At 41.1% G+C, this 288,358-nt stretch overlaps 1 protein-coding gene across 2 annotated transcripts; it reads left to right on the forward strand.

Moving 5' to 3' along the window:
* The first annotated feature begins 37,053 nt into the window (after nucleotides 1–37,053).
* Nucleotides 37,054–229,553, forward strand: ARID5B (AT-rich interaction domain 5B). 2 transcript variants are annotated; one of them, XM_081234657.1, is made up of 10 exons: nucleotides 37,054–37,109; nucleotides 37,534–37,788; nucleotides 69,319–69,544; nucleotides 130,598–130,828; nucleotides 184,859–184,971; nucleotides 191,020–191,224; nucleotides 193,161–193,213; nucleotides 202,761–202,858; nucleotides 219,748–219,946; nucleotides 223,519–229,553. In XM_081234657.1, exons 1-10 carry the CDS (start codon nucleotides 37,089–37,091, stop codon nucleotides 225,670–225,672), a joined length of 3,555 nt encoding a protein of 1,184 aa, XP_081090783.1. In that variant the 5' UTR covers nucleotides 37,054–37,088; the 3' UTR covers nucleotides 225,673–229,553. The 2 variants fall into 2 exon arrangements, with proteins under 2 accessions (XP_081090783.1, XP_081090784.1); XM_081234658.1 differs by lacking the exons at nucleotides 37,054–37,109; nucleotides 37,534–37,788; nucleotides 69,319–69,544; nucleotides 130,598–130,828 and adding an exon at nucleotides 183,199–183,433.
* The last annotated feature ends 58,805 nt before the right edge of the window (nucleotides 229,554–288,358 follow it).

Consider the following 288,358-nt stretch of genomic DNA (forward strand, 5'->3'; position numbering starts at 1 on the left):
ACATGCAGACTCTTTTACCTGGGTCATGACGCTGGGGACCATTTAGTGCATCTTAGATGCTGTTTGGGTATCACAGAGTATTAGCATCAGGTACGACCTGGGCTTGTGCTTTAATTGTTAATTTGTTTGTCTCTCTGGTGGACCGAACAGAGAGGCTCCAGAGGGCAGGCCTGAGCTGCCTAGACCTCATCGGACTGTGTAGGCTCAGCATCCAGCACTGTATTGGAGGCACTTGACCAGAAGCCATACCGTTCAGAACCGTTTTTGTGAAATGCAAAATATAAATATTGCTCCGTCCTTTCATTTTACAGAGAAAGATGATGAGGCCCAGAGTAGACTTGATCAAAGTCACAAGGCAAATATACTTGAATTCCATTCTCAATTCCCAGGCCCATGTTCCATTTACTACATAGTAGCTTTTACCTATAAAGCTGAATGTCCAAATGTTCAGTGAATAATAACTATAGAGCAGCGTTTCTCAAACTTGCACATGCGTATGAATCACACAGGGAGCTCATTAAAATGCAGATTCGGATTCGGTAGCTTTAGGGGGGCATCAAGGCACTGCTCCAGGTGACGCTGGAATCTGGCCTGTGGACCACACTTGAATAGTGAGGCTGTAGCACAAAGTGAGTGATCCTGCTGGCCCTGGGGTCAGATTGCCAGGGTTCAAATCCTGACTCTGCTGCTTTCTGTATGTTCCTCTACACCAGGCATAACACTGCTCCTGTCTGCCAGCTTCTACACTGTGAAGCCCGCAGGGACCAGATGAACAAAGCAGACTGTAGGGCGTGCAGGCCATTGAGGGAAACCAGAAAATACATGTTCTTTCTAAGGTGGTGGCTGCTGTGTACATCGATTTCATTGTTACTTCGTGGGAACAAGGGTCCTTTGCTGCCAGATCTTCTGAATTTTCATAGAAATCTTTGCATCATGAATTTCATATTTGGGGAAGGAAATGATGAAGATAGATGGTAGAGAGATACATAGATAGACAGATAGATATTTTGGTGATATCTCAGAATTTTTTTTCAGTTGGCAACGACTTAAAACATTTTTGAGCACCTTGCAAGGTGTTCCACCCATGGGCTACATCCTGCCCCTAGTTTGCTACTTCTTTACAAACAAGTTCTCATTTAATCTTCAAAACAACCCCATGAGGTAAATGAGTATTATTATGATTACTGTTTACCATAGAGGATACTGGCTTAGAACCACTCAGTAAATCACACCCAGCATGTAGATTTAGGCAGAGGTCAGGACTCAAGCCAGGAATGACTGATTCCAAAGCCCCCTCACTGCACAGCCATGGCAACTGTCACCAAGTCCTGCCCAAATCTCTCCAGTCTCTTAAATGTCCCCTGGTCCATGGCTGATGTGCTGTGTTCCAGCAAAAGGGAGAAGATGCCTATAACCATGAAAAGGAGTTTCCCTCTAGGCCAATCCAGTTCGCCCGAAAGATCAAACTTGCAACATGGACCTCCTGAGCACTGTGCTGTCTCACTCCCACCACGAGCTCTTCCCTCACACTGTCTGGAGGTAATGGGATGAAGTAACTGAAACACCACCTTGAATCTTGGCACTGCAGGCCACTTAACATCTAAATGTCAATTTGCCATATGCCTCACATATACCTCACTGGGCCAGTGTGAGAGCTAAACAGAGCCATGTTCATAAAACATCTAAACCAGGCCTCCAAGTGATGCTCCGTAAATCCCCACCATATGTGTATAGACTCCCTGTAGCCTCCAGGGCATCACCCCCAGGACCTGAACATGGAATCCAAATGATCCTTGTATGTCAGGAGATCTGACTCACAAGGTACCTTTCTTGGTAGCTAATGGAGATGAAATCTCAGGCCACTGGAGCAGTGCCTGATGCCCCCGGGGACTCCCTCCTAGTCCCCCTCTTGCACCTTCTGTCCCTCCACCACCAGCACCTCCATTCTACCACCAAAGGTGATGCACCACGGGTGGAAAAGCCTAGACTTTGGAGACAAGAGCAGCCTGGTTTGGGACCTGGTCTGCCCCGGCTGTGCCACCACGGTTATATCACATAACCTATTGGAAGTTCAGTATCTCCAACTGAGAATGAGAATCACAAGCCCCATCTCCTAAATGTTCTTTTTGTTTTTTCAGAAAATAAATAAGATGATGCATGTAAAGTGCCTGATACATAGTACTCACTTTGCAGATTTAAGTTCCTTAACTCTCCCCCTTTATTCCTGTATCACCTCTGGCCAACCTTGCCCCAGGTCACTGGGTGAAGAGTGAGCAGATCATGCCAAACCTATAAACACTCCTTTTCTAAGCTTTGAAAAAAGAGGTAGCCCCTTGTGAAGAAGGCAGAATTATACCACATTCAGCCCTGGACTGGAATTTGACAACTCAGATATTTATAAACAATCCATGGAAGTGCAAACTATCGTTAACCCCACTTTAAGGATGGGGAAACTGAGGTTTCGAGAGGTTAAATCACTTTCTCAAAATCACTCTGCTCTCAACGAGGACTCAGAGAGTCTCCTTCCTCAGTGGATACACACCGCAGCAAATCATCTTACTACCTAAGGTCTTGGTTTCTTCATCCATCAAATAAAGATATTAGAAGTATCCAGCCGTGTAAGAAAGTCATATTTTTGTCCTGGCCCTTAAGGGTATTTCCCATCACATTCTTCACTGAGACTAGACCAGGATGCAGCACCGGTAAAAAGAGCCTAAGGGCAATGGCTCACTCTCAAGCCCTCTGTTCTCAGGGCATCGTGTTAAAGACAGGTAATGTTTAGTCGTCTGCCCCAGTCTCCTTTCAAGCCGGCCTGTGTGGACAGTTGGGTAGTCTCCCTCTTGGATCTAAACAATTTTCAAATGGCTCAGATTTCTAGGATGGAAAGGATCCTTTTCATAAAGATCCAGTTCAGCTTTGATCATTAAACCGTTCCCTGCTTCCCTGTCAGTTTTCACCAAAGTGGGGAAACTGAGCCAGTACGTGCCCACCAGCTCAGGGGGTGGGTGCTGTGGATCGAGGCAGGGGAGACAGCTGTCTCCTCCAAGCTGCGTGAGGACACCCTGCTAGGACCGAAACCCAGGGCGAAAAGAGGCTCCTTAAATCAAATGCTGTTCCCCTCTCTCCCCTTCTCCATTCCCGGGCAGATAAACATGAAAGGTTTATGATTGGATAAAGGTTTGGTTTCATTCCAAGCATAGAAATGGGTTTAGAAGACTTCAACTTCCTGTCTCCTAACTTTCCTGACCACAAATATTTTTTATTGTAAGCCATGAAAGCAAAGGGTTATTTAATAAATTAACACTTCAAATGCCTTTGGTTCAACCTTAGTTCTAAGCTCAATTATTGGCCTCCTATTCATTTAGCTCAGGCAGTTCATCCTGCCCCGCCTATTTCTTAATTCCTCTGCCTAAAAAGCTTCAATTCCTATCCTTGCTGTATTTTATGGTTTTACAATGCTTTATTGAATTGCTATATTGTAATATTTCTGCCATTTCCCCCGCCCCCCAAATAATCCTTTATGAAGAAGCATGGACACAGTCTGGAATGCAGTGAGGTAAGCGCAGCAGTCTTTATAGCATTTTACAAATTTCTCCTGGCCTCAGAAATCACAAAATAATCACATTTAAAACAAAAAACAAAAAAAAACAACCTAGCCCTTTGCCTGCAGGACAATGCACGGTTTTTTATTAAAAGAGGAATTTAAATTCCTTCTGTGCACAGACTGTTTTAACTATAAAGACTTAGAAAATTAATTTTTACCTATAATCTCTTATAGATAATACTATAAAAATAGTTCCTCTTTAAGAAGCATATCTCATGCAAATATCAAAAAGCCTTTTATCTGTGTTCAAGATTTCTTGTTCTATTTCTGTCCCTTGTTCCCTTCTCTTAGCAGAAGATCAGACTTTGAGAGCCCTGGATCTCAGAACTTGCTGCTGGAAGGTAGAGCCCAGCAGCCGGCCACAGGTTGAGCTGCTGGACAGACATTTTACAAGCAGGGAGACTGAGGGTCCCAGCTGAACTTCCTACTCTGTGCTGAGCACTGTGCCAGGTGCTGAGGCAGAGAAGTGGTGGATTCAAAGGGCAAGAGAGACAGGGTTCCAGCCATAAAGATCACGAAAGCATAGTGCTGGAGTAACAGACTGGGCCCGCAGTGCAGCATGAGAAGAAAGGGAAGGAGGTAACGTGTTTTAAGCAGTATTGCCCCAAACTTCCCTCCCTCATCAACCACCTTCGGGATTTTTGCACATCCTAGTACCACCCGTATTTTTTTTTTTTAACATTTTTCTTTAAATGATTCACTTTTTAATTTTAATTTAGATTCATCCGCAGCAATAATATTGGTTGAAGTCACTGTTCAATGTGCTTCTCTATATATTTTCAAATATATATAAATTAAGTACATGACTATTAAAATTTTTTAAATGTTTCACCTGGGCATCCCTAAACATTACCTCAGGTATACCACCAGTCATTGCCGCAGCACATGGTGGGAAACCCTGCTGTTATGGACTAAATGTGTTCCCCCTCCCCAGAGCCACATGTTGAAATCCTAATCCCCCATGTGATGGCGTAGGAGGTGGAGCCTTTGGGAGATAATTGGATCATGAGTGTGGAGCTCTCATGAATGAGATTAGTGCCCTTAGAAAAAGAGACAGGAGAGCTTGCTCTGGCTTTCTGCTCTCTACCAGGTGAGGACCAGCTGTCTGTCTATGTATGAAGCAGGTAGCAGGCTCCCACCAGACACCGAATCTACCAGCCCCTTGATCTTGAACTTCTCAGCCTCCAGAACTGTGAGAAATAAATTTTTGCTATTTAAACTGCCCAATCTATTGTATTTTTCTTATAATAGCCTGCCCTGATGAAGACGCCTGCCTTAAGATAGAGAAGAAACCGGGAAGGGGAAGGGATGAGAAAAAGATGGCTAGTACTTGGCATTTGTAGAAAAAGAATCTCCAAGTTGTGTCTGGTGGTGATGGGGACTTCCCATCCACGTGCGCGCACGCACACACACACACCACAAATGAAACACTGAAGCCTGATGCTCAAGCGGCCTCCTTCCCCATCTAATGGCCTTCTGTCCCCAGAGCAGACCCCAGGAGACCTAACACCCAGACCCTGTAAACTTATACTGTTTGACAGATTGCTGGGCCTGGATAAATCTGCCCAAATCCATTGTGATCCACTAGATCACCCATCCAAGCACAGATCCTTAGCAGAAGATCAGTGCTCATTTTTACATTCAGCTGCTATCAACATAGTAAATTTATTGCCCACAAAGGATATGATACCTATCCATGCCCCAAGTGTTGGACATTTTGATTTGCTAACTTCTAATTTCTGATTAGCTAGTTGCTGAAGTCAGCTATGGGATCGTGAAAAGAGCCAGGTTATGGAGTCAGCCCAGACACTGACCAGATGCGTGATCTTGGGTAAGTTACTCAAATCCTATGACCCTCAACTTCCATATCTGTAAAATGGAGATAATGATACATACATCTAATAATTTCCTTTTTTGGTGGGGGAAGAACAAAATGCCTAGTATACATAATAATGAAATGCCTACCATAGAGTTTGAAATCACACAGTAAATAACATTTTTAATACGAACTTTGCAGCCATCAGAAATGACAAAATCATAGTAATGAAGACTATACAAGCAATATCAAAAAATTCTTAAGATAATTTTAAAATATTTCAAATATTCCAGTATTTCAATTTACTGTATTACAGTGTCTGTGTGTGTGTGCCCTCTAATTTCACATAAGAAAATTTATGCATATATATGTACAAAGACAAAAACATGGAAAAATAATTTTCATGCATTAGGGCTGAGATGCAGTTTGAAATTAAGAACATTAGCTCTTAAACTGGGCTTTAATCCCAGCTAGGCCACTTCCTAAATATATTGTCTTAGCTAAATAACATAGTGTCTCTAAGCCTTAGTTTCCTTTTCAGAAAAAAAGGGATATTAATAATAGTATCAACTTCAGAGGTTGGTTTAGCTGGTATCCGTAAATTCAGGTCTTTAGTAAATTCACAGTAAATAGTACTGTAATTAGGTGGTAGGATTATGGTGATACTTGTACCTTTTAAGAAAGGATCTCTGTTCAATAATAGAAACTTCCAGTGGCCAAGTTACAACTGCATTCACTGAGTTGCTATTGTTCAACCCCAGAGTTGTACTGTGGGAAAGAGAGCAAAGAGCAAACGCACCACTCCCACCACTAGGCTGCCCGGTCAAGGCTAACCCACACCTGGGCCGCTTGTGACCAGCCAGAGGGAAAAAGCTGCTCCTCCCACCTGGCCCAGTCAAATAGGACCTAATAATCCAGTGCTTTTTTCTCACACAGAACAAATACATCTGGAATATCCCTGAGCTGTGTCTCTACCACTGCCACTTCCAATTTTACTTCAAGCTACATTGGAAAATTTTAAATCCTCTTCAATTTGGGCTGCTTTTATTTGTATTCAGACTAAGATAGAGTGTGTATGCCAGGGGACAGCTTGACCATTAAAAAAAATTCTATTGGACTGCATATATTTTTATCAATTTGGGAAAGCTATCAAAGCAGGCATTTTCACTTAAAAGCTTACAAATGAAGCTGATATTATCTGGTTGGGGGAGGGCTAGGGAAATCACTAGAGCCAAAAAAAAATCCTTTTGTGTATCAATTTCACATTGCTGTTGTCATGTACAGGATGTATATTCAAATGCGTTTGCACATTTCTAAACTGATCATACATCAAAATTAGAGCCATATTGTTCCTTTTACAGCGAAACTGTTTATATAGGAAATATTGTACCAAACATTCCCTGCCTCCACCCTGGCTTGTGACTGATTGCAGAGTGAGATAAAAGCACTTATGTCCACAAGCAGGAGAAAGCCTATATGCATGCAAGAAATCAAAAGAAGGTGTGATTTTAACACAAACACTGTTATCAACCAAAGTATATATATATATATTACTAGAGTTTATGCAAATTCAGAGAAAGCAAAAAGCATATACTTATACACTGACAGTTTGAAATTTAGGGCTTGGGTTTGATAACAGTAGAATTCAGTTTGGTACAGTTCAAAACAGCCCCTGGATGGCATTTTATTTCCATGTGACCATCTGAATTAGAGTTACTTACAGGAGACAGATACGGCCCACTAAGAGGAATCCATTTCCTAATTCACTATAGGAAATGGTAATTAAAGCTGGCCCCTGGTTCTTTAGTGTATTCTCTAGAAGGGCTGTGTTGGCTTCAAGTAAGTGCAGCTGAATTTTCCCTCCTCCACACTCAGCCATTTTTTTCCATCTTCTTGCTTCAAAAACTTGCTCCAAGTACAAAGTAAAGTGGGAAGTTGGCAGTTATCCTATAAATCCGGGTTATGTTGTTAGGTCAACAAAATTGTAGATTTGATGGAGCTTAAAGGAATTTTAGAGATTATCCTATTCCACAGCTTTCAAACTTTAAATATTTTGTTAATGAAATCATACGTAGAACTCCAGCGTATAAATTAGGTTTTAACAGTATTTCACTAGTATAAATTTATTTAAACAGCAAGCAAGAAATAGTCCTAATTTTAACATTTATCTTTTATAAAGTCAACAAGTTAGAATGAAAAGACTGATTTGATAAATCCAAAATATTGAAATTTGGGATTATGAATGATAGTTTAGTCTTATACCTGCCTCAGCATCTAGTTTGCTGCTGTTGAGAACATCATTTCTCACAGAAATAAGTAGTGTAACAGTTTTTTGTGTGTTTTTTTTATGGAATCAGGAAACTTAATTTTACAATTTCAAATGTCAGAAGACACTGTATTCCAAGGCCTTCACAAAAACAAGGTAACCTGGCCACATATGTAGAAGGATTGACAGACTTTAACATATAGAATTTGGGGGAATATAATTTTTTGTTATTGCAATTCTTAAAATTGAATAGAAGTGTACTTTAAAATAAAACTCAAATTAAATGGTTACAAAACCCCTGAATATGGTTTGAAAACCACTGAGCTAGTCCAACCTCCTTATTTTAAAAATAGGGAAGCCAAGACTCAGAATGGAAACGATTTGCCCAACGACATATTGTGAAGTAAATGGCAAAGCTTCCTCAGTTACCCCTTTTTTTCTTGCATCTCCCATTTCTCCTGCTCTGTGGATTATTCCTTGAGCACTAATATATATGTTTTATTATCTCCCATCTTTAAAACAAATGAACCAAACAATAAAGAAACAAAAAGCCTCAATCACCCAGTACCCCAACATTTTCATAATGTTAATAGCTTTCTACTCCCATGTTTTAAATTTCTTGAAAAGTGTCAGCAGATGCTATTGCCTCTTTAGTCAGCTCCAATCTGACCACCCCTCCTACTCGTCCACCAATTCCCAAAGTCTATTTTCTTTTTGCTAAATTTTATTAGCCTTTCACCTACCCCAGGTTGCAAGCTTGATAACAACAGAAGTTTTTGTATTTTGTTCATTAATGCATCCTGATTCCCTAACACAATGCCTCACTCATAGCAAGTGCTTAATTAACATGTGTTGAATAAATTAATAAGTCGTGTTAGAATCCCTACCATTTATGAAAAAAACAGATTATAAAAAATCTCTAAGGGTAGAGTTCTATTTTCAAATAAAAATTTGTAAAGAAATAAAAGAGAAAGGAGATGGTTGGTCAAAAGCAACCGCACTTCAATTATACTGCAATCAAATTTTTTTAATTTTAAAATTTTAAAGAAAGCAATTGCCCAGTAAGCACAACTACAAAATAGCCATTCAATAATCATACAAGTTGTAGTGTTGTAAGAAAGGAAGTTTTAGTTCGATTTTGTCACTCAGTTTTGCCTGCTCAGTTTTGTGTTTTATCAGTGTAGGTGACAAATGCTTTCACTTTCCCTAAGTCCTGCAATTTGGAGGCTTAAATATGCCCTTTTGATTTTGCTTGTCAACCTGCTAGTTCATTTTCAAGCTCTGCTCTTTCTTGTCAAATACAGCCAGTAGAACCAAGGCATAGCAGCATTATTCCGTTTCTCAAACTCCCATACTTCCAAGTAATCACAGATGACATTTTTTACCACTGAATATTGTATTATTTTACCTTCATATAACATGGGTTGCCATCTCTCTATCCTCCAGTAATAATTCATTGCTCATTACCCAGCCCCAAACAGCACGTAGTTTGGCTATACTTCAATAAGAAATGACCATAACATTCTCATGGCTTATGATGATAAAGGTTTATTTCTCATTCATATTCTCATTCTCATGTCAGCTACAGGACAGCTGCAGCTCTGCTCCGTGAGTCTTCTCTATTCAAGCACCCAGGCTCAGGGATCAGCCCCTATTTGGGACATTTCATTCTCATGGCAGAAGGAAAAAAAAACAGTGGTTCTTCAAGCTTCTACTCAGACATCGCGAATATTACCCTGCTGCTCACATTCCACTGGCCAAAGCACTTCACGTGGCGAAGGCTGCAGCCAGTGAAGTTGGAATATATTCCTGCCATGGAGGGGGAGGTCCTGTAGAGGAAGAGGTTCTGTAGAGATGGGAGCAGTAAAAAGGGTAGGAAATATTTTGGAAAAGAAAAAGTAATTATGCTGTCCTCTACAGTTACAATGTGAATATTAGGAATGAAAGTCTGGAGGCCCAGGTCGCTAGTTTGGGGAGTAGGGCACATGGTGATGGCCACTCCCCCAGCCCAGAAGTGTAGACAGAGGAGCCCTGTGATGAAGACAAAGATGATGGATTCCATTCTGAACATGGTGAGTTATTTATGGCTGTGAAATCTCTGAACAGGCATGCCTGTTTGGCACCTGGTTTCAAACTTGGATTTGAGAGACAATAACTGTGCTGAGATACAGTTCTAGAGTCATCTCTGTGCGGATTGTGGATGAAGCCACGTGAGTGGATGAGCTCTCCCAGGGTGTACGAGGAAGAGATGAAGACTTAGAAAAGTACATTCTTAGAACTCTAAATTTAGTTATAAGTAGTGAAATGAGAGCCTACGAGAGATTGAGAAGAAGAAGAAAGAAACGTATGAGAGGGCCATGTCATGGAAAGCAAGGGAAGAGATTTCAGAAACATGTCCGCAATATCAAAATGCTAATAACTAATGCTAATATCTAATGCTTACTGGGTACCAACCATTGCTCTAAGTCCTCCACACATACCCTCTCAATTTACACTCACAACAGCCCTAGCAAGTGGGTTCTATTTTGTAGTTGAAGAAATTGAGATAGGGAGAAGCTAGGTCACCTGCCCACAGTCACATGTAAGTAAAGGTGGAATGATGTGGAACCAAATTGTACAGCCCCAGAAATCACTCTCTACTTCAAAGGTTACGGAGGGAAGAAAAAAAAAAGGTGGGAGCCTGATTATCAAGGCTGAAGAGTGCATGGGAGGTGAAGAAATGGAGTAATGTGGGAATCCAGGGGAGAAAACAATGACTTCTGGCTGAGCTGACCAGGAAAACCTTCATCATGTTGGTAGTAAAGGTGAACATAATTTGGACGTTCTTTTCTCCATGCACTCACCCTCCCTTGTCAAAGCTATAGTTTGGAATCAAGATCTTCTGAGAACTCCATCTAAAGGGCAGACCTATGGGAATTTTTTCAACCTGAGGAGGTTGTCACTTCCCTGTAATGACCATCCTGCCTTTGGATCCTGTGGCCGAGATTGCTGGCTGGTCACCAGCGTTTCCTCTTCTCCTCGTAAACACAGCTAGGTTTCCCAGGCTCCTTTGCATCAGATAAGCCACATGGCTGCATTCTAACAATGATCTGTGGAAAGTAATGATGTGCTGCAGGCCTGGCCCATAAAGAACTCTGCTATTCAGTCCCCCATTCTCCTCTCCCTTTTGCTTGCCCAGCATGACCTGCGCTGAGAAACCACATGTTGAGGATGGCAGCACCTCCATTCACCTGGACACCTGAGTGATGGCACGGAGCATCCACCCACCCTAACTAATGAGGAACATCTGCGCAAGACTGTCCCATGAATGAGAACATTTTATGATGTTAAACCTCTAACATTTTAGAATTTGTTACGGCAGCTGTTACAAACATAACCAACAAAGATCTCTTTCTCTGTTACAGCCACGTCACATTTCCATTTCTTGAATACCTTTGCATCTTCCTAGGAACTTTTTGTACATCTCTGATCTTTTGAACATCATAAATTGTATGATCTCTGGAGAAGAGATAAGAAGATAAAATCCAAGTCTCTTTAGAGGAAGAGATCGTGTTTCCACATAGAACTTTACTCTAAGCTCCTTTGGGCCCCTTTTCCTTTATAGACAAAGAAGAGCATGGAATAGACAGGAGGCCTAAGCCTCTTTGTAGCATAACAAGTCTGCTTCTGTGATGCAGTGACAAAGGTGTCAATGAGAGCATGCATTGATGTAATGAAAAGGTCACCAGATTCAGAGTCAGATAACCTTATTGCATCTGCATGACTTCGGGCACATAACCTAATCTCTCAATTTCCTCATTTGTAAAATATGAATAAAGAGACCTACTTTTCAGCCAATGATGTTTATTTATTCATTTAACTGACATTGCTGAAGCACCAACTTGGTTGCAATGCCAACATGAAATGAGCGTGTATATCTGGAGGTGCTTTGTAAGCCATAAAGCACTCACCAATGGCTGACAATGCTGTCTCTATATCTCTCTAGCTAGCTACGTTCCTGCTAATGTGTGTCTGTGTTTGAAACCAGTAACAGAGCTGTGAATGTGCACTATCATTATAACCAAAGGATTCCAGTCGATCTTGGAGACTGCAAAAAAGGATTTTATAAAATTGCCCCCCATATCCCACTGGCTACCTTGCAATTTCCTCACCTAGAAACACTGGTTTCGTTCCCTTCCCCATCCTTATGTGCTAGCATCACCAACACTAGGGCTCTTCCTCTGTTTACAGACTCTACTATTTCCCCAGTACGTCAAATAGGCAAGAAACAGAACTGCAGCCAGCGGTGAGCAGGGAGCAGAGCCCATCAGTCTGCTGCGCCGTGCCAAACCACCTTCACGGTCAGCGTTTCAACCACCAGGGCAGCTCCATCAGTATTAGGTAGGCAGATCTCATCTCCGTAATTCTCAGTAGATTTCAAGGGCATGTAGAAATCTAGAATCAAAGAGCTCTACTCTCTCCTTACCACCTGCCAGGGCTACCATGGTCATTGTCAAAGAAAGCTGCTTCCCACCTCAGATTTGGGATCATTGAACGTCAGGACAGGAAGGAGGGTGAGGCTGGTAGGCTGTTCTCTGGTTCTTTTCTTTTTTTTTTCTCTTACAGAAAACATTTCAGTTTCTGAAAGAATGCTGCAACTAAATAGGTACATAAAGGTTCATAAACCACTGAAGCACACGTCATGAGGCAAGTGATTTACTCTCCAATCCTCAATGTCCTCAACTGTAAAATATGGGAAATAATTTGTCTTTCTTTCTGCCACAAGGGATTGTCGTGAGCATAAATGAAATCATTTCCACAGATGCAGGAGGTATTACTATTACTTCCTTTATCACTGTCTTCCTGAAGACCAGCCCCAAGACCTGAGCCTCAAAATCATGTCATCAACAGGGTATCTTCTAGGTCAACTGTACTGGATCTAAGACTAGATTATTTCAGGTTTAAAATATGCAGGATCTCTCTGAAATTAAGGCTTCGGATGGTAGTAAAGTCTCAGAAATCCAGATACTGCAAATTCAGAATATATATCACCCCTTGGAGGGAACTAAAACGTACCTTTGCACCAATTATGAAATAAGGACTCAATGTGTAAACAAGGCTTCAAGGGGAGTACAGACCCTACTCTTGAGTTAGTCATCAAAGCATTTTGCTCAGAACTTTAAAAATTATTTCAAAGCAACCTCTTCCTATAAATAAGTAATACAGCAATTCTGAAATATTCTTCCCTCTTTGTCATGGCAAGTGCCATAAGGGCCAACTCACAAAGCTTTTGTTAACTGAGTTTCCTTAATTAAAAATGTATTGGTGAAAATATTCTCTAACTTAGAATTTATACCAAGAATGAAAATTACCTTTTATTGAGTCCTCATTGATGTTAGGCCACTGTTTTAAGTGTTTTCACACACACACATCATCTCATTTAACCTTGATGCCAACATGACAACTCCATGATGTATTGTAGAGGAGATTATTTTTACCAACAGGAAAGCCAGGCTCAGAGAGTTTAATTAACTTGTCCAGTGTCCTGAAGCTAGAAAGTGCTAGAGCAGGGATACAAACCAAGGATTACCTGATCTAAAGCCCTTTCTCCTGACCATTTTTCTCTTCTGTCTCTTAATTAAGATTGACTTTAATCCAGTTAGGACAATTTAGTAGGGACTTTGCTACAATGAAATTTGCTAAGAGGGTCAGTCTTCACACCATCAGCTGGCACGGTTCCTAGAAGACAGTGGCCACCCTTGACCAAATCTTTATTAAGTCCCTTCAGCCTGGCTGGGTGTCATCATCTGTGGATGCCAGGGGAGGTTTGATGCCCATGACGACTTCCAAGTTCCCATTATTGTCAGGGAACTGATACATTTAAGAAACAACCTGTGCAAGGTCACAATATCACCGGGCACATGGGAAGTGAGCTTGGAAGTTTAACTCAGGGACTGTTAGGCTCATGTACCGTCTTCCCCTTGACCGTCTTCTGACATTGCTCCGTGCGGCAGCCCTGGCATATAGAGGGAGGGTAAAGGACAAAAAGCATTAGTCTTTCTTGATCCCTCCCAGGAAAGAAAAGAGAACCAGCTGGAAAGGGCAGTGCAGTTGTTTTGCGGTAATACAGGCTTTCGAGGGAGCTGGCCCCAATGTCAGGAATGTGCAACTCTATCTGCTGCTGATTTTCTCCCCAAAGAGAGACCCTCTGGAACGTAAACGTCAACCAAGAATTGGATTTTTCTTACAATGTCAACAATTACTTTGTTATTAAAGAAAAAATCTGGGAGGGAGACAGCAGATGGGCACATCTGACAGGGAGCAGGGAGGAGGGAGCAGTGTTCCAGGTAGTAGAGAAATTGTTCAAGGACAATTTGTGTATGAAAATATAACCCCTATAAATCTGCCAGAGCCAACAGGGCTGAAGACGAATCACTTACGGAAATGTGTCATCTCTCCCCAGCAGAGCTGACCAAAGGCTTTATTTAGGTACACGCCCTGCTTGTGCTGGGTTTCAGATATTTTTTTAAGTGAGGCATGGGCAACAAAGAAGTAAATTGATATCAGTTTCCCTGCCTTGTCCCGTTAATAGCATCTTTTGCCTCCTGGTATTTTTAGAGCTTTGGTTCAAAATATAAAAGCCTATGCCATAATCCAGACCAGTGAGCATATCATTACCATGGCAATAGAATATTGGCCTAGGAGTTGGAGAGCCAACTTTTTGTCCCAGTGCCACCATCAACTTTCTTGTTCTTGTCGGCATGAAGGATGGAAGAGCTGATCCATTATTCAGCCAGTTGAGAACTGCCTAAGCAGCTCCTTTAACCCGTTAAGACATAAGTCACATTAGGTCAGGGAATTTTTTTCCTGTTCATGCTGTGTCCCCAGTGCCTGAACCATGACTCGTTCACAGTAAAGGGTGGCATTAATAAATGAAGCATCAATTCACTTTCCATCTCAAAGACTGATGCAAAATATGCATGGGTTTTCCTTCCATGGAACTGCAAATGATACTCATTATCTCACTCAGCGTTTTCTCTGAGACCTGGGGGAAGCATATTCCCATATTACTTTAACTGCTGGTCCATGATTTTGGAGTAGGAACTCACCTCTGGGAACATCCTGCATCAACAAATACTTCCACTTAATCTTCAAACCCTCCCTACCAACTCTTTATCGCAGTGGCTCACTTTTTTTGTTTGTTTGTTTGTTTTGACATGGACCATTTTTAAAGTCTTTATTGAATTTGTTACAATATTGCTTCTGTTTTATGTTTTGGTTTTCTGGCCGTGAGGCATGTGGGATCTTAACTCCCAGACGAGGGATCGAACCCACACCCCCTGCGTTGGAAGGCGAAGTCTTAACCACTGGACCGCCAGGCAAGTCCCTGCAGTGGCTCACTTTCTTAACTTCATGTGTTTACCAGCTTGGATAATATAGGTTACAGGCAATTACACAAAGAGCTGTGCTCAGAATTATTGCTCTCTAGATTATCCGATTCCAGTTTCATTTCCTCATACTTTTTAAAAATGAATGATCTGTCTGCTTTTCACAGGAGGTTTCAGAAGAGAGTCTTCTGATATGACCTTGGTTGAGTCACTTCTCCTTTCTGGGCCTCCATTTCCTCATCTTGGAGACAAGACAGCTGGACCAGATCAGAGGCACCAATATGGCAACACTCAAGAGTGGATGGAAACCATAGACACATCTTATGTGACCAACACAGAAGGTTTTGGTTTTTTGTTTCTGTGTGTGGTAGGAGGTGGGAGAGGAGGTAGGGGAGTTCAGTTGCTTAGTTGCCAAAAGATAAAGACATTTTCACATAAGCATCCAGAAATCCAAACTTCTGTCTTCTCTTTAGAAGTCAGATCTGGCAACACTGGGTTCAAAGCCACAGAAGAACAGTGGGGGACTGTGCCCATTCCAGATAGTTTGATCTCTCTGGTTCTCCCCGTGCCCCCAGACCCACTTCATTCCTTAGTGCTGACCCCTGAACTAGGTGAGCTCTGAAATTCCTCCCATAATAAGCATTCTTTTATTCTAGAATTATATAAAATACCGTCAATTGGTATTAGGTCACTACTAAGCATTTAATGAGGGTCGACATTGGGTAAAACGTTGTGTTGTTACTATCTATGATTTTATTTTTATTTTATTTATTTGGCTGTGTTGGGTCTTAGTTGCAGCACTCAGGATCTTTAGTTGTGGCACGTGGGATCTAGTTCCCTGACGAGGGATCAAACCTGGGCCCCCTGCATTGGGAGCTCAGGGTCTTAACCACTGGACCACCAGGGAAGTCCCTATGATTTGTTTTTTAAGATCATGGGGAACTTGATGCTCTGAGTCTCAGCTTCCTCATCAGTAATGAGGGGAATGGGCTGCTGATCAAGGGGCCATGAGACCCAGAGGTTCCATGCAACCCACCGGCCTCATCTGAATGTAAATCTATAGGATTAGAATGCTACCTGTGTGGCTGCTTCTCAAATACTCGCAGATATTAACTGAATGTCTGTAAACTCTTAACACTTTTCTCACTGACATTCTTCTAGTCAATGAAGTAGATAGTGTAAGTAAGACAGTACATTTTTCCCGTGGGACTCAATAAAGCTATTTTTATTTTGAATGGAAAATAAATACAGCCCATAAATTTTGTTTATTTTTTTCTGAGTAATCCCTTCCATTTCTCAAATTCTGTGATTCTGTATTTTGTTATGCCTTTCCCCACCCAGAACAAAATACTCTCAAGATATTCTATAAATATCATATTTGTAGAAAAGAATAAAATTGAAATTTCCTAAATATGCTCTCAGTGCTTTTCAATATGATTACATTGTGGCGTCACAGGAGCCCTGTGACGTAGCTATTGTCATCCTGCTTTACTGTGAGAGACCAGTAAGAGCTGGAACTCAGTGTGGTCCGATTAGAAATCCCAAGCTTTTCCCACTATACCTTTTGGCCTCCTAGAAAAGTATGTTTTCCAAATTGTAGCAATTAGGTGATTTTAGGTGGAAGTAAGCACTAAAGAGTTGACTATTCCTCCATTACTGACTGTTATTAAGTACATACATTCTTCTCATCGAGGAACTTATTTTAGGTTTAGAAATTTGTAAATCTCCCAGGTTCATCAATAATTATTTTTCATTATTGACTTTTATTTTTTTAAACTTGTAAACGTTTTTGTTTCCATTATACTTATTTTTATGATTACCTTCTGTTTACTGCAAGTGACACTGATTTTTCTTTTAGTCATAAAAAGTTTTGAAAGTGAGTCAGTATAAATAAATAAATTACAACCAGGTGGGAAACAGTGCAGGTGGCAAGTTGATAAGGCAAAAATCAGAAACACAACCTGCTATTGTCTTAAGTTGGAGGAACACTGGTCTGAAGGAGGAGGGATGTGGTCAGGGCTCTTGGGAGGGGCTGGCTCTATATACAAGTCAATTAAAGTCCTTCAGGGAGCAGCAGTCTTGTTGCCTGAATAGGGAGAAGGGCCAGAAATAATGAAGTGTCAACAGGGCAGCATGTTTATCAAGGAAATGTTCTCTTTTTTGTCTTCTCGGTGTTTTTCCTCATTTCCTCCTCAGTACACCTCTGTCCTATTCCCCAGCTTCACCCCACCCAGCACCTATTATTTTTCTATTAGGAAGCTCATGCACTTTAAAATCCTGCTTAATTGGTCCCTGACATATCTGGCATCTCTCTTGAGCCCTAAAATCTCAACTCAAGTAAAAATGTTCTCCTCTCAGTAGAGCAAATGGAAAGTATCTACATATAAATAATAAAATAAAGAAATAAAGATTCCTTCTCTAGAAAAGAACATCAACTAGAGTACAAAGTAGAAAACGCCAAGTGTTTAGAAAGACATCAGCTTTGTTTTATTGCTCCATTGTTTGTAATAAATTCTTAATAGCTTGAAAATCTAATTTTTTTCCACTACCAATTTAATCCTTGGCCACTTGGCAAAGTGACTTTTTTTTCTTTTCTTCCTCTTGTTACTCCAGTGCAGAAGCTGGGTATTTGGATATGTGAGTCCTGAATTATGAACATTTACAAGAAAAATACCAGCTCTGTGCTGGGAATAGCACCAAGAGCTATCAAGACCTAGACTGTTGCAAATTACTGGGAGCAGACTATCTCTCCACCCTACCGTGGAACAGAGACTCAGAACGTGCAGAGAATAGAGACAGAAAGTCTGCAGGGGTAGTTGATGTGTAGTGAAATCTTTCATAACTCAGAAGACACAATTGCATCGAACTTTTATACTAACCACATATTACTCATTATAAAATTATTGCAGGATTAGAAATACATGCCAAATATGCCATAACTTCCTCCACCCAGACTATGGCAGGCATTACTAATCAATCATGCAACTCTTTCCTGTTAGAATGGGGCTGGGGAAGGAGGGCCAGAAAGGACAAGAATCTCCCCTATTCCTGATGTTTCTTTCTTGTAGAGGGAGCACCTTTAGTGTAACACTTCTGGCTTCACACTATTTCCTCACTTTTTTTTCCTCAGGGAAGGAAGGAGACATAATCTGATACGTGAGCTTTGAAAGAAACAGTAGCCATGGGTTGCCAAGCATACCCACCCAGAGAGTGTATACTCCTGACTTTTCTCTACCACCTAATGAATGTATCAGTGAAAGCCTTGGCCTTAGGCGAGAGTTGCAGTGACCCAGTGCTGCCTAAGACAGGTGTTGGTTGTTTTTTTTTTTAATAAATTATTTATTTATTTTTGGCTGCGTTGGGTTTTCGTTGCTGCGCGTGGGCTTTCTCTACTTGCGGCGGGCGGGGGCTACTCTTCGTTGCGGTGCGCGGGCTTCTCATTGCGGTGGCTTCTCGTTGAGGAGCAAGGTTTCCAGGCACGTGGGCTTCAAGCAGTTGTGGCACATGGGCTCAGTAGTTGTGGCTTGCGGGCTCCAGAGCGCAGGCTCAGTAGTTGTGCCGCACAGGCTCAGCTGCTCCGCGGCATGTGGGATCCTCCCAGACTAGGGCTCCAACCCGTGTCCCCTGCATTGGCAGCCGGATTCTTAACCACTCTGCCACCGGGGAAGTCCAAGATAGGTGTTGTTTCTTTAATGCCAGAGGTAGGGATGGGGAAACCCACTTGCAGAGCAGATATAACTCACATTCTCCAATTTCAACTTAAAAAAAATTTTTTTTAATTTTATATTGAAGTATAATTGATTTAAAATGTTGTGTTAGTCTCAGGTATACAGCAAAGTGATTTAGTTATATATATATATACATATATCTATTCTTTTTCAGATTCTCTTCCCATATTACAGTTATTACAGAGTATTGAGTTGAGTTCCCTGTGCTATACAATAGGTCCTTGTTGATGATCTGTTATATATATAGTTGTGTGTACATGTTCTCCAGTTTCAACTTCAACAATAGCAAAGGTAATGTTTGACTCTTGGTCTTACTCTTTTGCCCAGTTAAAATTGAGACCAGGGTCTTAAGAGAAAGGTGGTATTTACTGAGTCCCTCAAAAGAGCAATTGATGAGGGTTTTCACAGGAAATTAATGTTCAGTCTAATACAGGCCAGGAGCCACAAGGTGCTACAGTTTAAGCTGAAGAGAGACATGAGGTCAGTGTTGTTTAGAGCCATCTGCTGACCCTTAGACAAGACCCTACACAGGAGCGACAATTTTCATCACCAAGTTCTAGAGATTTTGCAATACAGAGAACCAGTTTTGTCATTGCTGCAGACATAATCTGGCCCAAGCAACTAACCCAACTGATCAAACTCATAGACAACTCTCTTATGCTTCTGTTGGAAGTGTAAATTGGTACCATCTTTGATGGGCCAGTTTAGTAGCATATAGCCATATTCTAAATGTATTTACTCTTTGTCATGGCATTCCACTTCTGTGTATCTATCTCACAGAAAATGCACAAAAATATATGTTCAAGTTCACTGCAACACGTCATGGAAAATCGTAAGCTACCTAAATATCCAGAAATAAAGAAAAGGTTAAATAGTTGTGGGATATTATGCAGCATTTTGTTCTTTCCTGTGGTGTGTCTCTACTGTGTGTCAGTGAGTGGCACGGGGATAAGTGAGAAAGCAATGTCCACTTAGTCCGTATTTCTTCTATTTGAAATTTTAAGTGACTTTAAATTTACTTAATTTTATAATTAATCATTAATAAGAAAAATTGAACCCTGATGTAATAGTTTTTAACTCACGGTCTTTTCTTCCTGGGCACAGGATGCTGCTGCCTGTCATTTAGATTGTTCCCCATGATCAGAGGGCCTGGAAGCTGAGTGAGAAAGAAGGCTGATGGATGAGCATGGAATTGGGGCCAAGGTAGCAGCCATCTAGAGGAAGGAGTTCTCCCAGACCCAGGCGTGCCTGCGTAACCCTTTCCCTCATAATAGAATCCAGCTTTCCAAGGACTGATGTTCCTGTAACTGCCAAAATCGAAGTCTCCTCCTTTAAAATGCTGGATGAAGATCATCTGAGTCTTCTTCTTTGGCTTCTTATTTCAGAAACTTCAAGCAGATCCTAAACACATTCTTTCTTCTGTCAGATCCTAATACAAGGGGTTGAGTTTCAGCTTTGACCAGGTGACTGCCCTTGAGAAGATGAGAGCTGCCTACCTTCCTCTTGAAGAGTCACGTCAGCGTTCTAAAGGCTGCGGGTAAAAATTCTATCTGATTTTGTCTCACTCAAATTTATATAACCCATTTTTCTTCCTGAAAAAAACCTGTTTCATGGATCAAAGTTTATTCAGTACTTTAGGAAAACTTGCCAAAGTACTATTTTTCAGCATGTTAATATTCTCCCTTGATTGGACACGAGCTATCCCTTCTCCCTATGACCTCTTCAGCCACTCAGGCTTTTTCTTGGTGAGTGTCATTTCCAGATAGTTGGTCTCATTGATCATATGTGAATTCTACATATTGACCACCCACCCTTATAATCACAGTCTCCTCTGTGACATAGGATTTGGTTTGTAGTTTACAACAGTGCCTTGGATAAAGGCTTTCTCACATCTGTGATTTTATTTTGTTCTCAAAATAGTTTATCAGGTATGAGTGCCTCTGTGTCATCTGTCCTACTGGGAAGTGAAGTAACTGAGATATGTCTTAGTGATGATGGAACCAAGCCTCTAACTGGTATCTCCTACCTTTCAGTCTTGAGCTAGAAGCCCATTAAACCCTTGCACAAAATAGGTTTTCAATACACTGGACTTTTTAAATCACTTGAAGCCTGGTGCACTGAAGGCTTAGTCTGGTAGGTGATGTCTAACTTTAAACCACTAGGTTTCTCTCTTATTAAAATAAATAGGCTGGCACCACTCTAGTCATGGCTGTTCCTTTACCATTGTTGTTATCTAGTAGCATTCCTGTCCCTCAGGGGAAAAGCAATGCAACTACAAAACTTATTCAAAAAGTCATGGAGGGACTTCCCTGGTGATGCAGTGGTTAAGAATCCGCCTGCCAATGCAGGGGACACGGGTTTGAGCCCTGGTCCGGGAAGATCCCACATACCACGGATCAACTAAGCCCATGTGCCACAACCACTGAGCCTGTGCTCTAGAGCCTGTGAGCCACAACTACTGAGCCTGCGTGCCACAACTACTGAAGCCCACATGCCTAGAGCTCGTGCTCTGCAACATGAGAAGCCCGCGCACCACACCGAAGAATAGCCCCCGCTTGCTGTAACTAGAGAAAGCCCGCATGCAGCAACGAAGACTTAACGCAGCCAAAAATAAATAAATAAATTTATTTTTTTTAAAAGTCATGGAGTTCCAGGAATATTGAGATAATTCTCAGTTGGTAGCACCAGAGAATTCTTTATAGAAGAGGGACCCTTGAGCTGGGTTTCAATGAATGGTGAGGAAGGGAAGGTTGAGTAGAGGCATTCCAGGAACATGAATGTCATAGACTAAAACATGACAGTAATGAAGTTTTTTCTGTCCTTTCAAGATCCTGTTTCTCACTATTTAGATAGAATATTAAAGATTATCAAAGGCAGTAGTGAAAGCAATTCCTCTTTGTCTGAAGGCACTCCTGAGCTTCAAGAGACAGCCAGGGCTTCCCTGGTGGTGCAGTGGTTGAGAGTCCGCCTGCTGATGCAGGGGCCGCAGGTTCGTGCCCCAGTCCGGGAGGATCCCGAGTGCCGCAGAGCGGCTGGGCCTGTGGGCCATGGCAGCTGAGCCTGCGCGTCAGGAGCCTGTGCTCCGCAATGGGAGAGGCCGCAGCAGTGAGAGGCCCGCGTACCGCAAAAAAAAAAAAAAAAAAAAAAGACAGCCAAATGTTAGGGCACTAGGCACATTTTCTTTGCAAACTGGTTTGCAAAGAAATTGCATTACTTGTTCTTGGGACTAAGTTGCTTATCGGTGGCCCATTCTTTGATTTACACAACTGATGTCTTTTCATTCTTATGTTAAGTGCTATGCAAACACAACCTGAAGAAAATCCTCAGACACCTATCTCCAACTGTACTGCCACCCCTAGGGCCCTACAGTTTAAGTTCTAGAGTTGGTAGAGCAGTTGGGACTTCTGTGTCTCTTATTTCCCAGCTACAAACTAATGTGGAAGAGCAAGATACCAAAGGAGGAGACCCTTGAGGGTGTAGATGAGCAGGTCAATGTTTATTGAGTGAGGTATTGGGAAGCGGGGGATTGGGCGCAAAGCCAAGCAAAAGCCCCGAGTTATCAAAGTGACTTCAATTGATTTACTCCTAGTCTGCTTCTCAGATCACATACCCTTTGCATGGCACCCAATTAAAAAAAAAAACAACAAAAAACCATCTACCAGTAAAGCACTTCCTATCTGGCAGAAAAGTCAACTGCCCCATCAAAAATCACACAATATAGTTATTTACCCATTTTGGGTTCCCTCAGGGCTCAGTCTCCCATAATAGATGGTTTTCTTTTTACCCAGATAAATTTATCTTCTTGGATTAACTAGCAAATGTTCCTTTCCCAGAAGATGGTGCCTTAACACCCGAGGGTCAATTTTATTCCTTTATTTCTAAATCCTACAAATAATTCACGTCCCCTTAGACGCTTCCTCCTCAGTAAATTTGGGCAAGTTATTTAATCTCTCCATGCTTCAACTGCTAAAAAGGACTACTGAGAGTGCTTATATCGTAAGAGTTGTAAGGATTAAGAGAAATAATTCAAAGTATTTAGTAGCGCCCCTAGCATATAATGAGTGCTCAATAAGTGTTAGCTATTAATTTTACTTTGAACATTCTCTGGTTACAGTCATTGCCTGTTTTGCACATCTGCAAAACGTTTTCCAGTGGCTAAGGCAAGGAAGTTTTAGTACTTTTTCTTTCTATATATATCTCATAAGTAATACATTGTAGAAAATTTTGAAACTACCAGAAAGTACAAATAAAGAAACATAATTGCCTTAATTCTACTATCAACATCAACTTGTATGTTTTAAGTTAAAAATATTTCCTTTTAAAAACAAGAGTATTTTTAGTATCTTTCCAGGTCAATAAACATGTTTCTATTACATTCTTAATATGTGCATATTTTCCTTTATTAGTGTTACACCATAATTTATTTAACCGACCCTGTATTTCGATTACTTATGTTGCTTCCAACTTTTTCTTATTTTGAACAATGTTCTGGGGTAAATTTTATATTCCTTTTGTGAACTTGTCCAAAACGTTCTTTAGCATAAATTCATAAGAGTGGAATTTCTGGTTTTGAGGGAATGCTGTATCTAAAGGACGTATTATATACTGCCGAATTGTCTTTCAGAAGAACTGTGCAAAATTGGCAGTCTCCCCAGTGGGGCAAATTCCATCCTCTCATTTCCGACCCAATACTGGCTACTATTTAAAATAGTTGCCAAGGGCTTCCCTGGCGGTGCAGTGGTTGAGAGTCCGCCTGCTGATGCAGGGGACACGGGTTCGTGCCCCGGTCCGGGAGGATCCCACATGCCGTGGAGCGGCTGGGCCCGTGAGCCATGGCCACTGAGCCTGCGTGTCCGGAGCCTGTGCTCCGCAACGGGAGAGGCCACAACAGTGAGAGGCCCGCGTACCGCAAAAAAAATAAAAAAAATAAAATAAAATAAAATAGTTGCCAAGTTGATGGGTATAGACCTAATTTCATTTTTTAATTAAAAATTTTTATCAAAACTGATAATGAAAAGTAATGATGAAAAATTTTTTATCAAAAGTAATGATGAAAACTTAATACATTCACTGAACATTTGAATTTCTTTTCTTCTGTGACATCCCTGACAGTTTCAACAAAGAGATGGTAAAATGTGTTGTTAAAAGCACAGACTCTAGACTGATTACCTGAGTTTGAATCCATATTGAATCTCTTTCTAGCTGTGTGACCTTAGGCAAGTTACTTATCCTCTCTGAGTGTGCCTCAGTGTCTTCGTCTAAAACTAGTGGCTAATACTAGTGCTTACCATAGAAAGTTAAGTACATGCAGGCATTTTGGACAATGAGCTACTGTTACTGTTTGCCCATTTTTCACTTGGTGTTTTGGACTTCTTTAGGTGGACATGGTGAAGAAGGCAAAGTGGAGGATACACAGAAGTGACCAGGTAAACAGAATGCATAAAGAAACATGAAGTGTCATGCTAGCTCCTACATTTGAACATTTCCAGTATTTTCATGTGTTTTAAAGAGTGAAGAACAAGAATGGTTTCATGCATTGTTATCCACTTTGTGAAACCCAGTTTAACACAAATGAACAGAAGCCGTGACAACATGGGAGTTTTCTTGGTCTGTGCATGACACTGCCCCCCAGGTCAAGCAGCTCCCAGGCCGTGCTGTCTTTCACCTATAATGACCCATGTTGAGCAAGCCCGGTGAAGTAAGTACAGCTACATTTGTCCCAGAAGTCTAGGGGCCCCAGCCTCTGGATCTCAAAATTCAAATTATCTAAGAATTCCTCTCCTCTCCATGTTAAAAGCACAAAGAGGAATTTTTAGAACCCAATTTTGTACTCTACTATTGTCCTCAGATTCGGGCACTGTCTAGAAATGCACACAGTCGCAGAGATTTCATGGAGGGTCCGAAGGAACCTCAGAGCCCATCTAGTTGAACTTCTTCATTCACAAGGAAGGTTCTGGATCACTATAGCCACAACAGATCCAAGAATAGGAAAGCAGAGAGCTCAGGGTGCTTCCTAACTTTTGGAGTTTAGGAGCCTTCCATGTAATTTGTTTTAAAATGTTTAAACCCAACCCCAGTGTTGATGGCATTAGCTAAAGATGGAGGAGCCACAGTTACTCCCGTCCATTCTGCTCATACATCTTGTCCCAGAATGATCTGAGGCACTTACTTTATGAAGGTGGAATTTCATAGCATGTATTTGAGAACCATTTGTCTAAGGACAATCATCTCTCTTCCTCCCCCCACCAACATCCCAACCTTTTCTCCTCAGAGCTTTGCCTTACCTAAGTCACCCAACACCACTTCCCATCTCTGGGTCTCAGCTTCCTCCTGTGTAAAACAAGGGTGCTCTCCTAAAAGATGCCTTCCAGAACAAACATGTCATGACTCCACTTAAGGGCCTATATATTGACTCAAAGAATGTACTTTCCTGAAACAAAGTACTTTATGACAACAGAAATCACCACCTCCACAATCACTGTTATTGAAAAACAGCTCAAGAGGTCCACACAGATTTTTAGCCAGACACAGAAAACAACTCAGGGCCCCTCACTTCCATACCTTGACAAGCCAGGTACACTCAAAATGGGGACTGCTTCCAAAAATAAAAACATGGGTCCTAACTTAGGGAAGGGGGGTTTAAAAGATCAGCTTACCTGACAAATATAACTTTACAAACATAACTTTTCAATACTTCCAAGGAAAAATTTCAAAGCTGATCTTAATACCGTCTTTCCTGTGATGTCTTCCCAAATGGCTGCAATTCCTGCCCTCTCTCCATGGTACCACGGTCCTTAGTGGCTGGACCCGTGATTCTCATCTCTGGTTGCACATTAGAATTCCTTGTTTGGGGGAAGGGGGTAAAAAATTCATATGACCTGTGTACTTACCCTCAGAAATTTTGATTTAATTAACCTGGGGGTGTGATCCCAGTGTCATATCTTAAAAACTCCCCAGATGAGCCCAGTGTGCAGCCAAAGTTGACTGCCAGTGTAGATGAACTGGCTCCAAAGTGGGGTACATAATTCATCAAGATGCTGAAAAAAATTATAGAATGTCTTCTTATATATATATTTTATCTCATTCTTTTAAAATTCTTTATAATTTATATTTTGAGTATATTAGTATATATTAGTACATTTGTAACAGATTAGTGCAGAGGTAAATATATATTTTATCAACAAATATACACATATCTGGTGTGCATTCTAAAACAAGGGTTTTCTGATAGAAGTGCATCCTCCAAAAGTTTGAATCTAAATAATTCATTGGGTAAGTAGCCATTTCTACTAAGTAGACATTTCTTTAATTATAGTCTTTGTGGTCTGTCGTTAGCTAATTTTATGTTGTTATTTGCCTTTCATCTGTGCATTTTGTCTTGTCTCTGAAAGTAGAATGTAAATGCCTTTAAGGCAAAGATTCTGATTCCTGCTTTTTACTAACCTTCATATTTCTTGGCATGGTGTATGACCCATGGCTCTTCAACTCTGGGCAAACCTTAGTTTCCTCACTTAAAAAATACTGATAATAATAGTACCTTCATAGCATTATTATGAGGGTTACATTTGAGATAATTCATACATAGTTTCTAACATATATTATGTTGCTCAGTGAATAGGAGCTATTTTATTACTTGTTTGTTGAATTGAATTCTTACATCCCATACATATGGAATGCCAGGTACCATGCTAGAAAATGAGAAAAAAAATGTATAAGACATGGTTTCCCCTTTGAGCAGCTCATAGTCTAACAACAGCAAAAAAACCCCCAGACATTTAAACACTCAATCATAAGGATACAAAATAGATGTTAAGATCGGCATATTATAAAATTCTATGAGAATATAGCTAAGGGAGCAATTAATTTTTCCTAGTGCCTTGAAGCATGAATAGGAGTTTTCCTGTGGACAAGGAAGAGGCAGATGCTTGAAAGAAGAGCATAAGCAAATGCATAGAGCACTTGTTCTCAAAGTGCAGTCTGAGGATCCATGGGAATCCCTGAGACCACTTCAGGTGGTTAAAATAACAATCATAATAATACTAAGACATGGTTTGCTTTTTTCACTCGCATACTCTCACAAAAGTATAGTGGCATTTTCCAGAAGCTACATGACTTGTGATATTCAACAGATTAAATGTAAAAGCAGCTATGAGAATCCAGCTGTCTTCTATTGAAGAGATTTATGAAAATATAAAACAATGCCCTCTCTTTTCACTAAGTTATAGTTGCTTTTTAAATACACATATGTCAACATGTAATGTGTTTATTATTATTTTTAAATGAGTTAATGAATATTTAAAATATTTCAATTATAATTTCTAATGTAAATATATACATGTATATATTTATATTTATATATTTATATAAAACCACCATAAACAAAAGCTCTTTGAGGGCCTCAGCAATTTTTTAAAGTGAAAAGGGTCCTCAGACCAGTAGCATAAAGGCATAAAGTTGCATGTTGTGTTCAAGGAATAAATGAATAAATGAAGACGTGCAGTTAGCTGCCTCCAGTTCTTTTTGGAGTAGAGTGTAAATTATAAATATATACATAACACATTCATACACAACGAATATGATTACCATATCCTCTCAGCCCATGAATAACAGATAAAATATGCTAAAAGGCTGAAAGATTTAACCTGAATCTATTGGTGATTTTTGGAAAGGAGGAGGGAGCAGATTTAGTTAATCCAGTGAAAGTCATCGCATATAAATTTGCAAAGTACTCCCTGGGCTGAGGTCATGTGTTTAATTTTAGCAAGTAGGGTGAATACGTTTGGGTAGGTATTTATACTAAGCAGTGGACTGAACTGGAGATAGGTTTGACAGTGGAAACAGTGATACAATCTTTATTATTTTCAATGCAAAAAAAATGAACTATTAATGTGATGTTCTGGTTGAGAATTTAAACTCTCAAAAAATCTGGAAATTCAAAGTCATGGTACCCATAGCAACCATAACTCTGCCCCCTTGCATGCCCAGTGTGGAGTATTTTGTATTGCAGTACATGCTGTGAAATCTATGCCTAAATGTGCTATATAACAGAGTTACAGTTGCTGTGGGAACTGTAACTTTGAATTGCCTGCCTTTTGTATCATTAAACTTTCAGCTGAAGCATTGCATGAAAGGAATTTTTTTTCCTCCATTGCATTTCCTCATTTAAAAAAAATTGATTAGGTGTTTTTTTTTAAAGGATGTAAATGATGTTAGACTCAAAAGGAAGGATAATGCATTCTTGTTTCCCAGATATATGCACTGATATAATGTTAGTGAATTACCACATTTACATATTTCAACCTGCAATAACAAGTCATAAAATAATCCTCGATTTACATAGAACCTTTAGTCCTGAAGGGTCCCATCACACACACAGACACACAGTAACCGAACCACATTGGACAAGAAAACTCAATAAATATTTAACAGCACCCAACAAAATTATACAGTGCTTTAGGACAAGCAGTCAGGAAGAAAGGTACTATCATCCATTGGTGGAACACAAACTGAGGAATGGGAAATCTCATGCTCCATTCCTACTTTTTTGATGGCATTGTCTCTGTCTTTGACCTTGAGTCAGCGACTTGAATCCCTCACAACTCTGGGTATTCCATCTTCTCTGTTTACTGAGGAAGTATTTCTAGGACCAATGACAAGAAAAGACTTCAAAAGGTCATTTGGTTGTGTATACTACTGCCAGCCAAGGCACATACCTACATATTCTAGAACAGGCAATTACAACTACAAACTTCTACTACAAAAGGCAAGATAGTAAATATTTTAGGCTTTGAGGGCCATACGGTCTCTTTCGTAACTACTCAACTCTGCTGTTTTAGTGTGATAGATGCCATAGACAATACGTAAATGAAGGAGTATGGCTGAGTTCCAACAAAATTTATTTATGGACACTGAAATTTGAATTTCATATAATTTTTATTTGTCACAAAATATTTTTCTAGTGATTTTCAACCATTTAAACATGTAAAACACATTCTTAGCTCATGGGTTGTACAAAAACAGGTAGTAGGCTGCAGTTTGCCAACCCCTGCTCTAGAAGTTTGAGTTGCATGTCAGGCTGAAGGCTACCTGTAGACAGAGGTGTGCTTCTAAATATTTAACTACCTCCACAACCCAAAAGAGCTATGCCTGTGTTAATTTTTATATATCTAGATCTAGATGTAGATACAGATATGTACGTATGGTATACATATATGATTTAGATATATATGATTTAGATATATATGTAGGTGTATAAGTTCATTACACATTTTGCTGATACACAGGAAGTGTAGCACAAATGTACAAATAATAATAAAATATGCCACACTCTTCACTGTAAATTCCATAGAGCCAATCTATTCTCAGAGAATGCTTTTGTTAACTATTTGCTGAACTGTTATATCCATAGCTAACCTGTAATTGCATTAGCCAATGAGTGTAGTTCCAACCTGAATATTGTTTGAAATTTTCATTTAAATTGAGGAGTAAAATAAAAGTGAGAAAACAAAGATGTATCCAAAAATCTCACTCTTTCACCAATGACATGAGCAACTTCTTTGCTGAATTATACAGCTTTCAAAAATTTCCTCATTTTTTTGTGCTATTCACTATATTATTGGCTACAGACTTGACACACTTTTTTTTAATGTGATTTTAAGCCTCGTTCTTTTTTTTAATTTTTATTTTGTTCATTTATTTTTGGCTGTGTTGGGTCTTCGTTGCTGCACGTGGGCTTTCTCTAGTTGTGGCAAGCAGGGGCTACTCTTCATTGTGGTGCACGGGCTTCTCACTGTGGTGGCTTCTCTTATTCTGGAGCATGGGCTCTAGGCACGTGGGCTTCAGTAGTTGTGGCATGCAGGCTCAGTAGTTGTGGCTCACGGGCTCTAGAGCTTAGGCTCAGTAGTTGCGGTGCATGGGCTTTGTTGCTCCACGGCGTGTGGGATCTTCCCAGACCAGGGGTCGAACCCATGCCCCCTGCATTGGCAGGCCGATTCTTATCTACTGGGCCACCAGGGAAGTCCTTGACACACGTTTAAGTTTAATCCATGTATTAGGGCTCTTCAAAAAAACAGAACCAATAGGAGATATATGTATCATAGTTTGATATATATATATATATCTATATATATATATCTATATCTATATATATATATATATCATAGTTTGTGGAGGCTGAGAAGTCCCAAGATCTATAGTCAGCAAGCTGGAGACCCAGGAGAACTGACCTTTAGTTGCAGTGTGAGTCCAAAGGCCTAAGAACTAGGACAGGCAATGGTATAAGTTCCAGTCCAAAAATCGGCAGGCTTGAGACCCATGAAGAGTCAGTGTTTCAGTCCAAATCCAAAGGCTGGAAAAGACCCATGCCCCAGCTCAATTAATCAGACAGGAGTTCTCTCTTACTCAGACTTTTTTGTTCTATTCAGGCCTTCAACTTATTGGATGAGGCCCACCCACGTGGGGTTGGGGGTGATCTGCTTTACTCAGTCTACTTATTCAAATGTTTATCTCATCCAAAAACATCCTCACAGACACATCTAGGATAATGTTTGACCAAATATCTGGGTACCCCATGACCCAGTCAAGTTGACCTATAAAATTAATCATCACAATCTGCAATATTTACATTTTCTCCATTCCTTTCTTAAGTCTAAACAATCAACAATACAATAAATCAAGCCCTGATTGGTAATGTTTGCTGAGTTCCATGCTCTAAATACTCCCACCACAGCCAATTTCAAGCTACCAACATAATGCCAATGGGCATGGGTTGGGAAGAGATATGGTAACATACTGTGATATAGTATTGCAGTCATCACAATACAAAAGGTGTAAGTAACCTCAAGAGTAGAGATAATAGTAAAATGTAGTAAAATAATTAGAAAGTGATGAGTTTTCAGTATGTACTACCTTTGTTTTTAATACAAGGTATTGTGAATTTATATTTTTTATTGAAGTATAGTTGATATAAATATATATATACATACAATTTAATATTTAACAATAGACATGTTTAATAGCCAGCTTGAAAAATTCCTGAAAATGCAACAATTAGCTGTGGTGAGTCCATAACAGGTGGTTCCAGCACACCCTGAGAATGGCATTGTGTAAACTTTGTTTGAGGCTCCTCTGGTCCCTTACCATCTTTGTGAAAATCCTGCCCAATTTCATTTTGGCCACAGCTTACTGAAGATGAGAACAGAAACAATCTCACTATTCTTCTTGGAATTACTTTTCCTCTGAAGTACTCAGATCTCTTTACACCCTTAGTGAATTACTACGTTTACATATTTCAACCTGAAATAACAAGTCATAAAATTATCAGTCTGTGGCCATGGCAGAATGTAGGTGGAGACAGCCCAGGGACTTGCTGGTGCTTCCATGGGTTTGGCTGATGGCCTAGCACAGGGGGCTGCCACTATACAGATGACCAGTCTGGATCATTTTGCCACAATTATCTGAGAAATTCTGACAAAGCCAGAATTAGGATTTGAGTCCTACAGACAATTATAGCCATGGACAGGAAGACACAGAAAATCAGTGAAGAGTGGCCCCTTGACTTGCAGTTTAGTGATTTACCTACCATGCCCACTCTGCTTTTAATGCTTGTCAAGTATTTTTAAGTTGTAAATCACTAAATACAAGGCATCATTAACGTCCATTTGAAACTGCACAGAGAAATTTTTAGTAGGTGGTATTTGAGTCCCCCAGTGGAGCCAATACCCCATGTCTGTACACTTTCTTGTCTTCTTTTTTAAAAATCAGGTATGGCAAGATGTTTTAATAACCTCAGATGGCTGGGACCTCTGTTTTTGGTATGATCTAAGATAGCTGTTCCCAGCAATGCCTTTAATACCATGCTGGGGGTCAATTTAATCAAATTCTTTATTAGTATGTGGATCACAAATGAGTCTGAAGAACAAGGAGCCTGTAAGTCACCACCACCCTCTCCCCTAGGACATGGCCACCTGAGATGGAATGGTGTGGCATTTCGGTTAGAGGGACAAGGTCACGATTTAGTCAAAAGTCATACATACTCCCCTGCAGTGCGTGCAATTTTAAAAAGAAGAGAAAAACGAAGCTTAGTTATTTCTAAACTAAATAACCCAGAAATGTCAAGGGCAGTTGAAGGCAATGAATTGTTAAAATTAAGGGGTGTTTGGGTGTATATGTGATTGGGGTGAGGGAGTGGGACTTGGCTTTGATTTACAAACAAGTCAGCAAAAAACAGACTCAGCATTTCTATTGTAACTGGAAATGGCTTGGGCAAATTTAATCCAACTTCCCTGAAAATACTTGATGAGTCTCCCAACGCAGAGAAAAATCAAGATAAGATAGGAAGTCTCCGTCTGTACTAAGGGCAGAGGACCTTGGGGCTTCCAGTGCCCACAAAGGGCATCACATGACCCCTCCCGGGGCGGGGCGGGCGGGGCGGGGTTTGGAGGGGGCGGGGTTTGGAGGGAGATGGGGGAGGGGTCCCTTTCTCCGAGTTCCCCGCTTCTCTCTTGGCTCTGCCTTCAAGTCCGTGAGAAATCTGTCCCAAGCTACCGGCCTTTACTGCCTGGAACTGAGTTAAGAGGCTCAGTGTGTCTCCCCACCACAGCCCAGGAGACAGGCGACAAATAGGAGGCCCAAATTTAAGATGTAGCTCAACCTTTGACCACTAGAGGTCTCCTGGAAAGCAATGACCCGTATAACCCTATTTACCCTCCTTAAACCCATAGACTTGTTGAGCTCAGACTCCGCGAGTCTGCTCTGCTGGAGACCGCCTTATTAATAACGCCACCCACCCCCACCGCTCGCGATGGCGCCAGGCTTGGAAGGGGGGAGGGGACTACGCAGTGGCTGACCCTCGGACCGTGCTGGCTTTTCAATCCACGAATCAGTCCGCAGACTCCGGGGCTACCCCCCTCGAACCCCACTTCTTGACCAAGCAAGACGGGAGAGAGCCTCTAACTCGAGGTCCCCAGGTGGGCAGCGCGGAGTCTCCCGGACTTCTAACCAGCTACGGACTAGCCAGGGGACCAACGTGTAGAATCACTTAGCATGTCCACCAGCAGGCCAGGATCCCCGCCCTGCCCGCTCCCCCAGCTTCGCCCCACTCGTTCCTCCTGCCCCCTTTCACCTTCCCCCTTTACCTCCCGATCGCCAAAGTGGCCTGAGTTTAACCGGTGGAAGGAAATTAGGGGACCATTCACCGTCCCTGTTCTGACCCATGCGGTATTTTCTGGAAAAATACAGCGGCTTCTACGTGGAAAAGGGAAGAAAAAGAAGAAAACAAAAACAAAAAAAACGTGGTCGGGGGAGCAAGGAAGGAAACAGCCAGGTTGAATTCCCAGTCTTTATGAAGCAATTCGCTCACCAGTGAAAGAAAGCTGCAGTGGCAGCTTCGAGCCACATGCGGTAGTGTGTAGCAATTAGTAGATAAAATGCTGACTAAAGTGCTAAAACATGAAGTATTATTATAGCCAAGGTCAAAAATGTTTCATTTGTCTTTTACAATTTGGGGGGGAGGGGGAGGCCCAGAGGTGCGCAGAGAGGGTTGAATTTTTGAAATGGTCGCCTTCTTTCTTCAACTGTACTTTAATTTTTTTTTAATGATCCTATTTATTACAGTCCAAGCTGCCTAATTATGTCACTGCTAGGTTTCGCAACTAACTTAACCCTCCTGATCCTTTATTCACAGACACTGAAAAATGTGTCTACTGCTTCCCCACTCCCTTCAGGGGTGAGAATGATTTTTAATTTTTTAACCTTTTAAGTAAACCAAATAAGTTAAAACAGAGAGTTGGGTTTTGGCTTAGCAAAGCAGCCGGAATATAGATGTGTGGGTATAGGTTCCTGTGTTGCAGTATAAGAAAGAGCCCAAAAATAATGTGTGATATAAACATATACTGCTTTTTCCCCACTCTTCTTTTATACACTGTGAGTCGAGTCCCAGCTACAAGCTTTTTTTTATAGATAAAGCACTTGCTTTCATGATTCTAACTGTCCAGAATGGATTGTCTTCTTACAACATTCAATCTGTTTATGAGTATTTACTTTACATTAGCCCAAGGACCCTGCACTGCAGGAGTTTGCCTCTATTCCCCTGGGTGTCAGGTGTCTCAAGTCTTACATCTGCTCTGTGATTGATGGAACCTTGAATCCACGTTATTACTCTCTTACAAGCAGAAATCAAACAGGCTATTAACTACATTACTTCAAAGAACTGCTTCAATACAATCTCCTTAATTGAAACTTTCTTTGTATGGATATTTGCTACAGAGATAATTTACAGGTGCCTATCAAGCATCATATCAAAGAAGTAAAATAGAGGGGGTTGTTTTTTGTTTTTGTTTTGTTTGTAAACACACACCATTGTGACCTATAATTTTAAAAGTCATTCACAGGATTGGACCTGAGGTTTGATTTATTGGATTTTATTAGGTTCATGGGGGTGCTAGTGCTGCTCCTGTAAAAAGAGCGGGAAGATGCCCCTGTGATTCAGTTTTGACACCTGACTGACTATAAGACTGCAGATTTTCAGAAATATTCAGACCTAGATCCCTGCAACTGTTAACATCTCAAAAACCTTATCCGGAGTTTTCCAGAAGACAGATCAGGCAGCATGCAGCCTAGTTCAGCACCTAACCTTGTACAGACATAGAAACAGGGTTTCTAATTAGGTGAAGTTCCTTACAGACCCTTAAAGACTTATAGCAACAAAGCCAGCAGAAGTTGCTTAGATGCTATAAAGAGCTGTGTATTTTTAAAGAGAGAGATTTAATATACAATCGAGGGATACCCTCAGGCATTCTGTTGAGGTTTCCTGCATAAATGCTGCTGCATTGGTCATACAGGAAACTGACTCACAGTCGATCTCAAATATGATCTTGTCAAAATACTGCAACTCAAGTTTTTTAATATAGTATTTCTTGAACTGAATGTATATATTTACACGAACAGGACAGAGACTAACTGCAGCCTTAGGCGTCTCTCATGTATTTTTAAAAAATTATGTAAAATGCCCTTCAGTCAAGTCCATTCATATGTAAAAAAATGAACAAAATGGGTTATTCTAATCAAACGTCTGCAGTATGCATCATAAACTTAAAAAGAGACAGAAAGCACCAGAGAGCTGTAATTTCTCTTTGTAACCCATGCTTATAAGATAGAAAGATCAGATGAAATTTCAAGGAAGATAATTAAAGAGTGATGTGCAAGTCATAATTGGCTAATGCAAAAGATGGGAGACTGCGAATTGTTACATTGTCCTCCATGGTGCAGAGTTGTGATATTACTTTAAATTATTAAAATAGTTTTCGACATCTTTCAGAATACCGGCTCTTTGGCATGGGCTTTTATTACTTACTGTAATTGGAGGATCTGCCATTTTCTTTCGTTTATCTCTGTGTGTATAGAAACGAGCTAGGTCTTGCCTTTTATTACTTCCCCATGTTCTGAATCAAAAATGTGGTTTAGATAATGTTAAGTGTCCTAATTCTTACTGCAGTGGACGCAGACGTTTTGAAAAGGCATAAAAATACACACAGAGGGTCTTTCCACCTCAAGTCACTGGATATGAGGCATTTGTGCTCTGCCGGGTGTATTAACTTCAGCCATGTGAATATAATTTTCATTAAAGTAATCCTGTTTCAACTAGATGCTGTGACTAGAGGTGAAACGTTGCGAAAGCGTTAAAAATAGCTTACTAGTAATTTCAACATCCTGTAATTTTATCACAGATCAAGTTTCAACTGTCATACTATACAGACCTTATTCCCCATATAGTACATGTTTACTTTTTTAGCATGCCAGACCCACTTTGGAAAGATTGGTGCCAATATACTAAAATCGGAGGGGGGTGGGTGAAACACTGAAAGGAGTGGGAGGAGGGCGGGGAAGGGGATGGGGGAGCGTGGGGGAAGCGAGTACACCATTTTACATCCACACTGCGAAAATGCAGTCTAGCCAGGCGGAGGACCGGCAGCTGGGTCGGAGCGAGCGAGGGCTTTGCAGTCTCTGCCTGTTCCTTGTTCTGTCGCTCTTAAGTTTCTCTGTGTTTGCATAATAGCCATGCATGCAAACCTCGCAATGCTCCAGGGCTCCAGAACAATAAATATACACATTTAAAGCCTTTATTGTCTTACGGTTCATGCCCCCGGTTTTCAACAGCTTAATTTCTGGTTGTATGTAACTAGTTTGCAAATGGATTTTTTTCAGTTTCAAACTATTATTGAGGAAGCTCCTCTCCCTTTTTGGCGGGGGGAGGGGTTGGGGGTGGGGGAGTAGCCGGTATATTATTCCTGTAGCGCTGGGTTATATAAACACATTATCATTTGAGAGCGCCCTTGGCGTCCATCAGCATTGTAAACACGTACTAGTGTATATACTTCAAAATTAAAGAATGCACACGCAGAACCGGGAGCCTGAATTCATATTCCGAGCAGACTCGCTGCTCGCATTTATTGATTTATCATGCATCGTTTATTGTTCCAGTCCCTAAATGCAGTCGCTGTCCGTTCAATATTGTTTGCAAAATCTTGAGATGTGTGTGCGCTGCTCACTTGTCTTTCTGTTCTTTTTTTTTTTTGCTGAGTATTTTTTTTGCGAAGCGAACAAATGCATTAATATTTATATGTTTATATAATCGATAACCCACTTTTCCCTTCCATGTAAATAGGCATCAAAAGATAATTTAACAGATTAGTTCTCGAAAACATGGCAGTGAGGAAGCGTAATTTAACTATCAAACAAATCTACATGTCTAATAACAGCAAATCTGCTAAGGAGCATTAGAAAGAGGAGCAGCGCCCCGGAATCTCTGCAGGAAATGTTCTTTATATTAGACATATACAAGCAGGTCCTGTCAGATACACAGCGGAGATCGCTAGCTCTCCTCTCCTCCAAAAATCTCATCAAATGAAACCGCTAGACAAGAGGGATTAGGAAGAGGTAGATCTCATCTTCACACACTTTTAGGGCAGAATTTATTTTTACAGACCTTCCTATATGTTTTTTGCCTTGATCCATCCTCTGCCCGCCGAGATCGGACGGAGCCTTTCTGCCGATTATGAATTTGATCAAGCCACGTTTGGAAGGAAATCTACACATTTTTGACAGGAGCTGAAAATTGAGTCGTCAGAGAAATATTAGGACACATTTTCAATCATTTTGGTGCCGAAGGGGAGGCGAGAGCTTAGTTTTATATTGAGACATTACGCCGGCTGAAGGCAGAGAATGTTTTTCCCTGCCAGGACCTGATGCAATCCATTCAAGCCAACAAGTTTGGAGAGAATGTTGAGTTCAATCAATTCAGAACGTCGAGATGGAGCCCAACTCACTCCAGGTATTTCGCTCTCCTCCGCTCTTCCGATCCCGGCACCCCCCGGCACCCCCCAGCCCCCCGGCTCACCCACACCTCTGCACCCACCCACACCCCCCACAAACTTTTCACCAAACTTTTACCCTCTGCATCCCCCCAAATCATTTTTATTGTTTAAAAAAATCCCTGCAGTGATCATACATACATAATGTAATTTTACCGCCTCAGATGGAGAGGTAGGGAGAGGTGGGGGGGCCCGGAGTCTTTTTTTTTTTTTTTTAAGGGAGGCAGAAAATTTGTGTGGGCTCTATTATTTTTTCCACCCAGCTTTATATCTGTTGGCTCTTCTGTATTAAGAGTGTGGATGTCTGTGTGTAAATGTGTCTGGGAATAGACGTTTGTGCTCTGATGGCTACCTTATTTATTTGGTGCTTTTTTTCCCCTGCAGTGGGTCGGCTCACCGTGTGGCTTGCACGGACCTTACATTTTCTACAAGGCTTTTCAATTCCACCTTGAAGGCAAACCAAGAATTTTGTCCCTTGGCGACTTTTTCTTTGTAAGATGTACGCCAAAGGATCCGATTTGCATAGCGGAGCTCCAGCTGTTGTGGGAAGAGAGGACCAGCCGGCAACTTTTATCCAGCTCTAAACTTTATTTCCTCCCAGAAGACACTCCCCAGGGCAGAAATAGCGACCATGGCGAGGTGGTAAACTTATATCTCCCTCTCTTCTTTCTTTATTATTTTTTCCCGTAGTAATGCTTATTACAGGGCAAGCTTGAAAATACTGTATTCACTTCTGCAGGCGAGCAGGATCGACTTCTTTTTTAAAGGGGTAGCGCCACTAGCTGGGGCTCGAGTATTTTGCCATTGTCAGAGTTTGGCTGTCAGCTTTACAAAGAAGATCCAACTGCTGATTTTAGTCAAGATCAAATAACTTGTTCGAGAAGGGTTTTGTTCAAGGATGTGTGTGTGTGTGTGTGTGTGTGTGTGTGTGTGTGTGTGTGTGTGAGATCCTGCTATTGCCGCTTGAACATCACATGCTTTTTATATTTTTTGCCTTTTGAAAATTTACCTTCGCGTCTGGCTCGGTAGGGGATGGGTGGATTTCTTTCGGTGGGTTTCGATATTGTTCCCGTTTTTCTTTCTTTTTTTTTTTTAAGTAAGTATTTGATATGTTTAAGAGGGCGGAAATTACGAAATGGAGGCAGAGTGAGATCAAAAGCTATTGAGTTGGCAAAGACGTGTTGAATAAAGTGATAAATGACAGGTACTGGAATAATACATTCAAATAACTTGCAGATCTGCCCGGGCGGATTTCAAAGCGGTCGTGTAACCGGCACAAACACGTTAAGCATTAACAACTATCTCTCGTCCCCACCCCCTCCCCCCGGACAAGCCATTTGATGTTCTAGTTTTCAATTACTCCACGCAAAGTGGACGCCTTCCAGCGCGATCTTTGGGGATGTGTGGGACGCGGACGGGGGAGGGAAGGGCAGAGGGGTGTGTGCTCACCCCCTGGCCCTGCGGGTCCGGAGTTCTCCATGCCCAGACGGCGCTCCTGGGGAGGGTGGAGAGGGACAGAGCCTCCCCGGCACGTTTCTGGGCGGCCGCGGGGGCGCTCGCCGCGCTCCCGGCAGGACGCCCGAGGTGAGCCCGCTGTCACCGGTCGCTGGGGCGGCCGCCCCTATTCGGCTCTGTCATTTCATGTGTGACCGCATTTCTGCGGGCTCCCCTCATCAGCTGATCGACCTCAGCGCCCTGGTACCTACCGGGGGAACTGTTTGGGGGAGGCTGTGCCTGCGGCGCGGCGGGGCGGGAGGGCGCGCGGCCGCCTGGCAAGGCTTTGTGTTGCCCAAGCGAGTACAGGGCAATCAAACTCAGACTTCTGAGGGCAGCTAGCTCTGTGCCAGGCTTTCGAGCTGTCGAGGTAGGTGTAAGGATCTTTTTGTTAAGTGAACGGTTCCCCGTTTAACTCATCCCGGAGCTCGAAGCTGCCTGCCAGTCCTTCCAGAATTCCCTGGTCTGGTGGAGTTGATTGTACTTTTGGCACCTCCAGTTCACTCCTTCTCGCCGGGATCGAGTTACCCGTCGGTGGTCTATGCCGGTTAATTACCGGAGTTCGTCAAAACGTTCGCCCTCGGATCAGCCTCTTCGGAAATAAGCCCCTCCCTCCTCCCGAACACCTCTCCCAACCCACACGCCCTCCCCTCCGCCCTCCCGGCCAGCTAAGGGTTTTTAAACGTTCACCTTTCCCGACGTCTGCCGGCAATTTTACAAAGGTGTTGTTTGGAAATGCTGTGAAAAATCCTGCAGCCTACCAACAGGTTGAGTTCTTTGCACCGCCCAAGGTTTGGCTCGGCCCCCTCCCCCGACCCAACTTTCCTGCGCAGCTGTCTGCCTTCCCCTCCCCCTCCTGATTTCTTATTATTTGCTTTTCAAATTTATTACTTCAACATGGCCTGTGATCTGGAAAAGGGAAGGATTAAATATCCAGAAAAGAGCTGGTGCCTAATAGACTTCTGACTGAACCCAGAAGGAAATTATTCAGTGTTTTATGGGATATTTTGTGGCCGCGCTCTTTTTTTTTTTTTTTCAATTGAAAGCGGAATATTTTTTAAAGACCCTGAATTGACCCCACTTGGTCCAGTTTTAATTTCTATTGTGTAATTAAATAGTAAATTCTGATTTAAGAATAAAAGAAATATTAGCCGAAGGTTGCATCTGGTAGAACTAATGATAGTGAATAGATATATTTTTAAATACACGATTTTTTAAAAGATATTTTTCATTATGGGGAAATGTAAGCGAACCATTTTAATGATATTTGCGTTTCGTCACTGCTATATGAGCCATACCTGAGAAAATTAATCTTGCCATTTAAAAGTAAACTCTAGGGGGTTTGGAGAGGGAGATGGCTCTATTTATATTCCTCAGCTGCATATACATCGTCTAATATTATGCATGATTTGTTTTTTAATGCTAACACGGCTGGTAATTAGCTGTATGATTATAGTTGTATATTTCATTAGGACTTTGGCTGATGTCATTGTGAATTATTCAGCCATATTAAAACAATTTTCAATTGAGATAATGACACGCCTCAAAATTATGCAAATACAGGCTACATTGTGCAAAATAATTATGACAAATGTAAAGCAGGTAGAAAGTTTCCCAGTGCAGATCGGTTTTCCACCCTGGTGATGTCATTTCCCCCCTGGCCTAAGATAGTCAGTCATTCATTAGCAGAATAGCAGCAGCAGTCTCTTCTGGAGGAGAGCCTGCAGAAATCAGCATTTACTGCTGGCACCTAGAGGGGGCAACAGGGCCCTCTCATTAAGACATTTGCTTTGTTTTCTCTTACTCTGTTAACTTGTTTATATACAGTGAAATGATTTTATTATTGATTTTAAATAGTTTTGAATGATACATTTGCCATTTGCAATGCATAACTGAAAGAGAAAGGTTTCCTGGTGATGTGCACTGTGCCTTGGAGAAAATGTTCAGCACATTTAATCAGCCAGTACAGTTTATTTAAAGTAACCAAATGGAGGTTAATAATTTCTTGATTGAGCTGACATCAGCATCCATTTCGAAAGGACAGCCAGGACTCCGTATGCTTTTTTGGTTTAAGAGCACCATTCTGTCTTTTTATGATTTCTTGAAATATAAAGACATCAGTTCTAAAAACAGGGAAATTATCATTGTGCGAGATTAGAAATAGCGTCCCTGTGTGGTTTGCTATGATCTGCAGAGGAAATTTTTTTTTTGGTGGGGGAGGGAAATTTTCTTATTGATGTTTGCATTAATTGTATCAGGCTAGGTAAGGCAGGACTTTGTATGCCCATTTTATAGATGGAGACAGAGGCTTGAAGAGTTTATATGGTTTGTCAAAGGTCGCCGGCTAGAACCTAGGCCTTCTTAAGCTTTAGGATTGCTTTATTTTCCCGCTGAAACCTACCCTTGAAACTAGAGCTTGAATACATCATATTATATTCCAGAAGTGTGTACTAAATGTGGGCAGTTCCTTGTACATTTTAGAACTATGACTAGTCAGTTTTGCTAAAGGTCACCAGATATTTAGGTAGCAGAATCATTCTTATTCTATAAAGTTCAGTTAATCCTAGCCAGTGTCATAGAACAATAACAGTTACATTTTAATACCATTATTAATAATCATTAACAATTTATTACTAGTTTAAATAATTAGGATAATGTCTGATCTGCTTATATCACTGCTGCCTACACGTACTTAACAGTGCTGGCAGCTGGTGTGGAGGAAAAGCATTCCAGAGAGTCACATCTTGATTCTACAACTTACTATTTGTTTGACCTTGGATAACTGTAAACACTCTGAACCTCAGTTTCTTCAGCTGCAAAATGGGAACAATAGTAAGGCTGACTGGGGATTGTTATAAATATCAAGAGACATTATTATGGGCAAAATTACTTTATAACTGTAAATTAAATAAATAGAAAAGAGGGCTTCCCTGGTGGCTCAGTAGTTGAGTCTGTCTGCCGATGCAGGGGACGCGGGTTCGTGCCCCGGTCCGGGAAGATCCCACATGCCGCGGAGCGGCTGGGCCCGTGAGCCATGGCCGCTGAGCCTGCGCGTCTGGAGCCTGTGCTCCGCAACGGGAGAGGCCACAACAGTGAGAGGCCCGCGTACCGCTAAATAAATAAATAAATGAATAAATAGAAAAGAGTTATGATTATGGGGGTCTTTATTTTAGATATTCTTAATTTATAAGTAAGAAATATGATAACTTTTATGTCTGTGTGGAGGCTTCTGGGCCTAATCATGATACTGTCTTGAATTATTATGAAAGTGAAGAGCAGGGCCATATGCAAGGAGTTAAGTGTCTTCAGTAATTACCTACAATTGCCATATTCAGCCAGTAACTCTTCAGAGGAGGAACATGGCAAAGTAGGTGGGTAATTGGTTCTGTTACTGGGTAACTTCTGATTACATTCATTTTCAGATTGCCAAGTGCTTAATCTCTAGGCAATATACGCTCTTAAAAATAGGTGGATTGGGGCTTCCCTGGTGGCACAGTGGTTGAGAGGCCACCTGCCGATGCAGGGGACGCGGGTTCGTGCCCCGGTCCGGGAAGATCCCACATGCCGCGGAGCGGCTGGGCCCGTGAGCCATGGCCGCTGAGCCTGCGCATCAGGAGCCTGTGCTCCGCAACAGGAGAGACCACAACAGTGAGAGGCCCGCGTACCGCAAAAAAAAGAAAAAATTGGTGGATATACAAGGTTGGATTTCAGCCTGACGGATCATGGGCTGGATTCTACAAGAAAGCTTGCTGGTCCCCTGCAACAGTGAGTGTGGATGAGTAAGTCGGTGATGTAGGGAGTCAATATCAAGCATATCTGGGCATTACAGATTTTAGTATGCAGCCAGGGTATCTAACAGTGGTTTGACTATCACCAGCCTCACTATCCAGTCAAAAATTGTTAAAAATGTATATTCACGAGCCCTTACTGGAATTAATTTATTTAGAATCTCTGGAATTGGGGTCCAGGATTCTGCATTTTAAATAGTCTTGCTCTAGCTTTGTGGATCTTGGGCGAGTTTTAAACTCTGTGCCTCAGTTTTCTCATCTGTAAAATGGAAATATGGTACCTACTTCCCAGGATTCTTTTAAGGATTAAAGGAGTTAGTACATGTAAAGTGCTTAAAACTGAGGTGGGCACATAGCAGAGTCTCCAGTAATGGTTGACTCATTATTATTATCATTAATATTAGTAGTATTGTTCTCGTTAAAGTTTGAGACCACTACCATGGACCTTCCTAAAGAAAGCTTTTCTCTATGAGAGGGCGGCATCTAGGTTAGTTTACTAGAACATATAGCCAATTCAGGTCCCCCCAGATCAGGCTGGCTTTCATCCATATGGTGGATTTAGCTGTGTTGCCATTATAAAAGGCTCCTTAAGGATTTACATTTTAGTATTGAAACATGCTGTCAACTGGATCAGCAGGATTTTTTAGAAGATCACCTGATCATATCACAGACACACTCTGAAATTCAGGAGGTGCTGGACTGGCCTTGCTCTGCCTGTGGGTGGCCACTCACTGGGTCTCTGGTCTGTTTCCATGAGCTGATTTCTTTTTTTTAGAAGTTTCTGAGATCTCTTCAGTGTCCTCACTAGCCTTGCACAATTTCTTTAACTTTTCTAAGCCTCAGTTTCTTCATCTGTCAAATGGATTTAATGGCTTCTACTTTGCCAAGAGAATTAGTAATAATAACGAAAAGGTCCTGGCAACTAGCCTCGTACCTATACATGCGAGCTCAGCAAATGATGGATGCTGTTATAATAGTTATCGTTTATTTTTAGTAATGATCTTAAGCTAAGAGAAGGAATATCTTTACTCTCTCCCTAGCAGGCCCTTTAGAACTAGGGTGAGAACTAGTGAATTACATGGAGAGAGTTTATTGGACTGTGACAAGTATCAGCAAACTAAGGCCAAAGGGCCAAATCTGGCCCACTGTCTGCTTTTGTAAATAAAGTTTTACTGGAACATAGACTGTTTATGTATTGTTTATAGCTTCTCTCAGACTACAGTGTCAAGAGTTGAATGGTTGTGACAGTGACCATATGGCCCACACAGTGGAAAATATTTACTCTTTGGCCCTTTACAGAAAAAGTTTGCTGACCCCTGCCCTATGGAGTTGATCCGAAATAAGGAATGTGACTGTGTACCTTTTTGTCTTTCTTACTTGGCTTTGGAGCAAGATCCAATAATAGAAGAAATACTTTAACATTAATATGTCAAAAACCTTTACATGTACAAAATTCTGTTTCAGCATTGAGCCTAGGATGTTAAAATTTGAGAATCAGTAGAATGTATACTAAGTTGTATTTTGTATGGTTAAGTTCCCAATTCCGGCCAATGCTGGTTTCATCTATCTTGAGTTAATAAAAGCTGCTTGCTGAGTGCTAACTATGTGCTCCGTGCTTTGCTAGGTACAGAGATGGATGTGAAACAATTCATGATGTGGCTTTTTTTCTCAAGAAGCTTATCAATCTTGATAGATGAGATCAACACACGTTTTTAAAAAATGTAAAAGCAATATAAGATGTAACACATTGGTGAATTGTTCTGACAGTAAATGCAATACGTTTTCAAAGGAAGGGTCACTATCTATATGTTTTTGGAAAAGGCATGTGTTCAATTCCTCAGCTGCTGATTGAAGACCTACTAGGTGCTGGACAGTGGGGTACTGAGATACAGGAGAATGGCCCAGCCCTCAAAAAACTCTTAGTCTACCCCCATAGACAGACACTGGTCACAGAAAAGCTGTCAGACTCTTATCTGCATCCCTTAGTTAAAGTGGAGATCAACTAAGGTCACTATTTATTTGTAGCCTTTCGCAATCTTTCTGGAAACTATGAAGTACTGTCTTCACCTTTGAGGTCTTATTCACTCCATGCATATTTATAGAGCACCTATTTTGTGCCAGAGCCTGTTCTAGGCTGTGTCATCCAGCATTGAACAAGACAGACAAGTACCCCTGCCCTCAGGGGGCTTACAGTCCAGTGTTTGGTTTTAATCTCCCAGGTAGTTTTCACATGGTGCTTCCTGGAATGGTTATCTGTGTGCTTTTCCTGTGCTTGTCACCCCCACTTCCCCCTCCCCACCGCAGTGCTGTTCTCAGAAGCAGAGGGTTGTGCCTTACTCACCTCTGGATCTCCCCACCGTAGTCAGTGCATTCATCAAGTATCTACTGAATGACTGAATGACATGATTAAAATGAATGCTTCCCCACAGGCTGCTTTCTTTAAACTTGGCCCAATTTCTTTCTTTCTGGCAGAGGGTCACTCATCTGTGGGCCAGCTCCAGCAGCCCACCTCACATTTCTTTCTCTTCTAAAATCCATATCATTTTGCACCATAGGCTGTGAAAATGCGCAAAGGTTTTTTTTTTTTTTTTTTTTTAGTAGAACTCGCCAAAGAAATTAGTGACTATTTGGGACTAAATGATCAGGCGAGAGCCAGCATCTCCATCTTTTTGAGCATGTTTCCAGTCTTCAGCCATCAGCCCATAAAAAGTCAGGGTTTTGGGGGAATTCCCTGGCAGTCCAGCAGTTTGGACTCTGAGCTTTCACTGCCAAGGGCCTGGGTTCAATCCCTGTTTGGGGCACTAGGATCCCACAAGCGGCACAGGGTGGCAAAAAAAAAAAAAAAAAAATTGTATTAAAAATAAATAAATAAAGGTTGTTTAAAAAAAAGTCAGGGCTTTGGGGTGGCAGTCTGCAGAAAGATGGGACTTCAGGGAAGAGGAGTCACTTCTCACCTGAGTGTTGGTTGGCAGTTCCGGCGAACTAGCATGTTTTCCAGACTGATGGTCTTGACGAGGCCACGTGTTTGATAGCAAGTCAAAACCATAATCAATTAAAACCTGTCTTGACATTTAGAGTGTCAGGCACATACTAAGGAAATGTTATTTTTATGGAGTGCACGAGTCCATACATGTAAATACTTCGCTGTTAGTCGTTAATAAAGCATACCATTGTTCGCAGTGGCATCTAGTGATACATGACTCAGGCTCATTTATCAAAGTCTAGTTTTAACCAATATCCAGAATATAATTGCTGGAATCAAATGGATTTGCTTGTCATTTTTTATAGCCAGGGTGGTTGGATATCTGCCATCTTCTACTCGGAATAATATTGTAGCTAGTGATTACCCGTTGGCTTGGCTTTTAAATAAATTTAAAATAAATTTATTGATTGTTGGCTTAAGGATTCATTCGCCTCTCAGAAATGTGGTCATGGATTCCTGCATTTCTTGAAAAAATCTGCTCCTGTGCCCTCGCATGTGGATGGCTTTTTCTAGGCGCACCATGATCCTTGCTGGCTTCCTGGAGATTAGAACCTGGGCCTTGGCCTTCGAAGAGCATGGCTCGCATCCTGGACTGTGAGCACCAGTACTGACAACACATGTCAAACGTGTAGATGATGATGATTATTGAAAGGGTGCTTTAGACTCATGCTAATGGCATCAGTCTCTAGTACACACTTGCGTAAATTAATTCTGCTTTTAAAGTCGGACGCACTGTTAACAGCGTTCAAGATGGATATTTGACATTTATCACACAGACTAGGACGTGTGGTTTAACTGCATGAATTTTCTGTAGGATCTTTGTGGCTGTATGAATTGACGCACAGTGGTGGGTGTGCTTACACACATGATGAACATCAAGTTCCGGGTCCCATCTCCATCCTTGAACAGAGAGGAAACCTGGGGGCAGAAACCACGTGTTGCTGGTCAATCTGGTGGCCCCATAACCATCTCCCCTCTCCCCACCTTTCCTTTCTCATGACTCCAGCGCACCTGGGCGGTGATGCACATCCCTCCTCCCCAGAGTTGAGTTCCAAGCCGGATCAGTGGCACTAAACATTAAACTCTTGTCTTTGAGAATAATAGGCTTTGCTTTGTACACCCTCAAGCATGTTGAGCTACTGTGCAGGCTGGAAAATAAAAATGTTCTAATTGTGTCTTTTAAATAAGCATAGGAGTGAATTAATTAGACCATATTTTGTCTTTAGTTGCTTAGTTACACAATAGTATTCCTGGGCACGAGTAAGATAAATTGGCTCTTTTTGTGCCGCCTGCCCTTTAATCATAATTACTGTATTGCTTAGGAGAGTAAAGCATACATAGATTTTGAATTTTTTATTAATAGTCAGAAGTATGCATATGATATATAAAGTATATGCTGTTTAACCTGTTTTATATGCTTTTATGTGGGAAGAAGGTTTACTGTGGTGGTAACATTTGCATTAGTTGCTCAAAGATGGAGTTCTGGGAAATACATAATTGAAATGTTTTTGAATTGCTTTTTCTGGCCTTTTCAATCTTATTCAAAATAATAGTGCCTCCAGTCCTAGAGCAGTCATTCTCATTTGATTTAACATCTTTCTTTGCACTGCACACGCAGCGCCCAGTTTTAACCCTGCAGAGCCTAGATGAGGTTTTGTGATTCACGGGCCTCACACTTTGTGCCTTATGTTTTGGGGTTCACACTGTTGGGGGGCCAGGGGGCAGCAGAGCACCTGCATCCAGCAGCCATGACTCCAGTGCCCTTCGCTCTGGCACTCTTCCGTGTTCCTCGCAGAAGGCTCCAGGGTTGGAGATCATAAGAGTTTGTTGTAGCTTCGACTGGACAGTGCTATGTGCTTGCCTTCTAGGGTCTTGCAAAATGGGATGTGGCTTCTGGAAGGAACTTGGGTTTCTAGCCCCCTCTCCCACCCCTCCACCACGGAGGGCAGCAAGAGTTGGACAGCTTGATGTAGTTATTGAACAATGGGAGAGTCTGGCTTAAGACCCAGCATGTGTACTGGGCAAATGTATGTGAAAATCGACCCCATTGTTCTGTTGTATTTGAAAGCAAATAAATTATTTACAGATATTTGCTAATTAAAGCACATGTTGTTTTACCAGCACAAAAGAACACGGTATTACTGGAGACAAAGAAGTAAGTGCGAATAATTTAATCTTGATAATTCTGTGTGTTCTTCTTAAAGGACGAATATGTTTAAAAATATGTACATATACATACATATCAAAGTGTGTGTGTGTATGTATATACAGATATCTATATATGGAGGTGTGTGTGTGTGTGTGTGTGTGTGTGTTATTCTCACAAAGGAAGCCTTGCATACTACAGAGATAACAGGCCAAGTTACCATCCACTTACTTGTCACTAGGCCTGCTCCAAGCTCCCTGTGGAACATTGGAGATGGAAATCATTTTGACAGAATACTGTTTTCCCTTTAGTCCAAGCTTTGCTTGCCGTCATCTAGTTTGAGCTCAGCTCCGAGTACCATTGGGAAAAAAGCAAACTAGCCAGATATTGTACCAGGGAATAAAAATGTTCTCATTCATTACCTTGTCCTCAGACTTTCCTCAGTGACGGGCCCAGGTTTAGCGGTTTCTATTCTGTAACGACCCAACTTTGGTGACGTTCTGACTGGAAATTTGCCTTGTGGAATGAGGGCCTCTGACGTGCGGTGAAGCAGTCCGATGCAGAGTAGGTTGTTCTGATGTTCTGAGACCTTCTCCTGACTGGAACGATAGCCTGTCCGTGGGTGCAGCCGGTCCCTCTGCCTCTGCCGTCAGACATGTGTGCTTGTAGGCGGGACTGGCCAGACAGCTCTTGGCACTGTTGATCACGATGACCAGGAAGACTTGCCATGGTTATCTCAGAAAAAGGCTCCTGGCTGATGTGCCATGGACGTTTTAATAGACTTACAGGATATTCAGGAGAACAAGTCCAGCCCCCTGTATTTAATAGATGCAGAGACTAAGGCTCAGAAAAATCTTGGGCATGTGCTCAGAGCTAGTGGGTGACAAGTAGAACCAGAGCCCAGTCCCTCAAGCACAGGGGTCTGCTGCTTTGGGGAAGGGCTGCTCTCCTGAGGTTATAGTCTGAGGAAAGTAGGCAAGTGTTTCCCATAGGTGTGTTCAGGCGGGTCGTTCCAGTGCCCTGTCTTACACCAGTAGTTGGTGCCTCTGTGGGAGATCACTTTTATAAAGTCACTAATGGAGTGTATGGTTTTTATTCTAATGATGGGATACTTATCAAAGGGTGAGTGATTACACAGAAGCCAGGCTTTGATATTCAGGGTCCCCTCTGGATCTCACCTTTATTACCCTCATTTCCAAATTCTTTCCTGGAGCCAGGAGGGCCCTCTGATAGGGATATTTATATTGACTCAAGAAAAGCATTCTTGGTGATAAACAGAATTGGCATTTCTGCTACCGTCTGATATTCATGGATGGTTTCTTTCATTCAGAAATTTTTATTGCGTGCCTGCTATGTGCTGGTTCTCTGCACTGGGATATAACAGTGAACACAGTGATTAATACCCAGATAAAGCTTTCTGTTCTTATATTACTCACTCTCTAAAGGAAGAAGGAAAAGGTAAGTTGATTGATTTATCCAAAATGGAGGAAACCCATGGCCATACATTGTAGTCTTAGAACCACATTCACACTTCCTTCTTCCAGGTGCACAACCCAGAGGAAACTTCCCAACTTGCTGTTTTCCAAAACCATTTGAAAAAGTTTCACCCCCAGTGTTTTCAATGAAGTTACTTTTTTTTTCTATTGAGTAGCTATTATGTGTCAGGCATTGCAAATATATTAACATATAAATTAAATACTCATTTAATTCTCAAAGAAATTCTCTAAGGTTGGTAGTATTGTGACATTTCCACACTTTATAGACTAGGCAACTGAGACCAAAAGAGGTGTTAAGTAACTTGCCCAAGGTCACATCTAAGTGAGACTGAGAGGCAGGATTGAAAACACCAGATTCTCGATTCTGCCAGGTGATCTTCATATCCCCCTATTTAGAATATATTGAGAAATAAAATTGGGATTTTCATTATATACTGACCTATTCTTTATCTGAGCCTTTATGAATAGTTTCTTTTGGTCCTTCATCTATTTATTTAGCATATGGTTCTTGAAAGCTTCTATCCTGCTGTCTGGGAACTTGCAGTCAAATTGGCTGTTGACTGTTAGGCGAGTATTTGGTAATAATACCGCGCACCTGCTCAGTAAAGTGTTTGCACGGGCTCTTTAAATCCCACAAGCCCACGGGAGGAGCCAGGCACCTCCCTTCGGTTTGCTACCTCCTGAGCGGCTTCTGTGTGCAGGCCGTGCTGGGCCCTGGAGCGACAGGTAGGAAACCAGGCAGATCTTGCCTTCGTGGGGCTTCTCACTGGGTGGGGAGCACAGGCACGATTAAGCAAACAGTCCTAAATAAATGGGTGATTTTGTGGTGCGGTCAGCATGGAGAAGGGAAAATACAGCGACCTATGATGGGGTGCCTGATCTTGTTAGGAAGGTCTCTGGAGGCATTTTGCAAGAAGTAGTGTTTGAACTCAGAGCTAAAGAGATTCCATTGAAGACTGGGAAAAGGTTTCTTGGTAGGATGTGGAGGTGGGAGCATTCTCCCTTTGGCATGGTTTCTGGGCTGAGCCGAATCTTGGTGAATCCAGGAAACAGGTTAGAGACGCCCACTGAAGCCCACTGGAGGCACCTACTGTTTTAGATCCCATTGAGACACCTGCATAACATTTTCAGAACTGATTTACATTGGCTGGCTGGCTGTGGAGAAGTAGAAAACGGAGCCGCAAACTAAGGCCTATAGGCCAAATCTGGCCCACTGCCTGTTTTGTCAATAAAGTTTTATTGGCGCACAGCCACCTGTTTACAAACGGTCTCTGGCAGCTTTCACACTATCGTGGGAGAGCTGAGTAGTTGCGACAGAGACTGTGACGCACAGAGTCTCACGTGTTTACCATCTGGCCCTTTACGGTAAACGTTTGCCTGGCCCCTGGTCTGATATGATTTTAATAAAGTTAGTAGTAAAACTAGGTGCCGACAGCTTCACATGGACCTTCTATTTACTCCCTGACAGCCACGGTGCTATGAGGGAGGCTCTAGGGCCGTGTCATTCTGCAGGCGGGCAACCGGAGAGGCTAGGTAACCTGCCCAGGTTTCTGAGTTCACTCATCAGGTAAATGACAGAGACTGAATGGGAGCTCGAGCTGTCTTGATTCCAGAACACAGGTGGCAGACGCCTCGTGCTGTCCTGCTGACAGGTCGAGGAATTGGGGGTTGTATCCGAAGAGGGGTGTAAAATTTGCTGAGGTTTTTCTGTGTGAAGTAAAATAGCACAACTGCTGTATCCTGTTCAAAAACCACCTCCTCTATGATGTCTTCCACGGACGAGGAGAGAAAGGAGCCCGGAGCAGAGGCACAGGTGTGGGCTGGGCAGGGAGGCCGAAGTGGATGGAGCCAGGCTGGGAGACAGAACCAGGGAGCGTGTGGCTCATCTGGATGTTGCCCTTCAGGTCCTGGCGAGCGTTGCGGACAGCAGTGTCATTTGATGTTGCCGTATCTTTCCATTTTTTCAAGAGACATGCCAGAAAGCCAGATTTTTGTGTGGTTTTAGTTGGCAGTTCCATACAATTTTTAAGAAAACACTGTGGGCCAAATGCAACATGTATTCAGTCTAGATGTGGCCCACGGGCTGCCACCTTGCACTCTCTGGAGGAAAGCTTTGGAATATTACAGTTTTGAAAACTTTCTCATATTTGGCCCATTTTCTGTAATGAAGTAAAAGGAACCTGTTAGTCCTAAAGGGGCAGCAAAGGGAGGAGGCCAGGCAGCCCGGTGGGCAAAGCCATCACCATTTTCTCCAGCCAGAGCTCCAGAGCCTGGAGGGATGGAAGGAATGGAAGGAATGGATGGACGTGCAAGCTGGGGCCCACAGTCAGGAAGGGCACAGGGATCAAGATGTGGGAAGAGGGGCTTCCCAGGTGGCGCAGTGGTTGAGAGTCCGCCTGCTGATGCAGGGGACACGGGTTCGTGCCCCGGTCCCGGAAGATCCCACATGCCGCGGAGCGGCTGGGCCCATGAGCCATGGCCGCTGAGCCTGCGTGTCTGGAGCCTGTGCTCCGCAGCGGGAGAGGCCACAGCAGTGAGAGGCCCGCGTACCGCAAAAAAAAAAAAGATGCGGGAAGAAAGAAGTGTGTGAGTGGGGAGGTGGCCTGGAGCCATGCTGAAGGCGCCGTGCCGAAGGGGGCTTGTGAGCAGACCCTTGAAAATACTTCGGCCTTTCACGGGTGGAGATTTTTGAGGAGTGAGAGTGACAGAAGGGGAAATCCTTGGCAGAAGAAGCCATAGGCAAGTAGGAAGGCAGGACTTTCCAGTATTGGATGTGGTCTGTGTGCGGCAAAGGAGCACGGCTGTGGTGGACAATGAGGTAGACTGAAGCCAGACCTTGGGTTGTCTGGCTGGTCAGGTTGGATTTGAACCTAGAGGCAGTGATGATTAATAATTTCACGTGTGTGTTTTTTCTTTCTGTTTAGAATATAAACTCTTAGTCTCAAAGCTTGGTACAACCACATGTGCATATGTACTCTGACTGGTAGTAGCTGCACGTCATCTTGGTCCGTTACTTAATTTTTCTGGGGTCTCTGTTTCCTTATCTGTGAAGTAGGCTAATCTTGCTGGGCTGTGATTATCAAATGAGACTTGTATGGGCATAAAGTCTCAAACCCTAACCTGGCTAATAGAAGACCCAGGCCTTTAGCAGATGCTAGTTATCGACCCTGTCCTTTCTGGTCTGGGACCAAATCCTAACTTTATTGTCTCCATGAAGTCTGTCATGGTGTTAAGACTGTTAATAGCCCCTTACTAAGTAATTTATTGGTTGAGTCATTGGGTTACTATTGTTTGAAAAAACAATAACTAAGAAAATTCTCAATTTAAATTGAGTTAAACTTCCTGGTTCTCCATCTGTCCTGAGAGTTTTTTCTTGTGTTTAGGTTCAGAGTTTTTGATTCAGGTTTGAGGTTTCCAGTCGCTGTGAAGGAGTCACCCTCAAGCCCATTCTGCTCTGTTCTATTTGGGTCTTAAAGGACCCCGAGGGGGCATTTCTTCCATCAGCCACAACAAAATAAAAAGAGATGGGAGTCAAGAGACCAAACCTGCATTCCAGGTGTCCCATCTCATGAGCTGAAGAAGGTTCAGACCTGGTGCTTCCCAGGCCCCTCCCCTTTCATGGTGCAACCTCTGGGAAACCTGGTGTTGATGTGCTGAATGTGCACAGCATTGAATTGATTGTAAATACCCTCCCTTTCCCGCCATTTAAAAATAGCCTCTCCTAGTTCTTATTTTTCAAAACACCCCTAATCTGGAAATGGGTTTCACCCCCTTGTCATCTCCTCCTTTTCCTCTTTTGGTGATGGTAAGGAGTGTATTCCAGACTAACTCCTTTGAGATGTGTGATGCCAGGTTCTTTCAAAAAGCAGAAAACATCAGCAGAAAGAAGGATGTAAAGGGCTAGAGTCCCAGCCAGAATGGCTGAGGAATCTTAGAAGAAAGATCTTCAAAATAGAGGCTGCCTGCTGGGCCATTAAATCCTTTTGCTTTGGGTTAATCCCACAGTGTTTATCAGATGACTAGAATTCAGATGAAAACACTGCTGTAGTACTCAGGCTCCTCACCAAATTATTCCAAAATCTAGTGTACATGGGTTATAAATACAGAAAATAATTGAATTCTGTATGTCTTAAGTGAGATAATCTGTTCCATTCTGTTTCTTGTGCGCATTCTCCATAATAGTCTAATTGTGTTCTTTGCTCCTGGGGGGCTGAATGTGTATTCAGCAACAATGCATTGGGTTGTAAAATATGCATCCCCAACTATCTGGGCAGGCAAGAAGGAGGTTCTAGTAAAAAGGCTGAAGGTGTTTTTTCTAATGCAAATGGTATGAATCACACACATGGTAGTGTCTTTTAAAATTATCAGTAGGCTCTGTTTTTTTTCTTTACAGTTATAGGTCCTGTTTCTCACTCCACATTTTGGATGTTACTAGATCAGTAATTCAGTAGACAGCCAAGCAGGTGTTCAAATCACTTCTGACCCCCAGAATTCCTTAAATGACCCCTCGAAGTAGTGGAGTGAAAACATTCTCAGCATGACAGAATATTGAGGTACCTCAGTTGCCTTAATTCTTTTTTTTTTTTTTGGCCTTAATTTTTTTTTTTTTTTTTTTGTGGTACGCGGGCCTCTCACTGCCGTGGCCCCTCCCGTTGCGGAGCACAGGCTCCGGACGCACAGGCCCAGCGGCCACGGCCCACGGGCCCAGCCGCTCCGTGGCACGTGGGATCCTCCTGGACCGGGACACGAACCCGTATCCCCTGCATCGGCAGGCGGACTCCCAACCACTGCGCCACCAGGGAAGCCCCTTGGCCTTAATTTTTAAAGGCTATTTTCTGCCTTTTTTTTCTCTTTTTAAGGAAAGAGAAGTCTTGCTTTGATCTTGGCCATGAGGGCTAGAGGATTGTGTATGTACAGGACCTGTAGATTGTATATGTAGGCAGCACCGTTGTCTAACTGGTCAGCTGTGCCAAGGCCCTTGAGAAGGTGAGGGGAGGACAAGAGACATGAGGCTTGGAATTCTTCTGCAGTAGCTGAGGACATAATATAATATTGCTCTTAACATTTCTATTTTTAAATGTAGGCCTTTTGACTGCAAACTTTTATTCACTTCACTTCAAACAATATTTATTAGTACACACAAGGTACCGTGGGGGTGATAAAGAGATGAGTAAGATTGGCCTTTCTTCCTCTAGTTGCTTAAAGGAGATAGAACATAAAGTCAGCCTTACTTGATAAGCTTATATTTTATATTATATTCCATCCTGAAAGGGATGCTTATATTGTTCTGTAGTATTCTTGGAAATTTCTATGGATACCCCCCAAAAAGAAGAGATCTCTTTTACAGGCAGTTATTTCAGGATTTAGGCCGTTGCATAAAGCATTCTTCCATTGGCTTGTCAACTTCTCAGCAGAAATTAATCTAATTTCCAGGCACAGTTAAAACTGGTATTTAGCACCTTGTTTCACAGACTTTATTTCATTGTCACACAAAAATATGTCAACGTATTCCATGTTCAAAGATTAGTGTACTAGCTCTCTATTGTTGTGTAACGAATTACCCCAAACTTCCCATCTTAAAGCATTTCTCATTCACAGTTTCTGTAGGTCAGGAGTCTGGGTAAGGCTTAGCTAGGTGTGTCTGGCTCGGAGTCTCTCAAAGCTGCAGTCAGGGTGCCCGGCGGGCCCTGAGTCATCTCAAAGCTCTCTAGGGCTAGAATCTACTTCTGAGCTCACTTCTCTGCTCCTGGGCTGTTGGGCTGACAGCCTCCTTTCTTGTTAGCCATTGACCTTGACCTCCCTGGTTCCTTGCCGAGCCGCATGGGCTTCTCCACAGGCCAGTTCCAGCATGACAGTTGACTTCCCTCACTGTGTGTGAGCCAGCCAGGAGCCACAGTCCTTTGGTAAACTAATCTCAGAGTTGAAATCCCATCACTTTTGCCTAGGTCTGTTTGTTAGATGTGGGACATTGTGTCCAGCCCATATTCAAGGGGAGGGGATCACACAAGGGCATGAATACAAGGAGGTGGGGATCATTGGGTGTCCTTTTAGAGGCTGCCCACTACAGTCAGCAGTGGAACCAATAACGTTAGTATAAATCTAGTCTGATGTGGATTGGAAGATAGCCTTCTTACCCTGTCTCACTCTTTTTTTTTTTTTTAACATACATAGCTGTGTTTTATTTCATAAATTTTAAAAATAATTAAATTGCATTTTACAATGTTCATAATTTGATAATGAATTTAAAAGATTAAATGAGAATAAAATATTTGTGAACTACTAGAAACTCTTATACTGGAATTATTCTGATCAAAGTTCTTGTTTCAATTCCTAGTCTATGAAGACTATGTCACAAAGATAAAGTGAGTTATTCCAGTTGATATATTTGGTGTGTTTTCAAAGAAAAACAAATTCAAGTCTAGCCTTCATGAAGAGCAAGTGCTGCCTTTATTGAGGTCTGGCTCTAGTACTGTTTTCGCTCTTTTTTTTCTCCTTTTGTTGTTATGTATTCTCCTTGAGTGGTTCTTCCAAACACCTCCCCACTCTTCTGGGCATTTAATTATAGACAATGTACATAATAGATAGCAGACTGCTTTAATCCTTCAAATATTTGTTAGTCTTAGAGCATGTCAACAAGTTATATTGGGTCTTTCTAAAACTTAATGTCGTATATGTATATATAAATTTATTCAGTTATTTAATTTTGTTTTATTTTTGGCTGCATCAGGTCTCAGTTGCCCCACGGCATGTGGGAATCTTAATTCCCTGACCAGGGATCGAACCCATACCCCTGCAGTGGAAGGCGGATTCTTTTGCCAATGGACCACCAGGGGAGTCCCAAACCTAATGTCTTGATCAGTGAATTTGGGGGGTTTTGCTGGAAAGGTCGTTGCATCTGGTGTGATGATGGGTCTGCAGAGAGAAGGGGGATGAGGACGCTGTAGCTGGTATAATTAAACAGGCTCCTAAATGCATAAAAACATAGGTATGTTTCATGCACAGTGGTTGAGGGGGGGCATTAAATCAGGTTGGCATATGTCCATGTAACGAAGTCGTAAACATCCAAATGAAAGGGATTGTCCCAGTTTGTGTTTCTAACGGGTGAACCTATAGGAAATAAGGATCTCTCAGCCACTCTTCAACTTTGTGCATATGTCAGGGAGCAGCTGGCTTTCCATCTTTTAAATTCTGTGGAAATTATCTGTTTCACGGGAAAACTCAACTGTTGCTCTTTCAGGGAAGATGCAACTTGGTTTTAGATAAAGTGCTTAAAACACACCTATGTAGGCATTAAAGGTGTGAGAAAAGGGTGGCATTAAGCAGATTCTGGTCAATTTTTTTTTTTTTTTTTTTTTTTTTTTTTTTTGCGGTACGTGGGCCTCTCACTGCTGTGGCCTCTCCCACTGCGGAGCACAGGCTCCAGACGCGCAGGCTCAGCGGCCATGGCTCACGTGCCCAGCTGCTCCGCGGCATGTGGGATCTTCCCGGACCGGGGCACGAACCCGTGTCCCCTGCCTCGGCAGGCGGACTCTCAACCACCGCGCCACCAGGGAAGCCCTGGTCAATTATTTTTTAATATCTTTTCCCAGTCTGTTGATTCTCTTTTCACTTTTTATTTGTTTATTTATTTGGCCACACCACACGGTATGCGGGATCTTAGTTCCCTGACCAGGGATCGAACCCGTGCCCCCTGTAGTGGAAGTGCGGAGTCCTAACCACTGGAATGCTGGGGAATTCCCAGATTCTGGTCAGTTTTTAATAATGGAAATTGATTTATGGGGTAGCTTTCATGCGAAATCTGCCAGAAGCTTAGAGAAAAGGAGTCTGAACTCAAATTTAGAAGCATGTATCAGCTATAGGACATATGTATGCTCTGTGTTTTTTCTTCCACCTTGAATTTGACAACATACCGCATCCCTCCCAGTGCCTTTGTATCCCCTGTTCTGTGTGCAGTGTCCTGTGTTCTTTCCCCACTTGTTCCTTCTCTTCCTTATGGTCTCAGCAGAGACCTTCCCTGACCATCTGATTTGAAATCATCCCCAGTTCTACCCTCCGTTTCCCATTATTGCCTCTTCTAGTTCTTTTGCCTCAGATTTTATTATCTGGCCCCCCACTCCCCTCTCTGCCGACACACACACACACACGTACCCTAACCCCACACACAACTGTAGGCTCCAAGAAGGTACGGATTTTTATCTGTTTTAATTTCTGACTATGATCCCAGTGTCTGACATATCATTAGTGCTCAATAAATATTTGTTGAATGAATGAGATCACTTATGACAGTTTCTCACTTTATAAATCACACTTAGCTGAGGACTGTGGTTTACTGTATGTGTCCTGTGCCCCCCACCCCCGCTAGACTGCTGTTCTTCCCCAGGCCCCTGCTGTTCCAGTGCCTTGCGCAGCTCAGAGTAGATGCTCCAGACATTGAAAATGAAAGAATGAATGGATTCTCTGGCAAAGGAGACTAGAGAGAGAGTAACCTTCACTTCTAGGCAAGGAACGGGAGCCCTGGGCACTGCCTGTTTCTGAAGGGCAGTGTCTTCTTCATCCTTCTCTCTCCATGGCTTGTACTCAGTCCAGTGCCTGGCACAGAGCAGAGTCAGTGCAGGTTAGTTGGATCAGATCGAGTTGAGTTGGGGGAAAAGCTCAAACCAAATCCCTGATGACAGTAGCACCGGATGAAGCTCAGCTTGTGAACGCTCAGCTTGTGATAGCTCCTTCTGGATTCCCTTCTGCAACTGTTTTGTCAGAATGCCCAGTAGCATTCATTCATTCGTTCATTTGTTCATTCATTCATTCACGCATTCAGCGCCTCCTGGTGGTCTACGGAATATCAGAAGACATGGAAGGCAAGTTACAGCCCTGCCTTCAGAACGCTTACCTTGAGGGAAACTTGGGCTTTATTCTCTGGTTTATACCACCTCACTGAGGGGGCAGAGAGCTGGAATCAGGCAGCCATAGTTGCTCGTGTCTGTCCTCTGTGTTGGCCTCCACACCACAGTCTTTGAACAGGAGTAGAAAGGTCACCAACTGTGGTTGCAAATTGGCTCTTATGTTAATCCTGGCTTATTCAGAAACACTCAATATTTTTCCAAACTGAGTTTAGAGCTTTTGACTGAAGCCTGAATCGGTTACTGTGTCAGAGCATATCGCTGGTATGGGAAAAGCTAGAACTGTAAAATACAAAGCCCCTTTTAAGTAATCCAATATAGGATAATTACATTATTAAATAAAGCCGCGGGTCTCAAATTATTCCATTGCCATTGTACATGTGAGGATAATAATGTGAACTGTGCTAAGTGAACAGAGTGAAAAAAATGTTTAACAAGAGGGAGCATGTCTAAATCATATGTTTATGTTTAAATAAAGGCTACGGAAAACAGGAAGATTTACTTGGTTTCTACATTAAAGTGTGCTAAATAGGCGTAAGGCTTTCGATGCCTCTCGGTGAAGACTGCTCTTCTCATTAATGACAGCAGTATATCAAGGTGCTGTGCCAGATCACCAATAACCTTGACTAATTCAGTCGGTTCCCACTATGATTTTCATATACTGACAGGGGCAAAGAATTTCCTTCTTCCTTTTAGGGTCTTGATTGAATGTGGGCCCTGCTGAACTTCGTACCTGGGCAGGGTGCCGTATGCCTGTAAAACTAGGTGAAAAATAGGTCAGCAGATGTAAAAGTAATGGTTTGAAGTCACTCACCATATTAGAACATCTTGGTTGGGTGGTGGTTGAGTTTGGGTTTTATTGTTATTGGTTTTGCTTTTAGAGAATGTTCTTATAGGTAACTCAGCTGCGCTTTAACACTGGAATTGGCCTCATTTATCTTCTTTTGTTTCTGTTTTAATGGCCAGAGCTAAGTATATGGGTGCCAAGCTAGTTTTTATTATGGCAACCTGAAAGTAGTTAAAAAATAGACTGTGATGTTAACACCCTATTAATTTGGCTAAAGGAAGGGTAGGCTGGCTCAACCATTGACTTAAGGCATCTTCTCTACATATCAAATGCTTGCCTGTTTAGAGAGGATGCTGGGATGCATTTTCTTGATTTCTGTGTAAATTTATTTTTAATCTTAGGGAGGAAAAGAGATGCATGCATAGTAAATCCAAAAGGAAAGAAATGGAACTGGGAATTAATGAGAGGATATTTCTGGGACTTTCTTTAGAGAGGGCCTTCTGGTCAGGGGAGCAGGCTGCATCCTAACAGGTTTTAGATTAGTGAGTATTAAAAATGTTTTTAGGAATATTAAAATACTTAGGGTTTTTGAATTACTTATTTGATACCAAAATGCCTTTGGCTGTGCCATGAAGGATGTTCACATTACTTTCGACAAATCGCCACTCAGAGCAGTCTTCTGTTTGCTTACTCCCTGTAATTGCACCAGGATGGATTTCCAAAATTCCCTGAGCCACAAGCATCACCCCAGTGTCTGGTGAGGGGGAGGGAAAAGGTTAGAAGAGAACGGGCTGGCTTGGGAAATTGGAACCCAATACACTAATCAGCCTCCATGGCAAATCCATTTCATCGTGTTAAGGGAGTCACATTAACCCTTAGCAAACTTGAGAGGATACCTGCATCACTCAGACAACAGAAAATTCTTCACATTTTTAACTAGTGCATGTAGTCTTACTTTGGGGGCAAAAACAAAATACAAATGAAAAAATTACAAATCTTTTTGTCCCAAAATGACCTTAAGTCCCAGCCACCCCAGGAAATTGCTGGGAGATGGGGAAGGTTCACTTATCCCAGGATAGGAGTAGGTTGGAGTGTTACTACTATAAAGGCTTAGAGACCAATTTCCCAGAGAAATGATAGGCTTATCAAGCTGGTTTCTGGTTCTATTTCAGTTTTGTCATCTCTAAAATGGGCCTGAGGATACCTACCTCAGCGAGTCCTCATGGGGATTAGATAAGATGATGTCTGTCAAATTCATAGATTAACGTCTGGGTAGAGTAAAGCACCTCAGAGTTTGCCACCGCTGTATCCTTGAGGGTTAAGGAGAAGCCCAGACATTCTTAATTGCTTTCTGGCCCAGCTTTGCTTTGGAGGTACCCAGCAGGAGCTCCAGGGATATTATTGTCCCCAGACAAAGAATTAAGAGGAGTAAAGAACACGCACAGTTCCTTGCAGGTGACATCTGAAGATCGCTCACCCTCCTTCCCTCATTTCCAGTTAAAGTGATGTTATGTAATAACAGTAATAGCCGTCATTTCTTGGATGCCTGTGTTGACAGTTGTACTAGAACTACTCCAACAGCCTAGTTACCCTGTGAGGTGGGTTCTTTTATTGGATTCCCCCCGCCCTTGTTTTCGATGAGACCTTGGTGAGATAATGTCACGTCCCAAGATTAACACTGACATTAAACACAGTAGAGCTACCTTTGAACCTGGGTCCATGAGACTCAGAAACCAGTGCTTCCTCAGCTCTCAGTTTCCCCCAGCATGGAACATCCAGACAGGGGGGACCATTAAAATAAATACTTGTATGCTTTGGGCCCAGCACAATCCATGGCTCCTTGGGAAGTACAAGAGAAGTAAAAGTTAAACATCCTCGCCGTTAAAAAGTCTCTGCAATTCTGGTGTTTATTGTAGGAGAGAGAATTATGCAACTCAGAATCAAATACACCTAACAAAGATTTAACATTATGTCACAGGTAATAAGCACAGTAATTCCCAGTTCGGGGACCAAGTTAGTGTTGATATCATTTTATTTTGCCGAGTAAGGATGTTAAAATGCAGCTACCAGCATCCATTGCCATCCTCATTTTAGAGGAAAAAAAGATTATTATAACACTAGATGAAAGGAGGAGAGGTGAAGTCCTAGATAGCAGGCGTGTGCAGGGAGCCTCTCCAGATCAGTGCTGCACCCTTCTCTCTGTCCTGGGGGCCTCCTGTGTGGCTCCATTAACAGAGCTCCTGGGACCGGTGGCTTCCAGTGACGTTCCCCCACAGAAGAGGGAGGGAGGAAGGAGAATGAAGGCAGGTGTGTATTCCCTGTCCTTACATGGGAGGTTCCCCCAGGCTGTTGGTGTCCCTCTAAGGAAGAGTCACAGCCACTGGTAGAAGGATCTGCTCTGATCCTGGTAACCATCCCCCGCCCTTTTGACGATTTCACCCAGGAGTGGTGATAGCTGAGATGCTGTTAGCCCAGGTTCCTGCACTATCGCTCTCTTAGGGTTCTTTTATATCCCACCAACGTCTTTGTCATTAGTGCCTTTGTAAAACCCTCCTTGGATTATCATTACTCAACTGTTCCATCTCTTTCCTGTTGGGATCCTGGCTGATACAAGGGTAGTCCTTAAAATCTAGCATATTTAGCTTCTTGAAATACTCACTGTGTTGTCTTCATTTTTCTCATTTCATTTTTCTCATTTCACGACTGACCAGTGAAAGCTTCATCTTTTTGACCCACATTACCCACATTACTTTTGCCAGACCTTCTTGGACCTCTGATTGGCAACCACGTGCCTGCAGTGAAACCTTTTACTCACTTTGTAGATGTCCTGTTAGCAGAACATACTAATGTGTAACAGGGAGAGTCATGGGGCAGATGGTACCTTGAATATCAGGTATCTGAGAGAGGCTTGCAAGCAATGGAAGTGGCCAACGCAGCCAGGCCCAACAGGGCACTTTCTTCCCCTTGCCTGAGTCCATTGGTGCAAAAACCCAGGATGTTTGGGGACAGTTAAGGTGAATATGCCGTGTTTACCTGTTTTCATTCTACGCCCCCCGCCCGCCAACCCCTCTGATAATACATGTATGTGTTTATTGTCCTTTGGGCTCCATTAACATAGCTGAGCATGGCTGTTCCCAGCAATGGTCTGCTATCGGATACCACGTGGTGCTATAGGGAAGCTTCCGTTCGTGTCTTCTCTCCTGAGGAATGATATATTAATTAAAAATATATATAGGCTTAGCTCTGTTTAACAGAGACCCAGAATTAAAGCTGCTTAAATAAGTTGGGAGTTCAAAATCTCTCATGTCACAGGCTATGGATAAGTGTTTCAAGGTTAGTATGATGGCTGTGTTCTACGAAGTCATCTAGAAACCTGACTCCCTCTAGCGTTTTCTCCTGAGAGATGTGCCTTTATTTGTATGATCCAAAGGCACATCCATCCCCTCTGAGGGCCTGACCTGGAAGTTGTGCACATCACTGATACATCCCATTGGTCAAAACTTGGTCACATGACCGCATCTGGCTGTAAGGGAAGCAGGGAAGTGGTGTCTGTTTCTGTGCCGAGCAAATTAGCGGTCTGTTACTAAAGATGAAAGGAAGACTAGATGTGGGCAAAAAGTTAACCACAGTTGGGGAGTATTAAATTCTTCTTGTGTCCACTAAGCTCTTTTCTTATACATAAGCCAAGTTGGTAGTACAGTTCCGCTGAATTTGAGTTGACTCTTGAGACATCTAAATTGAGGACTGGGCAAAGGACTGGAGTCTGGATGAAGGTTTGAACCAACTAGTTGGAACCAAACTACAGAATGTAGTCATGGCCTTAGAGAGTAACACTGGAATCTCCATGGAGAATGACTTCTTCAAGGAGTGATATGCAGAGAAGGAAGACTGGACCCAGACAGCATCTAAAGATAAATGTTTCCTACATTTTTCCTGTAGGGAAATAGAATGAGGAAGGAGAGCAATTGAACAAAGCGAAAGAATGTAGAGGTGTTAGGCGTTGGGTGGGTATTTTTCATGGGCCACTGAGTATCTGTATGTTTGTGAGCAAAGCCACTTGACTCTTTGTCCCAACTGTCTTTTCAAGGATGTTTGTATAGTGAATGGCCCTGGAAGATGGAGCTAGTGCCTTCCTCCAGAACAAAGGGCAGACATACTTATTGATCCGTATTAAAAGATTTGGGTTCCCTATGCTTGGGGTTCTTCTCCTGAAATGCACCCCACTCTGTGTACACATATCATCTAGCCCTCTTGATATCTCTTTTTGGGAATTGGGTATCAAAGGTCCAACACAAATGCTGATACTTTGACTACAGCTATTTCTGTGAGCTATAAACCATCGTTTGTCTCTGACCAGGGGTCTGTGTCCTCTGCAAGCATCCATGAAACTGTGACAAGCTAACTTATAAGTTTGAAAGTAGAGTAAAATCCTTGATTCTTCACAATTCTTAACAAGAGGGAGAGTTTCAAGTCAAAGGTAGAGTTGTTCATTATTAAACTGTTACTAAGACATTAAGGAAAGTTAAGAATAAGAACAGCCTTAGTTAGTGATATAGTGGTTTTCAAAGTTTTTGGACTCAAGACCCTTTATGCTCAAATTATTTAGGACCACAAAGGAGCTTTGATTTATGTGGGTTATATCTACTGGTGTTAGAAATTAAAACTTAAAATGATTTTAAATGCTTACTAATTTATTTTAAAAATAATGTGACATTTATATGCCAAAAAAATGAATGTCAAGCTGACCCTCGCACTTTATATAAAACTAAGTCAAAATGGATTATACTTCTAAATGTAAAACTATAAAACTTTGGGAAGAAAACAAAGTAGAAACTCTTCATGACCAGGAATTAGGCAAAGAGTTCATAGATATAACAGTAAAACCACAATTCATAGAAGGAAAACACTGACCAATTGGACCTGATCAAAGTATGAAACTTTCGGGCTTCCCTGGTGGCGCAGTGGTTGAGAGTCCGCCTGCCGACGCAGGGGACACGGGTTCGTGCCCCGGTCCGGGAAGATCCCACATGCCGCGGAGCGGCTGGGCCCGTGAGCCACGGCCGCAGAGCCTGCGCATCCGGAGCCTGTGCTCCGCAGTGGGACAGGCCACAACAGTGAAAGGCCCACGTACCACCAAAAAAAAAAAAAAAAAAAAAAAAAAAAGTATGAAACTTTCATTTTGTGAAACACTCTGTTAAAAGAATGAAAAGACAAGCTACAGAACAGGAGAAAATATTTTCAAACCCCATATCTGGTAAAAGACCTGTATCAAGAAGATACAAGAACTCTCAAAACTCAACAGTAAGAAAACAAACAACCCAATGTTTAAAAATGGGCAAAAGACTTAAACACACACTTCATCAGAAAGGATATACGGATGGCAAATTAGCACCTGAAAAGATGTTCAACATCTTCAGCCATTAGGGAAATGAAAATTAAAAACATGATCAGAAACCACTACGTACATAGTAAAATGGCAATAATAAATTAACAGTGACAGTATCAAGTGCTGGTAAGGATGGGGGACAACTGGAACTCTCATACATTGCTGGTTGGAGGGCAAAATGGTACAGCCACTCTGGAAAACAGTTGGCCAGCTTCTGCAAAATTAAATATGTACTTACTATATGACTCAACACTCCCTCTCCTAGGTATTTACTCTAGAGAACTGAAAATGTATGTTCACACGAAAACTTGTACATGAATATTTATAGCAGCTCTATTTGTAATCACCAAAATTGGAAACAACCCATTGTCCCTCAATGGGACAGATCCATAACATGAGGTACTACTCAGCAGAAAAAAAGGAACAAGCTGTTGATATAGGCAGCAGCATGGGTGGCTCTCAAAGACATTATGCTAAATGAAAGAAGCAGCCTTAAAAGATTTCATACTGTGTGATTTAATTTATATGACATTTTGTAAAAGAGAAAACTATACCAAGCACAGATCAGTAGTTGCCGTGTGTATTATGGTATACATAGAACTGTACATAAAAAAGGAAAATTTACTGTAAATTAATTTTAAAAAATATTAATACAATGAAAATGGGAATATAAAGCCATCATGTAAATGTAACACATTTTTATGAAAATTAACCTTATTTTCAAAAACAAAGAAAATTAGTAAAAACAGTGGCATTGTTTTACATTTTTGTAAATTTCTTTACTGTGGAACTTAATAGAGACAGCTGTATTCTTGTATCTCCTTCTGTATTCACTCTTTTGACATACCATCTGTCTCGTAGTCGCTGGAAAACCCCACTATACACTTGAAAGAGAATAAGAGTGAAAAAAGCAAATAATTTCTTAGTATTATTATGATCATTGTTTTGACCCTGTGGACCACCTGAAATAGTCTTGGGGATTCCCCAGGGTTCCTGGGCCACACTTTGAGAACCACTGATATATAATGTACTGTCCCAAATTTCAGTCATTTTCATAGCATCTTGACATTTTTTTTTTTTGGCCATACCCACATCTACTGGGTTTATTTAATGGTTTTGTTCAAACCGACCCATTGTTTTTTAACTAAAATTTATTTAAAGAGGAAACTTCTATATCTCCTATAAATGGGAAACCAGTACCACTTCCCCATAAGTGGAAAGTTACCACAAAAATAAATAAGCAATGAGTAACTTATATTAAATATTAAAAGGTTCATCCATGAACCATCTATACTCATCTCTGTGTGGCACTCTTTGGAAAACACTAATTCAGAGAAGCAATGACAGTGATGACAGCTAAATCCGATGTACCACTTCATTTATGTTAACACATTTAATCCTCACCATTACTGTCAGAGATAGACAGTATCATTAACCTTTTTTAAAAACATACATTTAAAAAAATGGAAGCACAGGGAAGTTAAAGAAGTTGCCCAGTATTCCACAGGGAGTAAATGGTAGGGCTGGGATTTGAACCCAGGCAGTCTGGCTCCAGAGTCCAGGATGAATGCTGTGTTGGCCAGTAGGAAACCTGGATTCCTGTCCAAGTTCTGCCTGAAGTTGGCAGTCGGACATATCCCTGAACCTTACTGTCCTCATCATTAAAGTGAGGGAGGTGGGAGAAATTAGGGTGTGGACGTTTAAATGGTGGGTGCCTGCCCAAGGGGCCAGGCAGATAAAGGAACGGTGGACTGAGTGTAAGGCGATAGGAGTGGTGGGGTCAATGGCAGACTAGAGAACTTGCATCTCATCTAAAGAAAGCAACCTCTACTCAGTTTCAACTTTTTTGTTTTGAGGGTTTTTTTTGTTCTCTTTTTTTCCCGAGATAACCCTTTATTTTATTTTAAAAGAGAAGATAGAAGTCAGGAGACTTTGTGTAAAGTTTCCCAATTGGTTTTTTAAAATTAATTAATTAATTAATTTTTGGCTGCATTGGGTCTTCATTGCTGCGCACGGGCTTCCTCTAGTTGTGGCAAGCAGGGGCTGCTCTTTGTCGCAGTGCACAGGCTTCTTATTGCGGTGGCTTCTCTTGTTGCGGAGCACGGGCTCTAGGCATGTGGGCTTCAGTAGTTGTGGCATGTGGGCTCAGTAGTTGTGGCTCGTGGACTCAGTAGTTGTGGCTCACGGGCTGTAGAGCACAGGCTCAGTAGTTGTGGCGCATGGGCTTAGTTGCTTTGCGGCATGTGGGATCTTCCTGGACCAGGGGTCGAACCCGTGTCCCCTGCACTGGCAGGCGGATTCTTAACCACTGCGCCACCAGGGGAGTCCCAAGTTTCCCAATTCTTACAACACTTGGAGAGGCCAGCCATACACATAGGCTGGCTGATACATGACTTCTTGACCAGATGATCTCCTCTGGCTTAGAGGAGTCTGTGATTGAGTACGCTGTTATTATGCAGTGGGAGAAACAAAATCCAAATGACAGAAATAGGCAGTTTGAAACAATGATGAAAGGGGATATAGACTTAGAAAGTATCCCAACACAGCCTACATAAATATCGATTAGGCTCTGGGTTAATTGAAAAGCCAAAGTGCATTAATAGAATAACAAGGTGTATTTCTTCGTGTTCCTTTTGGGTTGCATTAGAGTAAATTAGCGGTATTTATCCAGTGCTAATTCTCGGTTTGCAGAGAGCTAATGTAATCATGAGATGAGCTTATTGAAATTCTTTTCTTAAACAGAGAGACTTGCCCAAGAATGGTGAGTATTAGGAACTTTAGTCAGCAACTGCCTCAGAATAGTAAATACGAACATGTGATTTATGCCATTGTGTGTACAAAGTAATGTTTCCTGAGACATTTTCTATATATATGTTGGCTATTTTGTTTTGGGGGTTGGTTTTTTGCTTCCCCCTCCTCCGCTTATCAGATTTCCTTCTAAATCCTGGCATTTGACAATGTTGCAGGGCCAGTTTCTCTCTGAATCCACAGTGAAACATACTGGTGGTTTCACAGTTAATCCAAACTTGTGTTTACGGCTTATACATGTTTATTTGAATTCCTGCATTTGTTTTTAGGCATTGTGTATATACTCAGAAGGTCTGCTTCAGAGAGAGAGAGAAAGGAGGGAGGACTAAACCTGTAGACTGGATCTTGAAAGATGGGTTTATTCATCAATGACATCATAAGGATTGTATTTTCTCTCGGTTAATAAACTATTTGTTTCGCGGGTGTTGGAAGCCAGCCAGAGCTAGTCATGCCATTTCTTGGAAAAGTTCTGAAGCAACTGGTAATTGAAATGATAATCATTTGATCATAGTTAGAGCTATTTGAAAATAACACTCATCTCCAAACTTGTCTCTTCTGGGGAACCATATTTGGTAAAACTGTTGCCAAATTCCATCTTTGCTAATATTGAGACTTATATACCATGATACTTAATTATTTTCCAGTATATTCTAAACTTGGTTTCTGATATGCCCTGTCCAGAAGCTGTTCCCTGTCCAGAAGCTGTTCCCATGTGCTTTGAAACAATACCCAGCCTGAATTTTTATTCTGACATTTAATAATCACCATGTAATAGCTATAAAATGCGTGACAACTATAGATCTTTTATTTCGAGAGGATGGTGTAGTGAATCTGAGTGAAATCATCCATTGAAATGGTACTTTGTAATATGCCCCATTGTTTATATAAAGTATTGAAATTTTTTTTTTCTTGAGCAGAGAATAAAAACAGTTTCTACTTTGTCTCCCATTTAGTGGAAGTTCATATTTAATCATGATAAGAGAAAGGATTCCATTACAAAAGTTTTACTTTTCATTTTTGATAGAGTAGTTGTTATTTTGCTGCTGCCTAACAAACTCTTCTCAGAGGCAGCTTGGAACTGGATGAGGAAAAGTGAAATTTTAGATTCTACCTTAAAACATTTTTTAAAAACTGAATCCGGGGCTTCTTATTGTGTGAAGCTTATCTTAATAAACCCTTTTTTGTTTGCTTTGGAGTATTTTGTGTGTGTGTGTGTGTGTGTGTGTGTAGGTGGGAGAGAAGGAGGAAAGAGTCATGTTTTACAGCAAAATTAGCCAAAATCACTTGTGAATTCCCTTTGTTTAATAGCTCAGAGACATCTTCCTGTTGTTGTTTGTCAAAAATATTTCTAAGATTTTGTAAGCTTAGGGGTTTTCACAGCTCAGCTTTCTTCAGAAATGTGAAGTAAAAGAAATGAAAGAAGTCAGTTCAAGTTGAAATGTCAAATGCTTCAAATAATTTAACTTAAAACTCAGTGAGATGATCTTCTTAAGCCTTTTCCAAAGAATCTTCGGGAAAGAGAGGCCCTCCTTTGCTCCCTGTACGGATATCTATTAAATATCTTGCTGGATTAATTCTGAGTCAGAAAAGTTGGTCGTTTCCTGGAAGCAATTAAAGGTGCTTAAAATTGAAATTTATGATCCATAGGAGAAACCTAAGTTTCAACTACTTTTCTTAGATTCAAAGGCTTTCTCCTCACTTGCCCTCTTGCCTCTTACCCCATACGTATTAAAAGAAAAAATCAGTTCATTTCTCAACTTACAAAGTTTTTAAGAAACATGAGAATGTGTAAGTTTCTTTCAGTGGGAAGCACATAACATTTATGAAGTATTTCTTTGGGGATTACATCACAGTTTTATTTAATTTTAGGACAAAAGTTAAATTCAATATTTGTGTATAAGCCAAGGGAAAATGTACCATAAACATAGGAATTTGGGGGTGAGTCAGAGTTCCAAGAATCCCAGATTTACTTAGACCATTTATATAGAGACAGGCTAACCATTAGTCATCTAGTTCTCACTTTTTTACTTTTGTAAAATTAATGGCACCTAAAAATTAGTTTTCGCCCATGTGGTCAACTAGGGAGAGTGAGCTTCAGCAAATAGCATTAAAAATGACTATTAGAATTACTGTCCAATTTTTGGACATTTTCTAAGCACATAACAAATCCTATAAATTATTCCTCAAGTAGACCACAAGCAGCGAAAAACCATTGAAATGAAGTGAGTTTCTGAAGGTTCTCTGTCACCAAAAAAACACGTTGTCTGCTTACATTAGATTCAGCCGCTCAAATGGTGTTTCAGATGGGCTTTATTGAAAATGTATCATTTACTTCAGAACCACCAATAATGTTTTTTGTTCTCCCGCCACTACCTCTCTTATAGGATGAAGTCATTGCTGTTTCCGAAAAGGTGATTGTGAAGCTTGAAGACCTGGTCAAGTGGGTACATTCTGATTTCTCCAAGTGGCGATGTGGCCTTCAAGCTGGGTCAGTGAAAATGGAGTCCCTGGGAAGGAATGGACAGAAGGAAGCTCTGCTGAAGTACCGGCAGTCAACCTTGAACAGTGGACTCAACTTCAAAGACGTTCTCAAGGAAAAGGCTGACCTTGGTAATTATCGTTTGTACTTTTAAATCTAATGTGTGGGCATATACAGTAACCTACTTTTTTATTGTAGGTTTTTCTGGAAACCCTGTCATTCATATATGCACATAATTTCTTTAACCTCAGAGAGACCTGGGAATATGGATGGACAGATGACTGGGTGTGGAAGGGATGGATGTTACCTGTTGAATCACAGGACCTTCTCTGTGTGGAACCCTGTGCTGGAAACTGGGTGATATAATAACACTGTGCGTTTAGCAGCTTCCAGTTGCTGTCAAGGCATAAGACTTAATCGAGGCACCAAAAGTTGAATTAATGGAGAGTTTAAATATTTGTTCTGAGTAGATACTATGACATTTTTTAACACCACATCAGAATTTCACGTTTTATGTTGGAAGGAAAGCAAAGTGAGGAGGAGAGATGAGCTACTTCACGTGGAGCAAGAGAACAGTTTCAAAGCAGGGGAACTACTGGTTCGCAGCTCATGAAATAGGTTCCCCAGAATTCTCAGGGTGTAGTGGTCACCATCAACTATGTGGTTTTTTCTTTCCTTCCTTCCCTTCTTACACTATATGTTTGGGATTTGGAGTAGTTATTCCGTTTAGTGTTTGAATCCTGACTCTGTTGCTTACTTAGCTGTGTGGACTTGGGCAAATAATTTAACCTCCAAGCCGCAGCTTCCCCATCTGGAAAACCTGGAAACTTTTCAGGGTCACTGGGAGATGTAAGATACAAAGGGTCTAGCACAGTGACTGGTGTATATTGGTGTATGGAGAGGAGCGCCATAATTAATTCCGTTGCTTTTTCTCAACACTTTCTTCTCCAGTGACTTTTTGGTGTCTTTTCCTGCTTGTTTTTTTTCCTTTGTAACTCCTTGTGGCATTCACTGACTTACTTTCCTAGCGTTGCTCAAGACCACAGTTGTTGACCTCTGATTTAGACTACTTATTTCCTCTTTAGGCAAAGAGGAACTTCACTTTTAACATATTAAGGCATCTTTTTCTTTCGTTCTAGCACAATGCTGATTTTCATAGCCCTATTTTATGCCTTAATGTAACAACTTCCTGTTTTTTTTTTAACCTAGATTTTAACTACTACAACAAACCTAGACTTTTTATTTTAATTGGCATAAAGAGACTGAGTAACACCCGTAACTGACTTGTCTTTCATGTGATTCTGGTTTGTGATGAGCTGTGCTGTGTTTTGGGAATAGCATTAATATTTTCTTTTAGTTTAACAATCAACAGTTTCCTGGCATCTTTTGGTAGATGTCAGGCAGTAATATTTTGGTCATGGTGGCCTGATCGTCATGTACCCATTTAGAGAAAATTATTAATCTAGTGGTTTTCATTTCAAAATTAAATAATTTTTTTAAATCATCTTCCTATACAGGCTGTTAGCATGGCCAGTTTTGTGAACACACCATGACTAGCCTTCTGACATGTGGTAATGCTGAATAATACAGCTGTTGTATTACTCGCCTAATATATGATCTAAGTTGTATTGCTATTGTCTTATGTTTTCCTTAACATTAAAACCTTTCTTCTCTTTGTTTGATTTTTTTTTTTAGTTATGAAATATACTGTTACTAATAAAAAACTAAACAGGAAACCCATGGGGGAACAAAAGGATGTGTAGATGGTTAAGCTTGATGTCATGCATATAAACAAGAGTATTTATAGAAGAGTTGTTTTGTATTTAAAATTGATAGTTTATTAATGAATGAAAAGAAACCCAACCTCTTAATTTCATCAAAAGATTTAGAGGTTTTGATCTTCCTGAATTCTAAAAATGTCCATAATCGAACTTTTTAATAATTGATTCCAGAAGAAATTGGTTTATAGTGAACATTCAAAGTATTTAGTGGTTTTTAAATCTTGTTGTTCATTAGACTCACTTAGGAAAAATTTTTAAATAATATTGATTGCTGAGTATAGCTTCCCCAGATTCTTCATTCAGTAGGATTGAGGCAAGGCCAAAGAATGTGTACTGATAAAAGGATCTCTAGGTGATTCTGATTTTTTTTTTTTTCCCTTTGGGTCTCATTTGGGAGACAGCTCTGTGAGTGATCAGTGCAGAGGAAGGGAAAATAAGCAACAGGAGATTTGATTGGGAAGCTCTCTGGTGAATAAGAAACACCATGTATTTTTTTTTCTTTTCTTTTTTTTAAATGTAAAATACCCCTTTAAGGATAGAATTTGGAGGCTTGAAATTCTACTCAGTTGGTATGAACCGTGGGGAATTTGAGACAAATAGCTTTTGTAATTGGAATGCACACTGTGTTGTAATAATGTGGAAAGAGAAACAAAAACTTTCCTTAATGTAATGAGTTTCCATTATCTGCTTGATCTAAGGTTTACAAGCCTACATTGTGAGGATTTATATTGGGATATAGGGGATGTCATTTGCTGTGTGCATTCCTGTCCCAGCAACTTTCTCTTCAACCCCTTCCTTTCTCTGTCTGCAACATCAAAATATTTGTTGTCTGTACTTTTCTTTCTACACAGTGGTTTTCTTATCTCCCTTTCTCTTGGCCACACTGAAACCACTTCCAGTACCACATTGTTAATGGAAGTTCACACACTTATTAGGTTTTTCCTTCTGTAAAACCCTTCCAATTCCTCATTGTTCCTACCAGAGCAAGAAGATGAACTCTGAGATTACTTAAGACCCTCCCTCTTTTTTTCTAGTGGAAGTAAGCAAAGAATGGAGCCATCTCACCTTTCTGTGGATAAAGTAAAACTGCAATATGTTATCTTTTTTAACTGAATTATTTCATCATGTTAAAACATCAATAATAACAAAATAATTCAGTTGACTCTTAAAGAAGGGATTTTACCATCTAAAAGCTAATCAAAGGACTCTTCTTGCTGAGTGTTTAGGTAGAATAAGTTCCCTTTAATCCCAGTTTGTGTCACTTCCTGTCTCTCTGAATAGTAAAAAAAAAAAAAAAAAAAAACAAGAATGTTCTCACAAATGTGTGTCTGCCAACAAATTAATACTCCACAAAGAGAAACTCTGCCCCAAATGGCAGCTTCCAATAACTGCTGTGACTCAAATCACAACTCTTTCATTTTTTTATCCCTTTCCCCTTCAAGGACAATATTTGTGGATGTCATGTTTGCTTTTTAAAAACCTATGGCATTTTCATTTAAGATGGTAAATGGTGACTGAAACTGCAGATCTAGATAGTGGGGAAACTAACAATCTTTAAAAAACACTTCTGAGATGTGTGAGAGTACATTCATCCCCTTCCCTCCTCTTTGTCCTTTTCACAGAAAGAAAGTTCAGTATGAAACCAATTCAGATTGTGACTTTACTCAGTGAGATATTTTACCTTTTTTCAGACAGTTTCATACTGACGTTTATAGAAAAGGAAGAAAGAAAAAATAACTATGTTAAAATAGAAGGGTTAAGGAATGTATTATTCATAAGCATAACGAACACAGGAACCTGTTTTTCCAGAAGAATCGGGTTGATTAAATCATTCACTACACAAGCCTCTAGTTATTTATTTTTGTCTTCAGAATTACAGTACTTAGCTTTTGTTGTAAAGTGGACCTGATAACCATATTTGGTATGGCAGTTGGAACTAGTCAAATGAAGAATTATTTCATTTTACAAAACTTTTAGCAACTAAGGAATATAAACACTATCAGTTAAACATAGCATACTTGCATTTTTTTATTCCTTGGGCTATAGTTTGAAAAGAAATCAAATTATTTTATATAACACTGCTTCTTACAGAGTTCCTTTAAGTGAAGTATGAAAGCTGCAGTGTAAGCTTTATTGGCCTATAAATATGTCATTATAGTTGGACTACATTTATATGCTTTGGATTGTTGTTTAAGCCAAGAAAATATGTCTCTACAGGTTGACTTTTTATTGAAACCCTTTGAGGCATACAATAGAATGTATTTTAGGCCAAGGTTATTAAAACAGCATTTTCATTTTTTTGCAGCAGACTCCTTGTCAATTACACTGCCACAAACTGTCTGTGGATGGGCAGTTATGAATGGTTTCATCTCCAAATATGTCTCTAGAAAAAGAAAAGATAGAAGAGTGTGAGCTGAAATCAAGAAAAGAGACCAAAAGATGTGGGTGTGGGTGAATTTAATGCTGGGGGTTCCCTCAGGTTCCCTCAGTTCAGTTTCTGTTTCTGAAGTCCCGTCAGATGGAGAAAGAGTGCCTTCCCATGTCCCTTCTGCCGCTGGGACGTTTACTGTACTTTGGGGAATAGACAGCATGGTGGTGGTGAAGGAGCAGTGGCTGGGAGGTCAGGAGAATCTTGCCTCTGCCTGTCCTGAAGGTCTGTCACTCACGGCACAAGTCACTGTGTGTTTACACCTTCGGGTTCCTCGTGTGTGAAATGGGTCATAGTGTGTACTTTGTTTATCTCGCTGGATTTCTGAGAAGGTCAATGGAGAAAAAAGATCAATATCCATGGAAGCATCTGTGCTACTGAAGTCTAAGATGGTATTATCATTATTATTATAAGAAGGCCATTCTATATCATAGGGAGCTAGGTGGTATAATATGAGCTAATTTGTCTCTTATGAATTTCCCTAATCACATGTTCTAGTTATTTGGGGCAGGGTTTACACCCTTACTGTCTGCCTCAGTAGAAGGCTGTTATTAAAACCCTTCAGGTTCTTTTATTTGTATATATATAATATGTATATATATATATATATGTATGTATGTATTTGTATATATATACAAGTATATGGAGAAAGAATATAAATATATGATATAGTTTTATATGTTTATATAGAGATATGTATTTATATTTTATATAACATTTCTCCTCTTAAATTCTGTCAAAATAAGCTGGGCTACAAGTGGCCAGTGGCATAAATGTCTTCTCCAGTACTTTTAGTTAGAAATTGACTATAGTCTTTGCTTGGGAATTCTGGAGGCCTTGTATTTCAAATGGTTGTTTCAACTTTGTTTTGAGTTTGATATGTCAAGCTGCTTCCTGGGATGTGGATACGGGAAGGATTCTCGATTTGTGTTGAAGAAAACAGTATAAATGTCTCTAATAAGAAGCATGCTAAGGTGCTGACAGTTTGTCATAGTAAGTATTTTTCACCAGAGACATCTAATGAACTTCTTAAGGTGGAAGACATGCTTCTTACTAAGCCAGTCCTTTTCTTCTTTCCTTCCTTCCTTCCTAGATGTAAATTTTGTATGTATATATTAAACAGTCTTCTCAGGGTATTTGTTGTTTATATTTTAACTTCCATTGCCGAGCTAGCTATACTATATTTTTCTTAAGATAGAAACTTGGGAAACTTCTTGGATGATATATTGTTGAATTATTCTGTTCGTGGATATCATGAGGCATCCCTACAGAAGGGCCTCTTCACCGAAACAGATTTGGCCTCCTTGAGTTCAAAATAGAAATCAGTTACACTTGAGGCTTATCAAATATTTGTAAAGATAATTTCCAAAGGATTTTCTCACAAGCTCCTCTGACAACATTGTTGTGTGAACCATGCATTCTTTAAAGAATCTAATTCTAGCACAGTGAACACAGGAGAAGCATGCTGTCCACGTGCCAACGTGGCTGTTTCTTCAAGAGGCTGCTTCATTTCATTGTAAAGTGACAGCCCAGAGAACCTTTGACACGAGCAAGTTCACACTTCCAAGAATCTGTACCCAAGACATTCAAAGCTTTAGAACAACTTAGTGACAGGCCATTTTCTAAGGATCTGGGAACATAGGCGGGAGGTTATTCCATTTCATTTCAAAGTTAAAATTCAGCTTGGTCATGGAATCAAATAGTTGAAGACTGTCCTGAAATAATGGTAGAATGAACATGTAAAAAGTGTCTTGAATAAACAACGATGTATGTTGTCTGCACTCAACCATCTCGGCTACACCTGCTGGAAGGGGGGAAGTCTGTGAAACCTAACCACGTGTGAGCCAGTCAACAGCTGGTCATTGATATTGCTGTCTAGATATCATACTGCCGTCACTCAGGAAGGCTCATTCCAAGTTAAAACCCTTCCATTTGGAATTTCTGTTGACTTGCAGATCTTCTAGTGTTTCCTAGAGTGATGAACACTTTCTAGGACACCAAATCCAAATCTTTTAATGATGGACTGAAGGTTGGATAGTCAACTGAAGAGAAGTCCATAGCATTTAAGACTTTATTCTTACTTATAGAATTGGAGATGTTGGGGCAGAAGTGAGAAAAAAGTGAAATTGGAACTTAAGTGCTATTTTTAAGTATTCAGGTTACCAGTATTCACCTCCTGGATACAATGTTTGAACAAGGTAAGAAACACATGCTTTTTTGGGAGCCCTTCATAGAATTGTCAGGCTGGACACTGGTACAGTTGATATTTCCTCTCCCCCTTTCCTTGAAATAGTCCTCCGTTTGTCTTTATTTGGCTTGTTTAGCCAAATCCCAATTTTTTCAATTTTTCACCAGGATGTGGTTTCAGAATCCTTCCCCATCCTGGTCACTCATCCCAGGACACACTTTGGTTGTTCTTTTATACCAACTTACTCATTGTTGGGAGAGAGCCATGGCACATGCGTCAGGCTTGGCACCCTCCAGGTAGGAATGACACAGGCAAAACTCTCGGAATCTCTTCCCTAAAGTTGTATGGCCTTGACTTTTCTACTCCTGAGGGCAAAAAGGAGGGAAAAGATGTTATTCAACCACTATACCTCCTGAGTTTTAGTTACCTCTGTTTTTGCTTGTGTTTTTTTTAAACAGTAGTGTTAAATGTAGACTATTATCTAATGAACATCATTGTCAACTAACATGGCAGGAGGTTTTCTGGCTCAATATCATTGCTGTGCCTTTCAAGTTTCTGTAATTCCTGTAGTTGTATATTGTAGCATTTAGGGTAGGACTGTAGTGTTTTTGCCTCAATAAAGATCCACAGTTGAATACCAGCTTGGTGTCCAGCTTTGTTTAAGCTGTTCTGATCAAATAAGATAAAAGACCAGCACACACGTCTTCCCTAAATTATCATATGTGTTAGTTTAGTTCATTATCATCCTTCTGGACTCTAGCTGTTCTTGCTTTTTTTTCATTCTCTGTTTTCTGGTGTATGGCCATATCTTTGATAAAAAAAGACCATGATGGAGAAGGCAACCAACCCATACTTTTGTTTCAGTCTCATTAATAAAAATGTGAATATCACAGTGCAAAATCTGTGGTAGTCACCATCTGATAGGAAGATTACCAAAGATGAAAGAAATTTCAGCTGTGGTCTGAGTCCCTTGCTGATATATATGTCCCCTTTAGTTTCTGGTTACATACCCGGGGTCTTTTGGAAAAAGCCTTTTAGGCATCCTTGGCTTCTTGCAAGCTCATAAATATCTGGTATTATAGATAGACAGGCACACTTGGAGCAATACTTCTATTTGCATTTGGTGGTAGGAGTCTGCTGTGAGGAACAAACCTGATTGGTCCACGTGGTCTGTTAAGCATCCTTGAACAGTGCAACACTGCACTTCAAATGTGCTTTAAAAATGAAGTTTGGGGCTTCCCTGGTGGCGCAGTGGTTGAGAGTCCGCCTGCCGATGCAGGGGACACGGGTTCGTGCCCTGGTCCGGGAAGATCCCACATGCCGCGGAGCGGCTGGGCCCGTGAGCCATGGCCATTGGGCCTGCGCATCCGGAGCCTGTGCTCCACAACGGGAGAGGCCACAACAGTGAGAGGCCCGCGTACTGCAAAAAAAAAAAAAAAAAAAAAAAAAAAAAAAAAAAAATGAAGTTTGATTCAACATTTCCCCTTCCATTGGAAATGTAAAATGCTTTTCTCCTTTTATTGTACCTCTAAAATATTTTTCTTTACTTTCCAGCTCTCATCTCTTTAGCCACTGCATGATTACTGACTGTAGGCCATTATTATAGCTGTTATCACGATGGCATCACCTTCGAACACAAAAGCACATACATCCAACATGTGAATTGATGGGGCTTTTCCAGAGGGTTTTGTGAGAAGGTATTTGATTTGGGCATCTAGGCTTAATTCTCTTTAGTATTGATGCTGATTCTTCCCAACTGCTCATTTGTCTTTTTTTTTTTTAATTAATTAATTTATTTGTTTTTGGCTGCGTTGGGTCTTTGTTGCTGTGCGCGGGCTTTCTCTAGTTGCAGTGAGCGGGGGCTACTCTCCGTTGCGGTGTGCGGGCTTCTCATTGCAGTGGCTTCTCTTGTTGCGGAGCATAGGCTCTAGGTGCGCAGGCTTCAGTAGTTGTGGCACATGGGCTCAGTAGTTGTGGCTCACGGGCTCTAGAGCGCAGGCTCAGTAGTTGTGGCACACGGGCTTAGTTGCTCTGCGGCATGTGGGATCTTCCTGGACCAGTGCTCGAACCCGTGTCCCCTGCATTGGCAGGTGGATTCTTAACCACTGCGCCACCAGGGAAGCCCCTCATTTGTCTTTTAGAGTACTTTAAATGTGAGATTTTATTGCAAAACATTAATTTTCCTAAATGGCAAAGATCCACCCCTCTTCTCTCCTCTAACATTATGTGTTTAAGTCTGTAGTTTGTACAGGTCCACTGTTGAGGAAAGCTGAGGTTTGGACTTTTACCCCATTTTAATGAATATATTTATTTAGGACAGATTGGAATAATAGTGGGGTTTCAGAAGCTTTACAAGTGCTTCATGCACAGTAGGGGCTGAGCAAACAGTGCTGTCGATTTGGGGTTTTCCTAGTTGCCTTGCCCTGTGTTTTCAGTTAGTATGCTGGGATGAAGTGGCCTCGCTTTGTTCTCCCAGATGCACCTGGCCTCTTTCTTTGGACCTCTCCACTTGCTTTTTAATTTTTTAATCATTTCTAACATCTTTTACATTTCTGACCCTTTAAAAATATTGGCTTTCAGCCAGTAGCTCCCCTTTCTTCGATACCCTCATGCCTGCTGGATAAGATACAAATGTTATAGGCAAGCATCCAGTGAACTGTTCAGTCCCAGCCTCCAGTTTTTTTCTTTTCTATTAAAGATCTTTCATTGTTGTTGTTTTCCTGATTGCCAATGTTATCCGTGTTCATATTAGAAAATGTAGGCAATACAAAATGCGGAAAAATTTAAGTTGCTTGTTTTCCTCCCACCCAGAAGTAACTGCTGTTAGCATTTTTAATATCAATATGCCAAGGTATATGAATGTGTGTATAGGTATGAAATTCATATGCATACCCTTCCCCCCACCATTTAAATTTGTACAGGTGTATTATGACAGTGCCTCCATATTATAAAATACTCTGTTTCTTTCTGCCTGCCGTAATGTTTCATTAGAGAGGTGTTTCTGTTTGGACATTTCATTTGCTTCTGTTTTCCCACAAACTCTGAAATTCTTGTAACTCTGCCATGTCCATGACTCTTTCCTCGTACGTTTGTGGAGGTGGAATTGCCAGCTCAAAGTGCACACAGAATGTGAAGACAGCCTATCTCTCTCTCTTATCTCCTATCGCTTATGTAAACCTCTTGCTTTAGCCTAACTAGTCTAACTGCTTGGTCTTCTTTCTCTTTAACCCGTATGCACCCACACCCTGCTCCCCAGCCCTCCCGTGAGTTTTGTATGGCTCATGCCTTTCCTCATTCTTGGAATACCCCTTCCAGGACTCTTACCTGAAGGAAATCTCTTTTCTTTAAGTTTCAGTTTAAGCCCCTGAAGCCCTTGTTTGGCATCCTGCTCAAAGGATTTTCCCTGCTTATGGAGCTCTTATCACACTCAGTGTCTCTACCACCTGATTACCTTACACTATAACTAGCAATATAATGCAGTATCTATTATTTTTTATATATGCTTGTCTTATCTTCCCAGCAACAGTCCTAACTATCCTGTAGGCATTCTGACTTCACAGCTATATTTAGTAGGTTAAGTCAACATGCGACTTTTATGATCAACCTCCTCTGAAATTTCTGGCGTTCTCTGCTCTGCATGGTCGGGACACCTGTGTGGATTCAGTGGTTGACTTGAGTTCTTGTCCAGCACTTCCTAGGACACCCTCTAGTGGAGGGGCTTTCTCATTGGTACCTGGAAGGAGAAGCAGTGTACAGTTGGCGCTCCATGTCTGTGGGTTCCACATCCATGGATTCAACCAACCTTGTATGGAAAATACTCAGAAAAGAAAAGAAAAAAAAAACCTTCAGATAGTTCCAAAAAGCAAAACTTGAATTTCCTGCATTTTGGCAACTATTTACTTAGCATACTTAGCATTTATGTTGTATTAGGTATTATAAGTAATCTAGGGATGATTTAAAGTGCAGTTGACCCTTGAACCATGCGGGGGTTAGGGTGCCAACCCTCTGCACAGTGGAAACTCTGGGTATAACTTATAGTCGTCCCTCCATATCTGTGATTCCTCTGTTTTCCCAGTTCTGCATATCCATGGATCTAGCCAACCTTGGATCATGTAGTACTTTATTTACTATTGAAAAAGATCCCTACATAAGTGGACCCATGCAGTTCCAATCCGTATTGTTCCAGGGTCAAATGTATAAGAGAGGCTGTGTGTAGGTTATATGCACATGTTATACCATTCTATATAAGGGATTGGAGCATCCTCAGATTTTGGTATCCTGGCGGGGTTTCTGGAACCAATCCCCCACGGATACCAAGGGACGACTGTACTTGTGGTATTTAGTTTCTAACTATTTTTGGCTTCATTTGTAATCCTCCATTGTAGACTCATTCGAGGAAACTTACTAAGAGAGCTTTTGAACATGCTCAAAGCTAGCTTGCCAGCCTAGGGATTTTGGGTGGTGTTGTAGGAGTTTGTTGTGTGTGGACATTTACGTATTAATACTGGCACTTATTAATTCCTCTCTTCCTCAAGGGAATCTTTTTCATGTGTCAGGATTATAGCAGTGACAAAAACGTGAAGGGAAATAAACAAATCCAGACTGGACTTGCTCTCCCTTATCTTTTTATTATCATCAGCTTGTTTGTAATCTGTCTTCTTTAGGTGACAGTTTATTAGGGAGATGGTTTTAGCAAGACATCTAATACTTCTTATTCTAGGCAATTGTACTGTTTTAATCCTCACCTCCCTTAAAATGGTTACTCGCTAATCATGGTGGAGGATATTCCCCATCTTCCAACTACTCATTCTACTTCTTTGGTTCACAAGGGAAGTATTCTGTTAAGCTCTACAAAAACAATGCTTTATGCCTGGCCTATTCACTCAATAAGAAATAAAACATTGTTTTCATAGCAGTGCTGATAATAAGGCAGATTTCAAAGCATGATGAAACGTATACTTTTCTAGCAGAGAAAAACCTATAGTTACCTGGCTAATTACCCATCACATGATGGCTGTGTGTAAATATAGGCTTTCACATGTGCAGCCTCTGTGTGGGTTTCTTTCTTTTTTTTTTAAATTGAGAATGCTTATTTAGTTTCCATTGTTTTGTATTAATGTTTTCAATAAAAGATTTAGAAGAATGAGCAAACACAGAACCTACCATATTCGGGTGGCTTCTTTTTGACCACTGTACTAAACGTTTGTGTCATGAACTTTAAAGTAAGACAGACTTGAATTCAAATCCTTGCTCTGTAAGCTGTATCACCTTAAATTTTTAAATTCTGCTTTGTTTGTTTATCTGTAAAACAGCGTTAATACCTGTCTCAGAGGACTGGGAAAGATTAGATTAGATTACATATGGGGGAGCATTTAGTCAAGAACATTTGTTTTCTTTCCTCTTTCCTTTAGAAAAGGAAACCTTGCAAAGTGCTATTTTCTTCCCCAAGAAAGTAAAGTGGACAGTTGCAACCTAAATATAGTAACATGAAGTAACAGGCATCGGCTTCTGCTCATATTTCGTTAATCAACAAAGTGATTAATTCCATGGTCATGTTTTACTTCCAAGAGGTGAGTATATATAATCATACAGCATTCTTGGAAGGAGAGGAAAATTGGATGTTGGGTGAACATCTGTAATAATCTCACACGTGCCCTTTGGATAATGGTAAATCTCATACAATAATAAAATCTCAGGGTTGATAATCTAGTTACAAAACTCTAGTTATGACATCTTTCCTGAACTTACTACTTCTTAAATGTCCTCTGCTGAAAATAGTCGACTTTTTAATATTTTCAGTGATTGAGGAAACTCATGACTTTACAGTTCCATTCCATCTTTGATCCATCTCTGTGCTAGAAATTCTTTTTTCTGAGGAATTAAATTACAAAAGTATGGTTTATAGTACAAACGACTGTATTAATGATGTACTATTGTTATTCTATTCTCGAGACAGCAGATAACAAATCAAATTTTTGTTCTTGACAGCATTTCAAATGTTTGAAAATAACTGCCCCCGCCTCCAGTTCTCCATTCTCCAGGTCAAACACCAATAGTCTCAATCCACATTCCTTACACAGCATGACTGCTGGTTTTCCCACCTGTCTGGTAGCCCTTATCTAAAGACATCTAAGTTGTCCCTGTTGCTCTCCGTGTGTAACTATCTATGTTTTCTATTTAAAGAATAGGCGATACTTCAATCTGGTTTCCGGCCTTAATTTTACTTTTTATACAAAAAAATTTAAACCTTTCAGAAGCAAAAGTACTTCTTCACCTCCTTTCTGATTCCACTCCTCCCAGAATTAACACACTGCTAATGATCGGTAGTTATTCCTCCAGTTATCTGTGTGTGTATGTGTGTAAATTGTTTTGCTTTAAAAATAAGATCTTACGCTGTGTACAGTATTTAGCAAGTTGCTTTATCAACTGCTGTTAAGTAGCCTAGAACTGTGCTGTCCAGCATGGTAGCCACTAATCACATATAGCTATTTAAGAAAATAATAAATTTATTTATTTATTTATTTATGGTTGTGCACAGGCTTTCTCTGGTTGCTGTGAGCAGGGGCTACTCTTCGTTGCAGTGCACGGGCTTCTCATTGCGGTGGCTTCTCGTTGTGGAGCACGGGCTCTAGATGTGCGGGCTTGAGTACTTGTGGCACACAGGCTCAGTAGTTGTGGCTCTTGGGCTCTAGAGCGTAGGCTCAGTAGTTGTGGCACATGGGCTCAGTTGCTCCGTGGCATGTGGGATCCTCCGGACCAGGGATCGAACCCGTGTCCCCTGCACTGGCAGGTGGATTCCCAACCACTGCGCCACCAGGGAAGTCCCACACACGTAGCTACTGAGCCCTTGAAATGTGGCTACTCTAACAGAGAGACTGAGTTTTTAATGTTATTTAATTTTAATTAATTTCAGTATAAAATTAAAAACTAAAGCAGTGTAAAATATTTTTTTGTTAAACATAACTTTATTGCTTTGGTAGAACTACATCACTTTAACTATTGAATATTTAGCATGCAAATTGGATGTGCTGTAAGTGTAAAATAGACACCTGGTTTCAAAAACTTAGCTTAAAAAAGAATATATCTCATTAATAATTTTTATATTGGTCACATTGAAATAATATTTTGATATGTTGGGTTAAATAAAATATATTATTGTAATTAATTTTACCTTTTCCTTTATTTTTTTAATGTGGCTACTAGAAAATTTTAAATTCTATATATGGTGCACATTATATTTATATTAGACAGTGCTGATCTAGAGAGATTTGGACGGCTGTGATGTTTAGCCAAACCTTTTAAAGTACGTGTCTGGTGTACATTGTCACGTGCGTGCATCCTCTACAAGTGGTTTTGCTTTTGTGTACTTTACTGTACAGCGCTGTATAGAGTACAGTAGTACATTATTTCAAGCCCAGGATGTCCGGAAGCAAGCGTAAAAGCAGCAGTGATGTAGCTGAAACTGTAAAGTAAGCTAGGCTAACTTTGTTGGACTTATGAACAAATTGGACTTACAAACACACTCTCAGAATGGAACTCGCTCATATGTAGGGGACTTATGTAGAAGAATCACTGTTGTATGCACTGAGTGCTGAAGAAGACCAGAACACTGTATTTGCTGTAGAAGGAAGATGAAGATGAAAGAGACCTAGTCCCTGCCCTTAGGAACTCATGGTGTAGCGGGGTGGACAGCACAACTAGGTTCTAAGGTAGTGTTTAGCCAGTGCATGGATGAAGGTGTAAGCAGAGGGCACTGGGTGTATGGAAGAAGGTTCCTGAGTGGGTCTCGCATGTGAGCTTAAAGAGCAGGGATGATGACCGCTGTTCCTTTGGTAGTAGTCTCATGTGATTGTTAAATAAATGAGGAGATTCCCATCCCATGTGATCACTGTTCTTCCAGGATATTACTAGGCTTGAAGACGATCGTGGTCATTTTTGGATTAGATCTTCTTTTTGGAGGGCCTACTTATGCCACTACGAGCTTGGATTTGGTGCAAAGTTGGCTTTCTAGATAGAATTCCTGTGCTTGATGTTAGATGCTGACCTTTCATTGGCTCTAATAACTACCTAGTGGTTCATATCAAGCTTATCTGGTTAGCAAAAGAAATACATATTTTACATATCCCTCATTGAAATTCCTAATATTTTGCCAAAGCTTTAGCACTTCCACCCAGAAAGTGTTCGGAGATGCTGAAGGGAAGATAATTAAACTTAAGGCTCTTTCTTGATTTGTTTGGATTTATAGTTTCATTTGTTTCATAACTATGGAGACTTCATACCTACCAATGCGTGCTCTGGCGATAAAGCGATATCAGTTGAAACTCAAAATGTTAAGTCTTTACCCTCTCATTGGGTGTCCTTGATTCATCAAAGCAATATTTTGATACCATATTCTTAGCTTGTGTTACCTACAAGCTAAAAAAAGTTAGCAATTTTAGATTGCAGATGATAAAACTTTTCCATGAAAATGTCAACTTTCTGCGTGGTTACATTGTTCATGGTTGCAAATGGGGCTAGTGTGGTTAGTCAAATCAATTCATAGAAAACAATTTCTCCCAAAGGCAGTGTTAGAATGGATCTCACAAAATCTGAGAATTTACCCTGGGCAGAGCTTTCTAGCTGAATAAAACTTTTCCTGTTGAATCTAAGAGTGGAGATCGGGAGGGTATAGGATCATAGATAGCAGGTTCACGGTTTGACAGGAGGTTTACGGATAATCATCAGCTACCCCCAGCTGCTCCCCGCCACACACAAAAACTGTAGCTTAGGCGGTAAGTCGTATGCCTGAATATTCTCCTGGGGAATCATCTGAGTCATTAATTCTTAATTAAGGACTGATAGATACATTTTTGTGGGGTGCCTAAACCCCTAAATCTTCATGCCTAATTCTGGATATAAACACACATTTTCTCGGGAGCCCATTCATAACATTCATCTGATTCTGAAAGGAGTCTATGATGATAAAAAGGATTAGGAAATACTTTTTCAATGCCTATTACTTATCACTCTGCCCCAAAAGCCACCCATCAGGGATTACCACCAAGTTTTATTTATTGCATTTTCCTAGAAGCCCATGCATATGTGACAGGGAGGAGAGGTAATTGGATTGGCCTCTTCTGAGGGTGCTTAACCTTTGGGCATGTGGCATAGATAACTTTGAGAATCTAGAGAACGCTATGGACTCCCTACCCAGAAAACACATCCGCAAAATTGGAATGACATTCGAGGACACTCATGGACCCCTTCCTGAAACTGGTCTTTGAACTCTTGGTTAAAGACTGCTGGTTGATTCTCTTTAAAGAGTACGGAATCGTTGTGCTATGAAGAAAAACGGAAACGATATGTGTCCACCCCACAAGGTTGATGGGGTTTTTGCTTTCAGGTACAAGGATTTTTGGTTTTCATGCATGTGTGACAAGAAAGAGCATACCTCTCTCATGTCATGTATTTTTCTATTTTCAAATTATTAATTTTGACAGCAAGAATGGGCACTGGGTAATTCTTATTTGCTCCTGTCTGGATGATTGGGATATGCTGTGTATACATTATAACTTTAGTAGTTACTTCCTGTTTATGAAGCCCTCTGAAAACTCCTCGTGGTGAAGTAGAGTCCCCTGTTGTAATGTAAATACGTTCTCTATGGCTTAATTTTTATATATCGCATTTCATAAAATGAGGCCTGCCTAAGGATTTTTCTGAAAGCCTTTTTATCACATCAACCCTGTGGCCACATTTTTTTTTTTGGCCACACGGCATGTGGGACCTTAGTTCCTTGACCAGGGATTGACCCTGCACCCCCTGTAGTGGAAACACGGAGTCTTAACCACTGGACCATCAGAGAAGTCCCCAGTGGCCACTTCTAACGACAATTTGTTTCTTATGTGAATCAATCTCATGCTCAGTATTCTAAATATTTATAAAATAATGGCTTTTTGTCTTTTACTAAGGGAGCTCTGCATATTGTTTATGGGTCTAAATTTGGCCTATTTCCTGGGAGCCTGAGTTGAAGCCCAAGATGAGAAACATTTTATTTTTTATTCTGATCAAGACCCCATCTGCCGTTTGCTAGACTAAACTATTTACTGGGAAGGGAATGAGGATCCCTCCCTCACCCCAATTTTTAATCTAAAATATCTTCCGGCATGTAGTAGGTGCTCAATACATACACTGGGTGAATGACTGCATGATGAGGCTTTAAATCTTGTACCTGGGGGCAGAATAATGTAATGGTAGGAGTCTGGCAGACCTAAACTTGAACCTGGGTTGCTGATTTTTAAAAATCCATATAATAATTTCTACCTCACAGAGATGTTTTAGGATTTAATAACATATTGAATTCCAGGTACTTAAGACAGTGTCTGGCACAATAAAGCACTTGATAAATGGAGCATTATTAAAGTCTTAGGCCTTAAATTAGGATATCTTAGACTTTAGCCATTTGTAAACCAATGTCAAAATTTTTCTCATGTCGATAACTCCCTATTTTATAATTTAGTTAATATTTTTTCTTTAACTGCTTTTTTTAAGTTAAACAACTTTAATAGGAAATTTTATATCACTACTGCAAATGGAAACCCTGTATCACTTGCTATAAAAAACAGTGAAGATAAATACATGGTTCTTAAAATTAAAAAAAATGTTTATCCGTGTATCACCTAAAATTGAGTTGGGTACTCCTAGTGTAGACCACACTAAAGTCATTTCCTTTGAGGCTTTTCTCCTGGGCAACAGCCCAGCCTAGGTTATTGAGAGCAGTGAGACCTGCCCGGGCTATGGCAAGCCTCATGTCAACAGCAGGCCGGGGAGGGTTGGAACCAGTTGCACTGAATTAACCTATAGGCTCAGAAGTATAACTGCCACACAGATGCGAAGTCTGAAAATAACCCACCGTGCACCTGCCCCTTTTGTGTGTCCGTTACAGAGTTAATTAAGCACCAATAGATTAGATGCTGTAAGAACAGTAGAATAAAGACATGACTCTTACCTTTGAGATGCCTGCACGCACATGATTGGCTTCATACCCAGCTGCCATTTGGGGATGAGGACGCAGGACAGTTTCTGAACACAGATCCCAGTCGGGTGAGGAAAAGGGTAATTGTTATTACTACCAACTGGCCCAACACAGTGATGAAGTAACCTGGCAAATCTGAGTCCTGGGTAAAACTAGTTTCTTTAGAAATTTGCTGAGGTGAAGGTGATTGGCTGAGATTGAATCCTTCAGGTTGTCTAGATTAGAACAACCTGCCCTAGCCTTGGGTTTAAGCTAAGCAAAAGGAGATAAACACTGCTCCAAAAGGGAGTGTACACCAGCGGTGCGCAAAAAAAACCAAAGGTGAAGGCTGACATCCGTGTTGCGTTGCATAACTGATAAAAGCTGAAGCACCATTGGAAAAAGACTCATCGTCCATACTACTATCCTAATCATTTAAATATGCTCAGTGCATTTTGGGATGCTTGTTAATGATGCTGTAGGCACAGTGGCAGTCAGAACATTTCACGTGGTTTGAGAAACAGCTCTGGATGTGTTTGCCAGACAGTCTGCTTCCAACAGTGTCCTGAAGACCATCCTCAATCTGACTGTGCTCTTCTCTGTTGTGCTGTGAAAGAAAAAGATAATGCAGCCAAGCATAGTGCTGTTGGCTATAAACAGCACAATTCTGAATTATAAATATTATTAAAGGTAAATGAATCATTGAAAGGATAGTAGCATAAAATATCTGACAAATGAACTGAAGTTTGGGCAAGAATAAATTTTATCATCCATGAGCAGCACCTCAGTCCATCAACCGGTAATATTAGTTGTCCATCTAAGTCACAAAAAAACATTTATCATCTTAAAGTAAATGGTAATTAGGACTTATCAGGCTGTAAATACATAGCAGGGATTTGGTGATATCATAATAAACCATGAGAGAAGCTAGAGTGGTTTCTAGCGTTAGTAGAACCTTGAGAAGTATTTAAAGCCGTGTTCTCAGCACCACAGTTGTTGTTGTTGTTGTTGTTGTTGTTTTTAATTGGGGGTGAGGGGAACAGCAACTGGTGTTGTGTCAAAAAATGTGTAACTCTTTTTCATTAGGGTCAATGGGAGTATACCGATTATCGAGAGGAGATTAAGCCCTTGGTTTGTATGATGCATGAATCTTTTAACAAACAGAATATATACTTAAGGAAAAATAAAATATTCCCTCCTGTTTTTCCCTCTCTTAGTTCCCTCATTTCTGGTTTCTTTCCTTTGAATGAGTTTTGTATAAGCGAAAAAAGACAAGAGCAGAAAGGTCCCAGGCCTCTCAGCTACTTGGCTGGTTTATCTTTTGTTTCAGAGTCTAAAAAGTAAAGCATTCATCACTCTAGCCCTGGGCTTTGTTTCCTACCTTATTGTTACCTGCCAGTCTGCTAACGGTGGAGACATGAAAAGGGGTACCGAGCCCCACCTGCCTCCTGGCTTCACTCACAGCCACAGGAAGGGCGGCCTGTCAGTGGGACAGGGAGAGCTAGACGGTGTCCAGAACCACAGCCTGGTGACATCATGGCAGCGAATTAGTTGAAGATCCAGCCCAACCGCTGATCTATAAGCCAGTGTCACTGCCTGGCAGGACTGGCCTAGCAGAGCAGCTTATATTTGAGTAAGGAGCAAGACCATTCTTTGCAAAATTCGTCAGTCCCACAGAAAGTTCCAAGGAAAACGATGCATGCCCCGTGCTGATGGATGTTGAAAGTTGCTTGCTGTGTCTTAGCTGCACTCTTGGTTTCTATACCTGTATCCTGGGTTTAGGAGACTCCTATCATCCTTGACTGTGGCCTTTCTTGAGCCCCTTCTGTGTGCCTTTACTATAATTGTGTCTAGTATGTGCAAGGCACTGGGAAAGAAGTGACCTGCACAGTCAACACACCTACAATAGCATCATTAGCAACTGTTAGTTAACCAAGTTTATACACAGGGACACATGTGCCTGGTGTGAAAAACATGGCTGGGATTTGTCCCAGAATAATTTTATGTTTTCACATTTCTGTGGTTCTCAAATCCCTTTTTAGATTTGCACCTTTCTTGATTCTGAAGTCTGGAATCGAATAACAGAGTCCAACTTACTGGATAATCAGATAGAGGTAAACGGTGGAAATCAGCACATTAACAGCTGTAGGGCTGTTGCAGGCACCAGACAAAGTGGACACACACCTCAGGGCTGAGGGAGAAACCAGGACCCCTGGTGTTGCTAGGAACTAAGTCCACAGTGGCTGGGGTGTGGAGGCGGGGAGGGTCTTGGATCTCCCAAGGGAGGATCCAGGAATACAGGGAGGTGGCAGGGAGCACTGAAGAGAGGGGTTGGGGGCAATGGCTGTTTACTAACCTGCATGAAAGTCTTCGATATTTTGACCTGGCGAGACCGTCGCGGTGTGTGCCAGCTGAAGGGCAGCCCCCCCTGTAGTCCTGGTGTCAGTGTGTTAACACAGGGGCAAGAATCATCTAGATTCTGTTTGTAGCCTACTGAAAGCCCGCCCTACAATGCTTAACTGAATAGTGCTCTTCAAAATGCACGGACTAAAAATAGTTTCATCTGCAGCGTGAACATAGTTTCATATTTATACTAGCATCTGGCCTAAGAAATTGAATACTCCATTCTTTAAATAGCTTCACTCCAGCTCTTTGAATACTCTGAGAAGAAAATCTCCCTCAAACACCTTGTTTACATAGGCATGTTTGAATGCAAACAAGCTCCCTTTTTAAAAAGCAGAAGAATATTAATTTGGGAGTTAATGGGGCTTTGGGGTAGTCTTTCTGTGTAGGGGCAGGTAGAGAAGGAGGGGTTGAATAGAGAATGGATTTAAAATATGTCCATTTAGTAAGAGATTTCTGAGACATCTACTGTTTAACTTTTTCTGTTTTCCAAAATTTGATTCACAAACATGTGAATAGTGTGTGTGAATCTTTACCATCATATGTGAAGCCAGTTAGAATGAAGTTCTTGGGAAGAAAAATTTATGCTGCTGCTAATGCCCAAGAATAATAGAAATATAAGGCTAGATATACTTTAACTTTTTCTACCAGTAAATGCTTTGGGGCCGGAAATCATTTGCCAGCAGGCAATGAATGTACTTTTGTTAGTCTTAGGGGGATACTAATGGTTAGTCCCCATGAAGAAAAATGTGAAAATGACACACTAAAAGGTAAACATTACGAATGGATGGCTAATGATTAGCTGTTGTAGTCCAAAGGGGCAGGCTATTTTTTTTATAGTTTTATGACCCTTGCCCAGCCTTTATTGAAAGAACATTGTATATTCAGCTATATATTTCAAACTTACACCTCCTTTGAACATCCTTCTTTAAAGATCATAGCAAAATAAAAAGATCATAGCAAATATTCTCCACATTTATTTATATGCTGTAGGGAGAGGAGGATTTTAAATGTATACTGGTTTTAACGTTATATTAAGGAAGAGGAACACAATTATTTTTTAAAAATCCAGCTTATGAACCCACAGAGTGGGATATAATAATAAATGTTCATCCTCCCCCTGCCCCACCCATCCTGAAAAGTTAGGGTAGTACTGTTGTTCTGTCAGGTGGGTAAGTTAGCATTTAGTATATTATTGCTACAGTAAAGTCAAGGTATATCCTTGTCCAAAGTGAAAAGCTTTTGTGAACATAATCCAGTTCAGAAAAGTAAAATTGTTAACGGGTTGCATTTTTTTCCTTATTTAAAACAAAAATGGCTTTTCTTGAGTCCCTGGGGGCTCTAGTTTTACATCTTAGATTAACTACTTTAGTAAATAAAGAATGTCAGTAGAACATTGCCCACTAAAATGTTAACATGTGGGTATGTTTGAGGAGTAGTAACAGAAAGGCAACTTTTCAGTCATCGAATCGATGTTGAAATTAGATTTGAGGCCGTGGGTTGTTCTTCACGGTCTACGAAAGTAAGTGCCTTGGCTGAATGAAAACTATGTAGATTTCTCTGGGAAACACTGAAATGTCATAATTTAAACACCACTTTCATTTTTCACCAGTGGGACTTTTCTAGATAAAAATCTAATTCTAAATCATTCTTTTAAAATGTTTTTTCCCATTATGAATGTAACAAGTTTTTTATTGCAGAAAGTAAAAATATGCAAAAAGAAAAAATAAAAATCATTCATAGTCCCACTACCCAGAGGCTACCTCTGTTAACAGTTTAATTCCAATTTACTATATGTTCTTGATTCTAAGAGCCACTGGTTGTAAAGATGCATCATTGATTTCACAACAGCTTTTAGGGAACAAGAAACAATTTCATTCCATATATAGACATAATTTTTAGATACATAATGATTTCAGAAAATTACAAAGTGGTGAAGGGGGCCAGGGAGTGCATTTTAGAATCGCTTTTTAAAGGCCCAGCTCTGGCCCTTCTTCTCCTCGAAGCTGTATTACTCCCTGGGTTCCCAGCTCACCGGGAATCCTGCCCTAGTCCAAGACTCTAAGAAGTGGAAGGAACCTCAACTATTCAATTTAATTCCATTTTACATCTATCAGAGTAATCCTTCTACTGTTTTCCCAGTAATATTGGGTTTACTTACCTTATACAGCCCTGGATTTTTTTTTTTATATATATGCTCTGAATTTTAGAAAGTTTTTGTTTTTATATTGGACTAAATATAAAACTTAGTGGCTCTAAGTTTTATGGCTCTGCCACATTTACCCACTGGGACCAGTTCCCTTAATAAATCCCATAAGACAAGGGTCTAGACTCTTCTCCCACATAAAAGTCCTTTTGATACTTTAAAAGCAGTTCTCACATTCCTTTCAAGAGCTCCTGAAGTCTTCCTGGTTCTTCTGACATCTTTGAATTTCTAGGATAACTGTCCCTGGTGCTTTCAACCTAGAGTACTCTTATACTTGTGTTGGTGTGTTTTGGTTAATCACTACTCATTTAAAAATACCATCTGCAGACTGTATATTTTGTCTAACCAAGGTGGCATATAATAAGACCATTACATTCTTCATCCTGCACCTATATTTCCATGAATTCTGTCCATGTTCTATTGTTTCTCACAAGCAATACTTTGAGTCATATGGAAATCATGGTTAGCTAGAAAACTGGGTCTTTTTTTTTTTTCTTACATGAAATGTTAAGATGGACCACCGCCATCCAGTTCTTGTACAATAATTTTTTTCTTTTTTTAAAAGTAAGTGTAAGACTACATTTTTCTTTATTATATTTAGCATATTTTGCTTCCAGCCAATTTTCAGCCTTTTTAAGAGCTTTTTGCTCTTGACTCTCATACATTTGGAGCATATCTTCCAACTGTGTCATCTGCAAGTGTGAGAAATCTTCTATATCTTTACTCAAGTAGTGATTAAAACAAGCCCCCACCAAATAAACGCAAACCATTATTGCTGTTTGGATATGACCGTATTCCTACTTGCATTTCTTTTTAAGGTATATCTTCCTAACTTGACTCCAAGTGTCTTACAGGAAAAAGCTGGTCTTACTGGTCAATATTTGTATTGTCCAGAGCTCCTAGTTCAGAGTCAATTTCTGATGGATCCATTGGCTCTTCATGAATCATGTGAAGATCTTTGGCCACCCCTACAATTCTTGGTACATGAACCAAGGAGAAATAGACCATGCAGTGGACCTAGGTAGAGATGGTTCACGGAGTGTCATGTATCCTAACACAAAAAAAGTCCTCTTCTTTCATCTGAGTGTTTTCTTATAGGATGATAAACAGAGCTGGTTGATGGAGAAATGCTCGTCTTTCAGATTGAGATTTATACTGTGTAGACAAACTGCCTATTTATCTCAGTTTTCCCCTTTCCAAGTAGATGTTTTGCTAGAATATAGACACAGCCTCCACAGATACCTTTCTGGCCTGTGAATGTTAATGTTTCTGTTAATATGTGTGCCATTTATAACAGAAGAATGATGTTGGCCTTTTATTTTGACAAAGTGTTGGAAATATAGCTCATTGTAATCAAGGGAAGCTACCCAGGCCCATGAAGTAGTTCACATAACCTTCTGGTTTGGATATGCTTGTTGTATTCATGTAGATAATCATCTGTTTGTATATTCTTATATTTGTTTATTCATTCACTGATTTATTCAGTAAACACTTAAGGGTGTATTATGCTCAGGCTCCATTAGACTTTAGCTTTTAGAAGGATTCTTGAAAATATTAATTTTCTTATTGTATGGCAGTATTGGGGATGGATCATTTCATGAAAATTACCTAGGTAAGAATTTTGTTGGTATACAAATATATCCAATCTAATGTCCAATAATAATAATAATAATAATGATAAATTTAACATGGTGAACCAGTATACACATATACACAAATATCTGTATTTTATATATATGTGTGTCCATATATATATATGTATGTCTGTGTGTGTGTGTGTGTGTGTGTGTGTGTAGATATAGATATATTTAAGCCAGTAGTTCCAGCAAACTTTACTATGAATGATACACTCTAGCATTTTCTTTTTTATTATATTCAATTTCATTTAAAAAAATGCCGGTTACAACCCACCTAAGAGGTTTTGTAATCCTCCTAATGGGCTGCAAACCTCAGTTTAAAAAACACTGACCTAGAAGTAATCATTTTGCATGATGTCTTCTTTCTGGTTAAGCACACTATTTCCAAACTTAACTAAGTGTTTATGGATGTGAATGTGGCCAACTGTTACTTAGGTTCTCCCAACCCTATAACAGTCCCTACAGAACTTGTGTTTTTTTCCCAAAGTCTAAAAGTAAACCCTTCCAAGGTATCCTATTTCTTCTTTTTTTTTTTCTTTTTGGCTGCATTGGGTCTTTATTGCTGCTTATGGGCTTTCTCTAGTTGCAGTGAGCCGGGGCTACTCTTTGTTGTGGTACGCAGGCTTCTCATTGCGGAGCATGGGCTCTAGGTGTGTGGGCTTCAGTAGTTGCGGCATACGGGTTCAGTAGTTGTGGCACGCGGGCCCTAGAGCGTGCGGACTTCAGTAGTTGTGGCTCACAGGCTCAGTAGTTGTGGCGCACGGGCTTAGCTGTCCTGTGGCATGTGGGATCTTCCTGGACCAGGGCTCGAACCCGTGTCCGCTGCATTGGCAGGTGGATTCTTAACCACTGCGCCACCAGGGAAGTCCCAAGGTATCCTATTTCTAAGGCACCATCACTAGTACAGTTCTGTGCCCTTTTTGGTAATCTAATATAAAGTATTGTCATAAGTAATTAAGCTGCCCATGTCCAAAATAAAAAGAAAACCTCACAATATAGTCCATTTATGACACGATGCTTGATTTTTCAAAAAATGAGGACAGGGTTGCTGTTCTTCCCATATACAGTGATGTTACAGAATCCATCTTTTAAGCTTGTCTGAATTGGTATGTTACTCCTCGGTGAGATCAATAATTTCCTGCCTTTTCGCCTTGGACCTTAGAGAAACTGCTTTCAACATCCCAAAGACAAAGAAAAGCTTCTATTTATAGGCTTCATGTGGTTTCTAAAGTTTTAACCAACGTGAATAGAACAATAATAAATTGCTTTCACATTTCTGCCCATAGAATTGTTTATTTAGCATTTTCTGTAAAACAAGAGCCCTTCCATCCACATGAAAAGACTGTATTTTGATTGCCTGGGAGATTTGAGATGATTTCTAATCTTGCCACAACTGTCTTCTGCTGTATAAATGAAATGTTTCATTTTCAAAGAGACTGTCAGGATATTCTGCAGACAGTTCCTTCACTGCTCTGCACCCTGCCCCCCCTAAAATAAAGTGCTTTGCTTTGTATTTTCCAAGAGAACAATGGCATTATTTCTTATATTGGAAGATGCGACTTTCAGCAAGTCCTAAAATGCTTATTTTATAGCGGTTTCTTTGTTTCATGAAGTTGCTCATTGGATTTGCTTCTTTGATTCACTGACTACCAAGCATTGCCAGTTTTATGGCGTGGTCAAACAGGACAGTGGCCCTTTGGAAATGGAGCAAGAATTGAACCTAAAATATTGCATGCATGCAAACTGTTATCTCTTTTTGGGGTGGGGTTGGGCGGTCAGGCCAGTGAATATCTACAACAAAACTCCCTTCCTTTGTTGAAATAGATGGGTCTTTTCTTGATAGCTGGACAAACCGTACCAAGGGAACTGCCATTTGGTTAGGGTGTTAAAGAGAACGAGCTGAGTTTATCAGTCAGCCTTCCTTGACCCTGGGCTTAGCATTTTCAAATTATTTATGTTCTCCTACATCCTGCATTGCTCAGCTCTAGACCTGCCCTGAGTGTGAAAGAGGCTCTGTTTTTTAATGACACTTGACCCAACCAATTTTCACTCAGGAATCATCATGTTCTTTTGTCTCACAATCAGAATAAAATGATGTTTTCACCGCTCAATTTAGTAGGTGCTTTTAATTTTGTTTAGAAATAGTCTTAGGATTCTGTTGGATTTTTTTTTTTTTTGCCCTGAAGTTCTTGATTTCCATGCTAAGTTACATGAAAAGACTCTCTCTTTTCAACCAATACATCCAATAAAGAGATTTTTTTTCATAATTATGCCTAAAGAACTGGAAAAAGTCAAGTTTCAAGCATATATTATGGCTTGCAATACCAGAAAAGTGACTAACATCCAAGCAGAGAAAAATGGCTAGCCAGTCCACTCATTATGTTAATATGAACAGGTCTCCAAGCTGCACTTAATGTATTCTGCCTTGATTAGCCACATTGAAATACTTGAAACCCTGACTTGTAATGTGAAATTCAGACATACTTATAAATGCTGATAGCTTGTATTTACTCAGAGTCAACAACTGATGAAAAAGCTCTTACTTAAATAAATTGAGAACAAGGATGCAAACAGAAACATTATTCATTCATTTTATCATTTTTCCTCCCTGCTGTGGACATTAGCCTCTGGCATATCGTCTTTAACCATAATCTATGGCTAGATATAGGCAGGGCCTTGTAGGAATGCTAAGGTGAATTCAGACTGGGTAACGCTTGAGAATTCCAGTTAAAACAAGGTTGACTGAAATCTAAAACACACTGTAATATAGAGAAAGGAATTGTTATTATAGATTAAATGTATGTTGAAGATATAGAAGGATTATTGTGTCTGTTTCAGATGTAATTTCATGCCTGAGAATTTACATTGAAGGAAAAATGGTCTGGATCCCATTAGCGAAAGGCCCTGTTTTGCTGTCAGTTTAATTAAATGGAAACTGCTGGCAAGAGTGCTGAGGAGGTCGATAGAAGCAATACTATTTTGTATGTTGGAACAGGAAACTGTTAGGTCTTCCAGTTTGAAAAGGATACAAAAATGAAACCTGTGATTCATTTTTGTTTACAAACTCCCTCCTAGTTTACAATGACCTTAGTGATAAATTAACTACAATAAGTTATACATAGTGTACAGGACAATGGCTTGATCCCAAGATATGAAATGCTAATCTCCGATGGAGGTAGAACTTATTTTAATGTGCCTTTTCCCTTAAACAATGCCTTCTTCAACAAAAGTGATTGTTTCCTTTGGTTATTTTTCTGTAAGTAGATTGAGAAGGCGGGAGGGGTGTTCTGTTTGCTTTTAAAATGTGTGTGTGTGAGTGTGTGTGTGTGTGTGTGTGTGTGTAGCAAAAGAAAGAAAAAAAGGGGAAAGAGTAAAAGAGAGACCCTGAAACAGTGATTTATCTGTTAAGTGTGTTTGGCATCCTGCCTTTTGGCTGGAATATTTGAGAGAAACATATTTGGTTTACTTTCATGGGCAAAAGCTCTGAACCTCATTTGTAGGAAAAAAAGAGCATGTTTTCTTTCCCCTTTTTCAGTTCGGTTTATTACATCTTGACATTCTGTCTTATAATTGAATAGTAATTCTGAATTCAGAGCTGGAGAAGAAGGAAATGAAAGTGGGTCCTCCTCCCCCTCCCCCTTGTCCTCCGCTGTTTCAGCGAAAGGGACTAGCTGATCCCAAAGTTTTATCTCTTTCCATAGCCACCCTTCGAACTGGCACCAAAAATGATTAATTTTGCTAAGACTGTGGAGCTGTCTTTGTACCTTGGACCATGCTGAGGGTTGTTGATATGTTTGTGCCCATTCTAATAACTCGAGGTCAGTGTGTGTTATTAGAAGGAAGTTTTCAATCTCATTTAAAAGAAACAGATTGCCAGTGAAAGTAGTCTGTACGATACTCTCATGGTGGATGCATGACATTATGCATTTGGCAAAACTCAAAAATGTACAACAGAGAGTGAGCCCTAATGTAAACTATGGATATGATTAATAATAATGTATCAGTATTGATTCATCAGTTGATATAAATGTACCATACTAGTGCAAGATATTATATGTTTTGCGTGAAGATACCAGCAGCAAAATAATTTTTTTTTTTTTTTTTTTTGCGGTACGCGGGCCTCTCACTATTGTGGCCTCTCCCGTTGCGGAGCACAGGCTCCGGACGCGCAGGCTCAGCGGCCATGGCTCACAGGCCCAGCCGCTCCGCGGCATGTGGGATCTTTGCGGAACGGGGCACAAACCCGTGTCCCCCGCATTGGCAGGCGGACTCTCAACCACTGTGCCACCAGGGAAGCCCCAAAATAATTTTTTAAAAGATTTGTAAGTGGTATGAAAACCAAAATCCATTTTTTCCCCTTAGTTTGGTGCAGCTGTTTTTGTCACTCTTATCAACTCAATATATTTACTGGATTGTCATTCCCTTACTAGGTGTGTTGAGGGAGATTTATCAGAGTTACAAAAACGTAAAAGTTGGGTATATTATTTCAAAAAGGTCTGATCAGGCATTTGGACTATCCAACATTAGAGAATTTATATGGGGTCATTTTCTTTTTCTATGTCCACATTTTTTCTTCATCTCTTTTAATTGTGCTTATTTTCTTACAATAAAAGTAACGCAGTATATGTATAGCTGATACACTTTGTTATAAAGCAGAAGCTAACACACCATTGTAAAACAATTATACTCCAATAAAGATGTTTAAAAAAAAAACAAGTAATGCATGTTTATCATGTTGGGACAATACAAAGAAATAGAAAGAAAAAATTTTAATTGCCCATAATATCACCATGCTGAAATAACTAGTATTGATATTTATTGTCTGTCATTCTAGTCTTTCTTCTCTGCCTATTATATGTGAGTTTATAAAATTATTCGTAGTGTATCTTCAGTATTATAACACTTTTTTAACTTAATATGCTCTTTTATGCACAACAGATATTCACATGTAGTATCATTTTTAGTAATGGACTCCACTGTATTCCATTGTACAGGAGTGCCATAATTTATCTGGCTGTTCTCCTGTTCTTGGACTCTGGAGTTGTTTTCTAGCTTTTGTCTAGTATGAACGCTTTTCTCAGAAACATTCTTGGAGAGATATCATTCTTTGTATTCTTGATTATTTCCTTAGAATAAATTCCTAGAAGTGGAACTTGTGAGGTCAGAGATCAGAGCAGAATTCTGAGGCTTTTGCTAGGTATTGGTTAAATTGTAAAAAAAAAAATTTGTAAAGAACAAATATAAATGGTAAAGAAAAGTAGAATTAGGATATCATATATATTGAAAATCCTTCAGTGTTTGGCATCGCTGAAGCCAATGTAAAATGAAAAATATGTTACCAAGTTTCAAGAGAAATTGGGCAAATTCAGATATAGCCAATCTTGGGTAGACTTGTACTTTGTGTATAGAACACGTTTCTATACCCAGAATTCTCTCTCCAGCTCTCACACTGTGATTAGGAAAGATAACCCAGCCCTAAGAGAGTTCCTGACTGGTTCTGTCTCCACCTGCGGTAACTTCCCACATTGCCCCTCTGGGGGCCTGTACTTGATTTGCACCAAGCCTTCCTGTGGAAGAGACACACTCCCTGCCTTTTAGAATGTTCTAGGTCCATGCTGTGTGTGTGTCTGTGCTCTCACAGGTGAATATAGGGGACTGGGGTTGGAGAACTAGCCAGTTGATAGGCTGGGACTTCTGTGAAAGGGTTAACCTAAAAGACTTGCAGCCAATGAACACTGACCCTGATGATGTCACAGTGGTGAGATCAGAGGCTCCAGGGAGTTTATTATGAAATTACTCAGAACTGGAAACATTCATTCTACTCTTAGTGGCTTTTTTGAGTGTGACAAAAACAAGGATAAATTGAAGTTTTAATAAAATAGGGCTATGTGTCTTGCTCCAGGTTCCTGAAGATAATTATTTTGAATACAGTGAAATTAACACACACACACACACACACACACACACACACAGATGCTGGTGTAAAAAGGGGAGGGGGAAGCTTTTAATCTCTGTTATTGATTTTTCTGTGTGTACATTTTTATCTAAAGAGTATGGTTTACCAGCCATTGTGGGGCTGGGCTTTAAGGCCAATAAAAAGCTTTGGTCCTTAGAAAATAAAATGAGATATTCAAGCAGCTAGTTTATTTTAATTTCTTTACTTTTCCATTTCATGACAGTATTTCACATAATTAGGTTGATTTATGATTACAGGTAGTTTGAAGATGTAGGATACTCTAACAGTGCAGTGCTGGTTTATTGTATCTGGCCTTATCCAATTATAAAATTGAGTTTAGTCATGTAATGATTCTCCAACTAAAATATCAATCATGGTGAATGGACTTTTACAGTGTATATACTGTGAGGCTATTCTGAGCTTCTCTCTTCAAGGCATCCTTACAGCTGAATATGCTTACTTGGCTTTACTCTTTAACATGTAAGAACACATGAAACTTTGGCTAAATTTAGCCTCTTGAGTCTAATGCACATGCTTGGTGACAGCAAAGGGGGAGGTTTTGACGACGAGCAGGATATGATAGACTAATTATTTCCGCAAGAAAACGAGCATCCTACATTATTTGTACAAATAACACAAAGTGATTATTTGGCTGTGCTGTTGTAATGAAACAATAAAGATCATATTTAAAACAGTATCCCACAGGGTCTTCTTTTTTTATTCAGAGCATTTTTGGCTACTAAAACAAACATGATTTGCTGCTATGGTTAACAAGAGCAATTGGGGGCAGGGGTGGGGAGAGAGGGAGAGAGAGGGAGAGAGAGAGAGATTGGCAGATTTCTCCCTCTCTTTCCATTAACGCTAGCATTCCAGAAATCATGATAAAGGCATGTGGGACAGGAATGTTGAAATAAGTCGCTTATTGAAATAAGTCGCTTATTTCACTATTCTTTCCATATTGTTCACATAACCATTTATTTACAATAATTTGAGTAATCTCAGAGTTCCTCCTAAAGGCTTTTTTTGGCCAGGATAAAAAGTGCAGCTTTAAGATATTTCTCCTAAAATAAATTTGAGACGGTCTCATTTATAGTCAGCAGTGCCTTGATTACTTGCAGACACACTGGAAATTTACATGCGCTTTTCTCCTTTATAAAACACTGATCTGTTCATATCATTAGTTCCCTCATGACTAGTGCTTGGCTGCCTGCCAAGCGGTCTAAATCTGTAGTTGTAAATCGTGAGTTGAAATAGCAGAAAGTGGATTTGTAACTTAAAAAGTGTAAACAGTTTGGAAAATGAAGTAATTTTGGAGTATGATTGATTGCCTTGTGATTGTACTTTAAATTAGCCTGGGGTCTCAGGGGCAGATATGTACTCTAACTGCTTATTATACATTTTCAGTTTTCGAGGGAATAATAGCATTGTTGGTAGGCTTTTAAACAATGTATGCGTCTCCTGGAGTGACCTTTTAGGAAATGAATAGTTTTATTGTGCGTCCATTACTTTGCCTGAAACAACATTTTTGAGTTATTAATTTGACTTGTTCTATAAATAAAGAATTCAAAATGCAAAGCAGCTGTGCAACCCGGAGCATAGTGTATCGTGCTTGTGCTTCAGAACCACTGTTTGAGATTGATAATCCACAGAACAAATGGTTTCTTGGATGATAAATTAATGTTTGCTGGAGCCTCTGGTTACCAAAGAGTAGCCCTTCGATATGGCAGAAGCCAAAAATTATTGTTAAGGAAGACAATCGATGAGTTGGCCTTCTGGGGCACTGGAAGTATAAGTCTGTTTTTGTTAAGGGATCTCAGTTCATTTAATGGCACAGGTAGAAAGTAGGAATAGCCCCGTGGTAATTTCTGGGCAAAGTGGAGCAGCTGTGATAGAGCAGGAAGGTCTGGAGTCAGAAAGCCTGAACTCAACTGTCTCTTACCAGGCATCTGATATACCAGGTGGGTCATCCTAGACAAGTCACTGAGTCTCCAGAACTCTTTTTTTCCCCACCAATAGAATGGGTAGAAGAATTCCAACCTCACAAAATTGTTATGCGATTCGAATGAGACTAGATGTGAAAGGGTTTGGTAAATGTGTAGTGCCCTGTTGTGCATGAGTATCATTTATCACCATCATTATTATTATTGCTACTACTCTTGCCCTTGTGTTATTAATATATTGGCTTTGGTCATTTTTCCTATTAATATTGTGAGTGGCTCACGGATGTAAATTTCGAGCAACAGTCTCATTCACTTTTAGCTTCTATAAGGGAGGGGTCTAGGAATCAGGTTGTTTTGCTTTGTTTTGTTTTGTTTTTTGTGCTAACACTAGAATTCTAGTTTTAATTTGTGGAAACAATTTCCCCAAGATAGCCCTTCCTTTGTATTTTTTTTTTACCTCTTCCTCGTCGAATTCAACATTTCTTAGGGATCACGTTTTATTTCTGTGTTTAGAGATGAAGGATCTTGGTTCCTTAAGCATTTATTAGAGTTTTTACTGCATGTCAGACAGAGCCTGTGTTAAGCATCAGGGACACAGTGGTGAAAGGGATATAGTTCTTTGCCTTTGCAAGTGTCCAAGCCTCAGACAGCAGTTTCCAGTAGAACTTTCTGTGATGATGGACCTGTTCCATATCCGTGCCTTCCAATAAAGGGCTCACCAGCCACATGTGACTGTTGACCACCTGAAATACAGCTAGTGTAACTGAGAAACTGAATTTTAAAATTTCTATATTTGATCTGATTTTAATGCATTCCCCTTTAAATAGGCACATGTGGCTAGCAGCTCCAGAGTAAAGATTTGCCAGGTTAACTGCCAGGTTGGGAAGTTAACCTAAATATTTTGTAATCGGCATGGAGACTAAATTACCCATGTCTCTGTTCTCTTGAATGAGACAAAATTCCAAAGCTCAAAGGAGCTGGTTATTTGGAGAATGTCCGTGGACAAAACGGATGAATCGCTTTTCGTGTATATGTTGTTGAAGCAGGGAATTGGTATGTATTGATGAGGAAAATGAATAAAATACTCATACAGGGCCCAGCCTCTAGTGAGCAGGCCTATGGTGGCAGTGCTGACATGGGACAGCTGGCAGCAGGAAGCCCCAGCTGAGCCAACGGGGGCGCGAAGGCAATTTGGGGGCATCAGTGCCCAATAGTCATAAGTGTAGGATTTATGGAGACGTCCCTGGTGGTCCAGTGGTTGGGACTCTGCGCTTCCACTGCAAGGGGCATGGGTTCGATCCCTGGTCGGGGAACTAGGATGCCACATGCCCTGCGGCATGCCCCCAAAATTTAAAAATTAAAAAAAAAGTGCAGGATTTATGAACATTGAACTACAGAGTAAAGAACTCCCTGTCTCACAGAGAAAATGTAACACTTCACATTTTCATTTTGAGTTATCCAGAATTCATTCCTATCCATGGAGCAGAAAAATCCAATGGTACTGGGTGTGAAATGCAGCCATCCGAGACCTGAACCCGCAAATCGCTGGGAGAAGGCGGTGTGCGGCCAGAGTGCCCTGGGCCTGCTCACTGGAGGTGCTGTGGCCAAGCCTCTGCAGACTGTGAGGCATCTTTGCAAACGATCGGGTGCCTCAAAGTCCGTTCTTGGTTCCTATGTTAGTGAGTTTCCTCTGGGAGATGAAGCAGCTTTTGGCATTGTGGAACAGTATTTAAATACTTGTGGTGAGAAGTCTAATATTAGAGTGGGAACAGAGAGCCTTTAGACATCATGGAATCCAATCTCCCTGTTTTATTTTTATTTTTAAAATTCAGTGTTCCTGGTTGAGCCGTGGAGATCTGACTAAGGGTTTCTCCGAGTCGATGAGAGGGATGGCAGAGGGGCCAGTTTTCACCCCTTGTATCATCCGTGTATCGTCCAGCATTATCCATTGCACCTGACACCTCTCTCCTCCTGTCTCGTGACCTGGCCACCAGCAATACAAGCTCTCCTCTCCACCCTTCTCCCACACCGAGTCCTTCTTTCGCACAGCAACCTTGCTCAGGCCCAGCTGCTCCAAATGTACCTTCCCGTCTCCAGGCCCTCAGCAAACCAGAGGCTAGGTCTTCATCCAGGGCCGGCTTATCCAGTGGCCATAGCTGGCACAGTGCCTAGCGCCCCCAGTACTTTGGGGGGCCCGCAAGAATGTCTCCAATCCTTTCAAGATCAGAGGAAAATGCGATGACCTTTTCAGTGGCAGAAAATGTTTTAATGTATAATATTTATTCATCTTTATACCAGTGTGGTCCTAAAATACAAGTTTCAGTATTTCCCTATGGAGGAGGGGGCCAAGGCAAGTCACCATGCAGCGCTGCCTTGACCTGATCCCACCTTCCTTGGAAGGCAGAGCCCCCATCATCTCAAGGAGGAGAGACGAAGCCCAGAGAAGGGCAGGAGTTGGCCCAGGATTCCAGAGCCAGTGCATGGTGCGCTCCTCCCCGGCGAAGGCTGCTTTCCCCTCAGACATCAGGGAGATTTCTTCTTAAAACAGTTTATTCCAGGGTTGGTTTTTCCTCACCGTAATGTAATTGTACTTTAATCAGTAAAAAATTTCCTGTGGAACAACTGGGAGAGGTGGGGAGGAGAGAAGCCCAACTGAATGTGAATTGTTGTTTATTTGTCTCTCTTAAACAATGTTTCATGTTAAACCAGCTGCAAACGAAATGAATTGTATTATACCCATCTTGGAAAAATAGCAGCTGATCTCATAAATTCATCGAGCTTCCTGGTTCCAGAGGACTCTCTTAAAATAATAGTATCTCCCACTCAGTAAACACCTGCCTCCACTTAGTGGGCAGTGAAGGAATTATAACTGCAAAACCAGAATGGGTCCTCCGAGGTGGCAGGTTCTGTGCTGACCCTGACCCTGAGCAGGGAAGGGGAGGCTCGTGGCTTCCCAGGACAGCGACTCCAGCCCTCCATCTCTATATGATTCCTGGATCCCAAGTATCGTCTCTCAGCGAATAGGCTGCTCCTCGTGCATATCCGCTGCCCAGTGCATGGCCCACAGCTCCGTTCTCAGCGCTGCTTCAGTGGCAGGTCCCTTTGTGTCACAGGCTTATCTGGGTGTAGGCTTCTCTCAGAAGTCCTAAGAAGTGGTTATGACTGGGGGCTATGGAATCAGACAGACTTGGGTTCCAGAGTGACCTTGACCAAGCCGCCTAATCTCTCTAAGCCTCAGTTTCCTCATCTGTAAAATGGAAGCGGTAAACATGACCCTCCTAGGGTTGCTGCAATGATTAAATACACATTAAAGGCTTAGCACTTGCCTGTCAATAGTGTATGTTCAATACAAAGCAGTTGGACTCCAGGAGGACAGTGTTTGATCACTGAACATTCTGACTGGGAGCCTGAGGATTTTAATATGCATTTTCCTTTAGTTTGGCATCAAGCATCGCAAAGATGGCAGTGTTAATATAATAAACATCAGGAAGCGTGCTCGGCATTTTGCAAACCGGACTGTATCTTACCTGTCCAGGAGTGTGAGATCTCAGAAAATGATTCCAAGTCAGTAGCACTTGAATGTCCTCAGAGATGAAGCAAGTTCATCAGGTTTACCATCTCCTCAAAGGTAGGCTGAATATTCCTCAGCCCAGGTCTCTTAACACCTGTCTGTTAGATTCTACATTAAGCAGAAAAGAAACACCTGATGTGGGTGTGACTAAATTCCATTATCTTCTGTCAGCCGTTCTCAGAAGAGGAGATGACTTTGGTCCCCAGCAGCCTGAGTTTCTGAAGGGTCTCACTAACCATCTTTATAGAGGCTTGTTTGAAACAAATGGCCTTTCACAATGTTTTTCTCTTTGCAGGTTTAGAAATCTTATTTAAATCAATGTAATGAGACACTTTGAACAAAATGTAATCATTCTCACTTCTCCATGTGTTGGAAGAAGCGGTCTCACAGCTAGAGTTGGGGTTACATGGAGCTGGGGATCCTCACACAGGCTGGCGTTTCGCTGTGTGCTCTGGCGTGTCTCAATGCGCCATACGGGGAAGATCTTTTGGGGTCTGTATTAAGTGAATTGCACTCTGGCAGAATTAAGAGAGCTGTTATTCCACCGTGATTTTTGAAAGAGTCGGACACACCTCCGAACCAAGTGGAACCACTGGACCAGATCTCCCCCCTCGTCCTCCAGACCCCCTCTTGTCTTGAGACCAGCAGTTTTCCAGTTTTCAAGAAGCCTCTATTGAAGTCAAAGTGGAAAGTTCCCTTAAAGTTGGAGGGTTTGTGAGGTCAAGCGGAGTCTTCACATTACCTTTTACAAGGATTTATTTATGTTTTCGTTCTAAAATTAAAAACAAATTTTTTTTAAAGAATGTGTGAGCAAAGATAAAAGAAACACTTGTTTCTTCTGGCCGAAGAAACCTGGTCTCGTCATGGTTACGTGTGAAGGAGTAACTCATTGAGGAACACTTTATAAAAGAGCATCTTAACCCAAGATATCACGTGGTGGGAAAATAATATTGGAAGCATCTCTTTCACTGACCTGTGCATGAGGATGTTTGTCCAAGCTCTGAAGTCCTGCTCTCTTAGAGAAAGGTGACAGGAGATGCAGCCCTCCTGGGGACAGGGCAGCCTTGGAAGCCCCTTATTTTGGTTCTTCTTGCGCATGGGAGGATGAGATTTTTATCTCTAGATTTCAAAGCATTAGCAAACTTATAATAGGAAATACCACCCAAGGTGGTAAATTATGTTGCTTTTTAATCTAGAAATGTTTTTCGACAGAAAGAACATGATGACTTTAAATAATCTGACTGATTTGAAGGCTGGGGAAAGGTAGAGGGGGCTGATGAGTCTCAGGGCTTCCTATTTGTCTTTGAAGTATCGAGGCTCCTTCAGACGCTACTCACGTGTGCCTCTAAATCCGTAGAATAACTGGTGTTGGAGGTCCTCTAAGCTTTAAGATTTGTTACTGGCGCAAGAAAAGGGTGTTTGGCATGTCCCACTCAACTTGAAGTAAGGACCTTAAAGCTTAACAGCCAATAAGAAGAGTTGGTGGAAGATGGATGCTAATTTTCGGCAAAAACTGAGCTCTGTTTCCTCATGCGAGCCTTCCCTTCCTCCTACTGTTGAGAATTGAAGAATTGCAATGGCTTTGTCTAAAGGTAGGAGAGAGGGTGACTTTCTTAAGTCAGAGAAGGAGACAAACTTGGAATTTTTTCTTACATAATATTTGCTGGTATTTAAGTATACTTTGGTGGCATCTTGGCTGGTGTTCAGAGCTTGTTGAAATCATCTTGATTTTGAAGAGTCACTAAACGGAGCTGTTAAATTGTGCTTTGTGAATGGCATTTAGCTACAAAATATTGGTTCTGTCTTGGCCTCGTGAACAACACCTATTATCTGGATGTTCTCTGTCCACATCCCACCTGAGGAAAAAATCAAATTGGGTTTACATTTCAGTTGAGGCAAAATATATTAATAATATCCTTCATTATTAAAAGACATCTCGACTGTTTATGTGGATGGACTGTGCAGGGCTTGCTCAGATGAAAGCTGGCAAGCCAAGTGCCAGAAATAAAAATGAAAAACGAGGCATTTAAATTGTAGGCCACAGGGACTTCCCTGGTGGCGCAGTGGTTAAGAATCCACCTGCCAATGAAGGGGACATGGCTTCACACCCTGGTCCGGGAAGATCCCACCTGCCGCAGAGCAACTAAGCCCGTGCGCCACAACTACTGAGCCTGTGCTCTAGAGCCCGCAAGTCACAACTACTGAGCCCACGTGCTGCAACTACTGAAGCCCACATGCCACAACTACTGAGCCCGCGTGACACAACTTCTGAAGCCCGGGTGCCTAGAGCCCATGCTCTGCAACAAGGGAAGCCACTGCAGTGAGAAGCCTGCGCGCCGCAACTAGAGGAAGCTTGTGCGCAGCAATGAAGACCCAATGCAGCCAAAAATAAATAAATAAATAAATTTGAAAATAAATAAATAAATTGTAGGCAACATAGCCAATGTATCTGGTTTTCTTCTGTGTAAACCTGGTCAGATTCCAAATTGCATTTTTAAAACCTCCTTTTGTTTGAACTGTTTTACCCACCACCACTCTGTCCCTTTGAATCCGCGGCGGCAGGCAGACCTGGGCTCAGATCCATTCTCCAGCCTCCTTAGCAGTGTGATGGCTAAGGGTCACTTAATATTTTTTGTGTGTCGGTCTCCTTACCTGGAAAATGGGGATAATAATAACTTCCTATAGGGTTGTCTAGAGGAGGAGAGAGATGTGTTCATGACCGCCACACAGAAGGGGCTCAGGGAGGGATGGTGTCTTTATATGCTTTAGAGAGTGTTTGTGTGTTTTATATGCTTAGAGAGTGTTTCAAACCTCAGCTCGAGCTCTCTCTTTCAGAAGCCCTTCTTGACACTCCTTCGGTACCAAGGATCTGCCTCCTCTCTTGTGACTCTCGTCAGAGCATTTACTGGCATGCTTGTTCGCATGTCTGCCGCCTCTACTAGGCTGCACATCCTTCAGGGAGGGCCACTAGCTCTTTGATCTTTGTCCCTCCTGCCGCTTGCTACCTTCTAAGCCACAGGAAGTGGTGTCTGACCAGTCCGTGGACAGATGGCCATTTTGATGTCGAATGCTATCTTTTCAGTGATGCAGAGGGTGCAGTTGTGTGAGCTGTGTGTGTGATGAGGGTGGAATGGCTTGTGGGTCTTTGTCCTGGGACCCAAACAGGGGAGGTAATAGAGAAAAATAGTACTATTGGCTTCACTGAGCCTAAAATTTGCTCCCTGGGGGGGTTAAAAGTGGAGAAGTGTGCTGATGAAGAAGAGTGTTTTATACACCAGCAATCTCTTTCTGAGATTATCTTCCAAATATGGCAAAATCTAGCTTCACTTGGGGGATTGTTTTGAGACTGGAGACATGAGACCGGAGAGGCTACTTTAATAGTACAACCTGAAATGAGAAGTTTGCTTCTCATTAGTTCATGAAATCACGAGGATTCTCAAGACCACCAGCCCACTGGACAGTCTTAGAGAGGCTCTCAGGTTCCCACAAATCTGCCGGAACCCCTCTCAGAGGTTTGGGACCAAGAAGAAGGCAGGTGGGATATGATGGCATGGTGTGACATTTAATGCCCGATGACCTGTCCCTGACAGTAGGTGGGTGACCTTGGGCCAGTCATTCACCTCATTGTGTTTCCATGTCCTCTTGTATAAAACAAGGGTATCCATATAGACTTCAAGGGGGGTTCTGGGAGGATTAAGTGAATCGAAGCTCGTGAAGGGGTGTTATACATTCCAGAGTGTTATACAATGTTATACATTGCTTTACAAATGTTATAGTGTGACTATACTATGCACAGTAAACTACTTGTAATTATACAGCATTAAGCAGGGTGTGCGTGCTGGAGGGGCATGAAGGGAGCTGGGGAATTGCTATAATCAACATTTGGGTACATAGTCCCAACAGTTGAGTGGGTAGTCCCCAAAATGTGATCAGAGACACCTCAACACTAGCCTGTTGAGGTGAGCCATGAATGACCAAAAGAAGCATGGGGGTGGGTGGGTAAGAAAGCAAGTGAGAGAGAATTTCATGGTAAAATAAATTCAGGAAAGGCAGCATATTCCCTCCTGTAGGCTAAAATGCCCCTTAGCTTGTTAAAGGCCCCAAGGAGACTGTCTGTGTAACTGTTAAATTCAGTGTTTTCCATACTATGGGACCCTTTTTCCATACAACACTTGGTAATATGCTCCTTTCTCTCCCCAGGAGCTAGTGTTCTTTGGAATATTTGGGGGGGTGACTTGCAAAGCAGTAATAATGGTGAAGATCTATAGAGCATTTGCCCTACACCAGCCTCAGTACTTTCTTTTAACTCACGTATCCTCCCAGGAAGCACAATTTTTATGCCCATTTTCTGAATTAGGAAACCAAGGCTCTGAGAGGCCATCATTTCCCAGATCACCTTTAGTAAACACCTTGCCCTGCTGCTCTGTCTTTCACACTTGCTACCTTGTTGAATTCTTCTACAAATGATCGAACTTACGGGGCTCATGGTTTCCAAAGTCTCCAAGCAATTGATCTTTCTGCTCACCACTGTGCTGGTACCCGTGAGAAGGTAAACTGTTGAAGCCAATCTTATGGAATATGTGATTTTGAAATGTGGAGCCTTGAAAGGGCTTACCTGTGTTACCAAGAGAAACGGGTAATTGCTGTGTTTAGCGTCAGCACTCCCTGTGACCTTCTGATAAAGAGGTCCGACCTCCTTTTTAGCTTAACACTTCCATATTTATACAGCTGACCTCAGGACCTTTCAGATACTCTGTAGTTGCTTCCAACTGGTTTTCTGTTTCTTATTTTCATCCTGCCCCCCACAGCTGAATGTCTTCATCTGTTTCAATAGGTGCATGACAACAACAGGGGTAGCTGTTAAAAAGCACTAATCCAGAGACGCAGCTCAGGCATCCTCGTTCACTGTGGCAGGAGGGGGGCCCAGGACTCTATTTCAGCAAACCCCTCGGTGGTTCTAATGTGATTGTCCACAGAACACGTGTCATTTCTTGGTTTTCATTTAACCTCTGAGTATGGGGACCTACAACCTGAAGTGAGAAGTATCTTTCCAGGTTGAGGCAGAAACAGATTTCCTCTCAGGGTTCAGTTGGAGAGACATTAACAAAGAGAAGATTTATGGAGGTTGGTTAAAGTGAAGAGAACCAAGAGGGGCTGTTGAGGCTGTAACCCAGGGGCTGTAACAGCAGAATCAAGAGGGGTTCCCATGGAAGCAGGAGTCACGGGGGAGCTGCAGTGGTGCAGGTCTGCAGCCACGGCCAGAGCTGTGGTGCCGAAGTTGGAAGGGAGCAGGGAAGAAATACCCCAAGTTCTCTCTTTCCCACCACCTGCCATCTTGCCGGTGTCTTCTATCTGCTGAACTAAGCGAAAGCCAGGGTGCAAGGGAGACCCGTGATACAACCTTCAGGGGTCACACAGCAAGGTCAATAGGCTTAGGAAGTGGATCGGGGTTAGGGTAGAAGTAGGGGGCGAGGAACAGTGAATAACCAGAAAACACTAATTTGAAACATGAATTGAAATTAACATCAACTGAAAGCCTACCATGTGCTTCACTTGTATCTACGATGTTAGGGATTCAGACATGGTACCCAGTTCCTGCCCTTCCAAGAACCCACAGTCTAGAAAGGGGAGCCCAACATGAACAAATAAAGTTCAGTGTAGTGTCACAGGGTAACTGTATTTTAGGAATTATAGGAATTAAGCTGATATCAGTGACCCAAGATAGATTTCTGGAAGCAGTCATTTGTTCTCCAGAACAGAGGTTCCGCAACTCCACCGCTATAATGTGGGAGCAGCCATAGACAATACGTCAACGAAGAGGCATGACTGTGTTGCAATAAAACTTTATTTACAAAAAGAGGCTTCAGGCTGAATTTGGCCCATAATTTGTCAATCCATGCTCTAACATAAACCATGCCACAGAAATATCTTAAGAGGGGCCCAGAACAGAGATCTGTAGCACTGGTAACTCGTGGTATGAAACCGCAGAATTATTACTGGAATTAATACATTAGTCACCAGCAATTTGTTTATTGTGACTTTTATGAGAAGAGGGAAGTAGGTTTGGATATTAGAGATCAGGGAAATGAAGACATTTGCAGTGGAAATGATTTTCAGCAGATGATGGGTATTATGGGAAATGTGAATAAACCAGATTCTTCCTCCTGATGTCTTACATCAGCATACTCACCGCTAACACTGTACAAAAGGAAGTAAAACAGCATATCCGCATCATTGGCTTGCAGTGATGTTCTCCCACGCTGTGCTGTGAGAACGCATTAGAAGGTGCCAGAGTTTTATATGACTGCGTTGCTGTGAGATTGAATAGTGGTTTCAGTTTCCATTGGGTTTAATAAGTATCTCTTTCCTTCAGATGTTAAACGAATTTTCGTATTGTGCACACTAGGAAAAAAAAGATAAAAAATATACCCATTCTGAAGAACTGATGTTCTCCTGCTATTGTGTCAGAAAACAACAGATGGTTTGCGGACATGGCACCAGGGGAACTTGTAGCTCGTTACAGCAGGAAAATAGATAGAACCCAGAGGAGAGGGCTCTCTCCAGCTTTTATAGTTGAAGCTTTTAATTTTTTAACTTTGAATTGATTTTTATCATTCACCAGAAACCAAAGGTGGCAAGCAAGGATCTCTACTAAAACAGTGACACAAGGTTGCTTGCTACCTCTGGCCTTTGTTGGGGTTTTGGTTATTAGAACAATGAAATAACAGCCACAACAGTGGCTTTTCCTCCTGTTTTGCTCTCTTCTCCCAGCTGGGTTTCTGAACCTTTTTACTTAAGATGGTAGGGTCCTGGAGTCCAGGACTGAAAGGCACCGTGAGGACTGCACTGGGTACCCAGAACAGCCCCAGTCGCCCCAGCTGCCTTTTTAGGCCTGAGTTGTCTGACACAGTGGTCTTCACATTCCTTTCCCAGTGGACTCTCTAAAGCTATGCCGTCCAATATGCCAGCCATGAGCTCCGTGTGGCTATAAAGCCCTGAAATGTGGCTTGTACTAATTGAGATGCTGTAAATGTAAAATACAGATTATTAAAACTTAATATGAAAAAATAATGTAAAATATCTCATTAGTAATTCTTTATATTGCTCATGCATTGAGATAATGTTTATGATGTATTTAGACAAACTAATTAAAAAAAAGTACCCTAGAGAAACACTTGCACTTATGCCATGACATGAGACAAAATGTTTTCATTCTATGTATATCATCATAATGTTGTACACACTAAATTATGTTATATGTCAATTGTATCTCTCTCTCTTTTTTTTTTAGTGACCAAACCATACAAAAAGTCATTTTATTTTATTTTTTCCTTTTCTGACTCTTGAATGAGTCTATTGCTTTTTTTAAAAAAAAAAACATCTTTATTAGAGTATAATTGCTTTACAGTGGTATGTTAGTTTCTGCTTTATAGCAAAGTGAATCAGCATACATATACATATATCCCCATATCTCCTCCCTCTTGCGTCTCCCTCCCACCTTCCCTATCCCACCCCTCTAGATGGACACAAAGCACTGAGCTGATCTCCCTGTGCTATGCAGCTGCTTCCCACTAGCTATCTATTTTACATCTGGTAGTGTGTATATGTCCATGCCACTCTCTCACTTCATCCCAGCTTATCCTTCCCCCTCCCCGTGTCCTCAAGTCCATTCTCTACATGTGCGTCTTTATTCCTGTCCTGCCCCTAGGTTCTTCGGAACCATTTTATTTTTAGATTCCATATATATGTGTTAGCATACAGTATTTGTTTTACTCTTTCTGACTTACTTCACTCTGTATGACAGACTCTAGGTCCATCCACCTCACTACAAATAACTCAATTTCATTTCTTTTCATGGCTGAGTAATATTCCATTGTATATATATGCCAAATCTTCTTTAGCCATTCATCTGTTGATGGACACTTAGGTTGCTTCCATGTCCTGGCTATTGTAAATGGAACTGCAGTGAACATTGTGGTACATGACTCTTTTTGAATTATGGTTTTCTCAGGGTATATGCCCAGTAGTGGGATTGCTGGGTCTTGTGATAGTTCTATTTTTAGTTTTTTAAGGAACCTCCATGCTGTTTTCCATAGTGGCTGTATCAAGTTACATTCCCACCAACAGTGCAAGAGGGTTCCCTTTTCTCCACACCCTCTCCAGCATTTATTGTTTGCAGATTTTTTGATGATGGCCATTCTGACTGGCATGAGGTGATACCTCATTGTAGTTTTGATTTGCATTTCTCTAATGATTAGCGATGTTCAGCATCCTCTCATGTGTTTGTTGGCAATCTGTATATCTTCTTTGAAGAAATGTCTATTTAGGTCTTCTGCTCATTTTTGGATTGGGTTGTTTGTTTCTTTGATATTGAGCTGCTTGTAAATTTTCGAGATTAATCCTTTGTCAGTTGCTTCATTTGCAAATATTTTCTCCCATTCTGAAGGTTGTCTTTTCGACTTGTTTATGGTTTCCTTTGCTGTTCAAAAGCTTTTAAGTTTCATTAGGTCCCATTTGTTTACTTATGTTTTTATTTCCATTTCTCTAGGAGGTGGGTCAAAAAGGATCTTGCTGTGATTTATGTCATAGAGTGTTCTGCCTATGTTTTCCTCTAAGAGTTTTATAGTGTCTGGTCTTACATTTAGGTCTTTAATCCATTTTGAGTTTATTTTTGTGTATGGTGTTAAGGAGTATTCTAATTTCATTCTTTTACATGTAGCTGTCCAGTTTTCCCAGCACCACTGATTGAAGAGACTGTCTTTTCTCCATTGTACATTCTTGCCTCCTTTAGCAAAAATAAGGTGACCATATGTGCGTGGGTTTATCTCTGGGCTTTCTATCCTGTTCCATTGATCTATCTTTCTGTTTTTGTGCCAGTACCATACTGTCTTGATGACTGTAGCTTTGTAGTATAGTCTGAAGCCCAGGAGCCTGATTCCTCCAGCTCCGTTTTTCATTTTCAAGATTGCTTTGGCTATTTGGGGTCTTTTGTGTTTCCATACAAATTGTGAAATTTTTTGTTCTAGTTCTGTGAAAAATGCCATTGGTATTTTGATAGGGATTGCACTGACTTTATAGATTGCTTTGGGTAGTATAGTCATTTTCACAATGTTGATTCTTCTAATCCAAGAACATGGTATATCTCTCCATCTGTTTGTATCATCTTTAATTTCTTTCATCAGTGTTGTATAGTTTTCTGCATTCAGGTCTTTGTCTCCTTAGGTAGGTTTATTCCTAGGTATTGGTATTTGATTCTTTTTGTTGCAGGGGTAAATGAGAGTGTTTCCTTAATTTCTCTTTCAGATTTTTCATCATTAATGTATAGGAATGCAAGAGACTTCTGTGCATTAATTTTGTATCCTGCTACTTTACCAAATTCATTGATTAGCTCTAGTAGTTTTCTGGTAGCATCTTTAGGATTCTCTACGTATAGTATCACGTCATCTGCAAACAGTGACAGCTTTACATCTCTTTTTCCGATTTGGATTCCTTTTATTTCTTTTTCTTCTCTGATTGCTGTGGCTAAAACTTCCAAAACTATATTGAATAATAGTGGTGAGAGTGGACAACCTTGTCTTGTTCCTGATCTTGGAGGAAATGGTTTCAGTTTTTCACCTTTGAGAACGATTTTGCATGTGGGTTTGTCATATATGGCCTTTATTATGTTGAGGTAAGTTCCCTCTATGCCTACTTTCTGCAGGGTTTTTATCATAAATGGGTGCTGAATTTTGTCAAAAGCTTTTTCTGCATCTACTGAGATGATCATATGGTTTTTCTCCTTCGATTTGTTAATATGTTGTATCACATTGATTGATTTGCGTATATTGAAGAATCCTTGCATTCCTGGGATAAACTCCACTTGATCCTGGTGAATGACCCTTTTAATGTGCTGTTGGATTCTGTTTGCTAGTATTTTGTTGAGGATTTTTGCATCTGTGTTCATCAGTGATATTGGCCTGTAGTTTTCTTTCTTTGTGACATCTTTGTCTGGTTTTGGTATCAGGGTGATGGTGGCTTTGTAGAATTAGTTTGGGAGTGTTCCTCCCTCTGCTCTATTTTGGAAGAGCTTGGGAAGGATAGGTGTTAGCTCTTCTCTAAATGTTTGATAGAATTCTCCTGTGAAGCCATCTGGTCCTGGGCTTTTGTTTGTTGGAAGACTTTTAATCACAGTCTCACTTTCAGTGCTTTTGATTGGTCTGTTTATATATTCTATTTCTTCCTGGTTCAGTCTTGGAAGGTTGTGTTTTTCTAAGAATGTGTCCATTTCTTCCAGGTTGTCCATTTTATTGGCATAGAGTTGCTTGTAGTAATCTCTCATGATCCTTCGTATTTCTGCAGTGTCAGTTGTTATTTCTCCTTTTTCATTTCTAATTCTATTGATTTGAGTCTTCTCCCTTTTTTTCTTGATGAGTGTGGCTAATGGTTTATCAATTTTATCTTCTCAAAGAACCAGCTTTTAGTTTTATTGATCTTTGCTATTGTTTCCTTCATTTCTTTTTCATTTATTTCTGATCTGATCTTTATGATTTCTTTCCTTCTGCTTACTTTGGGTTTTTTTTGTTCCTTTCTCTAATTGCTTTAGGTGTAAGGTTAGGTTGTTTATTTGATATGTTTCTTGTTTCTTGAGGTAGGATTGTATTGCTATAAACTTCCCTCTTAGAACTGCTTTCACTGTATCCCATAGGTTTTGGGTCATCGTGTTTTCATTGTCATTTTTTTCTAGGTATTTTCTGATTTCCTCTTTGATTTCTTCAGTGATCTCTTGGTTATTAAGTAGTGTATTGTTTAGCCTCCTTGTGTTTGTATTTTTTACAGATTTTTTCCTGTAATTGATATCTAGTCTCATAGCATTGTGGTCGGAAAAGATACTTGATACGATTTCAGTTTTCTTAAGCTTACCAAGGCTTGATTTGTGACCCAAGATATGATCTATCCTGGAGAATGTTCCATGAGCACCTGAGAAGAAAGTGTATTCTGTTGTTTTTGGATGGAATGTCCTATAAATATCAATTAAGTCCATCTTGTTTAATGTATCATTTAAAGCTTGTGTTTCCTTATTTATTTTCATTTTGGATGATCTGTCCATTGGTGAAAGTGAGGTGTTAAAGTCCCCTACTATGACTGTGTTACTGTCAGTTTCCCCTTTCATGGCTGTTAGCATTTGCTTTATGTATTGAGGTGCTCCTATGTTGGGTGCATAAATATTTACAATTGTTATATCTTCTTGGATTGATCCCTTGATCATTATGTAGTGTCTTTCTCTGTCTCTTGTAATAGTCTTTATTTTAAAGTCTATTTTGTCTGATATGAGAATTGCTACTCCAGCTTTCTTTTGATTTCCATTTGCATGGAATATCTTTTTCCATCCCCTCACTTTCAGTTTGTATGTGTCCCTGTGTCTGAAGTGTCTCTTGTAGACAGCATATATATGGGTCTTGTTTTTGTATCCATTCAGCCAGTCTGTGTCTTTTGGTTGGAGCATTTAATCCATTTACATTTAAGGTAATTATCAATATGTATGTTCCTATTACCATTTTCTTAATTGTTTTGGGTTAGTTTTTGTAAGTCTTTTCCTTCTCTTGTGTTTCCTGCCTAGATAAGTTCCTTTAGCATTTGTTGTAAAGCTGGTTTGGTGGTGCTGAATTCTGTTAGCTTTTGCTTGTCTGTAAAGGTTTTAATTTATCCGTCAAATCGGAATGAGATCTTTGCTGGGTAGAGTAAGTTTGGTTGCATGTTTTTCCCTTTCATCACTTTAAATCTGTCCTGCCACTCCCTTCTGGCTTGCAGAGTTTCTGCTGAAAGATCAGCTGTTAACCTTATGGGGATTCCCTTATATATTATTTGTTGTTTTCCCTTGCTGCTTTTAATATTTTTTCTTTGCATTTAATTTTTGATAGTTTGATTAATATGTGTCTTGGCATGTTTCTCCTTGGATTTATCCTGTATGGAACTCTCTGTGCTTCCTGGACTTGATTGACTATTTCCTTTCCCATGTTACAGAAGTTTTCCACTATAATCCCTTCAAATATTTTCTCAGTCCCTTTCTTTTTCTCTTCTTCTTCTGGGACCCCTATAATTCGAATGTTGGTGCGTTTAATGTTGTCCCAGAGGTCTCTGAGACTGTCCTCAACTCTTTTCATTCTTTTTTCTTTATTCTGCTCTGTGGTAGTTATTTCCATTATCTTATCTTCCTGGTCACTTATCCGTTCTTCTGCCTCAGTTATTCTGCTATTGATTCCTTCTAGAGAATATTTAATTTCATTTATTGTGTCGTCCATCATTGTTTGTTTGCTCTTTAGTTCTTCTAGGTCCTTGTTAAACGTTTCTTGTATTTTCTCCATTCTATTTCCAAGATTTTGGATCATCATTACTATCATAATTCTGAATTCTTTTTCAGGTAGAATGCCTATTTCCTCTTCATTTGTTTGGTCTGGTGGGTTTTTACCTTGCCTCATCATCTGCTGTATGTTTCTCTGTCTTCTCATTTTGCTTAACTTACTGTATTTGGGATCTCCTTTTTGCAGGCTGCAGGTTCGTAGTTCCCATTGTTTTTGGTGTTTGCCCCCAGTGGCTAAGATTGGTTCAGTGGGTTGTGTAGGCTTCCTGGTGGAGGGGACTGGTGCCTGTGTTGTGGTGGTTGAGGCTGGATCTTGTCTTTCTGGTGGGTAGGACTGCATCTGGTGGTGTGTTTCAGGGTGTCTGTGGTCTTATTATGATTTTAGGCAGCCTCTCTGCTAATGGGTGGTGTTGTGTTCTTGTCTTGCTAGTTGTTTGGCATAGGGTGTCCAGCACTGGAGCTTGCTTGTCGTTGAGTGGAGCTGGGTCTTAGCGTTGAGATGGAGATCTCTGGGAGAGCTTTCGCTGTTTGATATTACATGGAGCTGGGAGGTCTCTGGTGGACCAATGTCCTGAACTCGGCTCTCCCACCTCAGAGGCACATCCCTGACACCCGGCCAGAGCACCAAGACCCTGTCAGCCACACAGCTGCTAGTGTTGGAGGGTCTCCTGCAGAGGTGGGGGGTGGCTGTGGCTCACCGCGGGGACAAGGACACTGGCAGCAGAAGTTCTGGGAAATACCCCTTGGCATGAGCCCTACCGGAGTCAACCATTAACCCCACCAAAAAGCCTCGTCAATTATATCTCAATTAAAGGGGGGAGACAAAAATGTCCATTGAATTATTACTTTTAGTAGTAAAAAGCTAGAGCTAAAAAAGATAAAATAGATTATTAAAATTAATTTCACCTGTTCTTTTTTTTAATGTTAATGACATACTTGGCTCACATTGTTTCTATTGAATAATCCTGCTCTACAAGGTTTTTCAAAAACCATATATTTGCCTTTTTCCAATTTTAAGAGGACATTTAAATTTTTATCATAAATTTGAATGAATTTTTTGCTAATAGGCAGTAGAAAATGTTAAACATGATATGGAATGAAATAAGATGCTGATTGACTATTGGAATAAATATTATATATCATTGGATAAAATCTGAAGTGTTAGAGTCTATATTTATTAAAGTACAAGAGTTCTGATATAAATCATGTAAAATTTTTATCCTTAGGTTTCATGCAGTTTATTTTTAAAAATCTGGTAACCTCACAGAACATTCCAGCTACATTTAAAGGGATCAGCATCATTAACCTTTATTGCTCTGGCTTTTCTGAATTCAGAGCATCTTAACGCAGGCCAAAGTACTCTGTCACTACTGCCAAGCTTCTCCTTTAATGGAAATATGTGAAAAAAGAGAAAGATCAAAGCTCATGGTTTATGGTGACTTAATATATCAATAAAGGAGGCCTCTCCCAAACCAGTATTTTGACTTGTCTCTTTAGTGATAATAAGACGACTCAGGGGCAGTAGATGGGTAAAGGACGTTGGCTGTATTGAGTGCAGACTCACTCTCAGGCAGATGAGTGGAGTAGTGAGTGACACAGATGTTGAGCATCTGTCCCATGCCTATGCAGGTTCAGTCCAGGGGTTCACCAGTTTGAAGTCCCCTGATTCATGATGAGCCACTGGTAGAAGAAAGAAGCCTTTGCCCTCCTTGTTAAGCCACTCCAGAAGGCCTATGATAATATGCAAGAAAACAATGCAATACAAGCAACTCTTGTCACATGAGGATGTGAGCTCCCAGAAGTCAGTGCTGTTGTTTGGAGATGGCTCAGCTCTTTGAGGGTGGTCCACACACTCCTCAAGGAGTGCAATTATTTTTTTAAAAGTCACAAAAATGAGATGACTGCCTAACCTCAGTCCCCATCATCTAATGCCAGCCAATGACTAAAGCACTGTTTGGTGGATGACTTTCTCCACATCCTTTCAGCCTTTTGGGAAGAGCTGCTGGTCCAGATCCTAGAGTGAACTAATGACATGACTGCTCTTACTGTTTGACAAAAGGTTCAGATGTTGACTGCGAAACTCTCTATAGGCAATTGCATTTGTCAGTGGTCCTTCAAAGGTCTAGGAGGGATAACAAGAAACTAGAGCACTGATTCTGTGCCCTCCAGTTTATATTTTAGTTACTCTTTTTCTTTCAAGAAGCAATTAAGAATGCATCCACATAGAAAATATAACCCTTGCCAGATAGCCCCCTCTTTTTTTTAATTGTGTAAAATACATGTACATAACATTTACCATTGTAACCATTTTTAAGCATACAATTCAGTGGCATTAAGTACATTCCCAGTCTTGTGTAACCGTTAACAGTATCTATTTCCAGCTTTTTCATCATCCTAAACAGAAACTCTTTACCCATTAAGCAATAACTCCTTATTCCCTTCCTCTGTCCTCAGCCCCAGCCCCTGGCAACCTCTGTTCTACTCTCTGTAAGAATTTGCCTATTCTAGATACTTCATATAAATAGAATCATACATTATTTGTCCTTTGTCTGGCTTATTTCTCTAGCATAATGTTTTCAAAGTTTATCCATATTGTAGCATGTATCAGAACTTCATTCCTTTTTATGGCTGAATAATATTCCATTGTATGCATAACCACATTGTTTATTTGTTCATCTGTTGTTGGACACTTGAGTTGTTTCTACTTTTTGGCTCTTGTGAATAATGCTGCTGTTACACTGATGTACAGGTATCTGTTTGAGTTCTTGTTTTCAATTCTTTGGGGTATATACCTAGGAGTGGAATTACTAGGTCATATAGTAATTCAATATGTAACTTTTTAAGGAACTTCCAGACTATTTTCCACTGCAGCTACAACCATTTTACATTCTCACCAGCAACATATGAGGGTTCCAATTTCTCCACATCCTTACCAACACTTGGAGTTTATTGTTTTTGTTTTATTATTTGTAAAGTAATAGCCATCCCAGTAGGTGTGAAGTAGTATCTCATTATGGTTATGATATTGAGCATTTTTTTCATGTGTCATTTTTATAACTTCTTTGGAGGAATATCTATTCAAGTCCTTTTAAGATGGGTTGTTTGTCTTTTTGTTATAGGAGCTATTTGTATATTCTGAATATTAATCTTTATTTGATATATGATTTGCAAATATTTTCTCCCATTCTGAGCGTTGTCTTTTCACTTTCTTGATAGTGTCCTTTGGTGCAGAAAAGTTTCAAATGTTGATGAAGTCCAATTTATCTATTTTTTTGTTCTTGTTGTTGCCTGCACTTTTGGTGTCATTCTTAAGAAACCATTGTGAAATCCTAGGTCATGAAGATTCCTCCTGTGTTTTGTAGTTTTAGCTCTTAAATTTGAGTCTTTGACCAATTTTAAGTTAATTTTTGTACGTGGTGTGAGGTAAGGGTTCCAATGCATTCTTTTCCTATCAAAATTTAGTTTTCCTGACACCATTTATTGAATAGACAGTCCTTTCCCCATTGAATGATCTTGGCACCCTTGTTGACACATTTGAAAGTTGATTTCTGGACTCCCTGTTCTGTCAATCACATTTGACCCTTATGCCGTTACCACACTGCTTTGATTACTGTAGCTTTGTAGTAAGTTTTTAAATAGGAAAGTGTAAGTCCTCCAGCTTTGTTCTTTCTTAAGATTAACTACTTGAGATCTCTTGAAATTCCGTATAAATTTGCCAGATGTCCACATCTTTAAAAAAATATTGCACAGTTAAAACGCAGGCAAACAAAGGAGAATAAGAATCCCAGATAATCTCATAACCTAGCTGAACCCCACTATTAGTGATTTTTTTTTTTTCAGTATGTGGGCCTCTCACTGTTGTGGCCTCTCCCGTTGCGGAGCACAGGCTCCGGATGCACAGGCTCAATGGCCATGGCTCACAGGCCCAGCCACTCCGCGGCATGTGGGATCTTCCCGGACCGGGGCACGAACCCATGTCCCCTGCATCGGCAGGCGGACTCTCAACCACTGCGCCACCAGGGAAGCCCTATTAGTGATTTTTAAGCATTAAACAAGACAACTTCACACCTTCTAGGATGGCTATCAAAAAGACAAATAATAACAAGTGTTAGCGAGGATGTGCAGATATCAGAAACCTCATACACTATTGGAGGGAATGTAAAATGGTGCAGCCATGTTGGAAAACAGTCTGACAGTTCCTCAAAAGGGCAAACACAGAATTACCATATGACCCATCAATTCCATTCCTAGGTATATGCACAAGAGAAATGAAAACATATATCCACACAAAAACTTTTACTCAAATGTTGATAGCAGCATTATCCATAATAGCCAAAAAGTGGAAACAACCCAGACGTCTCATCTCTTGATGGAATGGATAAGTAAAATGTGGTATGTCCATACAATGGAATATTATTTAGCAGTAAAAGGAAATGAAATACTGATACAATCTACAGTATGTATGAACCTTGAAAACATTATGCTAAGTGAGAGGAGCCAGTCAAAAAGAACCACATATTGTATGATTCCATTTATATTAAATGTCCAGAATAGGCAAATCTATAGAGACAGAAAGTAGATTAGTGGTTGCCTAGGACTGATGAGGGGCAAAGAGATGTGGGAGTGAGGGGGGTTAGGGTTTCTTTTGGGATAATGAAAATGTTCTAAATTTGACTGTAGTGATAGATGCATAACTCTGTGAATATACTAAAAGCTTGTGCATTTTAAATGGATGAATTATCTAGTATGTGAATTATATCTCAGTAATGCTATTAAACAAAAGACAAGGGGCTGAATATATTATTTCTTACCTTTCTTATTTTCACTGAATATAACAGAAACATCTTTGCATGACCTGAAATATTATTTGATTTTAGTATTTTTAATGACTGCACAGTTTTAATGAAAGTAGCCATACCATGACATAATATTATTTCCAGATATATATCCTGTTATATAGTGTATATATATACACACGCACATATATGTATGTGTATGTATGTATATATGTATAGAATGCCTTCAAAATGCTGAGCATTAGGTAATCAATATTAATCAGTCTTACATCATTTGGTGTTTAGTTCTCCACACACACAGATTTTTCCCCCTGATGCAAGCCATGTTGGAAATGATGACATTTACTTTGATCAGTGTTGACTAGTGAAATAATCATGTCCATGAAAGTCATGACAAATAGTGATGTCATTTTGTTAAGGCACAAATTCAGATCTTACATGCTGAGAGACAAATGTGTGGAAGTTAATCATTTAGCTATTGATCTGTCCAGTATCACACCTTAATTAGGTTTATTCCTGAGTTTGGGGGTTCAGGAGGGTCTCTCAAATGTCAAAGGCTTACATGGCTGCTGCAGAAATGGGATTGTGACTCTCGCAATGATGGCAGGCATAAGCTACAAAATAAGAATAAAAAACTGTGTAGATATTGTAAGGGGAAAGATGGCAGAAGTTAATATTATTTTTAAGACCAGTTGTGCTAATGATGGTCAAGTTTCCTTCTCTTGTAGCAACTTTGTCATGGTACCAGAGAGGCTAACTGGATCTTAGTAGTAGCTTCCTGTAAAGCAAGAGAGGGTTGAGTTGAACTAAGTTCAAATCCAGTATAATAGCCTTACCTGGGTCACTAGTAAATAAATAAATGGATAAATTAATCTCTTTGACACAATTTTAGAGTAGGAGAAATTTTGACCAAGATCTGGCTCCTAGGGGGTCTCAAGGGTTCTTTATATTTTCTTCTTCAGACACTGAAACTCATTGATACTAAAAGTGAATGGTTGACTGTAGCTTAACAGTTAATCCTGTGAAAGGGAGGCAGGTTATGGTAAGTCAGGCCCCTTAGAATCACACCCCAAATATGGTCACCACTTTTACCTATGCGTCATTCTAGCCATGTGGTTTCACCAGTAGATACACCTGTTGCATAATCCCTGTCTTGTATGACATTTAAATTTGGCTGAGATGAGCCATGTGGGAATCAGACACAAAATTCTCTAGAACAAATCTAATATGGCTCTTGAATGCAGCTTAGAATTCAGTGACCATTTGGGGGACCCTTGGTGGTGGAGCTGGCTTTGCCTCTTAGTAGGTTCATTTGTTCCTTGAAGTGATGGCAGTGCTTGGTTTTAGTTTAGCTTTCTGTTGTCTTCTTTTTTTGAGTGATGAAGCAGTAATAGGGCAAAAGCTGATTTTAACATATTAACACATATTTTTATATTTGTGTGTCCATCCATTCGAAGTGGCTTGCTTTTGGAAACAGCTGGTTAAAACCCTGGGTTTTACATTTGAAATATTCTTTGTTCTGTTTGTAACCATGCACTGACATATTTTCCCATATTCTCTTTTTATAAGTTCTCCAGTGATGTTTTTGTTGCCTATCCTGGGAAGATCTGTCTTTCCATTTATCAAAACAAATGGCAAGCTGGGGACCATTTAAAGTAGGGTTTTTATTAGTTAATAAAACCAATTTCTTGTTCTGTTATGTTAAAAGTACATTATCTTTTTATTGTCAGTTCTGTTGGCTAGGTCTGTTTTCCGTCTTAGCCATCTCAGGGCTGCCCCACTTGCTTACTGTGTAGAGACTTACAAAATCATTAAGGGTGGGGCAGCACCAGCTGACTTACAGTACAAACCATTTCTCAAAATAACCACAGCAGTGCAATACTGATGTGCAATTTACGTCACAGTATGTTTTTATGAAATAGTTTGTGGCATTTTCATTTCTATTCTGGATGGAATCTTGTTCTCTCTCCCTTTTAATCAGGCATTTAATTTATTTTTATTATTAATATTTTCCACTCCTTATCTTGGCATGCCTCCAATTTAACAGCTTTGGTGAGAAGAAAAACCCAAAAAACGGATCTTCCCCCACCCCACCTCTTCAACATCAGTTTAACTGCAACTGTATTCTCCCCTTTGATGTGTACTAACTTTGGGTACTAGGTTGACTGCCTTATGAGAGATGTAGGGACACATTACACGTTTACACAGAATTGTAATCAGGAATTGATAAAGTTAATGTACAACTGTGAATTTTAAACACTTTCAACCAATTCAGGCCATTTAAGTCATATGCACTGCTGCATTTTCCTTTTACAAACGTCTTTCTGTATAATGTCCTGTAATTAGAACAGGAAATCATTGAGTAACTGTAAGATGAATAAGAGCACTTAGACTGAAAGGAAAATTACCTTCTGAGAAATTATAGTCTTTTCTTTTTTTTCTTTTTTTTTTTTGCTGCATGTTACAATGTTGGTAATGATAGTAACAGCTGTAGCTACTCTTATCTGTAGAATTTTCATGCTTAGGTTTTCTGGAATAAAAAAATTTCATTTTCAGTAATAATCAAAAATGAATGGATGGAAAATAGGAAATGCCTAATTATGACAAATATTCAGTGTCACAGCAGAGTAGCAATTAAGTGGAAACTTCAATATAATTGTCAATAGCAGTAAGAATTGGAATGGTGCCAGGTATATAAAGTTGATGCTTTGCCTTGGGTCGTTGCTAGGAGCACAGTGAAAAGTATAAAGCTTTGAGAAAGGAATGTCTAATGTAATAAAGTAACAGAAGCATAAATCATTGTAAGAGCCTCTCATATTGACATTATTTTACTTAAATAGTCTCAAAACTAGACATCAAGTTTTATAACATGAGCAAATTCATATTTGCTTAGGGAAAAAAAAAAAAGAACACTGTATATCATCTTTGAAGGACTAGGGACATTGTGTCTCAAACATAACCTTCATACATATTTGGAATCTTTTAAGTGAAAATCTTTAAATGTTTGTTTCTATTGGCATCCAAATGCATTTGCCCTAATACGATTAAGAGAACTAAAGGGCAAAATACTTGGCAGATTTTTCAGTTGAGGTAATTAGGTGCAGGAAGGAACATGCATACTTTTTCCACCAGGCTCTATAAAATCCTGGTGCGAGGGTTTTTTAAAGTTTTTTTTTATTTTTTTAAGCTTACTGTGATGTTAGAAATAGATTATAGTGGTTTTCAGTAAGCATAATAGTGTGATGTTTCCGAAACAAGCCTTCCCTCCTCCCTCCCCACAGAATGAAAAAGAAAGTTACATTTCTAAATTGTTGTGTAAGAGATAAAAGCAAATTTCTCCTCTGGAATTTATGTTTTCAGCCTTCTGTGCATTTGGCCACCATTATCTATTTAAAAAAAATAGCATTATGGATATTTGAAAGTCAATGCTCCACTAATTCATTGTGTTTGCTATTTCATGCATCTCTCTTTTTACAAAGACGACTTGAGCAACGTGCTATTCAGAATGAATGCCTGCTCAAACCATCTCCCCCCACCTTCTCCCCGCTCCCAGCCCAACGCTGAGGATTAAAGCAATGGTATACAGTTACTGTTTGAAAAGCTTGGGTGGAGTCTCACGTTATAATTACAGTTTCTCAGTGGAATTCTGTTTGGGACTTTGAAAACATATAAATAAGTGAAAAATTGACATTGAGAGAGGTTAACAAAACGTGTAATTATGATATAAGTGCAGGATTAGAGTAATTTTGGTTGAGCATTACAAGCAGTGTACTTTAGGTATTAGCTTTTAATAGGCAAAGTTCTTTTCACTGAAGTTGAAATCAGGTTTAGTAATTCGGGGACTCTTATTCCCTTTGAATATTTCATTTGAAAATAGGCACACTTTTTTTTTTTGGTGGAGGGGGACTTGAAGAACAGGATGACGTTTAATATCATAATTACGGTTTGAAATTTCAGTCTTTGGTACCAGTAATTTATTGCTGGTCATTTTCTGTTGACAGAAATCAAGTAATGTATATATAACCCAACCAACTAGAGTGTGTTAGAGAAAGATTCCTTAGGGTAATACTTTGATTTCTTTTCCTATGTGGGTGTGGCTGAAAGAAAATCTTTGTTCCAGGAACACTTTGTTTGTCTCTTGCTAAACAAATGTGCAATTTATCCACTCTTTATTCATTCTTAGATTTATCTGCTAGACCTATTATGAATTGGGAAGGGGGAGATGTCCTACACAGCGTTTACTGTCAGCCCTTGTTTCATGCATAACTTTGCATAGGAGTATTCGTTTGTGTGTGTATGAAATGCATAGGAGGAAAGAAGTAGCTGAGGAATTTAAGAATTCTTGAAACGTTGTTTGGCTTTATTTGTTTCTTAGTGTACTAGGGCACAATAAAATATGACAGCTGTTGAACAATTTAATATTTTTGTAGCTGTATTAGGAAGAAGTTAATGCAAAGGCTTAGAAGGAAGTTATAGGATCATAGAATTTTAGACCTGGAAAGCTCTTCCAAACTCAGCTTTGTACTCTCTTGTACATACCTTTCATATTAAGGTGACCACACTTTGTCTTGGGAAAAAAAAAAAGTTTCTTCAGTTCAAGAAACTTCTGCCTAAACTCCAAAGAAGAGATCCAGGGTATCTTCACTCAGGGAAACGTTGACCTAGATGAATTGTTGGTTCTTCCAGATCTCACCTTTACTCTGGATTTTCTCTTGACTCTCACCTAGAATGCTTGTTAACCTCTTCACAGGAGTCCTGAGGGTCTCATGGACTTTCTCTGCTTTTGTAAATATTAAAGGCAGCTCCTCTGGGAATATCTAATTGAAAGGTTGGAAATTTGCCTCTGTCCAAACAATGCCAAAATTCTGGTCCAAATGGATGGTTCTGCTAATAAGCAACAAAGTTATAATAATTTTTTGGGGGGGGATCACTAAGCACTGCCACATTAGACCAGGTCCCAGCTGTGCCTCTAACCTCTCAGTGAGGGGCAGGGGTTCTAGGCTTGCACAGCCTAGAGTTGACTTTATTTCCTATCATGTGGATAGAAAGTAGAAAGTTGATAAACATGAAAGGTGTGTCAATAATGTTAAATCGTTACAATGGGAATTTCAGTGTTCCAAAATAAGAACCCGTCAACTTAACCAGAGTAGAATAATTCTGGCTTATAACTGGCTGAATTCAACAGTTCTTGATGAAACGGATGTCTCATATTTTACTTGATCAAAGACCACCATCCTCATCCCTAATATTGTAAATTAGTTAAATCTCTTCCACAGCAATAACAACAACAGTAATAATCATATGTCAAAGGAAAAATCTTTTATTTCAGCCACACCCATATAGGAAAAGTAATCAAGATATTACCCTAAGGAATGTTATTATTATTATTAGTGACATTTTGTCATAATGAAAAGCTCATCAAACTTGGAGTTAAAAGATTGGGTTATAGTCTCACCTCCATCACTTTCTAGTTCTTTGAGATCCTGGACTAGTCACTTGGGTGTCTGAACCTCAACTTTCCTGTCTTTAAGTCAGGGAATATTAATTAACAGTTTGTCATGCTACTAATAGGGTTGTTGTGAGAAACAAACAAACAAAAGATATGCTATGTGAAAGGCCTTTGTAAATTTTAATGTTTTATTATTAGCACCAGAAATTGCAGTAGTATTTTTGCTCTGCTTCCTAAACAAGAAAACAGTTCCTCAGTTCCTCATATTTTTGGTTAAGAGAGCTTTTTTACATTCGCTGTCTTCTGTGATACCTGTAAACAGTCCTGGGAAAGTGGCAAGGAGAGGGAATTTGGTCCTTTATTCTGTTTCAGGTACATTGGGGTTTTGGATAGAAGCATATACCTGAAAACAGAAAAAAAAGAAAAAAAAAGTATATATATAGAGAGAGAGAAAGGAGAGAGATCAAAGCCCAACTGAATAAATAACTGTAAGTAAAACTCAGGTAGTGTTTTCAAAGTTTAATGTGTGTGAACTATCTGGGAGCTTGTTAAAAATATAAATGTCTGGGCCCCAACCTTAGGGATTCTGAGTCAGAGGTTCTCATTGAGGCCCCAGAGTCTGCCTCTTTACACCCCGCTATGTGATTCTGATGCGGGCGGTCCTGGGAGCATTCTTAGAGATACTGTCTCCAGAATGAATGGACATCATAGCATGTGTTTCCATGACTTGGGGTCAGAGGGAATTTGCTATTTTTTTTTCTGTCAGAAAGAGCAGGACCACATGGGTTGGTTAGTGTTTTGGAAACTGCCTGATGAAAGAGGGATAAATGTTTGAAGGATGAGGTGGAGTTAAAAAAAAAAAAAAAGTCATTTCTAAGCACAGAACATAGCCAGGAGGCTGATTTCATCCAGAATAGAGAATTAAGAAGAAACTAGAGGTGGCATCATCACGAAACATAGAGAAAAACAGAAGGAGAATGAAGGGATAGGAAGGAAGTGAGGTGGTCCCATGAGTCCAGGTGACATCTTCTGCTATAAAGCTAACTCTGAAGCATTCATTTTTTCACCTTTATTCAGCCTGAGAAGCCTGACTTTCTCCATTTCATTCAAGAATTCTTGGAGAAACTAGTACAGCTTCCTGCCACCCCCCACCCATTACAGAAAGCCAAGAGATTTGGAATCAACGGATATTTGAACAGTATTTACTATGTACAGGAGATGGCATTAGGGGCTGAGCATGCTGAAATAAGTCCTGAGGGTTCATGGTTATACCCCTGTCTCTCATCTTGGACGATCTTGGACAAATCTTGGTCATCCTGGACAAATAGAGTGTAATGATGCAATTGACACATTATGGGCTGCTTCTTCCAATAGTATTTAGACACTCTGGAGTTCTGATGATGTTAGGTAGATATTTCCACTAAAACATTTTTTTGCTTTAACTCTATAGAAAGCACAGATTTGAACCCAAAGTACGAACTAGTGTCTTGATCTACTGTAAAAATCTCAAATTGGCATGTCTTGGGACATAGATCAGCATCTCAAAACTACTTTTCACTGGGGACTTGCTTTCAGTGTAGACATAGTTCCTTTTAATTAAGTGTGCCAGCTGATGAAGTGGCTACCCACAAGCCAGGCAGGAGTCTAAGCAACGTAAACCGTTAAAAGATGTCATGTGGAAAGCAGCTAAACGTCTCCATTCTCGAAGAAGCCTCCAGCCTGAGGAACTAAGTGAATGTAATTAGAAATACGTCTGGGTAACGGCCTCCTATCTGAAAAGGTCACACGCACACCTTCCTTTGGTACTGGTTATGTCCCATCATTACGTCCTGTCCTTGCTCATTCGTCTCCCACTGGCTACCAGATGGCCACGACAGTGTTGGTATCCTTAACAACTGTTTTGTGCAGTTCCCTGCAGCATGGTAAAGCCTTGAAATATTGAGTGTTTTCCCTTTGGATAAGCAACTGACGTATCTGGGAATTGCTTACAAAGGCCCTGATGACGTGGTTATAGAGAGCGATGGCAAACTGGGTCATGGAGCCTAAATGCAGCTTGACGTTGTGCAGGTGGCAGGATACCAAAGGGAGGGGGTACCATTTCTCAAGCTTAAGATGAAGGAAGGATTCATGCGTGCAGAATCTGGGTTTTGTAAATGAGCACTTATTATGGTGAGGTGTAAATAAGCATTAAGATCATTGTAAGGGGGAGTTTCGTTAAAGTTGCTGAAACGTTCTCCTGAGTTAAGTTGGTCCTGATGGAGCTCTCACAAAGATGCCTGGGGAGTCCTCTCTGTGGTCCTCTGCGTTGTGCTAAGTTACCAGATGGATTTGAGAAACGTTAGAAGATGGGGGTATGGGGCTTCCCTGGTGGCACAGTGGTTGAGAGTCCGCCTGCCGATGCAGGGGACACGGGTTCGTGCCCCGGTCTGGGAAGATCCCACATGCCGCAGAGCGGCTGGGCCCGTGAGCCATGGCCGCTGAGCCTGCGCGTCCGGAGTCTGTGCTCCACAACGGGAGGGGCCACGGCACTGAGAGGCCCACATACCGCAAGAAAAAAAAAAAAAAAAAGAAGAAGATAGGGGGCATGGGTTGGGGGGAGGGTGGGGAAGGTGGATGTATCAGTCACATTGAAACAGATCATGCTGCAAAAACAACCTCCAAATCACAGTCTCACTTGAAACAACAAGTGCTTATGTTTATACATCCATTCAGGACCAACCAGGGGCTTTGCTCCGTGTTATCCTCACTCAAGACCAAGACTGGCAGGGTAGCCACTGTCTGAAACATTACAGATGTCCAGAACAAAGGGAGGGAGAGAGTGTGGTCCGCTGTACACTGGCTCTTAAAGGAGCCGCCCACTACTGCCATATTTCATTGGCCAGAACGAGTCACACAGCCGTTTGTCCTCAGTGGGCAGGGAAGTACGGCCTTCCCACAGGACCATAAAGAGAATGAGAAATATTCGTTGAGCAAAACTAACAACCACCAGAGCAGATGATGATGCTCTTTAGACCCACAGACATCGCTCTGGGGCCAGATGACCTTTACAGGGCCTTTAAGCGCTGAAAGATGACATAATCCAAAATAAAAGCAATACCAAACTGTGGAAAGAAGTATAAAGAAGCTCAAGAAAATTCTGATTTTTTCCAACGGTGATGCCTTTAATGCTTAAAATATATATATACATCAGCTTCTTTCAAGACTGTTTTCTGGTTCTGCTCCTTGCCGGTGACCTAAGCATTGCGTAATCTGTCTGTGGGGTTATCCATCCCACTCTTTTCCTTTTCTCTGCCTGAGGCTTTTTCATGGAGCTGGAGGGGTGATGGTGCTGAGAGGATGCTGGCAGTAGCCGAACTGTGCTAAAGATAAACTGATACAAGAGTCTTTTTGAAGACTCTATTTTTAGTACAAAACCAGAGGTGGTCATTGAAATGATGCCAGGGCCATGACAGTTCTCTGTTGGAGGGAAATGGGTAATGGAAGTGTTTTCTCATTTGTCTAGGGGAGGACGAGGAAGAAACGAACGTGATAGTTCTCAGCTACCCTCAGTACTGCCGCTACCGCTCGATGCTGAAACGCATCCAGGATAAGCCGTCTTCCATTCTCACGGACCAGTTTGCATTGGCCCTGGGGGGCATCGCAGTGGTCAGCAAGAACCCTCAGATCCTGTACTGTCGGGACACCTTTGACCACCCAACTCTCATAGAAAATGAGAGCATATGCGATGAGTTTGGTGAGTCTTTTTTTTTTTTTTTCCTACATGAAACTTGTGCGTGTGTGTCTGGCTGTTTTCAGTTCTTGTGAAGAGCAGTGATGGGGAACGGGGCTTACTTTGACAAGCCCAGTGTGCCACCCACCCCTCCCCTCCCTCCAACGATTGCGGCATAAGACGTCATTGCCTACTTGGCAGCCTGTGTGTACCAGGGCCCAGGATTATTCTTTAGAATTTGTTGTTCAAGACAGAGTCTGGAGTTGCTTGGTCAACCTTGAAATTGGACTTTATAGGACAGGAAGCTTTTATGCTAGTTGCTTCTTAAAAGGGTTCGGCTATTCAGATACTGATTTTCTTCATTTAACTGATCGCTTCCTTTTCAGTGGTATAAGGAGCTATAAAAATTCACCAGTTTAAAAAAAAACACACCAGTTTAACCACTTCAGTATCATAAGGTAAATAGATATAGATAGATATAGATAGATAATAGATCCCCATGCCCCTTAATTTTGTCATATACATATATCTCTATACACTGTGCCCATCAAAGATGGATATGTGCACACATATCTGTATCTGCATCTCTGTTCAGCTGATTGGTCGTGAGATCTCTGTAGATAGAAAGGAAGGAGGAGAAGAGAGCACATCCTAAGTTCAGGAGACCTTTCATGATGCCATGAAAGCCTGGAGGCAAGATAAAATCACATCTCTCACATCTTCACTTTCTCATCTCTTTCTTGAAGAGATTGGATCATATCAGTGGTTCTCAATAGGCTGGGCAGGGACATCAGAATACCCTGGGGGCACGTCATCGTAGTACACATGTCGCCTGGCAGTTCCTATACTTACAGAGGCAAAGACACCCCCAACTCTCACCCTCTCCCTTCTCTGGGAATCACCACCATAGAGTGAGCAGGGTGATGACTGAGCCACACTGGCTCCCGTGTGGGTATCTGGGTGCAGACACAGTGGAGACCCTTGGCCTAGAGAGTATGACGGGGTCCCTTGGGGCAGAACATTCCTTGATTCTGTTGGGTCATGTCTTTCCGAGGATGCCTAATTTTGTGGATTATTCAGGTTCAGATTATTCTGCTCAGCCGTTACAGGCCTCACCGTGGTTTGGGGGTCCACGGTGGCCTCTCCAGTCTGATTGTTCATGACTCCAGCAGCCCTGGAGCTGCTGCGGGGGTACTGTAAGTAGGTGTGTGGGCAGATGAGGGTAAGGTGACCAGACGGCTCATCTTGATCCAAGAATGAAGGGAGAAAAGAGAGGAAGGGGACCTAAGTTTATTAGACATGACTTTTTTTGTTGTTACAGACTTTTTCCAGGTGCCTTTCACAACTCTGGCTTATTGGTCTATAAGAGAGTAATAGTGTTTATGCAAGTTATGATTTTCTTATCGTTCTTAATGTTCAAATAACCTTTTTATTCAAGTAGATGAATGTATCTAATACATTTTTAAAACATACTCTCTTTTCAGATCAACATGTATAAATCTTCCCTTTTCAATACTTCTCTTTGGAGTTTTTCATCTCTAGCCCCTACTCCCAGGACAAAGGGTTTCTCTGTCCTGCTTGCTGCTCAAGAGGTCTCTAAATTCCTGAAACAAAATAGAACTGAAAAAATGCTTTCCCTCGTTTAAGAGAATTCTAGATTAGAGTTTCACAGTGTAATACAATGAAAAAATGTTTTAACCTTTTTGGCTAATTTAAGAGTTATTAGTCATGGAGTTTCAAAGCTGTTGTATCTAGAATTGGTAATAGAAGTTGCAGTTTAACAACACTCACAATGGTTGTTTAAGAGTTACTAAATTAGTTTTAAATGTTCTCACAAACACAAGCATCTGACTTTTGAATGTTTTCCGGAATCTTCTTCTGGTATAGCTAATTTTAATGCTGTTTTCCTTCTCCAGACTCTTAAGGTGGAAGCTTTATTTTGGAATGAAGGTACCTTTAAAGAGCTTCTAGATGCCTAGTCTAAAAAATTAGAATATCAGATTTTTTTAGTTAAGTTTATACTTCAGATAGTTGGGACTTCTTACAGGGTTTCATTTTAGTAAGTGAACAGAAAAAAAGCGTATTCTGGCCCAATTTGAACACATTCACCAGCATCCCTCCCCCACCTTGCACTTCTGGTCATATATCTCAATTTCCAGAGAAATTCCTTTTAAACCTCCAACTGGTTATATTTGAAATCAACATGGGTTAAAGGGTTTGTTGAAACGCGGGGTTGGGTTTCTCCAACCAACAGTTGGTGGAAGAACATAAATTTAATTAGTGACTGGCATTAAACAAATGTTCCTAATATTAAACACTGCCAGATGACTGAAACACTTCTGTCAGATTACCGCGAGTGCTAGGGGGCCCACAGATGAATTTTCTGCACAGTATATATTCTGTACCACACATTTGGTGACTTCAGTAATTGGTCAGATGTAATTTAGGTAACAGTATGCCTAGGCTGTAAAAATCAAATTTTATTAGCCATATCACCAGGTGGATGAATGGTGGAGCTGATGGCAAAGAGTGCATAGCATTTAGCAGCTACGCCTTTGACACATGAAATTCATAAATTGCCATAAAATACCTCCAAGGCCCTTCTCGAAAGGACAGTGTCTGCTTTCCTATGATTAAATAATGTTCATTTTATTAACTAATATATCTTTTGCTTTCTTGTATTAAGTGGGGTTACGGAGTGAGGGTGGGAGGGGGGTGTTCCAAAGATAAATAAAACACAGTCCTTGCTTGTTTTGAGGATTTAAAATCTAATTGGGGAAGACAGGATTAACGCACCTGAAAGGTTAACTCATGTTACAGGAAAGTCAGTGATGAAGTATTGGGTGAGTGTTGTAGAAGTCACGTGCAGTAGGCATTTCACAGTGAGCTGGGGGCATGCAGGGGGTGGCCTGGCCGGAGAGGATGGTCATATCATGGCGAGGGGTCAGGGAAAGCCTTATGGAAAAGGCAGAGCTGGATCTGGTTTTTAAAAATAGGGAGAAGCAGCAGGAAGGGGAGGGATAAATTGGGAGGTTGGGATTGACATATACACACTGCTATATGTAAAATAGGTAACTAATAAGAACCTGCTGTATAGCACAGGGAACTCTACTCAGTACTCTGTAATGGCCTATATGGGAAAAGAATCTTAAAAAAAAAAAAAAAGAGTGGATACATGTATATGCATATGATTCACTTTGCTGTATGCCTGAAACTAACACCACATTGTAAATCAACTATACTCCAATAAAAATTTTTTAAAAATAAAAATAGGTAGAGAGGTTATTAGAAAAGTTTTGGAAATACCTAGATCATTTAAAATTCAGGTCCAGACTCCATTAGGAATGGCTGCCTTTGCCCTGGGTCAGCTGTTGGTCTCTCTTAGATTTGTTTGCCCTTAGTCATCACCCTCAGGAGGCCGTGCTCTCTGGGTGAGATTTATAAATGGCCTGATGCCCTCTCTACCAGTAGGACATGAATGTGAGTCGGTCGGTGGACCCGGACTGGGACAAACCCAGGCCATGGCTTTGGAACGGATCTGGGCTTTCTTTCTCGAGCAGGGACGTCCCCTCGTTTCCTCTGGGTGCCATCCAGCTTACTGCCATTCCCCAGGTTCATCTCTGAAAATGGACTTTGCTCGTCTGACAACCTTGCCCAACTGCTCAGACACCCCACCTCTTTCCCATTGTTTTAATGTCGTCCATTGAATAACAGATTTAATTGAACAATAAAAGTAAGGCTTTTAAATCTGCAACGAGTCCCTGTAAATAAATCCTCCATGGAATTTTATGAAGCTGTTTAATGAAAAGTTTGATTAGAAACCATGAAAGAAAAAGAGAATAGATGAAATTTCATCATTTAGTCCCACATGAAGGTAGTGTCATTTTGATTTTTATTTACATTGAGATATTCAGCATAGAGTAAATATATCCTGGTTTTAATTAACTATTCTCCTTACTTGGGAAAGGTTATTTTAGGCTTGAAGGGTTTTGATGGCATACCATCTGCTTTCTTCAGTGTATTTTATTCAAGTCCCTTCCTTGCTTACGGTGCAGCACAATGTCTAAACCTATGACATAAGCATAAATTGAATCGTATTAATGTTAGGTGATTGAAAAGCTTCAGCCTCAACATCCTGCCTGCTTTCTTCCATCTTGTCAGTTACAATGCTCTGAAAGGCAATGTGCTGTTTTCTTAGCACAAGAGAGTTGACTATTTTTAAAACTAAAGCAATGGACTCCGCACTAAAGCATTATGAAAACTGGTTGTCTTGCACATGCAATTAGGAAATGAGGTTACAGTAACGATGAGGGGAAAGTGACATTATGAATGGCAATTTTTTTTCATAAAAATCTTAACCCTATGTATAATTCCTGCCCCCCCCCAACTGTCCTGTCAGAATCTGCTAGCATAAGACATTCTCTGACAGCCCCCCACCTTACTTTTACCTCTTTTTATAATGTGATGATCCTTTTGTAAAACAGGTACTGTCATTTATAGTGTGTTATTGTCTGTGCTGTAGAGAAAACACACACCTGCAAACATTTTGTCTGTTTTTCCTGTTAGAACAATAAAATGTCCACCAGTGTGTAATGCACAATGTTTACATTAATATCACACAAATTGATTTCACATGTGTGAGGTGTTGACAGCTAAATCCAAACAGAGGCACCCGCAGTATGGTAGATAAATGGATAACTTTAAGGTATTGGCTTCTATCAGAGATGTGAGGCAGACCCCATGTAAATGAGATGAAATCAGTTTTTAAAGGTGGGTGAGGCTAAATGGATGAAGATGTGGTTGGTTAAAAAATTAATAAAAGTGTGGTTTATTTTGGTTTGAATTTTGAATTGCAGAGAGACATAAGAAGTCATGCTTCTAAGTTCCTTGGCAGATGGTGTGTGCATGAGCTTCTTGACCAAGGAGTGGGATGAGGTTAAAGGAAGGATGTGGTAAATCACCCGAACAGAACAGAGATGAGGTGGACCGTCATCTTGGTGTTTGGTCCATATGGAGAACACCGCGAACCCTGATCCTCGGGGAGAAGTTGGCTACATCAATATTAAGACATAGCCTCTGCTGAGGGGCTGCGGGGTAACATGTTATAGTATTGAATAAAAAGAGTGCTAGGCTTATAGGCACATAGCCCCAGTTTAATCAAGGCTCGACCGTCTGATTTGCTGTGCTCTGGGCAAGTGACGTAAGGCCCCTCACTTGTCCCATCTATAAAATCCAGTAGTAACAGCCCACTTGCTGGGCTCAGAAAAAATTTGTATTCACTTGATTTTTTTTTTTAATTCTCTTGATAAATGAAGATTCTCTGTTGTTTCTATTGGAGTCTTAGGCCTCAGACAACTTGTAGGTAGTCATCTAAACCCATCTTCCTCTTTGAATAATAAAGGAACCGTTTTCCTAAGGCTCTGGGGCTCTTACTGGAACCTTAATGGAAAAGAATAGTTTTCTACTTTTTACAGTATGTTTTAAAGACGCTTTTCTGACTCTGCCCTGAACTTTCCATTTTCCTGTGGGGTGAAATAATGACATTATAGACAAAAGAAGAAAAAAGCAAAGGGAGGGAGGGAAACAGAAGAGGGGATGAAACCTTGACATTTTATGAAAGAAAACTCAGGACCTATAAAATTATTTTGAAGTGTAAAGGACGAGCTGGACGACACTGCCTCTTCCCCTCTAAACATCACATGTTTTGCTGGAAATGAAAGGAAAGGCAGTTGTTTTGTTAAAGATCATGGGAATTTGTAAGTGAGTAAACATTTTTTTCTTGCCAAAGTAGGTTTCATGGTCTCAGTGGACTTCGATGATCTGATGGCTTTGTTCCTGGCCCCTGTCCACATTCAGGCTTCCCCTGCCTGCCTGCCTGCAGTGCCCACCCACCTCCCAAATGATAACAAGGCAGATGTTTCTCTTTAACTGAAGCCAGGTGGCAAAGGAGTCGTGCTTCTTGTACTTTGCTGTTTCCGCAGAAGACCTTCACCCTCAGAGATCTCGCTCGGAGGACTGCTTTGTCTTGGAAGTTTTCTAGAGGTTCTGTTTATCATTAGAGGATGGTCTAACCACGACCACTCCTGGTACCTGCTCTTTATTCCATGTAGCTGCCAAAGCAGGGCCAGAGAGAATGTTAAGTTCATCATACCACATAGTCAACCAAACCGCAATACGTCTGCTGGTAGAGGTGTGTGGGATGTGCTCTAGAGTACGTGGAATGGTGGACATAGGGCTTTGGCTTCCAGGACAGCGAGACACAAAGAGGACTGGAGAACAGGCCTCCTTGGGCAGAGGCGTTGGAAGCTAGGGTGCCAACCCTTTTGGGGGTTAATAAAAAGAATTTTTATGTTGCTACTGTAAATTAATTTACAGAGTCATGATATATGAAGTGGGTAGGATTAGTGGATTTCTCTTCTGTTTTTAGAACTTAAAATGTATTTTTAAATAACCCTGGACTCCTTTTGTAGCTGAGTGGACTCCATAGGTTATTAGAAACTATTTGGACTCATGGGTTCAATACACTCTGTTCACCCCAGAAGAAAGGATTTGTGTCTATATTGGCTAATATTTCACCTAGGATTTTATCGAGAAAAGCAAGAAAGTTATATCCTATTACTTCAGCAAGATCAACATATTCCTCTCCAGGGTGAAACAGATATTTTTATCAGTTAAGACGCGCACACACACACACACACACACCACACACTACAGGAAGGAGCCAGGTCATTGAAAAATCACAGGCAAAAGTGCTGGTTAGGGGTAGGGTTGGTGGAATGAGGTCCCGAGTAAGTCTGTGTTCATTTGATTTTTTAAAATCTTCTTGATAAATGAACATTCTCTCTAAACTCCTTCATTCTATCCTGTCAGGGAAACTGGATTGATTTAAGTTCCTTGGACTTTGGGTGAGGCTCTCTGGGGATGCTTAGGGCCCAGGATGTTGTCTGATACACAGTATGCCCATATCCACTCCTGTGTTTCACCAATATCTATTCAATACCTACAGTGTAGCAAGTGGTGCCTGTGCACACAGTTGTGAACAAGACAGAAAAATTCCCTAATCTTTTTTTTTCAAAGACCTTATTCTTTTTTTTTTATTATTAATTAAATAATTTATTTTTGCTGTGTTGGGTCTTCGTTTCTGTGCGAGGGCTTTATCTAGTTGTGGCAAGCAGGGGCTGCGGTGCGTGGGCCTCTCACTATCGCGGCCTTTCTTGTTGGGGAGCACAGGCTCCAGATGCACAGGCTCCGTAGTTGTGGCTCACGGGCCTAGTTGCTCCGTGACATGTAGGATCCTCCCAGACCAGGGCTCGAACCCATGTCCCCTGCATTAGCAGGCAGATTCTCAACCACTGCACCACCAGGGAAGCCCAAAAAATTCCCTACTCTTAAGGATCTTACAGTGTAGTATGTGGGAAGGGTATTAGCAAAATGTGGGATAGCCATGGCCATACCTCCTAGGTATAGACCATACCTCACAGGGTTGTTGTGAAGATTACATGAGTTAATCACTTAAAGCACTTAGATGGAACATGGCAAGTACTACTTAAGTACTCATGGTCACAGAATCTTCTTGTACTTCTTACACCACCCAATACGACCTTAACCACATATGGGGTCCACAGTAATTCCTCAAAAAACATTCACAAAATCATTTCATACCTATACAGACTCCTAGGGAAAATGAGGTATCATTTGCTACTTAAACTCATTCGACATCCATTCATTCCAGAAATACTTGTTTGTTTGTCCTTCTGCCTGGAATGTGTTTCCACAGATACCATGGGTCTGGCTTCTTCTCGTCATTCCAGCCTCAGCTCAAATGTCTCCTCCCCAGAGAAGTCTTCTCTGACCTTCCCTCTTCCACAAATCTGGCTCTATCCCATCACCCAGTGTACCATTATCTTTCTATCTCTCATCCCTATCAGAAATGAACTCCTATATTTGTCTCTTTACATGTTTTAGTCTGTCTGCTTCCTCCCCACCCATACTATATGTAAGCTCTTTAAGAGCAAGGAACTCTCTGTCTTTTCACAACCATGTGCCTGGGGACCAGAACAATACTTGGCACATAGTAGGGATATAATAAATATCAGTTACACGAATGAACAGATCCGTGCATACTGTGTATCGATAGCATTGCTCTCTGCCGTTTTACAGATGAGGACACTTAAGCACAGCAACATGACACAGCTAGCAAGTGGTAAAACCAGGACTTGAACCTAGACAGTGTGACTCTTAACCATTATACTTGTGTGCCTCTCACCTTGGTTCCTGCTCGGAAAGATCTGTCAGATTTCCAGAGATCATCAGGCTGACAGGAAACAGATAACTGACCACCAGGTCTCTAGATGATCGATGTGAAATAGGTTCTGTAGGATTTAGAGGGATTGGTATGTGTTGGCATGGTTTAGCAAGGAATGATGGTAAAGATTCAAAATATGGAAACCATTGGATTGAGATCAAGAAACTCTGATGCCAGGGCTTCCCTGGTGGCGCAGTGGTTGAGAGTCTACCTGCCGATGCAGGGGACACGGGTTCGTGCCCTGGTCCAGGAAGATCCCACATGCCACGGAGTGGCTGGGCCCGTGAGCCATGGCCGCTGAGCCTGCGCGTCTGGAGCCTGTGCTCCACAATGGGAGAGGCCACAACAGTGAGAGGCCCGCGTACCACAAAAAAAAAAAAAAACTCTGATGCCAACGTCTTCTCTTGTCTATGCTACACCACTCTCCCTGCTTCAGCCCTTGCTGTCCTTTGGTCTCTTTTCAAGACAGCAGTCAGAATGACCATTTCCCTGCTCAAATCTCCCAGTGGCTTCCCACTTCATCAGAGAAGCAGATGTGAGTATCGAGCCCTTGAAGAGCTGGAACTCTTTAGAAGTTGAAGGGGGCAGTGGTAAACTAGCCTGTGTTCTCCCGGACTCTTTTTAAGGCGTGGGATTGCGATGCTGACAGGACTTTCCTTATGCACCTCTCTGTAATTTTCTGCTTAGAGTGCATTGGCTTTCCCAACTTGGCATCCTTTTTTTTAATGAAAAAATTATAGGTCTAATTTCAAAAAATGAAATGTATGCAAGCTTTCCTGCTTCTGTCACTTCTTTATTCCTGTAGCACATAAATCATTTCCCTTTTTAAAATTAAATTTCGTTTGCCATGATTTGGAAATGGGTTTTCAAAGGCCGCTGAGTAGCCAGGCTCTTGGCAGAGGAGCTAGCTGTGATGCCTGCTCAGGAAATCTCCTCATTGCTGGCTGGCGTGGGCCTTGATTCCGTCATCTGGGCTTTGTGCTCCCTTTGGAAGTTGCCTAGAAATTCTCTCCCTAAGACTCCTCTCTGAACTGCCTTTCTGGCTCTCCAGTCGCCATCTTTGAGGACGAAAGAACATGGGACTTGGGCAGAAGAAGGCTGTGTGTTCTGATGCTTCTTGGGTGCTTATCCACGCGTTCACTGAGCACCAGCTCTGTTGAAGGCAGAGCTCCAGGCATTGTTGAGATTTTGGTCTCTGTTCTCAAGACACTTACAAATCAAGGTGGTTGAGGTAAACCATAGAGCAGTGGTCACTGCCACTATAATCTGTGATCCTTTTAACAGTCCTGCCTTTGACCCATGCAACCTTAGGGTCACATGGTGGCTGCAGGGTCACAGGCCTAACATGCTGCAGACGTGCGAGTTGTACTGCCCCCTTCCCAGGCTGCTGACTACCGTGAGCACACTTTTCCACCACAAAGTGAGAGGAGCATGGAGCTAAGAGTCTGGAGTTACTTCGGCATTCAAAGAGATGAGATCGTGAAGCTTTGCAAATGGGAAAGCTCTGCCATCTCACGGAGGCTGCCGGGCGGTCTGTTAAGGGTGAACTGAGAAGGTCAAAGTCTAGGTGCCGGGCTTTCCTGATGGCGCAGTGGTTGAGAGTCCGCCTGCCGATGCAGGGGACACGGGTTCGTGCCCCGGTCTGGGAAGATCCCACATGCCGCGGAGCGGCTGGGCCCGTGAGCCATGGCCGCTGAGCCTGCACGTCCGGAGCCTGTGCTCTGCAACGGGAGAGGCCACAACAGTGAGAGGCCCGCGTACCACACACACACAAAAAAAAGTCTAGGTGCCACTGGAGTTAAAAGATGTATGAAAGAGGGCGTGGAGGTCAGGGAGGCCTCTTAGAGGAAGTGGATCTTCAGCTGGACCTTGAGGGATTCAAAAAGGAGGAAGTTATTTCAGGTGAGGAGGTGGAAAATACTATGGACTTTGAAGCTCAGAGAATGAGGTTTTTTTCCTCTGCCATTTTTAGCTTTCAGCGTAGACAAAAAAACAGCCTCCACGAGCAGAACATTTTTTTTCCTCCTAGAAGATGTCACCTTCCCCTGAGGACTCACGTGCTCCTGAGTCCTTCTCTCACAGGCCCCATTGTGGTTAAGACCCAGAGGAAACCTCTTGGAGGAAAAATCAATGTGTCTCGTATTAAATTGGAAATGTTTCTTTGGGTGTATAAGAGAGGGAGGGCTGCACGAGCTTTGCAGCAGCGGGTAAAGGAGAGAGGTGCCTGCTTGCTTTCCTGGCTGTTTAAAGGGCTGCTTCTAGGCTGAACGAGTAGCTTCAGAATAATCATCTTGGACACTTTGCTCCTTATCCCTTTTGTGTTACTCAGTACTTTTCCAAAGTTATTTTTTCCTTCTGCTTGGTATTAAAGTTACCAGCGTCAACTGCATTTCTCTTCACTAGAGTCTAAGCTCCTGGGGGGGGTGGTAAGAATCATGCCATACTCATCTTTGTAACAACATATGCTTGTGGAAATAATATAAAAACTCTGCTAGATTCCAGAGGGCTTCAAATCTCCATCATCTATCTTATCACCATCCTTAGAGTCAAGTATTTATTGACCTCAATCTTTAAACTTTAGCTCATCACCAGTTGATTTAATTCTCAAGGGAACATGTCTAGCTCAAAGCAACCAGGTTTCTCTCAACATTTACTCACCTTTTCAAACTAGAGGAACAGTCTTCATAAATTGGTCAATGTCTTTGGTTGAAGATTGTTCACTTGTTACGAAGCTTAACAGTCCCTGGAGTCTGCACAACCTCTGAGTTGCTCTTTCTGAGGAAGTCGAGGAGCATCCTTAAGTTAGGGCAAATGGTAGCCTGTATCCAGAAATTAGTGCATCCACCTTTCCCACCTCTCACGTTCAGATATCAGAATTCATTGTGGACATCAAGGAATGGTGGCAGAACATTGTTCTCAATGGTGAAAAACTGAAACCATTTCCTCTAAGATCAGGAGCAAGACAAGTTTGTCCACTCTCACCACTGTTATTCAACATAGTTTTGGAAGTTTTAGCCACAGCAATCAGAGAAGAAAAAGAAATAAAATGAATCCAAATCGGAAAAGAGGAAGTAAAGCTGTCAGTGTTTGCAAATGACATGACACTATACATAGAGAATCCTAAAGATGCTACTAGAAAACTACTAGAGTTAATCAATGAATTTGGTAAAGTAGCAGGATACAAAATTAATGCATAGAAATCTCTTGCATTCCTATACACTATTGATGAAAAATCTGAAAGAGAAATTAAGGAAACACTCCCATTTACCATTGCAACAAAAAAAGAATCAAATACCAATACCTAGGAGTAAGCTTACCTAAGGAGACTAAAGACCTGAATGTGGAAAACTATAAGACACTGATAAAAGAAATTAAAGATGATACAAACAGATGGAGAGATATACCATGTTCTTGGATTGGAAGAACCAACATTGTGAAAATGACTGTACTACCCAAAGCAATCTACAGAGTCAATGCAATCCTTATCAAAATACCAATGGCATTTTTCACAGAACTAGAGCAAAATATTTCATAATTTGTATGGAAACACAAAAGACCCCAAATAGCCAAAGCAATCTTGAGAAAGAAAAACAGAGCTGGAGGAATCAGGCTCCCAGGCTTCAGACTATACTACAAAGCTACAGTAATCAAGACAGTATGGTACTGGCACAAAAACAGAAATATAGATCAATGGAACTGGATAGAAAGCTCAGAGATAAACCCATGCACATATGGTCACCTTATTTTTGATAAAAGAGGCAAGAGTATAAGATGCAGAAAAGAGGGCTTCCCTGGTGGCGCAGTGATTGAGAGTCCGCCTGCCGATGCAGGGGATACGGGTTCGTACCTCGGTCCGGGAAGATCCCACATACTGCGGAGCAGCTGGGCCCGTGAGCCATGGCCGCTGAGCCTGCGCGTCCGGAGCCTGTGCTCCGCAGCGGGAGAGGCCACAACAGTGAGAGGCCCACGTACTGCAAAAAAAAAAAAAAAAAAAAAAGATGCAGAAAAGACAGCCTCTTCAGTAAGTGGTGCTGGGGAAACTGGACAGCTACATGTAAAAGAATGAAATTAAAGCACTCCCTAACACCATACACAAAAATAAACTCAAAATGGATGAAAGACCTAAATGTAAGGCCAGACACTATAAAACTCTTAGAGGAAAACATAGGCAGAACACTCTGACATAAATCACAGCAAGATCCTTTTTGACCCACCTCCTAGAGAAATGGAAATAAAAACATAAATAAACAAATGGGACCTAATGAAACTTAAAAGCTTTTGCACAGCAAAGGAAACCATAAACAAGATGAAGACAACCTTCAGAATGGGAGAAAATATTTGCAAATGAAGCAACTGACAAAGGATTAATTTCCAGACTTTACAAGCAGCTCATGCAGCTCAGTATCAAAAAAACAAACAACCCAATCTAAAAATGGGCAGAAGACCTAAACAGACATTTCTCCAAAGAAGATATACAGATTGCCAACAAACACATGAAAGTATGCTCAACATCACTAATCATTAGAGAAATGCAAATCAAAACTACAATGAGGTATCACCTCACTCCAGTCAGAATGGCCCTCATCAAAAAATCTACAAACAATAAATGCTGGAGAGGGTGTGGAGAAAAGGGAACCCTCTTGCACTGTTGGTGGGAATGTAAATTGATACAGCCACTATGGAGAACAGTATGGAGGTTCCTTAAGAAACTAAAAATAGGGGCTTCCCTGGTGGTGCAGTGGTTGAGAGTCTGCCTGCCGATGCAGGGGACACGGGTTCGTGCCCCAGTCCAGGAAGATCCCACATGCCGCAGAGTGGCTAGGCCTGTGAGCCATGGCCACTGAGCCTGTGCATCCGGAGGCTGTGCTCCGCAACGGGAGAGGCCACAACAGCGAGGCCCGCGTACCGCAAAAAAAACCCCAAAAGAAACCCTAAAAATAGGTGAAAACTAAAAACAGATGAATGGATAAAGATGTGGCACATATATACAAGGGAATATTACTCAGCCATGAAAAGAAATGAAATTGAGTTATTTGTAGTGAGGTGGATGGACCTAGAGTCTCATACAAAGTGAAGTAAGTCAGAAAGAGAAAAACAAATACCACATGCTAACACATATATATATGGAATCTTAAAAAAAAGGTTCTGAAGAACCTAGGGGCAGGACAGGAATAAAGACACAGACGTAGGGAATGGACCTGAGGATGCGTGGAGGGGAAATGGTAAGCTGGGACGAAGTGAGAAAGTGGCATGGACATATATACACTACCAAATGTAAACTAGATAGCTAGTGGGAACCAACTGCATAGCACAAGGAGATCAGCTTGGTGCTTTGTGACCACCTAGAGGGGTGGGATATGGAGGGTGGGAGGGAGATGCAAGAGAGAGGAGATATGGGGATATATGTATATGTATAACTGATTCACTTTGTTATAAAGCAGAAACTAACACACCATTGTAAAACAATTATACTCCAATAAAGATGTTAAAAAAAAAGGAATGGAGGAGGGACCGTTAGCATACAGAACACTGGCAAGTTCTAATTAAATGTGTGTTCTATGGATTAGGAACATAGTATATATAGATTACAGTTCAGGCTGGAATCATATCAGAAAGTGTTGGGAAAGAAGAGGCTTAGCCAGTGTAATGTTCACTATTAGGAAGATTACTTAGTGGATGGCACCTATGGCCAAGGATACTTTATGGATCCCTGACTTGCTCTGTGTTATTTATGGATGGGGATGAGGTCTTCTAGCTCCCAGGAGAGTTCCACAGAGGATCCTGCATGAGGCAGGTTCACAACACTCAGGGTTTAGCAGGTCACACTTTCTTCCTCACAGTCCCAGACATGAGCGGTGGGTCTTTTAAATAAGAGATAAAATACTTTAATGAAGATATCACACACAGTGCCAGACACTGTACTCTCTCAGGGCACTGACTACTGCCCCACCCCCAGCACATGGGCTTTCAGAGAGGAGGAGGGGGTTGGTAATAGTTGGTTCTTCTGAGGTTTGTTTTTATCGTAGCACCGACGACAAGTCTTATGCTCTAGGTAGCGTGTTCTGTCCCATAGTTCTTTTTTTTAATAAATTATTTAATTTATTTATTTTTGGCTGCACTGGGTCTTCATTGCTGCACGCGGGCTTTCTCTAGTTGCAGTGAGCAAGGGCTACTCTTCGTTGTGGTGTGCGGGCTTCTCATTGCAGTGGCCTCTCTTGTTGTGAAGCACGGGCTCTAGGCATGCGAGCTTCAGTAGTTGTGGAATGCAGGCTCTAGAGCACAGGCTCAGTAGTTGTAGCACACGGGCTTAGTTGCACCACAGCATGTGGGATCTTCCCGGACCAGCACTCGAACCCGTGTCCCCTGTATTGGCAGGCGGGTTCTTTACCACTGCACCAGCAGGGAAGCCCTGTCCCATAGTTCTTGAAAGAAGGGAAGATATGAAATGTGTGAGGACTTGAACAAACGGGGAGTATTGTGGAGCCCCCGCTAAGTTGACTTGCTGACCTCATCCTCCCGAGCTGAGGAGGTGACCTCAGAGTTGTAGGTGTGGTCTCACCGCTGCCAGCGCTGGTAATTGCTCATCCCATCCTCAGCCATACATTCACAGCTCACAAAAGGAATGTCCTTCTCATGGAAGAGCCTTCCTCAGACATTTCAAAGATCTTCCCCCAGTCTTTGATGCCTTACCTCTGAACACCTCTATATAACCAAGAGGACAGGTGTCACTGGCCCCACTGGGCAGTTGAACTGATCAGGAAAATCAGTGGCTAAACATTAGTGCAGTAGTGGTGGGACCTCAATAGGACTCGATCATCAGCTTCTCACCCTGTGCCTAAATGCTCTCCCCCGCAAGTGTGACCCAGTGCTGAAGGGTATGGCATCACAGCTGCAAGATTATATGCAGCAAACTCTAATTAACCAGAATCTTCAGTTAACCAGATGTTCCCCATCCCCCATCCCCTTTGTACAGTAGGGAAAAAAATAGTAAAATAAAACCCAGCTCATATGTTTTTCAAAATAATTTTCTCATGAAATTATTTCCATTATGGAAAATACAAGTATAATAATAATAATAATAATAATAATAATAATAATTGCCACTCTTCTCTGAGTATGGACCACATGTCAGGCCTTAGGCTAAGCCCTTCCCATGCATTTTCTTGCTTAATCTTTACGGCACCGGGACTTCCCTGGTGGCGCAGTGGTTAAGAATCTGCCTGCCAATGCACGGAACACGGGTTCAAGCCCTGGTCCAGGAAGATCCCACATGCTGCAGAGCAGCTAGGCCCATGCGCCACAACTACTGAGCCTGCGCTATAGAGCCTGCAAGCCACAACTACTGAGCCCACGTGCCACAACTACTGAACCTGCATGCCACAACTACCGAAGCCCAAACGCCTAGAGCCCGTGCTTCGCAACGGGAGAGGCCACTGTGGTGAGAGGCCCGTGCACTGCAACGAAGAGTGACCCCCGCTCTTCACAACCGGAAAGGGCCTGTGTGCAGCAATGAAGACCCAACACAGCCAAAAATAAATAATAAATAAATTTATTTAAAAAAAAATCTTCACAGCACCCCTATAAGGAGGCTCGTATTAACCATCACTTCACAGGGGAACAAACAGACGCTTAGAAAGTTTACAGCAAGTAAGCCACATAGCTAGTAAGTGGTGAGGCTGGACTCCAGTTCAGGTCTGTCTGGCTTCAAAGCTGATGTTCTCATCCACTCTGATATTGCCTTCCTAAATAGCACCAATAATCTCATCAGTGTTCATCCATTTCCTTCCAGTCTTTTTCCAAAGCATTTTTATTGAGAACATTTTATATATCCAATTGTATCTTAAAATTTTAGTTATTACAAAATAAACCTTTCCTCATATTATTGTCAACATTTTTATAAACACCATTTTTTTTTAGATGTTGGAGGTAGGAGTTTATTAATTAATTAATTTATTTTTGCTGTTTTGGGTCTTTGTTTCTCTGCGAGGGCTATCTCTAGTTGTGGCAAGCGGGGGCCACTCTTCATCACGGTGCGCGGGCCTCTCACTGTCGCGGCCTCTCTTGTTGCAGAGCACAGGCTCCAGACGCGCAGGCTCAGTAGTTGTGGCTCACGGGCCTAGTTGCTCTGCGGCATGTGGGATCCTCCCAGACCAGGGCTCGAACCCGTGTCCCCTGCATTAGCAGGCAGATTCTCAACCACTGCGCCACCAGGGAAGCCCTATAAACACCATTTTAATGGTTGCATAATAGTACATAAAATGAATGTATCTGAGTTTACATAATCCCTTTCTGTTAGAAGTTTATATCGTTTCCTCCAGGGTTTTGTTTTGTTGCTTTAATGTATAATGTATAATTAACACTGTAATGAACATCTTTATCTATAAAAACATCAGCATTTTGATGATTTCTTCAGGATAAATTCCAGGAATCTCTTATTGCCAAAATTATTTTCCTTCTGAGCAATAGTGGAGAGATCAGATAATTAGAGCCTGCTATGGGCTGAGTTCACAATCAGCTCTTATCTTCTGAACCTTCCACAGCTATGGCTGAAGATACAGAACCAGTGCTCAGAATGAAGACCCTGAGTTTCTGTACAGCTCTAAAGCACAACAGGAAAAAATCTCTTCAGTGGATACTGGGCTTAGGCAAGAAAGTGAGTTTAGGCAAAGGTTTTCACCTCATAGCAGTCTCTTGAAGAACTTGCTAAAATTTTGACTCTTAGTCTCAGACCTCCTGAATTTAAATGGGGAATGTCCCATGTTTTAATTACACTTCATGCACACTTAAGATTGAGGCTCAGTGTCATGGGATTGCCTAAAGTTGTTATCGGTGGCAGTGGTAAATGGAGAATGGAAGTTGACAACGTAACCATTACCGCCACCTCCTCCTTCCTTGTTTGCTTCTGTCCAGGCATGATGGAGGAACCTTGGGCCGTAGCTGGTGCCCACATGAGTGGTACAGTGTGGCAAGAAATAGCAGCAGAAGGTGTGGTCTGTTTCTTAGGCAGTGGGCTCCGGTGAAGGCCTTGCCTTTAGTGCAGAGCCAGGACGTTAGAGAGATACTACACTAGTGCTATTAATTCCCGAGAAACTAAGAAAAAGCACAGGAGAGGGCACTTGGGTGGAAGTCAGGAGACCTGGGTTCAGATCTGACCCTCATACTAAATAGGGAGCTTCAGCAACTCAGTTGACTTCTTTTTTTTTTTAATTAATTAATTTATTTTTATTTTTGGCTGAGTTGGGTCTTTGTTGCTGCGCACAGGCTTTCTCTAGTTGTGGCGAGTGGGGGCTACTCTTTGTTGTGGTGCGCGGGCTTCTCATTGCAGTGGCTTCTCTTGTTGCAGAGCACGGGCTCTCGGCGTGTGGGCTTCAGTAGTTGTGGCTCGTGGGCTCTAGAGCGAAGGCTAAGTAGTTGCAGTGCACAGGCTTAGTTGCTCCACGGCATGTGGGATCTTCCCGGACCAGGGCTCAAACCCGTGTCCCCTGCATTGGCAGGCGGATTCTTAACCACTGCACCACCAGGGAAGCCCCCTCAGTTGACTTCTTGTTTCCATGTCTTACATGCGAAATGGAAGGTTGGACTGGATTTTTGAGCTTTTTGGGATCTCAGCCCCTTTTGAGAATCTGATGAAAGCTATAAATCTTCTTCTGATAAAAATGTGCATGCAGATATCATCATCATCATCATGGCTCTGAACATTATTATTAGCAAAAATTAACATATCAAGCAAATATAGAAAATTCTGCATATATTTTTCAGGTTCACAGACTGTGTGAAACCTTGGATTAAGAACCCCAAGGCTGCATGATCTTTAAGATCCCCTTTTGTTCTCACATTCTTGCATTCTGTCAGTGAAATATGATTTGTAATGATTCTCTGTAAACTTTATATTTTTGTTAACTAGGACAGCTCATTTCCTGAGAATTCTGGTTAATTAAAAGTATATATATATTGGGATTGACATACATACACTAATATGTATAAAACAGATAACTAATGAGAACCTATGGTATAGCACAGGGAACTCTACTCAGTGCTCTGTGGTGACCTAAATTGGAAGGATATCCAAGGAAGAAGGGATGTATGTATACTGTGGCTGACTTGCTTTGCTTTACAGCAGAAAGTAATGCAACACTGCAAAGCAACTATACTCCAGTAAAAATTAATAGAAAAAGTATATGTAATAGCAGTAGCTCATACCTTTTATTGTATTGAGAGAGTACTATGTGTCAGGCATTGTGTTAGGTGCCTAAATGTAGTTTGTGTCCCTGAATGATATCCATTTAATGAATCATGTGAAAGGCTTGGTGAAGCCAACGTTATTAAACACTTAGCTACCTGCATTATCTCCTTAAATTCTCACAACCATACTTTGAGGTAGGTGTTGTTATCCCTGTTTTGCAGATGAAAAAAGTGAGGCTCAGAGCTGTTGAAGGAGGTCATTCCATCGAGTTCTTCCAGGGGTGGAGCTGGGATTCGAACCCAGCTCCATGTCCTGTAGAATGGGTACTCTTACAGGGCATGCTGCTCTTTGTAGTAAACTGTTGACTCCTCTGATTTACTTAAATAATAATTACAGAATCCAGCTTGTACTGAAAATTTTGGACAAAAAGGACAAAAACAATGTTCCTACGGGTGCAGCCAACCACATTCTCGTCATTCACCTGCACGGTCCTTGCTTCCCCACCCTGGACAATGCCCATTTAGTGATTGACTCATGTGAGTTTAAATGTGGTCAGTGGCCTCAGCCTTATCTGACCTGTACCGATATCCTGTGGCAGGTGAGTTGTTAGACCGGGAAGACTGCAGCGTGTGACAAGGTTCATGCCTTCAGCAGGTATAGCATCAGGCCTGGTGTTCTGTCAGTGTGCCCCGCTCCCCGCTGGGCCCATTCTCATCGTGTGCCGTTGACAATCTAGTTTAGGGCATCCCATGCCCACGGGCCACCTCTGGCCTGTCGCCATGCTACAGAGATTTATTGGAACAGCGCCACACCGCACTCACGTGCTCTTGTCTTATCTATGGCTGTTTTCGTGCTGCAACAGCACAGTGGAGCATGCACCACAGAGCTGAAAATATTTACGCTCTGACCCTTTACAGAAGAATCCGCTGACCCCTGATATAGACCAAACAACTAGGTACTGTAGTTCATCAAATCTAAGACAACATGTTTGTAATACACGTCATTTTTATGTATACTGCTAGGAAGTAAAAAAGCATAATTGTAACATGTTCATTGGGAGACCACCAGTTCTGGAGACCCTGAAATGTGAAAAGAATTGTGCATCTTAGAATCAAAATTTGGTACTTTTCAGAGAGATGTTTTAGAGATATTTTTTAAAAATGTAAATACAGATTGTCTTAAAGACTATTTTCCTTTGCCGGTAAATCAACCAGTCTGTTTACTCCTTATGAAACCTGTAATAACAGACATGTCATGGGACCCAGTGAATTAGAAAAGTGCTGGCTTTTTGGCATCTGTCTTCCCAAAGACAGTTGCTATTAATGAGTGGAGGAAATATTTTGGCATTGTTCTCTGACACTATTTTCAACTCCTGTTAGTATAAATATTTAGGGTGTTTCAGTACAGTGGCTTGTGTGGCAGTAAATTTGTTAGTTCTTTTATCTTTGGGCTGGTATATTTGAAGAGCATGCCTGTTCTTAAAATGTGTTATGAGGCTATGTACAAAAGGCTTTGTAGTAGTTTGGAATGGAAAACTTCTCAGATGCTGCTTATGGTCAGATTCTTACCAGTCTGAAAAATATGCTAATTACATACAAGGCTCTGAGCAAGGAGAGGGAACTCAATATTCCAATTTTCAACTTCCTCAAAACAAAAACAGGACACCACTTAATGGGGGAGGTAGTGATGAATGCTCAAACAGCATGTCCCTCGTTATGTGTATACATATCACCCATGATGCTTACATACATTTGCACACTCACAGAAAATGTCCAGAGAGCATCTGTATTTGCAAATATAAGTCATGTTTTGTTTTTTCTTCAAAAATAGAAATTTAGGAATTCTGAGTTCGGCCACTTATTATTTGGCTAATTCAGCTGCAGAGTAAATTATGAATGACCCCCAGATGTTGTTTATAGTGATTGGATATTTTCAGTTGTGAAATAATATTTTTTGTGTATGTGCTTGTGCAAGTGATATTTCTTAATATGCTCTACAACATCTGAATCAGAGTTTGATGGCAGAACAGTTTGCATGTCCAACGTAATTGCTTCTAAGTGAGCTCTTCATTCTTCACATTTTTAGCTCTAATTGCTTTTTTTCCCATATGTCTAAAAATAAATATTTGCAAGTTTTGCGTTCTGCTACTCATTGTAATACATAAAATATTTTTACACTGAGCAAAATTCACTGATAATGTTTGCAATGGGCTATTTAGAGAAAGTAAGGTTTGTGTGGTAAGAGGAGATAAAATACATTTTTATTAGTCTAAATGCCAAAGAAAGCCATTTATCGTACTTTGAAAGAATATTTTTAAAGGAGTGGCCAGATATTTGACCTCTGGGGCTATTTAAATAGACTCAGTTGGAAAAAGAGATCCAGAGTCAAAAATAGTCTGTTTTGCTATCTAATGGAGATTTTAAATGATCTTTGGAAGGTGGCAATTAATTTTCGATTATCAGGGACAGGGGCCCTCACTATGTAGATTATCCAAGTCCCTGACTTCCTGGGAAGGTCCCCTCTGCCTTCATTTGAGTTTATTCCAGCTCATTAGCACTTCCACCCGAAGGCTGGCAGAGAAAAGGAGAGGAAGAAAAAATGAAATCACCTCTGCTGCTCTTAATGGCCTTTGGAAAGAATGGATCATGAATGAAATAGAAACCAGTGGGAAACATGAGCTATTGGGTTTTCTGTGTTTTCTTTTATCCTTGCCTTCCTTCGTCGACACAGATAATCAATAGTTGGCTTAAAGACTTTTAAATGAACTCTACCTCGGAAGGCTTTGCAGTTATGATAGCAATATCATTTTTCTCTTTTTTTTGGAATCTGTGTAAATAAAATTATGAAATTTTAATGAGATAAATAAAATAAGGCTTAACTAAATGGACATAATATGTCTTTGAATAGGAAGACAATATAAGATGACAGTTCTTCTTAATGTATAACTTTAACACAGTTTCAACAACAAAAAATCACTGATAATATTTTTGAGCATTACCAAGTGTTTGAGAGTCGATCTGAGTACACCAAAATGACAGTGGTTATACCTAGGGAAGGGAGGAAGTGGAAAAGTGAGGGCAGGGAAGAACATGGAATTTCAGCTTTTCCTATTTATATTTCAATTCATTATTCTCTTTACACTCCCAAAGACTGGGTGAATTCCAAAGAGGTAAATATTGCCCAGTCCCCATGCTGGCATGTTCCTGAGGTGTTTTTTTTTTTTTTTTTTTTTTCCCCAAACCTTCCCCCAATCAGTTTTTATGCACAAAATTCCCCTCCCCCCCCATAGTAAAGGTAACAATTATTTGTATGGGTTCAGATATGAACATCTGCTTGGCCATCATATCTTGTGATCCTGACCTGGCGATATTTTGCATCACTGAAAGTTGGCAGGTTTGGTCTCCATCATCATGTTTGCTTCTTAATGTGTTGCTATATTTACAGTTCACCCAGAACAATCTGTGACAAAGGTTTGCTTTTATCAGAACAGCTGCTGGATTTATACCACATCTCAGGGTTCTATTGGATGTGACAATAAAGTCATTCTTCATTGTTTGCATTACTTGGCCATCTTTTGGATATGTATTCTTTGAGGCATCCTGGCTACATGCGTCTCGAATTTCAGCCCCTCTTTTGGACCACCAGGCAGCCCAGAGCTTTTGAGCTTTGTCTTGGAAGCTCCTTCCATCAATCAGAATACCAAATTTACGTTGTTAGGTTCCCTGGAGGTGTTAGAGGTCCGGATTCAGCAATTATTGTGAATAAGAACCTTGCAGCTAGGGTGAGTGCCAACATTCCAAGTGTGAGCACAATGGAAAAGAGAAGTGGTTTATGTTAGAATATGGTCACATTCTTCTGATTAAACCCACTCAAAAAAGACAACACTGTAATATTTTCCAATGACTGTTTATCATGACTTACGTCAGCCTTCGTTTAAATTGCTATTATTTCTCCTTAATGCTTCTTGGTGCCTGCATAATTTACGGCACTGGCAGCCTCGGGACCATGAAATAACCTTTCACAAGCAACACACAACAGTAAAGAGCATGGCGTTTTTGTTGCTAATTATTATAAGACTCCTTTAACTTTTACAAAGTGACATAAAATATTGTTGAGGTATTTATGGTTCAAGCTACTCTTACATGGATCTGTTTTGCTTCTGGCTAGTTCTTAACTAAAGCAATCATTTGTGGTTATTAGGCCGCCGGAGATATTATGTCAGAACTAGTTTAAGAGTATTATTATGTATCACATGTCATACACTACATGTCAGCACTTGAGTCTGTCTTTCAATAAAAACAAATGTAATTTTAGTTTGTGCCCTTTTAGGGATCGGCGATTTGTAAGCTAACCTGAGTTCACGCGAAGGTGTCCCAACCGTTTGGGAGGGAGCCTGTCTCAGGCTTCCATCCTTCACTGTTAGTCTCTTTCCTGTGGATTTAAGACCTTTCCAAAACAAACTTTGGCAAAAGTTTAATTCAGAGTGAAGATTTGCTTCTGGGGAGCAACAGAATTAGCAAAGGCTGGTTAATCGCCCAGAGCCGAGCTGGTTTTGATTCCCCCACTAGGTGGGTTTTCTTGCAGATTTCCGAAGCGCTGCGTCTTCTGGGCATGAGGAGGGCCCAGCCCAGAGAAGCCCCTGCCTCACTGTTCAGAGAGGGCCACCCCAACATTCTGGAGAGAAGTCTTGGGTGAAGAGTAGTAGAAACAAAAAGGAAGGGAACATGTTTGAGTTTCCACAAAACTACGCTTCCAAGCAAACTTTGAATTAATATGTCGCTCCCCTGGGTTTCAAATACGATGCATATTTTCCAGTCCTTGCTTATTTAAAGCAAGAAAGGAAGGGCGTGCCAGAAAGTTTTACAAAGAATGAAAACACATTAATGACTCATGTGAACAATTACTGATTTTCTTAACATATAATTTCTTAATTACTGTCAACCAAAATAATTTGCATGATAATATGTTTCCCTCTCCCCCATCTGTGTCTAAGAGCCATAAAATAGTGATCAAAGAGCCTATTTGATCAATAGTAGGGAAATATAACTCCGTAATTCTCAGTGGATTGATGGGACTCTGACACTGGATAGCCTTTAGAATAATCACCTCCAACACAATGGGCAAAATGAGCTTTCCAGTAAAACAAACAGCTTTGAAAAGAGCTTGGGGGCATTTTCTTTAGCTTGAATTCAAGGAGGAAATTGTGACTTTTATGAAACTTGCATAAATTTACATGTATCCTGTCAGAGTTTTAAAATTAGACAACATGCCTGAGTGCCCTGGAAATGAGTCTGCCATCCAGATTTAGAGTGCTTTTAGCTTTTTTAATTAAAGACATTTCACAAGCCAACCCCAGAGAAAGAAGAGAATTAAGCATTACATAAGAATGTAGCAAAGTTTGAGATTTAATGAGTGAATATTACCAATTTATAAAGGAGATAAAAGGTATGAAAGGAGCAGTTATTGGGAGTTCTTTGCAATTCTTTTTTAGATGTAAGAAATGGAAGAAGTGAAAAGGCCAGGCTGCCATTTGCTGTAGCCCTCGTTCTGGAACTGGTTCAGAGCTCGCAGAACTGACTGTGGGGCTGTGAGGCTTGTTAATGAGCACTTGTGGCACTGAACTGGGATCATGGGTTTGTCACATGAATATATATATATATGTATGTATAAAACTCAGAAGATAGAAAACGAGAGTTGTTGCTGCCATGTGGTTGTGAGAAACCCAAAACAGTTAAAATCATCCTAGAGACCACATTTATTAGAATCAGTGCGAACCCTACAAATGCTCATTTTCAATTCTTTAATAACTGCTAATAGTGAAATATAGTTATTGAAAATTATTTTTAGCTACACATGTTATACCGTTTAAAAAACTTAGACTAAATACTGTCAGCCCGTGTTTGCTTTCCTAGCATGTTATTCATTTATTGAGAAATTCGGAATGTAAAAACATCTGGGAATAACTTGGTGTGTGCGAAGTCATCTTTAAAATGTGTGTATTTCAGAACTTCTTTTGTGTATTTATTTAGAAATACAGGAAAATTCTGTAAACATGTTCTGGAATATATGTAACATTTGAATATGAAAGAGCGAGTTGGCATAACTGAAAACCCAAATTTCATTTTCTATAAATGTTACTCTGTTGGAGGAGTGGGTTTCTGAAATTAGAGAATTCAGATTGTGGTTAGCGATATTTATAGACAAGTATCTCTCTTTGCCCTGGACTGAATGTGTGAACCAGAAATGTCCATTCTGGCCCCTTCTGGGGTATGATGTGATGTTTATGTCTAAATAAAGGAGTTAGTTTACTTCAGCATTTTAAGGCCTGAATTGGAGCTGTATAAACCCCGTGGCCGAGGTCTAACGGAGTGCCGCCAGAGGGCTGGTAGCTCCCTGGTTCTGTTCAACAATTAGTCCATGGATTTTATAGCCGGGCCCTTAAGAAACTGGCGCCATCAGCACAGTCATGGTGATTGGGAAATGACACAACAGAGAGAGGAGTCACAGAAGGGAAGTTCTTAATGATTCATAATTTTCCCTTTTGGGAGAAATAGAAATACGACCCAGTATTACATAGCTCTTTTCAATTCTTATAAATTTCACATTTTGTAATCATTTTAGTAGCTTGAAAGCCTCAGGGCAGTTCTTCCTGCCCCATGTTCCCTAATCCTCTTCTTTTTCTGAAATAGAATTCTTTGGATATGAACAGAGCTCATATAATTAAGTTTGTTGGTACAGTCCAGTGGACTAGACCAGATGAGCTCTGTAATCCTCCAAACACCACTTTCTTGAGACTCTAAAACCCATTCTATGGAGGAGGTTCTTTAGAAGCTCATGGTTTTCCAGCTAAGGGGCACTCTTGCTTTATTTTAACCCTCTAGGGCATGGGGTGGGGTCCTTTGGAAACCTCATCTCTTTACTTGTGCCGCACAGCCACTGTGATTCCCTCATTTGTGGCTTCGGCTCTGGATTTGATATGATACAAGGGCCATCATCAGAAGAATATTAAAATCAGTGTGTTTTCCATGGGCAAATATTCCCTGGGTCTTGTCATGAACTGAAATGATAGAAAGGAGCTGAGAGCAAACCTTCTGGCAAGGATATTAACTCAAAATTTAAACAAAAAACAACCCCCCCAAAACCCTTCAGTGTGAACAAGCCAGAGAGATCTCCTATAACTGGAGCACGAGGTTACATTTTTTTATCGACTAGGGTGTGAGTAAATTGAAAAGGACTCTATGCATGTATATGTGGAACAGTAGTAGAAGACAGCAGTAGTTCCTTCAGGGCTGGTCAATTTTACATTCTGAATGATGGCGAAGGAGGTACTGCGGGGAAGAGATCCCTCACTTGAATTTAAGGAGCAAACAAAACTATGGACAGTCTGAACTAATGAATACTTTAATAGGTATTTTGCCACTTTCAAATATTTGTCTATCTGCTAACAAATACTTTGATGAACACATAAGACTTGTCCATTGCAAGGGGCATGAGCTGGTCAACATCAATGGGCTAAAATCCTCAAAACAGTCTTCTGTTTTGAGCCAAAGCCATTGAACCGGAGTCACTAGTTACCATCTATTTTCTTGAGAGTTTTGATGAGGTCTCTAGATTAAGGAAATACTGGAAACAAGCCAAACAGATGGGCCTCCGTGTTTAATTCTTTCCCCTGCCTGGACTTTCAACACACTGGGGCAAGTCTCCCACCCTTTCCCCAGTACCTAGTATGTATGGCAGAACCACATGCTGGTGGATGACTCAGAGAAGACTGTTTTGAGGATTTTAGCCCATTGATGTTGACCAGCTCATGCCCCTTGCAATAGACAACTCTTATGTGTTCATCAAAGTACTTGTTAGCAGATAGACAAATATTTGAAAGTAACAAAATACCTATTAAAGTATTCATTAGTTCAGACTGTCCATAGTTTTCGGGGTTTTTTTTTTTTTTTTTTTTTGTGGTACGCGGGCCTCTCACTGTTGTGACCTCTCCCGTTGTGGAGCACAGGCTGCGGATGCGCAGGCTTAGCGGCCATGGCTCACGGGCCCAGCTGCTCCGCGGCATGTGGGATCTTCCCGGACCGGGGCACGAACCCGTGTACCCTGCATCAGCAGGCGGACCCTCAACCACTGTGCCACCAGGGAAGCCCCTGTCCATAGTTTTGTCTGCTCCTTAAATTCAAGTGAGGGATCTCTTCCCCGCAGTACCTCCTTCAGCCATCATTCAGAGTGTAAAACTGACCAGCCCTGAAGGAACTACTACTGCCTTCAGAGTTCCATATATACATACATAGAGTCCTTTTCAGTTTACTCACACCAACTTGACCAAATAGCATATTTATACACACATGGGCAGGTCATTGCCACATTATTGAGGCATATTTTTATACCAGAAGAATGAAGTACTGAAAGAGGCTTAGGTGTGTTCACACTGTTTGCACACTTGTGTTGACAGTAGCTTTGAACCTGATGAGATTTTACATCTCACCTCTAAGGGAAGGCAGTCAGAGCAGCTGGTATTTTATAGCCTATTGGGATTGGTGGCATTGTGGGTGGAATAGTCTACAGAATACAAAGCCACTAATTTCATAGAGATGAGACCTTTGCTTGGAGATGATGAGGGCTTTATGGGTAATTTTTCACACCAGTGACCCCACTTCCCTTCTGAACTGTCACACTAGCATTTAGCTGGTAAATGTGACTCTCTTTGTCCCTCCAAGCGTCCTTTGAGTGGATGAAGGGAAATAATATGTGCCCATTATCACAAATGAAGAAATAGCATTACTGGAACTTGTGGAATAAAATGTGTTCATGGAAGAGTCTGAAATAAACCAGTTCCTGGTTCAGCCACTGCTGCTACTCTTGTGTTCTAGTGTTGGGATATTTCTCCTGGCCCTTAAAAAGAAGCCGTCGCTTCAAGATTGTTGACGTCTACTCACCTTTGGGTAACAGATAATAGGTATTTAGAAATTTTACCCCCAGCTTTTTAAGATGCCTGGTCTGTTTTCTTGTTCATTCTGTTGTTGTTGTTAATTTACTTAACTTTACTGAGTTTTCTCATCTTATATCCAAGAATAACACCTGTTTCCATAGTTGTCCTAAGGATTGGACAAGATAATGTATGGGAAATGTTTAGCACTGTGCTCCTGGTATAGTAGTTTTTATTTTATTTTATTTTATTTATTTATTTATTTATTTATTTTTGCCGTACGCGGGCCTCTCACTGCTGTGGCCTCTCCTGTTGCAGAGCACAGGCTCTGGACGCACAGGCTCAGTGGCCATGGCTCACGGGCCCAGCCGCTCTGCAGCATGTGGGATCTTCCCGGACCGGGGCATGAACCCGTGTCCCCTGCATCGGCAGGCAGACTCTCAACCACTGCGCCACCAGGGAAGCCCATAGTAGTTTTTAAATAGGAGCAATAGTAGTTATGATCAGGATCGCACAGAGTGGAGCTGGTGGTGTGCCCTCTCCTGCTTCATCTCCCTTGTGTCTTGGATAAAGGTGAGAGACTCCTTAGCATCCTCAGCAACACCCACACAAAGATACAGCGGATACTGATCTAAGTGTGTGCCCCCACTGTATAAGCAGCTTCACGTTCAAGCCTCAGTTTCTTTAGCTTTAAAATGAGCGAGATAGGGACTTCCCTGGAGGTCCAGTGGTTAGGACTCTGAGCTTCCACTGCAGGGGGCACGGGTTCGATCCCTGGCTGGGGAACTGAGATCCTGCAAGCCTCACAGAGTGGCCAGAAAGATAAAGTAAAATAAAATAAAATGAGTGAGATAACCCCCCTTAACACGGAGTGCCTTATTCATCCATCCATCCATTCTTCTTTTGGTTGGGATTACCGTTCATCAATTCAACAAATATATTTAGGGAGAACTTATTATGTATTATTGCATTAGACCTTGAACCAAACTTAATGAATGAAACAGACATAAGTCCCCTGCCCTCTTGAAGACTAGGGTCTAAGGATGTGAATAGTAAGCAAATATATACATGGTCACACACATGCACTCATAACAGAATTACAGGCCATGATAAGAGCTACAAACACAAAAAGATTGCTGTCTAGATTAAATGAAATAATGTATGAGAAAATGCATCATAGGCTATAAAACGTAGACCTTCAGAGACTTAATTTTGACTAATGCAACACCTGCTGTCTGTGGCAGCCAGCGCTACCACACATGCTCAGTGCCTGAGGTTTAGTGGTGACACCACCACTCCTTTTTCTTTGAGGCTTATTTCAGAAAGGAGAGTGGAAGGGAACCTTTCTGTTGAGTTTATAATAGCAATTACAAGCTGATAAGGGCAAACCATTCATCAAACGATCTGGTACCTCCGGACTTTATCTCTTCAGGTCAAATGTTTCCTGATTGATATTGACTACCATATCTTAAGCAGCTTTGAACAGATAAGCAGCTAGAAAAGAAACTCCTTTGAAGGGATGTGACAAAATTATGTTTTCTGATTTTTTTTTCCTTTAAGGAGAGAGATTAACTTCTCATTGTTCTTCTTACAGAGCACAAAAGCTACAAAAGTGTAGAAAACGCAAAAAAATTTTTCATGGGTAGATATTGAATGAGTTCCCACTGATGTAAATTATCATCTGTGTTGATGTTCTTTTCTTGTTCTGAAATTGTTTGGAAGGAACTTTCAAAATATTGAGAATGGGGGGCTTCCCTGGTGACGCAGTGGTTGAGAGTCCGCCTGCCGATGCGGGGGACACGGGTTCATGCCCTGGTCCGGGAGGATCCCACGTGCCGTGGAGCAGCTGGGCCCGTGAGCCATGGGCGCTGAGCCTGCGCGTCCGGAGCCTGTGCTCCTCAACGGGAGAGGCCACAGCAGTGGGAGGCCCGCGTACTACAAAAAAAAAAAAAAAAAAAAAAAAAAAAAAAAATATATATATATATATATATATATGTGTATATATATATATATATATATATATATATAGAGAGAGAGAGAGAGAGAGAGAGAGAGAGAGAGAGAGAGAATGACCCTGTACCAAAGATACCTAGGAACAGACAATTACCCCAAGAAAAGGTATCTTCTTGATTACTATGTATAAGTATCCTACTAGAAGCAATGCTGTAAGCAAGTCTTGCAGGTTAAGTATAATTCATTTTCATAGAACATTATTTGTAGAAGCAGTGTTTTAAAGGTGAGGAAGGTAGGTTTCTGACCATGGGCCTGAGACCCAGCTTTTAATTGAAACGACCATAAACGTAATTAGTCAACTGTGTACTCAATTATAAAGTATATAATTACATTCTGAACAGTAAGAAGCTTCCTAAAGTGTATATAAATCAATTAAACAGGGCAATACAGTAACCATTCACATAAAATTATATTTAATGAGATGTGTCATCTATCACAGTGTTTTCCACACAGTTCTTATCTTAACATCTTTGTGATTCATTTGTGCCTTATTTTTTGCTGCAACATATCACAGTAAAGGAACCTCTTTATTTTGGCCATAGAATTTAGTGACATTATTTTGAGCAGAGTGGCACGGGTATCTTTAAAGAGAGTATGGAGTGGGGAAGATTTGGGGACATTTCTAATGCTTTTTGGAAAGGTAATCTGGATTTGTCTATCTACCTTTACTCGTTAAAAATTTCTCTACAACAAGCTTGGACATTTGTATTTAGGTTGTGGTCTTGCTACTGTATCCACAGTTGGTATATGTTGCCTTGAAATTAGCTAGATGACCTATGTTTGCTCGTATACTTCCTGCAATAGATGCTAGTTATTACAACAGAGGTGTAATTAGACAAACCTCCTAAATACAAATCACTCTTGATCAAGTCCCTGCACGTTGAGAAGTGTAGGTGGAACTAACTTACAACCATGTTGTGGGGCCTGTATTTATATAAATCCTTCAAGTTTTTTATGTATAAACAAGCAGGTCATTCCAAAGTAGGCTGACTTAGGGACAGTGGGATTGAAGCAAAGGAAAATCATATTTGCACTTTTAACTTTGGCAAATTGGAAGGATTTCTAAAAGACTTTGATAAATATTTTCCAAAATGGCTTTCATTAAGTGGAGGTTCAAGAGGTGTTCGTATCTGGTAAAGATACACCAAAGATGCTGGTCTTGCAAATTCTGACTTGTGCCTCAGCATGGATAATAAAGAAACATCTGAGTAACTTCGAAAGGGCTAGCTTTCGAATAAGGTGGTGATACCACTCACTTCCCTCCTTTTCATCCCCTTCAATTAGGTCCAGATCCCAAATGGCTTTTCCATAAGTGAAGTCAGACTCATGCTGCGTAGTTATACCCAATCCTTGTTGCAAGAAACAGAACCACAAAGAACAACCGACCAGGGCAGGACTGCCAGATGGGGTGACCTAAAGGCCTTCTCCTCCATGTCATGGGGAGCTCACGTGGTTCTTTTGATCCCGCACTTTCCTGAATAATGTACTAGCACGTGCTTTCGAGGACAGTCGGTTTGTTCATTTATCCATATGTCCACCCGACACGTGTTGATAACCAGCTCTGTCATTGTACGTAGCCCTGTGTAAGGCTGTGGGACTCGTACAATGAGCAGCACAGCACAGTGCTAGCCTTTGAGGCACACACATGCTAGTGGAGGCTCCCTTGAATTAAACAGACACTTAAAATGTTATTTAAGTGCTGATAGAGCTAAGAGAATCCTCCTCAGATTCAGCAGAAGAGAGGAAAAATACTTATTATTTTTTCATTTCGATTATTCCCTTGAATATTTTACTGGAACTAATGTAATTGAGGGACTGGCAAATTTTACAAGTGACGAATACATTAATCCCACTCTTCCCTTCTGCCTTGTGGGCTTGTCAGTTGAGTCAGGGCTTAAAAATGGAACTTGATGAGATTTGTTCTAAAGATGTTGACTAATACCGACTAAACCCCTAAACATCACACACAGATTGATTATGTCTTTTTCACTCTTTTTAAAGACCCAGAGATGCACCTAGTTAATAACCTGCCCCATGTAAAGAACAGGCTAATTAAAAATTGTTTGCTAGCTGGAAATGAATAAATGAAGAATCACATATTAAAACAGGCATCGTCTGCCTGCAGAAGGAGCTGAACATGGGCTAGCGGGGAGTGAGAGGAGTAATTGTGAGCCCTTTTTCACCGAGGATGACGCGTACAAATGTAGAGTTGTGTCACAGAGACAGGGAGCTGGGGGAAGGAGGCTCTTGGCAGGGTGGGCGGCCAGCTTCATCTCCGGCTGTGTCCCTAATACAGACTGAAAGAGGAGGGAAGGAAACGGAGTCTGTGTCTCCTCTCTTCCTCCCTCTGCCTTTCCTATCCTGCCTGTCCCTCAAGCCCCTTCCTGCCACAAGTCCTGCACCAACCTCCTTGGATCCGTCTGTGTGGCTCGTGAAGGTCTACAGCATTGAAGGTCTCTGCCACGGTGATGCATTTGTCTCATGGAGACGGGGAAGAGGATAATGGTCCTTCCCTTGTGCTCTGTCCAGCCGGGCAATATGGGACTGTTTTTAGTTTCTTGACCTTGCTTTTCTCTCCCTTGATTGTAAACCTTCTGCATATGTCCTACCTGGAAAAAGAAAACCTCTCATCATTGTCTCATCCCTCAAACTGGCCAACTTCTGTCTCGCAGAGCTCAGTTCTTAAACATCACTTCCTGAGACAGGTCTTCCCTGATGTTTCCATGAGTTCAGCGCCCCCGTGGTGTTCTCAGAGCTTCTCCTCTTCCTTGTTGATAACACCTACCCACCCACTTTACCCTCTCCCTCTACTCTTCACGCCAGAACCTCAGCTTTGTGAGAGGAGGGCCAAGGGATGTCGTGGGAACCCCTGTGTGCCCAGCGTGTAGCCTGCATATCCTCGGTAACCAGCATATGTTGAAGGGATGTTTCAGTTCTGACTTGTGGCAAACAAACTCAGTTCTGCTTCCCTAGAAAGCAAGAATCTTGTCTCATGAATCTTTGGTGACCCTTGTAAGGCTAAGTTGTGCCCAAGAAATGTCTGTTGAAAATAATTCTTAATTCTCTTATTATGTTATTACCTTAGCTAGGCACGAGAGGAGTTTTCCTTTAATGATGTCTGGGACAGCGAGAGGAATGAACGCGCTTGGGCCTGTTTCTTTCTTAGTTGGAAGGAGTTACATAAGCACAAAAACACTAGTTTATAGTATTGAATGAGCAATTGTGTGCCAGTTGTCACTGCATTCTGCTTTACAGCCTCTCTTTTCCTTGGCCCTCATCTCAGGGAACAAAATCTATTCCTCAGTAGGGTCTTTGAGCAGGCTGCTCTGTACAGGCAGGTAGCACGGCGCCAAGAAATGGAACTCCAAAGATACATGAATCTGGGTTTCGGTCTCCACTCACCGTTACTCACCACCTTTGTGCTCCTGGGCAATTACTTACCCTCTCTAAGCCTCAGTTTTCTCATTTTTGAGTTGGCAGTAATGTTGCTACACACCTCAAGGGGATATTATAATCATCCCTCGGTATGCTCAGGGGATTGGTTCCAGGACTCCCTCTGATACCAAAATCAGAGGATGCTCAAGTCCCTTATATAAAATTATTATTTGCATATACCCTAAACAACCTCTCATATACTTTGAATCATCTGTAGATTACTTTTAATGCCTAATACAATGTAAATGTTATGTAAATAGTTGCTGGCAGGTGGCAAATTCTAGTGTTGCTTTTTGGAGCTTTCTGAAGTTTTTTTTTTAGATGTTGGGGGTAGGAGTTTATTAAATAACTTATTTATTTTTGCTGTGTTGGGTCTTCGTTTCTCTGCGAGGGCTTTCTCTAGTGTGGCAAGCAGGGGCCGCTCTTCATCGCGGTGCGCGGGCCTCTCACTGTCGCGGCCTCTCTTGTTGCGGAGCACAGGCTCCAGACACACAGGCTCAGTAGTTGTGGCTCACGGGCCTAGTTGCTCCGCGGCATGTGGGATCTTCCCAGACCAGGGCTCGAACCCGTGTTCCCTGCATTAGCAGGCAGATCCTCAACCACTGCGCCACCAGGGAAGCCCCCTGAAGTTTTTTTTTTTTAATATATATTTTTGATCCGTGGTTGGCTGAACCTGAGGATCAAAAAGGACACAGATACGGTAGGCTGATTGTACATGAGGATTAAGTGAAGTGCTGCACGTAATGCTCTCAGCACAGCACCTGGCATGAGACATTTGTTAGTGACCTGCAATATCTATCACTGTTCGCCTCCATCAAGGGAGATCTACTAGCCTCCATCTGCTCCCCAGAACTGTTTGTGGGTACACAGAGAGGCCTAGGATTTATCTGTCCAGAACACTCCAGAGCCACAGTGTTCTTGTCTCTTGTTTTTATTCTCTCCCTCCGTCCCACCACCCAGAGCTTGCGCTTCCCGTACAGACCACTCTCAGTTCCAGGTGCACCACACCGTAACTTACCTTGGTGGCTTTCCAAAAGTCAGATTTCTTTATTTGACACATTTTTAATCTCTGATAACAGCCTCTTTTTTCTTTCTGTTTAAGTCTATCATCCTCAATTTTTTCTAAATTGATTTCATAGGGAAGACATAATCTTTCATTGGAATTAGACAAAATGAGAATATATGGCCAAGAAATAGTGGGAAGACAGTTGTAGGATCTAAGACCCAGAAGTGATGATGATGATGATGCTTCTATGCTGTTTACTATGTGCCAGGCACTCATCTGAGCCCTGACTCATTTTCTCCATTTTACAGAGGATGAAGCTAGTTGCCTGTGTGAACCATATAGTGGAAAGAGTATGTAATTAGCCTACTTTGCCCTTAGGACTCCATCCTGATAGAAAATTATTTTTCTCCACTTAATATCCAGCAAAAGAAGGAGATCACCTTGCCACAATTTCTACCCTTGTTTAGTTGAAACATTTGACTCAGTTTATAGAAGTCTATGTCTCTGTAGCTTGATCATGACATTGGAATGTCAAAGAAAAAAAAAAGAAGAGGGGAGAACACTATGAAATGAAATCTACGTTTACTGGTAAGAAGCACAGAGCATTTGGCATCAGCAGAAAGCTTAGTCTTTGATGTGGAAAATAGAAGAGTTCTCGCTGTTTCCATCTGGGTCAGAGAAAGAGATGATGGCTCTGATAAGGTTAGTGGGTTCCAACGCTGGATGTAATCATCGAGGAGCCACAAGTTGTCCTGCCCTGAGGATATGCAAGTGTGAGATACACATGTCAGGAAAAATGTGGTCAGTGAGGAACCGCACAATGGGAAAAGCAGAAAATACTTAATAAGACAAGTCCCAGTTATCCTGTGAGCGAGACTTTGTTATAAGATGAGACCACTCATTTATGTGAGTCAGGGGCTGATGACGGATGATAGAAGAGACAGAAGTGTGGATGAGTGATTTTTGGTGAACCTTCTTTTTTTTAATTTATTTTTTATTGAAGTATAGTTGAATTACAATGTTGTTTTACTTACTGCTGTACAGCAAAGTGACTCAGTTATACATACATATACATTCTATTTCATGTTCTTTTCCATTATGGTCTATCACAGGGTATTGAATACCTTTCCCTGTTGCTCTACAGTAGGACCTTGTTGTTTATCCATTGTATATATTACCAGTTTTGGTGAATCTTCTTGCCTCCAGACATACAGAAGCTAACAGCCTGCAGTGTCCCTATTCTGGACAGCTGCCTAAGGAGAAAATGTTTTATTTTAGGTATGGCAACGTCCTCAGTTTCAAACAATTTTTTCCCCTGTTTTCGAAAACATTCACACGATTAATACCTCTTGCATGTATTCAACAAAAGTTGCCTAGCAACCACCAAGAAGCATTTTTGGAGTGCAAAGGGTCTAAAAATGAATGAAGAGCAAAAACAGTTGAAGTTGCAGCTGAGATGACCAGGTTTCTGATAGCAGTTTCAAAGCAGATCCCCCAGGAAACAGGCCAGGCATCCCTTAAGAGTAACAAGATCTGATCTGACATCCTTAGAGACCCACTGAAATGTCCTGTTCCTGTTGGATGCATGCAGAGAGGGAATATGTCGATACAAGAGGAACCTCTAAGTGTAGCTTGATCCACTTCTCTGCCTTCAGGCAGGACTGCCTCCTACCTAATCCCACATGGATGTGTAGGTAATGGGGTTTTGGAAAACACTTAAGAAGAAGGATTATTATAACACCTCCTCTGGTAACCCACTTCGGAATCTTGCAGCCTTTGGACTGAGACCACTGGGTTAAAGAACGTGGGTTAATCCAGGAGTTAACCTGTTTTCTTCAGGTTACTGATTTATACTAATGGTTGGCTCTCACAAGTCATACCTTATTCTAAATGAAAAGAACCTAAGGGATCTTCTAGATCAGAGGTCACAAACACAGGTGCCCAGAGGTGTCAGCAGAGAACCTTGAGGGAGCAGGGCCGGTGGGGCCTATGAAAAATCAAGAAACAGTAGATACCCGTGCTCTGTAAAAAGGAGCAGCTGCTTTTCAGCTCGTCTTTTGTTGTGTTGTAGGACTCTGAGCCCAGAATTGTCAGATCTCTCAACTCTTTGAGAAAAGCCAGACATATCCATTTTTATGTGAAAAATCTCATGATTTTTAACTGATGACAATAATAATTTTTAAGAAGGCTTCAAACTAAATAAACTATGCTACCAAGGCAGATTTAGTCCATGAACCAAACTTGTTTAATGAACCTGTAATGTTATAGGTGAGGGAACTGAGGCCTGGTGAGTGAAGAGACGTACTCAAATTCAGTGAATATGTGAACTCCTTAAAGTGAGGAACAGGGCTGTCTTTTCTGTTTTATTCCCAGCTGGACTAGCACAGGGTCAGGCATATGATGGCAACTCCATAAGTATTTATCGAATCAACAAATATGAGGTGTTAGAGGCAAAACCAGGACCTGGCGAGTAAGAAATCAGGACCTCAAACACTTTCTCTTAAATGACTTTATTTTCCTTCTAAGTCACCTTCACTAGCTTCTATTTAGATAGAACTTGCTCTTTTGTCAGGTTGTGTCTTGTTTAAGGCAGTATTTGATTAATAGGAATGTTCTAGTGAAAATGCCAAACGAAAAGCCCTGGTTTCTATCTGGGGTTCAGCCTTCCCCTGGATTTGTCTATATTGGGACTCCTGCAAACAATAGGTTTTCTTGGTCTACCATATTCAATTCCATTCAGATTTTTAATTTTTTTATTTTTATTTTTTGGCCGCATCATGCAGCATGCGGGATCTTAGTTCCCCGATCAGAGGTGGAACCCACGCCCCCTGCAGTGGAGGCGTGGAGTCTTAACCACTGGACCGCCAGGGAGGTCCCCTTCCATTCAACTCTCTGTCTATTAATTGAGCTCCTACAGTGTGCAGAGGCCTCTGTATGGTGATTTCAAGACATAGGCGATTCAGATGAGCTGGCGGCTGGGAGGTGGGGGTGGGATTTCAATGATTAATTTAGAGAATGAAGATGCTTGGCATATAGTCTCTTCTTTAAAAAATGTTTTGCCCTGGGCTTCCCTGGTGGCACAGTGGTTGAGAGTCTGCCTGCCGATGCAGCGGACACGGGTTTGTGCCCCGGTCCGGGAAGATCCCACATGCCACGGAGCAGCTGGGCCCGTGAGCCATGGCTGCTGAGCCTGCGTGTCCAGAGCCTGCGCTCCACAACGGGAGAGGCCACAGCAGTGAGAGGCCTGCGTACTGCAAAAAAAAAAAAAAAAAAAAAGTTTCGCCCTATTTAGGCAATACTTTACTGTGTGGCAGCTTCCTTTCTTCACTTTTTGTTTTGAGATTTAACGTTGCCCCAAACATAGAATCAGCTATAACCAAGACATGTTCTCCTCTTTTAACAACCTCTGGTTATTGGCTCTATATTGGAAGGCTCTGCCCAAGTGGACAACTGTCAGCCTCCCAGGAGGTATACCAGCTGTCAAGCGATCCTCCAGCTTTCATTGCACTTACTCTTTCTTCTTGGGTGCTTACCTCTGTGCTGGGGGTTCAGGTGTTTCCAGTGTGTCAATAACTCACCCACGAGAGAACTACTGGCCTCTTGAAACGCTTGATGTATGACTTCCATGTGCCTGTGCGTATAATAGTAATAATAATGGCGTCCACCGTTTATCAGTGTTTTCTAGATACCAAATAATGTGCTAGTCATGTTGTCTCATTTTATCTCACTCGTAGTCTTTCTCAGTCATAATCTTTCAATCCCTTTTTGATAAATGGGCAAATTCAACCCCAGAGAGATGGACTTGCCCAGGGTCACATGGTTGTTTGGTTTGTGAATTTTATGAAGAACTACCTGCTCTCCAAGGCTCTGCCTTCTTTATGAAACTTGGGTCTCCAGCAGCAATTTTACCAACTTCACAAGGCTTCTGGAGTGAAAGGTGTATCTTTTTTCAGAAGCCAACTCTAAGGGACATTTTAAACAAAGCGGACGGCGATTTTGAACGAGACTTTAATTTCAGAACAGTGTCCTTTGCTGGCAAAGATAATCAGATGTAATGTCATCTTGCAACCTCTCTGCATGTGTGATTTCATAAAACTGGTGTAGCAGTTTATTATTATAAAATTAGTATCGCATAGAACAAACCAGGGATGCAAGCCAGAAGAAATAGACAATGAATAGTTATATAAGATTTTGGAAGCACATGTAGTAGAACACAAGCTCACTGTATTTTCTTCTCAATTGTCTGCCGTTTGTTAATGTTTCCTTTCAACATGATTGCATCTCAGTTTAATAGCACTTGCCATCTCAGGCTTTATGGTGCCAGGCCCGACATAGTTACATCCCCTCTGTGCTAAAAATATTGCATGTATATATTCAACCGCAACCCGACATGTTTAGCTAATGGGTTACTCAGGAGCTATGCGCTTATATAATTAAGTGATGTATGTAATTTTGTGTTAACACATTTGCAATGTGTGTTTCCCTGGTGATTGCAATGCTTTATTCTGTGTAAAGTGTGACATTTTAATTCCCGCTGAACAATTTCCTACCTTGATTTGCCTTGTTTTTGTGGCAGGGGATTATTTTGCAATCAAGATAAAAGCATTATTTATGAAATTTCTATGCTATCCCATTACTGGGAACTTTTAACTGCAGATCAATCTCCTATTTTATTGATCTTTGTTGAAAATCTTTATTAGAATTTAAATTTAATCTCTACATTATAGATTTGCCCAGACTTTGGCCTGCAGGAACATTTTTTTAGGTAGCTTTGCAGGGATGGGTTTTCTTAAAAAAGTAATTCTCACCAGACAGTCTGCCATCTTCCCCAGGGAACTTTGTTTCTCTTAGGTGTTGCTGCCTTTTCCCCTGTTTAGGTTCTCCAATAGAGCCAGCATCATCCCATGGGCTTGGAGGGCCTTGGCCAAACAAGTCAGGTTTATAGATTCACAGACAAGGCAGGTCTCTGTTAAGCATTTAACTGGTTGACAATTGCTGGGTCTCAGAGTTACATAGTGGGAAATAAAATGTGGACGTGTATTTTCCCCCCTTACTAATGGCAATTGTGACCAAGGGAAGGTACTGCAAACAGGAAGGTGAACCACCAAGGACAGCCCAGCCACCTAGCTGTCTTCAGAGGTATTTCTTTTCTCTAGTGGAATCAGCAGTCAGTGCAGTTTAATAAACATTTACTAGACTCTCACTAAGTACCAGACACTGCTTTCAAAACATGATACAGAGGTGTGCAGGCTGCTTCTCTGGATGTAGGTTGAACCTGCCAAATAATTTCATAAAAATTATTGTTATAAGTATTATACAGAGAGCCTGCAAATTTTTATTGTTCACCTACTATGATGATGCTACAGTGACTAAGACAGACATCATCCCCTTAGAGTCTGGTGAGGAGAGAGACTCACAGATGATTTCAATACAGGGTGATAGGTGCTAGGGTAGAAGCCTACTTGATATAGAAGTCACAGTCAAAGAGTTCCCCCCTCCCAGCTGGGGCTGTGGGAGAATAAGAAAGTTTTTTAGGGGATGCAATTCCCAGTGCGAGTCTGGGGAACAATTACAAGTTGGGGCAGGAGGGAAAATGGTGAACAAGGAAGGGTATCGTCAGAGATAGCCGGGGAGCTTGGGCACACAGGTGTGGAGCCACGTGAGGAACTTGGGAGACGTCTAGGGTATTTGTTACTATTGGAAGGTAACGAGGATGCTCCAAAGCAAGGTGGGCAGTGGTCCATTTCTCCCAGAGGTCTTGAATTCCCAAAGCCTTTCCGCACATGAGGAGGCCCCTTTGGTTTTCCGCCCAGCCCAGCAAAAGCAAGAAGGTGGTAGGCGGGCTTCTTTGGTGGTGCAGTGGTTGAGAGTCCGCCTGCCGATGCAGGGGACGCAGGTTCGTGCCCTGGTCCGGGAAGATCCCACGTGCCGCAGAGCGGCTGGGCCCGTGAGCCGTGGCCGCTGAGCCTGCGCGTCCGGAGCCTGTGCTCGGCAACGGGAGAGGCCACAGCAGTGAGAGGTCCGCGTACCGCAGAAAAAAAAAAAAAAAAAGAAGAAGAAAAAAAAGAAGGTGGCAGGCACCGTCGCCAAGTGCCAAGTGGTGCCCCGACGGCTTCGTGAGTATTTTTTCTTAGTCCCTCCCATTTTAGTCTGAGCAAACAGCTGGGAGTGTGGTGCACAGAAGTCCCGCCAGAAGGACCCACGGGCCGTGCGCTCCAAGTGAGCTTTCTGCGTTGTGTGTTTTGGCATTTGAACACAGCGGGAATGTCCTTGTCAGCTCCCATTTGACTTTATTAATTGCAGTTCCTTGGAAAGTGTGTTTTAGTTACGTGGTCTTGGGATGACGGAGCTCGCCCTGCAGAGACCCAAGAGGAGGTATTCGGGGCCCATTGCAAAGCCGTCTGCTGCCAAGGCCCTGCTGCTGATGTCGTGCAGCCAGCAGACAGCAATGTGACTCTGGGCAATCGGCAGACTCTCTGGGCCTCCCTTTCCTGATGTGTAGAATAAGGGCTTGGGCTAGATGGTGTCTGAGGTTCTCCTTACTCTCTGGAATTTCATCATTCTTTAAATTACTCAAGTGAAGAATCCTACCGTCATCACAGCTCCTAGCGGCGATCTTTGGTTCCAAATACAGTAGAAAAGCCACAAACCACTTTTTGCACTTCACGTCTTGTCATGATTCTCTGGCTCCATATTTTAGGAGGCCGTCTACACTGGCACTCACATCTAGATTTTAAATTTTTAAGGTACAAAGGGAATTGCTAAGCCTCCGACTATTCCTAGAATATATGGTGGTACGGATCAAATAATCCACTTCATTAGTGTCGCCGGAGGCTGTCACCTAGCAGCTCCGTGTCCTTTCCAGGGCCCGCCTCCACTTCCCAGAGCCCTGAGGCTGTGGTTAATAATGTCAAAAGAATGTTTTAAAATTGCTCTTCTGTTGATTCCAAAGAGTCAGAGCCCTCACGTGGTTAGAGTCCTGGGCTAGGAGTCAAATTCTAAATTTAATTCCAGTCTCTGTGAACGTCTTCGTTCTTCACTCCCTCACCATTTTTTTTGATGTTTCCGTTTTCTCATCTGCATCAGTTTTCTCATCTGCAAAATAGGCATAAGATCCCTTGCGCCACAGAAATATTTGCAAATGGCTTTGTTGTACACACGGATTGGCATTAAATTGGGGCAGAGTATCATTTTTCATTCCATAATGGGACTTAAACAAAAGCCCTTTTGAGTGAGCACCTTGTGTACGCTCCCTGTGCTTAAATGCTGATGAATTTCAGAGGTCAGCAAACACCGCCCCCTTTCTTCATTATATTTTTTAAAGCTAAACAAGGCTAACTAGGGAATTCATTTTGGAATAAAAAGACATGAAAGAAAGGGTATTTCAGCTTGCACAATAGTACAAAAAAGAACAAGCATCATCATGTTTGCTAAAGAACTCACAGCTTTTTAATTTTGTAGTAAAATTACTTTAAGAACTTTGCAAATTCAAAGACAAAACCAAACAACTGTTGTTGCAACACTGAACTTCCACGTGTGAGTGGAAAAGCCAAGTTAAGATTAATCTGCCCCCAACCTCATATTAAAAATACAGAGCATTTTTGTTAATGCTGGTTGGAGGAGCGGCTTTTATCTAAAGAGAAGACACATAAAAGAGGGAAATGGTACATTTACTGGTAATAAGATGAAAAATAGTTTATGTTCTCATGTACTTTGCCCCCAGCTTTTTTTTTTCTTAAGCTCCTCAGTCTGTTTTAATACCAGGTTTGTTTGCTTTTTGGGGATGGGCCTGTTAGGCAGGAAATTGTTGAAAGGCCTACAGCAGAATTTTTATTTAAATGCTGTTTTTTAAAATTAAATACCAAATTGGGTAACCAATTATTAGATTTGGAGTTCAGATTTTTATAAATTTTTATAAAGCCTTAGGCGATAAGGCTAAGTTCTATACTTAAACTTCTATAAATTCCGCGTGTCCATATGTTGCCTATTGTCCGAAACAAATAAACTGTTCCTTATTTAAAAAGAAAAAAAAGTGGTTTTCTTCCATATTAGGGAATTATTCAGACTTCTTTTCCTTGGTTCTTATAATTCCAAACCAGTTGGAACATCAGTCTATTTTTGGTTACGAAGAAACTTTGAAAATGTAGGCATGATATTTTTTAAGGTTCTAAATCTCCTAAAAATCAGTTTGCCACATATATAACAGTTATGGTTGTAAATACAGGGAAGTCATCGTATTCCAGAAAGACAGAGTTCTAATTTCCATATTACTAGCCCTCCCCCTCCCCCATCCCTCTCCACATAGGAGGGCTGCTCAATGTAAATTCTAAAACATATAAAACAACATAAGGTTGTGATTTGTGACTGTTTCTGTCCAGGCTGAATGTTCTTACCTGTATTTGATTAAACTCTCTTGTTAGTTTCTGGGTTTTTAATGGTCTTCCCACCACATCACATAGATTGACCACAAGAGGGCAACCGAGAGTTTCCTTTCAGCTAACAAAGCCAGAAATGGTTTTAATATCAGCTAAGTGTTTTAACTTGCTAAGGATTTATTTCCCCGCCTTCCAATTGCCACACATGCAGCCTCCGAGTTTCCACTAACAGCGAATAATAATCCAAATAAAGTTCTTCTGAGGGAAAATATAGACAGACTGGTGCAGACAAGAGCTTTTGCCCAAATAAGGATCCCTTTTGTGGAGACCCCACGTGTTAGATAACCATCAACTGACAGTTGGTCATGAGTTAATAATGTTGGATGCTGAAATATGCATGCCATGTGCTATAAAAGAGTTTGGAGGACAAAGACAAATACTGCTATAGTTAGATATCAGAAGCATGCCAGAGGTGTGCAGGCTGCTTCTCTGGATGTAGGTTGAACCTGCCAAATAATTTCATAAAAATTATTGTTATAAGTATTATACAGTAGAATGAATCATAGTCATTGGACATTTCTGTTGATGTTGCGGGGATTTTGGTCTTAATCTCGCTGCATGTTATTGCCTTAAATGCTATAGCAACTCTTGCCTCCTAAGAAGAGAAAATATTTCCTAAGCTTATTTCTACTGCCACCATTGCTGTTCTTTTATTTTTATAATGAGAACCCTGAAAAGGGGGTAAGGGGCAGGGGGTTCCATAAAAGAATCCAGGCAGGTGTGTAGCCCTTTGATTGGCATGTTATATTCGGAGAACCCTTAATGTTTAGGTATGTTTCTATGTTGCTGCTGCCACAGGAATCAAAAGGTGAGGAGGTGGAAGGGGACAGGCTTTGATTCAGCAACTGTGACAAATTATTTGGGAAGTTGAGACACTGGGCCAACTGAGCGATGAGCAGCCATCTTCTCGGAGTGATGCCCCCTGGTCTTTTTGGTGCCAAGATTGGGAAAAGGATGTATCTCCTCTCCTGCCCCCTAGAGTTCAAACCTTTTTGTTCTGTCAACTTTTCTGGGCTTACTAGAGCTCCTGTCTTCAATGAACAGTCTCCCTTTATGTCATATTAAACCGTGGGACTTAAAGCGCCTTGGCAAAGCTGTGAAGGCTGTGCCCTTGCCTTTGGGCCTGGCTGTACCAAACCTCTCTGCCTACTTGCAGATGAAAACTCCAAAAAGAAAAACACATGCAGACCATGAACTTATTCAGCAATTTGTGGTGTAGAAGCTTCTACTTTTCCAGTGAGCCAAAATCACTCAGAATCGATTTTCTCTTATTCAGTTCGCAAATGACTTACCTTATGCCTAGCCCATGCTGGTAGCAGGAGAGAATAACAAGTAAAATAAAAAATTAGACAGCTGTTTTTCTCACTTTCTTCCCTACCCCCCACCCAACTACCCAAGTCTGTTGTCAAGGCTTAAAATTTGCTTTGACATCTTAGTTAAGGAAGTTAATGAAATAACATCTTCATTGGGGCCATGTGGTTACTTTGAATCAATGATTACCAGATTTGAATTTCACAAAGGAGACACCTCAGCTTTGGCAGAATTTTCAGATACTAACATCTATGCATGACTACCCTGCAAAACAGTGAATAAAACTCTAAATTGTACTGAAAGTTTGACTCATGATTTTTGCTGACTATTTTAGCTTCAGATGTTAGCCTTGGTCTGTCTGCACTTTAACACACATTTCTAAGGACCTACTATATCTATAATCATAGCATTGAACTGTTGACTAAACCAGCATCACCCAAGAGAGAGATGCTGCAAGCCATGTGTAACTTAAAATTTTCCAATAACCACATTTTAAAAGGTAAAAAGAAACAGGTAGGATTAATTTTAATAACATTTAATTTAATGCAGTATGTCCAAAATATTTCAGTATGTAATCAATATAACATGTTATTAATGAGCTATTTGATATTTTTTTATTGTCTTAGAAATCCAGTGTGTGTTTTACACTTACGGCACATCTCAATTTAGACTAGACATTTTTTTTTAATATTTATTTATTTGGCTGCATCCGGTCTTAGTTGCAGCACGCGGGATCTTCGTTGTGGAGCCCCGGGGGCTCTCTAGTTGTGTCGTGCGGGCTCAGTAGTTGCGGTGTGCACTGGCATGGCATATGGGATCTTAGTTCCCTGGCCAGAGATCAAACACGCGTCCCCTTCATTGAAAGGTGGACTCTCAACCACTGGACTGCCTGGGAAGTCCCTGGACTAGACATCTTTTAAGTGCTCGAGAGCCCCATGTGGCTAGTGGTTGCCATATTGGACAGAGCAACTCTAAACAGTCCTATAAATGTTTTGGCTTTCACTGAAATAAATGGGAATAAATTCTAACATCTTCTGTGTGTTCTCTATCTTCATCATAAGATTCCTATCAGTATCTGTCCACTGTTTCCCCACAGTGTGACACACTCCTGGGAGCTGAGCTCCCTAGCTTGCCCTGCTGGGGTTATAACGAGCTGGCCTTACTTAATATACCACCAGCCCCTTTCTCTTCTCCTTTTGGACCCTCACTCTAACCTGCTGCAACACACACTCTTCTCTGCCACCTGTGAGTTCCTTGGTACCACAGTAGAGCTTTTAAAGTCGTTTCCCAGTATTGTGGCTCGCAGCTCATAGAGGAGGAACGGATGAGAGGGATTTACCTGAGCAAAGAAGAATGTCTCAAAGTCTCAGACAAACAGGAACAGTCATCTTTTTACTTCTAAGTAAGAGACTATGCTACTTCTTCCTCCTCCTCCTCCTCCTCCCCCTCCCCCTCCCCCTCCCCTCCTCCCCCTCTTCCCCCTCCTCCTCCTCCCCTTTTTTTTTTTTTTTTTTTTGGCTGCACCTCGTGGCTTGGGGGATCTTAGTTCCCTGACCAGGGATTGAACCTGTGCCCTCAGCAGTGAAAGCACTGCATCCTAACCAGTGGTCCTCCAGGGAATTCCCCAGGATTATCCTACTTCTTAAATTATTCTTTCTGAAAGGTAGAAAAACATGAAGAGAGTGAAAAATCCCCTTTAAGTACAAACTCCTTTTGGGATCTTTTAAAAAAGAAATCAGGAACCTATTACTTGATGATCTTTTACTTTTTACTTTTCCGTATGTGTTTGAAAAAGTGAAAAGTCTCATAATATATTAGTCCAAGTCTGTAGTAAGTTAAGTATCTCCATGTTAATCCACATTTACACACACACACACACACACACACAAGTCTCTTTTACTTACTTCCAACGTTTTCTTTAGAGATGCAGCAAATCAATTATCCTCAATGTTGAAAATGGAATATCTCATTTCCAAACCTGGAGAAATGGCTGAACAAGAATGTTCTGTTTATACACGAGTTTCAAGAACTGCTCTGATGTTTACTGATCTTTGCAAGGTTATTCAATACAAAAATGTGGCTTGCACTTCTGTGCAGTCACGTATAATAGTGACACTATAGAACATAAAAATCATGGACTAGAATAAGCAGGTTTATTGATTATAACAAAAAAAGAGAGAGAAAAAAATTAATTCTCTATGTTTAAGAGTTCCTATCTTTTTTTTTTTTTTTTGGCTGTGTTGAGTCTTTGTTGCTGCGCGGGGGCTTCCTCTAGTTGCGGCAAGCAGGGGCTACTCTTTGTTGTGGAGCACGGGCTCTAGGCAAGCGGGCTCAGTAGTTGTGGCGCACGGGCTTAGTTGCTCCACGGCATGAGGGATCTTCCCGGACCAGGGCTCGAACCCGTGTCCGTCCCCTGCATTGGCAGGCGGACACTGTGCCACCAGGGAAGCCCAAGAGGTCCTATCTTTATAAACTTCATAAATTACAGAAATCAAAACGTCCTTAAAAAATCACTTCCAGAGTGGATCCTTAAATAGCCTAAGAAAAAAAAAAAGACAAGTATCTTAAGTTAATGTTCTATTGGTACTGTAGATAATCATACTAAGAAAAATGAAATCTGTGTATACTGAATAGTTTTCAAAAAATGGAAACATGAGTTATTTCAAAATCTTAAGAAAGAGTACATAGTGAGCATTGAGATGACACACTTGTTCTGATTGTAGGAGTTTTGAGGCAGGTTTTTTTTTTTTTTCCTCAACATCCAGCAGGATCTTCATTAATTGAGGCTCCTGGGGCTTCGAAATGGCTGGTGGGTACCTGGCATCTGGGGAGAAGAACAGCAGGAGAAATGAGTTGCCAGGTAGATGTGAAAGTGAAGTTTGAGCCACGATAGCATTTTAGAGTCCATTTTTTTGGTTTGGCTGGGTTTGTGACTTCTCGACAAGACTTTGCATCTGGGGAGGAAATTGACCCTTTGTGCGCAGCCTGAGCACCTACATGGCGCTGCCCCCTGTACCTTAAGATCCAAGCTAAGCCCTCAGGTGTCCATGCTGCCCTGATGTCTCTTTACAAAATATTTGGAATTCTAAGGCCAAAGTCTTTCCACAGGTTCCTGAGGCCATGGCCTGTAGACTTCATTACCCCAAAGACGAATAAGCATTTGCAGAGCAGCTGTGAGCCACCAAGGTCCTGAAGGGAATCTTTCATCTGAGATGGTTGAAAGGATACTGTGAGTAGCCAGAACAGACCAAAATTTGAAAGGCCTGGCATTGACTTCAGTCTCCTTCCCTTTTTCCAGAATTCTCTCCTTAAAGAGTCAATCCTCTGAAAACCCAGAATCTCTCCTCACTCTAGACCTCAGTTTAGCTCCCCGATTTCCCTCTTACTCTGCAAGTGGTAGTGAAAAGCAACTATAATCCCTTTCTTCTTTGCCAGCGCCCTTTTAGACAAGCCTATCATGGACTTCTAGAACATTTCTGAATTCCTTTGGAATTCCCTACATCATTTTGAAATGATATAAGACAACATTTGGCCATTTAAATTTGTCTCCCTCCTCAAGACACAGAGGGGAAATAAAGATAGAGATCTGCCCATCACTGCTGGTAAAAACTGACCAAAAAAGAGGTTTGATTGTGTATTAATGGCAAGAATGCATGGAGTCACATGCTTTCAAACCAATTAGCAATACAGATGAGCTAGCAAGTCAAGTTCCATTTATAGGCTGGGGGAAGGGGAGAAGTAAAATAATCTGTGTTGTTAAGTGTTTCTGAGAAATGAAGACCTCCAGGGCAGAGAGAAGGCGGATCAGGAAATAGCTATGCAAATCACATGCCTATGAAATTACTAAGACTTTGATCAGAGGCATTAACAACTGCTCCAGCATTGCAAGTATGAACCAAGGAGTGAGTAAGACAGGACATATTTGGAAGGCATTACAAAAGTGTTTACTTACATGGTTTGTTGAGCAGTCAATGAAGTCCACGGCTGTTTTGGACTTAAGTTGCCCGACCAGTCCAGGTATGACAAATGCAGTGATACATTCCACTCTCATTAGTGACTCTTGGGGATCTCAGTGACAAAGAGCCGAAGTGGCTTGACCTCATCTAAAGCCTGCTTCATTTTTTTTTCCCCCCACACTCTTTCTAATAACACCACCGCTCACCCTTCCACAGGTGGTAGGAGAGGACCTGGATCCAGTGAGAGCATAGTTCATTGGAAATGCTAAATTGTAGTTAATAGGCACGGTGGTTGAAGCAACATCAAGGTATGGCTTGGGCTAAAGCAACCTTGGAAACTCAAAGCAGCCATGACATCCAGAGTAGTGAGTGTGACCACTCCCCTGGGGCACACCCCTTGGTCCCTGTTCAGGGCTGTGTCGTCTTGGTGGCATTTGAGAGTGAGGGCATTTGAGGCTGGCTCTGGTCTCAGCTTGCAAGTCTGGACTCATCTTTTTAATGCCTTTATTTGAGGAAAAAAATTACTCTTAAAAAGGAAGCTGTCAGAACAATGACAGAAAATGATAACACTCTTGCAGCTTTTTTTAAACTGTACCTATTGCTTTAAAGTCATCGTTTAAGTTAGCAAGCCCCTCAGGATGGAATTGTGCTTGTTAATGGCCCGGTGCGTTCATCTCTCAGACAGCACAGTTGCTTCTCAAACATTTCTGCTGGGTGTGGGAAATTATTTATAGGCGAACAGAATAAAAGTAATCTTGCATGTTCTTAAATCTATATATAATTGATTATTTGTGAATTCATGGAAAGATTCAACCAATTATCAGACGCTGAGTACCAGCGGCTGCAGTTTTCTGGCCTTGCTCTGTGAGGTGTGGAGCGGGGAGTATATGGATTGTAACCGTGGATTTGAAATAAAATTTCAGGGAATCATTTATGAATTTAAAAGTAAAAATGTTGGCTTTAAGTTAAAGCCAGCATGAGAGCTGAGAGCTTCTGTTTTTCTTTTCTTTTTCTCCAAGTATTTGAAAACTGAAATTCTGTAAGAGATTATCTGTGAAATGCCTTTCTTTTATTACACCCATAAATTTCAGGAGTGGCTTTGATCAAGCCTTCTGCCATTCTCGGTTTCTAAATCTTTTACTCATACGTTAATAACTTTAAAAACACTCATACTATTTTTGTTGTAGTGCAAGAGGAAGTTTCTAAAGAGTCAAAAGGGAAACATTGAAAATAGAATACAATAAATGATAACTAAATTAGGATAGGTTTCCCCCCCCCAGCAGGAGCAATGCTCCATGCTGAAACTTGCCAGAGTATTTTAAGATTATTGTCTGTAAAGACAATGTACCAAAGAATTGAGATGCTCAGAGGAAAGGCATTAAAGAAATGTAAAGTATTATCAGTAATGCACACTATGCATAGAACAATGTTTGCCAGTCCATAATACTTCAATTGGTGTCGTTTAGTTTTCTGACTTGTGTTTAGTGTTTAACACACACACACACATACACATACACACACACACAACTTGCAAATCAAATGAGTTAACGCTCTGCCAGCTTCCTCTAGACATTGACCCTGGGGGTCAAACTCTTAGGAAAATGATGCCTGGTTTTCCATTCCCCTAATTCCAGCCCCTACCAACAAGCAAGTCCTATCTCTGAGTGGAAGCTCACAAAGAATTTCTCGAGAGAACATGTTGCTGTGCTGGCAACAAAATCCTCTCTGCAAAATGAGAAGAAAGAGTTGTTAACTGATGAGTCAATCCAGCTTTTATAGCAGTTTATCTTCATGGCATTTCCAAGAGCATAAATGTTATTAAAAAAAAAAAGAGAGACGGTCATGACAGGAAGAACACAGTAGGAAAAAAAACAGGAACATTTAAGCCAAAAGCAATTTACTTTGCCAGTAACTGGTTACATTTCCTTTGTTTTTATTATTATTGCAAGATGAAAGTTTCCCACACCTGTGCTGCCCTGACACATAACTTGTCAGAACCCACAGTGAAGTAAATACGTACATGAACGCCTGCAACTCTGAGCTTCTAGACTCTAAGAAAAACAAAACAAAACACAAAGAGCATGTTTTGCTATACTGTTTAAAAAAAAAGACTGTGATTCAGTAATAGTTGAAGGAGTTTTTAAGAAAAGGAAAAAACAAAATAAAACACATGGGTCAGATGTCAAAGTAGCCTGGGGCACTGGTGAGTGCCGATTCTCCTGGGATTAACACCTATAGAAATAGCGGTGACGTCACAATGGTGAATACTTGTTAATTTCATGGCGCTGAGTAAGAGGAACAGATGGGCAGTCAGAGAGGGAAGATTTGTTTTAAAAAACCACAGAGATCTTTCACCGATTAGGCAGAAGAGTCAGTCAGTGGCTCACTGCAAGGGGGTAATGTACTTGGTTGGTGCTCTGAGTTTTACTGGAACTCTGTGACCTAACTGATGGGAACCCTGCTCGCCCTCAGGGCTGTAGGATACTGTCTGATGCCTGAGATGGGCTGCAGCGCCCTTGTGTTGTGTGGTATTTGAGAGTTTTTTCATTTGGGGAAAGCTCCCCAGAGACTGCCAGCCCAAGTTAATAATATAGATACCTCATTATGAGACACAGTGTGTATGTCCTCTGTTAGAAGTTCCTTAAAGCAGGGGCTCTGGATAATGTCCAGTTGCCTGGGTTGGAAGCCTTCTGCTACCAGTAACCAGTGGTATGACCTAAGACAAAAGTAATTTCACTTTATCTCAGTTACCTGGTCTGTAAAATGGGGATACTACTTGTGCCTTCCTGTTGGCTTGTTTTGAGTTTTAAATGAGTTACTGTATGCAGAGTGTGCTGACTGGCAAGAAAAAGTGCTCTGTAAGCATCAGCTATTATTATTATGTGTGAATAATATTGAAAACATTCGTGCAAAGAGCTTTGACTGAACTCTCTGAGTCAGGCCAGGGTTGGCCAGTGGATATACACACATATCAAAGTAACTGTGCATTTACTGCTTCACACTAAAATACACTACATGTATTTTTTTGAAGTAGAACTCACCAGAACCAGGTATGCTATCAGTAAATGTATTGCTGGCTTCCAAGAATGGCTTTGTTGGTAGAGACTGCTCTCATCTAAAGCACGGGAGCTGGTGTGCTTCTGGAGTTTTAGGATTTGGGTTCTCTCAGGGCCACCCCTTAGCTGGCAAGGAGAGGGCAGGTTTAGGTTGGTCCAGGGCAGCTAGGAGGAGGTGGGGAAGAGTTAAAGGCCAGAGCCACGCCCCCCTGGCCCCCCTGACCCCACCACACCACAAAGCATTTGTTTTCATTCACCCGCCTAGCAAATAAATGATTTGTCTTCTTGACCCTGTAGGAAAAGAATATCATCTGGGGACAAGAATATTTGCTCTCCCCAAAAGCCAGCCTTTCGGTCCCAAAGATTCACCTGGGGTCTCGTGGATCCAAAAAATCTCCAATTGTATTACGGGGGCTCCCACCCCATACGGAGTCCTGTACGCTCCATTCCCCCCAGGACTTTGAACGTCTGCTCTTCGGGGCATTTGTTCATTGCATGTGGGACAATCACGGTCCCACTGAGATGCCAGATACAATTACCCTAAGCAGGAACCAAAGGCTGTAGGTTTCCCGTCTCATTTCCCACAGCAAACTCAAGTCACTGGTGTGTGCTCCCAGAGCTCACAGGTAAGCAGGAAAGGTGAGTGCCGTTTTTCAGGTGCCCAGTGTGACGGGCATACATGTGGTCAGGTCGGCGGGCCCAGCTCTTGACACCAAGGAGGCCTATGTGGGCACCTGTATTTCCACTAGTCACTTGATTATTCAACAGTATATAGGCAGTGCTGCCCCTGGATGGACGCTGGGGCAGAGAAAAATGAATCTAACATGGTCCTGCCCTTAAGGACTCTCCAACTTAGTATAATAATAAGCTGTGAGACACAGCTAAAGTACAAATAATACAGTGATACTTTCCATCAGAGAAGGTCAGAAAAGAAGTTCAGAGGGGAGACTAAAAGAGGTATTTGAGTTTGAGGCTTTAGTGACTGGTGAGATTTACCTAACCATACCTGAAACATCAGTGTACTTGCCTTTCTTAGGGACAAAAGCCTTTTTCTCTTGATCAGATTCCACTTAAAGTTTGTGTGACCAGACTGTTAGGTGTTAGTCTGTTCTAAATTTGCAATTCTCAGAATTTGCTGGGGAAGGGCATGTGCCTCTCTGGGTTCTGAAGGCAGCTCAAAGAATGGAGAAAATAGACCCGATTTGGGGATGACTTATTGTCAGTTCCCGGAACCTTTGCCTTTATTCAAAACAGCCTGTTCAGTGCAAGTTCTCTCTATCTAAAAGGCCTTTGGGATTTGAAAGCTTTTCTGGAAATAAATGCCTTTTAGGTTTAAATGCTTTTTGCCAACATGTTAGGAAGGAAAGATCACAGTAACAAGTCTTAGAACAGAGGCAATATTGTTTTCTTCCTTTTAATGAAATGCCTCAGACCTACCCCCAATTTCTATGCGTTTCTGTCAGCTTTCTGCTCTGCTATTATTTTGATAAGGGACTTGAAAGTACATCCTTCCCTCGCGGTCATTAAAGTCTTAGCCCTTGGGTCAGTTGTGGAAACACTTCTGTGCTACACTGCATCCTCAAACCAAAATGGTCCCCGCCCTGGCTCCAGGCCGAGCCTGGAAGGAAGGTGGCATCGGGCTCTGACAGGGGAACAGGAGGCCAGGATCCACAAAACAGGCCGGATGAAATCACCAACCCCGTGTGGTAGTCTCAGAGAGAGGCAAGCCCTGCCTGCCAGTCTGGCAACTCAAGCCAAGTCCTCGGAGCTCATCCCACACACCCCCGTGCTAGTCACTGCTGTGTGTTTACATGAGTAATGGAGCTGCCGGGGGAGGGGAGTTGTAAGCAGAGCGCTGAGCCTCGCAGCTCGCATTCGGAGGGAAGCTGACATCCACACCAAGTCAAGTCGAGACTTCAGGGACATAGGGCCGGGAAGCAGTCACATGCTGTAGCTTTCACGAGCACAGACATCATCAGGCAGATGTTTGTCGACTGGAATGGGTAATCGCCGCTTTCTCTTTGCTTGATTTTTTGTTTGTGAGTTTGTTTACCTTTGATGATTCCAGGCTGGCTTTCTGAGATAGACTTTAAGACAAACGTTTTGGGAAAATGAGAGGAGAACGGATTTGGGAAGGGGGGAGTCTGAGCCCCAAAGCCACTTTTTAAACTTTTGCCTGATCGTAAAGGCAGCTCTGCTTTATTGTGCTTTGTCGACAGCAAGACTGTTATCCACAGTAGAAAATCAAATTAGTGGGATTAATTGTGTTTGTTAAGAGGAGTACAGTGTACAGTGTCCTAAAAGCACTGGTTAACGGCGTGACATCAGTAAGATTAACAACAGTTAAGAGGGTTTGAGTTGTTCAGATTTTCCATGGTCATAATCATACTTTAAAGCAATAAAAAAGTGTGGGTACCTTGAAAGGTCCTAAAGAAATTGCTTGGGGTATAATTTGTTAGTTTGGAATTCTTCAAGGGCTAGTTGGTTAGTTGGTTTGTTTTATTTTTGCTTGACTCGGGTGACTGATGAAGTTAAATGTGAAAGCTGATGCCGGAGAGTCGTAGCACTCAATAAACAGCAGCCTTTTTTTTTTTTTTTTTTCTCTCTCTCCTTCTTTCTGTATGGATCTTAAAGGGATTCAAGCTCAGCATCCAAGATGAAATATAACTTTGATTTGTGTCTTGTCTATGGCTTTTAAAAAGTATAATCTCCACGGAATCAGGCTAACTCCAGTGTGATCTTTGGAAGTTATTTTAAATAACCCTCAAGATCTTCATAAAAAAAATATATTGAAAAGGAAAAGAGAACATGCTGACTTAAATGTATCTGCCAGATCTGTTGAGATTTGAAACGTGCTGGTTGCAATATTAATAGTAAATACATGGGATACTATTTTTCAGATTGTTATTTTGAATGCCTCTTTTTTTACAGCTCTCTCCTTACTTATGTGTATCATACTTTGAGAAAACGCTCAGGTCTCCACTTTTGAAGAGAGATGTTTTCAAACGTTACATTACTATGATACCATAATGGGCTGGCATATCATTTGGGTTTCTGAAAACGAGATAGAAAACAAAGAACAAGCCAGGCTCAGGGCTGTCTTTCAGCCCAACATGTTTCTTTGATAACAATGGGGAAGTACATTTTCCTTATCATCATCCTTTAAAGCTGAGGGCTTCATTTTATTTATATTAATTAGACACGTTCAAGTGTAATAGATTAGCTTTGGGGAACATGGACAGACGTGTAGAGTCTACCAAGAGGCAGCCCTTCAGAGAGAGACGCCTAAAAGGAGGCTTGGCTACCACAGATGTGTATGTTTCTCTGAACGATTAGAGGGCGCCACTGGAGTTTTAAGATCCTTGGTTTTTCATAAGGAAACCCACGCAAATGAAAATGTATCTCATCTGTTCTCCATTTGTTTTCAGCGCCAAATCTTAAAGGCAGACCACGCAAAAAGAAACCATGCCCACAGAGAAGAGATTCATTCAGTGGTGGTAAAGATTCCAACAACAATTCCGATGGCAAATCCGTTGCCAAGGTACAGTCATTCGGCTCCATGGTATTCGTTTTGCTGCATCTTTTTATTTTTCCCTCTTCCCTTTCTCTCTCTGCTCCTGTGTCTTGGTGGCAGTTTTCAATTCAGAGTTTGACTTTGCTATTCACAGCTCTCTGCTGTGCCTGTTCCCGCCACCTCCCCTCCCCTCCCCTCCCCTCCCCTGGGGGGGGGGGCTGGGGGAGGGGCAGTGCAGGCATTTTGATTAGTCAGCAGAAAGACTTCCCACCTCCCTGTTTGGCCTGTTGGGTAAAGGACAGATGATTAAGCGCCCACGTCATTGAGGCTGAGATTTCATAGTAGGTGACACAATGACATAGTTTACTCTGCTTGTATCAAAAATAGACAAGCTGAACCATCCTCTTTCTGAATGTATTCATCTAAATATGTTTCAGCAGTTAACAGAGAATGAAATTAGAAATGGCTAGAATTCATCTTTTTTCAAGTTACTTTTTTTTCAAACTCACCTCTAATTTACCTTAGAATTAAAGACACGTAGCCCAGTACTTACATGTATACATATACTCATATATAGATTTACATGTTTTTAAAGATCACTCTTGATGCAGAATGAAAGTCCAAATTCTAGACTCTTTTTCAGGCCCTGAGGCCTAAGCATTCTTTGGAATCTGGAAAGTGCATGCCTGAAGTATTTAGCACCATGGAGGGTGAAGTGTCACTTCATATTTTTAGGCTTATCTTTTTTTTTTTTTTTTTTTTTTACTTTTGTGGGCTTGGATCGTGTTTCCATGATTCCGTTTACAGGGTGTTTGCGTTTAGGTGTTGTTTCTGTGCCAAAGACAGCAGTAGCCCCTTTAGGACCTGAATTGAAGCCCGGATTTCAACTGATGCCACGTTTCCAGATCCAAGGACTAAGCTTACGAAAATGGGAGCATTATTAGTGAATTTGGAAGATCCTAAAGTAGGAGAACATGACTTCAGTTCTCTGTTGACCATCTACTGTTCTTCTGCCATGGCCTCCTCTCCTCCCAGTGTAAAGAAGCAAATCCCAGACATTCGCATTCTGTATCTTATCTTCAAGGATTATTTCATCAGGAAGTTCTGAGGACTTATTGGTTAAAATTTCTTCATGCTTCCAAGATTGCAAGGGGTTAAAAAGAGACCACCCAGTAGAAATGTGTGTTTTCTGGCTAAAAACAAATCTGTTTTTCCCTAAAGTTATTTTTGTTCTGTTCCTTTAACCTTCTGCGAGTGAGTCTGTGTGGATACCAAAAATGAATTTTCTAGTAATTTGGACATCTTGGCCCTACAACTACCTATCTAGGGCTTCGACTTCTGTGGTCTTGAAGGATGTCAGCGGGAACAGTGTATTCCCTGTGACATGGCTTGCAAGATACTGCAGAATGGAGTGAGAGGGTTTTAGGATCGTGGCATTCAGCAGAGCTTGTCCTGACAAGGTCTTGTGTTGGCGCCCTGCCCCATACCTCTAAGGTGACATCACGTGTTTATCCCAGCATGTTCTGCACCTGAGCCCAGCAGGAGGAAGCTCCTTCTCATGTCATTTGGAGCCACCACCAAAGAATGCCTCTGGGAGTTTTACAGAACTCATACAATTGATCTGAAAGAACAGCACCTCTGATACCTCCCTCCGTGGAAGGCAGCTCAGGACTCCTACTAGGACCCACAAAACTGAAGAGAACTGCAGTCTGAATTGCTGTTCACTGACTTACCCTTCTCAGAAGGGATAGTAGTCAAGCCTGGGTTTTCCAAGTGACCTTTTCCACCTGATTTGCACCAGCACTGCCATTTAGAATCTTTACCAGGAGGAGGATCATCCTTCCATCATTAGTTTCAATGGCAACTTGATGAATGTCATGCCGCAGTCAGCTCCCGGGGACTGGTTTAAACGCCCTGCTCTTCTCGGAGTCTTGGATTATAGTCCTGCTTTGGCTGCTTCCAGTGGGTCTGGAAAGACCGCTTCACCTAGAAGAGAGAGACTGATAGGTATGAAGTATGGCGGGCTTATCTGTTGGCACCAACAAATGGATGTAAAATACCTGCTGAATGAACAAGCCACATCTGGGGCCAGGACAGCATTAAAAAGACGTTTGTGACTTAATTTAGTGGTCTTTTCTCATGAAACGCTACTGTAGAGGTTACAAGTCTGTGACCATCTGATCATTTGCTGAACTGGAAGCAACATTTCAGGTGATCGTTTGGCTTTATGACCAAGACTTGTGTGACTGTTTTTTTTTTTTTTTTCCAAAAGTGCCTCAAACAGACCATTTCTAACTGTGGATAAGTACCAGCTTCCTGCAGCTCCTCACAGCAGAGCTCTTAGAATAAGAACCCACTCAGTTTGTTGTGTGCCTGACTGGAAAAGCAAGTCAAGTAATTTGCCTGTTGCTATCCAAAGTTTGCCCTCTTTCAGTGAGAACATGAAAACTAACTTTGCAAGACTCTGTTTTCCAAGAGACAGAGAATTTCATGGCCTTCCAACAATAGCAAAAGTCTCATGGAGAAGAGGCTACCAATTCTCTGAAGATGTCATGAATGTGTCCAACACAAATCCAGGTCTGGGGCAAAAGCCCATTCATAATGGCGACCTATACAAGAGAAGTCTTCTCAGCCTGGCTCTCTAATGAAAGGCCTCCACTGATAAAAGGCAAATGACTTTTCACATCCTGTAAGCACTTTCCAAAGGCCGGAAGTACATTAACAGGTGGCTTATATTCTTAAAGGAACATTAAAAAGGGAAACTGTAATAGGTTCTTTCCTTTAAATCACAAACATACTTTTGATATTTCACAAATGTGATACTTGCATTATTTTCAATACTTTTCATCCCATTTGGTCTGCAGAACTCACCCCAGGGATTATCCTTCTTGCTTTCCTGAGGAAGAAAATGAGGGTTTCCTGGGAAGTTAGTGACCAAATCGAAATTAGACTCTAGTTCCTTTCCTGCTGGTTTGGCACATCTTGCTGCCCCAGTTGAAGGCTGAATTAGTTACAGCTCAATCCAGTGAAAGGATGCGGTTAATATCAAATAGGTGGTGGTTCGCTGAAAATGTTAAATGTGGATTCTTTAATTAGCACTTCCTCAATCACTTTGGAAACCCCAAAGCTCTTAGTGAACTCAACAAGTGTAAGGTGTTCAGGTCTGGGGGCGGCGGAGGCGGGGGACAGATCTAGTAATTAACTGTTACCATCAAAAGGCTGGGCTTTCTCAAGGTCAGCATGAAGACTAGCTCCCCGTGTCATATTTCAGTAGCTTAAAACGCTGAGAATGTTTCCGGTAAGTGTGAAAAAAATGTAGAAAGGAACTTGGCCTGGTCCTATCCAGAAACAGAATAATACCCTAAAGGGCTCATTTATGTTAAGTGAAGAAACTTACGTACGGAGCTAGTCCGAGAACGAACAGAAACCACTGTCCATGTCTTACGAAGCCCCTGGCCCCCAAGAGAAGCCCCCTGACTTTCAGGATGCAGCTCAGTCGGTGGCAGCCCAGCATCCCCTGGAGCCTCCCCTGTGATCACGGGGTCTGAATGACTTTGGGTCGGGTTTGTGCACGCCCTCTGTGTTTTCCTTCTGTTTCTGGGTGTTTCTGCATGGGTGAGGCAGCTCCCAGGACACGGAGGGGCAAACCTCATACTCCCTGAACAGTGGCATTTCTGACCTAACAAGATAAATACGTGGCCCCTTATCACTGCAGATTTAAGACCTCAGCCTGCTTTATATGCAAAACTGACATCTACTCCTGGTTTTAAAAGACAGGTTTGGAGTGTGGCAGACCTGAGTTCTCACCTCAGAGCGCTACCCGACACTAGCCACGCACTAAAATACATACCGCTGAGCTTCAGTTTCCTGGACTGTAAAATGGGGCTCAAAACCTCCCTTTTATGATTCTAGGGAACATTAGGTAGACTGTGTGAAGCCCAGGGCACCGTACCTGGGTCACTGTTGCTGCTCCATTGATACTGGTTTCCTTCCCTCTGCTCAACACACAATGGAAGGAATGGAGCCCTTTTACACTTTGGAAACCACCGAGTTTTATCTTCAACTTCTCATTTGATAAATCACATTTCTAGGCTGTAGGCTTTGTAATGCCTAGTGATAAGATATGCTCTTTAATTGGAAGTATGTTTCGACTATCAATTTAATGTTTTTATGAGTGTCAGTAAAATAGTGTTTAAAACCACAAGCCATCAAGTGAGACTACCTGGGTTCAGATTCCAGACTCGCCGCTTACTAACCTGGACTTGATCTTGCGATCTTGGATGTGTCACCCATCCTCTCTGTACCTCAGTTTCCTCCTCCCTAAGAGACTAATAACCTGCCCCATTTGGGTTGTGAGCATGAAATGAGATAGGGCCAAAACAGGGCTTAGAATAGAGCCTGGCTACATAGTAAGCACTCAAAAAAAGGCCAGAGAGCAAGACAGATTAGAACTGGAGTGATTTTATGATTTCAAAGAGCCGTTAAATGATAGATTTCATCAGAACTTTAGACTCAACAATCTGAAATTTGACAGTGAAAAATGATGACAATATAAAGTTTCCCAGGATGCCTGCCTTACTATAATGTTACAAAGTACTAAAGTTTGAAAATACTGTAAGAAGAAATCCTATATGGAAAAATGTTTTCATCCCACTTCCACTGATCTTTAAAAATTAAAATCTTATCTAGAGGCCCAGTTGATTGAGTTGTGCAGGAAGTCTTATTTTTTTCCAGGACTCTAAAGATATTAAACTAGTGTGTCCATTTGAGAGAATAAACAATAAAGAAGACCCATGCAGAGGAGACGTTTGTTTCCCTTTAATAAATAAGTGTAGCCTTTTATGTTCTTAGCGCTTGGGAAGGAGACTCTGAAGGGAAAGAATAAGAGGAGTCAGAAATCTGAAATGGAAAACCTTGTTGAATGTGTGGGACATTTTAATTCATAACATTTCCTGGGCAATCATCCTCTTCTCTCCGACCTTAGATGGGGAGATGTAAAGAATATTGGAATGTACACATTCCCCATGGGCTCACTTGAACTCACAGCTTGACCCTTTGTACTTCCCCCTTTGACAATTAAAATAGCTCAGCAGCTCAGCGTTACATTTAACAACCATCAAAGGCCTCTTGGAGAACGTGGCAGTGAGGAGGGAACCTGAGGTTGGCTGCTCCATGTGGCGAGCTCCATATCTGCCTGGAGCGTGGAGGGAAGAATATCTGGCCCATTTACTGTCATTTATTTATTAATTATGGAGCTTTCCACTTACTCTTCTTGGGTTTTTAGCTGACCTCTACTTTTTCCTTTGTGGCAACTTAACATCTATGAGATTCTCAGAGCTGACTGAAAAGCGAGACGCCCTCCTTAAAGAGTGGGGTGTTTTGTTTTCCTACTGAGGGTGTGTCTGGGCATCACCCTCGGGTGACAGATAGCAGAGACCTTGCTGGTATTCCTGATGCCAACATCTGCCAGCATTGACCTGTTTTTCCAGTTTGCTGGGAAGAGTGGCAACAAGATAAGTTTACTATGAAGAAATACACTTGGCCTTTCATTTTGATACAAAATGCGAAACATGGGACTGTTATTAAGAACGCAGGATTCCTTGAATGATAGTAACAGATGGTGCTCCTTAGGAAAATAAAGTGTATAAAGAGACAGGAGAATGGTCCTAGTAGATGCAAACACTGTTTCTGGTTTCATATCAACATACTTGTAAGGAGTCTAAAAGAGGCTGGCACAGTTTGGCAAACCATGGCCCACTGGCCACCTGTTTCTATAAATAAAATTTTATTGGAATACAGCCTCATCCATTCATTTGCATATTGTCTGGGATGGCTCTCCTGCTAGAGTTGAATAGCTGTGACCAAGACGATAGTGCCCAAAAGCCTACCATAGTTACTATCGGGCCCTTCACAGAAATTTACCATCTCCTGGTCGAAGACAATTCATATTCAGCAGTGCCTCTAAGAGCTATTTCAGGGCAAGGGTAGTTTACTGGTTCCTGTCCTAGCTATGTCTTTGTAAGTGTTCCAGAGCTGTGCTTGATTTGATGTGGCATATTTTTTTCCCTTTTCCAGGTGAAATGTGAGGCCAGGTCAGCCTTGACCAAGCCGAAGAATAACCATAATAACTGTAAAAAAGTCTCCAATGAAGAAAAACCAAAGGTTGGAATTGGTGAAGAGTGCAGGGCAGATGAGCAGGCCTTCCTGGTGGCACTTTATAAATACATGAAAGAAAGGAAGACACCAATAGAACGAATACCGTATTTAGGTTTTAAACAGAGTAAGTATACTTGTTTTCATTTCTGAAATATCAAAACCACTCAGATTCTTTGAATTGGGGAAAAAAATTTTTGACTCAGGATTATGTTGAAATCCTATTCTGGGGATGATGCTCTCTGTTTATACTAAATCTACAAATCATCCAGGCCAGGAATTTTTCCCCCTGCCTCTTTCCACGATATTGTTCCCTTCTGGGGCAGTTGCAGTGAGATATTTATAGGCTCGAATCCACTGATTATGACTGGAAATAGACATGTTGAAAGTTCCTCATTTTCTGTTTTGTCAGTCTTGAGTGTCTGTAACGCCTTTCTTCTGAGATAATAATATGACGTAGCTTTATCAGGCACAGATGTTGCCTGAAGAGACAGCTTTTAAAAGGAGGACATTAAAAGATGGACAAAACAACCACAAAGAGAAAACGTATTTCCTAAGCCCCAAATTTGTTAGGAGATAACAAAAACCTGATGACTTCAGAGGAAACAAGAAATACACAAATTTGAACCGAGGGCCCAATTTTGAATTACTTTGACATGTACATGTAAGCGTCATCATATATTTTAAAGTAGAACAGGGAACTCTTAGCTGAGCAGAATTCCTTATAAAAAGAGAAGAAACCCAGACCCTGTCCTGATTTCACAACTGAATATATATACTGCCTCTGTCTGGACTTTGTGGCACACAAAGCGATGAGCCCCTGGCTTGAAATAGTATTTTCTCCAAATGTATCTTCCTAGATTAAAACCATGTGTCATTTTGATGAAGAATGTCAAACCTGTATGTTTTACATAACAATTTACATACCTAATGGCAACTGGCACTGATTGCAAGAGAACACTCGCAGCCATTATAAACTTATATAACTACGGATGATTACAATGTTTGTCTGAAAACTGGTTGCTTGAAATAGAAGTAAAATTAATGTACTATGAACAGCTTTGTTGCATTATGCATTGGTTCAGATTAAATCACGGCTGAGGCAAGGCTCTTGATAGCTTTGAAACAGTGCAGGGTTCAATGAGGCTTTTCGAACGTGTTGTGTCAAAGAGCCTTTTTTTTTTTTTTAATTTTATTCTTCATTTCCTTTACCAAGGAATTACTTGAAGTTCAATTTTCCCCTCTTGTGAAAGAATCAAATCCGTAGCAGTCCCATTCCATGGTATTTAGTACAAATGAACAGGGTTGCTAGCAATTTGGCGTAGATGTTTAATAGCATAAACACATGCATGTCCTAAGAAGAGAAAATTGTTTTTAAAAATACATATTTGCAACATCACACAGGCAAGTTAGGGGACTGAGTGGACAAATGACTCAATTCCTCTGTGAACCAGTATCTTCCTTTCCTTTGATCTGTTGTATCACTGCAGCCTCAAGGGTGAAATATCTATTTTCCTGCTCAGTGCAAGGTACCATGTGCTAGTGAAATATGCTATGAGCTTTTAATATAGTGCTGCCATCAGACATTCTATTAAGAAGCTAATCATATATTAAAGTGGCTGTTATTTATTGACTATGGAGAGTTCTTATCTGAAGGAGGCATTATATATTACCGTTTAGTCAATGGCTTCTTTCTAAGGGTCCTACAAGAACAGCCCCCGTTTTGAAATCCCCCTCTTTTCCCAAGGAGGCAGTAACTTAGCTTTCCTTGGTCTGCTGATGGCAATAGGACTAAAAATTGTGTTTGTCCTTTATCCTAAAAGTAGAACTATTTCCGTATTTGTGACTGTTTCTTAAGAAATATTTTAAGTGGTACTAATATATCCTGTTGTTGAACACACTTTGGCAAAATGTTTCCTAAGAACTTAGCTCTCTGGGTTACGTTAGTATTTCTTTTTTTTTTCTCTTTCTCATTGAAAAAACAAAGCAAAATGTTTTAATTGACATTTCTTGGAAATATGTTAATGCAATGCTTATCTAAATACTTATTGTCCCTCTAACAGTTAACCTTTGGACTATGTTTCAAGCTGCTCAAAAACTGGGAGGATATGAAACAGTAAGTGTTTAAGCGACTTAAATGAAATAGTTTTGCAATCTAACCCCCCACCCGCACCCTGCTGTGACCAAAATGGAGAAAATGCAAAAGCAAAAAACCATCGCTGACTTACCTTTTCAAATGGCTCTACACTTTTGGGGGTTTATTGGGCCGGTTTTGGAAACAGTCCCAATTAGTTCCAGGTTTGGCAAAATTGTAAACTTGTCGTAAAAACTGCAAGTGGAAAACATATGTAACTCTCCCCTGTCAGGGAAATTAGTTGGGTCTGTAATTTTTTCCCATGTTGAGAAAGGGCTATTATTGTACAACAAGCCAAGATTGCATAAAAGAAATTTCCCTTGGCAACATACCTGACATCTGTTCATGTCTAATATGGGAAATGTATTAAAGGCTTTCAAAAGTAATCAGTATTGGCCATTAAGGAATAGAATGCAGCAGAATCTCCTCTCATTCTAGGGCAAAGAAGCTTTATTAGACAAGGGTCAGTGGCACATAAACAGGAAGTTATCAAACTTATTCAGAACAGGCTCTGACACTCTTTATCAGCTAATTCTAACTGACAGGAACGGGTTATTTTTAGCTCACAGGAAAATCTGATGGCCACGGAGGTTTACAGCATGTATTTTGAACTGATAAAATGTTAGAGCAACAGACTCAGATTAAAATCTTGAAAGAAGAAGAGAGAGCTGCACTAATATAGCACGCAGAGATGACATCTATAATAAAATCAAGTGACACAGGAAGATGTCGTCATTGGAAAGATTTTCTCCTCCACACAATGATCAGATTGAGTTGTGCAGGTTCTTCTACAATTGAAGAAGAAATTATTTTTTTTTCTTGCCTTACAGAGTAACCTGGGGTATATCCCTGTATCGTAGTAAAATGACAGTAAGAGACACAGAGTCAAGAAAATGAAATTCATTTTAACCCAAAATAATGAGTGTTTCTTGCCAGATATAGCATATTGTTCCACAAACTAATGTAAGGGTGTGATGTCAGGGGCTTGGGATGGGAAAAGATAGCAAGTGTTATGTGACTCATGTAATCTGGTATTAATGTAGAGATACCTGCTGTGAATTCTGACTAAAAATTCTTTGATGTGAGTCTATATACATGTAAAATGCTTATTTAATATATAGGCAGTACATAGATTTTTATAAGGAAATCCAATACTCATATGAACTACATTTAAAGGTGCATTTCATAGACATGAATTTGCTTAAAATATTTGTTTTACCAAGTGCCCCATTGAAAAATAAATAATGTAATTTTTCACTTGGTTGGATCTGTTGATAGGACAGGGAGTTTGACTCCTTCCCACTGTGGCTCATAGTTTTGCAAAATCTTGAGCTAATTATAGCTTTTGTGCATGTGAAAAAGCTGATAACTTATTCAGTGTTAGTCTCATAAATTTAGGAGTCAACCCCATAGCCTAGACTTTTAAGCCTAACCTTTAAAGTTCAGAATAGGAATACACATTCTTATGGACCGTGACTGCAGGCAGTTACATGATATTGCACAACATTATGAATGTCTTTTTAAACCCAGGAATTTTTTGTTATTCACTGATAGGGAGAGTGCCAGCAAATTTCACAGAATCAGTTTTTCCTGCTTTTGTATCTTCTGTATTTGCACAAGGATTTTTTTTTTAACATGCAATAGCAAAGTGGTGTAGAAAATCCAAAAGAAACTTCTGATGAGTCTCAAGGCATTTGCAATACTCTTTGAACAAACAGTGATTATTCTTCTGTTGAATGAATGAATGAATGAATGAATCACACAATCAGCAGATCACCTGACCACATATTTACTGAGTGTCTTATGTGTATAAGGTATTGTGTTAGACACTCTGGGAGACATAAAAATATCTAGGCCAGGGGTTCCAGTTGCTTACCATCCAGGAAAGGCAGTAATTATAAGACAAGGTGGAAAAAAAGATCAGTGCCCGGTTCAGGTAAAGTACTTCCTCGTTTAGAGATGGGGAAGAAAAAAGACTTATGGCTCTGATGCCAGTTGAGCAGAATTTTGGAGAACGGATGGAATTTAGACATGAAAGATCATGGCCTTCTAGGAAGAGAAAATCAGATGGGGAAACAAACAATGTAGGTAGAATAAAGTTGGGTATAGAGAGTTTGTAACTTAAAGTAGAGTCACTAGGTGGTGGGGATAAGTGACTATGAAGGGGAATCCAGAGAGAAGGATGGAACCAAGGGAAGAAGGCCCTTGGATGCTAGGCAGTGAGGGATGGGGCTGGGGGCTATGAAGATGGATAACAAGTTAAGTGTTATGTTTTGCCACTTACTCTTCCTGTACTGTGTTGTGCTGGATGGAGTGGAGGAGAGAGTGACTGGGATGGGTGAACATGGCAAGACCAGACTGGCATCTGCTTTCCATCTGGTTATGTGCTTCACGTCTCTTCAGCCAAGCCACAAAGAGGACTGGTGACCTGTGGGGTGGCCCTTTTCCTCCTTCCCTCTCCACTCACCCTTCAACTTCTTCATCCTTTGGTGGGTCCCTGCCACTCTTCACAATACGCCATATTTTTTCATCTCATCTCAAGCAGTGAATCTACGTGGCTATCTCACTGTAAAATCTATTTGGGGCCATAAACTGAATGAAGCCAACTGGTGGGATTTTTCCTGCCTTCTTTTTTTCCTTCTTTCCTTCTTTCCCTCCTTCCTTCCTTCCTTTTTAAAAAATGCCTCATACTACCTGTTGGCCCTGCAGGCACTTAAGTTTGCCACTCCCATTTCTACCTTTAAGCTTTTGAACTTGTGAAGTACAGAAAATATTTTTCTCTAGTATATTTTGACTAATAAAACTATGAGATGCTCAGTGAGGATTCAGTCTTGAAGTCAGTCCAGGAGATGTATGAATAATATCCAAAGTCTGAGGACTTAAGGTTGTCATCACAGCCTTACTAGAGGATACTTATCTGTGAGATTATCTGATATTGGAAGCAAGTGTAGACTTGTCATTTAGAGCTCAAAAGAGATCTCAGAGCCTTCGAGATCAGTGAAGAAGATTCTAAAGGCTTCCCAGAGGCTACTCAAGAACTGGGGCTCAAATTTTCAATGGGGAACTTTAAAGTGTAAGTAGTTTTCTAGGTCTCTGAGATATTAACTCTGGGGTGGGGCCTGGCCTGAGAATTTGAGAATCCTTTTTCTTTTTTTTTAACGGCCCAGATTATGTTAATTCAAAGCTAATGGTAACAGTGATTACTACACCTCAGGACTCCTAGCTTCAGAAGCCCCCATCTAAACCAAGTATCAAAGATTAGAATGTTGTCTTCATGCTAGTACTAAATAAACATGATAAACGTGCCAGAATATTAACATTCCTTGGCTCAGAAGTAGCACAAAGTTTCCAACCAATACTTTTCCATTTGGTAAAGTGGCAATCTAAATTGGGACTCAATAAGCCATTTTCATTTTGAATAAGGAAAAGTGTAGCCCCCTAACTTTTTTATTTTTCGCAAATTGGCCTTTGTGCAGAAAAAGATCCTTCTTGCCCTGCTCCAGATGAAACTGAGGCACAGGGAGATGAAATGAGTTGAGTGGGGTCATCATGGCATTCTTCACATTCTGAATTGCTGAGAATTTTGTGCATAATTACTTCAACCTCCATAGTATCACTGGGAAGAAAGAGATTTATAAATTCCTTGTGCCTTCCGTTCCCAGCAGTCTCTTATGTATCTTTTTATGTATTTGGGGTGATGTTTTGGAAAAAAAAAGATCTAATAACCTACCTTCATTGGTAGCATCTTTCAGTCATTTCTTTGTACTTAATACGAACCTTACCAGATATACTAACTATTAGCTGAGAATTTCTGATTCTTGAGAAAAATGTGTGACCTTAGAAGATGGGTCAAGAAGTCTGGAAGATGTAAATACTCAGTAATAGTAAAAAATTGCAAGTTTAAAATGTGTAGATATATTTCTTCAGCTGTTAACTTGTGATTGGATAAAGACATCTCTCTGGAATTCCTTCTGGTTATAAAAAGAGGCCATCTTAATTGGCTTGTTTTTGTTTGTGGTTATAAACTATTCCAAACCTTCTGGTTCGAATTGAGGATTACGGATTATTTCATTTTAGTCCTTCACAACCCTCAAATTGAATTAAAAAAAAAAAGAGCAGAAGTTCTATTTTAAGCCTTTACAGCATTCAACTAATGGCTATATTCTGTTCTCTTGGCCTCTTCTGCCTCTGCTAGAAATGTATATTGTGTCTCTGCACCCCTAGGTTTAGAGATCATAAATGTATTGAATGGATTTGATTTCCTAAAAAACAGTATACTGGCATTTTGATTGGTTGGCAATGAGGACCCTTCTTTAACAGTCATATATCCAGTTTCTCCAAACATTTGAGAGTCTGGGTCACCTACAGTGGAAGAGGCAGAACTGAATCAATTTTTGCTGATGAGCTAAGGAGGTCTTCACTTCAGTGTCTGGTGAAGCAATTAAAGCTTGCAGAGTAGCTTGGGGTATTACCAGGATGCAGTGTGTTGATGATGGTTTGCTGAAGTGATTTCCATTTGGCTAAACATTTGATGGCGAGCCAGAGGCAATACTTGGAGAGAGGTTGAGTCGGGAAATGGGTCTTGAGTAAATCTTATCCTAGAGGCAGAGGACCATGCAAGTGCTGCCTTCTAAGAATGTCAGCTCACAGCCCCGCCTCGCCCCATGGGTGAGACCGGACCATTATTTCCCAACTGGAAGAAGTCACTTGTTTTCTTGCTGGAAGGATTAGGCTTTGACATCAGATTCTGGCTTTGACATCATTTCAAGGCATCCTCTGAATCTAACCCTAGTTCTCTGGGCAGACAAAGCCTCTTGCTTAATTCAAAATTCTCGAGGCCAAAGATGATGTCATATCGCTTTGAAAGGCTCCAGTTCCTGGAGTACTACCAGGAAAAAAAAGTCATCTTCCTTGAATTCAGTCCACCCTCAAGGTGTCCTGAGGAAAAAGGCTTTCTCACAGCAGCTGGGGCAACACGGCTCGCAGGCAGATTCTCCTTCTGACTTCATAACGTCCTACACTTTCTTACAATTAATACAATAGTGGAAGCACTGTTGTCCTAAAAGATTTCTGATGACTGTTTCCTCACCAGGCCACAAAAATACCAAAATTATTTCATCCTAGCGACCTCAAAGGTAGGAAAATAAAGCCTCCAAGACTGTGTCTTGGGTTAAATAGTTTTCCCATTTTTTTTAAAGTGACAGACTATTTTCATCAAATAAAATTATGGGAGGGACAGATTCCTTTCCCACTCACTGGGCCCATTTTCTTGGCAGGGATTAGCATTGTTGAGAGTTGGTTTCACACCACCTTTTAAAACACCACCTGAATTCTAAAAAGCAGTTTGAAAACCACTGTACAGTCTGCCCTCTGTATCTGCGGGTTCCACATCCGAAAATTCAACCAGTCTTGGATCAGAAAAAAATTTTTTTTTAATTCCAGAAAGCAAAACTTGAATTTGCCAAGTACCGGCAACTATTTACATAGCATTTACGTTGTATTCAGTAGCATAACCAATCTGGAGATGATTTAAAGTATACAGAAGGACATGCACAGGTTATATGCAAATTTTATATGGGACTTAGGCGTCCGCAAATTTTGGTATCTGCAGGGGTCTGTGGATGCAGAGGGGTGACTGTATTCATAAGCAGTGAAAACTTCATGAACATGATAGGTGTAGAGTGCTTTTCACAGAGCTCCTTGGGTCTTATCCACACTAGGGAAAGAAGTGACTATCAAGTGTCTTCAAAGTGAGATTAAGTTTCATATGCACCTAGATTGGTTTACTCTACCTGGGTGTGGTCCTCTCCGTTTTCCGTCTTGCTTTATGGTTAATTGTATGGCATTATGAATCCTGCTAGATTGTGAACCCTTAAAAGCGGTGACGTCTCTTTCTTTTCATGCTGTCACCCCACCCTCAACCCTCCTCCCTCCCTCCCGCCTCGGAGCCTCTGTACCTGGTAGTGTCCTAGAATGGTAAACAGCAGCAGATGTGTTGATGTCAGGAATCCAAGAGAAGTAACTGCTTGGATGAATTTTCTTTAGGAAACAGACAGCCAGAGTTCTTTGTATCCTTAAAAACCTCAAATAATAGAAGGTCAGGTTGAAACGTGAACATGTCCAGGAAGCCTGAGGCTTTATGAGAGAGTTGATCAAGCTAACCCCATGGCTAGATCAAACTTTCCAGCTAAATGGGGCTGGGGGCTAGATACCAGGAGGCAGACATTGCTTCTGCCTGAGACTGGGTTTAAAGCTTACACACACCCAGAGAGGACAACAGAATAAAAACCCAAAGCCAGTGCATGCCTAGGCACGACGAAAGCCTATTAGTACAGAAGGCAGATGTACACAGGTGGGGGCAGGATGCCCAGGAGCTGTCCCAGCTGCGTCCTCCTCTCTCTCCTCGTAGGGCTCTGAGACCCCCTGTAGGTTTGGACAAGGCGAGGATTTAGACGTTTCTTGCTGTAGAGCCTATGGTCAGCGTTTGAACTGAAAGCGCATCTGGGCACAAAAAATAAGAGATGTATACCCAGGAGAACTGTGTACTTAGAAGCATTTAGCAGTTGGAAAGAGCACATTTTATGACTTTCCTGTGGAAAGAAAATATCTCAAAATGGCCTGATTCATCCAGGCTGGCCAGTGGAAGCTCAGTAAACAGTTGAGAACCCACTTCCTTGAAGGCCCAGCCCTTGTCTTTTCTCCACTGGTAAAAACGGTATTGAAAGACCAGAACCTGCTAGCGGGGGGCTAACACAGACCCCTAGCCAGCTGCCTATGGTTTATTAATGCCAAGTGGTGACTGATGCTGGCTTCCCGCTGCCACAGTTTCAATCCTAGCGTGAGGAAGATTTTTGGTTTTTCCTTTTGATAATTCATTATTTATTCTCAAAGAAGTTTTGTCATTTCTGTCATAGGCATGTGTTTATTAACAGGGCATCCCCTAGTCTGGATGATGGGTTGCGGGTAGGGAACACGGCCAGTTTCCACACATATCCCTGTCAGCGGTGGCCTCTTGTTCATTATGTTTTTCACAGTCAGTAGTACTTTGTTTATATATTTGGTCATTTGTTTATTTTGGGGGATCTGCCACTAGGATGCAGTCATCTTGGGTGTTGGGTTTTTACTGTCGCCACCCAGCTGCGAGCACAGTACCCAACAAATGGGAGATATTCAATAAATGTTTGGTGAGTGAATGGATGAGTGAATGGATGGATTCTGGTATAATTGGGACCTATCTGTGATTTAATGGGGAACCTATGTTCTAACTAGAGACACAAGTGGGCAGGGTGGCAGGAACCACAGTTTTAATGGTTTTACTTTAAGAGAGTAAAATCTCAGAGCACTGGTAACCCAACCCACCCACTTATATTCTTGCTGACCTCGTAGCGATGCTATTTTCCCACTAGTGAGAATTTGAGAACTTGTAGCAGAAGCTATGGGTCCCACAGTTATCTCCTTCCTTCGAAGCAAAAGGCCCCTGGAGTTCTATATTGTCACCCTGCTACACTGTTCATCAGGTCATTCTGATATGGAGGCTGCTTTGATGTCGTGGGAAAAAGTCTGCTCTTGGGACCATAAGACATCGGTATGAGTCCTGGCATTCCCACTCTGCTGCTGTGTGTCCTTAGGGAAGTCGTGCAACCGCTCTGAGACTTGTTTCCTTTGTGAATGAGATTCCTATAATCTGCCTCACAGGCTGATAGGAGGATTAAATGGTATCATGGATATGAAAACTCTTTACAAAATATAAAATACAGTGTACACAAGAGATAACAAGAATGACGAGTGATGGTTTCTTTCTGAAGTGATTGCAGGAACACACATGGGCTATTTTCCAGGGCCCACACCTCACCTGAGGGAAGGGAATATGGAGATTTGTTTCAAGGGACTCAGGATTCTAAGGGCTTTGAGGAATAAGGTAGATACTTGGAAGAAGGGGAATCTGTTTATTCTTCTGTGATACACAGGTCTAGAATGGATCAGCCTGAAACTGCAATATTTAAAAGGTTGGAGGGAGATTGTAACTAAATATAAAATAATTACCAAAATATGTATTTTGAGTATTTTTAAAGGGGCTTGACAAAACATTTATTATTATAATCTAAACCAAGCTACAAATACAGGAGGATTTTTAGTTATACCTACTAGTAGATCTAAGAGGTGGCTCAGGCTAACAAGAGCTATTGAAACAAATTGGTTCAAGAATGCTTCATGGGAAATTGAACAATGCAAAACTCACATTGTCTGGAGGTCCTACTTGGGTCTGTTAAGAAGGGTTTATGGAAATGAAGGGGTTCTCTTTATTTGAAATGGAAAGGGTGCCATTTACCCTGTGATATTTAACCACCCTTCTCCTCCTTAGATCGCAATCACAGAGCCCCTGGATGCACGCTGAGATTCTTTTTCACGCATTGCTGCCTCTAGCCCCTAAGTGAACTCCGCTGGCAGCTCTGCGGGTGTTTTTCAAAAGAAGCCTCCTGTTCTGATTGTTTAAATGCCACTGGCACCTCTGCCACGCCCTGCCCCCTGCACATTCCACTAACAGAGTTTTCCTGGAGCCCTGTTTAGAAACGTTCACAAAGATCTCAGAACTTGCTCGGTCTTCCCAGTTTCAAGGAAACACTAGATTGCTCAGATGTAGTAAATGACGTGGTTTCCCCAAATTAATCATTTGCTAGATCATGCGCCTGTTATTTTGTAAAATCTTAATTTATATATAAAAATAAAATTAAAGAAAAAAAAAAGACCATAGTATGCCTTTCGGTATGTTGCAAGCTGTTTGTTATTTTAACTTTGGAATATGTTAATTTTCATAGGATTTGATGGATATCCCATTTTCCTGACCTAAGTGAAGACAAATAAACAGCTTGTGACATAGACAGTTTCAGATTTTGGTTTTGTTCTGATGGTTAGAGGAGCTGGCATAAAAATACAGCCTGAGATGACTATAAATTTCATAACCAACTTGATCATTTTAATTAATTTGTGTAGGAATTTTATTTTTAGTCTTTAAAGTAGGCAACACATCACAATAGTTGAAAACCAGAAAATACAAAAGCATGTTTTATGAAAACTCTGCCTTTACCTGTGTACTCAGCCACCCATTACCATATCCCTTAAGCAAGTAATGTTAATTCTGATTCATTTAAACTGGTACACTAAGATATATTTTAGCTGAAATCTTATTTTATTTTGATGTTTTATCACATGACATAAAGGAACAGAGTATAAGTTTGGGACCTTGGGGGCAAATACCAAATGAATATCCAGGGAGATGCCTCAGATAAAAATGCGCTAAGGGTGACGAAATATAGAGCCCAAAGCAGAATTCCATTTTTACTGTAAAGAAAAATGCTAAAAGTGAGATCTTACTATAAGCCCGTAAGTCTCCCATGTATTCATTTGGACTTCTCTGTTTCTGGGTTTCCAGAATAGACCGTTCTCTTCTGACTGTTGCGTATGTATTGAATCCTGGCACTGTGAATCTCTTATGATGCAAGATTAAATTTCTCATTGCCACTTTTTTCAGATAACAGCCCGCCGTCAATGGAAACATATTTATGATGAATTAGGCGGTAATCCTGGGAGCACCAGTGCCGCCACTTGTACCCGCAGACATTATGAAAGGTAAGGTGCCCTTTCTTGGAAAGTCATTGATTAATTAAAAGTGTGTTAATTGGAAGTTAATTGGTCAAGCATAAGACCTTTTAGGAAACAGAAAATATCCCTCTGGCACTTTACTTTGCATACTGCCTTGTGATTTTTAGGGAACATGGCTTTCTCTGGTTATGAGGGATGAAATTAGATGAAGTTCCTTTAGTTTGGTTTTATCCTGTGACCACCTGCCTGATAACACTTACCCCTTAGCCACCCCCCACCAAGCATACATTATTCAATATGTTCTCTGTACTCTGTAGGTTTATTTACTGTGAGAACTTTCAGCTTCTGGAAAACTTTGAGCTTCTGGGGTCTGTGGTGTTACTATGAGTTTGCCATGTAACTGCGTTAATATTGAAAAGTATTCATGTTGACTGTAAAGTGGTCCCAGATAAGATCCATTGTTTTTTCCCATCTTGGTGTTTTTCTTCTAACGCTTTTGACCCAGGAAATCCTTTCTTGCCAAGCTCTGTGTGGTTTGGTTTTCTAATAATTTCAGCTTCTCTCAGAAAGGTGATGATAATGCAAACAAGAAATAATGCCAAATTGGCCTCCTGTGAGGGTTGTATCCTCAGGAATTTTTCCCCTTTGCATTAGGACTGTGTTACCCACAGTGCTGGAGACCAGTTAGCATAAATCACGCGTTATCCTTGCTCTGTACTTCCAGCGCCTACTTAATCTCTTTAGGTCATAACAGCTTCCTTATCACTGGCGTTTCCCTGCAGTAGTGTTTGACCGACTTGGCTTCATGGTTTCAAATTCAGAGCTTGTGAGATCCAAGTAGAGGTGTCTGTGTGTCTGTGTGTGTTTTAATGATGGCCATGGATGGAATGAAGTCAAGACACGGTCAGCGGAGCAAACGGGCCAGTTAGCTTGCTCCTTTGAAAAATAAAACACAAGTGCTAAATTTGATGGTTGCTCTTCACATAGTCAGTTACCATTCCAACTTCAACCCACTTGCTTAACACCCGTCTTTGGATCATACAAATGCATCTTCAGATAATGTCACCTCACACATCAACTCTTAGTCATATTTCTTTTGAGTCCAGTTATATTTTTATCTGCATTGCACTTAACACAGAGCCTCTTTTAGTATGGCCATTCAGTGAAACTTGGAATGTTTTTATAGGTATAATCACAGAAAATTGAGTTGGGTTTAGTACCCTACGAAAAATTCCCACAAAGTATTCCCAAGAGATTGCCTTACTTGACAGTGTTATAATCCAGAAGGATTTTTTAAAAATCGATAACAGGAATTCAAATTATTACTTTTCAAAGCATTGTTTGCAGTACACTGCACGAATTTTTAAAATGTGAGTATTATTTCTCACAGTATTTAATACAAAAGCCCACACCCTCACTGTACATAACACTTACAGCACTGAAGTTCTAGTACGAAAAGGCACTGGTACCTGGGGTGAGTGTTCTGTGGTGTCTGAGGTACCACAGTCATCTTGTTTGGATTATGAGTCAAGGCTTTAATCAAAACATTTTCATTAGCAACACTGTCTCTACTTTCAGATAGTGAACCTCCCTTAGCTCCATGTGCCAACCTCCCCAACGTGTGAACCATCACACTTAAAGGACCAGATAGCAATTAAAATTTGAAAAAGGAGTGTTATCTCAGCTGGGAGCTGGCTCACCTAGTTAGAGTGAAAAATTAATCAAATGTATTAGAAAGCATCACATGGTCAAAAAACAGATAAGGTTTGGGATAGAAAAAGGATTGGATTTCATAGTACTAGGTACGTGTGTGTGTGTGCGCGCGTGTGTGTGTGGCTGTGTGTTTAATTTACTCAAGCAGTTGTGTGGATAAAAATAGCTTCAATCTTAAATGAAATGCCAAGATATGTTCTTTTGAAGGTTGTGTACTTTTGTTTTATGATTTACCTCTTCCTGGAGTAGCAGAATCCCACATGCCTTCAGTCACTCAAAATGGAAAATTCTAATAGAGATACCTCCAACTTTAGCAACTAAAAACATTATTAAAGATTTTTAGAGATTTTTTTTTCTCTCATTCTTGGGAACAGACTTCATAAAGGTTTAGTCTCCCACTGGAATACATTTTTTGAAAAGCTATGTCGGTTACTCCTCCAAATCTAGAATTTGTTTGGTCAGTGTATCAGTCAGGATCCAGGAAGGAAAATAAAAACCCACACTACGTATTCAACAAAGAGAATTTACTGTAGGGAACTGCTTAACAAGCGTCAGTGTGAAGCAGTCCACTAATCTGGAGGCAGTAACTATAGGTTTCCTAGGGTTGAAGGAATAGAGAAAAGAAGGTAGGTTATCACCACCCAGAAGTTTGGAGAGTGGACCTCACCAAACTGGGGTTCAGATCCCTGATAGGTAGAGGCACCCAGCCAGTACTGGTCCTTCAGGGGCTCAGAGGAGAGGCACCGTGGAGCTGGGCGCAGACCTAAAGAGGCATGCTCTGTGGCTGGGGCCAGACCTCAGAGGAAACACACTGAAACTACTCAGGGATTGTTGAAAGAACCAACTGCTGCTGCTACGTCATTGTTGGGTTGGCACTGAAATGAACAGCAAGCAAAAGGGAAGGTGGTCCCTCCTCTCTTCCCCTGGCCTGCTAGGGCCCCATTTGCAGAACCCCAATAGGAAGACAGCTGACAAGAGAGACATGTAATTTATGTTGTCCCAGTCCCAGCATCACCAAGCAGAGCACAGAAGAGTGGATTTGGAGTTGAGAGACAGTAGTCAGCTGTGGGCGCCCCATGGGGCCCCCAACATAGAAATCCCTGCACAGAACCTGAAACCCAGGTTGGAGCACAGCTGTTCCGGGGTGATTAGCACGGTCCTTAACCCATTCTTGGCATTTGCATTTCCTTTCTTTTTTTTAATTTAATTTTTATTTTACAGTGGAGTATAGTGGATTTACAGTGTTGTCTGTTTCAGGTGTACAACTAAGTGATTCAGTTACAGATATACATGTTTCCATTCTTTTTCAGATTCTTTTCCCATGTAGGCCATTGTAGAGCATTGAGTAGAGTTTCCTGTGCTATACAGTGGGTGCTTGTTGGTTATCTATCTTATGTATAGTAGTGTGTGTACGTTAATCCCAAGCTCCTGATTTATCCCTCCCCACTGTATTTCCCCTTTGGTAACCGTAAATTGTTTTTGATATCTGTAAGTCTGTTTCTGTATGGTAAAATAAGTGCATTTTTATAATTTTTTAAAACTAGATCCCACATATGGGTGATATCATATAATATTTGTCTTTCTCTGACTTACTTCACTTAGTATGACAATCTCTAGGTCCATCCATGTTGCTGCAGATGGTATTATTTCGTCCTTCTTTATGGCTGAGTAATATTCCATTGTACATATGTACCACATTTTCTTTATCCATTCCTCTGTCAATGGAAATTTAGGTTGCTTCCATGTCTTGGCTATTGTAAATAGTGCTGCAGTGAATATTGGGGTGCATGTATCTTTTTTTTTTTAAGAGGCTGTGTTTTTTAAATTAATTAATTAATAAGTTTTTTTTTTTTTGGCTGCTTTGGGTCTTTGTTGCTGTGCGTGGGCTTCCTCTAATTGCAGTAAGTGGGGGCTACTCTTTGTTGAGGTGCTCAGGCTTCTCTTTGCGGTGGCTTCTCTTGTTGCGGAGCACAGGTTCTAGGCATGCAGGCTTCATTAGTTGTGGCACGCGGGCTCAGTAGTTGTGGCTCGCGGGCCCTAGAGTGCAGACTCAGTAGTTGTGGCTCATGGGCTTAGTTGCTCCGTGGCATGTGGGATCCTCCCAGACCAGGGCATGAACCCGTGTCCCCAGCATCGGCAGGCGGACTCTCAACCACTGCGCCACCAGGGAAGCCCTGTTTTAGTTTTTTTAAGGAACCTCCATACTGTTCTCCATAGTGGCTGTATCAATTCACATTCCCACCAACAGTGCAAGAGGGTTCCCTTTACTCCACACCCTCTCCAGCATTTACTGTTTGTAGACTTTTTGATGATGGCCATTCTGACTGGTGTGAGGTGATACCTCATTGTAGTGTTGATTTGCATTTCTCTAATGATTAGAGATGTTGAGCATCTTGTCATGTGCTTTTTGGCCACCTGTATGTCTTCTTTGGAGAAATGTCTATTTAGGTCTTTTGCCTGTTTTTTGATTGGGTTGTTTTTGTTTTGATACAGAGCTGCATGAGCTGTTTGTATATTTTGGAGATTAATCCCTTGTCCGTCACATCATTCGCAAATATTTTCTCCCACTCTGGGGGTTGTCTTTTCATTTTGCTTATGGAAACCTTTTGCTGTGCAAAAGCTTTTAAGTTTAATCAGGTCCCATTTGTTTATTTTTGTTTTTATTTTCATTACTGTAGGAGGTGGATCCAAAAAGACATTGCTGCGATTTATGTCAAAGAGTGTTCTGCCTGTGTTTTCCTCTAAGAGTTTTACAGTAGGCATTTCCTTTTGCCATCTAAGTCCCTCTTGCATTGTTGTGGTCAGATACAAGGGATGTCATGAATAATTAGTAATCTATAATAGTTAAATCAATCATCTGCAAATATTGGTATTTTTTTAAAGAAATCAGACTCTACTTACCGTAATGCCACCCTCACTCATTTGAACCACGCTCTAAAGGAGTCACCCATACTCCTGTGTGTTGTGGTGGGGAGAAGTGTCTGGGAACTACTGCGCTAGAGGTCTTACTTCTCTTGGATGGTTCTACCAAAGAAGGGAAGAGTATACACTCAGATCTGTCCAGGGACTTGAACCAGTTATGCTTTGGTCAAAGAAAAGGCTGAAGCTCTTGACTACAACTGTGTTGAGTGATTTTGGCAGATTTCATTCATTCTTGCTAGTTATAGGCTGTGCTAACACAATTAAAACAGGGATGACTAGATTGGTGAAGGGCCATTGTCTTCCAGAAGGTTCAGGGAGTTTTAAAGGGTCAGGATTTTGTGAGCAAACATCTAGTCTGGAGATGCCCTTGGAAATGTTTAAAGCCTTCCAAACCAGATGAGAATGATGGGAGTTCCCCCTCTGCTGCCGGTTCACCTGGGCTCTTGTTTTCACTCTAATACAGAGACTGGCTCCTTTTCCTATTTCCCTACCACCAGCTTTGCTTTCCTAGAAGATGAAGAAGCAATGAGTGATCTACTATGCATTATCCACTGATTTATTTTTCATGCAGTGTGGTTCGTGCTTCCAGTAAATGTTTTCATTTTCCAACAAGAAAAAAGTAGCCGGTTCCCTCAGTAAATGTTACTTGTATATTAGTTGGGTACTTTTGGTTTATTAATGAATGTAATAATGAAAGTGCAGGTTGTTGAAAAGAATCAATGTTGTTTTTATTTAAGGCATAGCAGGAATGGTAGGTACAATGCCTGTGAATGCATCATTGTCGCTGAAGGCCTGACTGGTCCAAACTTGCCTCTGATTGGTTTAAATCAAATAGGTCCAAGCACTTCATAAAATGTCTTTGTCAGCCTGGTTTTGCTTCCAAACCTATTCATCTCTGTCAGTTTTTAATATTAGTACCAGGCTCCTGGCCACAGTCCATTAGTACTGTACTTAATTGCTCATGTTACAGATGATCACCAATATAAAAAGCATTAACGTTTCCCCATCGAAAGACTGTTGCTATGTAGATGTCTCCAACTCAGCAAAGCTTATGAAGTGTGGTTATTCTGGACACTTCTTGTTCAGGATTTATAGATAAAGTTACTGTAGATTATAACGCAAAGAAAAATGCCCACCTCCTTCTGTGCAGGACACTTCTCAGTGGAACATTTTCTTTCTCGTTCAACTCTTCGTTGAAGATGCCCCAAATAACTTTATCAGTAAAGGAACAAAAAGGAAAATGGTTACTTTAGTGGAATTCTCTTAGCTTGATTTTCTGGAATAGTAATTCACTTTAAAGACTGTTTTCACATGCAGATTTGTTTTCTTTTTTTTTTTTAATGTTTTTTAAGCACATGCAAGGGGGAAAAAATCGTTACACAGAATACCAGATTACTGGTTTTAATTTTCCTTAATAAATTACATGGTCTGTGTCTGTGGAGCACATGAAATTGTTACTAGGGATTTTAAAAGGAGCATTAAGGCAAAAGTACTTTATGATGTGCTTTTCTGAGTATTTAGAAAATCATAAACAAATGTATTTGTTTGTGGGGGAAATGAACAATTATGCCTCATCTTCTTATGTACTTAATGCCCAATTTCAAAGTCTACCCTCTTGCTTTTCCCAGAAGCATTCCTGGGGTGAGACTGTCATGCCGCCTGGCTGAGGCGTTTTCCTGGGCAGTGACTTGGGGTGAGCTGCACCCAAGCCCCATGCATTTGGGCGGAACCCCAGTGATAGTCAGATGGAGCTTTGGCCTTTTATTCTCTGAAGGTGGAAGGCAGTGTGTGAGGTTCACGTTTTAAATAAGTATGTGCTGTAAGGTAAATGCCAAACATACATCAGGTTCTAAGGGACTCAGCCAGTCATACTGGGGGAAGCCAAGGGGAAGTAAGGTGAGCCACAGCTCTGTTCATGTCCAGCACAAGACTTGGTGCATTCCTGCTCATTTTGACATCCTTGGAGTTAATCAGTACACAGCTCAGGAGGCCACAGGCAGGATACACAGATTTCAGGGATCCTTTAGCAATCCTCTCGACCAGTGTTACTCAAGTGAGGCTCTTCTGGCCCATCTGTGCTCTGTGAATGGGGCAGCTATGCATAACCACTGATACACTTACATGGCAGTTTGCCAGAATAATTTTTTGTCTGTTGAATTTTTTTTAAATGGGGGCTTGCATTTTGTATGTCTTTTGAAATTTCTCATTTTCCTGTTAATTCCTTTTTATGGTATTTTACAAAAGTATCAGTCAGCAACAGACAGGAAATTTAGGAAACTGGTCCCTCTCACCAGGTCACTGGAGAAGCAGTGCTCCACACCAGCGGTCACAAACTCAGATGTTGAAGGGGGCAGGTAGCATGGGTGAGCACAGGTGTGGCCAGGCTGGAAAGTGCAAAACCCACAGCCGGGCGAGAGAGAGGCCCAGTGGGATCAGCGACACTTACCGCCTTAGAAGGACACAGTCTCGGTGCTTCCACACCTTCCATGTTCTGGAGATAATTTTTATGTGAAATCACCCAACTTACAAATACTGGCTCCAATATTTCTGAAAATATTTTATGTAAACTAAACACGCCTGTGGGCTGCTGTGTTCCATGAGGACTGAACTGTCTCTGGCGTCGGGCTATAATCCAGTCTCTGCTTAATCGCCCTGCAGTGGGGAGGCAACGGAGAAGCACCACTGTTGAAGGCACTCTTCATCTGTACACTCTTCCCATACTGAGCAGCATACCTGTGGCTTCCCATTGACTCTGCCTTGCCTTTTGGGACTGACTCATTCCACATGCTCTTTTTTCTCGGTGATGGGCCTCCATACACTTGGCAAAGCTCCTCTCTCACTTCAAGTCTTCCTAATCCATTCATTCAAGCCTCAGAGCACGATATATGGACTTTCACCAGTTTGGCTTGCTCTCATGTAAATGCCTCCCATTTGTGTCACTTAGAAGACCCAAAGCTATTCCAGATGTGGCATATAGTATTTCTTGGGATGTGGGCAGTGTCAGTCTCTATCAACAGAGCCTAAGATTACTTTTGAAATTGGTGGCCAGTTTCTTTTTCTTGGGTAGGATAGATTGGCCATTTGATTGACTGCCTTTTTCCTTTGCTGCTGCCCTCAAGAGCCAGTTGGTGTTTTTTGAACGTCTACCAAGAATAGGGCTGGCAAAAAATGAGGAGGTGCCCATGCTACCACATTCATGGCAGAGACTGCTAAGGGAACACGATGCTGCTTCCCGAGAACCCAGGCTCAGCGTCACAATTCTTCTCAATATGGCACCCGTAGGCACTGCTACCAACTCATTAGAACTGGGAGGTGCTGTGACCCTATCTTTTAATTTTTCTAAAATTTGCTTTCTTTTTATTGTTTTTTAATTTTTTCTTTATTTTTTTGAATTTAATTTTTTTATAAGCAGGTTCTTATTAGTTATCTATTTTATACACATTGGTGTATATATGTCAATCCCAATCTCCCAATTCATCCCACCACCACCACCACCCCCCACTTTCCCCCCTTGGTGTCCATACGTTTGTTCTCTACATCTGTGTCTCTATGTCTGCCTTGCAAACCCGTTCATCTGTACCATTTTTCTGGATTCCACATATATGCGTTAATATACGATATTTGTTTTTCTTTTTCTGACTTCATTCTGTATAAGTCTCTAGGTCCATCCATATCTCTGAAAATGACCCAATTTCGTTCCTTATTATGGCTGAGTAATATTCCATTGTATATATGTACCACGCCTTCTTTATCCATTCGTCTGTCTGTGGGCATTTAGGTTGCTTCCATGACCTGGCTATTGTAAATAGTGCTGCAGTGAACACTGGGTTGCATGTGTCTTTTTGAATTATGGTTTTCTCTGGGTATGTGCCCAGGAGTGGGATTGCTGGATCATATGGTAGTTCTATTTTTAGTTTTTTAAGGAAAATCCATACTGTTCTCCGTAGTTGGTTGTACCAATTTATGAACTGGACCTTAAAGAGATTAGGTTAGAACCTAAGATAGATCATCGTACACTGCCTAAAATAATTCAGTTGTAGAACTCAGAAACAGTAAAGAAATTATATTTGAGGGCAAGGACCTTGTGGTATTGCTTCCCTTGAGACTCACCAGTGCACCCAGTACTGCGTCGTGAACATACCAGGGACTCAAGAATTAGGGGTTGAATGAATTAAATTAAATCCAAACAAAAAGGACAGCTTTCTCTAGGAAATGTGTACAAAGAGGTAGGGAATGAGTTGGTAGAAGGGGCAGTCAGGAGAGGTCTAAGGCTGAATTTCCAAATTGGATACAGCAGAGGCAGGTATTATAGTTTATCCTCTCAGTGTCTGTTCAGTCTCTTGCCTTGAGGTCCAATGGGTAGACCGTGCCCCATCCTCACCCATGGTGGGGTCGACCAATCTATGGACTTGCATCTCCTTTGTAAACACTGTCTTGGTAATGGGGACTCTGGCCAACGGGTACTCTGTTGGTAACGCTTCTGTAATACCGCCACCCAGGCGCTCTCATCTCCCTTTTCCCCACACCCACAGAAGGCCACCTGGCCCTTATCAGCAACCAGCGACCCCCAAAATCTAACACAAAGTGTTGAGATTTAGGCAGACTAAATAAGGTATTGCTGCTGCTCTTCCAATGATACCCCATCAGTCTTGTTCTTATAAGGCACCTGAATTGGGTGGATGTAAGCACCCTATGCCCGGAGCAGCTTCTCATCTGTAAAGAATGTCTCCCCAAAGGACAGTCAGGTAATTTCATAAGCAAGAGCCTCCCTCTGTATCACTCAGCATGCCTAAAATGCTCTGATAACTTTCCGATGCCTGGATTTTTCAAGAAACTTTAAAAAAGGAAAACAGAACCCCAGCCAGGCCCTGGAGTAGAAAAACTGGTTTCTGTTTAAAAAAAAAATAAACAACAGCCTTTGAAAAATCTCTATTTAAAAATTCTTAAATTTGCCTCTAAATGCAAGTTGTAATTAATAGAAGTTGGAGTTTACACTGTTGAGTGTAAAAACACCCTCAGGCACAAACTAATCAAGTGTGTATGTCATGCTGTAAACTACAGCAAGTTCTTTGTTTGACCCAAAAAAGGCTTGCCAAACAGCAGTTTCTTCTTTGTCGAGAGCTCCCTTATTGTCTCATTTTTGTTTTCTTCCCACTCCCCCTACCCAGCCCCCTTTGAACCTTGCTATAGTATTTAAGAAACTTTTCAGGTTCCATGTTTTATTGACAGTTTTCATCCAGCCTGAATTTAAATTTGAGAATAGATTAGGTGTCTTAGCCCTTTTTCTTTTTGATAAATAACAAGAGGTTTCTACTTATGATTTTCTGTCCTCAGGGCTTTATCATTAAGATTAAATAACTGTATTCTCAAGCATGCCACTGCACAAACATCTTTTCAATTATGTGAGTAACAGATGCCTTCACAAAGGAACTATTGAAAATTCAGAAAGCATGTTTCCAAAAAAGAAAGGAAAAAAAAAGTATCAGATGACAGAAGAATGTAATTGTTTACCATTAAAATATATCCTTAACTCTTCCACTGAAAACCTCTTGGAACATTTTGGTTTTGTGCAAGTTATTACAAAGTTTGATCAAAGTGATACATGTTTGGGGGAATTGTTGAACATTTCAGAAGCTCTGGGATGTGTGGTGTCTCACGTGGGACTTGAATGCGACAGTTGTTTGTGCTTTTACATATGGACCCTTCATGTTGGGGGTGCACATCACGTTGAAAACACTGTAGTTGTATTTGTCTATTATTCTTGAAATGATGTTCATCTGCCCTTGAAAGAGATCCAGAAGAACACCCAGAAGTTTCTCTCCACCCCCCCACCCCCCAACCCTGACTCCCACAGCCCACGTTCAGGGGCCTGTCATCCTGGAGCTGCGTCTCTCACGCTGACCCTCCTTCATGGGAGTCAAGCCACCATCCATCAAGCCAGGGATCCCAGCACCTTTCTTTCCTCTCTTTGCTTAGTTAGGGTCACAGTTACTCCACGACTATGGGAAGGCAAAGAGTCATCAGTGGGCCTCAGAAACAACTCTCCCACAACTGGGGCAAATGGAGAAAATTAGTGCCTTCAAAAGGTTTTCTTGTTCATCTTCTGCTTGCCCTTGAGTAGGTAATGAAGCCCCCAGTGAGCTGATTATTTTCCCAAGGCAGAGATTTTCTGAAGATGAGTGGCCATTGATAATGGTTGTTGATAATAATGGGCCACATGCCTAGGTATCTTAGAGTAGAATGCAAATGATGCTCTTTTTACCCATTTCCTTTTTAAAGAGCTCTGTACAGTTTACCGTTGGTAGCTCATGGGCAAGCTAAGTTGTTGTTGTTGTTGTTTTTTTAATTTATTTATTTATTTAGGCTGTGTTGGGTCTTCGTTTCTGTGCAAGGGCTTTCTCTAATTGTGGCAAGCGGGGGCCACTCTTCATCGCGGTACGTGGGCCTCTCACTATCGGAGCACAGGCTCCGGACGCGCAGGCTCAGCGGCCATGGCTCATGGGCCTAGTTGCTCCGCGGCATGTGGGATCCTCCCAGACCAGGGCTGGAACCCCTGTCCCCTGCACTAGCAGGCAGATTCTCAACCACTGCGCCACCAGGGAAGCCCCAAGCTAAGTCTTTTACACAGAACCCATGTTGCATTCTCCCACCATTTTCTTGCTCAGGTGGGTCCTGCCGCTGGCTTATTCTCCGTGGCCTACATGTCAGCATGGCACCTCCCTCTGTGGTTCGGTGCTCAAAGCTTTGAGTTCACATCTTCGTCTGTCGGAAGCTGACACTCAAGTCCTCTTTCTCAGCTCTCTTTGTGACTGATATTTTTTCTGCTCCACTGAAACTTATACCATAAACTGGTGGAGATCTTCATCTGGAGCCCACATTTTTTCTTAGATGGAGCTTGGCTTTTAAAAGAATAGGAACAAAGTGGCATAATGGCCATTATACTCAACCAGTGTTGTGCCCACTGAGGAAACATTCCCACTGCTCCGCACGTTGACATAGCAGCACATTTGTGTATCTGGCTTTTGTTTTGGTACGTACCGCCCCCCCCCCCGCCGCCAACAAATGCTCTTTAGACATTTTTAGAATGATGGTCTGGTACCTTGAGCTGGAGGTGAACAGTATGTGAGATTAGAACTTTCCATGTTTCTTGGAACCTTAACAAGTGTGTGTACTTCATCTTCAAAAAAGAAAAACTTACCTTCTGTTGGCTCCATATTTGGTGAAAGAGTGCTTCCCCACACTTCACAGCGAAGTTATATATTTTCAGTTTCTGGCTGAGAAGGGAAATGTCTGGCCAAACCTTAGAATTTATCGACCCTGGAATCAACTTGGAGGTATAATAACTCCATTTGGGATCAGATCAGGTCTGAAGCCCCAGTGGAACCAATATGTCATCTCTTTTCTAATGCCACGATAAAACTAATAGTTAAAAGAATAGTAGTAGCATTTTTGCCCTGCTTTGCATGCCAACTTTATCCCCTCTGCCCCTAAAATATTCTATTCTGCTCCAAAGGCACCAGTAGAAATCTGGGCCTGGAATTGTTCACTGGTTTGATAGCATCAAAGTGCCTATGAAGTAACTAGGGTAAGCTTGAGGTTCAAATACAACCCTAAAGATTTGCCACTGTGCCGCGGAGCAACTAGGCCCGTGCGCCACAACTACTGAGCCTGTGCTCTAGAGCCTGCACGCCACAACTACTGAGCCCCCGTGCCACAACTAATGAAGCCCACCCACCTAGGGCCCGTGCTCTGCAACAAGAGGAGCCACCGCAATGAGAAGCCCGCGCACCACAACGAATAGTAGCCCCTGCTCGCTGCAACTAGAGAAAGCCCGTGCGTAGCAACGAAGACCCAACATGGCCCAAACTAAATTAATTAATTAATTAATTAAAAAAAAAAAAGATTTGCCAGTTCTTCTAACTCTTCAGACTGAATCAGTCCTAGACATTCTTATAATATCATTTTTCAGAGCTCTATAAATACATGGAGTCTCATTTCTCCTCTTAAGCACTGTTTGCTAAATGTTTTGGCCCCAAAATGCAGTCATTCCATGAAAGCATTAGTCAATACAGGAGACATTAGTGGTTACTCGTTCTGATGAGATTTGACATTATTTTTCCTCTGTCTATGGGGAGGGGAGGGGAATGTTGCCTAATAAAGATGAAGGGTCTTTTCTTCTTTTGTATGAAATGCAAATGATGAGGACATGTGCAATATTCATTTCTTGAATATGAGGCTGCTGCTTTTTGTTGAGAAAGAGAGGCAAGGCCCTGGAGGATTTCAGAATTTGTAAATATAAAATTATCTGCCTTCGTGTTTAAAAAAATGATAAAAGGGAGAAAGAGTTGGCAGGTTGCCAGATTACTTACATTACAGTAATAGATTTGCTGACCCTTGACTTCTGCTGAAGAGAAATGTATTGAATTTTTCATAATATCAGATGAGGCAGATCTAAAAACCTAGTATACTGAGCACCATTATTTAACTTGAGATTTAACAAAGCAGAAATCTTTTCAAACCAGCAGTTTCTTGTATGATGATAATTTAGTGGCTCAGACACTAATAAATCAAGGTTATAATGCCACCGATTTGTTAATTTTAACTTGGGTTGATTTTAAGTTGTCTTTAAGGAAAAAATAAAAAGGAGAAGGAGAAAAAGATCTTGCTTTTCACAGTGACTGAATTTAGTAAGAATCTCGGTGATAGAAAAAGGCTCCCCTACTGTTTCTGCTTTGGGGTGGAAAATATTATTCTTGTATTATTCCTAGGGAAAAATAAAATCTCATGCTGCTACAATTCTTATGCCTATGGAAAGATGTTATTTTTTAATACATGATGGCTTACCTATTTCAGATCCATTAATGGCATCGTAAATAAGCATTTTGCTAATCTGAAATGTGAAATCTGGATAATAGTAAAGGCCCGTTTATCTGCCTAGCTTTCAATCCTCAGACTACATTAGATTGGGGGGGGGTGGGAGGGGGAATTTCTCTGGATTTTCTAATGAATATATTGCTTCTCTTCCCTATTACTTCCATCCACCAGAAACCCAAACCACATTCTTAGAGTTGCAGCCCATTGAAAATATTTCTCCTGTGTAATGAGTTCTTAGGGGCTGGGGTGCATTTTTGCTTTTATCTGTACAGTTGAGAGGCTGATTAAATCTTTGTTGTAAGGTGCAGTCATGTTGCATTATACTAAATTCTTTATACAATGCTTGCTGCATTGGGCAATGTTGACCTTATGTTGGCTAACCTGTTTTCAATGGTATCGCATGTACGTTAAACGTTTAAATGTTCAGAAACCTATAATAGCTTTCGTCCTCTGTACTGTGTAAAAACTTCTAATAATCAGATGATAAGATCATATCCTGTGGGGTAATTGTGTTGTACCATGACAGGATAACTGAAAAAACATTCAGTGAAAATCGTACCAAACGGAAATCACTATATGAACAGCGATTGTTTGTGTGCCGGGTGAGAAGAGATCTGCTCTTCAGGGCTTAGCTGGTCATATTTCTACTTGTTTCCTTTTAGCTGCTGCCTTTCTTGTTTTATTTCGGGAGCCTTTATTCCCTGAGCCACTATAATTATCTTTCAGTGATTTAGAAGGGAAAAGAAACACTCACTTGACCTTTACACACACACACACACACACACACACACTCACACTCACACACACTCTCCCTCTGGAAGCCTTGAACAAGCAGGGTTTGTGTTTGGATTCAGTTTTACCTTAGTCATGCCTCTTTCCAGATACAAGAAACATTTAATTCCAGATTTCCTGCTTCTGGCTTTAGGCCTTTGACCAGCAAAGTGAAATGTATTTTTTACTGCTGTCAGCCAGCCAGCTGCTGAGCTGAGTGAAGGGAAGAAAAAAAAAAAAATGAAGGAAAGGGAAAAAAAAAAAAGAAAGAAATGAACTAGAAGTGTTGCCCTGCTTCTTGAACTTGCAAAATTGTGCGAGGAAATTAAAGTCTCCTTAGCACCCATCTAGAAAGCTGGGTCGGCCCAGGACTATCAGGACCTGAGGTGAGGGGTCCTCACCTTGGGTATCTCTCCCACCCAGTTCTCTGCTTCCTCTCACCCCCTTCCCCACACTCAGAGGTAATGCTGTCCTCCATAGTGAAGGGAGTCCCTCCCTCATGGTGCCACCATCTCAATTAGAGAGTGGAGTTTGGGGGGAGGGTGGTACCAACAAACAATAACCATTGGAATACCCAGACTTCAGTGCTCCTTGGGTTCCCATGGCAACCAAACAAAAGTAAAACAAACCTATCTGTCCTAACAATAAAAATATGTTTTCATTAAAGTCAATTTAACATATTTTTCCTAATTTAAAATATTCAATGCATTTTGCTCCCGGACAAAAATCCCCAACCTGCCACTGCTGAAGGGGATAAAGTCCCTGGCAGAACCATGCAGATAAAAGCAACTGGGGGGAATGTTGGGGACTTTACGGATGAGATGGAATACATTCAAGTATGAACAAGATTGCTTTTTTTCTCTCTTCTGCTTAGTTATGCTTTTTATTATATAAACATTAACTGTAATATTACAGTGGGAAGCAGGTATTTGGCAGCCATATATTATTTTAGTAAGTCTACATAGAGAGAACAGTTTCCAGTTTTAGCAGCTGTAACATGTTTAAACTCAGTTTGTAATGGGATCTGAAGATAACTATTCCCCATGGGCTGTGTTGATCTTCATGGCTGGCCCACTGCCAGACGCAGGGCTCGAAACTATTATTCACGCCTTCTTGCACATACCTTGCCTGAGCATGCTCAGTAATGACTTTTGTTTCTAATTGCTGTAAATTGAGATTTGATTTTCCCATAATTTACTTGGTATTTTATTAAAGAGTGAAATACCATGATCACAAATGTCCCCACGTCTGTACTCAAAAACCCGAACAGTTGTGTACGTTTAAGTACTTGAGATCCAAATTGCATAGTTAGAAACCAGTTTTAGGATAGCTAACAAATATCCAAGCCAAAGAAGTTTTTGCCTGGGAGTCTTAGTTTAAAAATAATTACGGTTCCCAATATTTGAACAGATTTATGTTGTTTATAAGCCAAGTACATTTTCTTCATTGAGTCAACTTGTCTTATTTAAAACAAATTATGTTTGCTGTATTAAAGTTCATATTTTTAAGGCTGAGTCTTGTATTAATCCCACAGTGAGTCATTAATCATACCAAATGCATTATAAAAACTTTAATCACTGAAGTTGAAACTGAGATTGTAATGCAATCCATCCCATTTAATTACATCAGCTATTTTTCCCTTTCAGATCAAGCGCTACGTCGCAAAGGGAAAACAGATTAAAACAAGAGCTGTTTGATGTTTCTCTTTTTAGAGCAATTTTATGTACTTTGTTTAAAAAGTTATATAATTAAAATGCTTGAATTTTTCAGCCCTCTGATTTTTGTGGCTTGAACGTTCTGTCTGCCTTCCTTCTCTCTGGAGCCCTCTTTAACTTGGCACCCCAAAACAGAGCTTCTCCTATTGGAGGCACCTACTCCCCCCCAAGAGCTCTGGATAAGACAGCCGTTTTCCCGCTGTGCTGCGCTCCCCTCCCGTAACCTCTTTATCTTAAGTGTCTGGTCTATATTTTGACATGAATGAATGCAAACTTGGGAGACAGGCAGAACTAGGTTCAAATTCCACATCTAACAAATGGGGTGACTCAGGCAAATTATTTAGCCTTTTTGGGCCTCAGTTGCCTCATCTGTTGAAAAGGGAATAATAATAACAACAACAATAATAGTAAATACTCCATAGGGAGGTTGTGGACATTACGTGAAATAACCTATATAATGTACCTAGGGCATTACCTGGCACATACTAGTACTTTACTAGAATGTAAGCCTCAGGGGCTTTGAATATCTTGCTCACTGCTGTATCTTGGTGCCTAGAACACTGCCTGACACATAGTTGGTGCTCAATCAACAGCTGTTGGCAGAATGATAAACGAATGGCAGCTAGCATTATAGTTGCTGTTATTGTGATGTTGTTATCAGCATCTAGCCAGGTCCCATGGGCAGTGATCATGATGTGACTTTGGATGTGTCCATTGGTATCCTCGGTGTACAGCTTCGCAAAACAAGAAAGAGGTCTTGCAAAGAAAGCAGTATGTAAGCTACCCGGTGCTGGTTTTGACCGGGGAAGATGAAGTCACTCAATTAACTGCCTGTATTGAGACAAGAAAGTAAACCCCCATAGCATCAACACTACTGGAATTGCCTGCCCTGACCGATCCTCTCTTCTGATACCCTTGTAGATTAATCCTGCCGTATGAAAGGTTTATTAAAGGAGAGGAAGATAAGCCCCTGCCTCCAATCAAACCTCGAAAACAGGAGAACAATTCACAGGAAAACGAGAATAAAACAAAAGTATCAGGAGCCAAACGCATCAAACACGAAATCTCTAAGAGCAAGAAAGAAAAAGAGAATGCCCCGAAGCCCCAGGATGCATCAGAGGTGAGTCGGGCTACTCCACAGAAATACCTCTGTGAGGTTGGTCCTGCCTCGGGGTCTTCTGGAGCCCTGCATCCATAGCTGCATCCCTGCCAGAGACGACACCAGGCTGAGAAACTTAATCATCTAAACTTCACCATTCCCTGAGTAGTGGGCCTTTCGGGGCAGCACATGGATTGAATGGGATAGGCCTAGAATAGGATCTAGAAGGAAGCAAACACTCTGTAGAAAACTGAGAGTAGACCCGACTTTGAGAGAGAAGGAGCCAGAGCTTCAGCTCTTAAAGCCAAGGGACTCCCATGTGAAAGATGTGGCTTCTTTGCCATTTCACAGCCAGCCTGTCTGAGGAGCTGGTGTGACTTTAAAACACGCATTGTGGGATCTGCTGTGTCTCTGCAGGACTGTCCTAAAAACTTCAGAGACTTGTTTGCCTCCATTAATTGACCTCTGTGCACCAGACTTGGGTTAAGACCAATTTAGAAACATCTTAAGTACATATTATTTATAGGGGAATTTTGAAATGGTTCCTCTGAAACCATGATTATCTGTCTTGTTAACAGGTAGTTTCTGAACCTTTTAAAACAGGCCCCACCTACCCACAGCCCCCAACAGCTCTCTGGTAGAAGCCGTTACTGTCATCGTCCAGACAGTCATGGGGGATGAGCTGGGCTCTGTTTCAAGATGAATAATAAAAAAATTCTGCCGCCCATTAAAAAAAAAAAAAAAAAACCAAAACAAAACAAAAGAAACCTAGCAGCCACATTTGAAGACAGCATGTTCTAAGATTCAACCCCAGAAGGAACTTTGGTGCTGATATTAAACACCCCCTAAAATCAGGTTTATGATGAACACATAAGAGACTCTCTAATTAAACACCAGCTTAAAACACACACACCAGCCTCCTAACTAGAAATTAACTTACCCAACTGACTCCTGTGTAAGAAGATAATATTAATACCAAGAAGAGAAATTTGCTTTAATTTTTGTTTCATAATTATTTTAAGCTCTAATAATTAAAAGGGGGGGATGATGCAGAGATTTCTAAACATCTGCAAGCTTGCAACATAAATAGCCAAAAGCAAGGAAATTCCAAGTTAAGGCTTACATTCCATTCTCCCTTTATCCTGTTGGTCTGGTGATTTATTATAGGGCTTGGGATCAGTGAGTTCTATTAGATACCATATGTACAGCATTGCCAAAGCACCAGGGGACAAACTGAGGACCAAGAGGCCAGCTGGCCTTTGAATGGCTCCACTCTGGGCGTGAGAATTGAAAGGGCTGCTTTGTGAGTTGGGGTAGGAATCCTTAAGCCATTGCCCTGAGCCTGTCAGCTTGGGAGGCGACCGCTGTCAGTAGAGCCCAGTGCCCTGCAGTCCACAGAAATTCTGAAAGCCTTAAGGCTCCCTGTTTCCTATAGGCCCCCACAGGTTCCCTTCAGGGACTGCAAGTATCTAAGGGACCGAGGTCATTATGATCAGGTTATCTGAACTACCTGGAATCCCACACCCTCTCTCCAAGGTTGTCCCAAAGATCAGAATCACTCCCTGCCTCCTACACAGACCCATGTTTTATATATATATATAACAAGTATATTTCTCTCTCTATATATATAGAAATACTTGCTATATATATTTCTATACATAGCAAGTATATCTCTCCTCACTGACTGTGTGTTTGAATTTTATTGTTGTTGTTATTATTGTCATTGTTTTTAATTTGGAGATAGGAGGGCTTTAAAAGCCCTTCTAGTCAAACCCACTATCTTCGAGTAATCAGATTATATAAGCTGTGTGGGGGGAAGGTACCATTTAATATACTAAGGCAAATCATAAAATGCCGTCCTACAAAAAGGGTGCTTTACTTTTTTTTTTTTTCCTGCCTAGCTTTCAATGACCTCCTAAACCTGTTTACAACCAAAAACCTAGAACTCCATGTACCTGAAGGCCTAGGTCATAGAGACATCAGTGGGGCTGAGACTCCCCCACAGCCCCATCAGAAACTAACACTTAAATGCAATATGCCTTTTTCCCTAGCCATAGTCATTTTTCTATATTTTCATGTAATGTATAAGCTCACGAGACCAATGACAACTGTTAATGTAGAACAAGTAATGATCTTTGTACTGGAAAAGGCAGCTATTAGTACAAAAACAAAGAAAGGAAAAGACTGATGATAAGCATCCCTAACAAAGAGGGATATCCTGAAGTGGATTTAAGGGGAAATATCTATGAAATGGGTATGGTTCCTTAAAATTTTTGTTCCTATGCATCCCTACACCAGCATCCTCAGTCTTGCCCAAAGATGCTAACGTGGTAGACACTTCTTTCCTTAACAAAGAAGAAGAATATTCAAGGGATGAGGTGGGGGGAGGTGGGGAAGACCATCTCAATATCCCCATTTTGTGACTGTTCTCCACCAAGACACATCAGGGCAGAAGGACAGAAGTTTTGAAAGAACTTGCCAGTCCCCCTGGGTCACAGATGGAAAGTTAAGATGACCTTCTAAGGCCAAGGTCTGCACAGCTACGTAATGCCATGAATGAGTCAAATTGTGCCCACAGCTTCTGTCAGTAGGGACACATAAAGACCATCCATCTCATTGACTACAACTTATTTCAGTGAACAGAAAAGCTGTATGTGTTGTGGCATTCACTGCTTGAATTCTGACAATTTCATTTTCAGCTTTAATGGAAATGTCGTTTGCTACAGCCTAGAAGGACTTGGAGTCCCTCTGTCCCTCAGGTAGACAGGCTGACATTGCATCTGCATAATTTTTCAATACTTTAGCTTTATCTGCATGTCATATGGCACTGGGTAGAAATTATTAACACTTAAGCATTGCTAATTTAACGCATCATATTGAACATGTTAGGACGGGATTTGCTCTCTCGAAGAAAAAACAAGGGGTTTTAGTAAGTTTGTTGTTGACACGGGGTTGGATTTTTGAAAGAGAGATTCTAAAAACATCTTTCTCCAAAGTGTCATAAACCGCAACATGTAATTTAAAACCCATTTGGGGCTTCCCTGGTGGCGCAGTGGTTGAGAGTCCGCCTGCCGATGCAGGGGACACGGGTTCGTGCCCCGGTCCGGGACGATCCCACATGCCGCGGAGCAGCTGGGCCCGTGAGCCATGGCCGCTGAGCCTGCGCGTCCGGAGCCTGTGCTCTGCAACGGGAGAGGCCACAACAGTGAGAGGCCCGCATACCGCAAAAAAAAAAAAAAAAACCATTTGGATAATTGACGGATTTGACACGAAAACAACCTCAGAATTAAACTATATATTAGCATCAAGGAGTGATATGATTGTATACCGGCAGTACATAATACTTTGCTATTTTGATAGGTATCTATCTCATAAGGGACTGGAGTGAATATGCATATTTCCCCTGATATTTCTGTAATTTATATTTCTTTGTTTATAGCCATGATTGGGGAGTAATAAAGCTTTACAGAAACTCCATGAGCTGACTGAAAAGGCTGTTTTCAAAAAACGGCTGTGTGTAATATTTTATTTCATAGCATAAAGTGTCAACGCATTTGGCTTCCTTCTGACTATCTTTTGCAATATTTTATCAGGTTTCGTCAGAGCAAGAGAAGGAACAAGAGACTTTACACCAGAAAAGCATCACTGAGCCTCTCCCAGTAGCAGACACAAAGAAAAAAGTGGAAGGGTACCAGGATTTTGCAGCAAGGCCCCTGGTGTCCCGAGCAGACCCAGAAAAGGACAACGACACAGATCAAGGTGCCAGCAACGAGGAGGCAGGAGAGGAGGGGCCTGCCCCTCCACTCGCGAGTGCCCCTCTGGCCCCCGAAAGGGATCCAGCCCCAATCCCCGGGGCTGGCAAACAGTCGCGCACCTCTCCCAGGGCTCTCCTGGACTCAAAACAAGAACCCAAGCCCTGCTGTTTTACAGAGAGCCCTGAAAATGAACTCCAAGAAGCATCCTTCCCCGGCTTCCCCACCACGCAGCCACCACTGGCAAACCAGAGTGAAATGGAGGATGACAAACTCCCCGCAATGGCGGATTATATCGCCAACTGCACCGTGAAGGTGGACCAGCTGGGCAGTGACGACATCCACAGTGCACTCAAGCAGACCCCGAAGGTCCTTGTGGTCCAGTCATTTGACATGTTCAAAGACAAAGACTTGACTGGGCCCATGAATGAGAACCATGGACTTAATTACACCCCCCTGCTCTACTCAAGGGGCAACCCAGGCATCATGTCCCCGCTGGCCAAGAAAAAACTTTTGTCCCAAGTGAGCGGGGCCGGCCTCTCCAGCAGCTACCCCTATGGCTCCCCACCCCCTTTGATCAGCAAAAAGAAACTGATTGTGAGGGACGACCGGTGTTCGGGTTTGTCCCAGGCCCATCATGGCCAGAGCACTGACCACATGGCAGTCAGCCGGCCGTCAGTGATTCAGCACGTCCAGAGTTTCAGAAGCAAGCCCTCAGAGGAGAGAAAGAGCATCAATGACATTTTTAAGCACGACAAACTGAGTCGATCGGAGCCCCACCGCTGCAGCTTCTCCAAGCATCACCTTGGCCCCCTTGCCGACTCCTATGTCCTAAAGCAAGACACTCAGGACGGCAAGGAGAAGCTGCTAGAGAGGAGGGCTCTTCCCCACTCTCACGTGCCTGGCTGCCTGGCCGATTTCTACTCATCCCCTCACCTCCACAGCCTCTACAGACACACTGAACACCATCTGCATAATGAACAGACATCCAAGTACCCTTGCAGGGACATGTACAGGGAATCAGAAAACAGTTCTTTTCCTTCCCACAAACACCAAGAGAAGCTCCACGTAAATTATCTGGCGTCTCTACATCTGCAAGACAAAAAGTCGGCTGCGGCGGAAGCCCTCACAGACGATCAGCCAACGGACCTGAGCCTTCCCAAGAACCCTCACAAACCCACCGGCAAGGCCCTGGGCCTGGCTCACTCGGCACCCGGGCCTCAGGAGAGCAAGGGCGCCTCCCAGTTCCAGGTCATAAACAGCCAGAGTAGAGACTGTCATCCCAAGGCCTGTCGGGTGTCGCCCATGACCATGTCGGCCCCTAAAAAATACCCTGAATCGCTCTCCAGATCAGGAAAACCTCACCCTGTGAGACTGGAGAATTTCAGGAAGATGGAAGGCATGGTCCACCCCATCCTGCACCGGAAAATGAGCCCTCAGAACATTGGTGCAGCGCGTCCCATAAAGCGTAGCCTGGAGGATTTGGACCTTGTGATAGCCGGGAAAAAGGCCCGGGCCGTGTCTCCTCTGGACCCCTCCAAGGAGGTCTCTGGAAAGGAGAAGGCCTCAGAGCAGGAGAGCGAAGGCAGCAAGGCCGCGCACGGTGGGCATGCTGGGGGCGCCTCGGAAAGCCACAAGCTGCCCCTCTCCTCCCCTATCTTCCCAGGTTTGTATTCTGGGAGCCTGTGTAACTCGGGCCTCAACTCCAGGCTCCCGGCTGGGTATTCTCATTCTCTGCAGTACTTGAAAAACCAGACTGTGCTTTCTCCACTCATGCAGCCCCTGGCTTTCCACTCACTTGTGATGCAAAGAGGAATTTTTACGTCGCCAACAAATTCTCAGCAGCTATATAGACACTTGGCTGCAGCCACACCTGTAGGAAGTTCGTATGGGGACCTTTTGCACAACAGCATTTACCCTTTAGCTGCTCTAAATCCTCAAGCCGCCTTCCCATCGTCTCAGCTGTCGTCTGTACACCCCAGTACAAAACTGTAAGCCTGGCTCTGCCCAGCATCCCAAATGGTGTGGATAACAGAGCTTCACTCCTTAGCCTCGGGGTGACGGCTTGTAGAATTAGAAGTCAGTATTCTTCTAATCTGGGGTGAGATCAGTCCCGGCCAAAAGGGGCCTAGAGGGGAGGTGAACATACCTGATATTTCTGGGATGACTCTAGCCCTGGCTGGTCAGTCTTGAGCCCCTGCCAACACAGATGCCCTCGCACCTCGGATCGTTCACTTTGCACGGGGATCTTGTGAAGGGATTCATGTGTATCCAGGAAGAACTTAGAGGACCCCGTCTGAGTTCTGATGGTCAGGAAACAATCTGGGCAAAAAAGGGCAGATATTTCAGAGGAAGGGGCAAGGAAGACTGGCAAATATGCCAAGGGATGCCCCTCTCTTCATAAAACTCTCCAAGGTTCAATCAATGCAATGTATAGTGAAACTTCAATAGATCTTTCATTTTGACACTATTAAACAATCCAGAGAAGTAAACACTGTTAAACTGACTGTATATATTTGCTTCTTAAAACTACCCGTATCACTGTTTGCTCACCTAATTTATATACAGGTAGTCCTATTTTCTCCCAGTTCCTTCTTGTCCCTTTTTTTTTTAATTAAACAGTATCGCTTTTGTTTGCAGGTCTTGTTTTTGTTTTGTTTTGTTTTAAAGGCTGGCTGTCCTTAGTTGTTGATGTGTGTTTGTAATTTTTCCACATCTTATCATTTTGAGCAGCTTTGGGTGGTAATGTTATTGTTTACAAATTGAAGCAACTGATTCTAGTGGAACAAATGATCAAAGAAACAGTTGAGCACACAATAGTGCAAAGAACGTTCCTTTGCAAATCTGCAACTTAAGGATTTTGTTCCTCATAAATGGCATAGTTGAAAGAGCTTATACACTGCTTACCCGGCCAAATGCTTTGCTTTGAAGTATTGGGTTATGTGAAAATATCGAGCATTGTACTTACCTTATCTAGGCTGTGAAACTGTCCTACATACCAGAGGAATCATAAAAACAAAAACCTCACAGGCAGCAAGCTGCTGAATTAACAACGGAGTCTAGAGGACATATTTGTGGGCTGCACACATATTTTAGGAATTTCAGAAATTAGAATAGAAGCCAAAATGATTTACATTCGTGTTGGCACTGATCCCTTTAAACAGTCTGGGAAGGGGGGTTGGGAAGAAGATAGAGCTTGACTATCCAGAAGAAAATGAACAGCGGGAGGCCCAGGCACCAGATACCTGCCCAGGGCCATGGTCTTTCGAGTAATAGGTAGTCACATTGCCTTCATCAAGTTGGTTTCTCGCTATTCCCAGGAAGAACCTCACAGGCCACATCTTTGGGGGTAACGGCAAACTGATTACCCAGTTCAAAAGAAAGCCATCCTCTTTGGGTTTATGGGGCATGACTTCTGTGTGTATGCACACACATAGGGTGATTTGTGTCATGTTTTTAACCACCTGGCAATACAGTCCACCTAACAATTTCTTTTATTGTTGCAAAGAAATGGTCAAGCTGTTCAAGCAGCTAAAAGATGTAGAGAATGTATACTGTCATGCTTGGCACTTTATTCTGTTTGCTGCCGAGCTGTAACATCAAGGTGGATGCATTTTCTAAGTGTGTTAAAAGTCGATCGACACAGAGAGTGGATTTTCCTTCCAGGTCCCATCCCTGCTGATAAGACTGCTTTGATGAACTCCCCAGTCAACCCTCCCCTGCCCCACCACTACCGGTAGACATTAGAACCATAGGTAACCAAGTCTTTTACCTGTGAGATATTTAATTATATGAAAATTGATGACAATTTTCAACTTCTAAATAGGTAACTTGACTGCAAAATAATCAAAACTGGTAAACAATGAAACCGTGGCTCTTAAACCAAGCCATGCATGCCATGCATTTGTATTGAAATGTCTCTATGATATGAAGCCAAATATTCAGTGTAACATACTTAATATCCAAAGGTGGAAACAAAAGAATGTAGAGATCTAGTGTTAAGAGTTCCATTTGCTTCAATTAATTATTTACCTTCCTGTGGAATAATATATATATATATATATTTAATAGAACCATAGATAGACTAGTAGAATTTAGATTATAAATGTGTGAATGCAGATTATCCTGCTATTGCACAAGATAGAGGGCGGAAAAAAATCTCAATTCCAGCTGGCAGAATGCTGGCCAGGACACATATAAGAAAGCTGCACTAGACTGAATAGTCACAGAATCAGAGGACATGGAAGAAGAAGGAAACTTCAGTGTTTCTGCAGCTGACATGGGCTAGATCCTACATGGTTTCTCGGAGCTCGTTTCTCAAAGAAAATGGGGGCATCTGTCCCTGGTGGAGCTCACCTATCCATTTTGAATATGGGGCATTTGTTTTCCCCACTGCAATGATTTCAGTCTGGTTTCATCATGTTGGAATTCGATCACACCATTTTCAAACAATGTTAACATAGTCCAGCTTTTGTTTTTCTCATCTCTTCCGAGAGGAGATTCACTGTTTCTGTCTGAGGAAGCTCATACCCTTGGCAAAACAGCAGGACAAATAAAGAGAAATGGGGGTATACATTCCCAACAGAAGCAGTGTGTTGTTTTAAAACTCCGAACAGAGATCTTGGAAATCCTTCAAAAAGACCATTGAATTCTTCATTGGCTGAGAACTACATTTTAAAAAGTCTTAAATAGGGCTTTGTTTGCATTGTTTGAGTTCAAGGGGCCTTATTATTGAATGGAATTGCACAAGCCTTTCTTTGTGCAATCAAACCATTGTTATTGGTAGTTCTGTAAAGGAAACTGTGGAATCTAATTGGCAGTGGAGTCATAAATCTATTTACGAAGTGTGGCTTCCAAGAAATGTTGCAATTCAAAATGCACTAAGTCCGTGATTTACTGGAGATTTGGAGATTCTAAATAATATTTCTGAAAAACTTCTGGCTTAACTTTTGGCAACTCAACATTAAAGAAAAAAAACCCCACAAAACCCAGCCCAACCAAGTTTCAGAATTAAGTATTCTAGTAAGTGATTGGAACTTGTAATCTTTGCCACAGGACTGACTTATTTATTTACTAGCTAGAAGCTCTTAAGTTCACTTGTTTATCAGGGCATATACAGAAGGGTTTGTTAAAACTCAGCATTGACTTTACAACTTTCTGACCTGGTGCATGAATTCTCAAGTACTGTATTTCACTGTGTTGGTGTGTCTGATGGAAATTTCGAGGTGATCCCACAAAAATATTTTATGTAGTGTGCCTTCAAAGAGAACCATTTATTTCTCTTCACTTGTTGTCCCACAAGTCACATTTGGTCGTGGTCAGCCAAGTCCCATCTGGTCTAGTTTTACACTTGTCCCAATTTTAAAGAAAAATGGGAACAAGTCTGCCCTGGTGAGACCCACACCATTGCAATGAATATCTTGAGCACTTAAATTCCAGTGTTGGCTGTTGATGTATTTGATATTCTGCTTGTCTCCTCATGGTTGAAATATGTCTGAAGAATAGCAGCGTAATCTCTTGGCTGTTTATACTTTTTTAAACCTTCCTGTGTTGTAAATATTGTATACTTTTGGTGACTCCAGCTATGTAACCTCTATGCTCTGTAAGGTGATTATTTGTATATAGCAACATGGCCCAGTGATACTATATAGTTTCCCAATGGAGAGGTTATTGAGTAACCTTTGCATTAGTTTAAACACTACCAGAAGAATGCTGAGCCAACTATAAACACTCAATTTTGTATGTTTTCCAAATTGTACTTATTACTGCTTTTGATACTGTATTACGTGCCAATAGTTTCCCAATCACATAGCAGGCAAGAGATATTTTGTACTTTTTGATCCACTGTAATATTTAATAAAAAACATTACTATCTGTTTCCTTTTGGGTGTAATCTGTCACTTCCTCCTGAGGAGCCCTGTGACCTCACCAGAGTACTTTCTACCCCATTGTCCCCAAATAGGATAATAACAATAACAATGATGATGATGATGTGTATGTTTGTTGAGAACCTACTGGGTGCCCAATTGGCATACAGTATCTTTACTCTTCACAGCCCCATGTAAATATGGTTATGCCCATTTTACTGATGAGAAGACTGAAGCTTAGGTAAATCAACTTGCCCAAGATCACCTGGCTAACAAGTTGGCAGAGTTAGGATTTGAACCCAGGGCTCTTAAGTCTACAACTTCCTTTGTATACCAAGCTCCTCTCCTGGCAGGTAACAGAAGTCACCATTTACTTATTTGCTTATTTGGACAACAAAGATTTTTTCATGTCTCAACTGCCAGGCATAGTGTTAGGAGCTGGGATTACAATGGTGAGTAAAAGATAAAAAATACTGTCTCTGGAGTTTATAAATCTTATGGGAAAGAGAGTTAATCAAATAGTCACCCACATAAATACAAAACTTCAACCTGACCTAGTTCCAGGGGAGAGGAATGTGATGAAAAGTGATACATGAAGAGGAGGTGGTGACTAAACTCATAACGTGAAGGATGAGTATGAGTGCACCAGGTGAGAAGGAATTGGGAGAAGACTTATCCAAGCACAAGCTAACACATGTGCAAAGGCCTGGAGTCAGGAACAAGTTTAACTTATTATAGGAATTGAATAAAGCCTATGTGACAGAAGCATAATTAATAAGGTCCAGGGAATGAGGCTGAGTTGAGGTTCAGAGTATAGCAGGGGTCAGCCAGATAGGTCCTAAGAGACCAGGTTGAGCATTTGGTCTTTATCCTAAGCAAGAAGAGGTTTAAGTGGGGAGGTGATATGTTCAGATTTGTCTTTTTCAATGTCACCCGCTGGCTGCTGTGTGAAGGCATTTTGAGAGCAATGTAATGCAAAGATGGTGGTCATTTCAATTGGGGTGGTGGAATGGAGGAGTGGATACATTTCAGAGGTACTTGGAAGGAAGGACGAACAGACTTAGTGATGGGTTAAATGGAACAACTGATGTATATTCAGGATTGAAAAGCTAGGAAAACAGCACATTCTGATGTCTGGTGATCATGGACAAAGATTTCTGGTCTTTCATCCCCTTAGTCCACTGCCTCCAAGCTTCCTCCTGGTTTTGCTCAGCTTACTATTAGTTGAAGTGAGGCATTCACAAAGTAGCACGCTGTGTGCTCCCTTCTTAATGGGTCCCAGAGACTGGGGCAGGGGAGAGGGTGGACAGTCTGCTGAGTGTCTTAGTTTACAACCCACACCATCTGGTCAGGGTGGACTTTGAATAGACAGGTGAGAGTAAACTGCTAACCAGCATGTCACCACAACTCTGGGGGAAGAAAACCACAAATATCAATACGTTTTGATAAAAGACCTAAGACCCTTTTTCTTATCATGGTTGACTCCCTGAAGGACCTGCCCACCCCTCTCAGGCCAGCAGGAGTTACAGCAACATGTTAGAACTCTCACCTCTTCCCCCGCCCTCATCCCTTTGTTAATCCAAACATGCCAAACACAGAAAGAACGCCTAGCCCCGTGGTCTCCTCGCCCTAATTCTGATTCATGTGTATTTCACCATATCATGTGAATTGTTATGAGTACATCAAAAGAATGTTCTTCCATCTACGACACATTCAGCATTTATAGATCTGATACTTGAATCATACACAACAGGAAGCATCATGATAAGTTATCTATTTTTACCAGGCCTGGCTGGCTAATACTTTTGGGAAGGAGGGTGCTTTTGCTAAAGATGTCACTCATGGTGCAAAAGCAATAAAACTGCCCAATGATTTATTCTAGGAAAGTGGCCAAAGTTGACAAATGTTTGAGGGCTGATAGTGACCAGGAAATGGGTGATCATTTACATCAACAAGTAGGTAAGTGGAGGAGGTGGGCGTGGGGTAGGGGGTGGGGTGACCTCTGGCCAGGAATAATGTAAAAGCATAGCCTTCAGGGTTGACCTAGACAGTAGAGTAAATGACACTGATTTGGGTCCACTAATAGAGAATTCCTGAATTTTGGAATCTCCAGGCTACCTCCTGGGATAAACAACATTGCAAAGCATTTATTTAACCTGCTTAAAAGAACAAACTATTTTAATCATGCTAGCTCTAACCACAGGCATTCAGCCAACCTAGTAAGGACAAGGTGATCTGCACCCTGAGGCATCCATACAAGAACTACTACTACTTTAATATTGTTGAAACTCTCTCTAGAACAGAACTGTCCAATGGTACTTCCTAGAATGGTGGAAATGTCTTACGATTCAGAGTTTTCCAGTACTGTAGCTACTAGTCAAAGTGGCTACTGAGCTCTTGAAACACGCCTAGTATGATGGAGGAACTGATTCTGTAGTTCTATTTAATTTTTATTCACTTAAATAGCCACATGTGGCTAATGGGTACTATATTCAACAGCGCAGCACTAGAATGTGCAATTGGCCAATGAGCACATATGTACAGACACAATTACAAATGGGACAAAATCTGCAAATGAATTTTAACATAGACACTAAAGCAGGCAACACTGTATCTCTTCTGGGCAAAACTTCATTAATCCATTAGGGGGTAACTATAGATTTAACACTATTTTTCACTCAGGATTTACACATCATAAACATCTAAATACTTACTAATGAACAAATCACTGGGAGAGCATATGCCAATAAAATGGACAACCTAGAAGAAATGGACAAATTCTTAGAAAGGTACAACCTTCCAAGACTGAACCAGGGAGAAAGAGAAAATATGAACAGACCAATCACAAGTAATGAAACTGTGATTACAGAGGGGATTAAGATGGCGGAGGAGTAGGACGTGGAGGTCACCTTCTCCCACAAAAACATTAAAAATACATCTATAGGGCTTCCCTGGTGGCGCAGTGGTTGAGAATCAGCCTGCCAATGCAGGGGACACGGGTTCGTGCCCTGGTCCAGGAAGATCCCACATGCCACGGAGCGGCTGGGCCCGTGAGCCATGGCTGCTGAGCCTGCACGTCTGGAGCCTGTGCTCCACAACGGGAGAGGCCACAACAGTGAGAGGCCCGTGTACTGCAAAAAAAAAAAAAAAAAAAATCTACAACTGGAACGATTCACACAGATCACCTACTAAACGCTGGCAGAAAGGAAAAGGACCTCAGACTTCCAAAAGGACAAGAAACCGGGCAGAACAAAAGGAAAAAGAGAAAGAAGGAATCGGGACAGGACCTGTGCCCCAGGGAGGGAGCTGTGAAAGAGGAAATGTTCCCTCACGCTGGGATAGTCCCCTCTCTGGCAGGAAGATCAGCCTGGACGGAGGGGTTGCTTCAGAGCCTCAGAGGAGAACGCAGCAACTGGTTTGCAGAAGCCAAAACAGCACCGCTGCACTGTGCTCCCCAGCCTGAGACACTAGTCTGTCGTTGCAGGTGGGGGCTGGGTGCTGAAGCTCAGGCTTCAGAGGTCAGACCCAGGGAGAAGATGGGGGTTGGGTGCACAGAAACAGCCTTGAAGAGGCTGGACTGTGGCAACTGAGGGTGTACCTGGAAGAAGCCTGGGCTCACCAGAGAGGCAAGGTGCCACTGTTCAGGGGCTTGCACCAGGAGAGGGGCACAACCACCAGAAGAGCTTCTCTTCCTGTGTGTGTGCTCCCAGGCAACAGGATGCCACCTACAGGAGATCCAGGGGTGGGTTCAAGTCACCACCACCATAGTGGGCTCCAGAGGCAGGCATGGGCTGCTGCTATGAGACCCAAGAGCAGGCACCAGGCCCTGCCCCAACTGTCCCGGGAGGGCGTGGAAAGAGAAACCCATATGAAACCTGTGAGCAAGCGCCAGGCCCTGCCCCTGCTGTCCAGGGAGTGCGCTGAGAGCAGTCACCCATACAAGACCCACCACCAGGTGCCAAGCACTACCCCTGATGACTCGGGAGCACACAAGGGCCATTGTACCTGCACAACCCGTATCAAGGGACTAATAGCCAGTACACACTGAGGAAAGACGCAGCAAGCATCCAAACTAAAAGCAGTCCCTTGACTGCAAAAAAAGGGACAGAGTAGAAGGACTTAAGCTTACCAGCTCTCGCAAAAACACCAAAATCACAACTAACTGTTGAACAACCATTGATAAAAAAGACTGGAAACTATGAAAAAGGATATTTTACATTCAAAGACAAAGAAGAAGCCACAAAAAGCAGGAGGGGTGTTTTCATGACATAATCAAATCCCATACCCGTTGGGTGGGTGACCCACAGACTGGAAAATAATTATATTACAGAGGTTTTCGCACAAGAGTGAGAGTCCTGAGCCCCATGTCAGGATCCCCAGTCTGAGGGTCTGGCATCCGGAGGAGGAATCCCCAAAGCATTTGGCTTTGAAGGCTAGCAGGGCTTGAATGCAGGAGCTCTGCACGACTGGAGGCAACAGACTCTACTCTTGGATGGCACACACAAGGTTTCATGTACACTGAGACCCAGCACAAAGCAGTAACTCCATAGGAGCCTGGGCTAGGTGTACCTACAAATCTCGGAGAGTCTCCCGGGGAGTCGGGGGTTGGCTGTGGCTCACTGGGTGGAGGGATGTGGGGGGGGCGTAGGACACTGGTGGAAGAGGCCCCAGACTATACTGATTGGCATGAGCTCTCCCAGAGGTTGCCATTTTGGCATCAAGACTTGGCCCTACCAAACAGCATACAGACTCCAGTGCTGAAACACCTCAGGCCAAAAAAAACAGCAGGATAGGAACACAGCTCCACACATCAACAAACAGGGTGCCTAAAGCTATGTTAAGCTCACAGCCACCTAAAAACACAACCCTTGACATGGCCCTGCCCACCAGAGGGACAAGACCAGCTCCATCCACCAGTGGGCAGGCACCAACGTCACTTACCAGGAAGTCTACACAAGCCTTAGGACCAACCTGACCCAGCAGAGGGAAGATACCAGAAGCAAGAGGAGTTACAATCCTCCAGCCAGCAGAAAGGAGACCACAAACACAAAAAGTCAGGCAAAATTAGACAGCAGAGAAATATGTTCCAGATGAAGGAATAAGACAAAAACCCATGAGAAAAACTAAATGAAGTGGATATAGGCAATCTACCTGAAAAATAATTTAGAGTAATGATAGTAAAGATGGCCCAAGATCACAGAAAAAGAATGGAGGTACAGACTAAGAAGATGAAAGAGATGTTTAACAAAGAGCTAGAAGACTTAAAGAACAAACAGAGATGAAAAATACCATAACTGGAATGAAAAAATACACTAGAAGGAATCAATAGCAGAATAACTGAGTCAAAAGAACGGATAAGTGAGCTGAAAGAATGGTAGAAATCACTGTTGCAGAACAGAATAAAGAAAAAAAGAATAGAAAGAAACGAGGACAGTCTCAGAGACCTCTGGGATGACGTTAAATGCACCAACATTCAAATTATAGGGTTCCCAGAAGGAGAAGAGAGAGAGAAAGGGTCTGAGAAAATATTTGAAGATATTATAGCTGAAAACTTCCCTAACATGAGAAAGGAAACAATCACTCAAGTCCAAGATGTACAGCGAGTCCCATACAACATAAATCCAAGGAGGAACATACCGAGACACATGTTAATCAAACTGGCAAAAACTAAATACAAAGAAACAATATTAAAAGCAACAAGGGAGGGCTTCCCTGGTGGCGCAGTGGTTGAGAGTCCGCCTGCCGATGCAGGGGACACTGGTTCGTGCCCCAGTCCAGGAAGGTCCCACATGCCATGGAGCAGCTGGGCCCGTGAGCCATGGCTGCTGAGCCTGCGCATCCGGAGCCTGTGCTCCGCAATGGGAGAGGCCACAACAGTGAGAGGCCTGTGTATTGCAAAAAAAAAAAAAAAAAAAAAAAAGCAACAAGGGAAAACAATAAATAACATACAAGGGAACCATCATAAGGTTATCAGCTGATTTTTCAGCAGAAACTACAGGCCAGAAGGGAGTGGCACAATATATTTAAAGTAATGAAAGGCAAAAACCTATACTCAAGAATACTCTACCCAGCAAGGCTCTCATTCAGATTCGATGGAGAAATCAAAAGTTTTACAGACAAGCAAAAACTAAGAGAATTCAGCATCACCAAAACAGCATTACAAAAAGTCCTAAAGGAACTTCCCTAGGTAAAAAAGAAAAGGCCACAACTAGAATCAAGAAAATTATGAATGGGGAAGCTCACTGGTAAAGGCAAACATACAATAAAGGTAGAAAATCATCCACACACAAATATGATATCAAAACCAGCAATCGTGAGAAGAGGAGAGTACAAATGCAGGATAGTGCAATGAAACTGAAATTAAGAGATCAGCAACTTAAAACAATCTTGTACATATATAGACTGGTATATCAAAACCTCATGGGAGGGCTTCCCTGATGGCACAGTGCTTAAGAATCTGCCTGCCAATGGAGGGGACATGGGTTCAAGCCCTAGTCTAGGAAGATCCCACATGGCGCAGAGAAACTAAGCCCGTGCGCCACAACTACTGAGCCTGCGCTCTAGACCCCGCGAGCCACAACTACTGAGCCCATGTGTCGCAACTACTGAAGCCCGTGTGCCTAGAACCCGTGCTCCACAACAAGAGAAGCCACTGCACTGAGAAGCCCATGCACCGCAACGAAGAGTAGCCCCCACTCGCTGCAACTAAAAGAAAGCCCACGCACAGCAATGAGGACCCAATGCAACCAAAAATAAAATAAATACATTTATAAAAAATCAAACATATGCTGCCCACAAGAGGCCCACTTCAGATCTAGGGACACATACAGACTGAAAGTGAGGGGATGGAAAAAGTTATTCCATGTAAATAGAAAAAAAAAAAAAGCTGGAGTAGCAATACTTATATCAGATAAAATAGACTTTAAAATAAAGACTGTTTAAAAGACAAAGAAGGACACTACATAATGATCAAAGGATCAATCCAAAAAGAAGATATAACAATTGTAAGAATATATGCATCCAACATAGGAGCACTTCAATATATAAGGCAAATGCTAACAGCCATAAAAAAAGAAATCAACAGTAACACAATAAAAGTGGGGGACTTTAATGTCCCACTTTCATCAATGGACAGATCATCCAGACAGAAAATCAATAAAGGAAACACAGGCCTTAAATGACACATCAGACCAGATGGATTTAACTGATATTAATAGAACATTCCATTTGAAAGCAGCAGAATACACTTTCTTCTCAAGTGCACATGGAACATTCTCCAGGATAGATCACATCTTGGGTCACAGATAAAGCCTTGGTAAATTTAAGAAAACTGAAATCATATCAAGCATCTTTTCCAACCACAATACTATGAGATTAGAAATCAATTACAGAAAAAAAAAAAACTGTAAAAAACACATACACCTGGAGGCCAAATAATATGTTACCCAACAACCAATGGATCACTGAAGAATCAAAGAAGAAATTAACAAATACCTAGAGACAAATGACAATGAAAACAAAATGGTCCAAAAGCTATGGGGGACTTCCCTGGCAGTCCAGTGGTTAACACTTTGCCTTCCAGTGCAGGGGGTGTGGGTTTGACCCCTGGTTGGGGAGCTAAGATCCCACTTGCCTTGCAGCCAAAAAACCAAAACATAAAACAGAAGCAATATTGTAACTAATTCAATAAAAACTTTAAAAATGGCCCACATAAAAAAAATTTTTAAAAAAAAGCTATGGGACACGGTAAAAGCTGTTCTAAGAGGGAAGTTAATAGCAATACAATCTTACCTCAGGAAATAAGAAAAATCTCAAATAAACAACCTAAGCTTACACCTAAAGCAACTAGAGAAAGAGGCACAAACAAAACCCAAAGTTAGTAGAAAGAAAGGAATCATAAATATCAGAGCAGAAGTAGATGAAATAGAGATGAAGAAAACAATACCAAAGATCAAAGAAACTAAAAGCTGGTTCTCTGAGAAGATAAACAAAACTGATAAAAGTTTACCTAGATTCATCAAGAGAAAAAGGGAGAGGACTCAAATCAATAATATTAGAGATGAAAAAGGAGAAGTTACAATCGACACCACAGAAATACAAAGGATAATAAGAGACTACTACAAGCAATTATACGCCAATAAAATGAACAAGCTAGAAGAAATGAATAAATCCTTAGAAACATACAACCTTCCAACACTGAACCAGGAAGAAATAGGAAATATGACCAGACCAATCACAAGTACCGAAATTGAAACTGTGATTAAAAAATTTCCAACAAACAAAAGCCCAGAACCAGATGGCTTCACAGGCAACTTCTATTGACCATTTAGAGAAGAGCTAACACCTATCCTTCTGAAACTCTTCCAAAAAAGTTCCAAGGAAGGAACACTCCCAAGCTCATTCTATGAGGTCACCATCACCCTGATACCAAAACCAAAGATATCACAAAAAAAGAAAATTGCAGGCCAATAACACCAATGAATATAGATGCAAAAATCCTCAACAAAATACTAGCAAACCAAATCCAACAATACATTAAAAGAATCATACACCATGATCAAGTGGGATTAATCCCAGGGATGCAAGGATTCTTCAATATCTGCAAATCAATCAGTGTGATACACCACATCAACAAATTCAATAATAAAAACCATATGATCATCTCAACAGATGCAGAAAGAGCTTTTGACAAAATTAAACACCGATTTATGATAAAAACTCTCCAGATAGTGGCACAGAGGGAACCTACCTCAACACAGTAAAGACCATATATGACAGCCCCACAGCTAACATCATTCTCAATGGTGAAAAGCTGAAAGCATTCCCACTAAGATCAGGAACAAGACAAGGATGTCCACTCTCACCATTTTTATTCAACATAGTTTTGGGAGTCCTGGCCAGGGCAATAAGAGAAGAAAAAGAAATAAAAGCAATCCAAATTGGAAAAGAAGAATTAAAACTGTCACTGTGTGCAGATGACACGATACTCTACATAGGGAATCCTCCAGATGCTACCAGAAAACTACCAGAGCTCATCGATGAATTCGGTAAAGTTGCAGGATACAAAGTTAATACACAGAAATTTGTTGCATTTCTATACACTAACAATAAAAGATCAGAAAGAGAAATTAAGGAAACAATCCCATTTACCATTGCATCAAAAAGAATAAAATACCTAGGAATAAACCTACCTAAGGAGGCAAAAGACCTGTACTCTGAAAAGTATGTGATGCTGATAAAGGAAACCAAAGATGACACAGACAGATGGAAAGATATACCATATTCTTGGATTGGAAGAATCAATATTGTCAAAATGACTATACTACCCAAGGCAATCTAGAGATTTAATGCAATCCCTATCAAATTACCAATGGCATTTTTCATAAATCTAGAACAAAAAAATTCACAACTTGTATGGAAACACAAAAGATCCTGAATAGCCAAACTATCCTGAGAAAGAAAAACGGAGATGGAGGAATCAGGCTCCCTGACTTCAGACTATACTACAAAGCTACTGTAATCAAAACAGTATGGTATAGCACAAAAACAAATATAGATCAATGGAACAGGATAGAAAGCCCAGAGATAAACCCATGCACATATGGTCACCTTATCTTTGATTAAGGAGGCAAGAATATATAATGGAGAAAAGACGGTCTCTTCAATAAGTGGTGCTGGGAAAACTGGACAGCTACATGTAAAAGAATGAAATTAGAACACTTCCTAACACCATACACAAAAATAAACTCAAAATGGATTAAAGACCTAAATGGAAGGCCAGACACTATAAAACTCTTAGAGGAAAACATAGGCAGAACACTCATTGACATAAATCACAGCAATATGTTTTTTTCATCCACCTCCTAGAATAATGAAAATAAAAACAAAAATAAACAAATGGGACTTAATTAAACTTAAAAGCTTTTGCAGAGCAAAGGAAACCATAAACAAAACAAAAAGACAACCCACAGAGTGGGAGAAAATATTTGCAAATGAAGCGACTGACAAGTGATTAATCTCCAAAGTATAAAAACAATTTATGAAAAAAAATAATGCAACTCTATATAAAACAAACAACCCAATCAAAAAATGGGCAGAAGATCTAAACAAACATTTCTCCAAAGACATACAGATGGCTAAAAACCACACGAAAATATGCTCAACATCACTAATTATTAGAGAAGTGCAAATCAAAAGTACAATGAGGTATCACCTCACACTGGTCAGAATGGCCATGATCATAAAGTCTACAGAGGATCAGATCAAGATGGCAGAGGAATAGGACATGGAGCTCACCTTCTCCCACAAGTACATCAAAAATACATCTACATGTGGAATGATTCTCACAGAACATCTACTGAACACTGGCAGAAGACCTCAGACTTCCAAAAGGTCATGAAAATCTCCACATAACTGGGAAGGACAAAAGAAAAAAAGAAAAAAGGAGAGAAAGGAATCAGAATGTGACCTGTGCCGCTGGGAGGGAGCTGTGAAAGAGGACAGGTTTCTGCACACTGGGAAATCCCCTCACTGGCAGGGAGATCAGCTGTGACAAAGGGGGAGCTCTGGAGCCTTGGAGGAGAGTGCAGCAACTGGTTTGCAGAGGGCAAAGCTGAGAGAGACCTGCACAGAAGGTCGGTGCTGCCCAGCACTCCCCAGCCTCAGATGATTGTCTGCTGGGGCAGGTGGGGTCTGGGTGCTGAGGCTCAGGCTTCAGAGGATGGATCCTGGGGAGGAGACTGTGGTTGGCTGCATGGAGACAGTCTGCAGGGGCTAGGGTGTGGTGGGCCATGACCAAGGGAGTACGGAAAGAAGCCAGGGCCTGACAGAGAGGCAAGCCTCCATTGTTGGGGGGCACGCGAGGTAAGGGGCAGTCCCACTATAGGAGTTTCTTTCTCCACACATGCTCTTAGGTGGAAGGGCACCACCTATACGAGCTCCGGGGATGAGCAAAAGCCACCGCTGCCATCTTGGACTCCAGAGGTGGGCATGGACTGCTACCACTGCCAAGCATCCTGTGAGCGGGCACTAGTCACTGCCCCCACCTTCCTGGGAACTGTGTGGCCTGCCACCAAGGGTGCTGCAACCAGGCACCAACCACTGCCCCCACCTCCCCGGGAGTGTGCATGGGCCAGGCACCTGCACACCCCCTATCAAGGGGATAACAGCCAGCACATGCTGAGGAAAGAGACAGCAAGTATCCAAACCAAAACCAGCTCTCACGCCAAAACAATATTAAACCCACACAAGCTATGCAGGGACGCTCCTGCATATAAATAGCACTCCAAGACTACAGTAGATAATTGTTTCTCCTAAACTCAGAGTAAGAGAAATACAAGAAAAATGAAGCAGAGGAACCATTTCCAGTTAAAAGACAAAGAGAATTCCCCTGAAGGAATAAACAGTGAAACAGTCCTCTTCAGTCTAATGGACACTGAGTTCAAAAAGGAGGTAATAACACTGCTGAAGGAATTAAGAAAGGCTATTGACAGAAATGCAGAATACTGTGAAAAGGAATTAGAAACTATAAGGAGGAGCCAAGAAAAATTAGAAAATCCATTTGTTGAGACAAAAGCTGAGCTCAAGGCAATGTATAGCAGAATGAATAATGCAGAAGAAAGAATAAGTGATCTGGAAGACAGAATAATGTAAATTACCCAATTAAAACAGGAGACAGAAAGCCAAATGAAAAAAAAAATGAAAGCAGTATAAGAGACCTATGGGATAATATAAAGTGTGCCAATCTATGCATAATAGGGATTATGCATAGATTGTAGAAGAAAGAAAAAAGGGGGTTGAAAATGTATTTGAACAAATTATAGCTGAAAACTTCCCAAAGCTAAAGAAGAAAACAGATATCCAGATACAGGAAGCACAGAGGGTCCCAAACAAGATGAACCCAAACAGACCTACATCAAGACATATTATTGGGTTGGCCAAAAACTGCCTTCAATTTTTAAGTAAAAATAAAAGATACATTTTTCATTTTCACCAAGAACTTTATTGAACAATGTATTCACCCTTTTGTTCCACTTCCTTCTGCCACTTTACAGGCAACTTCATAACTCCATCTTCTCAAAACTTTTTATCTTTTTGAGTAAAGAACTGTTCCAAGTGCCTTTTACAGTCTTCCAGGGAATTAAAAATTTTCTATTAAGAGAATTTTGTAAGGACCAAAATAAATGGAAATCCAAAGGTGCAATGTCTGATGAATATGGCAGATGAATCAGAACTTCCCAGCCAAGCTATAACAGTTTTTGCCTCATCACCAAAGAAACATGCAGTCTTGCGTTATCCTGATGGAAGATTATGCATTTTCTGTTGACTAATTCTGGACAGTTTTAGTTGAGTGCTGCTTTCACTTGGTCTAACTGGGAGCAGTACTTGTTGGAATTAATTGTTTGGTTTTCTAAAAGGAGCTCATAATAGAGGACTCCCTTCCAATCCCACCATATACACAACATCACCTTCTTTAGATGATAAGTGGCCTTTGGTGTGGTTGGTGGTGGTTCATTTCACTTGCCCCATGATCTCTTCTGTTCCACATTGTTGTACAGTATCCACTTTTCATCACCTGTCACAATTTTTTTAAAAAATGGAACGTTTTCATTACGTTTAAGTAGAGAATCACATGCGGAAATACAACCAACAAGGTTTTTTTTCGCTTAACTTATGTGGAATCCAAACATGAAATTGAGGAACATAACCAAGCTGGTGCAAATGATTTTCAGCACTTGACTTGGATATTTTTATTATGTCAGCTATCTCCCGTGTGGTATAACGTGGATTGTTGTCAATTAATGTCTTGGTTTGAGCGCTATCAACTTCAACTGGTCTACCTGACCCTGGAACATCATCCAGTGAGAATCTCCAGCATGAAACTTCACAAACCACTTTTGATAAGTTTGATCAGTCACAGCACCTTCACCATACACTGCACAAATCAATTTTTTTGCATTTCAGTGCGTTTTTACCTTTCCTGAAATAATAAAGCAAAATATGCCAAAAATGTTGCTTTTTTCTTCCATCATCAATATTAAAATGGCTACACAAAAATTCACCAATTTTGATGTCTTTTTAAAAATGCACACTGATATGACAGCTGTCACATACAATCTAACAAAATTGTTTTGACTGAAGTTAAAGACAACTAAGTGCTACTACAACCATCATACAGAAAAAAAAAGAATGAACCTTTGACCGACCCAATATAATAAAAATGGCAAAAGTTAAAGAGAGGATTCTAAAGGCAGCAAGAGAAAAACAAAGACTTCATTACAAGGGACCCACCATAAGGCTATCAGCTGATTTCCCTACAGACATACTGCAGGCCAGAAAGGAGTGGCAAAATATATTCAAGATCTTGAAAAGGAAAAATATGCAACCTAGACTACTCTACCCAGCAAGATTATCATTTAGAATAGGAGAATTAAAGAATTTCTCAGACAAGTAAAAACTAAAAGAAGACAGCAACCCTAAACCTAACCTAAAAGAAATACTGAAAGTCTTCTCTAAATAGAAAAGAAGCAAAAAGATATAGGAAGGAGGAAATCACAAACTGGAAAGTAAATCACTTAAATTAGCCCATATACAGATTAAAAACAAACAAACAAACAAACAAAACCCTATCTGTGAAAGTGATGATAAACACAAGGAACAGCAAAAGGATAAACATGAAGATGTTAAAAAAAGGACATCAAAATCATAAAATGTGGGGAAGGAGAGTAATAAAATGAAGATTCTCCTTCTTCTTTTTTTTCTTTTAAGAACGTGTTTGAGCCTATATGACTACCAGTCTAAAGCAGGCAGATATAGGAGGAGGTTAACATACTTGAAAAACAGGGCAACCACAATTCAAAAACATATTTACAATAGATTCACAAAAACCATAAAGAAGAGAACACAAGCATAAAATAAAAGGAAATCATCAAACCAAAAAGAAAAACAAAAAGAAAAAGAAAGAAACAAAGAATCAACTGGAAAACAAGGTTTAAAATGGCAGTAAATACACATGTATCAATGTTACCTTCAATGTCAAGGACTGAATACTCCAATCAAAAGACACAGAGTGGCAGACTGGATAAAAAAAGAATCTACAATATGCTGCTTACAAGAGACCCATCTTAGGGCAAAGTACATACACAGATTGAAAGTGAGGGGATGGAAAAAGATATTTCATGCTGATAGAAATGACAAGAAAGTGGGAGCTGCAATACTCATATCAGACAAAATAGATTTTAAAGAAAAGGCTATAAAAAAGATAAAGAAGGATACTATACAATGATAAAAGGATCAATACAAGAAGAGGATTTTGCATTCATCAACATATATGCACCTAGATACATAAAACAAATACTAACAGACATAAAGGGAGAAACTGATGGGAATACAATAATAGTAGGAGACTTTAACACCACATTCACATCAATGGGCAGATCTTCTAGGCAGAAAATAAGGCAAAAGTGATCCTAAATGATACAACAGAACAGTTAGACTTAATTCATATTTTCAGGACATTACAGCCAAAAGAAAAAAAACCAGAATACACATTCTTTTCAAGTGCATGTGGAACATTCTCTATGATTGATTGTGCACATACTAGGGCACAAAATTAACCTCAACAAATTTAAGAGTACAGAAATTATTTCAAGCATCTTCTCTGACCACAATGGTATGAAACCAGAAATCAACCACAGGAAAAGAAATGAGGGAAAAAATGATTACATGGAGACTAAATAACATACTACTAAAAAACCAATGGGTCAATGAGGAAATTAAAAAATACTTTGAGACAAATGAAAATGAAAACACAAATACAAAATATATGGCGGGACTTCCCTGGTGGTCCTGTGGTTAAGACTCCATGCTCCCAATGCAGGGAGCCCAGGTTCAATCCCTGGTCAGGAAACTAGATCCCACATGCTGCAACTGAAGATCCCGCATGTCACAACGAAGATCCTGCATTCCTCAACTAAGATCCAGTACAGCCAAATAAATCAATAAATAAATACTAAAAAAAAACAAAAACAAAAATCCCATATATATGGGATACAGCAAAAGCAGTTCCTAGAGGGAAGTTCATAGCGATACAGGCCTTCCTCAAAAAAAAAACAAGAAAAATCTCAAATAAACAACCTAACCTACCACCTAAAAGAATTAGAAAAAGAACAAACAAAACCTAAAGTCAGCAGAAGGAAGGAAATAATAAAGATCAGGGAGGAAATAAATAAGATAGAGTTTTAAAAAACAATAGAAAAAATCAATAAAACCCAGAGCCGGTTTTTGAAACTGTAAACAAAATTTTCGAACCTCTGGCCAAGCTCACCAAGAAGAAAAGAGAGAAAACCCAAATAAACAAAATATTGCTAAGAAATGAAAAAGGAGAAATCTCAACTGATACTTCAGAAATACAAAAAAAAAAGTAAAAGAATACTGTGAACAATTATATGCCAACATGTGACAACACAGAAGAAATGGACAACTTTCTAGAAACATACAGCCCACCAAAACTGAATCAAGAAGAAATAGATAAGTTGAACAGACCAATCACTAGAAGTGAAATAGAATCTGTAATAAAAACTCCCTAAAAAACAAAACGAAACAAAACAAAACAAGACAAAACAATAAAAACTCCCTACAAACAATAGTCCAGGACCAGATGGCTTCACAGGCGAATTCAACCAAACATACAAAGAACTTACACAGATTCTTCTCAAACTCTTCCAAAAGATTGCAGAGGAGGGAACACTCCCTAAGACATCCTATGAATCCAACATCACCCTGATACAAAATCCAGACAAAGATAACACCAAAAAAGAAAATTACAGGCCAGTATCTTTGATGAATATATATGCAAAAATTCTCAACAAAATATTAGCAAACCAAATCCAATAACACATTAAAAAGATCATACACCACGACCAAGTGGGATTCATCCCACGTTCACAAAGATGGTTTAACATATGCAAATCAATCAATGTAATACACCACATTAACAAAAGAAAACACAAAAACCACATGATCATCTCAATAGATGCAGAAAAAGCATTTGACGAAACTCATCCATCCATGATAAAACATCCATCCATCCATCCAAACATCTGTACATGATAAAAATTGTTACCAAAGTGGGTATAGAGGGAACATCTCAACATAATAAAAGACATTTATGACAAACCCACAGCCAATATAATACTCAAAGGTGAAAAGCTGAAAGACTTCCCAATAAAATCTGGAACAAGACAAGGATGTCCACTCTCATCAGTTCTATTCAACATAGTATTGGAAGCCCTAGCCACAGCAATCAGACAAGAAAAGGATATATCAATAAAAGGTATCCAAATTGGAAGGGCAGAGGTAAAATTGCCATTATATGCAGATGACATGATACTATATATAGAAAACTCCAAGGACTACACACAAAAACTACTAGATCTAATAAATGAATTCAGCAAAGTAGCAGGATACAAGATTAACATTCAGAAATTGGTTACATTTTATTATATTAACAATGAAATATCAGAAAGGGAATGTAAAAAAAACAGTACCTTTTAAAATCGCACCAAAAAAAACCCCCTAGAAATAAACCTCACCAAGGAGGTGAAAAAGTTGTATGCAGAGAACTATAAAACATAATAAAGGAAGTTAAATAGTATTCAAAGAAATGGAAAGATATCACATGTTCTTGGATTGGAAGAATTAATATTGTTAAAATGGCAATACTGATTTTTCCCTGGCAAATGTGCTCAAGATGGCAGTGGAGGAGGAGGACGTGGAGTTCCTCTCTCCCCACAAAAGCATGAAGAATAAATCTATAAATGGAACAATTCTCATTGAGCACCTGCTGAACACTAGCAGAGGACCTCGGACACCTAAAAGGACAAGAAAGGTCCCCACGTAACTGGTTAGGACAAAAGAAACAAGAAGGGAAAAGGAAGAGGAGAGGAAGCAGGATGGGACCTACACCCCTGGTGGGGAGCTGAAGGTGAAGAGATGTTCCTGCATCTGGGGATGCCCTCACTGGTGCGGAGATCAGCTGGGACAGAAGGGGAGCTTCAAGGGCTCGGAGGAGAGAGCAGCAACCGGTCTGTGGCAGGCAGGACAGAGTGAGATGTACACAGAGAGTCCGTGCCACAGCCCTGCACACCCCAGCCTGAGACGGGTGTCCACCGGTGTGCATAGAGTCTGGGTGTTAGAATGTGGGGTTTGAAGAGTAGACCTGGGGAGGGAACTGCTGCTGGATGTGGGGACACAGCCTGAGCCTGAGGGGATGGGAGTGAGGAGCCCCGCAACCGGGAATTCTCACGGAGGAAACCTGGATCGCCACAGAAGCGAAGCACCACTGTTGAGTGACGCACAAAGGGCACGGCCGCCACTGCAGCCTCTCTCATTACATGTCAGCCCCTGCCTCCACAGGCACTAACTAGGGAGGCCTCCTCCCGGGGCCAGCTCATGCACCCCTGTCATCGCCTCCTTCTCCCCCACCTCCCCTCCCTGGCCTGGGCAGCCTGCTTACCCCAATTGCTGCCTGATGGGCTCATGCATTCAAACTGCTACCCCAGCGCCCTCCCACCTGGGTGGCCCACTTGCCCCAGTCGCCACCTCGGCTCCTCCCTGCATGATGGGCTCATGTGCTCCGGCAACCTCTGGAGAAGACTCCAGTGGGAGGACCACATATAGAGGTGGGGCTGAGACCACAGCTGAGCCCCAGGGGTTGTGTGACTATGGAAGGAGAGCTGAAATCTCTCCTCGCGGCTGCATGAACTGCGGAGTTACACCTCCATTGACGGCTTCCTAAATTCAGTGCCTGGGAAACATCTGGAAGGACAAAAACTGCTCCTGCAGCTGGGACAGGACTAGCTTTAGCAGCCGTGGGCTTTGTGGGCAAGTACACCTGGGGGTTGGGCCAGGCCAGAGTCTGAGCTGCCTCCACAGCTCCCACAGTGGGTCCAGGTGCACAACTACTGCTGTCCTGGGAACTGACCTCAGTGGATCTGCACTTGTGGCCTGGTGAAAACAATGCCTGAGAGTCACCAGGGCCAATTGCTGGTGTACCCACAGTTCAGGTGGGACCGAGAGCAGTGCCACTAACAGTATACATTGTGAGCCTGCACAATGGGTGAAAGGGGACACAACAGAGCACATTCACAGGTGAACAGCTACAAAGCAGGAATACTTAATGGCTTCTCTCCCAGTGGGAGTGCTCCAATCCCACCTACCTTGCAATGCAGATCTGAAACAAAGCAAAGAAATAGATCTGGGGGCCTCTACTCCAACAACTAGGGAGCAGGCCTCATCCCTGACAGGGCAGTGACAACCACAGAGCAAAGGGAAGGCCCTGCTCAATATCTGGGGCAAGCTCTTGTGACCACACCACCAGTCAAACCCCCTATAAGGGGGATAACGGCATAAGCCGCTGGACCAACCTCACCCACCAGGGGGCAGACACCAGAAGACATACTATGATCCTGCAGCCTGCAGAAAGGAGACCACAAACACATTAAGTCAGACAAAATGAGACAACAAAGAAATACATTGCAGGTGAAGGAGCAAGATAAAAACCTACAAGAACAACTAAATAAAGGGGAGACAGGCAATCTACCTGAAAAAGAGTTCAAAGTAATGCTAGTAAAGATGATCCAAGATCTCAGAAAAAGAATGAAGGCATGGATCAAGAAGATACAAGACATGTTTAACAAAGACCTAGAAGAACTAAAGAACAAACAGACAGAGATGAACAATACAATAACTAAAATGAAAAATATACTAGAAGGAATCAGCAGCAGAATCAACTGAGGAAGAAGAACAGATAAGTGACCAGGAAGACAGAATGGTGGAAATCACTGCTGCAGAACAATACAGAAAAAGAATGAAAAGAAATGTGGACAGCCTCAGTGACCAATGATGACAACATTAAATACACCAACATTTGAATTATAGGGATCCCAGAAGAAGAAGAAAAAGAGAAAGGGCCTGTGAAAATATTTGAAGAGATTATAGTTGAAAACTTCCCTAACATGGGAAAGGAAATAGTCACCTAAGTCCGGGAAGTACAGAGAGTCCCATACAGGATAAACCCAAGGAGGAACATGCCAAGACACACATTAGTCAAACTAACAAAAATTAAATACAAAGAAAAAATATTAAAAGCAACAAGGGAAGAGCAACAAATAACATAAAAGGGAATCCCCTTAAGGTTATCAGCTGATTTTTCAGCAGAAACTCTACAGGCCAGAATGGAGTGGCATGATATATTTAAAGTAATGAAAGGGAAAAAATGAACACACAAAAATATTCTACCCAGCAAGGCTCTCATTCAGATTCGAGGAAGAAATCAAAAGTTTTACAGACAAGCAGAAGCTAAGAGAATTCAGCACCACCAAACCAACAAATGCTAAAGGAACTTCTCTAGGCAGGGAAGAAAAAAAAAAAAAGAGGCCATTACTAGAAACAAGAAAATCGTAAATGGGAAAGCTCACTGGTAAAAGCAAACATACAGTAAAAGCAAGAAATCATCCATACACAAATATGATATCAAAACCAGCAACCATGAGAAGAGGAGAGTACAAATTCAGGAAATGGGAATTTCAGTTGAAATTAAGAGACCACGACTTAAAACAACCTTGTATATATATATAGACTGCTTTATAAAAACCTCATGAGAAATGCAAACCAAATCTATCTACAATAGATACACACACAAAAAGGAAAAAGCAATCCAAACATATACACATCACTAAAGACAGACATCAAATAGCAAGAGGAAGGGAAGAAATAAGACCTATAAAAACACAAAACAATTAAGAACATGGTGATAGGGACATACATGTTGATAATTACCTTAAATGTAAATGGATTAAATACTACAACTAAAAGACACAGACTGGTTGAATGGATACAAAAACAAGACCCATATATATGCTGTCTACAAGAGACCCACTTCAGACCTAGGGACACATACAGACTGAAAGTGAGGGGATGGAAAAAGATATTTCATGAAAATGGAAGTCAAAAGAAAACTGGAGTAGCAATACTCATATCAGACAAAATAGACTTTAAAATAAAGAATGTTTCAAGAGACAAGGAAGGACACTACTTAATGATCAAAGGATGAATCCAAGTAGAAAATATAACAATTGTAAATATACATGCACCCAACATAGGAGCACCTCAATATATAAGGCAAATGTTAACAGCCATAAAAGGGGAAATCAACAGTAACACAGTAATAGTGGGGGACTTTAACACTCCACTTACACCAAGTGCCAGATAATCCAGACAGAAAATTAATAAGGAAACACAAGCCTTAAATGACACATTAGACTAGATAGACTTAGTTGATATAGGACATTCCATCCGAAAACAGCAGAATACATTTTCCTCTCAAGTGCACATGGAATATCCTCCAGGTCAGATCACATCTTGGGTCACAAATCAAGCCTCGGGAAATTTAAGAAAATTGAAATCATATCAAACATCTTTTCTGACCACAATGTTATGAGATTAGAAATCAATTACAGGAAAAAAAAATGGTAAAAAACACAAACACATGGAGGCTAAACAATATGTTATAAACAATGGATCAGAAAGAAATCAAAGAGGAAATTAAAAAATACCTAGAGATGAATGACAATGAAAACACAATGATCCAAAACCTATGGGACACAGCAAAAGCAGTTTTAAGAGGGAAGTTTATAGTAATACAATCTTACCTCAAGAAACAAGAAAAATCTCAAATAAACCTCACACTAGTTAGAATGGGCATCATCAGAAAGTCTACAAACAAATGCTGGAGTGGGTGTGGAGAAAAGGGAACACTCTTGCACTGTTGGTGGGAATGTAAATTGATACAGCCACTATGGAGAACAGTATGGAGGTTCCTTAAAAAACTAAAAATAGAATTACCATACGATCCAGCAATCCCACTACTGGGCATATACCCAGAGAAAACTATAATTCAAAAAGACACATGGGGCTTCCCTGGTGGCGCAGTGGTTGAGAGTCCGCCTGCCGATGCAGGGTACACAGGTTCGTGCCCCGGTCCAGGAGGATCCCACATGCCGTGGAGCGGCTGGGCCCATGAGCCATGGCCACTGAGCCTGAGCGTCCAGAGCCTGTGCTCCGCAACGGAAGAGGCCACAACAGTGAGAGGCCCGCATACCGCAAAAAAAAAAAAAAAAAAGACACATGCACCCCAATGTTCCTTGCAGCACTACTTACAATAGCGAGGTCATGGAAGCAACCTAAATGTCCGTCAACAGACAAATAGATAAAGAAGATGTGGTACATATATACAATGGAATACTACACACCCATAAGAAGGAACGAAATTGGGTCATTTGTTGAGACATGGATGGATCTAGAGACTATCATACAGAGTGAAGTAAGTCAGAGAGAGAAAAACAAATATTGTATATTAACACATATATGTGGAACCTAGAAAAATGGTACAGATGAACCGGTTTGCAGGGCAGAAATTGAGACACAGATGTAGAGGACAAACATATGGACACCAAGGGGGGAAAGTGGGGTGGTGGTGGGGGTGGTGGTGTGATGAATTGGGCGATTGGGATTGACATGTATACACTGATGTGTATAAAATGGATGACTAATAAGAACCTGCTGCATAAAAAAATAAATAAAATTAAAAATTAAAAAAAAACAAAAAAAATCTCAAATAAACAACCTAATCTTACACCTAAAGCAACTAGAGAAAGAAGAACAAATGAAACCCAAAGTTAGTAGAAGGAAAGAAATCATAAAGATCAGAACAGAAATAGATGAAATAGAGATGAAGAAAACAATAGCAAAGATCAATGAAACTAAAAGATGGTTCTCTGAGAAGGTAAACAAAATTGATAAACCTTTAGCCGACACTCATCAAGAAAAAAAGGAGAGGACTCAAATCAATAAAATTAGAAATGAAAAAGGAGAAGTTACAGTGGACACCACAGAAATACAAAGGATCATAAGAGACTACTACAAGCAACTATATGCCAATAAAATGGAGAATTTAGAAGAAATGGATAAATTATTAGAAAGATGCAAGCTTCCAACACTGAACCAAGAAGAAAAAAAAATATGAACTGACCAATCAAAAATACTGAAATGGAAACTGTGATAAAAAATCTTCCAACAAACAAAAGTCCAGGACAAGTTGGCTTCAAGGGCAAATTCTATCAAACATTTAGAGAAGAGTTAACACCTCTTTCAGAAACTCTTCCAAAAAACTGCAGAGGAAGGAACACTCTGAAGCTCATTCTACAAGGCCACCCTGACCACAAAAACCAGACAAAGATATCACAAAAAAAGAAAATTATAGGGACTTCCCTGGTATTGCAGTGGTTAAGAATCCACCTGCCAGTGCAGGGGACACAGGTTCGATCCCCAGTCTGGGAATATCCCAAATGCTGCAGAACAACTAAGCCCACGTGCCACAACTACCGAGCCTGCGTTCTAAAGCCTGCAAGCCACAACTACTGAGCCTGCATGCCACAAGTGCTGAAGCCTGTGCACCTAGAGCCCGTGCTCCACAACAAGAGAAGCCACCACAATGAGAAGCCTGCGCACTGCAACGAAGAGTAGCCCCCACTCACTGCAACTAGAGAAAGCCCACACGCATCAATGAAGACGCAACATAGCCAAAAATAAATAAATAAATTAATTAATTAAAAAATAAAAGAAAAGTACAGGCCAATATCACTGATGAACATAGACATGAAAATTCTCAACAAAATACTAGCAAACTGGAGCTTCCCTGGTGGCACAGTGGTTAAGAATCTGCCTGCCAATGCAGGGGACACAGGTTTGAGCCCGGGTCTGGGAAGATCCCACGTGCCGCGGAGCAACTAAGCCCATGCACCACAACTACTGAGCCTGCACTCTAGAGCCTGTGAGCGACAAGTATGGAGCCCACACGCTGCAACTACTGAAGCCCACGTGCCTAGAGCCCATGCTCTGCAACAAGAGAAGCCATCACAAGGAGAAGCCCGCACAATGAAACGAAGAATAGCCCCCACTTGCCACAACTAGAGAAAGCCCATGCACAGCAACGAAGACCCAATGCAGCCAAAAACAAAAACAAATTGAAGAATAAAAACCATATGATCATCTCAATAGATGTGGAAAAAGCTTTTGACAAAATTCAACACCCATTCATGATAAAAACTCTTCAGAAAGTTGGCACAGAGTGAAACTACCTCAACATAATAAAGACCATATGTGACCCACTCACAGCAAACATCATTCGGAATGGTGAAAAAGTGAAAGCATTTCCTCTAAGATCAGGAACAACACAAGGATATCCACTCTCATCACTATTATTCAACATAGTTTTGGAAATCCTAGCCTTGGCAATCAGAAAAGAAAAAGAAATAAAAGGAATCCAAATTGGAAAAGAAGAGTAAAAACTGTCACTGCTTGCAAATGACAAGATACTCTACATAGAAAATCCTAAAGATGCTATCAGAAAACTAATAGAGCTCATCAAAGAATCTGGTAAAGTTGCAGGATACAAAATTAAAACAGCAATCTCTTGCATTCCCATACACTAACAACAAAAGAGCAGAAAGGGAAACCAAGGAAACAATCCCATTTACCAATGCATCAAAAAGAATAAAATACCTAGGAATAAACCTACCTACAGAGGCAAAAGACCTGTATTCCGAAAACTATAAAATGCTGAAGAAAGAAATAAAAGATGGCACAAACAGATGGAGAGATATACCATGTTCTTGGATTACAAGAATCAATACTGTGAAAATGGCTATACTACCCAAAGGAGCCTACAGATTCAATGCAATCCCCATCAAATTACCAATGGCATTTTTCAAAGAATTAGAACAAAAAAATTTACAATAGGTATGGAAACACAGAAGACCACGAATAGCCAAAGCAATTCTGAGAAAGAAAAATGGAGCTGGAGGAATCATGCTCCCTGACTTCAGACTGTACTACAAAGCTACAGTCATCAAAACAGTATGGTACTGGCACAAAAACATAGATCAATGGAACAGGATGGAAAGCCCAGAGATAAACCCACGTACCTATGGTCACCTTATCTTTGAATCTTTGACAAAGGAAGCAAGGATATACAATGGAGAAAAGATAGGCTCTTCAATAAGTGGTGCTGGGAAAACTGGACAGCTACATGTAGAAGAATGAAATTAGAATACTCCGTAACACCATATACAAAAATAAACATAAAATGGTTTAAAGACCTAAATGTAAGGCCGGACACTATAAAACTCTTGGAGGAAAACATAGGAAGAACACTCTTTGATATAAATTGCAGCAAGATCATTTCGATCCACCTCCTGGAGTAATGAAAATAAAAACAAAAATAAACAAATTGGACTTAATTAAACTTAAAAGCTTTTGCACAGCAAAGGAAACCATAAACAAAACGAAAAGACAACCCTCAGAATGGAAGAAAATATTTGCAAATGAAGCAACCACCAAGGGATTAATCTCCAAAATATACAAATAGCTCATGCAGCTCTCTATCAAAAAAACAAACAACTCAATCAAAAAATGGCAGAAGATATAAATAGACATTTCTCCAAAGAAGACATACAGATGGCCAAAAGCACATGAAAAGATGCTCAACCTCACTGATTATTAGAGAAATGCAAATCAAAACTACAATGAGGTATCCCCTCACAGCGGTGTGAATGGCCATCATCGAAAAATCTACAAACAATAAATGCTGGAGTGGGTGTGGAGAAAAGGGGACCCTCCTTCACTGTTGGTTGGAATGTAAATTGGTACAGCCACTATGCAGAACAGTATGGAGTTTCCTTAAAAAACTAAAAAAGAGCTACCATATGATCCAGCAATCACATTCCTGGGCATATATCCAGCGAAGACCATAATTTGAAAAGATACATGTACCCTCATGTTCATTGCAGCACTATTACTATTTAATAGCCAGGACATGGAAGCAACCTAATGTCTATCAACAAAGAAATGGATGAAGAAGATGTGGTACATATATACAATGGAATATTACTCAGCCTTAAGAAAGAATGAAATAATGCCATTTGCAGCAACATGAATGGACCTAGAGATTATCATATGGAGTGAAGTAAGTCAGAGAAAGAAAAAAATATATGATATCGCTTACTTGTGAATCAAAAAAAGGGTACAGGGACTTCCCTGGTGGCGCAGTGGTTGAGAGTCCACCTGCCGATGCAGGGGACACAGGTTCGTGCCCCGGTCTGGGAAGATCCCACATGCTGCAGAGCGGCTAGGCCCATGAGCCATGGCTGCTGAGCCTGTGCTCCACAATGGGAGAGGCCACAACAGTGAGAGGCCAGTGTACTGCAAAAAAAAAAAAAAAAAAAAGGTACAAATGAACTTATCTACAAAACAGAAACAGACTCATGGACTTAGAGAGCTAACGTATGGTTACCAGGGGGTACGTGGGTGGAGGGATAAATTGGGAGATTGAGACTGACATATACACGCTACTATATATAAAACAGATAACTAATAAGGACCTAATGTATAGCATAGGGAACTCTACTCAATACTCTGTAATGACCTGGGAAAAGAATCTTTAAAAAGAGCAGATATATGTATATGTATAACTGATTCACTTTGCTGTACATCTGAAACTAACACAACATTGTAAATAAACTATACTGCAATAAGAAAATTTTTTTTAAATGGCAATACTACCCAAAGCAATCTACAGATTTAATGTGATCCCTAAAGATACGCAAAGATATCCCATGCTCTTGGGGTGGAAGAATTAATATTGTTAAAATGGCCATACTAACCAAAGCAATCTACAGATTTAATGTGATCGTTATCAAAACACCAGTGAAATTTTTCAAAGAACTAGAACAAAAAATCCAAAAATGTATATGGAAGCATAAACGATCCAGAATTGCAAAAGCAATCCTGAGGAAAAGAAACAAAGCAGGAGGCATAACTCTCCCAGACTTCAGACAATACTACAAGCTACAGTAATCAAAACAATGTGGCAGGTACAAAAACAGACATACAGATCAATGGAACAGAATAGAGAGCCCAGAAATAAAACCACACACCTACAGTCAATTACCTCCTTCTTACAGGAAGTAAGAATATAAAATGGGAAAGAGACAGTCTCTTTAGCAAGCGGTGCTGGGAAAATTGGAGAGCTGCATGTAAATCAATAAAGTTAGAACACACCCTCACACCATGCACAAAAATAAACTCAAAATGGCTTAAACACTTAAACATAAGACATGACACCATAAACCTCCTAGAAGAGAGCATAGGCAAAAATTTTCTGACATAAGTTGTACCAATGTTCTCTTAGGTCAGTCTCCCAAGGCAATATAGAAATGAAACCAAAAATAAACAAATGGGGGTTTCCCTGGCGGCGCAGTGGTTGAGAATCTGCCTGCCAATGCAGGGTACACGGGTTCGAGCCCTGGTCTGGAAAGAACCCACATGCTGCAAAGCAACTGGGCCTGTGAGCCACAACTACTGAGCCTGCGCATCTGGAGCCTGTGCTCCACAACGGGAGAGGCCGCGACAGTGAGAGGCCCGTGCACCGCGATGAAGAGTAGCCCCCGCTTGCCACAACTAGAGAAAGAAACGAAGACCCGACACAGCCAAAAATAAATAAATAAATAAATAAATTTATTTAAAAAAAAACAAATGGCACCTAATCAAGCTTATAAGCTTTTGCACAGCAAAGGAAACCATAAAAATAAATGAAAAGACAACCTACAGACTGGGAGAAAATATTTGCAAATGATGCAACAGATAAGGGCTTAATCTCCAAAATATACAAACAGCTCATACATCTCAACAACAAAAAAACAAACAACCCAATGGAAAAATAGGCAGAAGACCTTAATAGACATTTCTCCAAAGAAGACATACAGATGGCCAACAGGCACATGAAAAGATGCTCAGCATCAGTAATTATTAGAGAAATGCAAATCAAAACTACAATGAAGTGCCACCTCACACCAGTCAGAATGGCCATCATTAAAAAGTCTATAAATAACAAATGCTGGAGAGGGTGTGGAGAAAAGGGAACCTTCCTGCACTGTTGGTGAGAATATAAGTTGGGGTAGCCACTATGGAAAACAGTATGGAGTTTCCTCAGAAAACTAAAAATAGCACTACTGTATGATCCAGCAATCCCACTCCTGGGCATACACCCAGACAAAACTATAATTCAAAAAGATACCTGCACCCCAATGTTCATAGCAGCACTATTCACAATAGCTAAAACATGAAAACAACCTAAATGTCCATCGACAGAAGAATGGATAAAGAAGATGTGGTACATATATACAATGGAATACTACTCAGCCATAAAAAAGAATGAAATACTGCCATTTGCAGCAACTAGAGATTATCATACTAAGTGAAATAAGTCAGAAAGAGAAAGACACATACCATATGATATCACTTATATCTGGACTCTAAAATATGGCACAAACGAACCTATCTACAAAACAGAAACAGACTCACAGACATAGAGATCACACTTGTGATTGCCAAGGGGGAGGGGTGGAGGGAGAGGAATGGACTGGGGAATTGGGGGTTGGTAGATGCAAACCATTACATTTAGAATGGATAAAGAACAAGGTCCTGCTGTATAGCACAGGGAACCATATCCAGTCTCCTGGGATAAACCATAATGGAAAAGAATATTAAAAAAAAGAATGTATATATCTGTACAACTGAGTCACTTTGCTGTACAGCAGAGACTGGCACAACATTGTAAGTCAGTTATACTTCAAATTTTAAAAAATCTACAAACAATAAGTGCTGGAGAGAGTGTGGAGAAAACGGAACCCTCCTACTCTGTTGGTGGGAATGTAAATTGGTACAACCTCTATGGAGAACAGTATGGAGGTTCCTTAAAAAACTAAAAATAGAACTACCAAATGATCCAGCAATCCCACTCCTAAGCATATATCTGGAGAAAATCATAACTCAAAAAGATACATGCACCCAGTGTTCGTTCACTGCAGCACTATTTACAGTAGCCAAAACATGTATATTCCAATATACAGTGGAATATTATTCAGCCATAAAAAAGAATGAAATAATGCCATTTGCGGCAACATGGATGGACCTAGAGATTATCATACTAAGTAAAGTAAGTCAGAGAAAGACAAATATCATACAACATCACTCATATGTGGAATCTAATTTTTAAAAAATGATACAAATGAACTTATTTACAAAACAGAAACAGACTCACAGATTTCGAAAACAAATTTATAGTTACCAGGGGGGACTGTGGGGGTGGGGAGAGATTAATTAGGAGTTTGGGATGAACACACACACACTACTATCTATAAAATAGATAACCAACAAGGACCCACTGTATAGCATAGGGAACGCTACTCAGTAGCCTATAGTAACCCATATGGGAATAGAATCTGAAAAAGAATGAATATATGTATGTGTATAACTGAAACTGTAACTAACACAACATTGTACACCTGTAACTAACACAACATTGTAAATCAACTATACTCCAACAAAATTTTTTAAAAAAAGGAGTCTACAAACAATTGCAGCATTTTGCAATCCAGTCCTGCCTTTCATGTTAAATCTGACTGTGTGAGGCTTGAATGCAACTTCCAGAAAGTTTATGCAATGTTAATGTGGCCATGTTCAAGCCACATTGTTTTATTTCATGGTAATTCAGTATTTATCTCTGGAGACTAGAAAAGTATTTAGCAGGAAGGAGATGACCAGGTAGGGAAAGGACCCAGTCATCAAGTGTGGAAGAATCCATAACAAACATATTTTCAGCGGTCCTTATACTTCAAACCTGGGTATGTCACTTTATTTCTCCTTTACACAACAATGACAAACACTAAGGATATAGACTGACAAATCCATATATGCCAGACACTGCTTCAAATGGTTTTTCAGTATTAATTCATTTGATCCTCATAGTATCCCATAATGTAGATACTCTATTTATTCCCACCTTACAGTTGAAGGAAAAAAGGTGTAATTGAGCTTATAATGACCAAACAAAAGCAGTGCCTGTGCTGTAGTATCAGAAGATTCTTTCCTTAAATTTGTTTTTACTGTGTTCCTCTTCTCTCCTTTATTCTGCCACCCTGACCCAGAAATTCAAGTGATCAGCCCAAAATGTTGGCAGAGCACCCTAAGGTTGTTTGTACATCAATGAAGCAAAAAAGAGTAAAGACACCAAGAAATAGTATTAGGAAAGAAAAACAGATGCAGTAGAGACTTTTTAAATGATTAGAGAATAGCATTAACTTTAAGCCTGTAAATTGGAAAACTTAGAAAAAAGAAGGTATTTTCTACAAAAATAATACTTAACAAAATTTTCCCAAGAAGAAATATAAAACAAATAAAAATTAAAAATTTGACTAGGAGTCAAATCTTCACAAAAGAGCGTCAGGCCCAGATGGTTTTAAGAACTGTGTCAGAGAAATGTAAAAGAGGAAAAGCTACTGAATTCATTTTATGAGTTTATTTTGACCTCATTACCAAAACTCAAAAAGGACTGTGAAAGAAAGAAAAAAAATATAGACCAATCTCACTTACAAACCACATGCAGAAATCTGTGGTAAAATATCAGAAAATTATTGTTTATGTTTATATAAACTTGTTTATAAACTTATGTGTGTACATTGATATACACACATAAATGTGTATGAGTACATACACATGCATACATAACATACTAAAGTGACACAGTCGTGTGAAATGTATTAAAAATATTATAGCATGACCAAGAATAATTTATCCTAGAAATATAAAGATGGTGAAACATTAGAAATTCTATTAATGTAATAACATGTGAAAGCCATTTGAAAAAAAATTAATTTGGATCCATACCTCAAACAAAACAGATATGAATTTCAACAAAGAAAACATTGGAGAATTGTAGGGAAAGCCTTTCTAACTATGATTCAAAATTTAGAAACTGTAAAAAATTATTTACTTACCTAAAAATTTCACATCTATGCAAAAATAAGTAAATTCAAAAGGCAAATTTTACTTTGGTAACAAATATTGCACTTCAAGTCACCAAGGGCTAAGCTCTTTAAAGAGCTCCTAGAAATCAGGAAGAAAATGGGCAAATGACAGTAAAATGCACAAACCTTAAGCTTACAGTTCAAGGAACTTTGACAAATGTGTACAGCCATGTGACCATGACCGAGGACAAAATATAGTCCACCTCCATTTTGCCATGTTTCCTCATGCCACTTTCTTTTTTTTTTAATTGTTAATGTTGAAGCGATTTTTTTATTAGTTTCTGCTTTATAACAAAGTGAATCAGTCATACATATACATCTGTTCCCACATCCCTTCCCTCCTGCGTCTCCCTCCCTCCCACCCTCCCCATCCCACCCCTCCAGGTGGTCACAAAGCACCGAGCCGATCTCCCTGTGCTATACGTAAGGTAGATAGATAGTGGGAAGCAGCCTCATGCCACTTTCTTGTCGATTCACCTACTCTGACCAGGTAGGCAATCGCTATCCTGATTTCTATGATCAGATTTGTTTACCTTGTTTTTAGCACTCTTTTAAAAATTGGAGCACAAAGATATTTACCATCATGTCACTGCTTTTATTTAACATAGCACTGTAGGTCTTTTGCAGTGTAATATGACAGGGAAAGGAAATTAAAGGCAAAAAGTTTGGAAAGGAAGAAACAAAATTGAAAACTTTCATAAACAATAAAAAAATCCAAGAGAATTTATAATTATTATAACGAATGAGAGAGCTCAACACATTTGTTGGATATAAGATGAAAATACCCAAGCCCATAACATTTTATCTACCAGCAACAACTGAAATGGTACGGTAAAAATTTTTCCATTCAGAGTAGCAATAAAACCAAAAGGTACCTAAGAATAAATCTAGGAAAATAATTTGAAAAGCAATTTGGCAAACTCCAGTAAAGTTGCAGACGTGCTTACTATAAACTCGGAAAGAACACTTCTAGATATATCCTGAGAACCCTGATGCTTGTGTTAGAAGGAGTAGGTAGGGGGTGGAAGGAGTAGGTAGGGGAATTCTTTTTGCAGCCATGATTCTCATCACACACTGAGAAACAAACACAGAGACAGCAAATAACAGAAAAGTCCATCAATAAAGAAAGGACACATAAATGGAATAATATGAAGTATTTAAAAATGAATATTTAAAATCTCTATGTATCAAGGTAAAGAAGCAATCAAATACTTAATGTTGAGTGGAAAAGAAAAACATTGCAAAAAGTTTCAGACAGGGGCTTCCCTGGTGGCGCAGTCGTTGAGAGTCTGCCTGCTGATCCAGGTGACACGGGTCTGTGCCCCAGTCCGGGAAGATCCCACATACTGCTGAGTGGCTGGGCCCGTGAGCCATGGCCGCTGAGCCTGCGCGTCTGGAGCCTGTGCTCCGCAACGGGAGAGGCCACAACAGTGAGAGGCCCGCGTACCGCAAAAAAAAAAAAAAAAAAGTTTCAGACAGTATGATAAGAATTAAACACATGTATGGACCTAGAGATTATCATAATAAGTGAAGTAAGTCAGAAAGAGAAAGACAAATATCATATGATATCACTTATATGTGGAATCAAAACTATGATACAAATGAACTTATTTATAAAACAGAAACAGACTCACAGACATAGAAAACAAACTATGGTTACCAAAGGGGAAACGGGGGTGGTGGGGATAAATTAGGAGTTTGGGGTTGGCAGATACAAACTACTATATATAAAATAAATAAACAACAAGATCCTGCTGTGTGGCACAGGGGACTATATTCGATATCTTGTAATAAACTATAATGGAAAAGAATATGAAAAAGAATATATAGAGACATACATACACACACACACACACACAACTGAATCACTTTGCTGTACTCCAGAAACTAACACAGCACTGTAAATCAACTATACTGCAATAAAAAATTTAAATAAATAAATGGACACAGGTACAGACGCAAAAAAAAGAATTAAAAACACACACTAACAAGGTAATACTGTTTATGAATATATTGCATTTAACGAATAGGAGATAGGTAAGGACATAGACAGCAACACATCAACATTAGGTTATTTACAGGAGAGGGAAAAGGAGAATCAGATGAGGGAGGAAACCCTTTAACTGCCTGTAAAATTTGTTTCATTTGAAATCTGGAGCAAGATGGCAAATGTTAATATTTACTGAATTTGAGTGGAAAGAATGTGGTGACATACTATGACATATTTTTGTATATATGAAATTCTACTTTATAAACTAACTGACCTATAACGCCGCATACGGAGTAAAGACACGGGTTTGCAGCCTCCAAGACTCAGTTAACTCACCTGTAAATTGGAGATGAATAGCACCTGCCTGGGCTCCTCTCGGCGTTGTTGTCAGGATACGAAGACGTTTAATAAGCAGTGAAGTTCCACGCAGCTAACATTATTATTACTGTTGATGTTTACGACTGCATCACACACTCTGCTCTTGATAACTGGACGTCTACTTCTCAGCCCAGACTTGTCAGCGTTTACGCAAAGACACCTCGCAACACTCTAGCCTCTGTTACGGAGACTCCCACCCACCTCCGGGTGTCCTACCCACCCCTTATCAACTCCCATCTACCCCCGCGCTTCCACCCACCCCCTACCAAGCTTCCCCCGCCTATCTTCAGGACAGGTGGGTCTTATTCCTGGTTGCCCTAATGCAGAGAAAGACGAAAGCCTGGGATCTCATTAGAAGGGCTCAAATCACCCACAGAGCACATCAATCTGCTTCTTAGCTCAGCCTCTCATTCCTTCCCAACGCAGGGCCTCAACAGCCTGGCCCTTTGCCTCAAAACCAGGTGGGGCTGGGAAGCAGTCATTACAGTGGTGCCCATGGATTAAAGAGGAGGACCTTTCTGCTTTTCTGAACAGGTTTGTTTTTGATTTTTTTTTTGGCTGCACTGTGTGGCTTGCAGGATCCTAGTTCCCCGACCAGAGATTGAACCCCGGGCCACAGCAGTGAAAGCACCAAGTCCTAACCACTGGACCACCAGGGAACTACCTTCTGCTTTTCTTTTGGAGCATATTTTCCACATTTCAAGAATATGATGAGAATGCTCTCCAGTTTAGGCTTCTACTCCATGTGGGAGGAGGCTGGGGATAGTGGTACATCTCTGTGCATGGAGCAGCAAACAGACCTGCCCAGAGGGGGAAGATTAGGACAGGAGAGGTGTGGATCTCCAAACTTTCTCCTGAGAAACTGAGGGTGCAAAATAATGGGACTAGTTTCCATGAGCCAGGAAGATTCACTTACAATTCCTCCTCTGTGAGTGTTGAGTGTGAGAGTGTGTGTGTGTGTGTGTGTATGTGTGTTTGTGTATAACACAGATACTGTGCTTAGTGCTTCCACATATATAATCTCCTTATAACAATCCTCTGGGGTTAGGTCATTCATAATTCAAGGCCAGACCTTCCTACTCTAAGAGGATGTCTTAATCCATCACCTCTTCTATTTCATGGAGGCCCCAATAGGGACGATGTTTTGCTGTGTATTAGAAAGACGTGCTGTTGACTCATTTAATCCTTGAGCACGGGGGTCCTGCCCATGTTCCTTCACTTTTAGTATAATGTCTGATTCCTGAAAGGTGCTCCATCCATGTATGCAAACCAAGTCATATTCAGACAGTAAGTCAAGCTTCCTTTAATTTGGGAAATTCTGCAAAAGAACCAAAGAGCAATGGTCTTCACCAGAGTTGGTGCTTCTTAAATTAGTAAGCAGCTCAGATCTGGGGATATGTTGGTGGGAAAAAATGGACTTTTTTGCAAGCTTAGATTTTGCGACCTCATAATGTAGTGTTTGGTGATTCTTTGTTGCAATACAAGCAAGGCACATTCTTTCATTTTTTTTCCATTAAAACCTTATAGATGAGGAAACTGGGGCTTATAAAGAGTAAGTAACTTGCCCATAGTCACCCAGCTGGTAAGTGTCAGCGCTGTGACTGTGAACATGTGACGGCCTCTGGCTCCAGCGTCCCAGAGCCCAGCCTCTACCCTGAACTGAAACAGCAGGAATTCACCCCTTAGGATTTGCGTCTTTGCTGCTAGGCTCTTGGCGTGGGTGAGTGTGAGGCTGGCACATAGCCACCTTCGGCCCTCTCCATCTGGTCTCTTGGTGACTGCTCTTTTTCAGGTGCTCTGGGTCTACCACCCAAACTTTGGGAGGTGCATCTCTGGGAAAATTCATTTTTTATTCATCATATATTCTTGCCCTATCGTTACACGTGTGCCATTTCTTCTGCCTCACTCTTCATCAGAACCTGAGCCCCTGTATCCTGCCTCATGTGGCTGGCGTGGAGGAGCTCACAGAAAAGTGTAAACAATAAGGTTCCTCCACCCATCTCAAACTAACATATGATGATCCTCCAAGCAAATATTTTGGAAGAAAAATATCCTCATTCAGAAAATAACTTCAGTGGAAAGCTAAATCATCATTACTATTTTAAGCTGAAGATGGAGAGTTTAAATCTCTTGCAGTTTACAAAGGCATGGAAAAACCAAGTCCATCTCCTGTTGTGCTAATTTACTCCGTCATTAAAAAACATTATTTTTATATTGAAAATAACATAGACATATTATGTAATTGAAGGCAAAATTCTTCTGAGTTTTTTTTTTTTTTTTTTTTTTTTTTTTTCTTTTTGCGGTATGCGGGCCTCTCACTGTTGTGGCCTCTCCCGTTGCGGAGCACAGGCTCCGGATGCGCAGGCCCAGCGGCCATGGCTCACGGGCCCAGCCGCTCCGCGGCATATGGGATCCTCCCAGATCGGGGCACGAACCCGTATCCCCTGCATCGGCAGGCGGACTCTCAACCACTGCGCCACCAGGGAGGCCCTCTTCTGAGTTTTAAGATAAAACCAAAGACATCAAAAAATGTCAAATATGCAGCAGGCTGCTTTAGGCTGCAATCCAGCAAATGCTCATTGGGAGCCTCCTATGTGCCAGGCACAGTGCAGAGCTCCCAATTCGAGCACTGAGTAGGGCAGTGCCTTTCTGTTTCTTCCAGAACCTGAAGTCTAGTGAGAAAAACAGTTAAGAAAGCAGTACGTCTAAGTGTGCTGAGTATTATAAAAGAGAGCAAAGAGCTGTGGGAGCATAGAGCTAGGGGAGTGGTAACTTCAACTAGGGTTTGGGGAAGACTCTTTGGAGGAAGTGACTGTTAAGCAGTGATCTGGGAAGTGATGAATGGGGAAATAAGATACATGAAATTTCAAAAAACAAGACAGAGCATGGGTGTCCTAGGAACTGAGAAAGCAATGGGGTCAGTGGCTGGGGTGGTGGGGGAAGTACCTAAATAAGAAAGTAGGAAAAGCACTGACTTATTGCATACAACTGTGGCACAACCTCCCATAAAACTTGAAGAGTCAAATATTAGGCAAATAAATGATTTAACAAAATTACCTCTAATGGGATAATTTACATTCTAAAAGAGAATGCCAGGCCCATAAAACCTGAGAGAACCAACTGAAAAACAACATGAAACAGTAAGAGAATTCAGAGATGAGTTGCAAAGTAAATATGTAAAACCAATGGATTTTCCTAAGCCATAACTTGTTAGAAATTGTGGTAAAAGAAAAGATCTCATTAAAAATATCAACCACAAAGAATCCTAGGGATAGATGTAACAAATAATTTGCAAGGTCTTTATTAAAAACACTTTAATAATCTATTGACAGACCTAAAGATGACTTAATTGAAAGACAAACTATGGTCTTTGATGGAAAGATATCAATTTTTCCTAAATTAATTTATACAGGTAATTAAATCTCAGTTAAAATACCACTTTTTTTTTTTTTTTTTTTTTTTTTTGCGGTACGCGGGCCTCTCACTGTTGTGGCCTCTCCCGTTGCGGAGCACAGGCTCCGGACGCACAGGCTCAGCGGCCATGGCTCACGGGCCTAGCTGCTCCACGGCATGTGGGATCTTCCCAGACCGGGGCACGAACCCGTGTCCCCTGCATCGGCAGGTGGACTCTCAACCACTGCGCCACCAGGGAAGCCCAATACCACTTTTTAAACTTAAAATAACATTAAAGTTTGTAAAACAACTTAAGAAGATTAATTAATTTCTTGAAAATGAAAAACAATAAGAAGAACTAGCCAAGTCTGATACCAAAACTATTTTAAAGCTATAATAATTTTAAAAGTTTGTTATTAGGAAAAAAATATATTAGTGAATAAGAATAAAGACAATACATTAAAAGGATCATACACCACAATCAAGTAGGATTTATTCCAGAGATGCAAGGATGGTTCAACATCCACAAATCAATATGACACATGACATTAACAAAATTAAGGATAAAAATAATATGAGCATTTCAATAGATGCAGAAAAAGCGTTCGACAAAATTCAATATCCCTTTATGATAAAAACTCTCAACAAAGCAGGTATAGAGGGAATGTACTTTAACATTAAAGGCCATATATGTCAAGTCCACAGCTAACATCATACTCCATGGTGAAAAGCTGAAAGCTTTTCCTCTAAGATCAGGAGTAAGACAAGGACATCCACTTTTGCTACTTTTATTCAACATAGTATTTTAAGTCTTAGCCAGAGAAATTAGGCAAGAAAAAGAAATAAAAGGCATCCAAATCAGAAAGGAAAAAGTAAAACTGTCACTATGTGCAGATGGCATGATATTATATATAGGAAACCATAAAAACTCCACCAAAAAACTGTTAGAACTAAAAAATGAATCCAGGAGACAAAGTTGCCAGATACAAAATCAATACACGAAAATTTGTTGCATTTCTCTACACTAATAGTAAACTATCAGAAAGAGGAATTAAGAAAACAATCTCATTTATAATTACATCAAAAAGAATAAAATTTCTAGGAATAAATTTAATCAAGGCAATGAAAGACCTCTATACTGAAAACTATAAGCTGTTAATGAAAGAAATTGAAGAAGACACAAATAAATGGAAAGATATTCTGTAATCATGGACTGGAAGAATTAATATTGTTAAAATGTCCATATTGCCTAAAGCAATCTAGAGATTCATTGAAATCCCTATCAAAATTTCAATGGTATCTTTCACAGAAAGAGAACAGACAATATTAAAACTTGTATGGAACCACAAAAGACTCCAAATAGCCAAAGCAGTGTTGAGAAAGAAAAACAAAGCTGGAGGCATCATGCTCTCTGATTTCAAACTATATTACAAAGTTATTGTGATTAAAACAGTACAGCAGGACTTCCCTGGTGGCGCGCAATGGTTAAGAATCCGCCTGCCAATGCAGGGGACACGGGTTCAATTCCTGGTCCAGGAAGATCCCACAGGCCACGGAGCAACTAAGCCCATGCTCCACAACCATTGAGCATGTTCTCTAGAGCCTACAAGCCACAACTACTGAGCCCATGTGCCATAACTGCTGAAGCCCATTCACTAGAGCCTGTGCTCTGCAATGAGAAGCCACCACAATGAGAAGCCCGGGCACCACAACGAGAGTAGCCCCCACTCGCCACAACTGGAGAAAGCCCACACACAGCAATGAAGACCCAATGCAGCCAAAAATAAATGAATGAATGAATTAATTAAAAAAAACAGTATGGCACTGGCATAAAAACAGACACAGAGATCAATGAAACAAAATTGAGAGACCAGAAATAAATCCACACTACAAGGAGCCAAGAATATACAGTGGGGAAAGTACAGTTCCTTCAATAAATGGTGTTGGGGAAATTAGACAGGCACGTGCAAAAGAATGAAACTGGACCACTATCTTACATAATACACAAAAATTAACTCAAAATGGATTAAAGACTTACTTACTTGAAAGTAAGCCCTGAATCCATAAAACTCCTAGAAGAAAACATAGGCAGTAAGCTCCTTGACACAGGTCTTGGCGATGACTTTTTGAATCTGACACCAAAAGCAAAAGTAACGAAAGCAAAAATAAACAAGTGGGACAATATCAAACTAAAAAGCTTCTACACATCAAAGGAAACCACCAACAAAATGAAAATGCAACCTACCAAATGGGAGAAAATATGTGCAAATAATATATCTGATAAGGGGCTAATATCCAAAATATATAAAGAGCTCATATGACTGAATGGCAAAAAAAAAGTCCAATTAAAAAATAGAAGGTATGAATAGACATTTTTCAAAAGGAGACAGACAGCCAACAGGTACATGAAAAGATGCTCAACATCATTAATTATTAGGGAAATGCAAATCAGAACCACAATGAGATCTCACCTCATACCTGTTAGAATGGCTATTAACAGAAAGCAAGAAATAAGAAGTTTTGGCAAGGATGTAGACTTTGTCTGCTATTGATGGGAATGTGAATTGGTACAGTCACTATGGACAATAGTATGGAGGTTCCTCAAAACATTAAAAAAGAGAACTTGAACCATATGGTCCAGCAATTCTACTTCTGGGTATTTATCTGAAGAAAACAAAAACACTAATTAGAAAAGATATATGCAACCCTATGTTCATTGCAAACAACATGGATGAACCTTGAGGACATTATGATAAGTGAAATAAGTCAAAGAAAGACAAGTACCATGTAATCTCTCTTACATATGGAATATTAAAAAAAACAAAAACAAGCAAACAAAAAAAGAAGCTCACAGATACAGAGAACAGATTGGTGGTCCCAAGAGTCGGAGGGTAGAGGGGTGGAAGGAATAGACAAACTGTGTTGTGTGTGTGTGTATATACATATTAGTTTAAATAAATTAAATTTAAAAAAATTTTATAAGAATCCATAAGCAGAACCAAATTCATAAAGGAACTTAATATATGAAATAATAACACTTCAAAACAGTAAGGAAAAGGTGATTTGTGAATAAATGGTGTTGCAGCTGACTGGAGAAAAAATATAAAGCTAGATCTCTACCTCATTTATTCCACCAGCATCAGTTCCAGATGGATCAAGAATTGAAACGTAAAAAAGAAACTATAAAACTTCTGGAAGAATAAATGACTATATTAAAAATTATGATTATTTAAAATAAAAATATACTATAAGTCAAGAGAAATGACAAGTTGGGAAAATTTTAACTTATGTGACAGGAAAGGGGCTAATTTCTTTCATTCTTAAAAAGCTCACGCAAATAAAATAGAGAAATGATGAACAATGCAGATCTGTGGTCAATTACTAAAAAGTGAAATAAAAAAGTAGTCAGTAGGTATGAAAATATGCTCAACATTACTCATAAGTAAAGACATGCAAATTACACAGCAACAAGAGACTAGTTTTAACTCAGATCGTGGGAAGCTAATGTGAGGAGGTCCTATTCTGAGAAGGCTATGGAGAGGCAAACAGGCAAGAGCTAAAGCAAGGGCTGGTGAACTGGTTCATTTCCGGGAAAAAAAACTTGGCAAAATCCATCCAATTTTAAAGGGACTGCTATAGACTGAATGTTTGCATCCTTCCAAAATTCATATGCTAAGTCCTAACCCCCGCAGTGTGATAGTATTAGGAGGTATTTAAGAGGAAGGTGATTAGACCATGCAGGTGGAGCCCCCATGAAGGGTATTAGTACCCTTATAAAAAGAGACCCCAGAGAGCTCCCTCACCCTTTCCACCATGTGAGGACACAGGAAAATGAAAGCCATCTATGAACCAGGAAGGGTCCTCACCAGACACTGTTATTTCCTGACACCTTGATCTTGGACTTTCCAGCCTCTGGAACTGTGAAAAATAAATTTCTAAGCCACCCAGCCTATGGCATTCTGTTATAGCAGCCTGAGTGGACTAAGACAGATATCATTTAACTTAACAATTACTTTGCCAGGAGTTTACCTATGTAAATGTACATAAAGATGTTGGTCAAGAAATGTATAAAAGTGTGTTCATTGTGGCATTATTTGATTACAAAAAAGAGGAAAGAAACCCACAAATTAGGGGTTATATAAAGTACGGGGCTACTGTATGATGATTCTTATGCGGGTATGAAAAAAAAAGAAGTAGTTTTGTGTGTACAGAGATAGGGAAAAAAAGAAGTGCAGAACTGTGTATAAATCATCCTTTTTCTGTCAAAAAGGAAACATAATAGATAAATGATGACGATAGGTGGACAGAGGGAGAGAGGGCGGGAGGGAGCAAGGGAGATGCACACTGGTATAGGTGTAAACACGTTTTCTGAAAGCAGTCAAAAGTATTTTATCTGTGGCTACCTTTGGGTAGAGGCATGGGACTGAGGGGTGCAGACTTTTACATTTCACTTTACAGTTTTAAAATATACAGATTATCCACTTTCCTTTATTAAAATATGAACATGGATTACATGAGTAGTGGGATAATGAACTTTTTTCTTTTCTTGAAATGACTGTAGTTTAAAAAAAAACAGTTTGGTGGAGGAATAAAGAAAAAGATAACAGGTAAAGTCTTGACCCAAAGGAATAAATCTCAGTGGTGACCTGTCTGATACTGTTAGAGCCCCAGGAGGAGGTATTTCTCGAGGGGACTTTCCAGCATCTCACAGATTTCCCCACTTGCCTTGCATAAAGATGGTCTTCCCATACATGCCCATCAGGGAACTTGGCTTCAGCATTACCAGGGTTAAAGTAAACCAAAGGAAATTAGGCTGTCATTATGATCTGCGCAAGCATTTCCTCTCTATCGATAAACCTCAGTGAGATGACAAGAACAGATATAGACTCACCTCATGCCTCTTCATCCCCCCGTAGTTGGGCAGACAAACTGCCTAACTGTGGGCCCGGTACGCCCCAGTGGTCTAAACTTGCAGGGCTTCAGCTGGATACCTCAGGAACATGTGCTGTGATCCTGGTGGGTCTTCTCCCCTGCATCACCAGTTTCTGAGGCTCTTCCTTGTCCATGCCCTTCTTGGAAGACAATTCTGCCCAATCAATCTGTACTGAAGCAGCTCTCTGAGGCCAGCTGTGTGTGTGGCATCCCATGGGTGTAAGAGATGATAAACTCAGAGCCTACACTCAAAGGAGGAGCCTCAGAAAATAATTAGGCAGCCACGTGAAAATAGGGATCTAAAGAAAGAATTTCAGCCAGAGTTTGAGACGCAGCAAACATTGTGGGTTGACTAACGCAACCAGCTAACCTCCTCTTCATCTATACGGCAAGGGGTGGCCCTGTAACACTATTTGGGCAAAGAGGTACAAACAGAAATCTTTGCGCTAAAAGAAAAAAAACATTTGCAAAAAGGACAGACCCAGTCACCATGTTCCTTTGGCCTTTGCCCCTGCCCGCTTTTTCTTAATCTGGGGACGTGGCCCTGAGGCTGAAGGGGAAGTAGCCACCTTACAACCAGTGGCGACATGCATGAGGGTAAAGCCAAAATGCTTCGAAGGGCAGAGTGCAAGATATAAAGAACCTGAGTCTCCACAGACATTGTTGGGCCACTGCACCAGCTCTGATTACCCACAACCAGATTTTTTGTTACGTGAGGAAAAATAAGCTTCCCATTTGTTTAAGTGGCTACTAATCAGGTGTTCTATTATTTGCAGCCAAATCCATTGTTAACTGATACACCTGGTCTTAAGAGGCAGTAGCTCCCATACAGTGGAAAGTGCCCGGAATTGAAAGATTTGGCTTCAGATTCTAGTACTGTGGTTTACCAGGATAAATTATTACTTAACTTTTCTGGGTCTCTGTCTCCCTTGGTATAAAATGGGGCTAATAAAGCTATGCAGATGATGGGGCCTGGTTTTTCAACCTTCTAACCTATTGAACCCACAGAGAAGACTCCTGCATTCTTCCATTCCCTCCCAGTGGGACAAAGTACGATGGTGTGGCCAGTGTGTGTCAAATAAAGAACGGGGAGCCCTCTGTCCTGCCCTGTGTGTGTTCTTGGACATCCTCCTAACCTCTTCAATTTCCTCTTCTGTAAAATGGAAGTGTGTGGAAAGGGGTGAGGGATGGAGTTGCTTAGTTAAGCTCTGGAGTTCATTCTCCTTCTATGTATTGATGCCTTACAGTCCTTGGGACATAGAAGGGAACATCTGATCACTCATTTATCCCATAATTGTCTACTGAGCACCTCCTCTGTACCAGGCACTGGCTTAACCAGTGGAAATACCACCGTGAATAAAACAGACAACATCTTATATCCTGATGAGGAAGACAGGCAGTAAATGAGCAAAAACATAAAGAAACTGGATAATTTCAGAAAGTGATAGGAGCTGTGAAGAAGAAAATGGGACTAGGTAATGGAAGAGAGTATGCCTGAGGTGAGGGAGCTACTTGCAAAGAGATGGGTCAGGATAAGCCCCTCTGAGGTGTAACCTTAGCCGAAATGAGGGGCCAGCCCACATCCCAGCTCTGTGACTGCAAATATGTTTCCACGATGGCGAGCTCCAAGTCCATGATGGCATCCTAATGGGCCCAGACTGTGTGCCTTCGTGGCCCATTGGAATCATCAAGGTGGGTACATGTAAGCCTAGTGGTATCCAAAGGAGAGGATGAGGGAGCTGATGTCTGTGCAAGCCAACCCAAGGCAGGCAAGAGATACTGCACTTCTCTTTTATCTACTAGCTGATCTCATCGTTCTTCATTTTTTAGGGGGAGGGGGTGTTCTTTATAATAAATATGATACATTACTGGGATAACAGTAATAGCAAACACCTAATAGTGCTTGCTATGTACTTTGACATTGTTCAAAGTACTCACATATACTGACTCTAATCTTCACAACTCCATGAGGTACATACTGATATTCTCTCCATCTTACAGAGGAAGAAACAGAGGCACAGAAAGTTAAGTGACTTTCCCAGCTCAGGAGTGTCAGAGTGGCACTTGGAGCCGGGCAGTCTAGTACCATAGTCAGTTCTCTTAACTATTGCACTGTGTAACCTTCCTGTAAAAAATTTGTTTTTAAGCATATTATGATTTTATTGGAGGTTCAGCTTCAAATTTTTTAGAAATCTTCAGTCAAGGAGGTTGGAGACTATAGCATTTGCTATGAAGTCAGAGACAGCTGGGTTTAAATACTTGTCAAAGAAAAATAGTATTCGTGACCCTTGTTAAAAACGGTAAGGCAGGGCTTCCCTGGTGGTGCAGTGGTTGAGAGTCCACCTGCCCATGCAGGGGACACGGGTTCGTGCCCCGGTCCAGGAAGATTCCACATGCTGTGGAGTGGCTGGGCCCGTGAGCCATGGCCGCTGAGCCTGCGCGTCCAGAGCCTGTGCTCCGCAACGGGAGAGGCCACAACAGTGAGAGGCCTGTATACCGCAAAAACAAACAAACAAAAAACAAACAAACAAACAAATCGGTAAGGCAGACTATTCAAGGTGGGCTACTGCAATGGAGTTTAGCTATAGGGGAGGAAGATGGGGTTCAACTCTGAACACAAGAAAGCAAGTGGAAATTTATAGTCAAGGAGCAGAGTACGGGTAACTGGATGGGAAATTACTAAGAAGAAACATGGGGGTAAGGGAAATTCTGGCTAAACCAATTTTGATAGGATTTTTGCTAAAAGCAGGCCAGGGTGTGGGATGAGAAATTTGATCAGATATCAAGGGTGGGGGATATTCACTAAAATGACCCAGCAGGATTTGAGCTACAACTGGACTAAGTGGGCCAAGGACAGAGCCTAAGAGTGAAGCCTAGTCACAAAGAGGCCTCAGAGGAACCTGACTCAAGTTTGGTGAAGGAAAGTCTTTGTCATTCCCAGCACTGCTACTTCCTGATTGGGTTAACTTGGGTAAGTTAACTAACCTCTCTTAGCTTCTGATTTTTCATCTGGAAAAAGATAATAATGTCTTCCTTAAACATTATATGAATCAAATGAAATAATGCTCAGTAAATACTTGCACACTGCCATGTCTTGTAAGTGCTCTTAAGATCACTGTTATTAGAAAGCTCTTGCTGGAGAACTAAGTCGTTCCTGATGAAACCAGGCTCTCAGGAATCTTAAATGCCACTGGTAAGAGTGTTACTTGGCAAGGCATTATTGCAAGGCAGGTTTGCCATATCTATCAAAATATAAAACAGGGCATATCTTTGGAGGCAGTAATTTCATTTCTGGAAATATATTCTAAGGAAATAATAGTATAAGAATACAAAGACATTTCCGTGGATGTCCATTTCAGCATTATTTAACATAGTAAAACTTGCACAATAACCTAAATGTCCAACAGTAGGAGACTGGTTAAATACATACTGGTCTTCATGTAGTAGAATGCTATGCAGCCATTAGATGTGTTCAGTGATAAGTAAAAACAAGCACAATCCGTTAAGTGCCAAAAGCAGGTTGCAAGATAATACATATAACATGATTCCATTTTTGTAAAAACAAAACAAACAAACAAAATCAATACAAAATATCTGTTTTTATGTGTGGATGACTAGGTAGGCCTATGTGCATTAAAACAAAACAAAACAAAACCCTGGAGGATAAACACTAAAACGTTAGCACTATAGCTCTACTTGGTCCTGGTATAATAGTCATCTGTGCTCCCAAGCATGAAGACACATAGTAAGAGCTACTCCCTTGCTCCATTGTAGTGGGGTGGGACCATGCGAGCATCCTAGCCAGTGAGTTGTAAGCCGAAGTACATGTATCATTGCTGGGTCAAGTGTGTGACTGTTGGAGTGAGACTTTCCATTGCTCCCTTCTTTCCCCTCAGCCACAGCAACTGGCAATGTGCCAAATGTTAAGCGGCTGCTCTACCTATCTGGGTCCCAGAATGAGGAAGATGACACTGGAGTAGATGCCCCAGGCAACCTTCTGACACGATGATCATGTAGCCTGCAGAAAAAAAAGACCAATGGTTTTAAACCACTGACACTGCTAATTATTTGTTACCTTAACAAAACCTAACCTGTACTCCTGAGGATAGGGAGTATGGCTGATTTTTATTTTCTTCTTTGGTTATTATAGTTTCTGACTTTTCCCCTCTGGCTAAAGCCAAATTACGGGCAGGATTTGTGGGTCGGTCCAAAAGCCTTATTACAGGATCACCTAGACTAGAAAGGCCAATTTCCCTCCTCTTCCAGGCTGGCCATGGAGCGGACCCTGCCTTGGTGAGGGGTCTGCTGGCGCAGGAAAGGAGGAGAAACCAGAGTGAAGAGAAGGCAGGGCAGACCGCACATGGCTGCGCTGGCTCATCAGGGGACAGGCCTGGGCTGGCTGGATGCTGGAGGCCTAAGGACACCAGGTATTGGGACAGAAAGTAAATAAAGTGTTGTGTTTATGGGAATCCCTTCGTGTTACTTACTGCCAGCCTCGTCCGAAGTTTAGAGCCTCCCATCACAGAATACAAGGGCCCTCCTATCCACTCTCTCCACTTTCTATGTGATCCACAGCCTGTTACTAGAACAATCCTTGTAAGCAGCAGTTCGATGGTATCACTCCTCCGCTCAGAAACCTCCCCCTTGAAGAAAAGATAATGTCGAAGATCATCTTAGTGACTTTTCGGCACCCTAAAATGAGGCTATGGATGACTCGGATGTATTTTCTCCTCCCTTTCCTCAGCCTCTTCCTCCTCCAGGGAATGTCCCTCACTCCCTCTCACGCCACATCCCCTCAGACCTACCCAGCTCCGAGGTGTCCCATCACCTGCAGGTAGCCGTCCTAGATGACCACAGCCCTGAGGAGAGCCTTCAGAGCCCCGAAGCATTTACTTTCTCTCCAACAACCAGGACTACACTGTCCACCTATGACTTCTGATCCAATCCAACAGGCAGCTCTCCATCAGGGCAGAGACCACGTCTTATGCATCTTTGTCCAAAAGCCAGTACTTTGGACAAGGAGCTGCTCCATGAACACTTGGGTCATGATCAAACCAGGGTCCCTGCTCTGGCGGAGAGGGAGGTCAATGCCCACTACCTATGAACCACCACCCACAGTTCTGCCTTCAGAAAACCTCCCCAAAGGCACCCATTTCCTCCAGGGCTTTGAAGGGAGACACATGCAATTATTTCAAAGTCATTCTTTATGTCTGTTCTCAAAAGCTGGTAGAATTGTCTGATCAGACAGTACTAATAAGAAAAAGAATTTTTCAGGACATATTTTTTTAAATGTGGTCTACTCCACCTAGTGTTTTACCTAAAGAATGATGATATCTTGAAAATTAAGGGGAAGGAAAATCCTCTACAAAGAGATTCTACTGCATTGAACTTGCCACATCCTTTCAGACCAGCTAGCATAATCTTTAAAACCCAAAAAGACCCATTAGGATGGCTATTGTTTTAAAAAATAGAAAATAACAAGTATTGGTGAGAAATTGGAACCCTGAGCACTACTGGTGGGAACATAAAACGGTACAGTCACTGGGGACAACAGTATGGTACTTCCTCAAAAAAATTACAACAGAATTACCAAATGATCCAGCAATTCTACTTTTGGGTGTGTATACCCCAAAGGGCTGAAAGCAAGAATTTGAATAGATATTTGTACACCCATGTTCACAGCACATTGTTCATAATAGCTAAAAAGTGGAAGCAATCCAAATGCCCGACAGATAATGAATAAGCAAAATGTGGTACGTATGTACAGTGGACTTATTCAGCCTTAAAAAGGAAGGACACTCTGACACATGCTACAACATGGATGAACCCTGAAGACATGCTAAATGAAATAAGCCAGTCAGGAAAGGACAAATTCCATTTCTATGAGGTACCTAGAGTAGCCAAGTTTATAGAAACAGAAAGTAAAACAGAGGTCACCAGTGGCTGGTTGGAGAGGAAACAGGCAGTTACCATTTAATGGGTATGGATTTCAGTTGAGTAAGATGGAAAAAGTTCTGGAGATAGAGGGTGATGATGGTTCACAACGCGTGAATGTACTGAATACCACCGAACTGTACACTGAAAAATGGTTAAAATGGTAAATTTTATGTTATGTATATTTTATCACAATAAAAAATAACAAAGAGAAGGTGATAGACTTCAAAATTCAAAAAATTACAGAGAAACAACTTGTATTTTCACTAAACATGTTTAGAAATGAAATAGAAGATGAGAGGGATGTTCTTCCAGGTCAGAGAGAACATGGCGCTGTGACCTCTCGCCCCAAAGTCCTTCTCCCAGGAATTGGCTGGGTTCATTCTGAGCACCTGTTGCTTGGAACCTGAGGGTTAAATGAGTCTAAAACTTCGCATCTCTCCTCTTCTAAATGCCACAAAAGGCATGTACATTTGTTGATTCTGTAAGCATTCTTCTTGCAGTCCAAGGCTGGCCAACCATGACCCAAACTTGTAACTCCTTTACTACCATGCCTAAAGTCAATATTGCAAATCAGGGCTTCCCTGGTGGCGCAGTGGTTGAGAGTACGCCTGCCAATTCAGGGGACACGGGTTCGTGCCCCAGTCCGGGAAGATCCCACATGCTGTGGAGCAGCTGGGCCATGAGCCATGGCCACTGAGCCTGCACGTCCGGAGCCTGTGCTCTGCAACGGGAGAGGCCACGGAAGTGAGAGGCCCGCATACCGCAAAAAAAAAAAAAAATTGCAAATCAATCACAAATTGTTCCCACTGAGACCCGATGCAGATTCAGAATCCTTCTCAACACATCTCTGTAACTGTAATACTGGTAAATGGGTGTTAGCATGAGGCAAATGTAATTTGCCATCACTAGGTACAGAGGACCTCCCTCAGGGCTTACAGGCACTTGCATCAAATCCAAGGCAGGGTTTGGTATTAAGAGCTGTGGCCGACTAGAGCAGGAGGGGTGAGTACTGCTATGTTCAGTAAGTACACGGTGGTACGTGGCCTCGCAAGAATCCAAAGCCAGGCTCAGCCATGAGCCAGCTCCTTAGGCAAGCCTCCAGTGCCAGGCAAGTGCCATGAATAAAAGAAGATATAAGTCAAAATCAACATTAACTTGGTTTTCCCCCTGCAGTGTGCATAAAATTATGTAATGTAGGAATTAAGGAAGAAAAACAGAAACACAGAGAGCCTGCTGTGTGTTGATGTGGGCCTTCTTTGCTAATATTTTTCTTGGTTTAGAAGAACTCAGAAGGTGGAAGACTCCTTACAGAACTTCCATCTTCAGAAGAGCTACTGGATTCTCTTTTTCCTCCCATCTGGTTCTGAAGGTCACAGCACCTTTGCCTTCTCTGCATCCCTCTTGACTGTTTCGAAAGAAGCTCTCCTCCTTTGCTTTTGCCCACCTCTGCCTCTGGCTCTGCCTACAGTTTCCCTGGCTCTAGACAGGCCTTGGGGTGGCCTCTAGGGCCTAGGACACCTAGGACACTCCTGGGTCCCACCCAGGAGCCTGAAGATCTGCAACAGGGGAGTAGGTCTAAAAAAGATAATTCAAGGTCTCCCTTCTCCTACTCTGCTATGCATTTTAAATATGGGATCCTATTCATCATCTTAATAATTCTGTGAAGGAGGTATTATTATTATCTCCATTTTACAGACGAAGAAACTGAACTTCTAAGAAGTTAAGTATCTAACCCAAAGTCACACAACGGCATGTGACAGAACTGGGACTCAGGCTCAGCTCTGTCCTCAGCTGAAGGCTGTACCTGTAATGAGGCTGCCTCCTAACCATTCAGCAGGGTTCTTGCCTGGACTCCCTCCATGCCCCGGCCTGATGTGCTCCTGCAGTCTTTTAGGAGTCTCTGATTTAAACGAATAAAACTCTAATAATGGAGTTTTCGGCAGTGGAGCCACCTAATGACAAGGCCTGTTCCTAGAAGATGTGCAGACTCGGGCTTTCCTGGATAGGATGGTATATGCCACAGAGTCCTGCAGGAGAAATTGAGGCACTCCAGCTGTACCCTGGCCCTGTCTCTGACACACAGGTAGGAAAGCCTCGGGGTCACTCTGACTTCAGTATGCTGGATAACGTGAGGGTATTAAAGTTAGGAGAAGCTTTCAAGGATTTCTAATCCAACATTCTAAAAATCCTAAATACCACCTGAAGTTTGTTAATTCGTTCATTCACAAATATTTACTGAATGCTTACTATGTATCAATATTTCCATCCGATTCACAGGAAACTTAAATCCCTGAAGCATTGCTTTGGTAATCTTTCTCACTCTTTAAATGAACTAGATATTTTTGTAGTCACTGAGTGAAAAACTGAAGCCCAGGCAAGTGAAACAGCTATGATGTCCATGTTAGCTTAAAAATACCCATAAAACCAAGTCACTTCCAGCTGAAGTCTGCTGGAAGAGCAGAGAGGCCATAACATGTTTCCCTGGGCCTTCTGGACATGAAAATCATAAGAAATGTGTCTTCTAGCCAATGTTTTTACCTTGATAGTCATTTTCCCCTATTTAGAAAAGTAGAGATTTTTTTTCCCCCAAAAAAAGGTCATTTGTTAGAAGTAGAAGGGAACTGCCTCAACATGATAAGGGGATATCTACAGAAACCCACAGCTTATATCACATTTAATGGTAAGAGACTAATAGTTTTCTTCTTAAGATCAGGAAAGACACAAGGAGGCCTGCTCTTACAACTTCTATTCAACATTATACCGGAAGTTCTAGCAAGTGAAATTAGGCAAGAGAAAGAAGTAAGAGGCATCCAGTTGGAAAAAAGGAATAAAACTACCTCTATTTGCATATGACATGATACTACATAGCAAAAGCTTAAAGAACCCAGACAAAAAAACTATTAGAGCTAATAAATAAGTTCAGCAAGATTGCAGGATATAAGATCAATATAAAAAATCTATTGTATTTCTGTACACAAGCAATGAAAAAAATCTTAAAATGGGATTCAGAAAACAATTCCATTTACGATAGCATCAAAAAAATAGAATACTTAGTAGTAATAAATTTTATCAAAGAAGTGCAAGATGTACACTGAGAACTACAAAAACTACTGAAAGAAATTAAAGAAGACCTAAATATGTAGGAAGACACCTTGTACTTATGTACTGGAAGACTTAATATTGTTAAGATGGCAATATTCCCCAAATTGATTTATAGGTACAACGCAATCCCTGTCAAAATTCCAAATATCTTTTTGCAGAAATGAACAAATTGATCCTAAAATTCATATGGAAATGCAAGTGACTTGGTCAAGACAATCCTGAAAAAGAACAAAGTTGGAGGATTCACACTTGTTGATTTTAAAACTTCCCACAAAGCTACAGTAATTAAGAGGTTGTGGTATTGGCATGAAGACAGACACATAGATGAAGGGAATAGAATTGAAAGTTCAGAAATAAACCCATATATCTATGTGGCCAATTGATTTTTGACAGAGTACCAAAACTATTTAACAGGGAAAAAATAGTTTTTTCAACTAATAATAGTAGGACAACTGAATATCCACATGCAAAAGAATGAACTTGGACTCCTACCTCATACTATATACAAAAATTAATTCAAAATGGATCACAGATCTAAATGTAAGAATAAAACTATAAAACTCATGACACTATCAAAAAAGTGAATGGACAGGACTTCCCTGGTGGCGCAGTGGTTGAAAATCTTCCTGCCAATTCAGGGGACATGGGTTCAATCCCTGGGCTGGGAAGATCCCACATGCCACAGATCAACTAAGCCCCTGTGCCACAGCTACTGAGCCTGCGCTCTAGAGTCCGCGAGCCACAACTACTGAGCCCACAAGCCACAACTACTGAAGCTCACATGCCCTAGAGCCCACGAGCCACAACTACTGAGCCCACGTGCTGCAACTACTGAAGCCCACGCACCTAGAGCCTGTGCTCTGCAACAAGAGAAGCCACCACAATGAGAAGCCCATGCACTGCAACAAAGAGTAGCCCCCGCTTGCCACAACTAGAGAAAGCCTGCGCGCAACAATGAAGACTCAAAGCAGCCAAAAATAATAAAATAAATAAATAAATAAATAAAATAATTTTTTAAAGTGAAAGGACAACTCATATGATGGAATAAAATATTTGCAAATCAAAATATCTGATAAGGGTCTAGTATCCGGAATACATAAAGAACTCTTACAACTCAACAATAAAGAGATAAATAACCCAATTAAAAAATGACAAAGAGGGCTTCCCTGTGGCACAGTGGTTAAGAATCTGCCTGCCAATGCAGGGGACACGGGTTCAATCCCTGGTCTGGGAAGATCCCAGAGGCCACGGAGCAACTAAGCCCGGGCGCTACAACTACTGAGCCTGTGCTCTACAGTCCACGAGCCACAACTACTGAAGCCCGCACGCCTAGAGCCCGTGCTCCGCAACAAGAGAAGCCACCGCAATGAGAAGCCTGTGCACTACAACGAAGAGTAGCCCCCGCTTGCCACAACTAGAGAAAGCTCACGTGCAGCAACAAGGACCCAACGCAGCCAAAAATAAATAAGTAAAATAAATAAATATTTTTAAAAATGACAAAGAATTTGAATAGATATTTCTTCAAATAAGATATACAAATGGACAATAAGCACTTGAAAAAAATGCTTAACATCATTAATCATTCAGGAAATGTAAATTAAAACCATGATGAGATACCTTTTTTAAAAAGGAAAAAGGAAAATAAGTATTGGCAAGGATGTGAAAAAATTGGAATCCTCATACACTACTGGTAACAATGTCTACTGGTGCAGCCAGTTTGGATCCTCAAAATGTTAAACATAGAGTTTTACCATATAACCCAGCAATTCCATGCCTAGGTATATACCCAAGAAAATTGAAAACAAATTTTCAAACAAAAACTTGTACATGAATGTTCACAGCAGCACTATTCACAGCAGCCAAAAAATGGAAACAACCCAAATGTGCATTGACTGATAAACAGATAAATATGTGGTATGTATATACAGTAGAATATTATTCAGCCATGAAAGGAGTGAAGTACTGATTTGTGCTACAATATTCAAGAACCTTGAAAACAGTATGCTAAGTGAAAGAAGCCTGATACAAAAGGCCACATATTGGATGATTTCATTTATATGAAATGTCAGGGGTAGGAAAATCCGTTGAGACAAAAATTAGGTCAGTGGTTGCTAAGGGTCAGGGGAAATGGGGAGTGATTACTAGCTATGGTTTTTCTTTATTGTGTGAAAATGCTCTGGGATTACATAGCAGTGATGGCTACATAACTCTCTGAATATACTAAAGGTCACTGAATCATACATTTTAAATTGGTGAATTTTACAGCTATCTGAATCATATCTCAATAAAAAAGGTCAGTTGTAAAAATAATTCCTATGCAACATTAATAAAAACTAAAAGAGCGAAAAGTTGTCTATTTTTTAAGAATTTATGTTTTTGTCAGGGAAAGGGATTTTGTTCTCATTTCTACCACTGATCAGGAAGACCACTATTAAGATCATACCCAATGACTAAACCAGCCATGGTAATGAGGGCCAGGAAATTTTAAAAATATTGTTTCTGAGAAACTCAATTGTCTAAGTTTGAGTTTCCCCAGAAACGGATCCTAAAACAAAGATTTATGTGCAAATAGTCTATTTGGGAGCTGAAGGAAACACCAGCAGGGGAGCAGGAAAGTGAGTCAGGGAAGGGAAGGCAGCCAGTGAAGTGCACATTATCAAACAAATCACCAAGGGTAGCTGGAGCTTGATCCTATTGGGGAACCCTGTGAGTCAGTGTAAACTGTGTTTCAGTTACCCTCACCCCCAGAGACAAGGAGTTGGGATATTTATACTGCAACTCCCATCATTGGTTGAGGATTAGCTCCTCCAGCAGCAAGTGAAAGCCCTCAAGCAAAGAGAGGCAGATGCTGGTAGCTGGAAGCTGGGCAGACTTGCACTAAGTGGGAAGGCCTGACAGTTTATGGTATATCTGTTAATCAGAACTCTCAACAGATGATCATGGGTTCTGAAATAAAAACCTGGATTAGAGTTTTAGCTTCAGCACTTAGGGCAAGCTACCCAGCTTACTGAGACTCATTTCCTCATATGAAAAATGTGGGAGGGAGGGGGTAAGAACATACATCTCACAGGAGTGTTGTGAGGATGAGATAAGATGATATATATGAATGTTCCTTCAGTTTAGTTAGTGGGTCTTTTAATTCTTAAATTTTTATTTAAAAAATCTGTGGATGACAATAATTCATCAAGCATTTCCCTGGTGGCGCAGTGGTTGAGAATACACCTGCCAATGCAGGGGACACGGGTTCAATCCCTGGGCCAGGAAGATCCCACATGCCGCGGAGCAACTAAGCCCATGCGCCACGACTACTGAGCCTGCATGCCCTAGAGCCTGTGCGCCACTACTACTGAGCCCACGTGCCACAACTACTGAGGCCCATGAGCTCTAGGGCTCGCGTGCTGCAACTACTGAGCCTGTGTGCTGCAACTACTGAAGCCCACACGCCTAGAGCCCGTGCTCTGCAACAAGAGAAGCCACCGTAATGACAAGCCCGCACACCACAATGAAGTGTAGTCCCTGCTCGCCCCAACTAGAGAAAAGCCCACACGTGGCACTGAAGACCCAACACAGCCAAATAAATAAATAAATAAATAAAATACATCAAATAAAGATATAACTTGTAAAATTGGAATGACATCTTGCTAATCTTCTTTGTTCACTTAGCTCTTGAAATGATGGACATAACCCAGGAGCCCTGCCAGACTTTATTTTTTTCTAAAAATAAATTTATTTATTTATTTTTGGCTGCGTTGGTCTTAGTTGCTGTGCGTGGCCTTTCTCTACTTGGCGGCAAGCGGGGGCTACTCTTCGTTGCAGTGCACGGGCTTCTCATTGTGGTGGCTTCTCTTGTTGCAGACCACGGGCTCTAGGCACACGCGCTTCAGTAGTTGTGACTTGCAGGTTCTAGAGCGTGGGTTCAGTAGTTGTGGCGCATGGGCTTAGTTGCTCCATGGCATGTGGGATCTTCCCGGACCAGGGCTCGAACCCATGTCCCCCTGTATTGGCAGGCGGATTCTCAACCATTGCGCCACCAGAGAAGCCCCTGACATGTGACTTTATAACTGGCGTGAACAGCTTCACTAGCCTGAGTTACAAATACTCAGGTCTAACTTTTTTCTTCTTTGTAAAAATTGAAGTATAACTTACATATAGCACAGTGAACAAATTTTACGTGTACAGATTGATGAATTTTTGCATGTGTCTATATACTTGAAACACAACACAAATATAGATATAGAACATTGTTATCACCTGGAATTTCTCTTGAAGTCCTGTCCAAGTCTCCTTCCCCCATCCAGAGGTAATTACTATTCTGACTTCTATCTTCATTGAGTAGTGTCGCCTGTTGTTGAACTTCATATAAGAAATCAAAGCATATGTATTAATTTGTGTCTTTCTTCTTTCATTCACATAATTCTTTGATATTCATCCATGTTGTTGCATGTATCCATAGTTTGTTCTTTTCTTATTGCTGAGATATTCCATTGAGTGAATATACCATGAAAGATATATTCATCAGCAGAGCTGAGGGACATTTGGTGCTTTTCATGTTTGAGCTATGATGGATAAAGGTGCTACAAACATTCTTGTATATGACTATTTGTGGACCTATTTACTTGGTTCTTTTGGAACTGAATTCCACCTAGAAATGGAACTTCTGGGTCACAGAGTAAGTGTATATGTACCTTTAGTGGTTACTACTCAACTGTTTTACAAAGTATTTAAATTAATTTACATTCCCATAAGCAATGTATAAAAGTTCCAGTTGCTCCATATCCTCAAAAATACTTGGTATTTCCAATTTTTACAATTTTAGTCATTCTAATGAGTATAGACTACTATTTTACTGTTGTTTTCATTTCCCTGATGAATAATACTGCTTAGTCCTATTTCCACATGCTTATTAGTCATTTGGATATGCTCCTTTATGAATTGCTTGTTAAAGTCTTTTTTTTTTTTTAATTTATTGGCTGTGTTGGTTCTTCCTTGCTGCATGTGGGCTTTTCTCTAGTTGCAGCGAGCAGGGGCTACTCCTCGTTGCAGCACGTGGGCTTCTCACTGCGGTGGCTTTTCTTGTTGCAGAGTGCGGACTCTAGGCACACAGGCTTCAGTAGTTGGGGCATGTGGGCTCAGTAGTTGTGAATCATGGGCTTTGTTGCTCCACAGCATGTAGGATCTTCCTGGACCAGGGCTCGAACCCGTGTCCCCTGCATTGGCAGGCGGATTCCCAATCACTGCACCACCAAGGAAGCCCCTTCTTGAAGTCTTTTGCTAGTTTTTAACTGTAAATTTTTTGTCTTTTTAAAATTTATTTGTAGGAGTTCCTTATATATTCTAGGTTCAAATCCTTGCCTATTTGCTTTCTTAATGAAGTCTTTTGATGAACAGAAGTTGTTAATCTTAATCAATTCCAATTTATTAACTTATGATTAGTGCTTTTTGCATCCTGTTTAAAAAATCTTTACCTATCCCAAGATCATTAGCAGGGACAAACATATTTTCTTCTAGAAAATTTCAGCTTTAAGTCTATATCCATTTTTATTAATTTTTGTAGCTGGTGTGAATAACGATTAAGGTTCTTTTTCAAAGATACAGATATGTATTCCATTATTATTTATTGAAAGAGCTAACTGTTCTCCACTAAAGTAAAGAAGGGCCTTTTCCATGAATCAAATGACTGTATATGCATAGGTCTATTTATGGCCCCATTCAGTTGTATCAATTCATTTGCCTATGCTTGTGCCACCAACACATTGTCTTAATTACTATAACTTTATATAATATTCCAGGAAGTGAGGGGGGCTAGAGACTGAATTCAGCCTTGTGACTAATGATTCAATCATTCATGCCTACATAATGAAACCCTGATAAAGACTCTGGACACCGAGGCTTGGGCGAACTTCCTTGGCTGGCAATCATACTTCCATATTTTGGGTGATATGCCCTAAGGATAAGAAAGCTTCACGTTTGGGACCCTCCCAGACCTCACCATATGTCTCTTCATTTGGCTGGTCCTTATTTGAATCCTTCACAATAAAACTGTAATAAAAAATAAAGCACTTTCCTGAGTGATGTGTGTCATTCTATCAAATTATCAAACCTAGGAGGATAGTGGGAAACCTTGAATTTGTATCCGGTTGCTAAGCAGTGTGGGTGCCCTGGAAACCCTGGAGCTTGCAGCTGGTGTCTCAAGTGAGGGGAGTTTTGTGGAGAATGGAGCCCTTAATTTGTGAAGTCTGCACTAACTCTGGGTAGTCAACATCAGAACTGCATTGCAGGCACATGCATGTTAAGGATTGTTTTGCCTTTTTAGAGAATCGAGCCCTTTATCATTACACAGTACCTCTTTATCACTGATAATTTCCCTTGTTATGAAGTCAGCTTTGTCTGAAATCAATATGGCTACTCCAGATTTCTTTTGATTAGTGTTAGCATGCTCTGTCTTTCTCTATTCCTTTACTTTTAATCTTTGTCTAGGAGTTAGGTGGTGTTTACAGTTGGCTGTAACTGTGGTGTCATAGACTAAAATTTCTGCTAGTGTCCTTATTTTTGTCTCCCCCATTGTTTGGGGTTTTCTTAGAGACTTCTTAAACAGGGTCTGAGGCTTGCAGTTCTTTTAGCTGTAGTCATCTACCATTACACGGAAGGTGGATTGATGTGGTAGTATGGTGTGTGTATGGGGGGAACGTTTTCTATTGTCCTGTAATCAGATTTCAGCCTTTTAGTGAACATGAGTTGGGTATTTCCCTTTCCCCAGGGTGGTTAGGCTTTGGTAAAACCTCAGTAGATTAGACATTTGTAAATTAGTTTCCCTAAGGGTAGGCCTGGCTGAGAACAGACAGCTCTGGATATATTTCAAAATGGTTACTTTTCCCCTCCCCCTGTTGGAAGCATGAGGGCATTTTTCTCCAATCGTCACAGTGACAAACTTATAGAACTCCTGGAGATAAAACTTACAAATGTGTGGAGGCCTCCCTAAAACTGGGCTTCCTCAGAGTTTTTAACTCTCACGCTTGTCTATACTGAGGCTGGAGCAATGCGTCAATTACAGTTTACAATATTCCTACCAATATTGGCTGCAGTGAAGGATTTCGGCTCTATGAGCTGTGGCTCTCTGTATCCACTTGTCTGTTGCTCCAGCTTTCAGGACAGCAATTTCTCCTGTGACCCCAATTCTCTGATGGATCTAGGAAGAGTTGTTGATTTTCACTTGGTTCAGCTTTTTTATTGTCATAAGGACAGGAGTGACAACTTCTAGAAGTTTCAGACCAGAAAACAGAAGTCCACCAGGTCTGCTTTTGAAACTTAAATTAAGATATTGAGCCACTGGGCTTCCCTGGAGGTGCAACGGTTAAGAATCTGCCTACCAATGCAGGGGACACGGGTTCGAGCCCTGGTCTGGGAAGATCCCACATGCCGCAGAGCAACTAAGCCCGTGTGCCACGACTACTGAGCCTGCGCTCTAGAGCCCGCGAGCCACAACTACTGAAGCCCGTGCACCTAGAGCCTGTGCTCCGCAACAAGAGAAGCCACCTCAGTGAGAAGCCCATGCACCTCAACGAAGAGTAGCCCCGCTCGCAGCAACCAGAGAAAGCCTGTGCACAGCAACAAAGACCCAATGCAGCCAAAAATAAATAAATAAATAAATTTATTATTGTTATTTTTTAAAAAAGGTATTGAGCCACTATATGTCCATATTAGCAGGAAGTAGTATGTCTTTATCTTGGAACCCCTGGCTATAATATCTTAGAATCTCAGCATATAGTCTAGCTAGTTGAGCTTTCAAATATCCCACAAGGAGGAACTATAAAATCTAATCAATCCACTAACAGATTTCCCTTTTTACTCCTTGTTTCTGTTATTACTACAATGACTATGTTAGACTGTGTCAGCACTGAAAAGACCTGCCTCTCCGAGGCCAACATATCACTGCCTTCTACTGCCGTAACACTGTGATGGTCCTATTACCTCATTGGCACGTTTGTCTATGTGTGATCCACCCTTCGGTCCCTGAGGTTATAACTGCCCTTCCCATACATTCAGCCAAAGCCCCAAAGTGAACCAGCCATGCTAGGGTAGATCATTTTATAGGGGCATCTACAAACCCACATCCCCCTGTCTTCATGGTGAATTCCCTCTCACTTGAGCTTCCTTTCCTATAAGTAAGCTCACTCAGGACCACCTCAGTTCATCAAATCTTCAAAAGGGAAGGGATCAGGTCTGAATCCATTTGATTTGCTCACTTGCTGTCCAGAGACTAGTTCTGCATTCCAGAAGTGTAAAGAGAGGCAGCGTACTTAAGGCACCTGTGGCTCTTCAGAGGCCTGCCCTGATGCTGGCTTGCATTTGCACAGAGCTAGAAGTGTCTGGGAATTTGCACCCAGCATGCACCACAAAAAGTGGCCCCTTACCAATAGAGAAAACCCAGTTCTCTTGCCTCTGACTGGACAACTGTGACGTGTAATTAACGCTCCCAGGTTCCCCTGTGGGATCAGGGTGGAGCTACCTCATATCCTTGCTTGGTTTCCTTCCTGTCCTTGTCCTACTTCCTCTACGTCCTTACCTGTCTACCCTGGAAGCACTTCCCTAATCAACCATTTCCTCGTGGCTTTCATCTCAGAGTCTGCGCCTGGGGAACTCAACTTAAGACACCAACCAAAAGTTTCAAGGTGCTGAATGCCTTCTGGTCTTACATTTTCCCCTTAATCTACTCCAAAGCGATTTGCTTCCTCCAAGTGAAGTGGCTGACATTTAAATGCCAGCTGCTCATACAAATAAATAAAATTTTCTGTTCCTGCCCACCCACATTCTTTGCTATTGGTTATTCCCAATCTTTTTACTTAACATGTCTTCTTGTGCCTTTAGAGGCCTGAAAAGGTCAGGGCCCACAGTAGCCAAATAATTCATTTGATCAACCACCACTGTATTCGAGGAAGCTTGCTTGAATATTTACTCTAAAATCAGTTAAGACTTTCTCTTTTAAGAATGTTCAACAGCTTCATTGAGGCATAACTGACATACAATAAGCTGCACATATTTAAAGTATACAATTTGATAAGTTTTGACATATGCATACACCCGTGAATCCATTACTACAG

The sequence above is a fragment of the Mesoplodon bidens genome, assembly GCF_964165515.1.
Source record: "Mesoplodon bidens genome assembly, chromosome: 1".
Taxonomy (NCBI): Eukaryota; Metazoa; Chordata; class Mammalia; order Artiodactyla; family Ziphiidae; genus Mesoplodon; species Mesoplodon bidens.

Excerpts from the sequence above, each read along its gene's own strand:
- ARID5B (XM_081234657.1), top strand. The coding sequence starts at position 37,089 with ATGGAGCCCAACTCACTCCAG. Across the intron at positions 69,545-130,597 it reads CAAGGAAAAGGCTGACCTTG|GGGAGGACGAGGAAGAAACG; the intron begins GTAATTATCGTT and ends TCATTTGTCTAG. Across the intron at positions 184,972-191,019 it reads ATGGCAAATCCGTTGCCAAG|GTGAAATGTGAGGCCAGGTC; the intron begins GTACAGTCATTC and ends TCCCTTTTCCAG.